This window comes from Camelus ferus, chromosome 2, assembly GCF_009834535.1.
Source record: "Camelus ferus isolate YT-003-E chromosome 2, BCGSAC_Cfer_1.0, whole genome shotgun sequence".
NCBI classification, from domain to species: domain Eukaryota; kingdom Metazoa; phylum Chordata; class Mammalia; order Artiodactyla; family Camelidae; genus Camelus; species Camelus ferus.
This window is the reverse complement of record NC_045697.1, coordinates 48,347,309-48,635,666: the sequence shown is the minus strand read 5'-3', so window position 1 is coordinate 48,635,666 and position 288,358 is coordinate 48,347,309. Positions and strand designations below refer to the sequence as shown.

Here is a 288,358-nt window from a genome sequence, read left to right as displayed (position 1 = left end):
GGCAAGGGCAGGGGCACAGACAGAGAAGTTCCATTCCTTTCCTCCCTTGTGGCAGCTGCTCCATCCAAACTCTATGAAACATGATCACCGACTGACACTGAGCTTGTACCTGACCAATCAGACCCAGTTGGAAGAGCCACGTGACGTTGTTAATGTCTTTGTAAACCGCAGCACAGATTCCATCTTGGAGAAGATAGCAGATTACACCCTGAGGTTCCCAGGCCCTGGAATCTAATTAGTAGCAGCACACAGGCCACCCCAGCTGGAAATCAGGATGCCAGTTCTCAGAGAGTTCTTATCTTTACTATCAGACGATCACATCACTTATTTTCCAAGAAGGTCCAATTACACTTTGCTTATTCTCCTTCCTAGAAAGAACTTAATCACTTGTGCCAGCTTGACTTGTATAATAGACATTTGTTTATCCTACTAGAAAAGCATTCTCTGCTCATCTCTCAGGATTCACAATGAACATCTTCCTCCTGGTTTCTCTCAATTTCAGTCCCTGCCTCTTGGGTCTGGACCCACGGCTCCACAAGACAAGCTTTATTTTTCTGGGTAGCAATCTATCTGCATCTATCAAACTATGTATCAGCCTATTTATTTTGTTTTCTGCCTCCATCTACTAGAATGTAGTTTCTACATGAGGGCATAGTTTTGGTCTGTTTTGTTCTCTGAGCCTAAAACACTGCCTGGTTCTTAGTAGACCCTTGGGAAATATTTGCTGAAGGGATGAATAAATGAGTTTTATTTCTGTCCATTTGGGGGAGGAAAGAGGGGAATCACTGAAGCTTTGCTGAGTCAATGGATAGGAGAGAGGGGTGGGAACTAGGGTCCAGGGTTAGACAAGGAATATTATTTAAAGAAATAAGAGATACCATAGCAAAGAGACAGTTGGAACCGAAAGTTAATGTAGAGGAGCTTCAAGGCCCCAATCCTGGGTGAACACAAAGTACTAAGCCCAAAGGGCCAGTGGACAAGAACTAAGGTTGGGACCACAAAGCCCAGAGATGGACATAGGTCAGCAGGGAGTAGAAGGAAAGGAAGGGGCAGGTACACCAGCACGGTTACACCTGAACAACCAAATTCTGCTTCCTACTGGTTTCCCCTTGCAAAAGTAGGGCTTTAAAAACTGGTTTTTGTTTTTTAATTTACATTGAGAAGTAGCAAGTTATTATTGGTTATTATTTCTTCTAAGTGATAGAGAAATACAATACAAGAAAGGGTAAACTGGTAACAACATATCATGTTTCCCCCGATTATTGTACTGTAAAACCTGACAAATTCATAACTGTTGTGAGATCTAGTTTGAATCTCAGAGGGTTTTTTTTTTTTTAATGTTTCACTTTTTAGTTTGAAACAACTCCAGACCTCCCAAAAAGTTGCAAAAAGAAAAAAGAATTTCTGTATACCAGATTCCCCAAATGTTAACATTTACCATGTTTACCATTCTTTCCCCTGTACCATGTTTACCATTCCTTCCTGCTGTATACTTCTTTCTGAACCACTTGCGAGTAAGATGTAGATACAATGTTCCTCTGGCTCTAAACATTTCTGTATATACTTCCTAAAAACAAGGACTTTTTTTGACAGAACAATGATCAAACTCAAGAAATTAATGTTGATTCACTACTATTTTCTAACCTATGGACCTTATTCAGATGTTGCCAGTTATCCCACTAATGTCCTGTTCAGCATCTTGCAGGAACGGGCCTGCACTATAACCCACCGCTGTGTCAGTCACTGGCTGTGAGCTGCTCAGAGCAAACACTGCGGGAGATCTGGAGAGCTGGGGCTGTCAGTGAACTCTCTTCCCTCCTGCACCAAGAGATCTGGGTGGTGAACTTTTGTGGCTGCCAAAGGCAGTCTTCTTGTGACCAAATGAAAAAGGCTACGAGCATCCCAGAGGTCCACCCTGAACAGGGTTGGACTGTTGACCCCGTGCCAGCAACCGCCTACCTCCAGATCTCTTGCCAGGCCAGAAACATAAATCCCTATGTGTTTAAGCCACTGTCAGCCAAGTCAAGATTTTTGTTATTTATGGCCAAAACATTCCTAACTGATATAATCCTCTAAATAGTGGAAAAAAACCCAGCTTTTTATATCTATGCACAAGCGCACACACATACATTCAAACTGCTCTTAAAAAAATTGAACGAATGAACTATGTAGTATGTGGGTGCACCTGCTTCCCCTCGGCATTTCTAACATATTTCATTACTGAAATTTATTTGGATGACTTTAATAGGCATAACACCTTTCTTTAGCAACAAATCTCACAGGATCACAGAACTTCAGAAGAAAACTGAGTGACTATCTCATCTAAAAACCCTTCACAGTATGTTCAATTTTAAGAAATGTGTTGAGAAGTAACAGAAGTAGTCACAAAAGGGGACAGGATGATGTAACAGCAGGCAGCAGAAGCAGATGAACTCAGTAAAGGTACTTCAATGATGTCAAAGGTAAGTTAGTCCTTACCATACGATCCAGCAATCCCATTCCTGGCTGTATATCTGGAGGGAACTCTAATTTGAAAAGATACACACACCCCAATGTTCACAGAAGCACTCTTAATAACGAAGACACAGAAACAACCCAAATGTCCATCGACAGATGACTGAATAAAAAAGTACTACTCACCCATAAAAAAAGAATAAAATAATACCATTTGCAACAACATGGATGGAACTGGAGATCATCATTCTAAGTGAAACAAGTCAGAAAGAGAAAGAAAAATACCATATGATATCACTTACATGTGGAATCTAAAAAAAAAAAAAAAAAAAAAAGACAAAAATGAACTTATTTACAAAACAGAAACAGACTTACAGCATAGAAAATAAACTTATGGTTACCAGTGGGGAAAGGGGGTTGGAAGAGATAAATTGGGAATTCCAGATTTGCAGATATTAACTAGTATACACAAAATAGATAAACAACAACTTTCTTCTGTATAGCAAAGGGAACTATATCTATATTCAATATCTTGTAGTAACCTATAATGAAAAAGAATAAGAAAAGGAATATATGTATGTATATATATGACTGAAACATTATGCTGTACACCAGAAATTGACACAACATTGCAAACTGACTATACTTCAATTAAAATAAAAAGGTAAGTCTGTTTGTAGTCATGAATGTGTTCATTAAACATTTCCCCACAATATTCTTTATAATTAGAAACAGTAAACTCTCTTTTTTACAGATAATGCAATAGTAACTTGAAATTGCAGTTTGAAATTTGCACCCCTTGGGTAGTAATGGAAATGTTAGCTATCTTGATTGTGGTGGTGATTTCATTGTGTGTACATCTATCAAAATTCATCAAATTGTACATCTGAAATATGTGTAGTTTACTGTACAGGAAGTAGACCACAATGAAGGTGTTTTTAAAAAAGACATTTACACTGGTAAGGTTTTACTATGTCATTATATCAATATAATGTGGTGGAGAGAAGCAAATTCTTTGACATCAGCCTCAACAAGTTTTATCGCAGGCTTTACTACTTGCTAAGGGTGTAACCTTGGGCAAATGATTTGCCCTTTCTTTGTCTTAGTCTTTTCATCTATAAAATGGGAATGGTCTAAGAGCTGTGGCCTCTGAAGGTTGTTGTGAGAATTAAACATTAAATATGTTAACTATTATTACAATTACAGCATGGTATGCTAAGCCATATGCAACAGTTATGTCATGGAAATGAATTGGATTATTAAATTATCCTGGCATTTATTGGCCTTGGAGTGTCCACTGCAAGGATTAATGAACTTTGAGTTCTGTCTTCCACTGGATCTGACTATGCCCCAGCCTCCATGCCTTTCCATTATTGGCAGTAGACTTGACCTCAGATCTTTGTACTTTGAACCTGAAATTGCAATGAAGGGAGGGAGGGCAGTTTATCTGGGGAGGTTTTACTCATGTTGCCATGGAAATTGACCGCTTTTCCAACCTTCAGCCCACACTCTCCAGTCCAGAGCCACGACTCCTTAGTAGACTTTTAAAGACACCAGTGGATACCCTTGGAAGCATATAAAACACTTAAACTTCCTGTTTAAGGCTTTCTGTGCTGTCCCTCTTGTAATCTATATAGATTCTTTCACTAGAACTTGTGAAATGTTGCAGCTCTACATTAATAAGTGGAGTGTCTGTATGTGTATCCACACCTTGAAAGGGGAAAGGCCTGTGATCCAAGCACCTATGCCCAGCTGAGGTGTTGCTCATATGGGAAGCCAACAGAAATATGTTCTCAGTTATTCAAGGGCTCAGAAAACCCACCACTTTTATACCATTTCTGAAAAATTATACTCAGCAAACTGAGGAATAAGGTAAACTTAATAATGAAAAAATTGTGGCATAAAAACTGCTTGGGATGAACATTGAGACCAGTGAATTAAAGGCAAATCAGTGGCATACTAGGTCAAAAGGTAACTCGGCACTAATTATTTGGGTTGCTTGTGCAATGATTTGCAATTTATAGATTGAAAGGAAGAAGTAATAGTGCTCCTTGGAAGCTTAGCGTAGCAGCCACAGACTTCTGGGAAAATTTCTTGGTCCACTTTGTAAATCTTGTCTGCAATTGACAATAAACTAGTTAATCAAGAATTGTAAGAAGTCAAATAAGTGTCTCACTTACATTTACTAAGCTGGGGCTAATAATGCATCAATTCTAAATAAAATATTATTTTTATCCTATGGCCTTGGATCAGATTATCCATCTTTCCCCACTGTCCCCCAAAATAATACATTTGATGGAGAACAAATTGTACCAAAATAACTCTGTGATTCCCACTCCCTAGTGTTTTGGGAGAGCAAATGACATAATAGAAACAGCAAGTCAGTCAGGCCAGCTAATAGTCTACGAACTATTAGCTGTGTAACCTTAGATAAATCACTTTACTATTCTTTGCTTCAAAAATTCTTGATTTATTCCTCATTCTACAACAAAAGAGACAAAGGAGCTTTCCCAAGTACCTCTAGTCTGGACTCTAGGGTGAGAGGAACAATTCTCAATAATCAGTACTATCTAAAGTGGTCAATTATTTGAACAATCAAAAATAATGAAATGGATTCACACACCAAGAAAGGTTATAGGACTAGGATCGACATGAAATAGAAGAACTTATGTCCTCCCTAACAATGAGCACAGCAATTACACTCATGTGTGTATAATTTTTTGTAGTTTCTTCTGTGTGTGCGTGTGTCAATGAACTGTGCTATGTGAATTACATCTCAATAATTTTTTGAAATTAAAACAATGAAAGAGGTGGAGCCAAGAAGCAGGTATTCCAACAGTAAGGCTGAAAGCTCTCAATGACACTACAGCAAATGAAGTACGTTAGCCATCATGAACTATTGTTTAATGAAGACACAAAAAAGAAAGGGGATTGTTCTTTTTCTTGGATGACGGGCATGAGTAGTTGCCAGTTAAGAGCCCTCACAGGGCCCTCTTGCACCCTCACAGCCCTCGCTGGGACTTGCATGTGGTCAGCTCTTAATAAATACCTGCTAATTGCATATCTGAACTAGGTCTTTCATTCTGTACCAGAAAAAAACTTGTTGGCAGGATATGTTTAACAAATTCTTTTTTGGTAATTGTCATCCCTCCCAGCCTAGGAATGGTTAGGTAAAAACGAGAAAAGCACCAGGGAATCAGGGTATATTTCCAGTTCTTATACTGGAAAGAAATTGGATTGGAAATCTGCCCATGTGTGTGGTTTGTCTGGTTTATTGTAAACTAATTTCTGAGAAAAGTTCTTCCCTTACTTCCAGGCATGACGCATCAACTGATTTCAGTGTCAGAGGAGAAACTCAGCCTAAGCTACGGTTGTGTGAAGAGCTACTCTGCCGATTATTAAAATATGCTTCTTTTTTTAATTTTAATTGTGGGCAAATAATACATATATCCAATGTACCATATTTGTTTAAATGAAATTCCTAACAAAAAATAAAAATAGGAAAACAATAACTAACAATGTTTACTTCATAATTAAGGAGTTTCTTTATGGAAATTATATGACTCTTTGCATTCTGTTGAAAGAAAAGGGGTTTCTTAGCTTGTTTTTTTAAATAAATAAATAAATTTATTTATTTATTTAATAGAGGTACTGGCTGGGGCTTGAACCCAGGACCTTGTGTACAGTAAGCATGTACTACTGAGCTATACCTTCCCCTACTCTTAGCTTGTTTTTATTTCAAGAATCAATTTATGAAAATATTGAATTCAATATATATGTTGAATGTCTTCTATGTTTAAAGCACTGTGCTAAGTATTGTAAGATATATATAAATATGATAAGGACATAGTAGACCTTGGCATCAAGAACATTATAGTCTTGGGTGAGATCTTTCCTGGTCATCCCATGGAAAAGTTTGAATCTCCACACTGCCCTGACACTCTTTATCCTCATCCATACCATTTCTTTTTTCTTGGAAAAATCTGACATACTGGGTATTTTATCTGTCTTTTTGTTTGTTGCCTTTTCCCCAAAATAGAATAAAAACTTCATGATGACAGGCATTTTTCTGTGTTGGGTTCACCACTGTGTCTCCAATGTCTGGAATGGTGATTGATATATATTGAGATATATATATAAGCATCTAACAGGTGAACTGACAAGAGTGAGCCAGGTAGTTCAGCCATGGCTAGGGGACTTGTTGATGGAGAGATGGCTTGGAAGTCAGAAGATGGGTCAATTTCTGGGGTGGGTGACCTCGAATTAGGCATTTTTCTTCATTTATAAAGTAAAGGAGTTGGATTATCAGGATACTCAGATTTTCCCATCTAACAAATCACCAGCCACTCCTAAAGAATCTGAGCTCCTCTAAGATAGAAACAAAAGCCCACTGTGTTCCAAAAACAACACTACATGTGTGTTTGCATTTTGTTACATTTTTAATGTATGACGAGTTTTAAGAACACAAAAATTATAATACCATAGAGAGGAGTAAATTTTATCGCTAGGATTTATCAGATAACTAATAACAATAATGCCATGAAGAATTTAAATTACAGTGATGCTGTTGAGAATATTTTATTGAACGTCAACTGTAAAATGCACTAGTGATACATTTAAAATTGCAGTAATTGGGTGGGGAGGGTATATCTCAGTGGTAGAGAGCATGCTTAGCATGCATGTGTACTGGGTTCAACTCCGAGTACCTCCATTAAGAAAAAAATAAATATATCTAATTACCTCCCCCCAAAAAGCAAACAAAACAAAAAATTGCAGTAATGGCATTAGCAGGAGAGACATCATGTACGTCTCCTGAAAACTACTGATGTATTCTTGTAATTTAAAACATTTCATACTGTAGTTATGTAAGGTGTTAACCACTGGAGGAGACTGTGTGTGTGGGAACCTTTCATGCAGAGTGGGGTTGAAGCACCTAGAAAAACTAGAGACCTGGGAACCTCACTGAGCTTACAGAACAGGTGTTACAAACTGTACTCAGCTTTCTAATGGATTCTTCTTTTGAAAAACATGCAGCAGAATTTGGGCTGAGACTTACCTTTATTATAATGAGTTATTTATGTATCACAATTGAGTTGGGTGGGCGGATAGGTAACTGGTACCTTAAACTTCTTGAGCAGTTACTGTCATCTTCTGAGAAGAAGCTAAGTGTTGTGCATGACCAAGTGACCTCAGGTCAGTTTGCAATAGTCCTGACTGACAACTCGCGGGTAAAATAACCTCTCTGTCCCTTTCTTTTGTCATCAGAAGACACCGGAAAACACACATTATCAGGTCAGGGCACCAACCTACTGAATCTCCTCCAGTAGCATCTCTTTGCCTCAGGGTAAAGCCAAACTCCCTAATATAGTTTTAGGGCCTTCAAACTCTGGCCCAGTTATTTTTTCAGCTCATAGCTGACCATTCCCCATTCACTCTCTCTGCTTCAGGCTTTCCTGTAATTCAGAGTTTCTTTCAGTTTCTCAAAAGTGCTGAGCTCTTGCTCCAGTTTTGTTGTCATTGTTTTTCAATTTTAAAACATGAGATAAAATTCATATAACATAAAATTCACCATTTTAAGCATTTTAAAGTGAATGATTCATAATGTCACGCAACCATCTTCACTATCTAACATTTCCATCACCCATAAGAGAAACCCCATACCCATTAGCAGTCATTCAAAATACCCCCCACACCCACCCCCCAACCACTGCTAATCTACACGGTCTCTATGGATTTACCTGCTCTAGACATTTCATTAAATGAAACATGTGGTCTTTTGTGCCTGGATTCTTTTGCTTAGCATAATGTTTTCAACGTTCATCCATGTTGTAGTGTGGAATAGTACTTGTTTCCTTTTCATGACTAAATAACATTCCATTGTATGAATAGACCACATTTTGTTTATCAATTCAACATTTGGGTTATTTCCATTTCTTCTTTTTTTTAAGTTAGTTAATTTATAATGTTGTGTTAGTTTCTGGTGTATAGCAAAGTGATTTAGTTATACATATATATATATTCTTTTTCATATTGTTTTCCATTATGGTCTGTAACAAGATATTGACTATAGTTCCCTGTGCAACACAGTAGGACTTTGTTGTTTATCTATTTTATATATAGTAGTTAGTATCTGCAAATCTCGAACTCCCAATTTACCCCTTCCCACACCCTTTCCCCTCTGGTAACCATAAGTTTCTTTCCTATGTCAGTGAGTCTGTTTCTGTTTTGTAAATAAGTTCACTTGTAGGGTTATTTCCATTTCTTCAGCTGTAATGGATAATGCTGCTATGAATATTTGTGTACAAGTTTTTGTGTGAACATATATTTTCAATTTTGGGGGGTATATACCTAGGAGTAGAATTGGTTTGGTAATTCATATGGTGACTCTATGTTAAACTTTTTTGAAAAAACTGCCCAACTATTTTCTCTCCAGGATGTTTTCATTGGCCCCTGGGATATTTTGAATGTGCCAGGCCTTAGCATGGTACATTCATCTTTTCAGGTCCCAGCTTAGACATTGTTCCTTGAAGAAGCCTTCCCTGACTGCTTGATATGAAATTAGAAGCCCCTGAAATATGAGATAAAGAATATTATCTCATCATTCACCATATTATTTTGTACTTGTTTATTTCTCTTTCCACCAGCACACCCTAGTCTGTGAATTCCACGGGTGTTAAGAGGGAATATGTGTACCTTATTCTCTTGCACAGTGCCTGGCATCTGGGAGGCATGCAGTGAGCACCTGTTAGAATCAATAGTTACAGCATATATTCTATTCAAAGCAACAAAAGACTTGCTGCATAATTCTTCCACTATTAGAAGCCTACATAAATCGATTTATGAAGTTGTCACTGAAGGATGATTCTTAGTGAATTGTTTATATATATATATATATATATATATACACACACATATATATATATCACTAATATTCTCTCTATATACATACATATACATATATCATTAACATTCATGATTATTTTAGTGACTGATTTTTTTAAGTATAAAATTTAGGGACCACCTATTATGCCCAGATTGAAATTGCATTAATCTGTACAAATGTTTCAAAAAGCAACTGCTACATTTTGACCAAGTAATTCCACTTCTGCAAATCCTAAGGAAATAATTCTAAATGCAGAAATGTTTTATGCATAAATGTTTACCTGAAGAATTAATCATAAAAAATTAAAAATTGGAAACAAGCTCCCTCAATAGGTAATAGAGGAATGGCTACATAAATTCTACAGATATTAAAAATAATGTTCAAGAAGAATCTAGAATAATGTAGTAAAAACTGTAATATGCTATGACTGCAACTATCTAAAGAGGAGGAAAAAGTCCCAAACCTACGATAAGACATATATCAAACGGCTAACACTGTATGGTTTGTGCAGTGGGGCAGTGCACGGGTTTTCTCTTCTATTTTATTTTCCAAATTCTAAATATGATTTTATTATCATAATCATTTTTAAGTACAATAATCATTGAAGCAAATAACATGAAAAAAATGTTAAAAGCCCACATGACTAAAAGGGATAGCTCTGATGATGTTTTTGTTTAGGACTTTCACTTTGAGAGCATAGGGATAGAGATTTATAATGCTTTATGAAATGCTGTTCAGAAATTCAGAAAATAGCCCAAATTAACTAAGAAAATTAACTCTAACACTCATGGAAATACTGAGACTCTTATCTATAATTTTCCACATTTATAATTATTACATAATGCCTGAGGAATGTAGAGCAAAGCCCATCCTCAAACTTCAGTGAGCAGAATAATTACCAGAGCCTCTGGGTTAAGAGAGATTCCCCAATTCTGGCCCCAGAGATTCACATTTGCTAAATCTGGGATGGAGTTCAGGCATCAGCCACTTTTATCTAACAAGCAAAATAATGATGCAAATGAGCCATAGACCACACGTGAGAAAACATGTTTTCTAATATTTTCTAAGGTCTTGACCTATTTCTAATTCAGAAGTGGCCAAATGTAATGAGCTCTGCTCTGGAAGATGAATGCCGCAAAGTTCGCCAACCTACAGCACAGCGGACTCCAGTGATGCCAAGCTGGGAGTTTTACAGAGCACTTCACCTTGGTTTGCTTGCTCTGAGGGAAAAATAGAAAATAGAAAAATAGAGAAAACGCCTATGCTTTTAATTTTAACAAATGTCTTGTCTCTTGCCGCCTTGGGACAGTAACACAGTAGGTGAACCTTTATCATTTCTAAACTGGCCCCTTTGATGGTATGTTAAACATAAAAGTCAAGCTAAAGAACTACTTAAAACCTTTCCTAATTCCAAGAAACTTTGCTATTCAGTCACTGTTTGGACATGGACAAACAATGATAACGTCTCATCTGCATGTCAATGTAATTTTATCATCTTAAAACTTGGAGAGTGCAGTGAGAATCTGGCTGGCTGGCACAGATTCCTCTCTCCCAGAGATGCCCTGGAGGCGAGAAAGTGGGACATCCACATACTCCATGTGCTCACAGTCCCAGCCCTTGCCAAGTACATGTCCAACTGCTTGGAGTCGGCAATGAAAAGTAAAGGAAATCTATGCTGGAAGCTTTCACCTAGTTCTAAAGGGAATTTCATTCTATTTGTAACCAGCCTGAGTTCTTACTTCTCTAGCAGTCACGTAATTAAGATGCAATAATTGGTCAGGAGTCAGAGCCACAAAATCGAGCTTGTAAGAAAAAAAAAGCTGTTAACTGTTCTGTGCTGCTGTTGCTGATAATTTTTTTTAACTGCAGGCTAAGGTGTTGGTCCCTGTGTGCACGCCCACCTCTCCCTAGCCCCCAAGGCCACTTCTAAGAAATTGGTGGGGCTGGGGAGTGGTTAGGAAGAAGGCCCTGGGCAACAGACTATCGGGAATGTGGGGTCCTTTGAAAACCACTGCCAGAGGGACAGAGGCTCAAGATACCCCTTTAAAACTCAAATGGCTGCTGGGACATACCTGTTGGATGACACACCTTTATTTACCTGGCTGGGAAACAGCCTCTGGTTGTCCTTGGTCAGCCCTAACCCCTTCCCAGTTGTGGAGAGCTTGGATTCTGCCTAGTAACAGGCCATTTGAAATTCCCATTGGCGGGAACCAATCTTTTATATAATGATAACATCCCCTTATGAAATTGCAGGATTAATTATTGGTGGGCATTTAGGATAGATGTGGTTTAAGAAAGGGATAATCAGTTATGTATTTTTTAAAAATTTCTAGTTTGAAATAAATCAAACTTAAAGAAATTTGAAAAACTGTACAAACTCTATTTACCCTCTACTCCTGTCCCTTGTAAATGTTTTCCCATCTTTGCTCTGTACTCCCCTTCTTTTTTTTTAATTAATAGACTTTTTAAGAACAGCTTTTGATTTACAGAAACACTGAGCAAATAGTTCACAGAGTTAAAATGACCCCTTATACTCACACACACACACACACCCACACACAGTTTCCCCTATTAGTAATATCTTACGTAAGTATAATACATTTGTTACAATTATGAACCACCATTGATTTATTATTATCTAAAGTCTATCACTTATTCAGATTTCCTTCTCTTTTACCCCCTTGCTCGTGTCACTTTAATTTGACTCAATCCTTCTGAAGTACAAGGCGGTAAATATAAGTGTCAGCTATAAAACTGCACCTGGGAAAATCGGCAAAAAATAAAGGACCTTACAATTATTTTAAAAAGATATATCACTACTATTTGTTATAGTGAGAATGACCCAAATGTCAAAGAGGAGAGAAATGGCTAAGCAAACTATTATATGTTAACATAGTGATATGCCTGCTGGCTATTAAAAATGTAAACTGGGAAAATTGTTTTAATATATGGAGTATGCTGTTAATGAACATAATGGAAGGCAAAATAAAATATGTAGGCTGGCTATAACTAGTCAATCCAAAGTTAAAAGGGATTTATGGCATTGGAAATTATTAGAACTGATTACTCCCTAGGTTATATCTTTTGTAACTATGTTTGAATTGATTTTTAAAAAGTATTATTTAAAAAAACTAGCAGCAATTTTCATCTTCAGGAAATACTTTAAAAGAGTTAATATGATCAGAAAAAAAACTTTGAGATTCCTATCTCTCCTTCCTCATTCTTATGTTGAATGATAAAGAAGTTCTAGCTATCAAAATAAATAAATAAAGAGAAAAACCAGACCAACGATACTGGTAGATCAGCTCATTTTAAGTCGTAATCATATCTGGCCCACACCTGTCTCACATCTTCACTGCCCCACAAGCAAACAGAACAGCTACAGGTGTGAGATGGGCAGTCACAGCTGGGAATTCTCTCTTGTTTTCCTACAAGCAGGAGCAGGCAACCAGTTTTCTGGAGGAGGGGCCTCCTGCCTGAAAGGTTATGCACCCAGAACACTGGGCAAAAAAAAAAAAAAAAAAGCTGATTAAAAACAAAAGAACATCATTGCTTCAAGTCAAATGAATGCAAAAAATGATTTTTAAAATAATTTAAAACTTAATACATTTAGGATCTAGCCCTGTATGGAAAGGACGTGACAATGAAGCAAAGTCTGGTCTGCAAATGAATTCTGAACTGCCACACATTCAACCACCTGAAGAGCTAAACTTTTTTTAATCTTGAACTCAATAACAATACCCAATTCAAATGCAAAAATTACAATATACTTAACAATAAAATAGGTTGGAAATTACGATGCACAGTATGATTTCATTTTGATATAAATTCTGGAATGATACACACTAAAATATTACCAGTGATTACCCTAAGGTACTGAAATTAGGGCAATTTTATTTTCTTCTTCTGTATTTCTTTATCAGCATTATCTATTTTTTTTTTTACAATAAACATGTATCATTTGTATAATTTAAAAATTCTTTCTTTCCTCCCTTCTTTCCTTCCTTCCCCTTTCTTCCTTCCTTCATGGTGGTACTGAGGATTAAACCCAGGACCTGGTGCATGCTAAGCAAGCACTCTACCACTGAGCTCCCCCACCAAATTCTTTAAAATGTGAAAATAAATATAAAATTTATAGAACCTAACTTTTCATCAACTGACTTTAGTTCTTTATCTAAATGCAAAGATAATTGATATTTATAATAAGCACAAAGCACTTAAGGATCTTGTATGGTTTTTCAAAATCATAAATTACTTTGTGTTTAGTTTTAGTGCTGAGTATTTTTAATTGTAGTTCAGTTTTCTTAAACTATTAATCATGTGAAGTACATGTGAGAAATTCCTATTAATTAGAATAATTTATTATCCAGAGAAATCCATTTCACAAACCTACCAGGTAATGGAACTATTTATTGTGGTACCATCCTACATAACAAAACACTGCTTAACTTCTATATAAACTTCCTTCTTTTTTTTTTAGGAACACCAAATAGTTCGTTACTTCAAAGTCAATTTCCATCATAAGCCAGTGTCAGGATGCTGTGGCTTTAAATTTATAAAGGATAAGGATTTTCTTTTTTCAACTCACAGGAAATGAATAAAGACATAAAGAGTTTTGAACCTCAGGAAATACCACACAAAGACCTCCAAAATGGAATCTGAGTCAGATGTGTACCACAATAAAGAGAAAACGTTAACTCTGATAGAATAAGAGCTGTCCTGTGCCCACAGTGCTGGGATTGACAGGTGATACTTGTCCACCTGTCTGTCATTCTCCTTTTCCAGGTGGTCTTGAAAGAGCTTTTAGAAGGAAAACACCTGAAGCCAAGAGACCACAGAACGTGTAAGGTGACACACATATAAGGGACATAGGGTTATGGTCAGGCGGCACTTAATATAGCTCCTGCCTGTAGGTGTTTGTCTGTGCCCTATGTTTAGAGAAATAATCTCTTTCTCAAAGAATCACAGGCTGCTCTCAAGATTAGGAGTTTTCATGCTCACTCGGTCAAGTTGCCTTATGCAGATACCTTCCTTTATTAGGACTCTGGGAGACATCTTAACTAAACACAATAAATCTTGTGGAGTAAGAATATAAATATAACCAATTCAATTCCCCATTATCTATGCTTGAACATATGTGGTGGAGAGGGGTGTTTTGGAGTGACATAGACTATCAATAATACTGATCTTTGAAAATTTCAAATAATTCAAAAACCTTAACAAGTAGCAAGTAGTCTTGAGTTTCAACCCCTCTGTCAAGTCCTGACGGAAAGTGGCAGTTGGTCAAGAATAAAGATCAGAAGGGAAAATAGGTGTGAAAGATCATCCCCATTGGATACTGCTCCTGTAAATGATGCGTATACCTCACAGCTGAAAAGTGATTCCAGTGGGGGAGGGTACAGTGCAGTGGCAGAATGTGTGCTTAGCACACACCAAGTCCTGGCACCTCCATTAATAAATAAATAAATAAACCTAATTACCCCTCCCAAAACAAAATAAAACAAAAATCCTAGAAGGGGATGCAAAATAGTTCCAGACTCAGTTTTCACAAGATTTCATGACAGGAGCTAGAAACCAAGAAGTACTGTGCCAAAGAGGAATAACATTTCAATTTATCAATAATGTTTAATCCAGTCTAGTGAGACTTCATCTTGATCGAGTTAGTGGAATTTTGGTAATGTTACTGCATGGCTGAACTTAGATACTGCAGATTTCATGAGTGATGGTAGCTTTACATACACACACACTGAACTCCCTGTAAGCCTCCACCCCTTCAGAGTTCTGCCTGGGTTTCAATTCCAGGCTACACCAGAGCTGCTAACTTGACTGATAATAGTTTACATGACTTCAATTAAACCTAATTCTGTTTAATGACATACCACGATGGCTCATGATTGTTACACACAAGAGATAGTTGGATGGTCTTTTTCAATTGAAATGAGAAATACGAGCATCTTTTTATGTAGAAGCATAAGGAGAAATGTTAGGCTTTATCAGCAAATCTCAGTCTTGTAGCACCTTTTAAGTCAACTAGAGAATTTCTTTGTCTTCAGCATAGATGGAAATTTAAAGTGAACTGTATATTTTGAATGGTATTTAAAATAATAATAGCTATACATTCAATATCTTGTAATAACCCATAATGAAAAAGAATATGAAAAAGTATATACGTATAACCGTGCTGTGAGCCAGAAACTAACACAACATGGTAAATCAACTATACTTCAATTAAAAAAAAAAATAATAGCTAACATTTGTTGAGGATTCACTACGTACCATGCATTTTCTAAGGACTTTGTGTGAGTTCATTTGATCTTTAAAAAAAAAATCTTAAAAATGAGAAAATCAAGAAACTGAAAGTTGTCCCAGCCATGACAGGAACCCAAGGAGATTAGCTCATTGTCATGAGCCTTTATATGCTACTATCTTACCCTTTCATTACATATTTTTAATCATTTGTTTGATGTCAGCAAACAGAAGCACACACACTTACAGTGCTGTGCTAAACAGCCTGCACAGAGACTGAATTTATTCTCTTAGATCAGTGTCACCTGAACCTAGACTGTCATCACAGTCATGAAGTGGTCTAATTGCTGAACCAGGGCATTAGAGATGAGAGGAAATACAGAGATCCTTTGGGATCTTACCTAATCCCTTCTGATCCTTATCAACTCTCCAACTAAAATTTTCTTTCCTCATTGTAAATATCTGATCTTATTCACCTTACCCAGCTGATTGAGTCAACATCCCAATTTCCAATATGACACTAAGACACTACAATAACTTAACTGATCTCTGCTTCTAGTTTGCCTCCTTTACTGTAGCAAGAGGAATCTTTGCTCTACCCCAGCCTATATGTGTCACTCCCCTGCATTAAACCGTCAATGGCTCCCCATTGCCTATGTCAGTAGTTCTCAGATGCGTATAGGAATTTATTGTGGTGATGGTCGTGCAACTCTGTGAATATACTCAAAACCATTGAACTGTACACTTTAAGTAGGTGAATTGCATGGGATGTGAGCTCTATCTCCATAAAGTTGTTACTTTAAAAAATTTATGGAGGATTCAACGCATCTGGAAGTCATGGCATGCTATGGGCAACATCCTGAAATGTTGAACCAGAAGCAATTTTATTAGCAGAAAAAAAGGCTATGGTAGATACTACATATAATTATAAGATGAAAACCCACTACTTTACAACTATATCTACAGTAAAGCAAGGGGTTGAGCTAAGATTATCACCAGTTTCTAATGTTTGCCTTTAATATTAAATTGTCATTTATTAAATCATTTTATTGCCTACAAGCTAGCAAACAAGCATTGACATCAAAGACAAGGAAAATCTGAAAGGGAAACTTTAAAATGGAGTACATCCTGTGTAGTTCTTTGATTTATTTATGTATTTTCTTGCCTTCAGATTAAGACCAGGAGTTTCTATATTTGGAATAACACTAAGGTTTTCTGGAGGAGATATGACAATCCCTGGCTTCCTAGAAAATGCCTATTTCTCTTGATATCACAAAAGACCCTTTTTCCAACCTGACCTTAAAAAGTCTCTTTCCTTCTTCACCTTGCTCCACACCACCTCAAGGCTGCCACACAGCAGTAGCCACATATCCCCCACCACCATGAGCGGCTAAGCATCCTGCAAACACACCCTGCAGCTTTGCTCCTGCTCCTCCTCCTCTTGGAATATTCTTTCCTCCTTTCTCCACTTGACTATCTAAGTTCCATGTTACCTTCCCGACTTCCGCAGTCCAAGAAAGTACCACAAGAGCAGGAAACATGTGTGTCCTCCTGAATGTTGTGTCTCCAACATAAACATAGGGGCTGGTCTAGAGAAAGTGCCCCAGAAATATCCCCTTCTCTGCACCCTCAGGGTCTTCATGCCCGAGTCTCCCCACTCACCTCCTGTGCTGAAGTTATTTTTCTGTGACCTCATCCTCACGTTCTCCTTCATAGCAGACGATGAGTTCTCGAAGGCAGGAGTTACGTCTGTCACAGAGTAGATGCTCTGTAAGTATCTGCTACATTTAGGTGAATTGAAAAATACATTCTCTGATACTCAGACATTCAAAGTCTCAAGGAAAAAGAAAACAGTCTAAAATACTACGTGGCAACAACTCTAAGTGAGGCGTGGACCTAGCATTACGAGATTCTGACGAAGGGGCTATCAGTCTTCTGGACTGGAGGTGCTTACTCTGGAATCTTCATAGAGGCTGAGACACTTGAGCTGTCCCTTGAAAAATAAGAGCCAGTTCACCAAGAAAATAGCGAAAGGGATTCGAAGGTAAAGGAATTCAGCACCAAGACAGAAACTGGGAGGGTAAGGGCATTCGTCCCCAGTGGGTCAGGTGAGGCCTCAGTGTGGGGTTGGTGGCAGGGAGTGGCCGGCAGGAGGCTGGGCCTGGCAGTGCTCCCAGCCTGTGCTTTGTGACGTGAGCCAAAGGGTCATGTCATCAGGTTTGTGTTTTAACCTGCTCTCAACAGCCTCTTCTTTGCTACCCCCTTCCAACATACACGTGGACCATATAAGAAACGTGACTGCCATCATAGATAGGATGTGTGGACAAAGGTCAGAGGGACCTGATAGATTCTTGTGAGAATGAACCTGGGACTCAGGATGGTGTTCTAACCATTGAGTAATCAGCCAACCTTGTGCTCTGGAAATCACGCACTGAAGCAGAAGGAAAGAATGTGGTAGAACCAACACAGCTGGTTTCTAACAAAGCTGGTTTCTTCGGAAAGCCAGCATCATTCACTTAAAAAGATGCCTGGCCTCCCAAAAGCCCACCCTGATTTTCTTAGCCCAAAGGACTCTCTCTGAAATACACTGGAGCACTTGATTTTGTACTTAAGACACTTGGAAAAACATTTTTTTTCTTGCATTGCAGTTGTTTTCTCTTCATTCCTGGTACCACCTTTTTATCCTTTGCCTCATTTTAAAAGCTTATACCTGATACAGGGCGGTTTCAAAAGACAGCTTGGGGGCAAGGTAGAGTATAAATCAATTAAAAACATGTCTTGTTAGATTTTAAGTTTCAGGAGGGGGAAGTCATGTCCCACTCATCTTTATAAAATTTTACCAAGTAAAACATTTGTTGAATAAATTCATGTCATGATAACAATATGTAAAGTAAAAACATTCTTTGGCTTCTAAAAGAAGTTGACATTTTGGTGATTTTTTTTCCCTTGGAAAATCACTCCCTTTCCTACGAGTATTTGCCTAGATATTTAACTTTTATTTTTAAAAATTTCAACTCTCTTAACCATTACCCTCGTCTATGCTTGTCACTTTTTTCCTTGATTTGATTTGCAAAAGTTTCCTCTCTTTTTTTTGAGAAAAACAACCCGCAGTTTGATTTATTATGCCTATTTTTTGTTGTTTTCTAATAGAGCAGAGATATATTTACAACAGCAAAATCATTACGTAAAACTCCAAAGAAACAAAAATATTTGCCACTCACTGAGACACAATTTTGTAAAGAAGAAAGTTAACAGTAATCAGCATAAGTACAGTAAGTTACAAAGATATGCTGATATTTTAATGGGGGAAAATAGCCAAAAGAAACACAAAAATACTTTAAAAATACAGCATCTTCGCCACAGCACATGAAAACATTTCCATAAAAAATTAACTATTTCCACTTGGACACTTAATTTTTCAGCCCTCTTTGAATTTACATTCTGAAATCTTGATGTTCTACTGTAGTTTATAAATTAGCCATTCATTCTCTCATTCCATGGACTCACAAAGATCAGTCCCATCACAAGCAATTAGAAGGACCAACTTCCTGCTAGAGATACAGCACTTCAAGGCTAGTATTTAATCTTAATTGGCAACAAGTTTAGTGCAAATAAAATTATATTTAGCAGCTTAGAAGATTCCTAGTGGGGAGGCATTCACTTCTTAACCCTTACTGCTTCCCTCGGAACAAACCATCTCTCTCTTTTCAAGAGTATGAACGTGGGCCATTCAAACTTAGTGAAAACTGCTAATGCTAATTCTGCTCTTTGTTACACAGGCAGTTTCCATGAAAGATGTTTCAGTCATTCTGCAAATGAGACATGCAGTTTTTACATTTGGAAAGTTCCCCTCAGGTTGATCTTTTTTTTTTTTTAAGTAGGGCCTGAATGTCAGTCATAACTGGATCTTACCCAAATGCTTCTCTGAAACAATGCACTAACCATTCCTGGCATTGGCCACCATAGGTTGCATTCAAAGAAAGACCTGAGGACAGGGCTGAGGAATCTCTTAAATCAAGTTCTACTCTCCAGCAACAATTTTATTTCAGATATGAACGCCAAAATAAAAGGAAAAGAAGAGGAGCCATCTGATTTCCAACCTGGTGCTTTTCACTCTGAGCCAAGATTTATTCTCCAAATGAATGGGAGCCAGAGAGCTCCTAGCCAGAGAGAGGATTTTGTTTGAGCTTCATCAATTCCTTGAATTGTCTCTCTTCTTGTTAGACACCTGTTCCCTCTCTAGCCAAGGCCTGGGATCGCTGCTTGGGAGAACAGCGTGGCCTGCTGTGCCCGGTTCTCTGGTGGCCAGGGAAGAGGAAGGACACCTGGGTTGTAAGCACCTGCCTCTGCTCCTTGTTAAGGTTTCACTGGCCCAAGGACTTGAGCCGTCAGAAAGCTTGGAAGACCGCTGAGGTCCTGAATGTGTGACACAATCTAGGGAGGTAAACACTAGGTAGGCCATCTCACTTGACCTCTCTCTTGACCAACTCCTTGCCAAGTTTTCCACTCCCCACTGAATGCTCACTGACTAGCTCAAGGATGGGCGGTGGTGGTAGCATGTTGGAGAGAGGGGCCCACTCAGTCACTGTACTCTTCTCTCTCCCTTGGAGAGAATTTCTCATACTGGTTGGCCAACTTCCATTTGTTGTGCTGACTTTTGAGTAGTGCAGCAAGGGAAGTCTTTCGGGTGACATGTCTAGATACATCCCTGTTCCTGGCCTTCCTGATGGGGGAAGAGTTTCGAACCAAAGGATAGGCAGGGAAAATGGGCTTGCCCCGTGGGGCTTCCAGGAGCTGCCATATTTCCCCAGAGGTATTACTGGTCAGATACTGCCACGGCTTCTTCCCACTGCTGTCCCGGATATTCACACGAGACGCCAGCCTTTGCACTAGCAATTTGATGATGCCCTGGTGGCCATGAATGGCTGCAAGGTGGAGTGGGGTATACCCACAACTGGACTTCACATTTACATCAAGAGCAATCCCTGCCTTCTGTGCACCCGACACCAAGTCCTGAAGGGCCCTCAGGTCACCATGTTTGGCTATCCAGTGCAAGGCAGTGTACCCAGTCAAAAAGTCTTTGTGCAAAGCCAGCTGGGGATCCTCCCAGAACAAAGTCAACACCTGAATCCAAGAGCCACTGGCGAGCTTCACAATCCATTCATGCTCCCTGGCATCGAGGGGAACCAGGGATGACTTGTGATCAGAAGATCTGTGGGGGACCAAGGCTGCAGGCCTCTCCCCTCCAGGGGCCCATGGGCTATGTGGACACCCACGATCGGCAAAAGCAGCCTTAATGTCTGCAGGTTTTGGTGTCAAAGCGGCATCCACCCATGGGTTGGACACTGTTCCTGCCTTGGAGGGTTTCCTGGACCGGGGTGGGCGACGGTTCCTTTTCAGCAAATCTTCCTCAAGGCACTCCTCATCTGAGGAGGACACTTTGGCTCTCCCTGCCCTAGAGCTCCTCCTTAGGGATCTCCTTAATTTGGGAGCTGGCCAGGGCAAAGGCTGGGGGTGGCCTGCAAGGCCATCAGCTCCTGTTGGGATGGGCTGAGAGGTGTGACCCTCCCCTCTATTTCTGAGGCCCTGAGGGTCCCTGTTGGAACTGCCCTCCTTTGGAAAAGGGTCTCCAGCTGGATTCCTGAGCCTTCTCCAATCTGAGGCTCCAAGAGCAACGTGCAGCCCTTCTTCAGAACCCCCAGGGGACTCTTTGGGTCCACTGCTGCTCTCCTCACTGCCGTGGCTCTCCTGGTCCACAAAGTCATCCAGATCCTGTAGGGACAGCTGACAACGAATGCTACGAAAGACTGCCAGTGGCGAATTCCCAGGACAGGATTCCGGAACAGCGGGAAAGCGAGAATGAGAGGAAAGAGGAGGGTCAGATGGCGCTGAGTTAGGTTCCAGCACCCACCAGCCTGGCTCTGAGGGTAGCTGGGGGAAGTTGTCTGGCAGCACCGACCAGGCTCGGATGGGGCCATGGTCCCGGGCCTCCGGTGTCTGGGGGTGTCTGGCCACCCACTCCCGAGTGCGCTGCTGCTGCTGCTGCAGGGTCGAATAACGCAGAGAGCCCGGGGTCACCAGCTCCGGCGGGTCTCTGGGGGAAGCGGGAGCAGACTGCAAAGCAAGAGAGGAAACCCGGCTCCCAGCAGCCTCGACGGTTGGAGGAGACGAGAGGGGCGCGGCGGGCTCGGGCCGGGGCTCCTCGGGCACACTTTCTCGATGCGGCCTGGGAGCCCCGCGGTCTTCCCGAGCAGGCGGAGCCGGTGCCGGCTTCTCCTCGGCGCTGACGGTGGCGGTGGCTGTGATGGCGGGGTCGGGGAGGCCGCTGAGCAGCGGCTCGCCCTGGAGTCCCCCCTGGCCGTTCTGGAGACATTCCCAGCAGCAGTGGCCCTGCGTCTCGGCCGCCGCGCACCTCGTTCCCTCCCGAGGAGCCGCCGCTGCAGCCGCGGGCACCGGCGCCCGGTGGCGGGAGCTGCCCCTCTGCCCGCCGCCTCCGCGGGCCGCCTCTCGGGCGCCGCTGGCCGGGAGTCCATTGCAACCTGCGTCGGCGGCTGGCGCTGCGGCACCTGCTGGCTCCTCCTCCGGCTCCTTCTCGCGCCGCCGCCGCCGGGGCTGCTGCTGCGGCGGCGGCCGCGGTTCCCCCCCGCGCACGCTTCGCGGGGCGCTGGACGCAGCTCCCCCTGCAGGGGCGGCGGCCGCGGGCGGGTCGCTGGGTCGCTGCAGCCCCTCCTCCCCCAAAAGGTCCCTGTACCTCCTCTTGAGCACCACGTACTTGGTGCCGTCGGGGTCCTGGCGCACTGCGGCGACCGAGTTGACGAAGCCCTTGAAAAGCTCGCGGCGGCGCTGGTGCTGGCTGGGGGGCGCGTCGGGGTCTCGGAGGAAGCTCTTGAAGTGGCTCAGCAAGGCGGCGTTGGTCACTCGGCCTCCGGCCTGGCACAGAAAGTCCAGTAGTGCCTCCTGGCTCAACTCTCGGGCCATCGCTGCCCTGCCGTCCCCCGGCCCCGGGGTGTCTGCGTGCCGCCCTCCCTACGCTCTCCCCCGCCAGCAGAAACCCTGACCTGGCTTGTGTCACCTGCGCTCGGGGCGGCGCCACCCGCCTCCATCAGCCGCGGCCTGCTCGCAGCCCCCGAACATGCCAAGAGGGCCGCGGGTGACCCGGGGCTGAGTCCCCGCGCGCGGCCCGGGTGGGAGAAGGCGGCTCCGGGGCCGCCCCTGTGCGACGCTCGCCTCTCGCAGCCAGTCCCCGCAGCGAAAGTTCCCGGGATAGGTCGGAGTCGGTTTCACCTGCGCCCTGGCGACGCCTCCTCTCCGACTCTGGGGGAAGGGCCCGGCCCGCCTCCTCCTGTCCCTCCGCCCTCCGAGGTCTCCCCCACCCCTGCCACCCATCCCAGATGAGTCAGACTGGTCCGAACCCGGGAGAATGCCGTAGGTGAGGTCGTCAGCGAGCCGGAGCCGGCAACGAACCTCTCTGCAGGACGCGCAGCTGCTCCCGGCCGGGGGAATGGAAAGCAGGTAGGCGACCCGCCGCTCCTTTGGGTCTCAGCCACGTAGGAAACGAAAACAATAGAAGATCTGTTCCCGCTCTCTCCTTTCTCTGCGTTAAGTCACGGCTGAAGTCGAAGGCTGGAGGAAAAGGTGCAAATTAACCAGCACCCTGCGGTCTCGCCAACAGATAGATACTTTTATTAACGCTGTAGGGTAGTAATTTCAGATTCCCTGAGGCCGTGTCCAGATGGGGGGGGGGGCTCATTTTGCATCTAAAACAAGCCTGTCTTGATCTGGTGATCCTGCCCTCCGAACGCTGGCTCCAAGGAGTCCAAATACACCAAAGTCTGTACTGAAAAGAGAAATCACTCTGAAGGTTACAGGTTGATTTCGGCCTTTTTTCTTCCTAATTGTCTAACGTTAAAATGCCAGGAAAATCAAATTTGGTGGTTGAACTGAACAGGAATTATGAAATGATCCCCTGGTAGCGGAAATGAACAGAAATTACTTCTCAGCAGTTAAGGTATTTGATGTCTAGTGTTACTTTGTTTTTATTTACTCCAAAATTTGTGAACAGATTTGTACAGTCTCTTTTGTGTTGGCTTAAGTGGTGAAGTCTTTTCCCTCTAAAGGTAAGATTTCCTTCACACGTTCAGAATGTTCAGCATTGCAGTCTAGCTTGATTTGACGTGGCTGCTCTCAATGTTAGAATGTCTGTTTGACTCTAATTCTCCACTGAGGGGCTGTGAATTTCCTAATTCCAAATATCGAATTCCAAAACTCTAGTTTCAAAACGCTGGTCTCTTGAAGACAGTAGAATCACAGTCCTTCTCCTAACAGCTGCTTTCCCCCTTCATTTTATTTAACCACAGGCTGACCTTGTCCCTTCTGTAATAATCCATCTGGTCTCTGAGTTGAGACTTAAAAAAAAAATCAATCCTGTTTACATGCCAGAGATACTTTCCTGGCTTTATCTATTTGCCTATCTGGCTCCGCACCCTCTCCCATTCTTTCTTTAGCTGTCTTCCCATTTCTTTCAGTTGTGACTAGTTGCCCTCAGCCCCTACTGTGACAGCAAATTTGCTTATTTTTGGAATCCCCTGTTGGCTATATTTCCCATTATAAAGTGCCTATTTTCTCCTGCCCTGTCTTTTGCCAGTCTTCCTTCCTGTATGACCTTCATCTTTCCTTTTTTTCTCCTTTGGCTCTACTATTTCTGATTGTTTCATGAGTCCCTGTCCTTTGTGCCAAGGGAAGGCATTGAAAGTATGTTGGTCCCACAGTTGTCAGCGTGTTTCAGCATGGGCCAGTTTTACTGAATGCCACACAGGCCACATTAGGTGAGCTTCGTTCTAAGTCCTCAGCATACCCTGGTACTTTTCCATGAATGAATTGGAATCCTTGGCTTTAAATTATCTAGGTCAGAAAGAAAAACTGGGAAACCTTTTTGTCTATTTTTGGCATTTTTTTGAATCTAAACCCAATATTGAGTTAAGAGGGGGCAAATGTTTCCCACTGAGGTCTTTACAGTAACTTCCAGCCTTTAGTTTTTTTTGTATTTGTTTTTTGTCTGGGGAGGTAATTAGGTTTGTTTGTTTGTTTATTTAATGGAGGTACTGGGAATTGAACCCTGGGAGCTCATGTATGCTGAGCATGCGCTCTATCACTTGAGCTATACCCTACCCCACCAAGCCTTTAGGCTAGTTATTAGAATACAAGTTTTGTATTAAACTTTAGCTTCCTTCTGTGTTTATTTCCTGGTGGAGTCTTGCTGGGACTGTGAGGTGTGTCTATACCTGGGGTGGAAGGGAGGCCAAACAAAATGCAGCTGGGCGCTGTAGAGCGGCAAGTGGAAAGAATCCCCCTTTGGTACTTGTCAGAACTGGTTACCAAAAAGGGAGCTTGTGGCAAGAGGTGACAACATAGAGGTTTGAACTTGAAGCACTTAGGACTAGAAAGAAAGGAAGGGGTCACCAAGGTCATAGTTGTTAAAATCAGATTCTCTTTAGTTGAGAGTGGGAAGAGTAGGTCCGGAGGAATATAAAGCAGGGGAGGGGAAGGAAAAAAAACCCCATTGCTTTAGCTTTCCGGGAGCCCAGGTGGCTTAGTATTAAGACCTTCTTTCCTCCTTTTTCTCTGTCTTGTCCCAGGCTAAGGCGATGGTTAATTAGAATATTCTTCACCTTATCTCAGGGAACATTTTTATACGTCCCTCACAGAGACTTCTTTATTTCCAGGAATATTAATGTGGCACCTACGTGGCTGTAGCACTGCTGGAAACAAGTATAAAGAACGCATGCTCAAGAACTCACTCTTTATTGGGAGCAACAAACAAGAGAAATGGCTTAAACCTGTGTGTGAAGTGATTTAACAAAGGTCAGATCCTGGAGAAATTGAGAGGCAGTACATAAAGAAAGAACCCAGGCTCAGCTTGGAGGATCAGGACAATTCTCCAATAAAAGGCAACTTGGAGTAGAATTGGTGAGGAAGAGGCAGAGGAAACGTTGGTGCAAAAGCCCAAGATCTGGCTCAGCAGAGCATATTTGGGGAACTAACTGCAAATAGGTCTACTTGGCTTTAAGGAAGAGGATCTATGTGGATGTGCTAGAAACAAGACTCGCAAAATTAGGAGGGAGTCAGAAGATGAAGGGGTTGGGGTGGGGAGGGGAGCCTTTGAAGAATTTTTAGGAGGGTTAGTGACCTGACCAGATTTGTACTTTAGAAACATTATCCTGGAGGTAAGTGCCAGTTTGGAATTGTGACCCATATTAACGAGTAAAAATAGGACATTGCAGAACAATAATGTATCTAACCAAATCTAAGACACTATTGATTGTATGATAGTTTGATTTCAGAGATGTTAAAATGTGGGGGGGGGGGAAGGTGCCTCTTAAAGTGGAAGAAGTAAAGCATGATTAATAAATTCCTATTTTTAGAAAAAAAAAGTTTTTGGGAGTAAGATTTGAGGACTGGATCAGGGGTAACTTTACCTTTTTCTTTACAGCCTTATAAACTATTGGCTATTTTATGATAAGAGTATATTCCTTTTTAGTCTGAAAAAGACACTAAAGAAAAAAAGATGTAAATCAACAACAATGATGAAGAAAAAACAATATCAAATCTCTAGGTGGGAGAAAGGAGATAAAGGCCAATAGGAAAACCAGTCCAGAAATTATTGAGATGATCCAGATAAGGGAGCCAAAAGGTCCAAGTTCAGCAGTGTCAGAAAAAGGCAGATGAATGGATGGATGGGAGAGGGGTGGCAAGTCAATAGGATTTGCAGCCACAGGAGTCTGGACGTGAGGAACAACCTGCCTTCTGTCATGCATCTGGCCTGAGTCCCTAGATGGATGGATGTTACCATATATATGGATAGAAATGCAGAATGAACAGTCAGTTCTAGAAACAAAGAAGATAAATTCAGTTTGAGACATATTAAGTTTGAGGTGCCTTTGGGCCATTAAAAACAGGAATGCCTAGAAGGCAGTTGACCATATAGATTGGAGGCTGTAACAATGTATGACATTAGCATATATAAATGGTCATTTAAACCACAGATGATGATAAAATTGCTTACAAAGAGTATGCCTGCCAAGGGAAGGGAAGGAGGGAGCGGGTGAATCCACAGTTACCAAAGAGAAAGAGGAAAAGAAACCTGTTAGGAGACTTAGAAGGAGCGGCTGGAGAGGGAGGAAGAACATGACTGAGTGTGGTGTCACAGAGGCCCAGGAGCAGAAGGGGAACAGCTTTCTGGAGTTGATGCCAACTTAGATAAGAAGTGAAATGTGACCATTGCCTGGTAGGTCCCTGAGGCTGAGCTAGGAGCAGTCTCAAAAGAGTGATGGGGACAGAAGTCAGGTTACAGAGGGGTGAGGAGAGAGTAGGGTTCGAGTCAGGTGAGAAAGACTTGACTGTGAAAGGAAGGACAAAGAGAATTCTAGATAAGGAGAATATCGGATTGTGTAACTTAAATTTTTTATTTGTTTGGTTTTTGGTAGTTGTTAGAAGAGATACATGGTGCTTAAGTAACACTCAATAAATTCTTGCTGAATGATTAAACTGAAAAAAAAAAACAAGGAGAGAGATATGATCATGTCTATGTGCTGGAGGAAAAAAGCCAGGAAAGGATAAGTTGAAAGATCTAGAGGAGAGTGTAAATAATTGATGAAACGGGGTGTGAGGGTGGGGCTGGAGTCCAGAGTTCAGGTGAAGAGATTCCCCGGGACAGGACAGGGAAAGTCACTTTTCCCATTGAGAACAGAAAAAAAAAAAAAAAAAAAAAGGCTACTGCATTAATTAGGGGGCTAAGACACAGGGAGAAAAGATTCAAGGAAGTCTTGGTGAGGTTAAAAAGTAGGCTCAAAGGCAATAAATGAATATAGGAGTGAGAAGCCTAGGTTACTGTAAGCAGAACATCAAATATTTTTTTTAACTTTTTTTATTGAGTTATAGTAGAACATCAAATATTCTTAAGTTTGGGGGTTTTAGGTTTCCAAAGTGGAATTCTTTGCAGTAGATTCAGAGTGTGACCATATGAATGAAGCATAGAGGATGTGAGAGGCATTGGAGGAGATAACATCACGGAACTGTGAGACTGGGTGTTGAATGAGTCTTCCTTGAGGATACTGAAGTCATCGAGGATGGAGAGGACATCATGAATCATTCACATAAGACTTTAGTCTTGCAGTGTGAGTAACACAAATGGCATTTTGCCAGGAGCAATCACTCTGTTCCTCATCAACTGATACACTCAGCAAACAGTGTAATATAGTGACTTACGCGTGCGTGACACATTCCAGATTACTCTCCTTTATCTGATCCTCAGAACAAGTATGGGAAGTGTGTAGAACAGAGGTTGTTGTCTTGCAGGAAGTAGTGCTCCTTGCTATTTATATGTATGTATGTTTTGTAGGGTGTATTCTGATGCGCTTATTCTTTCCCTTCAGTTCAAACCTCGATTGTGGATGTAGAGTGGAATCTCCACCCAGGAAGGTGGAATTGCCCATGACCACCTCCAGGTAGGCGGACAGCTCCCCAGGTGAAGCTGGGGCTAAGGTGCGCTGTAGAAAGGCAGGAGAGGAAACCAGGGTGCTCGCCCCGCCTGCCCTCTTTCTCCCCCCACCCCTTTGCCGCTCTTTCTCCTTCCCTCACCCCCTCCTCTTTCTCTCTATCCCACTTTTTCCCCCTGCCCTTCCTCTTTCTCCTCCTCCTCTCTTTCTCTCACATTTAGATTTCCACAAGTCTGGGTACTCCCCAGGGACCCTGAAGCACCAAGGAGAAAGCATTTTTATGCGGACAACAAGCTGAGGTTGAGGGCTCTAACTTACAAGCCAGATAATCTAATGATATGAGGCTCTCTGCCTTTATTTCCCTTCATGTGTCCTGAGCCTTTAATCACTTATTTATTTGTCAGTATTTATTGAGGGTCTACCATGTGTATGTGCTTTTCCCTAACACTGGGAACACAGTGGTAAACCAGACAAAATCTCTTTCAGGAAACTTCCATTCCCATAGGGAAGAGACAGACAATAAACGTAACAATAAATAAGAAAATATCACTAGATAAGTGATCAGATACAAAAGCCAATTGATGTGATAGAGGTTGACTGAAGAGCTGCTCTGGCAAGGATGCACACTGAAGGCCTCTCTTAGAAGCTGTCAATAACGGGGGAGGGTATAGCTCAGTGGTAGAGCACGTGCCTAGCTGGGTTCAGTCCCAGTACCTCCATTAAAAAAAATCACATAAATAAATACACCTAATTACCTCCCCTCCAACAACAACAAAAGATATCAATAAACAGAGGAGGAGACAGCCACGTGAAGATGGAGGAGAGAGGAGAGGGATGGAGAGAGCCTTCCACACAGAGGGAATAGCTAGCGTTACTTCATGAAATGAGTGTGGTGCGTTTGAGGAATAGAAAGCAGACCAGGGACCAAGCTGGAGCGCCGTGAGAGAGGGAAGCGTGGAGTGAGAAGTGAAAACAGGGAGCTGGGTCTGGATCCTGGAAAGCCTAATGGGGGTTGGGTCTTAGTTTAAGCGTGATGGGAATCTACTGAAGGTCTACAATCGAGAGAGTAGCATGTGATTTATGTATAACAACATCTGGCTGCGCGTGGAGGATAGATTATAGGGGAGGCCAAAGTAGAAACAGAAAATCCAACTGGGAGACCAGAGGGCCAAGTAAGAGATGGTGGGTCCCACCTGAGTGATGCTGTTTTCCCACATTGAATTACCGCCTGCGTTCTTATGATTCCCAAGTCTGTATGTGATGCTTACCTAGAAAAAGCTCAGACTTTCAAGCAGTTAGTCTAGTCTTGACTCTGCCCATAACTAGCTCTTTAAATCCGGCCAATTTGCAAGCACTCTGGCCCTCAGTGTCTTCATTTGTGCAATGAGGGAATTAGACTAGATGATTCTGAAGTTCCTTCCAGTGATCACATTCTGATTCTAAACTTGATGCTCCTTCTCAGATCCCTATAATAACAATGACATGGATTACATATATGGATGTGGAGCCAAGTACTTCACACATATTAATATATTTAATTCTCCTAGCAAATTCCTATGAGATAGGAGCTATTAGTAGCCTTACTTTATAGTGGAGGATACCAAGATCCAAGTAATGTCATTTCCTCCTATTTTGTAACCAGTAAGCAGCAGAGCCAGGATTCAAATCCTAACACTTTGAGTCTGGAGTCAGCATCATTTAGCCCTGCTCTGTTCTTACTGTTTCCCTTCAAAGACCCCGATCCCCATTCTGCTTTCTCACCTTAGCCCCCATCACTTCTGCCTCCTCGGATGCTTTCTCCTGCTGTTACCCCTCTCCCTTGTGTCTTCATCCCCAAGAGCTGTTTTCCTTCCTAAAACAAAACAAAACAAAACAAAAACAAAAAAGAGCACCTTGCTCTGAACCACCCTCCTTTAGTCGCTGCCTTAGTTCATTCTCGTTAGTACTGCGCGTGTCACCTCCTCCCAGAGGCCTTTTCTGACCATTTGGGTAAATCACCTTCCACTTCTAGGTACCTCCAGGCACTTCTTTTTGAGGAAAATTGACTTTGAGATGCCCATTAGTCCTTTAAGTAGAGATGGCAAGTGGGCAATTGGATATACAATTCTAGAGCTTAGCTTTCACAGCACCTGACCCTCCACTGTGTCCTGAGTTAGTTGTGGAGACATCTCAGTAGAACAAGGCCTGTGCGTTTCCTGGGACTGCTGTAATGAATTGTCACCAACTGGGGGCGGGGGGGGGGGGCTTAAAATAATGGAAATGTGTCCTCTCACACTTCAGTAGGTAACGTTGGAAATTAGGTGTTGGTGGGACCACACTCCCTCCGGAGACTCTAGGAGAGGATCCTCCTTTTCCTCTTGGAGCTCCTGGAAACCCTGCATTCTTTGGCTTCCTTAGCTTGTGGCCACATCACTCCCATCCCTGGCTTCATCTCCACATGGCCATCTTTTCTTCCATCTCCTCTTACATCTCTTATAAGGAAATTTGTCATTGGATTTAGGGCCCACTCAGATAATCCAGGATGATTGGAATCATAAGAACCTTAATTGAATTACATTTGCAGATCTTTACCTTTTTACAAATAAATGAATGTTCCAGAGGTTTGGATGTGAACATATATTGGGGGGGGCACTATTCAACCCACTACACAAGGGAATAGGAAGAAGTTCAGGAAGGTCTTTCCAATCCCACCCCTTCGTTTATTCTGGCTAACTTAAATTTCCTTCGAGATTCAGCTCAGTGGTCCCCCATTCAAGGGAAACACACCCAGTACATGCCTCTCCTATAATAATGATAGCTATTGCATATTTAGCACCGTTTTAAGGGCTTTGTATGTATGAACTCCCTCAAATCTTCCTACGAGATTGTCCCTGTTACTCTCCTGACTGAAAGCTAATAGTCTGTTTTGTTGTCTGTCTTCCCCATTAGACCTCCCTGTAGGGCAACAACCAAGACTTATCGTCTCTCTGTCCCCATCACACACCACGGCACATCCAGGCTCTCTACGAAGGCTGATGGGTTGAATAAATGAACAAGAGATAGGCTGGTACTAGACTGGGCAGGGTTTTGAGGATCAGATTAAGACGTTGGGATTTTTATCTTTTTAGATCACAGATGGCCAACAGTTTTAAAGCTGAGAAGTGATAGGATGGACTTCTCTTTCAAATATATCCTCCCCTTGGGAGAAACCTTATCACATATTGTTTTAATTATCACCTCTAAATATGTACCACCCCCACCCCCACCCCCACCCCCACCCCCACCCTGGGGCCTTCCTCCTGAGCTCCAGTCTCACACTGCCAGCTTCTTGCTGGGGCTGGGGCTCTCTAGGCTCAGAATCAGCTTGTCCAGACTCTTCACCATCCTTCCCACAAAGTCACTCTTCCTGAGTCATTGAGTTCACAGGCGTCCAAACTGGACAACTTGAATTAACCCCAAACACCTTCCTCATTCCCATTGCCAATTAGTCATCAAGTGCTATTAACTGTGTCTCCTAAACTTGATCTCATGTCCATTCCCTTGGCCGCTGTCCCATTTCAGGCTCTTGCATCTTTCACCTGGACTGTGGTACTAGCCTCCTTACCAATCTCCTGTCTCCTAGTCTTCCCTCTCTGACTCCAGTCCATCCTCCACTCTGCTGCTCATTTTATAAGCCTAAAACCCAGATCTGATCATTCCCTTTCTTGTGAAAACAACATGCAAACAAAACTCCGAGACAGCTTTGTAATGGTTTTTCATTGCATGTACAATCAAGATCTTCAAGATTACCTACAAAGATCTACCTTTCCTCCCTCTTCATTTATGCAACACATGTATTGAATGCCTGCTGTGTATCCAGTACTGCGTTCATTGTGTTTATGTTCTCGTCAGGGAGATGCCCACACTTACACAGATGGATGTAGCTGTTCTCACTTGGGCTACCTCAGGTCACAGGCAGGAAGGGAAGTACCCTAAGGAAGGAACCACAACTGGAAGAGGCTGACAGTGGCAGCCTCACTGTTTGCATTCAGAATGTACTGTAACTTTAATGCTGTTTGTGTGCCTATTGGGTGGATTTACAGATTGTTTATCTGGTTTCAAATTAATCTTCACCAAGAAGGCAAATATTTTTAAATCAAAGAAACTATGAATTAAAGTTAATACTAAACTTTAAATCAAGGAAGTAAAACAGTAAAACTGTAAGCCCAAGGGACTGGGGCTATACCCAGTAGGTGTCTTCAGCAACCTTAGACTTAAAACAATAACCATCTAACCACATGTGACAAGAATTGGTCCCCAATTTTAAAATTATGGTAAAGAAAATTTGAAATGGAGATTTACCTTCTCCATCTTTAATGATGGTCTCTTCCTTAGGTGTAATTTGGGGTTTGAAGTATTAGCTAATAATAGTGTAAAAAGCTATCACAACTAGCAATATCTTTTTGTGTGTCAGTGTGCAAAGTGTAAGTATAGTATGATGTGACTGTGATTTTTGTATTTATAGAAAGGATGATTCATAAAAATTCCCCAGTAGAGTATCATGCTTTTACTGGGTCTCATAACTTTCCCTAATATCTCTCTCCTGGAAAAAAATAAAGCACCCAGACAAGTATAAAGTGCTCAGTTTCATACTATTAAACATCACAAAGTTAGAAAACGAATTAATGAGCTTTTAGTTCTGCTTTAAAACTGCTTAATTTTACCATGTTCATGATTAGCAATATTTTTATAATTGCTTGTTTTTTCCTTATAAGTTCTATTTATATTTGTTTTTACAATGTACATTAGAGTAGTAGTACATAATATAACTTTAAATAAATAAATTGCCCTGGGCTTCTTGTGACTCCCTAATCCTGTTTCATTTTTTCTACAGTTTTGTGCCATTTTTTCTCAGTCTGGTTTCTCTCTTCTCCATTTGACAGAATCCTAAGGATTGTTCGAGCCTTCCTCAATATCCAGAGGCACAAATGATCACTTTCCTCCCTCTTCTTATAGAACACCTCCGTTTTGTCCATCTCACTTGCATTATACTTGTCTTGTTAGTGTCTCCCTAGTGGATTGTGAGTTTCCAGAGGGTAAGGCTCATTGTTAGTCATCATTTTGTCCCCAGTGCCTGCATTTGCAAGTAGTGGGTATTGCAAGTGTTAATTGAATTTAATCATCTCAGAACATTCAGTGTCCTAAATTTCAAACCAATTTGAGAGACACACAAATGTGTGAGAAAATATGAGATATAAAGAAACAAGAAACAGAGGGCTACGAATTTCGAGCAAGAGCCTTAATTTCACACACAGCATTTTATAAGAATGATTCTCAAGGTATGGAATGTAGGTCCTCTTGACAGATTGTAAATTTAACAAATGCACAGTCTTCATTCATTACATATGAAGGATATGTAATTTCACAGATTTTCATTTTTGTCTTGTAGCTAAGGGCCACTTAGTAGTCTACTAAATGAATTATTAAAATTTGATATTTATAAGCTACAATTGGCACATGTCTAAAGAGTACTAAGGATTCTAATTTAGCACCCTACTCAAAAGTCTGGCAGCCACAAAAATGCTTGGCAAAGGCACATATGCAAATAGCTGGATTTCCCCCAAAAGGCTGATTACTTACTGTGCATCATCACTTTTATATTGAGGGAGATGAGGTTCTGTTTATAGTTCATCCTGCCTATTAATTATACATTACTGTTGGTTTTGTCATGATCAGTTTATTCTGGGCTTTGTTAATTTGTTGGTGTCTCAGTAAGATAGTTTCAGACATGGGCTCTGGAAGTAGCATCTTCTATGAAAAATCTGTGATGAATTTGGGCAAGCTATTTAATTTTCCTGAGCCTCAGTTTTTCCATCTCAAAATGTGGGATGTAGATAGAAGTACTTATCAAGTTGATTTGATATATGGTGTAATTGAGTTAATACATGGAAAGTATTTTCACAGGATGGTATTTGGCACATAGAGAAGGTGCCTGGCATGTAGAACATGGTTATATCTGGTTCAGCTAAGAGTGACAGAAAACTAAAACAACAAGGATTTATTGAGATAGAAGTTGATTTCTTCACATGTAACCATGGGCAGTGCAGAGTGGGTATGGCAGTCTGTGATCATCCTATTCCTCCCATCTTGTTTTACCATATCTCAAAATGGGATTTCCATTTCATGGTCTGGATGGCTGTTCCAGCACCAGCCATCATCTCTGCATCCCAGCTAGCAGGAATTAAGAGTGGAAAAGTGAGGGCACAACCCCTCTCTCTAGGGACACTTCTCAGAAGTCACACACAGCACTGACCAGAACTTGACGGCACGGCCACTTCTAGCTACAAAGGCAGGCTGGCAAATAAAAATCTTTATTTTGAATAGATATGTTCCAAATTAGTAAAAGGAAGAGTTTATTATCACAGAATTGGGTTTATAAACTGGAACATTATTGGCCTTTGGGCAGAACAAATCTTTATTGAATAAGACCATTCTGTACATTTCAGGACATTTATACCTCCAGGTCCCAGATGCTACAGAGGCATCCTCCCAGTCATTGTGTCAACCCACTGCTCCTATGTATTTACAATTACTTAGGGGTAGCACTGTCCTTACATTTCCGGTTCCGTGGCAGACGTTTTGTCTGCCCAGTATAGCAGGATATCCCTTTCCAGGGAAACAGTCCTTCCCGTAGCCGTGTGTTGAATAACCATCTTTTTACATGACTATTTTCTAACAACAGAGATGAGAAAACAGGTCAGCATCTGACCCAGGCCAGGCCAAATAAAATCTTTCCCCAGGTTTTAAAAAATTAGACCTACAACAAGAGTTTTACTTTTCTCGTGGGTGGAGATAGAAGATCCTGTGCTCTTCAGACACGACTGGTGAGAATGTCAAATGGTGCCACCCTTGCTTTGGAGAACGGTCTGTCGACTCTTTGAAAGGTTGAATATAGAGATATAACACAGCAGTTCTACTCCCAGGTATATATGCAAAAGAAATGAAAACACAATTCACATAAAAGCTTATATGCAAATGTTCGTAGGAACATTATTCATAATAGTCAAAAAGTGGAAACTTCCCAAGTGTCTATCAACTAATAATGGAGAAACAAAATGTGTTCTATCCTTACAATAGAATATTACTTGGCAATAAAAAATGAATGGATTACTGATACATGCTGCAACATGGATGAACTATGAGAATATTGTGCAAGGGAAAAGATGCCAATCACAAATAACCACATGTTGTATGATTCCATTTATATGAAATGGGCAGTATGGGCAAGCCCAAAGAGACAGAAAGTATTGGTGATAGATGAGAATGGGGAATGACTGCTCATGCTCATGTTTTGGGGAGATTGAGTCCCATCACATGGCCAATGATTTAATCAACCATGCCTGTATAATGAAACCTTGATAAAAACTCTAAGGAGGTTCATTGACTTTCCTGGTTGGTGAATATATTGATGTACCTGGAAGGGCACAAATTTTCAGGCCTTCCCACCCCAGACCTTGACTTATATATCTCTTCCATATGGCCGTTCCTGAGTTGTAACCTTTATAATAAAACAGTAATTCTAGCTATAGTGCTTTCCTGAGTTCTCTGAGTCATTTTATTGAATTATCAAACCTGAAGAGGGGTCATAGATAGGAACCCCTAAATTTGTAGTCATATTGGTCCTTAGAAGTGCAGATGGCCCTTGGACTTGTAACTGGCATCTGAAGTGAGGGCAGTCTTTTGGGACTGACCCTTAATCGATGGGGTCTGTGTAGTGTCAGATTTGAATGGACACCCATCTGGTGTTGGAGATTTGTTGGCGAGCACTGGGGAAGGTAACATTTGCTACAAGCACCATTATCTAAGAAGTCTGAGAACACTACAGAAGGGTACTTAGTACAAATCTTGAATACAGATAGAAAGTAGTAACTGTTCTACTTTGAAACACTTCTTAAAGTGGGAGATAAAAAAAAAATGACATTCTTAAGAGTTGAATTGTACTTTACAATACAAGTGTTTACTAAGGGTACTTTTCAAAAGACACTTTCTCTTCTTATCAATCTTTTCAAAGATAATGAGGCCTGTCTACCCCAAATTATTTAGGGATAGATCTGTCTTAAGGCAAAAGGATGAAACTTGAGGCTCTATTTTAGCCCTATGATTCTATCTGTTTCCATTAAGGGAAAATCTCCCTGGCTCTTGAAATAAAACAGCTGCTACTATTCAAATATGCATGAATGCAACACATTATATTTCTTTCAATAGATATTTTTATTACATTGATTCTTTTGGAAACATTGATTATTTCCATACTTTTGTTCCCTCTTCTCCCAGGTAGGAAGAAGGGCAGTCTTGGAAATTCACATATGCAATGGCAGAAATACTCAAGACTGTACAGGGAAAAGAAACAGTCCATTATGAGAAAAATTACATCAATAAGTTGGAAATAATGGCTGTTACTTCCTGGTCTTTATGGCAGTGAGGAGGGGAAAAGAAGGAACCATACTTTCAGATTTGGTCAAGGACAAAGCTTCAAAGCAATTCATGTGGCATAATATAAACTAAATATTTATAAAATGAATATAAATAACACGAAGATTTTTTTTAAACAACTGCAAAAATAATAAAGAAAATAACTAGTCAATATGTATGGCTATAGGGTCTTCCTTGTGAAGAACTATATCATCAGATGTGTGACTTTGATCTTACTAAGTCAGAATCCCCATATGTGGCATTAATTTGCAAGTTAAAATTTTAATAAAAGATTTGTTTCCCCCTAGACACAAGCAATGTGTCCAGTTTTAGTATAACATTAGAGAATATTTAGTGTGCTTCCTTGAATTAGTTCATCAAATCATGATTAAAAAAATGGTGTAATGACTTTTTTTCCCTCATTTTAAACGATTGTCATTGCAGTCTTATGACAGGTCTTAATAGATTACCTTTTGATCTAGATAAAACATCTTATATTACCTTCTTCATCTTTTAAAACTGCAAAAGTCCCTGTTCATATCACTGTAAGGAAACGGTGAACATGAGTACAATTGTGCAGGCAATATTTAATTTGCTAAATGAGTAACACTTTAGTTCATCCAAAGTGTTTCCTAGAGACTGTAACAAGTAGTTCATTTGTTTTTAATTGCTAACTTAATTTCAGCTGTAACATTTTATTTAGGAAATTACTTCCTAGGAGAAAGTATTAGGCAGCAAGAAGAGAAATAATCAAACATAAAATAATCTTTAAGATTCCATTAGACACAGGGCTCATAATACTATTTAGAAGAAATGAAGCCATTCTATAATTTTATAACTTCCAAATATAATATACATTAGATTTGTAGTAAAAATAAATATGTATCTTTTAATTTTCTTATTGGGTTAATTATATTTACAAAACGAGCTGTGTACTGGAGTGGAAGGAGCACTGTGTGGCAATCTGTGGTGTTGGTCCTACTCTGTAACCATCCAGCTCTACGATCTCAGACTTACAAGTTAATATAGCCCTCCTGACTCCTGATTCCTTATCCTGGGGAACAGACTCAAAAATCTCTAATGTACCTCCAAATTTCTGTGATTCATTCCTTAATCTTCAAGGTGTGCCTACAACATTAACATGTTTTAGGAGGAGTAGTGAGCATGGGATTGCAATCACACTAAATTCATCCCCAGTTCTGCCATTCACTTGCAATGTAACTTGGGGCAGGTAACCTTTCTGAATTCCAGTTTATTCGACTTTAAAACCAGATTGGTAATTCTATAGCAGACACTGTCAATGCTGTGCCCCAGAGTCCCTCAGCCCATGCCCAAGCAGCTGTCCACCTCTGTGCCTGCCTCCACCTCCTTCTCTGTCCCTGCACTTTTTATGATGCATGGGGACTTGTACAGCTAAGTACCAGGAATTTAATGTCCCCACATGCAAACTTCCACCAGTGAGAGACAGCCTTCCAGACTCTCTGTGGGACAACTCCGAGGCACATTAACACAGTTCCTCACTGGGTCCCCAGTCGGATGGAGTCCCTCTTCCCAACAGTGGTAACCAGCTCATTGACAAGCCCTTTATTAGCTTTTCTCTCCTACCCGTTTCATTTTTCCCATTATCTCCTTCATGCTTCCTGGGATCACCTCCCGAATAATCTACTGGCACACAATTTTTTGTCTCAGGTTTTGCTTTAGGTAAAACTGCATTTTACAACTGCTGTGCTGATTAATTGAGAACATGTGGAAAGCATCTTGCTAGATCCTATAGTAAGACCCCAGCAAATAGTAATAATTATTATATCTGACAATTGAGACAATTTCATGGTTCTAGGCAATGTTTAGATTGTGTTTCTATACTTAAGTGATGTTTACACCCTGTTAAAGTGTATTTACATAATTTTATGAGGTATCTAAAATGCACAGAAAATTTAGTAAGTGAGGAAAGTTTAGGTATGATTAAAAAGTTGGTGTAGGAAAATAATATTTGCTAAGGGTTTTCAGCTTTTTCTCTCCTCTTTTTCATTTCTCTTTTTTATTGTTTCTGGACTGAGGTCATTATTCCACTTCTATATGAAATATCATAAATTGAGCACTATTTCCTTGACAAGATCAGTAGAAGAGCATTAATAATATAAGAAACAGCTTGTATATAAATGTACATCTTTTGATTAGTATTCAATGTTTCCATAAGTGTTTAATGGTGAAAAAGCCATTTATTTGACTTTATCTAATACGACAATTCTGCAGAAGAATGCTAGATACTTGTATTTCCTTCAGTGCCAAGATTGAATCCTTTAATTATTTCTTAGTCTATGTCTTTCCTAGGCAAGTGTATTTAATACATATGCCATGGTTTCCTATTAATTTATCTCTGTTCAATTTAAAATGCATTCTTAGCTTGTAAGAAATTCCATGAACAAACACACAGCTTATGTGGAAGTTCTAAAAAATGATGAACTGGAGTAGAATGAATCTTGTAGCAAGCAGCTGTAGGCATGTCAACACTACCAGTTCTTATTTGTATGTGCTCACTGAAAAGACCTCTCAAAGACTTCTGTATCTGCCTGCACAATCTTGAACCCTCTGGGCTCACTCCAGGACCAGAAAGGCATCCTTTGAGCAGTGCCAGGTACATCGAAAAGGAATAATTTTTCTTTTATTTTTTAAAAAATTATTGGGATTTAATTGATCTATAACATCGCATAAGTTTAAGGTACACAATGTGTTGATTTGACACATGTATATATTGCAGCTTCTGATAACCACCAATCTACTCCCTGTTTATATGACTTCAGTTTTTTTAGATTCCACAAAAAGTGATATTATACAGTATTTGTCTTTTTCTTTTTCTTTTTTTTAACATTTTTTATTGATTTATAATCATTTTACAATGTTGTGTCAAATTCCAGTGTAGAGCACAATTTTTCAGTTATACATGAACATATATATTCATTGTTACAGTTTTTTCTCTGTGAGCTACCATAAGATCTTGTGTATGTTTCCCTGTGCTATACAGTATAATCTTGTTTATCTATTCTACAATTTTGAAACCCCAGTCTATCCCTTCCCACCCTCTGCCCCCTTGGCAACCACAAGTTTATATTCTATGTCTATGAGTGTATTTCTGTTTTGTATTTATGCGTTTTGTTTTGTTTTGTTTTGTTTTGTTTTGTTTTAGATTCCACATATGAGCGATCTCATATGGTATTTTTCTTTCTCTTTTTGGCTTATTTCACTTAGAATGACATTCTCCAGGAGCATCCATGTTGCTGCAAATGGCGTTATGTTGTCGGTTTTTATGGCTGAGTAGTATTCCATTGTATAAATGTACCACATCTTCTTTATCCAGTCATCCATTGATGGACATTTAGGCTGTTGTCTTTTTCTGACTTTTCTTATTTAGAATAACACTATCCGTGTTGTTGCAAATGGCAGGATTTCCTTCTTTCTCATTGCTGAGTAATCTTTCATTGTGTGTGTATATTTTATATATATATATATATATATATCCGTCTACCTACATATCTATCTATATATTCTTTATTCGTTCGTCTGTTGATAGATACTTAGGTTTTTTCCATACCTTGGCTATTGTGAATAATGCTGCAGTAGAAATGGGAGTGCAGCTATCTCCTTGAGATCCTGTTTTTATTTCTTTTGGGTACATATCCAGGACTGGAATTGCTGGATCATATGGTAGTTCTATTTTTAAGTAATTATTTTTCTTTATGAAGGTATGGTGACCTGGGGACCCCAATATATTGGTAGTGGGAATATAAATTGGTTGATTCTTTCTGAAAAATAACCCAACTCTATGTATCAAGTGTTTTAAAATATTCATACTGATAGATTCAGTAATTTCACTTTCAGGAGCATTTCTTAAGGAAATAATTAGAAATTTAGACATGTGTGCAAAGATGTTTATTGTGCTTTCTATAATAGCAGGATGGAAGAATGAAAGGAAAGGAGGAAAGAAGGAAGGAGAAAGGAAGGGAGGGAAGAAAAAGAGAGAAAAAACCCAGAAATTGAAAACAACCTAATATTCAATAACCAGGTAGTGATTACATAAATTTCAATGTGCTCATATGATGGACTATTTTGCAGCCAGAAAGAGAATTCTATTTATAACAAGGGTTGATATTTTTATGCATTAAAGCTAGAAAAAAATGTTACACTAGCTCAAGAAAAAAAGTTAAACACTCCTTATGGAAATGATAGGCAAAGATATAAATAGGAAATTTACAAAGAAAGAAAAAAATGGCTAGTAAAATATTTTAAAAAATTTAATCACTAATTGTTACATAAATTTAAATTTAAAAAGCTACAAGCTATCATTCTTTACTATAAAAGTGGCAAAAAAAAAAAAATGGTACCCAGTGCTGCCAAGAGGGCACAGGACCTTTCTGTAAATATGTATCAAAGCTTCAAAACATGCAAAAAATATATATATATGTGTATGTGTGTCTGTGTGTGTGTATATATATATTCATAGCCTAATGAGAATTTCTTAAATTTTCTTTGTAGTAACTTTTTTCAACACCAAGTTAGTTAGATGTTGAATGAAAAGAAAAAGAGAAGTATGATGCATATTACCATCTGAAAGAAGCCAGTCTGAAAAGGCTACATAATGCACGATTCTATTTCTATGATGTTCTGGAAAGGCAAATCTATAAAATCTGTAAACAGATGAGTGGTTGCAAGGGGTTCAGGTAAGATTGTGGTAATGGATTGAGTTGGAAACATCAATATGAACTCTTGATAATCTTAGTATAGATACAAATAAAAATATTTATAGATTTATACATATACACTGGTTGGTATACACACATATTCCCTTAATCTGGCAGCCAGGAAGGCCAAGAAGCAATTACACTCCATTTGGCAATGAGCACACCCAGTCCCCAGATCTTGGTTTCTAATATAATTCTCAAATGAAAGGACCCAGAGCCTTTAGAGAAATGGCAGATTCCAGATCTGGGTCAGGAAATACACAATATATGCCTGGAGCACTTTGCATTGCCAGAAAGTAAGGAAGTACTCAAAAGCAACCAACAGAAGCAATGATGGGGGTATGTGTAAGGGACACAGTAGATGAAGGAGCTCCCTGTGCCATTCTCATTACATCGTATCAGGGACTCTATGCCAACATGACCCCTCATTTTACTTATTATTTTTTATATGGGGGGGAGGTAATTGGGATTTTATTTATTTACTTATTTTTAGTGGAGGTACTGGGGATTGAACCCAGGACCTCATGCTTGGTGGGCACGTGCTCTTCCACTGAGCTATCCCTTCCCCCCCATTGTTGATATTGTTAATCGTCTGGCTGAGTAGTGTTCGTCAGTTTTCTCCACTGCGTGATGTAAGGACAATGGCACTTTACCTCTTTGATCTTCTTACCACAGACTCTTAACCTCAGTATAGTCATGAGGAAAATGTCAGACAAATCTACATTGAAAGACATCCTACAAAATTCCTGACTAGTTCTCCTCAAAACCTTCCAGGTCATCAAAAGCAAGGAAAGTCTGAGAAACTGTCACAGCCAAGAGGAGCCCAAAGAGACATGACAGCTAAAAGTAATGGGGTATCCTGTACAGGATCCTGGAACAGGAAAAGGACATTAGGTAGAAACTAAGGAAATCTGAATAAATCATAGATTTAAATGAATAATAATTTATCAATATTGGCTCCTTGATTGTAATAAATGCACTGTACTCCTATAAGATGTTAATAATAGCAGAAACTGAGTATGGGTTATGTGAGAACTCTATATACCATTTTTTTTAAATTCTTTTTTTTTTATTGACGTGTGATTGATATACATTAGTTTCAGGTATACAGCAAAGCGATTCAGTTATACATATATATATATTTTTTTCAGATTCTTTTCCATTACAGCTCATTATAAGACATTGAATATGGTTCCCTGTGCTATACAGTAGGTCCTTGTTGTTTACCTATTTTGCATATAGTAATGTGTATCTGTTAATCCAAACTCCTAATCTATCCCTCCACTCCCCCTTTCCCCTCTGGCAACCACAGTTTGTTTTCTATGTCTGTGGGTCTGTTTCTGGTTTGTAAGTAAAATCTGTATCTTTTTTTAGAGTCCACATAAGCGACATCACATGATCTTTGTCTTTCTCTGTCTGACTTCACTTAATGTGATAATCTCTAGGTCCACCCATGTTCTGTATACTATCTTCACAACTTTTCTGCAATGTAAAAACATTTTTAAACAGAAGGGTTATTAAAAAATGATAGCCTGTAAAAAATAGCTTTGAAACTGGAAAAAATTAAAGGGACCTGTGGCTTGTCGTAAACAAATACACAACATCAATCCCTTTCAAGGAAGGATTTGCTTCCCAGCCACTGGGAGTGCAGTTAGCAAACAGTCTCAACTATTAGGTGCTTTAGGGTCTGCCTCAGCTGTAGAGAAAGACCCTTCCTAAGGGCACAGTGTCCAGAAGCAGCCCATATAGGGTCTGAGCAAGGCGGATATAAGGCCCACCATCTTGGCCCAAAGAGGGACAACTCTTATTTGGTCTACATTATGTTTCAAATTCTCCCTGTGCCCAGTCTGGCTTCATCCTGTTTCTTTCCACATCCCTAATAAGCATCTTGCACCCCAAACTCTACTTTAGCCTTTGCTGGCAGGTCACGATCTGCCCATCATGGGCCTCCTCTCTTAACAGATGAATTTTATGTCGTATTAAAGATCATTTCCCTCTGAGACTTACCTGGATCCCCAACTTATGCTTAAATATTGAAACATGTTTACTTAATGCCTTCTCTATCATCATTTAAAGAAGTCTACAGACATGAACTTGTACCCTGGAATTTCATAGGCATATCTGAATACAAATGGCATCCTGATACACTCACGGTTGCTTTTGCCTGTCCAGCAGCCCTTTCCCCTTCTTTTGAAAAGAGTATTTCCATTTTTATTTTGGGGGCTACATATGTCTCTGCCTTGGGATTTTGGTGGGATCCATTAAGGTGCAGGTGCACACACACATAGGGGCTAAGGGGTGGGCACCCAATCCAAGCCAGACCAGCCAGATTTTCACCTGGGCATTTGAGTCTTGGGCAGAGTGACAGAAGGTTGGAAAATAAAGCTGAGTCCTGCCATTAGTAATACCTGGAGGGTGGTTCCTCTCCTATGTAAGGCCTGACTGTTCACTCATATATGAGCTACCCAGATCCTTACAATGAATGTCTATTTTGGTAACTTTCGCCAGTGTCTATTTCTGTTGCTTGAACCAAAACCGAAAACAGTAACACCACCAGAAGGAAAAAAAAAAAAGACGCTATTGGATATATTTCTACTTTATAATCTTTATACACAGCATTAAATAAAGAATATTTCTGCAACACTCCTGAAATGTAGAGGGAGCTATTACAAAGTACTGAGGGCAGTAAGAGAGAGGTGGCTAAAGATGAGGGGTTTTCTCAAGTTCCTTTAATACCTACCAATCCCACTTACAGGAGTTTAAGGAAATAACTAAATAAGCAGTGAAAGGTGTATATGCTAGGCTGTTGACCACAGAGTTATTTAAAAAAAGAAAATATATAAATTATCTAGATATCAGTGGGTAGTTGTGGTCATTACAAATGTAATGAAGGGGGTTGGGGTGCATAGAGTGTGCTTGGTGTGCATGAGGTTCATTCCCCAGTACCACCATTAAGGGGGGAAAAAAAGGAAAAACATTAAAAAAAAATGTAATGAAGGCTTGTATGCATTAATATGGAGAAATGTTCTGATATACTTTTAAGTGGAAAAAGTGACTATAAAAGAAATACCCCTTCTGTTTTTACAAATATATATTTATCTCTCTATATAAATATGTATAGAAAAAAGCTAGAAATGAATATACATAAACATTGACATTTGCTATCTCAATGGTAGGGTATTAGAGATCTTTGTTCTTATATTTTTCAGAAATTTCCAATTTTTTTGCAAAGAGGTCATAGTACACCTATAATCAGAAATAATCAATGAACTATTAACAAGTAATGTTTTTGAAGAATCTTCAACAATATAAAAATGTTAAGTAGAAAAAAGATATAAAGACTATTTTTAGCATCATTTAATTATTTTAAAAATTCACTGTTTTAGAAGAAAATATACCAGCATGTTAATAAACTTTGAGAGGTTAGATTATTCGATTGTAAGATTCTTATAAATAAATAAACAAACAAGCAAATAAATACATGTATGTATGGTACACACACACATATAATTTATCTAAACAAAAATTAAAAGTAAAAAAATGTTTTTAATCCAGACACAAATATAAACCTTGTTATTGCATAGGACCAGAGAAAGAGTTGATTACACATTTAAATTCAATCCCTTTCTGGTTATTCTGTTTCATCTAACTGGGAAGACTGATGATAAGAAGGATCAGGGAGAGAAAGAGACAGGTGATCAAGCTCTGTTTGGAATTAACCCCCCCAAAAACTGATGGACTTGGCCTCTTTTTTCAACTCAGTCCTCTCAGGGTCACTTTGATTCATGTCCACTCTTCCAGATATAATAATAACAATAACAACAACAACAACAACAACAACAATAATGATAATAATATTTATTATTATACTATTTTTATATATTATTAACATAATTTGCTACTGAAACTGGAATATCAAACAGACATGCACAGTAGTCATGTCAAAACTGTAATAAGAGTATTAGCCCTTACATTTTTTAAAGTTGCTTTATTGGCTGGATGCATAAATAACTATTCACTGAATGTCCACCATAGGTACAGCCTTATACGAGAAATGAAAAATAAAATATTGTTAGTCTAAAAAATTAAATAATCTAACAGTGACCAAACAATTCAAAGTCATTCCAGAACAGTGTGTCTCCATGTTGGAGCCAGGATGACGCAGTAGCGAGTGCATGGGCTTAAGAGTCAGACTGCATTGGCTTCCCATCAGCCTCGACCACCTTCTTATTCAGCATAACCTGTAGACCCTATGAGCATCAATTTTCTCACCTGTAAAATGGAGAAGGTAATAGCTAAATGTGGTAGTCAGCTACCAAGATACTCCCTAGTGATTCTTGCTTCTTGGTAACCCTTGATTCTTGCCTCTTGGTAACTGCTGTGTAGTCATATCCTGTATTGAATAGAGATAATTTGATAACCAATAGGATGTTTCAGGGATGATACAGAGTAATTTTTCTAACGTTAGCTTGTAAAAGATGTTGTGACTTCCACCTTGCTCTTTTCTCTGTTGTGGATCACTTATTTTGGGAAAGTCAGTTTCCATGTCATAAGGACATTCAGTCAGCCCTGTGGAGAAGTCTACATGGGGAGAACTGCAACCTTTCACCAACAATCAATGCCAACTTGCCAGGCATCTGAGTGAGCCACCTTGGGAGCAGATCTTTCAACCTTTGCCAAACCTTCAGACAACTGCAGCCACAGCCCACATCATGACTGCAGTGTCATAGGAGACTCTGAGCCAGAACTACACAGACAAGCCACCTCTGATTTCCTGACCCACAGAAACTGTGAAATAATATGTGTTTATCATTTTAAGTCACTATATTTTGGGGTAACTTGTTATGCAGCAATAGCTAACCAATACTCTATGCCATGATATATTAGTGTCTTTTTGTTTTCTTTACCTTCTGCTCCAACATCAGACATTTGGGAGGGCAGAGTCTGGGGGCAGCATCTTTGGAAAGGAAAAGGGATGCTGAGGGCTGTAGATACAGATGTCAGTTTGTACAGGAGGGGGAATAGGACATTCCTGCTGGGATGATTTGGTTTTCTCTGTACATAGAAAGCATGGCATAGCTGCTAGAGAGAATGACAGGCATTAGAAAATATAAAAAACAAAACAAAAACAGAAAAACAGGTGTAGACAGTATGAATGTGTATTGATCTGATCTATGGGGTTCTGGTCTTTCTCCATCAATTCTTTGTGACCTAGGGGTAGAAATGATGAAAATAGCCAGCAACCAAGGAAAGCCCAAGGGAAAGTTCATCAATGGCCAAGGGTATTCAGGGCATTGGAACAGAAGACTGATGCCCCTAGTAATACCGTGCGTAATTTCTTCTACATAAACACTATGGTTAGTGATTCATACTGTAAAATTGCCAAAATTTGACCATTTTGACCTACAAAATGTCAGTTTCATGTAGCTCAACTTATATGAACTCTGTAAAGGTCAAACCCATGTCTTCCTTGTAAAGGAGTTGGAAAAGATGAACTCATTGAGGGGGAAAAAAGCTAGTCTCCTAAAAAAAAAACAACCCTTAAGACTGAAGGGGATTTTTCTTGAATACTCTATTTCTCAATGCTTGGAACACAGTTTCTTAAAATCTTTTAAAATAGTTATATATATGTGTGTGTATACACACACACACACACACACATACACACGATTTAAAAAGGAAAAGATAGAAAGTATATAAAAGAAGAAAGTTAGTCTCCATCTGCATTATTTTCAGCTGAAAGTAACAGAAACCTGACAATTGACTAAAACTGACTTAAGTGATAGGTAAATGTATTAGTTCACTTATCAAAGTGAGATAGGGTTCAAGAGTTAGTTGATTTAGCAGCTTAACGGTATAATCAAGGACCAGATTTTTTCTGTGTTTCTTCTCTGTTCAGTCTGTGGGCTTCAGCCTGAGGCTGATTTCTTTGTTGTGAAATGGAAACAGCTGGGCTTCATGCTTCCTTGTTTGTGTCCAACAGTAGAGAGAAACGCTGACCTCCTCTGAATTTCTCCTAAGAGTGAGAAAGCACAATCCCAGAAGCTTTCAGCAAACCTCTCCTCTCATTTCACCAGACAGAACTGGGTCACACAGAACAGGTCACTGTCAAGGGAATGGAACCATACTTATATCAATCAGAGGCTTCCCTGGAGAAAAAATCAGTTTTCCAAAAGCATTTGGGTAAAATGGCTATGGTTGAGGCACCCATAATGTTTATTATTTTGTCCCACACCGGCCCTATATGCCCTTTCACAGAGGGAAACACTATTAGCAGTTTCCTGTGCGTTCTTCTGAAGATATTCTATACATGTTCACTTAGAAGCCTCTCTCTTTCTTCTTTTTATGGAAATGGGGCATAATATACACATTGTCTTACACTTTGCTTTTTTCCATAGTGTATGATTGATAAACATTTAATGAATAGACGGTAAATATCTTGTAAGTCACGTGGTTTTCATTCTGATTGTGCACTTTGCTTATTTCCCTTTTATATGCCACTAGAATGAAAGTCTTTTTTTTTTTTCTTCTTCAATATTCCAGTCAATTTTACTTTGGGCTGAGGGAGAAATAGGGAGGTGTTTTACCTGGGTTGGGACCAGAGCATTCAACGGGATCAGCAGACCCTGGGTGTCAGTATGGTAGTGGCAGCAGGAAGGAAGCGTCAGGTGAAATACTATAGCAAAACAACAACAGTGAATATATGTTGAGTGCATACATACAGGAGATGTTCCAGGTTGTGCTAAACATATACTCAGTAAGAACCGAGTAGGGCTGCTTGATCAGCTGTTTCCTCACATCTAAAGATTCTCCTTCAAATGCCAAACCTTATGTTTCTTAGTGACTTAGTGACAGAGGTGATTCTCCTTAGACTTGGTAAGAGCTGCATGAAGAAAGGTGCGAGTGTAAGAAGGGGATGAAGTCTAACAAACCTGGGTTTGAATCCTGGCTCTGCTGTTTACTAGTATCACAATGATAATTGGACATTAGACAATTTCCTTAATGTCTCTGTGCTTCACCATCTTCATCTGTAAAACAGGGAGAAATCACAGGGCTGCTGTGATGACTAAATGAAATATGCATGATGTCTGACAGAGTAGCCATTCAATAAATCTCAACAGAAGTTTGATGGTATGTGATGACTTCTAGAGAAAGAGACCTACTCTTACAGGTTTTAACATAACAACAGCTACACTAGTACAGTAATTTTAAAAATAAATGTTATTGATGTATAACTGATATACAGTAATATACACCCAATTTAAGTATACAGATCAATAAGGTTTAACAAATTAATTCACCCATGTAGTCATCACCACAATCACAATTTAGAATAGTTTCATCACTCCAAAAACTGGTGTGCCCACTTTCAACTCTTGTGCCCTTTCAAGTCAATCCTCCCTTCCTGAGAACCCAGGCCACCATTATTTTGCTTTCTGTTACTACAGGTTTTTAAAAAAATGTTATCTTTTAAATTATTTATCTATTTTTTGTTGGGGGGAGGTAATTAGATTTATTTTTAATGGAGGTACTGGGGTTTGAACCCAGGACCTCATGCATGCTAGGCATGCACTCTACCACCGTACTGTACTGTCCTCTGTAACTACAGTTTTGTGTTTTTAGACTTTCATATAAATGGATCATTTCTGTGTACTTTTTTTGTGTCTGGTTTGTTTCACTTGACGTAATGCTTTTGAGACCTATCCACATTTTGCATGTATCTGTAGTTTATTTTATTGTTGAGTAGTGTCAATTGTATAGATTTTCCATAATTCCATAATAACCTGTTGAGGACTCTTGGATTGTTTCCATTTTTTTGGCTATTATGAATAAAGCTGCTATAAATATTCTTTTTGTGGATACATTTTCTTATCTCTCTTGTGTAAAAACCTCTGATTGGAATTATTGAATTATATGATAATTATATGTTTAACTTTACAAGAAACTGCCAAGCTGTTTTCCAAAGTGATTGAATATTTTACATTCTCACTAACAGTGCGTCAGAATTCCAGTTACTCCACATCCTTCCTAACAATTGGTATTGCCAGTTTTTATAACTTTCACCATTTTAGTAGGTGGTATATAATTGTTTAATTTGCATTTCCCTAAAGACTGGTGATGTTGAGTATCATTTCATGTGCATTTGCCCAAATATACATCTCTTTCACAATGTTATCTGGCTGAACCATACTGAATCCATTTTGTTAGCTCCATCTTGGGCCCACAGTCTTACCCCTCCCCTCTCTGCATGATTGACCTTTAGTCTACTCTCAAGGAATGTGCTCAAGCTAGATAAGTTCCCTATCAACTTTTATCCTTGCCTTCATCTGATGTGAAAATGGGAAGAATGCCTTTTGCTGATGCAGATGGTTAATTGTCATGAGACCCCCAGGGGGGAGGAAAAGCCCCAGTTCCCACCAGTGCAGATGTGCTTCTCCCTTGGAGTCAGATTCTATTTTTAGCTCTGGCCCCTATAAATTCTCTTGCACCCCATTCAGCGTGGCAGAGTGCAGCTGTGAATGCCTCTGGATTGGATCGTTGTCTGCCTGATCTCGCCTGTGTGTAAGTTACCCACAATAAACTTCATTAATTTCACTTTATGGAGTTGCCTACTTCATTTTTCAGTCTCAAACTTCCTTCTCAGTTCAGAGGATGTTATTTGATATCTTTGCCTCCTAACAGATATGTGTGTTCACGTATTTTACTCATTAAAAAAAACCTTTTTGCAAGTATTACAGATATTTTTTCCCCAGTCTGTGGTTTGCCTTTTCCTTTTCTTAAGAGTGCCTTTTGAGGAGCAAAGGTTTGAATTTTGATGATGTCCTGTCAGTTAATGCTTTCTCTGTCCCCTCTAAGAAATTATTGTCTAGCTCAGTCATTAAGATTTTTCTTATTTTTTTTCTGGAAGTGTCACTCTTTCAGTGTTTGCATTTAGGTTTATTATCCATTTGGATTCAGTATTTGTGTATAAATGAAATAAGGGTTGAGGTTCTCTATCTTTTTTTCTATATAGATATCCAATGGTTCTGGCATGATTTGTTGAAAAGGCCATCATTTCCCATGAAACTGCCTTGGCACCTTTGTTAAAAATTAACTGACCATACACGTATGGGTCTACATCTGGACTCTTTCAAAGGACTGTGCGACTGTACTTTGGCCAATTAAACAATGTCTTGATTATTATATCTTTTTAGTAAGTCTTGAAATCAGGTCAAGTTCCCCAACTTTGTTCTTCTTCAAAGTTGTTTTAGCTATCCTAGGTCTTTCATGTTTCTGCATAAATTTTGGGTTGTCAATTTCTATAAAAAATTTCCCTGGGATTTCAGTTGGGATTACATTTGTGTATATAGATTGATTTGGGGAAAATTGCATTTGAAAAATATTGTCTTCTAATCCATGAACATGGTATATCCCTTCATTTAGGTTTCTCTTGTTTTCTTTCAACAGTGTTTTGTATTTTTTACAGTATCAATCTTGTACATATTTTGATAAATGTAACTCTTTTATGTTTTTGTTACTGTGTAACAGTAATTTTATATTTTTTTCATTATCACAATAACCATATCCATGAGGTGAATATGAGCTTCATTTTATAAGAAAATGGGACTCAAAGAGATCAACAGCTGGCTCAGTATCATGTTTGGCTAATCTCACTTCTGGATATGTATCTTACAGATATGCTTTCATATGTTCAAAATGACAAGAACAAGGTTATTATTGTAGCAGTATTTGTAATGGCAAAAGATTAGAAACAACTCTGAATTTATCAATGGGACTGTTAAATAGATAACAGTACAACATTAAAAATAACAGGCAGTAGTATAAAAGATTGAGGATGATAACTAGACACTTACATAAAAGAATATGCAAAACACATTGTTAAATAAAACAGGGTGCAGAATGATACACACAGTATAGGGTTTTTTAAAAAATGTAAAACAGGGAACAGGGTAAGAAATAAGAACATATATATTTTTTAATTAATAGATTTTATTTTTTAGAGCAGTTTCAAGTTCACAGCAGAATTGAGCAGAAAATACAAAGACAAGAACATATATTTATATTTGCTTGAAGTTGCTTAAGAAAACTCTGGAAAGATACATGGGACACTAATGAAGTATTTCCTTCTTGAGGAGAGGGGTAAGGCCTAGACAGATGGTGAATAAGGTAGGAGACATCATTCTATACTAATTCATTCTGTGGAATATTCAATCTATAATACTTCATTCTATTATTTTATTTTTTAACTATGTAAATATATTACCTCTGAAATTGCAATTTTCTCCCAGTATCCATTTCTCATTTCTTCCTTTTATAAATAGGATCCTTCTCCCATGTTTTAGAGGGCATATTGGTGCTATATAAGAGATTACATATCCTAGCCACCCTACAAAGAATGTTCATGTGACTGAGTTTTTGCAGTGGACTGTGAGCAGAGGTGACATGGCTACAACCATGTCATTTCCTTAAAAGGATATTGCTTTCCTTCCACTTCCTCTTCTTCACCCTTCCCATGGGCTAGACTATGAATATGGTTTTGGTGAACCAGCTTAGATCACAGCAGGTGAGATAACAATCAGAAGTTGATGGAGCAAGAAGCAGCAATGAAGGACCATGGATCCCTGGATGATCTCAAGAAGCATATCTGCCAGTCTCTCTGGACTGCTCACCACCACCTCCTGGACTATTTCATAAGAGAGAAATGAGTATCTTTTTTGGGCCACTGAGTTTTGGAGTATCTCTATTACAGCAACTTAGCCTATATTCAAACAAATACATCAATTAAAAAAACTGCATAGCTTATGATATTTGGCAGTGAAGGACATGAATCCAATTGTCCTGAATCCCAAGGCTATGTTTTTCACTGTGGATGAATAAAGAGGCAGCTTTGCAATGGCTAATTCTGTTATAACAGAATATAATAGGGTGTAACAATGTTACATATATTATAACAGATTATAATAATGAAGCATGGAGCATAACCTGCCAAAATTTGTTATACCAACCAACCAATATCCACTTCTGTTTATCCAAGTGGAACTAAATGAAACAGATAGAAGTATAGTGCCAGTGAATTTTGAAATCTTACGTTGGAAAGAGAGAATTAATGGCAAAGCAATCTGAACTTGAAAAAAAGTAGCAAAAGGAGATGAATGCAATCCAATAGATATTGATAGATGAGGTAGCAAGGAACTTATGACTGAAATAAGAAAGTTTTATCTCATTCAAAAGGAACAAGTTTACAAGAAGAATGATGAGGGTGCAATGTAACCCCATGCACTAGAGAATTATTCAGCTGGTGGACATTGTTGATGGTAGAATGATGGGGAGCAAATGGGCTGAGATAAAATGTGAGAATATAGAAGTGATATTGCTGTCAGAATATACAGGTATGTATGTATAATTCTATTCCAACTTAGAGGCAATGTATCTAGTAGTTGAAGGGACTTCAACTACATACATTTTCTACATACAACTACATACATAGAAAAAGGTATTGTGGTATAGCCAGATACCACAATAACTGGCTATGGCAAGAAAGGAATTATCTGAGAATTAGAGATGCCAGTATTATGGGAACTGACTCAGCTCCAGGGCTGGCTGCCAAGGAGAGTGACCATCAGGCCAAGTCATCTTACTCCAGGGAGAATGTCACTTCACAGGATGCTCCTTAATGAGATCAGATTTTAAAAAGAGCATGTATTAAAGAGTAGCACAAGCCTACAAGGATTGATACTTTCTTGTAGGTTTAGATAATTTTTGCTTTTACAAATAATACCACGAAATTTTCAAAATGTATTGCTTGTCAAGTAAGACTTGCCACAAGAGGATGAAAAGAAAGGATGAAAGTCACCATGTGGTACTGATGATATGCTATCAGATGGCAAAGAAAAGTCAAACCTCCTTAACTTTTATTTGTCTCCTCTCTCAAAGAGAGTAATCTTTCAAAAATTAAAAATGTAGTGTAAACATGATTAAAAGGCTACTGAAATCCAATGTGGTAAATGAACAACCGATTGTTTTAAGTGAGTTAAACTTTCTAGGACTAAAATGAATTATCCATGAAAGACTTTGTGTAAGTGATTGTAGAATCAATATTAGCCAGCTTTGGGAAACCAGAGAAAAATAAGAAATGCCAAAGATTGAAGAAGGGCAAATATTATCCTGATTTTCAAATAGAATAAAAAGTATCATGAGCAGGGTAGAGTTTGAGAATTATTGGTAAATTTAACATTGGCTAGAATGAGTTTTTAAACAACTGTTTTAACAACAGGGAAAGAAGGAGATTGAGTTTATGAGTGACAATTCTGATTTTTTTTTCATTTCCATATATATCAAAGTCTTAGTGGAAAAAAATTACTGCAGATGTTTCAAATGAAAAAAGAATCTTACATAAAGGGATTACTTTAGAACTGTAAACACTTGTTAGTCTGGAATTTTCAGCTGATCAGCAATATGAGCATCACCTGGGAGCTTGATGGAACTAAAGACTATCAGGTGCCACCCAAGACCTACTGATTTTAGAATTTGCATTTTAACAGGGTTCTCAGGTGATTTGTATGTACTAAAATTTGAGAAGCAATAAAGTAGAATAAATAAGGAATGGCAAGTCCCTGAAAGACAAATAATGTTAAGTTGTTACCACTCCTAGGACTGAAGGAACAAAGGGAGGAAATTGTGAGACTGGAATTGGTGAATATATTTAAAAAACTACTGAATTGTGTACTTTAAATTGGTAAATTGTATGGTATGTGAATTATGTTTCCTGCATTTGTGATGAGAATAAACTAACCTACCAACAAAGGTAAGGAGTTCACATTCTAATCAGATATTTTCAACATAAGCATTTGCCAGCAAAATAAGTAAACAAAATTAAAAACAATCAACAAAATCCTGCAGTGTGGTATGGTCAACAAAACACAAGGTGGAGAGTTGGTTTGAAATTGCCCTTACATCCGGTTGGCAGCCTGCGGAGCTGTCTTTTCATAGCGCTTACCTAAGACCTCTTGTCCATGGGCAGTGCCGCTGTCTAATCTTCCCTCTGGGACAAGGAGCAAAGTATCTATACACAGAAAGCGGCAGAGAGAAGCATTTCTTCCCCCTCCCTTTGCCTAGCATCCATGCAAGTCGTAATCCTAACACAACACTTACAGCGTGCCCAAAATATGCTCGATATAAAATGGTGGTCCTTGTCTTCAGAAGATTTGAAGTCTAGGGGTAGAAACTGATCAGAACTGAAGAGGTTAGTGTTCTGCCGGTCTGGGCCCGCCCACAGACTGAAGAGTCCCCCATTCAGAGATCCTCATCTTTCATGGAGACTTTCATTCCTGGCTGTCCCACCGGCGTCCAGCCGGTCGAATTTAGCCTCTCGACCCGTCCGGGGACAAGCCAGTGTCTGCCTCTCAGCACTGGGACGCGCGCTCGGAGCCCACTCATCCATAGCCAAAGGCTGAGAGGCGCGTTTGAATCCTGGGGCCCATCGTGGGCAGATATCGCGGGAAAGGCAGAGGCAATGTCCGGAGAAACCTGGGTGCTTCAGGTCTCAGGTCAGACTCTGAGGCGCCCCAGTCTAAAGAGGTGGTTTGTCTTTCACCTAATTGAATAGGCCGGGTTTTCCCTGAGGGCGCAATCCCGTGGGCTGATCACAGCCCTTCATCGCCACCCCACATTTTCCTTGCGCTTGGATCCAGTTGGTTCCCTGCCCTCAACAGACGCTACGCTCAATCACCTGTCGCCGTGGCCCCCTTCCCCTGCCCCGTGAGAGGCTGGGGGAACCTACAGCACCTCCGGCACGCCTCACCGCCCAGACCTTGCACCGGTACCGCGCTACCGGGACGCACCAGGACCCTGCCATTAGCCCGACATCCAGACACGCAGGAACGCCCCAACATCTGCTGGAAAAATCCTTCCCCATCATAAAGCAATTTCTCAGTCCCACGCGCTCGGAGTCGCACCGACTCCAGGGTCACCCGCCTGGCGCCGTCGCCGCGCCCTCCAGCCGCAGCCCCGCGCGCCTGCCTCCGGGTCGTCGGGTCTCCAGCGATCAAAAAAGTCGGCTGAGCTCTCACGTGTGCCCAGCTCTCTCGTTACACCCGGGGTAGGCCTCGGCCCCCACGCTCTAGGGCAGTCAACAGCTGCTTTAATTCTCCAGCGGAGGCGTCCTTTTCTTTCTCTCCAGCAGGCGGTTAGCCGTCTGCGGCAGCAACTACTACGGCCTCTTCCTATCTGCTCTGGTCGCCTACCCGGCCGCACGCTACAGTGACAGCTTCCAGCTGCCGGCCTTTTAGTCTCTCCCTTAGGAAGAGACCTGTGGAGGGGCAACTCTTCCCTTGGCGGGGACCTGCCCAGCCCCACCTCGGTCGCCTACCGCTCTCCCTAGCGGCCCGCACCCCTTCCAAGCCAGTTCCTCCGGGTTGGGCGTGCTTGCCTGGGGCTAACTTTCCGCGAGATGCTGTCCCCGTGGACCTGTCTCGCCCAAGTGTCCCATCTCTCCTCAGCCGCTCCAGCCACGCGCTTGGCGAAACGCGTGGCGGGACTCGAGACGGGGACCTCCGCGCCCAGGCTTTTACTCGGACTCCAGCATGTGATGGAAGGGGGGGTGGCGGCCGGAGCACAGGCTGGGGGCATCTCGGTGGCACCCAAGAAGGTCATTTTGGGGCTGGCTGCTATATTCGGGGAGGGCGAGCCCTACGACCCTAGCCGGCTGACCCGGGCAGAAGGCTGGCCCACCATCCTCCCTCCCACCGCCTCAGCCCGGGTGCGCAGGCTCACACCCCTTCCTGGGGAAGCAAATGGTCCCTTCCAGGCGGGTGGCCATGTTGCTCTAATAAAGCGGGAGGGGCGGCGGCGTGGGGGGAGCAGATGCCGCTGGTGGCGCGCGGGAGCCGGGCGCTAGCAGAGCGCAGCCGCAAGGGAGGCGCGGGGGAGGCGAGCCGGAGCCGGAGCCCAAGCAGCAGCCAGTGTTGGCAGACAGCACCCAGGCGCAGCTGGAGCCGCAGCCGCGATGGCCGTGGCCGTTGGGAGACCGTCTGTGAGTGCTGGGGCCTCGCAATCCCCGTCCGCTGCGCCTTTGGCGCCGGGGTGAGGTGGGGTGGGGGTCCCTGCTTTCGGGAGGGTGCTAGCGGGGAATACTGGGAGCCGGGGCGGGGGCTGTGTACGGCGGCGGCGGCGGCGGCGGCGGCGGCTGTGGGTGTGTGCATGAATTTGGGCGCGCGTCTGGGGCTGAGGGGAGGGCGAGGAGCCCAGAGGTTCGGTTACTACGTGATGCAACAGTGTATCCTCTCGATTCCGGGGATGTGGGAGAAAAAGGACCCTTTTCCTGTTTTTTCTTTTAAAGGATCCTTTTAGCCACGGTTGTTTCTTGGCTGCCTCCCTCTCCCAGCGCACACCTTTTCCCTCGTGACAGTGGAGAAAGGCGCCGGGTGCGGAGGTTTCCTCCCGGCTCCCCCGCGCCGAGTGGCGACCAGGGCGTGGGAATCGTTAGCCCAAGCACTTGTGTCACACGGTTGTAGAAGCAGGTCAGAAATAAAGGGATGGGATGACCGTGGTGGCTTCCTCAGCTTATTGTGAGATCCCGGACACCCTCAGGCACCCACGTCGGTGACCGGGCCCTGCCCAGGATGTGGACAAAAGCCCTAGACACACACACACAAAGTTTTCAAAGGGCCCCCTTGTCAGGGTGGGTAGAAGTCTTAAAATGCTCTGCGGTTGGAAGGCCCGGGGCGGAGGGCCGGGGATGCAAGGAAGAGGAAGGGAGGGCGGTGCGTGGAGAATCGGGTGCCACCGGCCTGGGGCGAAGGAGCGAGGGATGGAGGCGGGGTGATGCTCCGGCCCCGAGTTTGCGGGCCTGGCCAGGGCAGCGCCTCTGAGGGTGCAAGGCTCAGTCCGCGACCCGACCGCGTCCGAGGGCAGCGGGACTTCCAGGGTGCGGTTTCAGTCCTGGCTCCGCATCCCCGGGTGATAGGCGGAGGGAAGGGGCGGCGGCAGCCTTTCCTTTTTACTGAAAGGAGCAGAGCCGGGTGGGAAAGGCGGAGTTCTCTTCTTTCTCTTTCCGCTTTTCTTTGTCGCTGCTCAGAGTCCACTTTCGCCCACGGGCTTTGTGGGCGCCTCGAACGAGGTTCTTCCCGCTCTAACACCTCCTTTTCCTTTTATCTTCTCCTTCCCACAACTGTGTGGCTGCAGGTGGTGGCTTGAGACATTTTGCAGGTACAGACGAAAGTCTTAACGGAGATTCTGGAAGCCCAGAAATGCAAAATGCAAGACTGTGCTCTCAGAACCCCCAACTTTTCTCCCAGCTCCTCCCCCAGATACACTCGCTTTTTACACCCGCTCCCACAGTATTTCTCAGGGCCTCTCTGCATGTTCTAACCAGGTTTGGTGGTTCAGCTGCCGAAGTGCTTTCAAAGACGTTCTCCACCGCCAGAAAATGTGCCGCGGTCATGTTGAAGTGTAACTGTGGGTCTTCTAGTCATTTTAAACTTGAATATTTAATGACGTACTCTTAAGAATTCACGTCTCCTCTTGGTGATTAGTGGTCATAGATTGTTGTTACTGAGGGAATTTGCATAGTCTCTGGAGTTATCCCTTTATTTTTCTGGTGAGGAAACTGAGGTTCAGAGAGGTCAAGTTTACAAGTTTATATGGTTACATTACTCCCCCTCCCCCTTCCCCAACACACACACAAGCACACTTATATCCAGATACTGATTCAAATAACTAAAATAACAATATCTGCTTTAAATAATTGGAGAGTGGCTAGGAATGCAAATGTTCTGGGGGAGAGTTGTCTTTTTCAATAACACTTGTCGTTGGTGCATTCTTGATGCATGGGGGAGGTGGAAGAAATAATTTGCTGCACATTTTCTATAAATTAGTTAGTTCATATATGTCAGTTAAATAGGAACAGTATGTGAATTTAAGATTTAGTTGTGTGGCCATAATCATATCCAACACCAGGTCTGCCAACCAGATGTGAGCTTAGTCCCACAGAATTCTTGTGTCTAAGACCTCTCTCATTCAAAAAATAGAGGAGACTTTTACAAAGTGAATGTGTAAGGAGGAGATAACTGCTTTCTCTGCACATTCCCCCTTGTCACTAAAATTAAGATTAAATTACTTACAGTTTGAAAACAGGAGACTTTTTTTTTGAAGAAGAAGCTGTGGTAGGGCGATCAGGAGTTGATTACAAAGTTAAAAAGTCTTTTCATACAGTTTCCAAGGAATTGTTCAACTGTTTCACTTTGTTCATTCAGTTAATATTTGAAGTGTAGTGTTTGCAGTTATGTCTTTAAAACAACCGCAGTGAATGCAGAAGATTCTCCAAACCTAGCCCCAAAGTCTCCACACTGACTCCTTCATGGTAGAATTTGCTGCTCTTCCTTTTCCCTGTATGATTTCAACAAAAGAAGAGTGTGTTGAGAGAAAAGAATCACTCCAGAGTTGATTTATGTGTGAAAAGTTTCCCTAGTTACTCCTTTGGAATTAGATTTTTTCCCTATAAACTGCCTCTCCTGTTCAGATTGAAGAAAAGTTCAGTCAGAATAACTTGCCCTCCACATTAGGCAGACATTCTTGAACTTGAACATCTTAGTGTGACATCCTAGGTAAATACGACGTTAGTTATTTGATATTATCCTTATATATCAAATGCAGTATTTTCTAGCTTATGGCATGGTTATATTCAGTTATAACCATTTTAGCTTCAAGGCTAAATTCAGACGTTTCTTAAATGGATTTGTTGTTGGCTGGGAAACAGAAGCTTCAGTTTAGTGTCGTACTGTTTATTTCCATTTTAATCTTGACCCCTAGCTTCTCCATTTTCCCAGGAATGGTTTTAAATCTTGGCTCTGAGAAGACCCTGAAGCACATCTGCTCTTTCCAGAGTGTCTGATGACTAGCAAGAGCCTTTCTCCCCTAGGGATGTGTCCACATTTTGGATGAGTTAGTATTTAGGCATCCAAGTCCCAGGGCAGCTATTATCTTTATTTTAATCAGAGCGTGGTAATTTACTCTACCTGGGAACAGGCTTTAGGCGGCTGAAACACTCTCTTAAGGAGTGGTGTTCATGAGGTTATAGGGTCTAGGAGTTCAAAGGGACTTTAGAGGTCATTTGGGTCAGCCTCCTCCCCAGCGCAGAAAGAAATATTTCCCACTTTATCCCTAACAGAAGGTCTGTGTTCAACCTTTTCCAGTGGTGGAGATTCCCCTATGATACTGTTCAAGAAACAAGTTTAATTGTCCTTTTATCTGTTGTGCCAAAAGGAATGGCAAATCAAGTTCAGTCGAGCTCATTTAACACTCTTTATTGACACCTCCTGTGTGCCTAGGTACTGTTCTTGGTGTCAGGGACACAGTAGTGGACAACACAGAACTCCTTCTTACCTGGAGCTTTTATTGTCTGAGAGATTTAGTGTCCGTATGTATCACAGTGACAAATTTCGGCGGAGTATGTAAGCCATTTAGGGAGAAAGGAAATTATGTGCCTATTGCTGACTCAATGGTTATGATGCAGGTAAAGGATCCTATCTGTTTGAGGATCATTACAGGCAGTTCCTAAAGAACTGTCTAAAGTCTATCTTCAGCAGGAAGGAGAGTGGGGACTGACAATGAAGTGTTATTTTCCCTTGTTATAAAATTGCCATTTCTGTGACTTGAGGATATGGCCCCCACATGGAGGCCTCTGGCTGCTGGACCCAGAGAAAGATTAATGGAGCTGAAAAATGTCCAGAGAATGGCTCTCTCAGTGATAAAGGGCTGCCATCCAGGGGGCGGTTTTTAAAAATTAAAACTCTTTAGTCAGTGATATAAATTATACACATTGAGGCTCTATAAGCAGTTATTAAGGAATGCAAGAAGTGTTTGAGGTGCAGTAATTCCTCCTTTTTAAATCTTTTGAGAGCTGTAGATTTTTTTTATCTTTTAGAATACCTTCTTTAAAAATGATGTGTCTACATCACAATGAAAAGTTGACCCAAGGAATTGATTAAAAGACTAAAACTAGCTATATCCCACCACCCTGATATGACAGTTCTTAGACTGGTAGTTATTTTCATCCAGCAAGCATAATCCATCTCATATAAACTGCTACTAAGAAACCAAACTGTGTGCCTGGGTGGACCCTGTCTGACTACTTGGACATTCATACAATGGAGGGAACAGAAGCTTAGTGCTTTCACAGGGGCTACCCTATGTCTGTGTGCAGACAAAGGAATGCGTGATTTGGGTGGCCTGCTTTGACTGATTACCGAAAGACTCAGTGCTTATCCTTACTGGTGATGCCACAGCTGAGAAGGATCTTCAGGTTTAGACTCCCTGTGGGGCAGGCTATAATCAGAGTTCTCTGTGCCTGTGTTTCTCTTTCTAGAACCTTAAACTTGGCTGGGGGGGAGTGTGGGGGTTGGAGCTACTCTTGGATTTTATCATTTATTGGGAACTGTCTTTCGCAGACTGTCTTAACCAGGGTCAGCGAAGCTGAACCATTATCTAAACAAAGACCCGGTAGATCTAAAGCTTCTATCCTTTTTCCCAAGGAGAACTACTTTGCAATATAATTGATATCCTCTTTGTTTTGTTTTTTTTAGCTTGTGTGTTTTAATCCAGAGTGACAGAAAACTCCTTCCAGCTGGACAATACCTCTCCTACCCACTCAGGCCCGCTGGCAGCCTGTCAGCGTGGCTGCTGTTGAACAAAAAAACAAGACTTGGGCTGAGGTGAAAAAGACAGGGTTCTAAAAAGAATTTGCTGGTGATCTAAAAATCAAATTTGTGTTGTCTCAGGCCTGGCCCGAGGTAGACATCAGGAGTCTGTTTCCTGAGGGGACCAGAGCTAAGGCACGAGAGCCACCTGTTCAGGATCCGTGCTGGTGACTGTGAGCGCATCACTCAAGTCGAAGGATGCAGGAAGAGAGCTGGGTGGGTGCATTCTGTCCACCTGCTGAGCTAGGACCAAGTGGCACAGAGTGTGATGTGTTGATGGAGGGGCAGACTAGGGTGGAGAGGTGGGCAATGCTCCAAAAGAACTTCTTTGGTATCCGACAAGTTTTCTGCCCCTTTTTTTTTAAACACTTTAAAAATTGTTGTGAAAATATACATAACGTAAGCTGTGCCTGTTTTTAATAATTAAACACTCCTTTGAGAAGAATTTGTGATTTTCTTACTTTCTAATTTGTTTCTTGTAGAAGCAGAATCGCAGTATGGGTAGGCTAGACATTGACAAACAAAACAACCCTCGCACCCTAACATGTCAGTAGTCATTCTTAGCTTCCTAATCCATCTGCTTTATCAGCTATTTCTTGCATACTTTCCTTGTGCAGGTGCTGAGGTTATGATGTGAGTACTTGAGATGCTGTCCCCACTGTTCTCATCAATTTTTTCTGAAGGATGAGTAAGCACTAGGACTTAGCAAGGAAAGAGAAGTGGGGCAGCAGCTGGGGGAAAAGTCTTCCAGGCCAAGGGAACAGCATGTGCAGAGCTCTGAGGTGAGGCAAGCCCCTTAAGGAAACCCAGTTTGGGACTGGGACATCAGCACTCAGGGTGGGGTTGAGTGGACAGACATGAAGCTGGGAAGGTGGGAAGAGACTAGATCACTCAGTGCATTCTTCAAGACGTGTGAGTACTTACTACACAGCTCTTAGAATATTTTACATGCTATCCACCCCGACCCACAACTTAGGATATCCCAGATTCTTGGACTTGGTTGATGGAAGACACTGAAAATCTTCAGAGCTTACCTAATCTGATAGTGGGAGAGCTAGGCTTTAGAACCAATGGCTCTTAGATCAACATATGTACAGACCTACCATTTGTATGGGTCAGTTAGACTAAATTATGTTGAAGTATCAAATTGGTCCCCAGATTTGGTGGCTTACGCAGCAAAGGTTTACTTCTCACTCAGGGTCCTTGTCTGCTCCATCCTCTGAGATCTGCTCCATGCTGAGTTGACCCTAGGACCCAAGCTGAGGGAACATCCTGTCTTCTCTCTGGACTTTGCTAGTCTGGTGGCAGCAGGAAAAAGAGGCATGCTGAACCCTGAAGTGACTTTTCAAGCTCTTGGAAGGGTCACTCCCACATGGGCTTCACTGGCCAAAATACATGGTCACTTCTGAATTCAACAGATGGATAATCCTCCTGCAGACAGTGGCTCTGTGGGTCACTTGGCCAAGCTTGATAGATGGGGAAGTAAACCATCCCCTAGGAAGGGGCAGTGACTGTGTTGAATAGTTAAGAGTTCACCATACCTTCCTAGTCAGGGAATCTGCTATAGAGCCAAGGGCCTTTATTATTTTATAAAATTGTCCCCGTGTGTAATGGTTTTTCTCTGTCTGTCCTACTCTGATTCCAACTGGACATGGTAGGATGAAGAGAGAGGGAGACAGTGCGTGTGTGTTAAGCAGCCAGAATGAATCGAAGGCAAGGGTGTGATGATTCCTGTTCTTTCACAATGAGCATCCGATAGCATCGTCACCAGATAGGGATGGGGGGTGACCTTCTGAAAGACCTTCCGTGCTGCTCTCTGGAGGCTTCAGCTCTGGCACTGTACTCTTTGGGAAATGGTTTTGAGGCCATTAGGACTTCGAGCTGCTTGATAGAATGATTTCCCTTAGGATGCTTCCAAATCAGTCCTTGCACAGCCCGTCTGTTCCTAAATGCAGAAGCGTCTATGACACCCTTCTTTTCTATGCTTTGTTTTCTCTCTGCTGAGGGGTAGTGGTGCAGTCGTCAGTCAGTATCCACAGGGATTGGTTCCAGGATCCCTGTGGATACCAAAATCTGCAGATGCTCAAGTCCCTTGTATAAAATGGCCTAGTATAGTTGGCCCTCCACAGTCCAGTTCAATCAGCTGCTGATGTGGTCCCCACAGACAGGGGTGGAGGACTGTATGTAGTAGCATTGTGATTGAGGGTGTGGGCACTGGAGCCAGACTGCTGAGGTTCTAAGGTATCAGCTCTGCCATTGAACATTTGTGATCTTGAGTGAGTGACTTGCCTTGTGTACCTCACATGCCTCATTTGTCAAATAATTACAGTATCTTCCTCGAAGGTTTACAGGGTTAAATGCGTTAGTACGCCAGGTGCTTACAATGATGCAGAAAATAATTGTCCTCGATAAAAGGGACACGAATACTAAAGTGGTGACGGCTTTATACTGAAGACTGGGCTCTCACCAGAACTGCCACCCCCACCCAGCGGGAGGGGAGCGTTTGCCCCCTCCTCTCCCTCTCACACACACCCGAAATACACACTCCTCCCTTTTCTCTAGTCAGGGCACACCTTTGGGGCACCGATCAAATCCTCCTTGAACGCTCCACTTGCCAGCCCAGGTTTTGGTAACTTTTCTCTTTGAATTTCTATAGCAGTGATGCCTATGACACTTACGTGCCACCCACATATGTTCTGGTCCCCACCCCCTGCCACCTCCACCTTTTCTTTAAGTTACTTTTTTTTAAGAAAGAAGAATGATCAAATATAGTTGTGAACACTTTAAAAAAAAAACCCTTATTATCATAAGCAGTATGTTCTTTTTTTTAACTGAAGTACAGTCAATTACAATGTGTCAATTTCTGACATACAGCACAATGTCCCAGTGATACATATACGTACATATATCCATTTTCATATTCTTTTTCATTAAAGGTTGTTACAAGATATTGAACAGAGTTTCCTGTAAGCAGTAAGTTCTGATAGCTTTGACCACATTCCTGCATTCTTAGCCATGTTTCCAGAATTAAAGGAAGGGACTGCACCCCTCCCCCACTGACATTTGACTGGAGGAGGGAAAACTGGTCCTTTGGATCAGTTGGATGAGATTCATGCCCGCCCACCTCCTCTCAGTCCACCTGTTTATTCCAGCTGTGCTGTGCTAACCTCTGGCAGGCACAGACCTCATCTCTCCTGCTTTCTTTCCGAGGCTTCTCTGCTGTAGCTGCTTGGGTTCTGCTTAGCTATTCTAACAAATGTATATATCTGCATCTCCAAGGGACTTATTCCAAGGGCCCACTATTGACTGTTGGGAGATGGTAGCTGGTGGATAATATTTCTCTTTTTTATCACTAAATTGGACAATTCTGAGGCACAATCAGTATGGCTCCTCGGAGGGTCCACATGAACCCCAGCCCACAGGGATGATTAGCGCTCTCGCTCTCTCTCTCTCCCTCTCTCTCTCTCTCCTCTCTTCCTCTCTCCTCTCCCTCTCTCCCTCTCCCTCTCTCTCCCTCTCTCCCTCTCTCTCCCTCTCTCCCTCTCTCTCCCTCTCTCTCCCTCTCTCTCCCTCTCTCTCCCTCTCTCTCCCTCTCTCTCCCTCTCTCTTCTCTCTCTCTCTCTCTCTCTCTCTCTCTCTCCACACACACACACATATGTATACCCTTTAGGATAGCTTTCCTCTTTCTTGGCGAAACTATTTCCAGTCCCACGCCTGTTCCTCTGGATCACTTTTCAGAGCAGCTGCATGCATGCAAGGCCTTGTCTCAGGCCCCTGCATTTTGGGAAAACCTAGGTGAAGACACCTTGTTTCCTGGTTTGTGGCCCTTCTTTTGCCTTATGCAGATGAGGGAGCATGAATGTTGCTTTTGAAACATACCAAATTACTCTGGACATTAAAAAAAAGTATGTTGAGAACAAACTGATCTTTTACCAGGTTTTTACTATTTACTGGAGGACAGACTTCAAACCACTGTAAAAACTGGACTCAAAAAAAAAAAAAAAAAGGCTGGATGCATCCCCTAAACTTTTCTATAATTTTCAATTCTAGTTCCTCAGAATGGCACTGTCACACTCTCAGTTTGGAAGGGCATGTTTCTGAGTGTGTAGTGTCTAGTTTGTTCAGTAACTGGTTTAATGTATCAGTTTCAAGTCAATTACGTATTTTGTAATCTAGGAACTAGATACGGAGTATATGGTGGAAGATGTGTTCTTGGTACATGGGCTGTGAACTTGGGCCAAACAAAGCTTAAAACTTTTTGAAAAAGAGAAATTTGGAGGCTTACTCTGCCCACAAAGATTGGACAAATGAGGCAACAGTTCTGGAAACAACTTTTAGTCAACTAATGTTGAGCAATTTTATGGGCCCAGATTAATTTATGTATCTGCCTGGGAGTTCTTAGGATAATTGCTTAAATCACTCCTTCACTTTGTAGGAGCCTAGCCCAGAGACAGTTTCTGATCCTGTAGTATAGGTCCTTGGAAACAGCGTAAGCCAGACTGATTCATTCTCCAGTTTTCCCCAAAGTTGTCATCTTTGCTCCCACTCTGAGATTTGGTCTGACTTTTTGTGTGGGTGGGCAATCTAAGACTATACCTCCACTGGTTGGAATGATTTGTCTATTACATACCTCTTTGTTTTCAAAGCGTTTTGCAATTCTTAGTCAACCTCTTAATCACGTCTCCCCTGGGGAAAAGTTGGATGATCCTGACGCACAATTGAGCCCTCTAAAGAAGTCTCTTAGTTGCTGGTAATCAAATTTGTCTCATTCAGAAACCAAAATTCTAAGGCTGAAAATCAATTTAATTAAGACAAGGTTTCAGCCATTGAAATGACCGATAATTAATTCAGTTTCACTATCTGCCCTTCCAAAGGTGGCTTTTACAGCTGAAGAGAACCTGAGTCTAAATTATAACCCAATCAGAGCTGAGGGTGTTGAGGACTCTCTCAGAGACTTTCTGTAACAAACATTTATATAGGTATATTGGGGAGTTAGGGGTACTGCTAAAGATTGCCAAATCTTCTTTCTTGAAGAATCTGTATTCTTACTCTTCGAAGGCTTTTCCTATTTCCCGTTCATTCAGTCAACAAACATTGAGCCCTGGCTAGCATCAAGCATGAGTGAAGAGGTCAAAATCTTATTCCTTCTCATTATCCCACCAAACCAAGCCAGAACCAAAAATCTTTTCTAGTAAATGAAGCTCCCTGTTACTAAGGTTCAAAATCTTGGGATAAGGCTTGAATTCAGGGGTGAATCACCAGGTTGTGTTTCTCCTTTTTACCTTGTGTCTCAGCCACTAGCAGCCTCATTCATAATGGTTTATCATCAACCAGCTGTATATTTGAGGACCTTCTATATTTCTAGCCTTGTGCTCCATGGTTTTGGAAATATGTGAATATAAGATTTGGCTCATGCTCTCAAGAAGCCTGCAAATTAGTTGAGGAAAAAAGACTCTGATAATGCTCAACTTCCATGACTTGGGGCAGTGGAGGGGGTCTTGCCAGGCTCCCCTGACTACTATTTAGCTCTCTTCTTTCTCTTTGATGGTGAACATGAGGAACTTGGTTCAGAATTCGGAAAGAGTAGGGTCCATTTCCCCTCTCTTTTCATTTATAATGTAATTTGAGGAGTGCTAGAAAGATAACCCCATCTTTCTTTCCTCCTGGGCTACCATTAGACATTTTTTCTTTTGGTTTGAAGCAGGGATTAAAAAAAAAAGACACAACAAAGGGAATTGAAAAATTGTATCCGAATCTAAGGGCTTGTTTTCAGAATCTCTACCAGATTAATTTGTATGCTTCATTCCTCCTTCAAAGCATACCAGCTGCCCACAGCATGCCAAACACTTTGACTAGTGGACTAGTATTCTATTCAAGGACACATAGGCATTTCTGTACCCACCATGCCTGCTGGATCAGTAAGCCAGTACCCATGCTTACTAGGTCAGTTATTTGTTTTCAGACCTGGTTATGCCAGTTGTTGTAATTGTCATAATTGTATAACTTTAATTTAATGTTATATAAATTTAGAGACTATAACTGCAAAAACAGAGTTGCTTCTAAATTAGATGCTTTTTGAAAGATTTAGATAAAGCGAGAATTTTGCTAAAATAAAACTGTGAAGTTAATATGATTAAGATAATGGTAAAAAGTAGGAGGAAAAAAATTGTAAGAATCTCACAGTCTGCATTCAGGTTGCATTGAAAAGATTTTATAATTCTGGCTCCACTGGAGAGAAACTGGAAATCGTAGGTGATGCCTATAGCTTTGTGCTAGAGAGACACCTCTAATTGGAATTTCTCTAACTCATGATGTTGGAAAAACCTTGACCCTTTGTCAAAAAATTTGTGCATAACTGTATGTTTATATGTTTTAAGGTAAAAATAAAATATCTAGGCTTAGCTATTGTTTTTAAAATCCTAATATTTAAATGTGTTTTAAGATAGACTTTGCAGTCCTGCTCCTAATAGCTTTGGACTGAGGGGATTTGTAAAGAACAGCCACTCCTCCCAGCTTCCCCATTCCCGTGTTCTAACACATATGAATGGATAGGGAAAAGTTGAGAATTACTGGTTTTTCCTGGGTTGAGATGCAAATGTCTCTGGGTGAGTTAACTCACTTGACATTATTTAACTTCTTTTACACCTGATGTAAATGTTATCAGTGTTTTGTGGCTTTTTTTTTTTTTTCCTGATTTGAAAGGCCACTAGAAAATTTACCTATTTCATCGGTTTCTCTTAAATTAGTCCAGAATAAAGGGAAATGTGATTTGGGGAGCAAAATAATCTCAGTTTGGAAAGTGAGGTTATTTTAGAGATCTTCTGAATTCTCTCTTGGAGATACATGCACACAGGAAAGGGATGGGTTACTCAAAGATTCACTCAGTCTGCCTGGGAAGAAGACATTTTGTCACTAGAGGTAGATAAAAGCTTGGACCACAGTCTTAGTAGTTAGCCTGGATTTTTGCATTCATTCCTTCCACCTATCCCTGGATAATCTTCCATCAGCAATTTGATTTAATTTTTAATCCCAACCATGAGAAAATTAAGTGGTTAAAAAAAAAAAGTAGAAAGTTGTTTTTCTATTCCAAAATATAAGTAGTGGGAGGAGAAGTTTAACAAATTGGAAGCTGAAATGTGTGATTTCTCCATTTCTTAAACTAAAACTGGAATCATTTTTCAGAATTTTTTTTAAATATACATTTGAAATGTTGTTGCTAATTTACACAATGACTTTGCCACAAAACTCACTGCACATACAGCAGTGATGTCCTAATTGAAGTTGTGCAATTCCACACATTTTTCCTGTGATTAGATTTCAGTGGGTAGAAGTTGACTTTGCAATAACTTTGTGAGGTCATTTGATTAGATACTGTTCTTGACCCAACCCCTTCGGTCCCTATTTGATGGATCAGGATTCATTTGATGATCTTCAGACCAGGTCTTCTGTCTAATGGTTTGTACCCTCTTTTTACCAAATGGAGCTGCCACCCTAGGCTGCAGAACAGCATTGTCAGATAGAACGCTGTGTGATGAGGAAAATGTCCTGCCACTGCATTGTTCAGTATGGAAGCCACTAGCTGTACGTGGCTTTTGAACACTTGAAATGTGGCTGTACAGCTATAGAATTAAATATTTTATCTTGTTTAATTATATTTAATTTGCATTTAAGATTAAATAGCTACATGTGGCTGGTGGCTATCATTGAATACTGAAGCTTTAGGAGTATAGTCTTGAAGTATTTATAATCTGTTATTGCTCTCATTTTTTAGAAAACTTTTTTTAAAAATTTTTTTTTGGAGGGGGAGAGGTAATTCGGTTTATTTATTTATTTTTAATGGAGGTGCTAGGGATTGAGCCCAGGACCTCTTGCATGCTAGGTATGCACTCTACCACTGACCTATACCCTCCCCTCTGGAAAACTTTTTTATTAAGGAACATCTCAGACATACACAAAAGTAGGGGAAGGTTGTAATGAACCCTTCCATCCCGTCACCCAGGTTAGTCTACGTCATCTATTTCCCCTTGTATCTAACCTTTTCTCTCCCATCCCACAACCCCCCAAATTATTTTGAAGTAAATTCCAGGCCCAATCTGATCTCATTTTTAGAGCTAAGTTGGTGATCTGGGGGAAGGAGGGAAATGTTTTCAGGGAGAGGTACTTGGGGATCTTCAGGTATATTTGTGATTTAAAAAAAAAAAACAAAGATGAATAGGAAAAGTTATGGCTTGACAAAGATAGGTAATGAGTATATAGATGTGTCCTATTCTGTATGCTTGAAATATTTCATTACCACCATCATCAGAAGAAGCCAAGCGTGAGCCCAGAGATGGAAGAGTCACTGGACCAGGCCTCACTTACCTGAACTTATAGTGAACTTTGACTTCATGGGTAATTTTAACATTTAAACATCATTCATATGCAGTGTTTATCACTGAGCTTAGTTGAATGCCAGCAGTGCTATGTAGAATCATAGGATCTGTAAAAAGGTGGAAAGCAAGCTAAAGATCTTATTTTTTAAAGCCCAGTCTCCTCACGACACTTGGTATCAGGGGGTGGTAGCTTGGTTTGAGCTCACACTGAATCCAGTGCTTTCAGTCACACCGACTGATTGGCGGAGTTAAAACTGGCAGCACTAAGTTGCTCCTACCTACTTTTTAAAATGGCAGATTCTTATGTTCTCTTTTTAGAGCAGATATGTTACTTCTAAATCTCCTTGCAGTTTTGTAGATACTCTTGTTGGAGGGAAATGTTTTTCTAATTCACAGTATAAAGAAGTCATTTATGAAATTTTTATCTTTGGAGCTGAGAATTTATGCCTGTTTTGGGTGGAGAGTATTATAGGAAATGCCTGTTTGGTTTTTTGTATTTCTGTTTATAAGAGAAACCCTTGTGGCAAGCCTGTTTTGGTCATGTGGACACATCAAAGGAAATAGTGTTTGCATCAGTGATATTTAGAAGCGCATTTTTCCTTCCCAACAGAAAGCAAGCATTGTTGCTGTGCTTTTGTAGTTTAATTTAGCGGGTAATAATGATTTTCTTCCTTATGATAGAGTGCAGAATATGTGCATTCTAAATTTGGAGCCCTATACTTAGGATCTTAGGATTTAAGAGGAATGAATTTGTGATGGTAAAAGGATCTTGTATCATCAGAAATTCTCCCAGGCTTTGGCTCAGCTGTCCTATTGATGGATAAAGATAATATGCATTAGAAAAGGGGCTATTAAACATTTCAGCAGCATTCTGAACAACTGCAAGCCTGGAGCTGCAGCACAATGCTGTTCCTCTTCTATGGTCAAGTGTCCAGTAGAGTCTGCCCTTTGTGTTCCTTTGGTCTTTTGCTAACCATATTCCTGGGGGAGAGGGAAGAGCTATGTGTAATCTCACCATCTGCATTGTGGCTTAGTCCAGTTTGCTTTTATTCCATGGTTTGTGGATATCGTGAATACTTGGTTAACACCCTACATATAAGTGTTACCACGACTCAAGATTTATGCCATTTTTGCAAATAATCCTCTCATGGAAGAAGCCTTCTTATCTCCACTTAACAAGAGATATTTGAATCCATGGTAGTGCAAGAAGATTCAGGGAAATGTTTTGTTAAGTCAGTTGCTCTGTCCTTTCCATGCAGGATAGAGACAAGAAACTATTAAGGCCTTTAAAATGACCGTGACCTGATTAGGAAAATATAGCAACTATTTTCAGTAAGGAGGGCACAAGATTAGTATGGGTAGCAGGTTTTTTTTTTTTTTAATATCGACAGATTTTTGGAAAGCTTTTATTTTAGACTAAATTTAAATCTAGCAGTGACACATTTTGAAAAAGAAAATAAATTCACATAATCTAGCTCTCCATTAAGCATCTTACACTTGATTAGTTAGAAAAATTCTAAACTTGATGGAACCATAACATTAATAAGAAATAGAAGTCTGCCTTACGTGTTCTCTTTAAAATAGTTAATGAGCGATGGTTTATTAGCAATCTTTGATAGGCCTCAGCTTAGATCTGGAATAAATTATCTAGGCCACGGTAAGACAATAAGGCAGAGAAGTACATCAGACCATCTTTGACTGAGGTGAACTTCATTATTTGGCTCATTTATTTCAGGGGAAAAAAGTACAAAAAGGGACAAGGCTCAGATTCTTCAGTTAAACTGCTGTAAATGGGAAAGCACGTGACATCTCGACTCTGGCTGTTGAAATGAGGGCGCTAGTGGTGCCAATTTTTAGTTTTTCAAGAGAAGACGGACATATAGAGTTTGAAGTGAAATTTCCCCTTCTGAAAATGTTGGCAGCTAAATCAAATATTTTAAAAATACCATGTGGGCCACAGACACATGTTCGTGGGCCAAGTCTGCCAATTTGCAATCCGACTTCCACTGGAAATAGTTCATTTATTTTTCTTATATTTGAATAAAGAAATCATTAAAGTTTTGTGTTTGGTTTGGCTTCGGTATACCTTTTAGAATGCTTTAACATTTGAGCAATTAAAGCACTTTTTGCGGAAAATATGCTTGCTGGTTCTTAAAACAGAAGCAATAACTTGAACTCTGATATGAAAGCATCTAGATTGTTTGCGGGCAGCATTAAAACTTTTAAATTGTTTCCTTAGCAGGATATTTCTAAACAGGTTTGATCAAACTGGGAGAAGTAGAACTGAAGTCAAAATGCAGTGTGACAAGGACCCACAGCAGACAGAGCAGGAGGGATTCTTGAGTGTGTGGTACCCAATGCAAATATCCCTCTGCAAAAAGATGTGCTATATTTAGTGAATGGGAGTTGGATGGTTTTTCTTTTTGGTTAAGGTCCAATGACAGTTAATGGCTGTTCCTTACAGGCTGTGAAATTATTTATGAGTTTGGCAGTAGGACAATGTAAAATGCAAGTGAATGTAGGTAGAAGAAGTTCTGCTATCAAATTCCAACAAACTGTTATTGCTCGAGCCAGGAGGGACTTTAGAGGTCACCTCATCCAGGGCCTACCTTTGAGATGAGGAAACCGAGGCTGTGGAGTTCAGTGGAGACTTACATTCCTCACTGACCCTTCCCTGTCCAGCAGGAAGCCCGCACTCCCCATCTTTGCCTCTCTTCTTCCTGCCTGTAGGAAAACGTGTTTTCCAGGAACTGTTTGTGACAATTAGAGAGTCTTGGGAAAAAAAAAAAATTAGATGTTGAGTGAACAAAATACCTTCTGAGGAGGTTGAGTTAGCTTCTTTCTGATTGTTGGAAGATTTTTATTGGGAAAATTTCTGTGGTTGTTTTTGTATGAGTTTTGATACCTTTCTTCCCCAAAGTCTATTTTTTCATAATATAATGTTCACAAGAAGCAGAAAACCAGTTAGATCATCAGCAGAAAAATGTGGCCATAACCGTTAATTCTGCAGAATTTCCTAGTGGTGGATTCAGCCATATGAAATAGTTGGTTTCAGCTGTTTCTGAACTATGAAAATGGCAGTTTCATGAGATTCAAGATACCTCGAGCATAAGAGTAATAATAAGTACAGTTGACCCTTGAACAACACGGGTTTCGACTGTACAGGTCCACTTAGAGGTGGGTATTTTTCAATAGTAAATACTACCACGCTGCACATCTGTGGTTATCCGAGGATGCAGAGAAACCACTGATGCGGAGGGCCGACTATAAATTATACGAGGATTAACCCCTGCGTTGTTCAAGGGTCAGCTGTACTGGGGTATCGTATCTTCCTTGTCCTCTCAAAACATCCCTAGCATTTTACATGGTCACGGACCATCCAGCCCTTCTCAGATTATTCCACTGAGACGCCATTCTGCTGGGGCATTTTTACTGAGGAATGTGGCATTGGAAGCTGCATGTGCACATGTGGAACAGTCTTTCTTCCACATGTTATGTTTGGCTTAAAAAGCCTCCCTTGCCTTGGAGAAAAGACTACCCAGCAAAGGGAGATGCTGGATTTGTTTCTAGGTTTTCAGGCCAACAGGAGCCAGTTGGAATGGAAGTCTTGGTCAACAGTACAATAGTTTGATATGCAGTTATATTAATGTTACAATTTATCTTGAGGATCTGAGACTTTTGGAAACATCGCCCTGTTATTGTAATTGAATCCTAATTCTGATTTGGTCGTGGTGGTGGGTGGGGGAACGAGTGGGCCCACAGAAGGCAATGTTAAACCCTTTAGACCATTTCTTCCGCTAGTTTTCTAAACTGAATGCACTGAGGATTGGCTTTGTCGAACCAACTTTTGTAAAAGAAGTGGCATTTTAGCATCTCAGAGATTACAAAAGTAAGTATCAGGGATGTTCAAGCCTAACTGGCTCAAAAGCCTAATTTCGTTAAGGAAATTTTTCTTTGAGAGATAACTGTGATCTCTGAATCGTATTTCAGATCCCCGAACAAGTAGAATAAATCTTTTGATTTTAGGCGTCAAGGGAATTAATAACGTATACACGCTCATTTTTCTTGAGAAATTAAAGAAATCCACCCGAGATCCAATCAATATGAGAAAGCCAAACTCTACCAACTTCATGGTTCGTAAAGCTCAGAGTGCACCACAGCTGAATAAATACAACAGAAGAGCCACCACAAACAGCAACTTGGAAATGAGACTTCTCCCTACCACTCTGAGCCAGAGGATTAGTTAGAAATTCACTTCTGACGCTTCAGCCGTTTTTGACTGTGAGTTAAAAATCCGAGGGCTTTAACCCAGCTCTTCAAAAGCATTCCGTTACGACTGGAGACATAAAGGGCCCTTGGATTAGTGTAAAAGGTTTTCCAAAGGAAAAAGGTATTGGAGAGGCTGAGTCCTAATTTATTTCTGCAAAGATCCCTTTCCATGCTCTGCTGTCTGGGATGCAGGCTTGCCTCCCTAGGGTGGCACGCTCTTCATGACTGGATGCCTTTCCTTCCTGTGAGCCTCTGCAGGGTCCTGTGCACGTCCCTCCTCTGTCTTTGCACATCACAAAAATGCCTTTCTCTGGCCTCTGCCTACCCTCTACACCTACTTGTCCTGCAAGACTCCCCAGGCGTCTTAGCTTCCCCCTCGCCCAGGCAGAGTGGCGGGGGACTCGTTTTCTGAAGTCCCCCCATCTTAGGCTCCGGTAATAAGCAGATGTCTTATTGTACCATGATAGTTTTCATGCCTCCTTTCTTATCTTAAATACAGCATAGAATAGTGCCCGGCACAAAGGAGTTCCTCAATAAATGCTTCAAAAATAACTCGGCAGTACCAGGCCCAGGTTTCTGCCTGATGTAGGACTCAGGCAGTAAAAATTACTGTGCAGAACATCCTCGAAGGACGTTACGGAACACAGAATTTAATGCACTGCTCAGTTTCCCCCAGGAAGTCTGACTTACCGTTATCTGATGGTCGAGCACCTGATGGCAGGGAGCTTTGGAGGCTGAGAAGGGAACACACGTGCAGTGGGCTGAAGATTTGAATTTTCATTTCACCTATTTCTTGTCTCAGCCCAATTTTCTCACCCCCGGGTGGCTCAGGCCATACCAACTGGAGTTGACCAAGTGTAATACACTTCACTCCTGCCCATCAGAAAAGACTGCAGACTGACTGGGCAAGGCAGTGGCAGTGGATGGTACAGGTCTCTTTGAGGCTGTATTCAGGGCTTCCCCTGGGTGTATTTTTTCCTAATTATTTGAAATTATATGTATAGCAATGGTCCCTGAAGCTATTCTGGGTGGAAATTAGTGGGCTGCTCTCAGCATTGTCACTTTCATTACTTACTGCCTTCCAGAGAGCTGCCAACAAGTTTCATGGTGAAAGTTCTAGAAATAATAGCATGAGAAGTGGTTATTCATAGTTGTCTTGTGGAAGTGAGAATACGGGGTTCATCAGAGGAATAAGTAGTTAAAAGTTTATATATGAAATCTACATGTGTTTCTTAGGTGCCCTTAAGTGGCTAGCAGCATTGACATGGAACTGATAGAGAAAAACATTTGAAATATTGTTTGCTGTGAAATTACCTGAAGTGGCAAGACAACATACCAGGTGTTTCCTATCATCTCTGTTGAAACTATCACAAACCGATGATCTAGATATCATCTGGACATTTCAGTGAAAGAAAGAGACTTAGAAGTCACCTGCCCCAAAGTCATTCAGCTCACAAGTGGCAGAGCCGGAAATATTACTCTTTAACCAACTTGCAGTCAATGCTTATGACACGATTCCATGCCGCTTTATTTTTTGTATTAATTACAGGGAGTTTTTTCCCCAAGCCTATCATTTACAACATTTATATTTAAATATTAAATTAAAAATGGCACCACCAACTTCATGAAGACCTTCCTCAAAAGTGTGTTGGTGAAAGGTCACACTTAATTACTTTTAAACTTTAAATGATTTTAAGCATTGTTCTCGAACAGAATATTGAAGTATTTGTTTCAGCTAAAAACTTCTTGTCAGGATTCTTTAATGTTGGCTGGGAGCAGCACAACACATGAATACGCCAAGACTTTTATGAGCTTCTTAGAAGGGTGGTATTCACTTGGGAAAAAGAAAGCCATGTTGAAACGGACACAACTTTGGGGCTATGTGGTAATACACTGCTCATCTTAAAAGAAGATCGGAATGAGCTAGTGAGAGTCTGGGAATGAAGTGCCAGGTGGTTGCCACAGTGCCTCTTTTGTGTTCTGCTTCATGTGGTCCTGTAAAAAAGTATATAAACTTTTAAAATATGGGACATAAATTACTCCTCTAAAGTAATTCCTTAGTAAGGACGGCCAATGGCTCCACAAGATAACAGCAACCTCTAAGTGGTTGTGATCTCCGGCTGCCATGCGTGTGCTGCGGTGGGACATCTCTTCCTGTGGCTATTGGCCACTTGTATTTATTTCTCTGTGAGTAATCTATTCACATCCTTGCCTTTCTTCTCCTTTGCCCTCTAATTGGGCTATTTTTCTCTATCTTGTTGACATTCATCCTTTTTATATGTGCCACTTATTCTTCTCCCAGTCTGCCATGTGTCTTCTGTTTTTGGTGTCTTGTGATATAGAAGCCTTAAATGTACTATCTTCTTTTGGGTTTGTATTTTGGTGTCTTGTTTCAGAAGTCTAGTTCACTTTTCACTGAAGTTCATTTAATTACGTTTAACAACTGTTTTGTCTTTTGCTCAGTAGTTTAGAGGGGACAAGAATGTAGCAGCTGTTAAGAAACAGTCCATTCATCCAGTGAGAGATGTCCTGAATTAATAAATTTGAAACTACTCAAAGAGGAGACAGAAAAGGAAGAGTGTGGAACCCAAGACATGAAAAGGGGCTCAAGAATCCAGCCCTCTCAGAGGGGCACGGGCATTTAATGCTCTGTGATTTGAAGAAACTTAGGAGATAATTAATACCTGACTTGTAATTAGCAGTTGCATACACGCTGAGCTAGACACAGGAGAAGCAAGGGAGCCCTTGCGTCAGCGATTGGGTCTTTAACTGAATTCGAAGTGTGTTGTTTCTATGGGGAGAGATCCCATTTTAACAGTCCTTTCAACTGGGGGATTTCCAAGTTTATAGATCAAAGGAAAGTTCCTTGTGGAAAGTGATGAGTAACAGTACTGAACACTCACTGTGCAGCAGGCACTGTGCCTAAGCAGTTTATATGCAGTATCTCATTGAGCCAGTAAACAAACTGAAGAGTGGCATTGTTATTATGCCATTTTCCAGATGATGAAACAGTCTCAAAGAGGTTAAAGAACTTGCCCAGAGTCACATAGCCAGTAAGTAAATGGTGCGAGGATTTGAATTCAATTTCTTCTGACCTCACAGCCATCCACAGATAATGGTTACCCATCTTTTAAAATACTGTTTCTTTTAAAAGTATTTGTGAAGATTCTGAATGCCGTGTCCTCGACATCGATGTCTGTTCTGCTGTGAAATCAGGCTCTATCAAGCATCTGCTGACGTGGCCTGAGTGACTTGCTCTTAAGGGAAGTGAGAAGTTGCTGAAGGTCTTTACCACTTGAAAGCCTTAAAAAAAAAATCAAATCCCCCTCCCTGCTTGCCTGTGCAGGCTTTGCTGCCTTCTGCCAAGGTGACCCGTGGGTCATTCTCTCCTTCCAAGCTCTGGAATCTCTCCAGCAGCCCTTCACCCATTGGGGTCTCAGGTAAACCCACATGGCGCTGCGGTGCGTGGGGACTGGATGGACCTGGCCGGCGTGTGTACGTGAGACACACACGTGTGAGGGGGACACTCAGAGCCTGGCCAGCTCCCCGGGGCTCCTGACCCGCAGGCCCAGTCCCCTGCCCAGCACCGGTTTCCTCGGGCTGTCCCAGACATGACCTCCCACCTCCGTGAACATGTGACACCTATCAAGCCAACAGGACAGAAACTAAAATCTGTTTATATGGAACAAAGGCTGAGGGGGAATCGCTGATAAAATTTCATGGTGTTAAAACAGGTTAAAAATCCAGGTGCTGTTACTTCCTTCCTCTGAGACCTTGGGCAAGCTGCTCTGTATCTCTGTGACTTAATTTCTACCTCTGGAGAATGAGGAGGAAAATATCTTACCGGGTTGTGAGGATGTAAACTTTCTTGCGTATCAAGCACTTAGAATAGTTACTGATAAGTGATAAGTGATAATGATAAGTGGTACCTTGTGAATGTTGGCTGCCTTATGGGTTTAAAGCAGTAAGTCACGATTCCCCGAGTGGTGGTCCTGGGACTATGTCAGTGCATTTCATCTTATATTCTTATCTCTGACAGATTCGGTGAATTGGTATTACTTTTACCTCCCCTTGTCGATGAAGGCATTTCTGTGGATTCTAGAAGAGTGGGGTTTATTTGAGCCGCAGGAATACTGCTGGTGACGCTGGGTCATCCTTCCTCACTATGGCTATGTTCCTTTGTTCACTAAAGAATGGGTTCTTTAGGATTGGTGGTGTGTTCGTGAGTTCTGCCTCTAGCAGCTGAAATCAGCCAAAACATCCTGGACGTCCTTGTGGACTTTCTTTACTTCCTCTTCCTGTTGCCCTCTTCCTCCTTGAAGTTGCCCTGCAACTGTGGTACATGTTGACTGTTTACAGGACTGATGACACCGCCAAGCAGATGCTGTGGAGGCAAAGGGAACAGCGTGTCAGGTTTTCGTGGCTTGGGTTTTCATCGAGTGTTCGAGCAAGAATGACTTTTAAAGAAATCGTCTCATCCAGCTTTTTCATTTTACAGAGAAGGAAGCCAAGACCCAGGGGAGTTAGTGACCTGTTTAAGGCCCACAGATTCAGAACTGGAGCCCAATCCTCCGCCTTGTGCTCATGCTACCTACCAACCCAAGGACAGAGACGAGGTGCTCTAGATAAGCAGTTCGTCTGCAAATTCTCTGGTGGTTTCCCACTGCCCTGTGGAGAAAACCCCAAATCCCTTTCCAATCACTGATCTCATGGTTGGGACTCTGGTCGGTGACTAATTGGTGATGGGAAAAAAGAAAAAAAAAGCAAAACAGTTTTGAAGCTGCAGATGGAATGAATCAAGTTTAACTTGGGTTCTCAATGCAGTCGGATATTTATGGTGAGTCATCCTTTGTAAAAAATGTGAGTCCTTGTAAAAGGCTTACATAACTCAGCTCGGGTTACTGTTGGTGCCGCTCAAGTGTGTGCTCCTCCCGCCTGGGGACTAGAGAGTAACTGATGCCTTACAGACAACACGGAGCACCATTTGAAAGCTCTCTACTGTCCCAGAGTGCTCTCTGTGACAGTGTCAGGTGGGGACCTTTTTTATTAGCTGTGTACTTTATGCCAACACAGAGCACACCTTGTAGCGGTTCCCATGGGGTTTTGTGATTCTATTATTTTTTTATGTTTTAAAAATATTTCTTAATTCATTTTAAATAGCAATAATTTTATTACTTGTGACCATAAGCATCATAAGTTTTATGAAACGTGACTTTTTCAAGCCAACAGATGAGTGAGATGAGATACATCATTTCACATTTTTGTCATTCTTTTTAATGTCTGGCTGAATTGAAGACCGCCGGGTCTTCAGAGCCGCTTTTCATTTACTCTGATGCAATACGTTGTGTGGGTTGAAGTGCATAAAGAAGATCTAGCCTCACAGATATGTGGCTGGAAAAGAGGAACTTGCTCCCCCCGAAAGTTTCCTGGAAAGGCCCCAGGGAACCTCTGACCACACTTGGAGATCCGTTCCTTTAAAGTAACTCTCCCAGCTCCGCATCCGCACTCATCCCCTCTAGGAAGGGGCACTGAGTTTGCTGATGAGTGGCATGGAGAAGGAGGCGGGCACTTCTGTTATTCTGAAGTTAGGACTCTTAGTGACTATGTGCTGATAGAGGTATATAAGGTAACGCTGTTTTATAAAACCAAGAAAATGATTTAATGCCAGTTCAGAATAGCGTTTGTCTCTGGTGGTGGGCGGGACGGAGAGGGATGCTGTCACATGGCGGACTCCGGCTTCAGAGCTTGTGATAGTGCTCCGTCTCTTGGGCTGGCCACTGGGTCTGTGGGTGTTTGTTCTCTCTGTGTGATAAGGGTATGTGATGGGCGCTCGGGTTTAAAGAGAGCTCTGGTTTCTAGCATTTGGGGAAACAATGAATCTGTTCTTTTCCTCATTTATCCTGCTTTTTTTTGGAGCTCTTGAATCTTTCCAGTCTTAAAAAAACACCTGTTTGGACACAGGAGTTACAACTATATCCATCACAGTTATTTTTCACCCCCTGTACTTGTGTTAACATAATATCTAGGGCTTGTGAGTCTCTCCTTGTTGTAAGGTTAAAGAAAACCAGAGACTCCCAAGCCCAAATATGGGGCTAGAATCCCGAGAGCTCCTGGTGTGGGAATGGTCTGCTGACTGTGGCCCCCCACCACTCTGAGCCTGCTGGGTCACGTTGACCTTGGCCCACGAGGGCTGGTTGGTTGTTTTGCTTTCGGCTAGATAATAGGCTGGCTTTGTGGTGTCAGGAACTAGACTCAAGTTGTGCTTCTTGGACGGGATAATGTACTGTTTGACTTGCATTTGGATCTGTTCCTCTGTTGTGTCTTCTCATTTGGCCTCATATTTTATAATTCTGCTTGGATGACTGGATACCTCTGGTAAGGTTTTATTTGAGGCCTGATACCTGCTTTAATGTAGACACTGGCATCTTTTCTTCTCTTAACCCCACGTGAGCAACAGAAGCCTGTAATTGAAGAATTAGAGAGTATTCACGTACCCTTCCTCAACAACCCCTCTCCCCTCATCTGTGTTACAGAGGAGAGAGTGAAGCCCAGAGAAACGGTATTTGCTGTCATTTAAAGCCGACCCGAGCTGGCACATGGTGGGAAGCCCTAGAGGATTTTTAGCTGGGCAGAGTAGCTCTGTATGCGTGTGTGTTAGTTGTTTTCAGGTACGTAAGTCCAGCTTCATAATGCACTGTGGAATGAAGTGGAGAGAAAAGAGTATGGTATCCTAAAGAAAGCATATTTGGTGGGAGAGCAATTTAGACCATAGGAAAAGCTCAAGAGGAAGCAACTACCAATTTTTATTGGCAAGGGAGAAAATGGCATTAAATAATATGTGACTTTATTAAAGTTTGACTTTAGAATGCTTTGCCATTTGTTGCATTTAGAAATATTATTGCCTAAACAGATGGCATCTGAATATGGTTTCCATGGATCTGAGTAAGCTATTGATAATTACCTTGTGGATTGTTAGGAAATTGAAAAGCAGGTATTTTGTGTTGGTGCCACAGTGGCTGATGGTTTGGACGTTTTTTTTCCCAACTTGTGAGCTGCAGATGAGTGCGTGGAAAGGAATGTGGGTGCAATGAAAATGCCTTACGTTAAGTGAAACAAAAGTGAAATTGCCAACTAAGTGAATGAGCCGACCAGCTCAGGGTAGGCTTTAGAATTATGAATGTTAATTTCCCTAAGGGCAAACATATTACTAATTTTAAATGTTTATTATTTGGGGGGGGTAGTAATTAAGTTGTTCATTTATTTATTTAATGGAGGTACTGGAGATTGAACCCAGGACCTTGTGCATGCTAAGCATGTGCTCTACCACTGTAAAAGTTTTATTTCTTCGTATAAGCTCAGAAATGGATAATGGTGTTCCATCAGTAAATCAATAGATGTTCATCTCTTCATTGTAATCGTAAATACCTAGGCAATGAGCCCTCACCTTTAGACAGGGTGAGGGAATGAATCTGGAGACATCCTCTCATCCCAAAAGGTGCGTCTCTCTTTTTTTGGGGGGGGGGTAATTAATTTGATATGATGTCTTGCCAGTTCCTTGCACATGGTAGGTAGGGGGACAGAAAATAGGCGTTCTTCTCTGTCTCCTACTGCTGAAAGTTTTTTGGCCATGCAGTCGTGTGTGTGCGCCTCAGTGGTCACTGAGAAGCTAAGGAGAAGAAGTGATGGAAATTTCTGGTGTGTCAGCCATGTGGCTTTCATCAGTCAGGACTGCTAACTGCACCCTGTCTTTCTTCTCTAGCTCTGATGCATTTTCTTTGCATTTTCTGTGTGAGCTTTGGTTGATTTTTCTCTGCAACTGGTCTTTATAGGCTGACCAGAGAAAATTAAGAGTGGCCCAAATACGGTAAATGTTTGTTAAGTAGAGAGCAGTGGTATATAATTCAAGGAACTAGGGAAGGCTTAATGAACAAAGGTGGCATTTTTGCCTGGAATTTTAAGGATGGGTAGGATATGCCAGGGGAGATTGAGGATGGAAGCATTCTCTGTGTAGAGGTAGGTGTGCTTTGAAAAGAGTCAACTGTCCAGCTTAAAGTCTACATGGTGGTGGACTTGGAATCTGGCAAAACTGGTTTGAATGATACCTCTGCCATTTAATTGGGCTTTGGTTTCCTCATCTATAAAACAGAGCCAAAAAAAATCTGCTTCACGGAGTTTATGAGGATTAAATAGGCAGATGTTCTAAAGGTCCAGGTGTGGTGGGTGGCACAAAAGCACTCAGTAAACTAGTACTGATTGAAAAGCTGGAAGGGGAGACCAAGTGTGGTGGCCTCGGGGTGTGTTCGTGTTACTAAACTGCACTTAACACTGTAGTCTTTACATAAATGTTCAATTACTGCTTTTTGGTTGATTGATCAAGGGAACCGTTAGACCCCTGGCTAAAAAAGTGGTAGAGCCTGTTTCCTCTTTTCCCGACTCTAAATATTTTAACCTTCATTATTCAGGTATTCTAGGCAACTTTGAATTGATACTTTAAAAAGATACCAATCTACTTTTCCATCTCAATTCCATGAAGCTTCATGAATTCCTCTGTCCAGATATAGCTGGTTTTATAGTGATTGTCCCTTGAGTATTTGGGCATGCGAGCAGCCAGATGCCTTATGGCTGTCACAATGTCTTCCGAATTATTAATATCTGGTCTAAAGAATGGGCAGGAAGTTGGACTGAGGAGGAATCCTGGGGGATAGCTGCCAAGCCTGATTTCCTTACACTGGTGGTTTCAGCTGCCACAGTGCACAAAACCCACTCCTGGTAATAACCAACCTAAGAATGTACAGTTGGTGCAATTGTGGCAAAAGGGGTTTAACTCTGTGTAGCCATGATTACAGTAAGATATATGGTCTGACCCTCGCTATGTGGGAGGGATTTGAGGCTTGGATCCTTCTCAAATCCAAATGGCCAAAGTTACTCTTCTTGTTTTTGCCAGTGTAGTTATCACTTATTTTTCCCTGCCTGCCTTTCATTTTCACTACGTGAATAATAATTATTCTAATGAACCATTGAGGCTTTGGAAGGGTTTAATGGCAGCTCCTTGGATCAGTGCCTAAGACTTCTAATTCTGTTCTTTCTTTCACCCTGGGTCTCATTTAACTTTCTGTTTCTCCTTCCTAGAGAATGTGTGAATTATAGCAAGGATCTCTTGCCAAGCTATAATCTTTCAAGTTTCGATTTCAGTTTAATGCTACCCTGTAATCATCCTATCAAAGACTGTCAGAAACATACTCCCATTCACATATCCCATAACTCTTAATCTATTAATCTAGGAGCATTGAGCTGGGACAGGACCCCATCTCAGTGAGAGGTCTGGGCTGCTGACCCTTTGTGGTTTGTGGGAACAACACACATGGAAATGGAACCTCTACGGTTGCATATATTTTATCATCTCTTTTTGAAAACTGATAGGATTTGGTAATAGACTGTTGTATGTAGTAGGGGTTTCCCAGAATCCTACTTGGGTTCTACCTGATTCTTCAGAAATAACATGATGATAATGATAATGAAAATGCCTCTTTAAGAGACAGTGGAGGTGGTGGAGGGGACTGTGGGAACATTCTTCTGTAACAGCATGTGAAAAGAAGATATGTTTTGCATTAGCTGATCAAGACAAGAAAGCCAGCATCTAAAATCATCCAACAATGGGAAACTTTTGGGAGGAGAGGAAAATTATAATAGAGCCTCTTGGGTCTGCTTTCCTAAGCACGTCAGTATGTGTGAGAAAATCCCTAGTCCAGCTTTCTCTGAGAGCAGGGCAGATGCTTCTGTGATGTGCAGTTAACCTTCTATAATGCAGAAAGCTGTATGTTCTGCTAGTGGGAATATTTATTTATTGTTTTAGGGGTTAATTGGTCCTATGTTTTTGAGAAGGAGAACAGAGTCAGGAAGGAATAAGAAAGCCTTAATTTGATTAGAATAGCAGAAATTGTAGCCATAAATATTGGAGTCAATCTATTAGGTTCTTTGCAAGATAGAATCCCCCCCCCCTTTTTTTTTAATGCTCTGAAGGACATTTGCATCCAATAGCTTACCATTTGGATGGTTGCCCAGGCTGGTAATCTGGGTTAAAACCTTGGCTAGAAGGAAATTCTATTCCCAAGATCCCCTGGGCTGCTGCTCCAGTGGGAAGATCTGTTCCTAAGTGCCCTGGGCTGTAGGAAGCAGAAAAATCTTTCATGATGTGACCATCAGTGATTGTCCCTAGATCGTTTCCCTCACGCAACACTGGGACAGCTAGTGACAGATCCTGGGCACGTGTTTAGTTATGCGTTGCTTATATGTGCCTTTGCAGTGCGTCACTTTAAGGGGTATGTCCAGTAAATTGAAATGTTAATGAGTTTTATTTCGGCTCTTATATCCTCTACTCTGAGTTATTCTTCAGTTTCTCTAGTTCATTGATTTCCATGCCCTTTGGACCTCTTTCTTTTCCTGCTGTCTCCCTCGATAGACTCTGCTTCTTTCTTTCTCTCCTCTCATCTCCATCCCTTCTCTGCAGCTATGCAGATCTGTTTCACCTTATCATGAGCTGGATCAGATCTGGCCCCCTCTAAGAAAACCTTCCCTTTTTTGCTGTGGTCCATGTTATTCTCCATTGTCTCACCCTGATAACATTTGTACTATATTTCATCATCAGACACTTTGCAGTTGTTTTCTATTTTCTCCCACTGACTTTTCTCCCTATTAATGCATAAGTTCCTTAAGAAGCTTTTGCATTTCCTAGAATTCTTGCGTGTGACAGTCACCTAAGTGTTTGCAAAGTTGACTTTCGTTGTTGGAAGATTTCCTCTGAAGGCAAAGTGACCCTCCAGCTAGTTTGTTGTTAGCTGCTTACCATGTTTGGTGTAAAAGAGTGTGGAAATGCCTTGGTAAACTGATAGAGATCTAGTTTACTATATTTTTACTAATTTCTGCCCCTTCCTCCTCCCCAGAGACTTAGTTGTGTTTTGTTTTGAGTTAGGGAAATGCTAATGTTCATTATTTTAGTCTATCCTAAAGCCACCCAGGAGAACAGAGGAATATTATAACACACGTGTGGTTGGCAGAATCCTAGGTGGCCCCGCCGACCCAGCCCCCTGGTACACATGCCCCGTGCTGCCCCAGGACTAGTGATTATGATGCGATAGTCACACACACTAGGTTGTCTTATGGCACAGTTGACTGTAAGATGTGAAGATTATCCTGAGGGGATGTGACTCAGTCAGTCCCTTAAAAGGGACTGGACTCTTTCTGAAGGAGATTTGAGATATGAGAGGGACATGAGGGATCTTCTGTTGCTGCCTTTGAAGATGAGGTGGCCATGTGGTGAGTAACTGTGGGGAACATTTTGGAGCTGAGCACAGCCCCCAGTTGACAGCAAGGAGAGAAGGACCTCACTCCTATGGTGCAAGGAACTAAATTCTGCCAACATCCTGAGCGAACTTGGAAGTGGAATTTCCCTCAGAGCTTCTGAGCCTGGCTAGCACCTTGACTTCTTCAGCCTTGTGATACCCTGAGCAGAGAACCCAGCCATGCCCCGCCCAGACTTCTGACTTGCAGAAACAAGAACTAATGAATAAGTGTTGTTTCCAACCACCAAGTTTGTGGTCATTTGTTGTAGGGCAGTAGGGACCCAAGACATGCCCTAGCTGTATGCGGACAACCTCTATTCCATCCTGATCATGTTTGATCTAGGGCTGAGGTGAAGATGCAGTGCAACTGTTATCGCAGGAAGATCGTTGAGGATTTTGGTCAGGATGTTTAGTAATATTTACAGAGTGATATCAGATATTCATTTGCATGTTTATTTCATAAGAATGTATTTACCGTGTCTTTGGTCATTTTGGGTATCATTCCTCAACTTCCAGGCACTAGAAATGTATCCCTGCACTCAGAGATGTTCTAGATCAGCCTGGCTGAGGAGCTGGAGATGCTTTAGGAGGAGAAGTCCCTGGTGCCCTTGCTTGTGACTGCCATAGAGCTGGGCTGGATTTTTTTTCTTCTTTCTCAGAGACTGCCATTACATGGTCATGACAGTAACTGAAAACCCCTTCCATTTTCAGAAAGGGACAGAAATAAATGATATCTTTCAAAAAGGAAGTGGCTAATTTATATCCGGTGACAGACATGGTGGCATAGGGCAGGAAGTGTCCCCTCCATATTTCATTCTTTGCTGATGAATGCCTTCAGGGAACAGAGATAAATGAGCTCTGCCATAGGATTTCTCAGCTAGGAAGCACTGAGGAACTGATGTGTGAACATGAGGAGTGGAAATGTGTGGAACCGTAAAACAGTTGAGGACAAGGCTTCTAACTGCTGCGGGCCCTTGATTGTCTTTGACCTCCTGTTCATCACTGTTTTGAGAAAGCTTGTCTGGAAGGTCTACCATCCTGTAAAGGCAGGGCAGAAAGGACAAAAATGACCCAGACCAGCAATGGTGAGAATTTGGGTGGGTTCCTCCTCTGCAAGAAAGGTGATATGTTGGGGATAACATTGGGTTATTTGGGATCCCCTTGGAAAGTGGAGGGTTTTGAAATGATTAGTGACTCTCCGCCATGGTTTTCTCATTAGCTCTCCTTGGTGCTTGCTGAGCGAAGGGCTTTTCTCTCTCCGTGATGTCTATAGAGTGGTATGAGGGAACAGCTGTAGCATCTGTTTCCAATTGGATCGTGCCTTTCTAAATACCTCTTGCCTATTTGTCACATTGCTTCCCTCCCACCCCCGTCTTCCTCTGAGCCCTGCAAAATTTGTAAGAGTCCCTGGAATGCACACGTGGGCCTTGTCATTCCCAAACATGAGACTTTCTGCTGATCAGCACTTTGCAACGTTAGGCCCTTATAGGCGTTCATCACTTTGACTCAAACAGAAAGACTGGTCTTTGGAAACTTAAGAAAATGTCTTCTTTGTTGTTGCTGTTGGTTCTTGGCATCCAGTTAGATGTAACCTTTCAGAATTTACACAGGCTTTCAGAAAAAAGAAAACATTCTGACTGTAAGAAAAAACGTGCTACCACTTTTTACAGATTTTGGATTGTCACACTTCGTAGCTCTTTGCTGCAAGTCTGTTTTACTAATAAGCCAGTACCTCCTCCTTCCCGGCCCTCCCCTCTCCTCCCGAGGATCCAGGGTTGTGAGCAACATGGGCTCTGTTCACTTCCTATATCCATTTTTGGAGACTTTTTTTTTTAATTGAAGTGTAATCGATTTACAGTGTTGTGTTGGTCTGTGATGAACAGCATAGTGATTCAGTCATACACACATATATATACTTTCTTCGTATTCTTTTTCATTATAGATTCTTACAAGATATTGACTGTAGTGCCCTGTGCTATACAGTAGGACCTTGTTGTCTATCTGTTCTGTACATAGTAGTTTGTATTTGCTAATTCCAAACTCCTAAATTTATCCCTCCGCCCCGCTCCGTAGCCATAAGTTTGTTTTCTGTGTCTGTGAGTCCGTTTCTGTTTCGTAAATAAGTTGGTTTGTGTCATTTTTTTACATTCCACCTAACTGCTGTGTGAGAAATCTGATGTCGAATGGGACAAAGGTGACACTCACCACAGACAAAGGAGCAGGATCCTGGCTGTTCTCTGTGAGGGGGACGTGGAGAAGCCAGAGGAACAGGAGCCCAGGTGGAAGAAGAGCGGAAGCACGCTGTCCCCAGGCCTCTCGCCCAGGCTTCACCCGCTACCCTGCCCGTTCTTGTCCCAGGCCGGCCCAGGAGGACGGAGGGCAGGGCGCCCGGCGCCAGGCTCGCCCTGGGAGCTCGCCGAGGTTCCGCCTCTCTCCGCCTGGCCGTGTGTGTAGGGAGGACCAACCAGCCGCTGTACCTGCCCCCTTATCTGAGAATGAGGAGGTTGGAAAATACAATTTCTGTGAAACATCGCACTAGATACAAAGTGGGGTGAGGTCTGGTGGGGGTGGTGTTAGGAAAAGAGGGTCGTCCAAGTCATGGGTCTGCAGGCTCAGAAATAGAAATCAGCTGGTGATGCACTTATGTCAGCTAAGAGGGGTGGGTGGGAAAGGTTTGGCCCAAAAAGGGGTGATGGGTGGTTATTACGTCCGGGTGCAGAGGAGAAAATCTAACCTGAGACTGACAGCTTCAGGAATCTTCGCTGTCCAATTTGGAGGAGAGCGAGGGTTTAAGATGATGAAACAGTAGACTTTTTTCTTCTGCAAGAGGGTAGAGGCCTATAAATTTATGCAGATTTTTGGCATGCTTACGAATTGATATTATTCTCGGGGCCTCTAATTCTTTGAAGTAAATGTTGCCTCCATTTGACATAAGAAAATGGGAGGAAGGGCAGATTTGAATTGAGAATGAGGGATAGAGTGCTTTCCACTTAAAAGAGGTTGGCTTAGAGGTGCCTGGGCATTGGATGCACAGGAGGGAGACAGGGCTGCCGGTCATGACTTGGAATTTGTTAGCCTGTGGTTGGTCACTAACCACATGGGCAGGGATGAAGTTGTCCAAGAAAAGTGTGTCAAAAGAGCTGAGAGGATGGGGAGGATTATATTAATTCTTGCCACAGCTTGGTGAGCTAGTTTATTTTAAAGCTGACAAAACTGAGGCTGAGAAGTTAAACGACTTACCCCAGATCACACTAAAGAGCTAAACAGTGGCAGAGTTGTCCCGAGTCCCCTGACCTCAGGTGTCAAATGCCTTCCACTGCACCATTCTGCTTTTTTGCTTATTCTCATCACTTTCTACATGACTTGGTTCTGTTTTTAGAAGAAATAACTACTCATTTATTTTATCTTATAACCTACCCATTAGTTGCAATGAAAATTTTTTAGTATTTATTTATTATTATTGTTACTTGCATTTCCTGATTTTTAAAATTTCTTCTTTTCTATTATAAAAGTGTGAAGGTTTTTTTTTTGGTAATAATTCAAATATTATAGAAACATAACAATTAGAAAGTAAAAATTCCCTATAATTCTACTGTCCCCAAAGAAAACCCCTATACCATATTATTTCTGCAAGGATCTGGAAAAGCAAAATTTGTTCCTCCACTGGGAGTCTCTCGGATAGAGTTGCTTAAAGATGGCATTGATATTAGGGCAGTTACTGGGTATTTAGTAACCAAGATCTTTTCTGGTTACTTGGTGCTGTGTCAGGGATGGCTCTCGGTTTGATAGTCAGAGCTGACATCTTCAGCTCTGTGGCTTGGGGACTGGCCCCTGGCTGCTTTTTTTTTTTTTTCCCCCTCAATCCTAGCTTCCAGCTGGGCTGCACCCAAGTTCTTTCCTCATATGGTTTTCCTCCTCACAATCCCCTCTCCTTCCTGGCTCGCTCTCTTCTGCTGCTGTGAGAGACAGTTTCCTTGAGGGCTTTCTTGGCTCCATTCTGGGGATTTCATGGTATAGATGACAAGCCAGGTAGCAAATGTTGTCCAAGTCATCCTTAAAGAACGCGCTCCTCATTGGTAATGAGATGCCGCCGACATTTTATGTTATGGAAGTGACCCCAGCATTGCTGAGCCCTGAAAACATCCCAGTGCAGGCTTCATAGTTGTGGTTTGGGTTGAGACTTTGCATTCCAGTGTTTTCCCTTCTGCATGAGAACTAAGGGCGTTTCCTATCTTCCCACCAACTTTCCTTTCTTTAAAAGAGAATATGAAACCAGTTCAGTACTCTCTAGAAGTGTATGTATTTACAAAACTGATCAATCGGATACTTGGGTAGAACTTACTTCTTGGACAGTTTGTGAGGCCAGGATTTCTCCAAATACTGGGAAGTGGCTGGTGATCGGTCAGTGATTTCATATGAGAAAAAGGATGTTCTAGTCTTTGCCTCTCTCCACCTGGATGTCATCTGTAGTACCGAAACAGAGCCTCAAAAAAGACTCTATCTAAGGCGATGAAGGAGTACGTATCTCTTCTCTTCTCTAAGTGGGCATCTTTATGGGAAAAGAGAGTAAAGGGAGGGAGTATGCCCCATGGTTCCCTCTCAGCTCTATTTAAGATTGGAGATTCATTTTCTTAAGACTTGAGTCTTAATTATTTCTGCCTCCTCCCATCAGGCAATTCTGGTCAAAAGACTTTTTGTTTTCATCTGAATACAGAAAACCTGCACATCAGCTGTATATAGGAGCTGTCTACTAAATTAATATCGAAAAATGCTGCAGAATAACACGTGTTTCTACACACTGTAAGCTGGTGAATTCATTGGAAGAAAGACTAGTTCATCACATGAGTTGTAAAGGTTGCATCACATCCTGTACTTTGGATAGATTATGATTATACATCTGTGACTATTGGATTAACATCTGTGTCCCACTAGACTGTATGTTCCATGAGTTAATGCTTTGTTTTCTCAATGTCATCATCTCCTTAGCATTCAGTACTGTATCTCACACGTTTGTACTCAATAAATATTTCTTCTGTGAGTGAAAGCATGAATAAAGATTTGCTTTTCTTCTTGAAGACAGATGATTAACTTACACAGAAGAGTTATTTTCTATATTTTGTTTTGAGGCTATAAACCCACTTTTCAAAAAGTGCTGGAAGACTGCAGATATTGCTGAAGGAAAAAAAGTTTTTAAGCAGGACAGTTGTAGGGAGTGGGTGAGTAACTTTTGCTTTAAAACTAAGTCAAATTATTAGAGTTAAGCAAGCAAAAATGCGAAGTTCATGTGGAAAACACAGAGGTACACACAAAGATTTCTATTACATTTGGAGTTAACCAGGATAACTGACAGTAATTCCCTTGCAAGCATCATGCAAAAATTGAGTCATCTTGATCTGACGAGAAAAAATACTACCAAGTTTTTGCCCTGTGTTGACTTTCCTTAGGCAAAATGACCGATTTAGATTTATGCATCTCTGATTTCCAGACTTAGGAAATCTTAGAATTAGCGTTAGAACCAAAGACTTTGCTTAGAGGTCATTTTGTTAAATCTCATTTTGCAGATGAGGAAACATAAGCCCAGAGATTAAATGCCTTGGATCAATATAATTCATTATCTACAAAATGAGGCTTTGAGAAGAATGTAATTTCTAGCTTTCTAGTAATAAAAGAAGTTATCTGTTAATTTTAAAGATAATAATTTAAATATTAAAGGAGAAAAGTCTTTTTAAATTTTAATTGTAATAGCTAATTTTAAAGGTAATAATTCTAACTGTTTTCAGCGTACAGGAAAACATGTCACCTTGGTAACACACGCTCCTGCTTCCGTTGACTGATAAGGATCAGCAGCTGTAGACCACCTACTAACCGTGGCTTCTGAGGCCTTTGGTTTTAAAAGGAAAGAAATGGGTCATCACCTTGAGTATGAGTGAATAGAATCCATCGGGGCACATCCAGTTTGTTAATTTCAAGAGGCTCTAGACCGGGTTAAGAGAGAAGGAAGAGTGAAGATGGGGGCCCCTTCATGGTCTCCAGCTGTGGAGGATGTTGCTGCCTGCAAACGGGAAGGGACGCTGTGGCCTCCCTGACCGCCCCCCCCCCCAAGCTGTGTAAGTGAGCTTCCTGTTGAGGGTGGATTTTCTTCACACTAGAGTCCCCATTCTCTTGCCTAGTTCTTTTTCCCACTTTGTTCCTCTGTTAGTGATGCTTCTTCCCTGGTTAGTTGGCGGGCTTTGCCCATCTGCAGCTTCTCCCAGTGCACCCATAGGAGAGCTCCTGATTTTAAAGTTAAAACTGTCTCATAGAAAAAAAAAAAATTATGGTTACCAGCAGAGAGAGGGGGTGGGAGGGATAAATTGGGAGTTCGGGATTTGCAGATATTAACTACTATGTATAAGATAGATAAACAACAAGGTCCTACTGTATAGCACAGGGAAATACATTCACTATCTTGTAATAAACTAGAATGAAAAAGAATATGAAAAGGAATATATATGTATACCTGAATCAGTATGCTGTACACCAGAAACTAATACAACATTGTAAATTGACTATACTTCAATTAAAAAATAAATGAAATAACATTACATCTGTTTCTTCCTCCCACCTAATTTAGGGGAAGGAAACCCCAGTTTGCTGAGGACCTCTTCAATGCTGGCACTCTCACACATACCATTTCCTTAGTTCCTCCCAGCCACCCTGCCAAGTCCTCCATCTTTACTGGTGGAGCAACAGAGACTAAAACAAGTAGGGATTCAAAACCATGGCTGTCTATATCCAAGCCTTTTGCCGTCCTGCTTCTGGCTAATCAAGATTGGAAATTGTGGAACATACTTTAAAGCAGCACTCAGAATGTAGGTGTTGGCACACATTCTTCTATCATTTGTTTTATAATTATTTCAGTAGTGAAGTCAGCTAGGCATCTTCTGAAAAATGTGTTAATTATAATCTTCAGAGTTCACATTCCTGATAAAGTGACCCTTTGAGCATAGATAGCATTTATTTGGAAGGCTCCTGCAAGCTAGACTTTTGTTTTCCTGGTAGATTAGGAGAGCGCCAACCTTCCTAAAAGAAGCCCCTCTGAATTTCCGTAGCCAAAAGCTACCTGTTTCCCCTTTGTCATCCCAGAGTTAAAGTGATGGTATTAATCACTTTTATCCTTAATAATATTACATTTATTTATGTCCTGCTTCTACTGCTCCATTGTAAATCTCTGAAGGGCAGGAAGAGTGTTTATCAGTGAATAACAAAATAACGTATTTTGCCCTCTTAGAGCTTTGAGCAATGAGGTTTTTTTTGAATGAACAAATAAGTAATTGTGTTCATGTCAAGACGATCTGAAAAGAGAAAAAATGAGATTGTCAAGTTAAAGACTGGTTGCTTTATTTTATACCGTAGAATTTAGTCATAACCCATTTCAGGATGGAGTGGGCATAGAAACCATGTGAGTACAACCCCTCCCTAGGTAGATTAGCAAGTGGAGGACTAAATCAATTACGGTCTTACAGTTATTACTCAGTGCCTCCAAGTTGGCACTTTCATCTCAAAAATGGTCCAAACCAAGTTTTTTATTATTGACTTCATGTGCCATGGATGCAAAAATCAAAGTCTGCTCTCAGCATCGCCAGGACCAGTGAAAATATGTATTTATGGCTACTGTGCCAATTCTAATTCTCAACTTCCACTCTTATGGTTGCCATAGAATTATGATTTTAGAGAACTTTTTTTTCCTTTCTATTTTAGTATATTGGATTTCAAAAGCAGCTAAAGTCCTTGTGTTGTTTGGGGCTATGTGGGAACTTAGATCACCATGCGACAACAGTGACTAAGTGGGAGGACTCTGGACTCTGGAACCTGACCTCCTGGGTTCACATTTCAGGCTCTCATTACAGGTCTTTTTGGCTGTGTTACCTTGAGCAAGTTACTGAACTTCTGTGCCTCTGTTTTCTCAACTGTCAGTTAAGGTCAAATAACAATAGTAATTACCTCACGGAAGTGTTAAGATGAACTAACTAGTTCATTGATGTTTAGGGCTTTTCTGGAACATGGGTCAACAAATGTTAGCTGTTCTGATGATGATCATGGATACCAAATAGCTTGAGCCACTTTTATCCAATCATTATTTTCCTTTTCTTGATAAGGGGAGTATTTCCTGAAATTTTCCTGAGTAAACATTCCTGAGATTTCATAATAAAGACAATGCTGGAGATAAAATTTCTGTGGGATCTTGAATGTTTGGCTGTGTACACATTGGGTCTAAGGCCCTTCCAGATAGAGGAAATAGTATGAGTCAAGTCTGATGGGGAGAGCCCTGGGGTTGTCCCAGGAACTGTTAGTAATTCTGTTTAACTGCAGTGGAAGGTGCTCCCTGGGGAGGCGTAGGGTATTCGATAGGAAAAGAGATTTGAATTTAGCACACGAAGGCCCTGAGATGGCAGGCCGGGGAGTTTGGGTTGAGGGCCTTTGAGTACTAGGATCCCTTTGGCAGCAAGGCAGAGAGGGGAAGGGTTAGAGGGAGTGGGATCAAGGCAAGGAGACCTGTTGGAAAGCTGTTAAATTAGTACAGACATACAACATTAAGAGTGAACCCTAACGTGAACTGTGGAACTTGGTTGATAATAATGTGTCCATGTTGGTTCATTGATTGTACCAAATACGCCACACTGATAAGGGATATTGAGAGTAGGGGAGTATATTTTGTGAGTGGGGAGTGCTTTGTGGGAACTCTGTATTTTTTGCTCAACTCTACTGTAAACCTGAAACTGCTCTAAAAAAATAATCTATTTAAAAAAATATTACAAACAAAGAGGAGGAGGATGTGGCATTGATAACATTTTGGGATTGATGCAGGCAGGTGGGTCTTGAGCACAGATACACACTGTTAACAGAAATAGGGAACTTGGGAGTTGGGGTGAGTTTGCGATGGAGGGATATGATTTCAGTTTTGTGAAGACCAGTTTGAGGTACAGAGAGGACGACCCAGGAGAACCGCCCTTTTGGTAGAAATTCAGAACTGGACTGCAGGCAGAGTTCAGTACTAGAGATGAAATTCTGAGGGTCATTTCTAGGTGTGTGATAGTGGTAAAGACATGAGGATCTCAGATTCCCTGAGATCATGGCTGTAGACCCCAAAGACAGCCCACATTCTTTGGATAGAGACAGCTAAGGCATTAGGCCGTAAGTGTGGTACCATGAAATGCTGGTGTGTAGGAATTCATTTCAGCTGCTGTGGGTGAGTTAGAGCCTCCCCTCACATGTCTGTCCTACAGCGCTTTTCAGTTTTGAAGCCTGTTCATGAACCAAAGGAGGAACTTCGTATTTTCCATTTCCCCATCACATACTGGTGGGCAGTAGCCCTCAGGAGTCGTTTTTAATACCAGGCAGAGAAACAGGCTCACATGATGGAATTTTAAAATGGCATTATACAATGTACATATTTTGTATGACAAAGTTAGAAGACAGAGACTCTGAAGACATAAACTTAAATTAAAAAACAAAACTTTCAGACCAAACTGTTTTATAACCCTTCATTTTGTGTGTGGTTTCTAGGGGGTGTAAAAATACTCAGTGGGTGTGTGGGTGGTTTCTCGTGTTTTGGAAATGGTGAGAATATGAGATGCTGAGCAGTGGATTCTGGGCTGAGAGCTGTAATCACTAACTCTGATTCTTTCCCAGGATTGGCTCCTGGGTGCATATCTGAATCTGAAAACCCAACAACGGTCCAGAATCCACAGCAATAAACCACTCTTTCCTGCACACCGCCCCCGACACACCAAAAAAAAATTAGAATTATTATGGCAAAGAGGAAAGGGAATGGAGGAGGATGGTTCTTCCTCGCCTTGTCTCCTTTCATGTTTTTGCTGACTGTTCCAGTCAGCGCTGCATCAGAGAAGGCTGGGATGGTGGTTTCTCCTCGCCTGCAACACAGCAGCCCCTGCACAGCTGCGATGGAAAGAGTTCTAAATATAACCCAGACCCATTTCAAATCTTCCTCCCCGTCTTGGCGGATGTGGTAAACACCCTAAAAATACCTGCTGTCTGAACCTTTGAGGTATCTGAAGAGGAAGGGGCAGGTGGTAGAATTAGGGCCGCGGGGTGGTGTTGGGAGGCCCGGCCAGCTCCCAGGGCTGCTGCCCACGGGCCCTGCTCCCAAAGCTGCTTGGCGAGCGGTCAGCCATGCCATCCTGCTCAAGGATAAGAGCCCACTCTCGAGTCTCATATTCACTGTTGGCAGGTTTCAAGGGAACTATTCATAGACAGGGCATCTGTTCCCTGTCCCATTGACCTCAAACCTGCAGCTGCCACCGTGGTACCCAGGCAGTGCGGGGGTGGGGGTTATCTTATTTCACAGAATCGGAATTGTAGAGCTAGCAAGGCCCTTAGACATATTATTCATAAAACTTCCATTAAAATCACTGCATTTGGGGAGTCATTTCTCTGCCTGTGTAGTGATCATGGTAATTTAGAAATGGAGTCTGAGTCTTGCATTATTAAAAGAAATCACTCTCCAGTATTCAGTTTCTTGTAATAACATATAATGGAAAAGAATCTGAAAAGAAAAAAATATATATGTGTATATATGTATACCTGCAACTAACATTGTAAATCAGCTACTCTTAAATCTTTTTTAATTTTTTATAAGAAATTAAAAAAGAGAAATCACTCATTTCATAACACACAGGAGGATCATGAAATCAGTCTTGTTAAAAATATTGACTAAGCGATCCTGCATAAGGCTTTTTATTTTTAAATTTTAAATTAAAAAAAATTGAAGTATGGTTGGTTTACAATGTTGTGCTAATTTCTGGTGTACAGCGTAATGATTCATTTATACATACATGTATTCCTTTCCATATTATTTTCTATTATAGTCTATTACAAGGTGTTGAGTGTATTTCCCTGTGTTGTACATTAGGACCTTGCTGTTTATCTAAAGCCCTTTTATTTTTTAATTAAAAATGGGAATTTGAGGCTGATTCTCACCCCAAATTTAGCGTCTTGAATTTAAAGTTCACTGACAGCACAGCCAGACACCGAGAGTCTTGTTTTTAGGGAGGTTTTCAATATCTAGTTTCTAGAATTCCAGACCATCACTGTGGTATTTAATTGAAGAACCACAGCTGACCTCTGTTTTCTTGGGAAAGAAAGATTTCGCAGATCTCCAATACCCACAGGTGTGTTGCGCAGGCAGTCAGCACCATCTTACAAAACCGCATAAATCACCCCACTTTTTAAATATATGATAACTACCTTAGCCCAGTCTCCTTCAGTAGAGTCAGAAGGTGCAGGGAATGCAGAACCTGTGCTTGGAGCTGTCGGGGAGAGCAGAGGGGCCCCCAGGAAGCCCGTACAGCTCACGGAGGAGAAGGGATCAAGTCCTACATTGCATTCTTTTCAATATGTTCATTACGGTGGTTACAGAATTTCCATAATGGTTTGCGTCCTCCGCTGTGAGCTTCTTAAATCTCCTTCCTGTATCTGGGAGAGTGTCATTTATTTTTCCCTCATGGATTGGGAAGTAAATGGAAGTGGTTGGAGTTTTTGTCACTTAACATGTATCTGAAACAGCAGCCACCTCTAGAAGCTCATTTCCATGGGACCAGGGCACCTGTAGCAGGACCTGAGCTGCGTGGGAGATGGTCTGCTCTGGGAGTCGGTGTGATTTTGTGGGGAGAGCGTGGTCTGGAGTTGTTGGCAGTTTCGGTTGTGTAGAAGCCAGGGAGGGTGTGGACACAGGGGGGTCACTGTTTTCATGCATGTCAAGGAGAAAGGATGGGAGAGGGAGGGGTCCCCAGGTGGCATCATCACAGGTTCTCAAACCTTTCCCTCTGAAATTCCAGAATGAAGACCTTCGAAACTTGTCCCTTTCTGGCCATGTTGGATTTGACAGTCTTCCCGACCAGCTGGTCAACAAGTCCACTTCTCAAGGATTCTGTTTCAACATCCTGTGTGTTGGTGAGTGACTCATCCCTTGCTCCAAGCAAGGAGTCTGACTCTTAAGTGTTGGCACGTGACTGTCAGAGGGGTGTGTTTCGGGAAATGGTATTTTTACTCTTTTATTATTAGTAAAGCAGGGCAATAATACCCATTCCGTGTAGGTCACATAGTTACAAAGATTGAGATTATATTTAGGTAGATGCTTTGTGAGCTTTGTGGTGTTACTTAAATTATTATTTTTATTTGCATCATACAGTCAAGCAAGTAGTTTAATATTGTTATTTAGCCACTTATTTGAATTTTTGGTGGATGGAAGGACTTAGGCCCTAACTAGACTAAAGGAAGTTGGAAGAAGGAACAGAAATGTACGTACATAGGAGGATCATTGAAAAGCATTTTAAGAATTTGTTTCTGTTTCTCTGACTATGTGCAGTAGTCACCTCCATTAAAGTCTTTTTAAAGATATGCTACCTATAGTGAGTGAAATCTGAAACTGCTCTAACTACTTTAGTAAGCTTACAATGTTAAAAAATTTTGCGTTTAGTGCAAAAGACAACTTAAAATTCTATTTTATATTTGAAATAAATTTCTGCCTGAATTATTAAATTAACCTTTTGTCCTTAAATCAGAATCTGAAATTGACCTCACTTTATTCCCAGGAGATGTATGGAAAAGGCCAAGAGATCTGACTTACGCAGTTCATCCTCAGTGTGTTTTATTCATACCCTTTAAATGTCATGCGTCAGCCTAGGCCTCTGGCCTTGGTATTGTCATCATCTTCTCTAGCCGTATCTTTTTTAAATTAAGAGAAAGAAGGTAAAAAAGAAGGTGAGGAAAGAAGGGAAAACAGAAACAGGAATCTCCTGCTGCTCTGAAGCAGATATGACCCTGGAACAGATAATGGCCTTTCCTTTGCCCTCCCCGTCCCTTCTGATGAGTGACCAGGCTAAACAGCAGTGAGGTGGCTCAGGCTGCACTGTTTGGATGCCCTGGTCCTCTGGGCATTGACTTCAGGTCAAACAAAAAAAGGAATTCTGCATGTCGCCAGTATGCTTTCTGGATGTATCCTTCCCCCAAGCTTGGCAGAGTGGACCTGGCTTGGCTTCTCTTGTCTAAAATGAAGTGAATTCAGAAAAGGTGTGTGTTCAGTGTAAGAACCACCATTTTTTACTTGGTTAGTTGTTGGGGGAGGGGCAAATAGTTTCCTTTTTGAAAATCTCCACAAGGAACACACTGAATATAGCCCCTGCACTGAAAGCCATGGCTGACTCGCGCTACAGACAGCTCGCTGTCTGGCCTTGTGTCTCCAGCACTGGGTAGAGACTGACTGGAGAGAAACCTGACCACAGCCGCCAGCTCTCCCGCTTTCCCCTTTTCCCTCCATGAAGCCGATTAAAATTCAGCAGGGGACCTCCTGAATGGCAGCTAGTTCTCCAGAGTGGCATAAATGAGTTGTCTTTTCTCTTCTGATAAATGCTCACTGCAGAGCTGGCTGTTCTGGATTAGCATAGCAATTTGTTGGCAATTTGTTGATTTTCTATTGAAAAGTGTGCTAAATGGTAGGCCAATTATGATTCCGGCTTCTCTGCTGTCTTCCCCCAGCCCTGTCGTCAAAATCAGCCTCAGGAATCCATGTGAGAGCTCTGTCCCAGCCCCTGCAAGTAGGATAAAGCCTTCCAGTGGGGTTGGGCTGGAAGGGCCTGGTTTGACTGGGTGTGTGGTGTGCAGTGGGCTGTGCTGGCTCATTGACTGACCCTTATGTTACTAGCTCAATCACCATACTAGTTGGAATTCCATCCATGCTGTGCTGTTGGGTTTGTCAAGCAGCAGCTATTCTGACCCTCCTGGATGGGTGATAATACCTAAGATTTTTAGATTTTTATTCTGGTTTCTTTCTTTCTTTCTTCCTTCCTTCCTTCCTTCCTTCCTTCTTTCCTTCCTTTCTTTCTTTTTTAACAAAATTGAACCCAGGACCTCATGCATGCTAAGCCTGCACTCTACCACCGAGCTATACTGGTTCCATTCTTAACCATTTTTAAATTAGTTTTTCAAACTCTTGAAAACAATACATATATATTGTTAAAATATTATAAAATATTTCCCCTTTTCCTGTCCCACCCTTATTTCCATTCTACAGAGGTAACACTGGAATCTTAGGAACTTTGTACATTTTTTTTCTGTACTTGGAAATTATTTTTGGAGGCTGAAAACACCACCACTTTATTATCTTACAGTTCTGTAGAAGTCCCACATGTGTCTCCCTGGGCTAAAATTGAGGCATCCGCCAAGGCTGTGTTCCTTTCTGGAACCTCAAGGGGAGAAGACATTTCCTTGCCTTTTCCGTCTGCCACAGATAGCCCACCCTCCTAACTGTGGGACCCTTTCCTCCATCTTTGAAGCCAGCAATGATACATCTCTCTCCAACTGTTCTTGTAGTTGGAGGTTTTCCACTGAGAATTGAAAAAAAGCTAGTTTAAACTCAGTTAAGGCTCTGCTGCAACCCCAAAACACACTAAAGAGGTAACAGACTGAATTGTGTAATTAAAAACAGCTGGCTCCAGGGAGTCAGAGTGCTTTCAGGGCTCCGTCTCTGGTTCTGGATCCTGCTGGCTTCTGCCTGGCTTCGCGTTTGGGCTTTTTCTTCGCGGAGGTGGTATGGCCTCTAGTGGTGTTCCCAGCTCGGCAGCTCCCGAGGACAGACTCAGCCACGCCTGACCAGGCTTCCTGCTCAGCCAGGCCTGAGTCATGCCCACCCAGTGCGGGAGACGGGGTTCGTCCACCCCGGGACACATGAGGTTCCCATAGGAAAGAAGACATGGAGAAAGGAGAATGGGCATGGGAGAGGCGCATGCTAGACAGACATAAACAGGTCTCTCACGGTTACATAAGCACTTTTTTTGTTTTGGTTTTACACAAATGAGGTCATGCTGTTCCTATTCTTCTGTATTTTTTTTTCCCACTCCATAAGTTCTGCCTATCCTTCCATTTCAGTATATCCAGCTGTCCAGGTTCTTTTCTGTGGCACTTTGGTTTGGCTGGAGACCTCTGGTTTGAGCCAACTTTAGCTCCTGGGGAGAGAGGGTGTCAGCATTAAGTATTAAGCTTATCCTCATAAGGTAGGACACATCAAATCCCTTCCCAAATATTTTACAGCAAAATATCTGTATAAGAAAACAACTCTCACTGTCTGTCTGTTTTTAAAGTAAGCACCTATGAGAAAGCATTCTAGTTCACCAAAATATTTTGACAGCCACTTAGAGGACTAGGTGTCATATTTAACTTAAGAGTCTCCCCAGTACTTTCTTTTCTCCTTGTCGCCCTTCTGTTTGTATTTTTTACACAGTATGCACATGTGTGGTGTTTACAGCATCATGACTTTCTTTTCATGCGATCAGTATGGAAGGGAATTGAGGATTTAACAAAAAGAATTATGAGCCTAGTAAGGAAACTGATGACGTTTTTCAAAGAGGTCTTAGAATCATATATTTTGTGGTGAGAGCATCTAAGTTGTAAACAGAGGAAATAAACCAGGGCAGAAACGAATCCTCCTGACAGCTTAGTCTAATTGTAGAGGCACTGAATTTAATGTCTGGTGTTAGACCCTACCTCTGCTGAATCCTGGAAAGAAACGTCATAAAGAGCAGGAGAGTAATGTTCACCTGGCCAGGAAGAGAATTCTTGATGCTAAACTGGGGACAAGACACCCAAGAGTTCATAGTTCCCCTACTTTCCATCCTACCTACAACACACTAATTCACACCCAAACCTGCACTTTGGTTTAAATAAAGCCTTTTTCACCCTTTATTTCACGCTGTATTTCTCCAAAGAATCTGAATTCTCAGTCAGCCTTTCTCCACAATTTTAAATGTATAGATCTTTCTTGTTCAGTCTCCAAAATGACCCCAGTTCTAGGAGAAGCTCCAGCATTGGTCCAGCTGGTTCTTTGTGCACCTCCCTCAACAGCTGGACAAAATATTGTGATAGCCCTGCTTTTGAAAAGGAACCAGTTCACTAGAAGGGTTAAAGTAAATAGTAACACATTTTGAAAATAAAATTAAAAACAAAATTATTTCACTATAATTGTTTTGAGGGGATGGGCAGAAGAAGAATAGAAAACAGACAAGTTTAAAATCACTTTAGCCAAAGCTATAGTGTCAGCATCAACTGTGGAATTTTACAGTCAGATCTTGAACATTTTTATTCCATCTTGCTTTTCCAGGAAAGGCTATGAAGTGGTACAGATAAAATTAATCCCAGAAACTAAAGCAAAGCAAAGGTTAGAGTCAGAACTCAAAGCCATCAGGCCTGCCTGTAGCAGCTCATTCTCTCAGGAACACATTTGCCTCTCAGCCAGTGGTCAGAGCATGCAGGGACCCATTCATTCAATAGATATTTACTGAACACATATTATGTGCCAGAAAAAAGTTAAACGTTTAATGATGACAGCTTTGTAGTAGCTATCAAGTGAAAACAAATCTGTTGCTTTAGATGAAAATACAGTTCACCTGGAAAAATCTCTCCCATGAGTTTTCATAAGAGTCATGCAATGGATGTCCCTCCATGTATGTCTAGGGTCCTGAATGTCCCCTAATCAGTGCCATCGAGTCACGTGATGCTGTGTGTCACGTGCTGGTCTTTCAAGTCCCTCACACCAGCTGGTGGTATTTGCCAAAGCACATTTCATCAAAGGCGATTCCGTGAGGAGTTAAAACAACATGACATAGCTCTCTGATTATCTGGCTCCATCCAAGAATAAAATCTAAAATATTTAGAGGAGGTAGACAGACCTTCATGCTCAACTATGTAAATCAACAGCCAAGTAGCTAGTCTTGGCAATCAGAGGAAAAAATGCTGAGTCATAGATCAATGATTTGATCAGTTTACAGTTACCTTCTAATTAATAATGCAATCCTCTAATTTTTTTGTCCTGTTTTGCTTTTGTTTTTAATAATATCCAACGAAGAGCTTGTGATTGAACTAAGCTGGAGAACAGAGTGGAAGAGGCAGGCCTGCCTTCTTTCCCCTGGGCTGTGGGTGTCACGTTCACTGGCCTTGGCAGGAGAAGGAGAAGCAGAAGCCCCAGACAGCACTTCAGGAGTAAATCTCCAATGATTCGAACAGCTGTTTAGGAAGATGAATTTTAACAGGAGAAACAACACTGTAAAATCTACCACCGTGGCACATCTCAGTATAAATGATCACCGTGATCATTTTCTTTCTCAGTTAACTTTTGCTAAATGCCTGCTCTGGGCCCGGTGCTCTGCTAGGGAGTTCTGAAATGTTTCAAAGTTGCTGTTAGTCATTATTTTTCTCAAAATATCTCTATGGTTGTTTGGTTTCAGTTGGAACCTATGCCCAGCAGACTTTCAGTTACTCAATTCGAAAGAAGTCTCTTTGCTCTTGTGTGTCCTCAAAAGTATAGAAAGTGCTTTCTTTTCTGAGGGTAGAGATTGAGCTCAACAACTAATGCATTGGAAACTTGTCCTAGTCCTAGAATTCCTTTTATTCCAAAAGCTGTCATTTCTTACTGAACTGCTTTTGGTGACTCGCACTGCCGCTGGAGGAGCTGTGTCTAATTAAGGCTCTTAAAAGCGCAGAGCATAGAAATGGAAAGCAAAGCAGTCTGAAATTTAGAGGAGCAGTGGTTTTTCCAACCCACTGATTAACCCTGTGCTATAAGTAGGGCCTGGAATGCTAATTGTTCATAATTTCCACCTTAATGCAAATAATAATTAAAATTACCTTGCCTTAAAAAAAAAAAGAAAAAGAAGAAAGCATAGTGTTCTTCATTCACAGATGCTGAACTAATTCGCAGCTTAGTAAAATGAGATGGTAACTTCAGGTGTGTCCAGGTAGTCTGGAATCCTTGCCATGTAAATTGAAGTCTTTATTGTGGTTCTTAGGGAAAGAGAGGGACGTTAAATGAGTCACTTTCTACTGATAGAACCTTTATCTTATGGAGAAACCTTTATAAGGTAGTTCTGCTATTGTTCCTTGTTCAGAAAATAGGTAAATCCTAGGAAGAAATTTGCTGTATTTGAGAAAGATACCCATAGAGCAAGTACTTGAAGTGACTGGCGTCCTGTCGGGATTGACTTGCGCACCAGGGTCTACAGATCGTGTGTGTGAGAACACTGTTTTGTTTCTGCAGCCAGTGCGTAATAACTTCGTTTTGCTCAGAGTTACTTTGTTAAGCCGCGAGTCGTGGATATGTGCTTGCTGAGCTGTGACATGTTAGGGAGCCAAGACTAGTTTAGGTTTCTCTTATTGACGGGCCTTTTTGTAAGCAGATTAAAGAAAGTAAGGAAGACTGGAAAAGTCTCAACTGCTACACCACCAGACTTCCTGGAGATCTGGAATGACACGCAGGGTTTTACAGGAGTTCAAGAAGCATCACTTGCTGTTTTTTACCCATTTTCTCCCCAGCACCTATGCTTGTCACATAGTAAATACTCAAGTATTATTAGTGAATGAATTTCAGATACTAATGTCTACTCTATCTATCTGCTCTCTTTCTCTTATATTCCCAGCTAATGATCTGCCAACATGTCCTCTATTTACAGTCTTTGCTGCCTCCTGGCATTTGCTTATTCACTTTTTTCAGTATATCTTTTCTTTTTCATGCCATTGTGCTGTTTGCAGGTTTGAACTCCCAAAGAGAGAAATTCTGATTGGATAGGCAGGTCATTGTTCAGGTTGGAGCACTGTCACAGCATAATGATGGGGCTCTCATGGGTGCCTCTGGGAAGGGGGATAGCCCTGGTCCAATTACCTGTAGTCACTAGCAAAGTCCAGGAAGAGAAATGTGGTTATGACAGACATTTACAATATCATTCCCATAATAATAAATTAGAGTCTGGCTGGTATTCAGTCATATTCCAGGTCAGAGTCTAAGCTATGGGAGCACACTGTATCAGGCCAGTTCATTGTTGTATTCCCAGAACTTGGCACAGAGCTGGAAGAAAATACTGGCTGAACAAAGACTGATAAAGGGGGAAATTCTTTGATCTTAGATGTATTGGGACCAATGGGAAAAGCTAAAGAGTCAGGCAAAGGTACTTGTACATCAGCTGGGTCTTCCTGTAGACTGCTTGGAGTTGGGTGGCCCGCTGGGTGCAGAATGGCTGTGTTGAGTCTGAATAATGATAGTGGTTTCAGTGGAGTCTAGTGGGGAATTCAGGTCACCCTCTCTCCAGCCAGTGAGTGGCGAACCACATAAGGCTTCTAATTAGGGAAAGATCAAATCCAGAAAGATTCCAACCTACTTCACTTTCATTGGAAAGCAATGAGTAATATAGGACTCCGGATTAGTAAGTGGATTTTGTCATTACAGTGGGAGAGTTGCCCTATGGCTACAAATCCCAGAGCTGCCCCTCCCCCACAACAATGGAATCATCACATCCTAAAAGTCATTATGGAAATCCTTCAGAAGAGAGGTACTGTTCCTAGGAACATCGTAGGATTGGGATTTGTTAAAAGGGCTGCAATATATTGGTATGTTTAAACTGAGCTGAAAATCTAATTGGGAAATTTTCCAGATTTAAAAAAAATGTATTCCTATGGATAATGTTTCTTGATTTCTACCCCCGCTTTCTACCATCACATACTCAACCACTACCACCATCACCATCACCAACAAGGGTGGGTTCTTTCTCACTGCCAACTATTTCTGACTCAACATAAGAATTGGTATTAAGAAAAGATTTTTCTTGGTCTTATTTTGATGGTCAGGCTAAAGTTCTCCATGCCTCCACGTTTGGGTCTTACAGTTTGATTGGAAAGAGTGGTACCAGGTACCTGCCACTCTGCTTTGCATATATTAGGGGCTCAGTGAACACTTACCGACTTGACTGAGCAGTGTGAATTAACAAGGCCATCAGTGCAGGTCATTTAACATCATTCAGTTTCATCGTCACAAACATCAGCCTGAAACTGGGAAATATAACAGATGCTTGCCATCTGCTGAATCGGGAAATAAAAATGGAGATAATCGGGAGGATTCTCACAGATTCATAACCATAACTGAAAATATCAGGCAGTCAGCCTTCTCTGTAATAGTGAAGTCAGACTGCTGTGTTGGTTGAATGTGGGTATTAGAGCCACACATACTTGGGTTAGAACCCTGGCTCTGCCACTCAACAGTCATGACTTTAGGCAAGTTACTTGCACCTTATGTAAGCCTTAGTGCCATATCTGTAAAAGAGAGGAGACAGTAGGACCTACTTCACAGGGAGAACTACCAGGGTTTAGATGAGGTCGTGCCCACCCTAGACCTGACATAAAGTCAGGGCTCCGCAGCTGTAGCTGGGTTAGTTGTCACTGCTGCTGCTTGTCAAGATTGTTGTTTTGAAAAATGTAATTCTTTTCTACAACGTTAGAGGGTATCAGATAATTCAGCGTAAATGGAATCAGTCTTTTTAATTTTCCTGGTAACAGAAACTCAGCAATATAGTTGTTTTTTATTTTAAAGTAAGAGTTTTACACACCAGCGTTTATATCTTTGTAATGACCACAAACTGACTGCAAGCAAGCTTACATGGGTTCCATTTCTCTATTCAGAGGTGAGGAAGAGCATCTTCATCTGTAAGTTCAAGATTTTTTCGGCTAAAGGGTTTTTCAGATTCATTAAGGCATTTCTAGGGAGGTATCCCATAAATCACCCATGGAAAGAACTGTCTTTTGATATCTGGGGATACTGACTTTTCAAAAACTTTTTACTAACATGATTATGAAAAACTTGGTGAGCTGGTGTCTCAGAGACACTGACACGTTCTCTGATTTCCTCCTCGTGGTCATCTAGGTGAGACAGGCATCGGCAAATCCACGTTAATGGACACTTTGTTCAACACCAAATTTGAAAATGATCCAGCCACTCACAATGAACCAGGTGTCCGGTTAAAAGCCAGAAGTTATGAGCTTCAGGAAAGCAATGTACGGCTGAAGTTAACCATCGTTGACACCGTGGGATTTGGAGACCAGATAAATAAAGATGACAGGTACCTCTTGGGATTTTGTGGGGATATAAATGGGTGGGGAGCTAGCAGGATCCATCCCGGGTAAATGCAAAGACAAAATGTTCGCTAGTTATGGGGCTTGGTCTCCTATCACCTAAAAGATAAGACATTCTTGTCCTTTGAGAAATTTTCTTCTAATGTTCTTCCTAGAGTCAGAATCAGCTAGTATAATTGATTCCAGGTACTATAAGCAGAAAAGGGATTTGTTACAAGGAATAAGCTTAGGGCATTTTTCCAGAAGAGTCATGGAACCAGGTTGGGGGCTTTCCCACCTGGAAAAGCAATCCAGAGAATCACCCACTTGACAGGACAGTTAGCAGAACCCCTGCCACCAACGACCTTATATATACCTGTGACACTGGGGAGAGGTCTCTACAACCTCTACCTGGGGTCCCAGGTAACCAAATGCCTCACCATCATTTCCAAGAAGAACCTCTCTCCCTGCATGTGGCCTCTGCCTTGTGTTGCTCTCTCTCTGCTTCCAGGCCTTGTATGGTTGCATCCGCTTGGCAGAAAGTAGACCATATCCAGAACACTAGCTGCAAGAGAGTCTGGAAAATGTACTTTCTGGTTTTGTTTTTGTTGTTGTTGTTGTTTTTAACTCTGCCCTCCTCCTCCCCAAAAAAAGGCATTACAAAGTAAGAGGAGTTTGGAATGAGCATCTGTCATGCTTTCCTAGTCTCTTAGGCAGATTGGGATATTTGACTTAATCCCCAAATTCTTATAGATCTGAGTGAAAACTCAGAGTCAACATGATTCTGTCCAAGAAGCCACAGATTTAAGAGACCCGGGTTTTAGTCTAGATTCTGCCGATGACCAGCTTTGGGCCATCGGCAGTTTATCTCACTCTTAGGGAATTACTCTAGATACTCTCAGATCTCTTCCGAGGGGATACTGCATTCAGTCTCTTCTGAGGTGGGGGATCTAAGGAAGGGCGTTGTGAAAGGCTAAGCCTGGAGGAGGGATGTGGTAATAATAGGAGGTTATCCTGTGTTTTGGTGGCTTTGGCAACAGTAGTATCAGTTCCTAAAACCCCAAAGTGAAGAAAGCATTTTTAATGAAAGATCAGTTGGAGAAATTGTAATTTCCAGCTGGCACAGGATCTTAATATCGATGCTAGTGCCGCGATGTGAGGCCCTGTGAGTCTTTGTACGTTGGCTAGGTCTTCCTGTAGGCTGCTTGGAGTTGGGTGGCCCGCTGGGTGCAGAATGGCTGTATTGAGTCTGAATAATGATGGTGATTTCAGTGGAGTCTAGTGGGGAATTCAGGTCACCCTCTCTCTAGCCAGGGTTTGCTAAATAAGCTAATTAGATAATATATACAACAAATTTTTATGTCCACATAGAAGAAAGACATATTTAACCTGCTTAAGAAATAAAATATTTTTTTCAGGATTTTGGTCTAATAGTTTGTATGTAGACAGAAGCTGTTAGCTGTAAGTCAGTCTTGTGTACTCATTCACTAAAACTGGTTTATATAAACTTGACGATCTAATTATAAAATAACACAGTGAGGTTTTACTTTTATAAAACACACACGCTCAGTTTATAAAGCCGAGCACGCTTGGCTCTTTTCTCTGAGTTGCTGGAAGCCCTTATTTGAAGGAAGCTGTTAATCCCTAAAACTTCCTGGTGTATACCTACGTGTTCATCTCAGTCCCTGTAGATTGTTCACGCTCTACAAGGTCACTCGTCCTGTTCACTGATCCTAACTTTAAATGCCTTATGATCATTTTAAATATTTACATTCGCCTTCAAAAGAAGTTTAAGAAAGTTAAAATTAAACTGTCCCAGGCCCACATTTGTAGCAACATGGATGGACCTGGAGACTGTCATTCTAAGTGAAGTAAGCCAGAAAAAGAAGGAAAAATACCATACAATATCATTTATGTGTGGAATCTAAAAAAAAAGGCACAAATGAATTTATTTACAAGACAGAAACAGACTCACAGACATAGAAAAACTTAGGGTTACAGGGGTGGGGAGTGGGAAGGAATAAATTGGGAGTTTGGGATTTGCAGATAGTAACTATTCCACATAAAAGCGATAAACAAGTTTCTACTGTATAGCACAGGGTATATTCAATATTTTGTGGTAACCTATAATGAAAAAGAATATGAAAAGGAACATATGTATGTATAGGTATGACGGAAACATTATGCTGTACACCAGAAATTGACACAACATTGTAAACTGACTATACTTCAAATGGAAAAAAAAAAAAAGGAAAACTGTCCCAGGCCCAAAGATAATTCCAGAAGGAGGCTTCCAGAGACATCTTTCTGTAGTGACAGCTTAATAGGAATAAGACACCAAATCATGAAGTTACATTATGTTTGCTTCTGGCTCAGAAACTTCATTAGTACCAGGTTTTTGTTTGTTTGTTTGTTTTCATTTTACTCAAAACAGTGTATGTTATTTGTGTGTGTTTTTAAAAGAGGAATTTGAACTATTTTCATCTAGAGCTGTGTATTGTCTAGCTATACTCTGTCTGTGATATGAATGTGAGCACATAGTAATGACAGAGAAATATTTAACTCATGCTCTAGCGGAGCACTGAGCTCTGTTTTATCTGTAGAGCAATTTAAATGCTCTTCAGTAAACATTGGCCTCAATAACAGGAGCAATTGTTAGACACAATAAGAAAGATTGTATTTTGCGTCTGTCAAAATGGACTATCCATACATTGTGTTGGAGTGGGGGATAGCTAAGCTCAGCCCCTGCAGCTGAGCAGTTGCTCTTAATTTATGACCTCAGTGCTGTGGAACGATGGAGAGGTTCCTGCCTGAAGGCTGTTGGTAATGCCCAGTGAAACAGATGAAGAGAAAAACCTGGTGACAAGCCAAAGAGCACAAGGACATTCTTGGAGCCAAGGAGAGAGCCCGGGGCTCTGGGTCCTTGTGCAGTCACCATGCACCATTAGAGCAAGGCAGGTCTGCACCTCTGGCCTGTGCAGATTTCTCCCTGGAGTTGGGGAATGCCATGCTTGTGCACTCTCCAGTGGGAAGACAGCGGCTGGACCTTTTCAAGATCCCTTCCTGCAGGAATAAGAACTGGTCTCTGGCATTTTGCTGCTAAGATTCCATGAACGATTCCAGCTCAGAGTCGCTGCCTCAGTACTGCCTCTACGTTGGACTTCTCCCCGACACGGGGACTTGCCCTCAGTCTGCTTGGTTTTCACTCGCCAGCCCTGAGCAGCAGGTGGCCAGTGCATCGCCCATCCACACATTTGCAGCTGGAGGCCTCTTTAAGAAATTATCTAACTCATTTGGGCCAAATGATAGTTTCCAAGGAGACTCAGAAGAGAGGAAGTATGATATTAACCTAACCTAGATACCAAATATTTTTTTTCTTGTGAAATTTCTTGACAGCTGTTGCATAACCTCTTTAAGTGGCATTTAGAACTCTGTGCCCCAAGAGAACACTCCTGACTACAACGCAAATGACTGTTGTTTAAAAAATAGTCAGACAGGGTCTCTTCCACCAGAAAATTAGAAGTGGGATATGCATTTTTGTATCAATATGTAAACATATGGGAAGGGATATGCTGTTTCTCTAAACCTGTGATTATTTTTACTACTTTGAGGATTAGGCAAGCTTTTTTGCCATCGATGCAAGACTTCAAGAATGCCCCAGTTTGTTTATGTAGGCTTCGGACATGTCAGCATTCCTGCATCATTATCTGCCTGGGACCAGGCTAGCTAGAAGGAGGCAGGAAAAGAGATCTGGTAAGGTTTCCTGTTTTGTTTAACAGCACGATTAACTCTTCGTGGTCCAAGGGCCTCCTTGTTTTGCTGCCTGTGCTCTTTAGTGAAGAAGGAAAGAGGTCTAGAGAAGAAGGGAAACCAAGTTTTCTGTAGCACTGGAAAGAGAAGAATTCACTTCTCCCACATTTGGGAGATGATAGACCGTCAACCACACATTACAAACTGTAATGATAATCAGCTCTAAAAAGCACGGATAATCAGAATCCACTGTGAGAGAATCCTCAAACTCATGAAATCTTTATCGGAGTTGTGAAAGCGACTGTGTGGTCTTCAAATTCTGTTCTGTCACATGTTCTGGTAAAGGCGGTTGAAAGATAAGGAAAATTAACTTTGGCTAATGGATAGCAAGAGAGAGAAAAAAATATATATGGTAGGTATCTGGTCATATATAACATGGAGAGTCTGTCCCTGAACAGTGGCATTGGCTGTTTTGCAAGAATGATCAGTGGGTAGCTTGGGTGGGTAGAAAACGTTATATAAAATTTTTTTCCCATCAATTTTTAGGGTCAACTTCTGTCAATTGTGTGTGTGTGTGTGTGTGTGTGTGTGTGTGTGTGTTTTATGGCTGGAGATTTATGGGGGCGGGGAGAAAAAGTGGCAGGTAAAAAGGAATATCCCCATGCCTTAAGAAAATTATGTGAAAACATAAGGACTTGGTTTGATTTGCCCTAACCACCCCACACTCACCCCTGCTTGATACGGCTACACTCCAAAGAAGTTTGCATTGGCCACACAGAATATGAATAGGTATCCTTGCTGTAAGGATGGAAACTAGCAAAATAAGGATTAAGTTTCCTTATCTTTATAACTTTGGATGTAGATAATGAGTGGACAGGAGCAGGAGAGAGGGCAGAGGGTTTGTTGAAAGGATGTGACGGGGAGTACAGAGCCACTTGGCCGATTCATTACTCATCGAGAAGAAACCATTTCATCAGGGTAATTAAATCTTGAACCCAGGGATAGTGGTTTGGGCACATAGTTCTCCTGAAGCACGTGTATTTGTTTATGATAATATACAGGGTAAGTGCATAGGATTTCGTGCTCGATTGTGTGTGGGAGGTGGGAGTGGAGGTCTCCGAGTCGGATCCCAGCATCTGACGTGGCCAGTGGTGTGGATGGAGGTGCTGTCCGCTGAGCTGAGGAGTACAGGGGAGTGGGGGTTGCGGACAAGATGAAGAGTTTGCTTCTGGACACATTTAGTTAGACAAGCAAATGGAAATATATGGTAAGCAGTTGGATGGACTGGTCTGAAACTTGGGTGAAAGAGTTGGTTAAGTGAAACATGAGAATTAATGTGATTTTCTAAGGAAACCACATACAGGGAAAAGGAGATTGGAAATGTTGGCCAGAACTCCTTAACAGGGGAAGGCGGAAGGATTTCTTTGGATATACTGAATCCAGGGCAGAAAGCATTCCTCGCTGGAAAAGGAGAGGTGTTAGGCCTCCCATCATCTTGGAGTATTAGGATCAAAACCAAAGGCAAAAGAAAACTGATAGAAAAAAGAAACATACTTGGACCACTGATGGGGGGGAGGTGTTATGAAGCTGCAAATCAAGAACTGGGGAGGCAGGAAGGAGCAACCACTTTGAGCTGCTTGTCCTCTCCTTGGGGATGAGAGGGCCCAGGGGAGGACACTGATTCCCCCCAAACACATGCCTCAGGATCAGGAGGCCGAAAGATCAGGCGCTGGATTGACAGGGCACAAATGGGCCTCGTTGGAGCGGCCTGGTCCACTGCCCCACAGGGCAGGAGCTCAGTAGTAGAACGGTTACTATGGAACCAGGTCAGTGTAAAGTTCCTTTCTTTCCCCGCTGTCTTTTTGAAAAGTCAGGCTTGCTTTTCTCTTATTTATTGTTTATCATATTACTGTGAGATAGTTATAGCTCACTTCTGTGCTAGTTCTTTACATATATTAGCCCACTTATTTGTCACATTAGCTCTCTGATATAGGTCCTATTTTTGTCCTTGACGTTGCCTATGAGGAGATTGAGCCCCAGAGAGGTTTAGTAACTTGCCCAAAGTCACACAGCTAGTAAATTGTAGAGTTGGAGTTTGGTCTTAGGCGATCTGGCTTGAATCCGTGTATGTAACCACCACTGCATGTAACTACCCTATCGTAATGATTAGTGCTATTGTCATGTAATACCTGCCTATATTTTAAAATTGGAAAATGTAGGTGAATCTTACTGCTTGTTCATCCTTTCCGCTGGAATTAACTGGGATTTCTGTTGTCATGTTTAGAGTTATATTGAGACACATTCTACTTTTTCTTTAAACCTCTCGGGAGTCTGCTCAAATTGAATCAATGAATCTTGATAAATCACCGAGGGAAAACATAAGAAAGCTTTCTTCTGTTTTCACTTTTGGTCATAAATTTTTATTTTTATTTTTTATTTGCTTTGTTTTTTGTTTGTTTGTTTTTTCTTTCAGGGCAACTGCTGTCATCCTCATTATAAAAAGATTTGTAGTTTCCTTTGAGGGATTTCGGTTGAATTTACGGATCTGAGAGTTGAGTGTTGAAAGGTTTTTTTATTTTTCTTAAAGCTTAAGTCATTCCTCAGCAAGGTGGTAAGCTTGGGGAAGAATTAACCCATTTTGTTCCTGGTCATCCTGTCTCACTGCTGCTGACGCTAACTTCTGGGCAGTCCTCCTGGAGACCTGGAAGGGTTCATGGCTTTTCCTCACTGACCTAATGCACTGCTTAATCCCTGGAGAACGTGTGGTTTATTGAACATGTATTCCCAACATGCTGTTAATGCCTGTGTTGTGGTCAGTGAATAGAGTCATTTGCAATTATCCAAAACAGACTTGAATTATGATTTGGTGAGAAATGAGGGTTACAAAGTTCACCTTCAAATCAGAAAGCTTGAGAGTTGGAAGGAATCTCGATCATAACAGACCAGGCACTTCAGCTGATAGATGACGTCATGGCAGGTGCACAGGGCTCTGTGAGAGCACAGAGGTGCCCTCCTCCCCGGGGGACAGGGCAGAGGAGCAGGGAGGGGCTGCCAGCAGGAGGCGGTGCCGCACCCTGAAACCTCAGACCAGCTTCATTTTGTGCGCCGAGGCCAGTCAGTTGGGAGAGCCTGTCAAAATCACTTTCTTGACAGATTATGAGGTTCAGTTTTGGCTCAGCAGGAAAGCATGCCACAGTCTCTTAGCACTATCTTCATGGGTGCCATGGGGGAAGTAAAGGTGTGTCCCCCATGTGTATAATCTTTGATTTAAAGGATGAATGTTAGCCAGGGGAACAACAGGAAAAAGACTGTTCCATGTAGGAACAGCATGAGCAGAGGTGCAGGGAGGCAGGTGAAATCTTGATGTATAGGACAGAAAGGGTAAGCCAGGGAGTGGGGTGGAAGAGAGGAGCTTGGGGCAATGTCCTGAGGCCAGATGATGGAAGGCCTGAGGTGCCAAGGTCAGGAACTTGGGCGTTAGCTCTTAGGGAAGAGGGGACCATGGAAGACTTTCCTGGAGGATTGTACCACGCTGAACTGCACAAGAGGTTTGAGACTAGCAACATGCTGGTTTGACAATGTGTCTTAAAAAACCTTCTTCTGCATTCTAGCTATAAGCCGATAGTGGAATATATTGATGCCCAGTTCGAGGCCTACCTGCAAGAGGAACTAAAGATCAAACGTTCTCTCTTCAACTACCACGACACCAGGATCCACGCGTGCCTCTACTTCATCGCCCCTACGGGACATTCGCTGAAGTCCCTGGACCTGGTCACCATGAAGAAGCTGGACAGTAAGGTACTCACTGCTGCCCTGGGGACTGCCCACCCTCCTGTAAGATCACCTTTATCCGAAGGCCCCAACTTCTTCTCTGCTTTCAGTGTAATTTGGTGTTTTGTTTTAAAGAACAGTTTTAGGTTCACAGCAAAATTGAAAGGAAGGTGCAGAGGTTTTTCCATATACTCCCTACCACCCCACGTGCAGAGCCTCCCTCATTACAGTTGAAGAACCTACACTGACACATCACTGTCACCTAAAGTCTGTGGCTTACATGAGGGTTCAGTCTCGGTCTGGTACATTCTATGGAGTTAGATAAATTTATAATGACATTTTTTTCATCACTACAGTGTCATACAAAGTAGTTCCACTGCCCTAGAAATCCTCTGTGTTCCACTGTTCATCCCTCTCCTGATTCCTAGCCCTGGTTTCATTTTTTTGTGGTTTACAAAACCATAGGGTTTAACAATGTGAAAAAAAATGGCTCAAAACCTCTCTGGATATTAGGATTAAACAAAACAAACAAACAAAACCCTGTAGCCTATTACAAAGTATTTTTAGGTCTTGAATTACCACCAGTATATGCTCTGTTGAGGGTTGGGGAATTAATACTGTGGAGATACCTGATGGATCATAGGAAGAGGTAGATTTAGGGAGAATGAACTGTAATTCATGACTTGTTTATTTTCTTAAAAACTTTATCGCTCCTCAAAAGGTTTTTACAGGTTTGGCTTTAATTTGAAGTTAAGAATGAAAAAAAAAAGTGTTAAGTGTTAATTTTTTTATCTATGTGACAAGGATGGTCCAACTTCTTAAATTTTAAAACTGAACTGCACCAACTATCAAAAGGATAGTTTTAGATTGAGTTTGACTGCTAATCTTTGCACATTTATAACCTCTCTCTTTCACAGCATTTGAAGGAAGGGACTGATAAGCCTGACAACGTTTGATGATTTACTTGATGATTAATTTGAGTTTCCATTTTGAAATAAATGGAAGACGACACATTCTGAAATAAAGAAGAAGCAAATGACAGTAGAACAACCACGAAATTAAGCTATGGTGTTTCCTCCTAGACTCTTACCTTCTTTCGAGTTCAGTAAAAAGGCTTATCACTTTAGAAGGCTCTTTTTGGTGTTATTTTCTGTCCAAACAACACTGTTTAAAAGATGCTTTCTTGGCGGGGAAGGTAATAGCTCAGCGGTAGAGCACATACTTATCATGCACAAGGTCCTGGGTTCTAATCCCCAGCACCTCCATTAAAAAAATAGAGATGGTTTCTGCCTTTGCTGTCAAACACCATGTTCTCTCCTGGTCTTTGGAACCAACGCTCTGAAAGTGAGACTTGTCTTTGGCATCAGGTCGCATCCTGGCATAATGTGATAGAAGCTGATTTTCAAGAGAATTGGTGTGATTTTTAAAAATGTAAAAGTAGGTGAAACCATTTTTGTTTTGGTGAATACTTGGGTTCTCTGCTCCTAGCAGTTTCCAGCTCATCAGAAGAAAGAAAGGATGCTATCCTGCATAGAGCTGACTGTTCCAGTCTTCTAACGAATGAAAACTTTGGTATCACTCTTAGGAGCATACAAAAATCAAGCTCCTAGAGTGGCTGGGAGGGGTCTGAAAGGAGTGGTTGGTTATTCAAAGAATAAGCTTCTTTGTTATTGCTATGTGTCACAGAGTAACACTTCCTTTTATGCTGTAAAGAGAACGAGGTTGCACAGAAGAGGAAATGACGAGGGTGCTTTCTTCCAGTGCCAGATGGGAGGAAGTAAAGGGGTTCAGAGACGGAACTAAAAATTATCCCGTATCTTCTTAATTTTGCATCTAGGTAGAAAGTCTGATGTTTAATATCATCTCTGTTTTCTAAATGAAGTTTTACAATTTTCATTTATTTGTTTTTTCTCTTTTATTTATTTGTCTAATTACTTCTCTTATGTTGGAGTTGTATAAAAACGGATGTGTTTGGTTTATAGGTGAACATCATCCCAATAATTGCAAAAGCTGACACCATTGCCAAGAACGAATTGCACAAATTCAAGAGTAAGATCATGAGTGAACTAGTCAGCAATGGAGTCCAGATATATCAGTTCCCCACAGACGAAGAAACAGTGGCAGAGATCAATGCGACGATGAGTGTAAGTCCCCAAGTAAGGAAAGACAGCTAGTGATGTTTCTGAATGCTTGTCTTAGTGGCAACTTTGTGCAGTGGCTGCAGCACTGGACCAGGAATTGGATGTCCTCAGTCTGGTCCAACTCTGCCTGTCCTTCATGTCATTTAATCACCTGCTTCTCAGTTTCTCCGTCTGTCAGATGGGAGAGGTAGACAAGATCTCAAGTTTCCTGCCTGTTCTAAGTTATGATTTCTACAGCAAATCTCGTGGGAAGGGACTGCCAGCCCAGCGCTGTTTCTCACAAAGCTGCTTAGAGGAAATAGCTTGCTCTGCTTGCTTCCACTGATGTTGGCAGAAACACATCCACCTGCTCGCTTTCGCTTCTGTGATTTGTTTTTGTCTTTTCTTCCTTTCTGTGTTTCCCACCCTTTCCTGAATCATTCAGTAAACTGGCAGGGGAGGGTACCATTTCCATATCACAGGGAGGAATGAGTGGTCAGGAGACAGATGATGAGAGCTTCAGCGGTCTAAGTGTGCCTGTGGGAGCATCTCCCTCGGCGAGCCTCTCTCCTGCAGCTGAGACCCGTCCCTCCCACTGTCCTGGCTCATTTCTGAGCCACGTGATGGTCCAGATCTCCTACCATTTGAGGATGCATAACTTCTGTAGAAGTAGCCTTCTTCACACATAGTTGATGGTTCTCAGAATTCTTGTAGGCTAGCCTCAGTGAAACGTAATTCGAAGCTGTTAAATGGCTTGGCCTTCCCTGAATATGTGCTCAACACTGATTTGGAAGTATGCTGGTGGCAGCAGAAGTCAGTCCAGGTTTTTTAATTTGTGGTTCGTTGAGATATGTTCTGTTTTCCTTAGATCTGATCATGAAAAATATCTAATCGAGTCCTTATTAAAGGCACTAAAGTCACTTTATTGAGGTCTAATTGATATACTGTACAACTCACCCATTTAAATGATACAATTCAGTAGCTTTTAGTATGATCACAGAGTTGTGCGACCATCGCCACAGTCAATTTGAGAACATTTTCATCACCCCAGAAAGAAACTATGTGCCTTTTAGCAGTCAGCCCTCTAACCACCCCAGACATCGGCAACCACTAATCTGTCTCCTTATCGCTGTAGATTTGCCTGTTCTGGACAAAGAAAGTCATACTGAAGCTCTTCTGGAGAATTAAATGACTTGATCAAAGCCATCCAGTTAATAGCAGCACCGAGATTTCAGCCCAGCCAGCCTGGTCTCCAGTCCTGTGTTGTCTACCATGATTATTAGGAGATGATGACAGAACTGCTTCCTTTTTCAGTTCACACGTGGACTGTTCTATATGGGGCTCTTAATCATTTAAGGAGGAATTTCTCCCTTAAATCATTCCCAACATGACTAGGACTTTGGGAAGGAATATAACATTTCCCTTCTCTGAGAAATCACCAAATTTACAATTTAGGGATCTCATTAATAATGCAGAGATGGCTCGGCTCTGCTCTGCCCCAGTCTGGTCACACTCTGAGTCATGTGAGCCCCTCTGGCTGTCATGCTCCTGTGGCCAGGAGAGTGAAGGATGTGGAATCCCTGGAAGAAACTGGAGAGCAGCTTCTTCCTGGGACATGGCCATGAGGACATGTGAGAGGAAGGCTGTCGCAGGGAGAGTGACTAGACTTAGTCAAAAGGAGGAACCAAAGCCGACAGGGGTTTTGGCCTATGTGAAGTGTATGTGTAGCTTTCACAAGTGGTTAGTGGACCACAGATTCTGTTTCAACTCACTTGGAAGAGATACTGTGGAGGGAATTCCTACATGGGGTCCCAGCCCTAAAATTCTCTACATAAATGGGTATTGAGAGCTTCACAATAACAGTGCCTGACTTACTGACATTTATGGAGCATTTCTGATACATCAGGCACTGTTTGAGGCTCCACATTTAATGCTTACAATAGTCCCATGGGGAGGTGGTTATTACTCCCACCTCACATGTCAGGAGATGGCAGCCCACAGCTAAGAGTGAACAGCTGTCAGTGATGGAGCAGGATGTGAACCCAGGTGCTTTGGCTGAAGCCGACACTCTCACCCTTTATCCTAATGGCCACCCAAGCAGAGGACCATACTTGGTTAGAGCATCGTCCAGGGCTTAGGCTGTGATGTCTCTTGTTTATTCTGCTGTCAAACTGCAATCTGAGCTCATTGTGGGAATCAGGAAGTAACATGAATGAATACCATCCAGTTTTCCTCTGTATATCCCTTCCCTTCCTTTTAAATCCTTTTGCATGGTCATAAAACTAAGTCTGTGTTAAATTTCTTGGAAAGAAAATATCCATGAACCTTTGCTACTTTCTCTCGATCAGATTCATGGAACTGATATTCCCCAATTAACCTTGCTCTATCAAGAAGTTTTTTTGTAGGCAAACCGTTCCTGGTGACAAAATCCTGTATGGTATGTGGGAAACAGATTTCATTGGTGGTTACTCTTGTCACTCCATTCAAGTGGAGAAAGCAGGTTCCTTGGTCACTACATCAGAATGTTGGCTGGGAGGGTCCTGCTGCTCCTCAGCTTTTCAGTTCCCAACTTGGAGAGAGAGAATGTGCTTTCTTTCCTGCCTGCAGAGTGTGAGATGAACTAGAAAATATAAATATCTTGAGCATCAGACAAAATACCACTTGGGCAGCCTGGGCTGAGGGTTATGCCAAGCTCTTTGTGGGAGGGGATTTGGCTTTAATACATTCTTGTCTTTCTCAATTTGTCTGAAGTGGAGGAACACATCTCCGGGAACCCTAAATAATAATTCTCAGAGCAGCCATCTCAAATGTTATTCTTACATGCTAATAGAAAAAAAACCAAAATGACTTGAGAGAAAACAGAATGTAGCCATAGCTACAGAATAAACCAGTGTGGCACAGTTAGGGTTCTTGAACACTGTCTCTGCTCAAGATCAGTCTGGGCAAGGCTGGAGCAATAATTTGGGCTAAAGTGTATTTCTTACTTGAATTTTGTGCCATGATCAACTGTCTAAAGCAATGCTGTTCAGTAGAAATATAATATGAACGACACAAGTGATTTAAAATTTTTTAGCAGCCACATTTAAAAAAGTAGAAAGAAACATGAGATTAATTTTAAGAACTTGTTTAACACAATATATCAAAAATATTATCATTCTAACATGGAATCAATATTAAAATTCTTGAGATGTTTTCATAGTAGGGCTTTGACATTCAATGTATGTTTTACAGTTACAGCACATCCCGACTTGGACGCATACCCCACTTACTCCTAACAAACTTTAAAGTTTTTCAAGATGAAATAAGTACCCAAAAGATCATTTTCCAGTATGTTTGCATACATATTGACAAAACTGGTTCTTTTTTTTTTTTTCCGAAGATTTGAGTGTGATGCAAAATGAAATACAGTCCTATCAAAACAATAGTTATATTCAATGGAAAAATATTTCACACTGCTTCCCTTTAAAATTTAAATGTAAATTAATTCAAAGGAAATATAATTAGAAATTTCTGGATCTTACAGGCCTCATTTCAGGTGCTCAATAGCACATGAAGTAGTGGCTACTCTCAGACCATGGGCAGCACACACTTGGTGTATAATCAGAGACTCTAGTTTCTCCTTGAGTCTGGCTCCTGTCAAATATTCAGTATCTGGTTGCAGGGGGGTCGGATCCACGAATCCCACCCATGCTGAGCTGTAGGGCCTCCTCACTCTCCTGCCCTCTCTCCACCTGCCCCCGTGTGGAGGCTGCAGGTGGAGGGGTGGGGGGGGGAAGCCCATCTTCGTCAGCACAGGGAGGGTGACCGGTGACCACTCTCTCCTCGTGTTGCCCGGCAGGTCCACCTCCCCTTCGCCGTGGTTGGCAGCACTGAAGAGGTGAAGATCGGCAACAAGATGGCAAAGGCCAGGCAGTACCCCTGGGGCGTGGTGCAGGGTATGTATGCATTGCGGGGAGGGGTTCCCCATGTGGGACCCTCCCCACTGGGTCTGGGGAGAGTGGGAGGGAGCAGCAGGGTTTCACACCTGGTGGTCGTGGAGACAAGAAAAAGATGGTGGGAGAGGGTATAGCTCAAGTGGTAGACCTAATTACCTCCCCCTCCCCCCACCAAAAGAAAGAAGGAAAGAAATGGTGACCAGGCTGGTCAATGGTAGGAAGAATGGCTGCCAAGCCGTAGTGCCAATGAGGTGGTCCCTCAAGGCCCCGGGTTGTGTGGGAAATTTAATAGAAATTCCTGGTAGAAAAGAGTTCCTCCCTGGGAATTCCATCTGGTTTCATCAGCAAAGTCTAAGAAAGCTGCAGAAAATTTCTCCATTATTTCTGGAAAAATTGTCTTCCAGTTCAGTGTTATCTCATTAAAAATCCGAGAATTATGAGAAGTGATCTACATTTGGCATTGTGGGACAGGACCACGGTCTCTAACCTGAAGACACTTCCCATGTGTCACTTTGATGGGCAAGGACTTCGTTACTTGTCCCTGTGTGTTTGAAGGAGGATGTCCAATGCTCTGGATTAAGTAGGGTGGCTGCAGAAAGTTCCTTCATTGGTTTAAGATATGTCAGTCCTTTTTTTGTTCTGAATAAAGACAGTACATCTGTGAGAAATGAGAAAACACAGTACCTTGGAGACGTGTAGGAAAATTGTAATTTTTATGAATCTTCCCAATTTCTCTCCAATAAGAAATCTTTTTTCAGTGTGTTGTTGATAAAATGAAAGGAGGTGGTACATAAAAACTGCCTCGTAGAGGGCCAGACGGCATGGCGTGGTAGAAATTGGCCTGGCCTTGGAGCCAGGCGTGATGGTGTGTGAGTACAGACCATGCTGCCGCCCTCTGGCAGGTCAGCTTGCTCCTCCAAGCCGGGCTTCGCATGCGCGAAGCAGGAGTCACAGTGCCTGCTTGGCAAATTGTGACAAAGGGTCAAGGCAGTGCTTGTAAAGCCCCTCCCGTAGTGCCCGCACGGAGTAGGCACTCAGCAGTCGCCATCGTCATCGCACTCATGGTCACTGTGGTCAGAAATCTTGTGTCCTTTTGGATGTGAGGAGGATCCAGTAAAGGACCTTCAAGGAGCCTTGAGACCTCGGAGATGTCAGGAGTGATGGTAATGCCATAGAAACATCCCTTCTGATTTTAGTGACAGCCCCGCTGCTTTCTCCTCCATCTCTTGCAGTCGAGAATGAAAACCATTGTGATTTTGTGAAGCTTCGGGAGATGCTGATCCGCGTGAACATGGAAGATTTGCGAGAACAGACTCACACCCGCCATTATGAATTGTATCGGCGCTGTAAACTCGAAGAGATGGGGTTCAAGGACACTGACCCTGACAGCAAGCCCTTCAGGTACAAAGGCACCTAGCAGTCGGGGCCCCCAGACAGCAGTGGAGCGGGGGTGTGTGCTGGTGCGTCACAGAAATGCCAGTTGGATTCAGATATCAGGGGTGGGGGGCTTTGGGGGTAGATTGATAGCACGTATTGCCAGGCATTGCGATAACCACTTCATTTGCATCATCTCAGGTAGCTGACATAGCTGGTGTCACTGTCACATCCTCATTTTAAACAGTCTAGGTATTGATGGCACTGAAAAGTGTAAACAGGCTGCCCAAGTAGGAAGTGACGGGCGTGTTCTTAACCGTTATACTCACAGAGGCCCCAGGACCCGGTCCAGGCATTTACAAAGATGTGGACGCTCATTACAGTTTGCCCAGTTCATCTTTGCCAAACAGGTTTAACTTGCCAAAGCTCCTACTTTTTGAAGCACTCGTATCAGCTTTAGGTGAATCGGTACGATTCTAACAATACGAGTGAGTAGGAGAAGGAATAACTTCCAGAACATTTGTTACGTGTTTCCCCACACCATGGATGGATGCAGATGAAGAGGCAAAATGTGAAGGGGAGAATATCGAAATTAATGTAGAATTAGTGGCCCAGCAAAGGCCAGGCCGTGGCAGAGCCCAGTGACGGGGAGGGGTCAGCAGGGGCGGAGTGCCGGGCCGCACAGGCTGGGTGAGTCGTCAGAGGAGGGCGAGGCTGCTGGGCCGGGTTTGCCGCCTCCTGGTACAGAAGTGGATTGCTTTGTCTCCGCTGAGCTGTGTAATTTCTTAATGGGGATTTGCATTGAGGTGATGTGAGGTGTGTCTGTGCTTGGTGCCTAAACTGATCGGGGACCACACTTCCTTGGAAAAGATGGTTTTCCTCCTCTTTTGTGGCTGGCCCTGTAACTCATGCTCAGATGTGTAGGAGGCTGTGTGCAGTGCCGGTGGACTCCATCCCCTGGATCTCAGCTGTCATCAGGGTTGGAGGGGGTTACTTTCTTAGAATCACTTTAGAGATAGTTTGGTGAACTCCAGGCTGGTCTCCTGGGACAGTGCCTGTGGAGCGCTGTGAGCATGCATGTATTTGGTGAGAACAATTGGAGACCCCAGACAAAAGGCTTCTAACCAAGAAGTTAACTTGTAGCCAAGTTTGCATCATTTAGTCCTGCCCCAAGGGCTGGTAAAACTGACCCTCCTCAACCACATGAAGTGTGCTTTCCGAGGCAGGGTGGAGGATGCCTTTTGTGCACACAAGTCCAGCTCACTGAACCTTGAAATGCAATGACTGAAAAATAGTCCCTGCAACATCAGGCCTACTCTGGTTATTAAACCTGATGAAAATGGGTTTTGTGTGGCAGACGCCGTCTTTATTCGCCACATAGCTTACATGGGCTAGATCAGGGCACAGTCAGACCTAGTGCCACGTGGGAGATGTTTTAGGCTCTGTGGACCATGTGATCTCTGTCCCAACTATTCAGTCCACTCTCACGTGAGAGCTGCTGGAGATCTTAACCTAAGTGAATGGACCGGGCTGTGTTCCAATAAAACTGTATTTTCAAAAACAGGCAAAGAGGGGCCAGATTTCACCCTTAGGCTGTAATTTGCCAACCCAGGACTAGGTCATAACTTGGAGCCCATACGCTGCCTGCAGAAGTTCGAATGCATGGGACTGTTTCTTAAGTCCGTTAGAGGTAATTTACCTCCAGAATGTCAAGAGCCAGTCAGCACAGCTCTGTCCCCTGCATTCCCTTCCACCCTCTCGACCGATAGGCTGCTTGGGTCCCTGGAAACCAGGATGTGAGGATTTCCTGCTGCTGCAGTGGGGCAGCCTCCTCTGCTGCCTCTGTCTCTGCCTTTGAATTGCAACATCTCCTCTGAGGCCACGGTCACTGCCCACACGGAGGAGCGTTGCTAGGTACATCCAGCAGGTTCTGCAAGGCCTAGCAGAGCGGGGTCCAGCCCACTGCTCTGGTCTCCCTGTCTCCAGGTCCTTCAGGACGGGCGGGAGGTGCCGCTGAGGTCTGACTTGTGGAGAACGGTACTTCATTCCCTGAAAAGGGAGGAGCCTCCCCCCCCTCATTTGCATTTGGTTCTGCTGGCCTGGGGGTTTCTTTTTGATGATGAAAAGGAGGGAATTTATGTATCTATATGTGTGTATATATATAAAACATATACATAAATGCAGAACCAAGGCCTTTACACTTTTCCCTGCATAAAAAAATAAGTAGAGAAAAGTGGACTTTCTAAAAATAAATACCTTCCATCATCTCAATTGCTGGAACCCTGCAGGTAGTTTCTCTGCTTAGAAATCCACTCGCTCCGCCACAGGCAGCCCTCTTGGTGCAGGCAGGGTGATTTGGAACATAAACATTGGCTTTGAGTCCCAGGTCTTGGCAGAGAGCAAAGTGAAATGAACTTGGTGTTCCTTTCCTTGGAAACCACTGCTTCACAAAGGGTCCGGCCTTTCCCTTGGAGGAGTTTCCGGCCTCCCCAGCCCTTCCTGTGAGCCTGGCTGAGGGTGCAGGAGGGGACCTGCATGAAGGATCACTCAATTAAGGAAAAGCGAAAGCCACAGTTGGTTTGAGGGATTTCCCAGAATTTTCACCTCTCCTGGATGCTCATACACGACTTGCTTTTCCTGTAAACTTAGGGTGAGCTTGGAGGAGTCTCAATGCAGGACTTAAGGGTTTTTATATTCTCAGAGTAGAGGTGTCCTTCATGAGGGTACAGGGAAGTCCATCCTCCCCTCTGGGCACCCAGCATTCACCGTTTTCCACTGGGGCCTCACTTGTGTTTATAAAGCAGAGGGTGGCCTCTAAAGCCAAGGCTTAGTAAGTGGCAGCTCCCCTGAATAAGTGACACTGAGTGACACAAAACCAGGAGCTGGGTGAGCACAGTGACTGGCCGCATTCAAGCCTTGGGAGTGCGTCCTTGGCACCAGAGCCCAGCCGCCCCCGGTGGTGTCCTTCCCCTTGTCTGGGTGCAGGGTTGTGTGTCTCTTGTCTTGAGGCAGGACCCCTGCAGCCTTGGAGCTCACGGTTCAGCCCAGCCAGAGCACCCAGGCCTTCCCTGGACCCCGGTCCCCCAGACCTGGCATTTGGGGTAGAAGGAGGGATGTAGCCCATGGACGAGGACTGGTCTTGTCCCTGCTGCTTGTCTCCTGGGACGCCACTGCCTTCTTCCCAGCCTTGCCTATCCTCACACCCCTTCCTCGTCTCAAATGCCACCTTCAGCTTGACTCTACCTGTCAGATCACAAAATGTGCTCCTTCCGCACCACTCTCTCAGGAGATCACAGCATTCTCAGGCCCATGAGACCTGTTCATTTCTAGGAGGCTGTAGGCCTCGCTTCCCCAGCGGTGCGGGAGACGGAGCCCCTGTCTGAGCTAGGTGGTCCGGGCGCAGATCCTGGCTCTGTTGCTTCATTGTGTGACCTGGACAGGTTACTAAATGCCTCTGTGTCCATGTTTCTCCATCTGTAAAATGGGAGGTGATCATAAGGTCTACCTGATTGGGTTGTTGTAAGGACAGTGCTTTCGCGTGTGTAAGTTCCTCCATGGACACCAGTGACGTGTGATGCTCCGGCCTGTCCTCCATGGTCTGGTTCCGGGAGACGTGACAGGGAGAGAGTTGTGCTGTGTGAATTCGCTCCCTCTTCCATGGACCTCCAGGAGTAAAACCTGCCTGTACTGAAGGCTAAGCGGAAATGAGAAGATAAAAGCCTATTTTAAACCATCCTAAAACCTCATGAGAAAATTGTTCACTTCTCACTTGGAAAAGGTTGTTAATAACTACAATTAAAAATTAAGTTAGAAGGGCTCAAAATTGCAAAAGGTATCATCACTTCAGGTCTCTGAGAGGATGATACAGGACCAGTTCCTTCTGGGCTGGTTTTTACTGGCTGGAAGCGTTGGGGAGGGTGTCTGGTGTCTCTCGTTGATGCAAGGATTTCTGCGGCACCTGGGGAGTAGGACCTGGGAAGGCCGTGGCTGCTGCAAGTCACTTCTCAGAAACGCACTGCAGTGGACTCCTTGGAGGGAGGTGTTATGATTTCTTTCTCATAGGGGGCTTATTTCTAATGCAGAGTTCCCGAGCTGATTCACATGCCTGGGTGCCGTCTAATAAGCTGCGTTTGCTGAGACCATCTTGTTCCTTAATCTTTCTCGAGGACACGTGCTTTCCAACTTTGGGCTGCAACCTTCACTACGAAACATGTTGTGTGTCCTGATCCAATGTATGCATTCCATGAAGTAATACCTGCTCTTATTGTTTGCATTGCATTCGGGTTTCTTCTATCCTGTTCTCTAAACTTTTTCTTTTTACATTTAGGCTAAGACTCTCAACTGGGTTGTGACCCATAGTTTGAAAAACGTGTCTCCAGAAACTGGAGCCCGAACTAGGTAGTGGCTGGGACTGGAGTAGGCAGAGTTATCCCACGAGTTCTTAGAATCCCCCGGTAGCTTTCCCCAAAGGACATTCTCTCTGTAGGTGACTTAGCAGAAGTTTCCATGATTAAACAAATTTGGGGAGGTCCAAGTGAGTCAACTAAAACAGGTTTGTTTGTTTTTTGTTTTTATAAAATTGAAGGACTTCTCTGAGCATTTAAGACAAACAATGGTTGGCAGGCTAGTTACATCAAGTCACCTGGAAGCACTTGAAAAATACAGATTACTTTGCCTTCGCCTGACATCCTGAATTAGCATCTCCAGGAGTGGAGTTAGGAAACTGCATTTAGAGAAGTCCAGTTAAACGTGCCCAGGTGGTCCTGACCTGCTGCTGGACGTGGGAGCCACCACGCACTATGACTCTCTGAAAGGGGGTCACGCGTGGCTTTTCCCTTTTATTTTTTTGACTTAGGAATCCCTCCTTTGAAGATTTCTTGAAACAAGCAATCTCTGGAACACATTTTGGGTCATGTTTCTTGGTAGTGTTTCTAGAATCGGTATTCCATTGCTTGGTGGAAAGAAGAGGGGGGTGTATTTATTATCTTAAAATCGACAAAAACGGGCTTTTCCCCCAAATTTCATAGCAGGGACAAGTCATCCTCTGCCTTTGGCAGTTCTGACCCAAATAATAGTGATGAAGAGCTTATTAGAAGCTGAAGAGCAAAATCAAACTCATGAACTGGTTCTGTGTCATCCTCTCAGATACCTAAAGTGATGACACCTTCCAATTTTTAGCCCTTACAACTCAATTTTTATTGTAGTTATTAACACCCTTTTCCGAGTGAGGAGCGAACAATTTTCTATATTTTTATTATCAATACATTTCTATATCTCTGTGGCTACGTAGCTTAAATTTCAAGTCCAATTATTACTATTTATATTGGCCAACAGTAACGCTGGCCAAATGTGCTTTTGTCTCATAAGATAATGAAAGAGCTAAAGACACCTCCAGAAACTCTAAACTCGTGTTTGTCCATGAACAGGTAATGTTGACATTCCTGAGGGCAGGAGAACTTATTTTTTCATCCACCAGTAAAAGTGTTGATGAAAGAAGTCTAAACAATCCTAATTAATACAGTTTGTAAGTGTTTAGCTCTTTGTGAATGTATGTCTACATGCACATGCTTCCCCACAGCTGAATGTCCTTTTTCTCCTTCTGAATGGACAAGTGTGAATGCTGGGCTGGCTCTGCATGGAGCCTGGGGTCATCCACAGGTGCTGTCCGCTTTGGAGTGAGCACTTGGGATGAACTTGGTGCCCAGGGAAAGGTGGCTAATCCTGCAGGCTTGTATTACTGTTAACAACTCTTGTTCTAGGGAAGTGCAAGGGAGAGAGAGAAGTGGCACTTACCCGCAGATGTTTCTCTGTTTGTGCGAGTGCAGGTTTGGGTGTCTGTTTCTCTAAGTTGTGTTACCGAAGGGGATTTTTTTTTGTAAATATATTTGTTCTGACTTGGAGATAAAACTGAGTCATGGCATTTGCTTTAAAATATTGGGCCCTGGGTTCTGTAGACAGTCAGGAGGAGGATGAGGTTTAAAATAAAAATAAAATTCCTCCCTGCTCTGTTTACCATTGGTACTCTGGCTGGGAGAGTAGCAATTTTCTGTAGTATCTTTAGATACACTATTGTCTCTTTAGATGGATCCCTGAGGCTGTGTTCTAAATTGAGTTCTGGAAGGAGATGAATGGGGGAGGTGACATTTATTCAGCCCTTAGGCTGTGTCGCATGCTTTACTCACTCTGCCCACATTTCACTCCTATAATCATCTCCCCAGAAGGCATTGTATCCACATCTCCTACAAAGAACCCTGAGGCTGAGAGGCCACGCCCTTCCCCAGATCAGTAAGTTGCTGTGGCCAGAATCCAAGGTGGGATCTGCCTGGTTCCCTGGCTGATGCATTCCTCTCCCTGTGCCCCCTCCATCTTCTGAAATTCTGAATCCCATCTTCAGTGTCTACCTGGTACTGATCCGGGAGTCGCTGGCCAGCCTGGGCTTCCCCTTTGTGACAATATGTGGGCTACAGCTTGGCCGGGAGGAGACACCCCATTAGTGCTGCGCTGTGCTCATTGCCTCCTCTCTGGTTCCTGATGCGCTTGTCTTTCTGTTTGTCACGTAACTGAAAAGAAGATGGTGCCATTTTGTGTGTCCTTAAACCCGGTGAGTGGCAGTTTTATCTGTTCCAGGGAAGTGATTGGGTAGAAATGGTATAAACCAAAATGTCTTGTTCTGCAACTTCATGACACTGTCCTTGGTTTGTGGCTTTTAAATAGTCTTCAGGAGACATATGAAGCCAAAAGGAATGAATTTCTGGGAGAACTTCAGAAGAAAGAAGAAGAAATGAGACAGATGTTTGTTATGAGAGTGAAGGAGAAAGAAGCTGAACTGAAAGAGGCGGAGAAAGAGGTGAGCCATCCGTCCTCCGTCCAGGGAGAGAGACAGCCAGGACTCCATGCCATTCTAAATGCTTTCTGCGTGTATTTCGTCCCGGGCGTGGCCTACTAACCTGTAAGAGGAGTAGGTCAGCTAGTCTTGTCCCCATTTTACAGCTGCTAAAACTGAGAGTCATAAAGGTTACGCGATGTATGCAGTCACATACCGAGTTAGCAGCGCAGCCAAGACTGACACTAGACCCTGCATCTCCAGACCTGACCCCGCCTCCTTGTAGCTCTGTGTTCCCTCCATTTACAGGTGCTGAAATGCAAGCTCTGGGATTCTAGGACTATTATTATTGTCTCAGCCTATCAGCCAACTTGGTGAACTAAGCGGCGAGGGCCCTGGGCCACTGTCTGACGGGGCTGGGCTCCGGCTGCCACGTTTGTGCCCACGCGTCCCTTTGGGGCGCACACTCCCTGCTCTGGTGTCCCGCTGACTCCCAGGCCAGGGTAACTGCTTCCTAGAGGCTCACGCGGAAGTCTGCTGTAGCGCTCACGCCACTGAGAGGGCGAGAAGTGTGTTTGCCTTTGATGGTGGATGCTGAGCATCTCAAGTGCTTGACCTGCTGCTTGGTGCACTTCCAAGTGGAATTGTCTCAGTCATTTCATCATCATCCCCTTTCGATTTATCTTTGTAAAGACTCCTGAAACTCAGACGTTATTTAAATAGCTAAGCACTCAACATAGTTTTGCTGCGGAGAGAGGAAAGTTGAGCCTTACTTGCTGTTGGCTTTAAGTACCAAGCAGATGCTGGGTAAAAATCTAGAATTATCTAGTGAGAATGACCTCCCTCCTTCCCTCCCTCCCTCCCTCCCGTCCTTCTTTCCTTCCAGTTTTTGTTTCTGCATTGTGATAATTTTCTAAATTCAATTTGTCTAGGGCCAGAAACTTCACATATTCTTCTTAATTTGAATAGTATGTATGTATGTTGCACATACATGTAAATCTGTAGTCACTGTGTTAAGTCTCTCAGTAAATGTAGATTATATATTTCAAAAAAGGACCAGAAGGAAAGAACTTTTACCACTAGGGTGAGTTTCTTACTAGAAGCAAGGAGAATTTTTATTTTCTTCTTTATGTTTTTTATGATGAATATGTTTCTTCTTCTTCTCCTTTCTTCCTCCTCTTCTTTTTTTTTTTTTTTTAATGGGAGGGGGTAATTAGGTTTATTTACTTTTAGAGGAGGGAGTGGGGATTGAACCCAGGACCTTCTGTATGCTAAGCATGTGCTCTACCACTTGAGCTATACTCTCCCCTGAACATGTATTATCAGAAAAAGTGCACCAGAATTCCCCTAAGTCCTAAGGCATCCAAGTCCCAAAGGAGCACAGGGCTCCGAGGGCTGCTGGTCACCATCTCAGCCTGGCTCAGCGCGGACGGCACCTCACTCGTGTAATTAAACGTGGCGCCGCCCGTGTTCTGGCTCAGAAGAGACCCAGACAGCCTTATACCAGTGAGCGTCCCGTTCCCGCCACCAAGCGTGTCCTCCTCTTCTCCCCAGCTCCACGAGAAGTTCGACCTCCTAAAACGGACACACCAAGAAGAGAAGAAGAAAGTGGAAGACAAGAAGAAGGAGCTGGAGGAGGAGGTGAACAATTTCCAGAAGAAGAAGGCGGCAGCTCAGCTGCTTCAGTCCCAGGCCCAGCAGGCTGGGGCCCAGCAAACCAAGAAAGACAAGGATAAGAAAAAGTAAGCAGGTGTCGCCCCCAGGCAGCGGGGCCTTCTAACAGTTGATTCCTCTTGCATGTCTCTACTTTTCCCATTTACAGACTGGAAACTGGTCTGTTACTAGAAAAATCAAAGCAAGTATTTTCTCTACAGTGCAGGGAAGACGATAAAGGTTTTTAAAATATTTCTAAAGGGTACACAGATGTTAATTGGTAAAACTTGACCACACGACCAAGCAATCAGGACTGCAGGAACCTGTCGTCTCCAGTAGCATCTTCTGCACCAACACTAGGACTCTTGAGAAGACAGCGCATTTCTCTCCACTACTCTCTGGAGACAATCCTCATGGCTCTTGATAAAGAGCACCCTAAAATTATGATTGATAGGATTATTTTTCTAGTCTCTGTCATAAGGCTTGATAAGCCAGTCGTTGGAAGTCTTGTTCTCAGAATGAACAATTCAGATGAAATGCTAGTGGCCACTAGTTTTCCTCTAGATTCAAGATTATGAATTATTTTATTGTGAAAATGAGCTCAAAATGCCCATCTAATTAAGTCACCTCCATGAACTCCCAAGATACACTTACACCCACCCAAAAAACCATTTTAAAATATGGCCTTGATTGAATGTGAAAGGGTCAGATTCTGCTCTTGAGTTGCCACTCCCTATGATACTTCATCAGCAGCAGTCTGAATCCAGTGGGAGACTTGCACCTTCCTGGAAATCTTGTGATTTGAAACTTTACATCAAATCACGTTAAAGGCCAGAAAGGGCCAATAATTTGACGGCAATTATTCTATTGATTTGACAGTAGGCTCAATGGTCAATAAGACACCTTTGAGGAAAACCTTGGTGGTAGCCAGGTGGGGAACCCACAGAGGCCGCCCTCTTGTGTTTAACGTGCAGTCCTCTGAGGGCAGCGAGAAGGCAGCTCAGAGCGTGTTTTAGGATTCTCGCTCTTCATCCTTAGATGCTAAGGTTCTAGGGGAAAGACTGACAACTGAGTAAAACTGTTGGTACTTGAGTAGGCAAAGAATTACATTCTTAAACATATATAGCAGACAGGATTGAGCCTGCACAGTAGTTGAGTCCACTCACGGGGGAGCGAGCATGATGGTGGTGTTCACGTGGTCTCGGTGAACACGCAGGCTCTCGCCCCTGAACCAAAATGCACTGCCACAGTGACACACGGAGCTTGAAATTCTGCTTTACAAACTTTGACTTTCCAAGCCCTGAGACAGCAGAAGCTGGGTGAAGGGTGCAGGGGAGCCAGCAGCTTTCCTAAGCAATAGAAAGTAGGTGGTGGAGGTGAGCTGTGATTTGAATAGGGTTGATCTAGACCCAAGTGATCAAAGGACTCCAGAGGCTGAAAATTTAGTTATACTGGATTAATTCTGAGAGTAGCAGTTGCCTAGATAATCCGGTTCAAGAAAGCACTTTGTAGCTACACATGTTGAGAGAGCGTCGGTCACTCATGGTGATGTTCCCCATGCAGGTTCAGAGATTAGTGACTCTTCCAGTGAAGACAGAATGAAAGCCATTTGGCATCCTACCCTTGTTGATCCAGACTAACCCAAGATAAAAATAGGTGTGTGTGTGTGTGTGTGTGTGTTTGTGTGTGTGTGTGTGTGTGTGTATCTATAGGCATGAATGAAACAGAAAAAGCTGCTGACTCGGTTTAGGAAACCCAAGGTCAAGTTTTTCTTACCCTGAAGCACTAAAGTGCGTAAAGGTACATGTTTTAGAACTAAAAATGTTTATCAAAGACCAGCAATGTTCCAAGGATATTTCATGTATACTGGATGTGCCTTTAAGCAATAAAAATTCCAAGAGCTGAGCAGTATTGTGCCTCCACTACAAAAAAAGTCTATCTAGTAGCAGACTTCCCCGTGTAGGGAGGTTTTTCTTGTCCTTTTGAATGTTTTTGGTTATTTTCTTGCCAACCTCTGGCCTTAGCAATGTACAGTGCTTTTCAAGTTTAAGTGAAGTATGTGTGAATTGTATTTTAGCCTTATTTATACATTCTCAATTTCAATGAATGGAATTAGACTTAATTTGGCGCACAGTAATCACCAGATTTTGGGCCTGATGACAGCAAGTATTTTTTGGCAACTTCTCCGAGGTTCTTAACCTTCAGACTTTCCCATTTGAACAGTGAAAGCAACTGCAACTCTCCTCTTCCTACCAGGGGGGAGTTTTGGTCAGAGAGTACCACAGAAAGACAGTTACCAGGGTACCCAGAGCAGTATTTTGAAAATAAATGGGAGGCCCTTTCCTCCGCCCGCAGCTGGAGGAGATGCTGGGGTGGCCACACCTGCCACTTAGGAGCTGGCTCTGTTTGAGGGAGAAAATTTTTTAAAAGATGTTTATTCCTTCACCTGCTTGTATCCACCTCAGAGCTGAACTGAGTTTTTCTAATAGTTTTAAATTCTGTTTTTTCTATTCTACTGACATGCTCCCTCTGTAACGTAGGTAAGGCTTTGTACTTCTCCTTGACCTCTAGTGGCATGAGAGCATATAACATTTCCTAAGATTACAGACAAGCTAGGGCTAACCCTGGCACTGCCATTAGCTGGACCCCACCTCCTGCCATCTCTGGCCACCAAGTCACTTTCCTTGTTTGCGGCTACACCTCAGTGGTGGGACTGCCCGAGGGTAAGTTGTTCAGTAGACAGTGTTCATCTTTGCTGAAAACGCTGCACAGTGGCCAGCAGGCAAGTTGCATCCATTCCAAAAGAGAGTTTTAAAATCTGTCATTTTAAAACTGTACTTGGCATCTGATAACTATACTTTACACAACCATCCACTCATCTTTTCTTTTTTAAAAAAATATTTTGATTCTTGCTAAGGAATGAAGTTGCATGTTTTGGACTTGCCTAATCTTAGACATGTGGATGTTGGATTTTGCGTTGCTTTATACCTAAGAGGGGGCGTCTCCTGGCATTGCTCTTGCTGTAACCACATAACGATCGTCCTTTTTCCTGCCACCCCAAGTAGATGAGTAGCATGCCCTCCATCCACTCTATTCCAATCCCCAAGTTAATTGTTCAAAGACATTTATTGTGTATTTATTCTCTGACTCCAGCAGCTCAGACATAGAAGATGCAGCTCCTATTCAGTACCAATGTGGTGCCCAAATCTAACCGATAATGGTTTTGTGTTACTTGAGAAGATGAAAATCAAACCACAAATCCTTCCACTGGAATACATAGTGGTTTCAAGAAGTCACCCATGAATTTGCAGTTACATGCAGATGGAAACTAACCATGTGTTCTTTAATTTGGTATTAAAATTTTGCTTTTGCTTGTCATGTAGAATAGCTTACTCGAGTGTTTGGTTTTAATTTCTGTCAATCCCATAATCATTGCATGAGCAGTCACCATCACCGAATGCTGGTGCTGGCGCTCCTAATTTTCCTTCTTTTTAATTTATTATTATTTCTAACTTTTTTGTTTTGTTTTTTAACTTGCAGTGCAAGCTTCACATAAAGCCTGGCAAGCCAAGGATGGTCCGCATTCACCTGCTTTTGCAGTAATATTGTATCTCTGCCATCTGTGTCCTTTTGTTTTGTTTTTATTTTTTATTTTTTTTTACCCTTCCCCAGACACCATATAACTATTAACTCATTGTGCTGAATGTTGTTGGGTTGTGGGAAATGATAGAACAAGGGAACGGCAGCAAAAGCTATGTGCCGCTGACTGGGTTTCTGGAAAGCCGATGGTTTGCCTTGTCTGCCTGTTCAGAGTGGCGGCAGGAAGCACGCCTGTCCTGTTACTCGTGTGTGGCTTTGGACTGAGGGGAGGAGGCTAAATTGCTCCATGTACGTCTGGCAGGAAAAACCTCTCACCACCTCAGCAGCTGAACTATAAACCTGGATAGCCATGACAACCTCTTGCTTTTCTTGATCACTCATCTCCATGATGGCCAAGGCCCTGAACGCCCTCTGTCTCTCCAACATACCTGCCACAAACAAGGTAGCTCTGTCTGCAGGCAGAACGGTGGGTAAGCCTTACCTGACCTTGACCCTTGCGTGGATTTTTTATTACCATGGTAACATTATTTGGCCTGGGTTGTGGGTCTGTTCAGACTGACTGTCTCCTCTTAATGGCTTTAGAAATGTGTCTGAACCCCCGTCTCTCAAATCCTGGCCAAGCTGGTTGTAATAAGGAAACCAGGATGACGTACAGCTTTATTGGGGTGCCCTTGACCCTCTCACAGAGAGCCATCTCCAGGGTCAGATCAGACAACGTGGCTTAGCCAGAGAATATTCCACCAAGGATGATGGCCTTTCCACGACCTACTTATTACTTTACAAAATCCGGTCTTTCATAAACACACCTCAATTTGCTCTCAGTAGGCTGAGGGGGAGGGTCTCATGACTGATTCCAGGGTGACAGTGCTTCTAAGAACATTTTTCAATAATTATGAGGAGAAATTTTCCAGAAATACTTAAAATAGCAAATCTGTGATGAACGGCATCACCTGCAGCACAATTTGAGGGGACCGTGAGGTACAAGTGGAAAGAAACACGTACCCAAAGCCATGAGTCGAGACGGCAGACATCCGACTTCACGTCCAGCCTCCTTGCCTAGTCTCCTTCTGATGTTTGGCAACAAAGAGAGGGAGGAACAGAACCACTGGTCTTTCCAACCCAGTTGTCTCAAAGGAATGGCCTCCCCTTTTCCCTCTCCAGGACCCCCTGCTGTTCATGTCTAAGTCCTGTCGCCCCATCACCGAGGATGGGGACTTAGCCATGTGCCAGGGCACAGACTGCACGCCAAGTTTGTACGGAAAAGGGCATATCTGATCTCTTTTCTGTACTTTTCATTTGTGAGGTTTAACCTGTCATCATCTTGATTTTTTTCCCCTGTAATAATGGGATACTCTCCGTTTTCTCTCTGACTCCGTCGTCTCCTGTTGCGTTCTTGAAAGCAGAACGCTTCTCATGAACCTGGTATTTCACCTCTGCGTTTTCCTTTTGGCCTTCATGAGTCATACGTTAAGCAAGTAGGACAGAATACGCTGTACCTGTGCACACATATGTACACCTTTTTTTTTTTTTTAATTACTAAGTCTCTAGTTGATTCCAGTAAAGATCCCCCTCCTCCACTTCTCTTTATCCTCAACCACACTCTTAGGGAAAGAAGGACTGGTCTTCCATGAACTGATTTAGGCTTAATTAGGCAAAGTCAGAAATCAATTTCATTGAAGCGAAACTAAGCTGTTGCAGAAACCGCAAACCAGAAGCAGCAATAGTGGTGTAAAGACAGACTTAGGAGCTACTGGGGCAATGTTTTTGTTTTTGCTTTTGTTTCTTACTGGTTCCAGTCTGAAGCTAGCTGTGGCGCGGCCAAAGCTGAGATGGCATGCTGGGTCTAACCAGGGGCTGAATTTGCTCAGATGCTGTGCACCAGACCGAAGCTTGAATCCGTGTGCTGTACGCTTGTTCCAACCACTGCTTGCGTGAGCATTTTTGTGTCTTGTCACAGAAAATACACTTCTAAATTCTAAACATGCATCACTTGAAAAATGATCATTTTACACGCATCACTACAGCCTTTTCACAGTGAGCCTCGCCATGAAAGGCATCCAGCTGACTTTTTGATTCCAAGATTGTTGATTGGATTGATTCCTTTTTTCCCCATTAAATTTTTCACAGCAAAATATATCATATGGAGAGTCAGGGAATAAAAGGTCAAAGGAGACAGATAGCAGCTTTTTTTAAAAATTCATTGCTTCTGAACTTTTTCTCCCCCCGCTCCCTGGCCCTGTTTGGTTTGTTATTGCTGCCCTCTCTTTTTCTGTATCTGTGCCTTTTTTCACAGTAGTCCTTGGCTCTGCACGGAATAAATGATACCCTCAAATCTAACTGGATGTGCTTTCGCCTTTGCATGTAAGTACGGTAGTAAGAAACCTTTGAGATCTTTCTGACCTTTTTAAATTAGAGAAACAAATGGGATAGGTGGATTTTTCCCCCAGAGTGGGGAAAGGGAGGTATTGGTTTGAGTAGCCTTTGTTTAAAAAAAAAAAAAACTAAATATATTCAAAACAGCCTACATTTATATCTTTTTCACAAGAAACACGTAGATTCAACTTTTCCTTGATATCAGTATGGAAGTCAGAAATTATTAGTCCCAGTCTGTGTTCTACACAGCATTGTGGGTTCATTGGATACTACAGAGGGTCCTTGGTCTCACTGTGTAAATAAAGCTAGAATAGAATGAGAAAGCTTCCGCTGGGGAAAATCAAGAGGAAAAATTATTTTATGCTAGGTTGCCTTGATGACTGCTTCATTTTTTGGTGATCTTGTTTAATGGTCTTTCCCTGGAGCTAACTACCAGCAATGATCACCTCTTTTTTTTTTTTTTTTGGCCAGACAACACTAGCTGGCCTCTCCCATCTTTTGTTCAACCATAATGACCATCTGTTTGCTTCTTCTGGACTTCAGATGCCCTTAACTGTTGTAAGTGCAGTAGGAGGTGATGGAAGAGCATTTATGAGAATTTACTGGCAGTTGAGAGACTATGTTTTCCTAGCTTAGGCTCTTTTTTAATTAACCAAGGTTTTGTCCTGAAAGGGCACCTCAACCAGGGGAACATTTAACGTAAGGCTGGGCACAGGTTACTTCTTTTCCTTCTCTGCTTTGTGATCTCACCAGCACTAACTCTACTCTTCCTATCTTGTGCACCTCAAATAGACTTGGTTTCCTCACTTTCTTGACATATCCATGAGTGTCTCATATACTAACTGTTGAATCAAGTTTTTCAGCTGTTTCCAGCCCATGTCATACTGTCTCTGTGTGGTCCTACCAAAACTGTCCATTCAGATCCCTTTGCTTTGCCATTTTCAAGTGTCTCAAGCTGTCAGGTCTCAGCTTCCAGAAGTCTTGGTTCCATCGATAGGATACATGTGTGATGACTCTTTAGGGGAAATGATGACCTACAAAGTCTAGATTGTATGTAGGTATGAAGGGAATTTTTTAAATAAATTGAAAATTAAGCTGTGAACAGCATTAGAACGTTTGTCTATTTCTTAATTTTAAAATATCCTGATTTGCCTTAAATTGTAGCTGTAGATCATTGTCATTTTGCTGTTTGAAAATAACCAATGTGTTTTTAAAACTGTTGTGTAATCTACTTTCAGTGTTAATGCAGAATTGTCATATATGTAAACCGCATGTTAGACACTTGTCTTTTTTAAAAAACTAAAATAATTGTACTGTTGTGAAGTATATCATTTTTTTTTCAAGTATGAAAGTAATCACTTAGCAAACGTGCTCAGTAACTTGGTGTCTGTTAAGGTAGGAGAGTGGACAGGTAATCTATGCATATATCACTAGTGCCAAGACATAAAGTAGGGGAAAATATATTTTTACCCAAACATTGTGTGCCCTTTTGTGAGTTCTTTTTAGTCACTGTTTGATATGCAAATGTACACGTGCTTATTATAATGGATAAAATAGGGATGAGAGTCTCGTGCTTTCCTGCCTTGTCTGGACTTCAAACGCTACCATCTGGGCAGCAGCAACTCCAAGATGCTTGCCATGTGGTGTCCTGTACTTCGCACAGAGTCTCTGCCACCTTCTCTACCCCCTTCCCCCCCTCATTCCCATCCCCTTCTGCTCTGATCAGTGTCCCCTGGCGCCCCACTGCCCCCAGGCCCAGCTGAGGCATCCTCTTCTTCCCCAGCCTCTGCTGCCAGCGTTGCTGCTGCTGCTCTCCCCTCAGCCGCACTCGAGGAAGTCATCCCTTTAATTGACACACTGCTGTTCTTCCACAGTTCGTTGTAGAGAAGCTCCTTTTTTTTTTTTTAAGTCTTTTAAGAAACAAATTTGAATCTGAACCTCTCTTTTTTCTCTTCTGTAGCTTCTTCTTTATGTAACCATGCTGTTGACAAGCCCTACTCTCTCCTAATGGACATAGAGCATTAGAAGAGCAGGAGCTGTCTGTTCACACGTGTTGGGGAAGAGTTACCTCATTTCCACCATCGCCTCCTATTCTTTTAAAGTCTGGGTCAAATATTGCACTGCTGTTTGTATTTGTCAATGTCTGTTTACAAACCACTGCCCATAGTGGTTACTAAAGTGACTTTTCACCACCAAAACCAGTAATACCTAATAATACTACTTAAAAGGAAATTGAGTGAAACAGAGAACTTGGGCTAAAACCCGAGGTAGCCATGTGCTGGGATCCTCTTGCTTAGCTGTCATGTTCTTGAAGCTGCTGACCCAAGAACTCACGGACTGAAGACAGCACGTACCCCAATCTGAGGGTCCACAAACTTGATCTCATGTTAACTCCAGACCTCTCTGTCCCATGAGCGACATTCTCAACAGCCCCATCAGGACCCTCAACCATCAATCAGGTCATGAGATCTGGGCAACAGTTCTTCCTTTTGTTAGTTTTATGGGTTGTTTTGAGGTTTGGGATTTTTTCTTTTAAACATTTGATATTGCATGAACAAAGATGGCTGCAATTTTTAAATTTGGAGTGTTCTATTGATACAATGTTTTTATTTTTCAGCTGACCGTCTGCCTCTTGAGAGAGAGAAGTGGGCATCCTTCCTTTAAATTCAGGAACCACTGTTGTTTTATTTGACTCTTTTTCTGTTATCTGCACCCCTTATATAAGTTTTTTTTGGTTTGGGATTCTGTTTTGGAAAAAAAATTTTTTTTCTACGTAGCCAGTTCTGGTTTATGTATTGGTTATTCAAACTTAGTTTTGGTATCAAAATTATGCCAGTTTTAAGCTCAAGGGGAAATTTAAGTGACGTTTAAGTCAGAATTCTGTTCAAGATGCTGTCTCCTCCTCTCTGACACAAAAAAATCCCTGTGTTGTCACTGGGGTTTGACCTACAAGTCTTAATCATGTTTTTAAAATGTGCCAGTGTTGGGTAGATGACTTTTCTGCCTCTGGGACTCAATTTATATTTAAAGGTACCTTAAAACAACTTTCTGGCCCATCCCTGCCTTTTTATTTATTGTGAAGCTCTTCTTTACCTTGTGTCCAGAGTTTTTGTGTCCTGGACCATGGGACACAAATCCCGAGCAAGTACATATCCTGTCCCAAACAGCAGCATTGACAGTGGTTCTGACCCACATTTACCAGTTACTCAGGTGGCTTTCTCCAGTGTCTGCAAAAAAAATCTGCTGGAAATCACTTACAACACCCACATGCAAACACACACTTCTTTCTGCCAGATGAGTCTGATTTCTAATGCTGACCTGTTTGTGATAGGCGAGGTTCAGGTCTAGATGACTTTATTAGCAGTCACCTCTTTGGGGCAGTTTTCATAGTCAAGGGACAATTTTCAGATCTATTTCTATTTTATTAGAGCATGGACGTGCAATTAAGTTACCTTTTAATTTCCTTACTTGTCAATAGTCTTTGCTACTTTCTACCCTTTTTCAGCCCCACAGTAGGTGGATATTGATGGCATGCGTTGCATTTGGAATGTTCCCCTCTATTTAAGAATGGGAACAAGCTTCTGTTGAAAGGTGGAATAATGAAGCAGCAGTCCCTGCCTCTTGAATTATTTGATTCTTGGGAAGAGGTTATATACAGCAATTGGATGAGCATGCTGGCAGGAAGCTTTCTTTACTTAGACACTATAATTAAATACAATAAAGTTAGATTCATCTGAGCCATTAAATAATTAAAATATAGGAATCAAGAGCCATCCCCTCCATACTACACCACAATCTGTAAGGACAGAAATCTGCTAGTGACGTGACCAGTGATTTGGTGGGGTGGATGGCTGGGTACCAACTCCTTAGCTGATGCTACAGCATGACACACTATCAGTTTTGTAAGTTAAACACAAACGTTCTATTGTGTGAAACCACTGCAATTACTAAGTACAGTCATTGGATTTATTTTTAAACTTTTTTTTTTCTTTTAGTATTTTAATATCAACTTTACCCTATCATTTTAAAAACATTCTGCAGATTATAGGCATTTTTTGAGCAGTATTTAAAAATCAAATTAGGCAGTTGTCTTTTTAAAGATACGTGTAGTCTATTGCTGCTATTCCCTTTTTAGTCCTCAGGTTGGAGGAAGTGTAACAGTAATCATCTGAATGGGAGGGGGTGGGGGAACTGGCTATTATGTGTAGGTTGGCTTCTGTTCAGTTATCTAGGGAAAGCGGATCACGGACATCACTGGTCAAGTGCACAGCTATCCTCTGGTGATTTGGCATTTGGCTTCAGGTGGTTCCTTTTCTCAAGTGTTGATAAAACTGGTAGATTCTCAAGTTCTCCTGGCTAACCAACTAAGTGATATGAAACCATCCCAGGGCTAATTGTCAATAGTAAAAATTATTCGTTTATCCCAAGCTAGATTGTTGAAAAGCAAGAATTGAGTCATCTGAACCTATTTCCATGGTAACAGGCTTTTTTTTTCCTTCTTACAGTCTGAAAAAAAAAATCTTACTTGACTTCAGATACAGACTCTGCCTTATTGCTGAAAGTGTAGTCTAGATAGTCTATTTGAAATTGGCACAGCACATGTATAAAGGAGAGATCTGATCTTCTGCATTAGTATGCGCTGAGCTGGGGCAGATAAAATTAGGTCACCTTCCCAATATGCTTGGCCACACTCTTCCCATTAACTGTGCCTAAACTTTCTTCTTAGTTACTGGGGTTAACTTTCTGCCTACCATAGGCCCAACATTCAGGTAAATAGTTCTAGATATCTGAAAAATTAAGTACATAATTTGCTCTGAATTTATTTTAAATGACATTTCTATGCAAAACCTTTTGCTTTGCAGATGACTGTCATCCTTCCACCCTGGGGCCTGACAGTGTTGGCAGTGTGGCTCACTTTGAAGATCCTTGTACTTGAGTCCCTAGTCCTTGTGTCTGATACCATCTGGCTTTCAGATCAGTCCCTAGCAAGCAGCTGGCATCCTCAGAGCTGGTGTAGAGATGGCATGTGTTAATCTGAAAAGACTAATTGTGAGCCTCAGTATGCACTCACCTCCCCTTCCAACCTTTTCTGACAAGTAGCTGTATATAAATGAGATCTTTTGGTTGTTAGCGGAACATCGTGGGAGGTACAAGTGGATTTCACATCTGCCTCAAAGGTTACTTGCAGTGCTATGAGTTGATTGGCATTTCAGTCTACCATGGAAACTTTCTTTCAAAATCATGGCACACAGAACAGAGGCTAAGGTTGGTTCCTGTCAAAAAAACAAAAATGTGTCTAGGGGGGAGGGTGCACAATAACATTCTACAAAGTCTGCTACTATGTCTTTCCTGCACAATGCTTTTAGAACTCTGAAGGGCTGAGTTCTAGCTCTCCTTGCCCCTTATCCCCATCCATCCTTCCATCTTCCCCACCACCCCCCTCCATACTTTTTTATTCTACATACTGCACCAGACCTAATTTAGGTGCTGGGGATGCAGCTGTGCAGAGTTGCACTCATCTCTCTGTATGCCTCATACAGCAAATTTGGGGAGTGAAAGAAAAGGTAAGCCCTTTCCATGCTAAATTGTTGCAGATAGTCTGGAAAGCAAAACCCACCCCCACTAAGTTGCTTTTTAGTGGTTTCTTTAGGTTGTCCTTCCTTCTGGAGTGTCCTCTTGCCTAATAAATTAAGCTGCTTTTGAGAAATGAGAAACCACTGGGCCCATGCTGTTCTAGCGCCCTCCTGTTGTGTAACACAAAATAGGTCAACAATTTTGGAACTTGATTTGCTATGAAGGTTGTACTTTAAGAGTCAAGAGAAAGGGAGAGCTTCAGCCTTAACTTGAAAGCTCCTGGAAACTAAAATACTAAGAGTTGTGTGCTCGTCTCAAATTTCTCCAATAAGATACTCTTGGTTACCTCTTATGACACCTTTTCAATAACCAAGAGATGGCACAGGGAGAGTTACGTCTGTATAACACACAGGTCTTACATCATAAAAACCACTGCAGATAGTCCCTGACTTAAGATGGTTTGACTTAACGATTTTTAAACTTTATGATGGTGTTAAAACGATACATATTCAATAGAAACGGCCGTTCTGAATTTGGATCTTTTCCTGGGCTAATGTGCTATGAATATTCCCATTTCGGTGGGCAGTGGTAGCTCCCAGTCAGCCATGCAACCATGAAAGTAAACAACGGATACTTAGAACCATTGTTTTCACCTCAGTATTCAATAAATTCCGTAAGATAGTTAACACTTTGTTATAGGCTTTAAGATGACTTTGCCCAACACTGGGTTAACTCAAGTGTTCTGAGCATGTTTAAGGTCTATTAGGCTAAGCTATGTTTGGAAGATTTAGGTCCATTAAAAGCATTTTCGACTTAAGGTATTTTCAACTTAATGAGTTTATCAGGATGCAAACTGGTCATAAGTAGAGGAAGGTCTGTAAACTCATCAATATGGTGAGAGAAAGCTTTCATTTTAACTCCTTGATGCAAGCCGTGCTTCCTAAGCCTGTGCTTCATCTTTTCTGCCCTAATGACTGGTCACATCTAACTCAAAATGAAAGCAGCAAGCTTTTGGGACTTGGCCATTTTCAAGTACTCTAATTGTACTTCTAGGTTATTTTACAGGACCAAACAACTTGCAAATATTAGGATTTTTAATTTGTACAAACATTTTTTTGATGTAAGACATATCTAGCCTCTCTGTCCCAAACTACGGCAGATTTTGCTAATTTTCCCAGTCCTGCATGCACAGGCCTCCGCTGCCTTGAGTGATGTGAACTTGTAACTCTAAATGTTGCTGATGTATATTTCTTAGCAACAAGAAGTAACTGCTCAACTGCTCATTCCCAGATAGTAAGCCCAATTTCTCCCAGAAACTTAAAAAGATGCTGTTTTTCTAAAAGCGCCACCTACTGGCCAAAGCACAGAACAACAATGGGCATAGGAGACATTCTGTTACTGCTGTATAAGGGCTAATTTCAACCATTTTGAAGGCTTTAGAAGTAATACTTACATGTTACACAGAACTTCATGATATCTCAAAGCTTTATCCTTGTATTTGATAAGTTAAAAGTTGAGCCTTGTTAAAAATTTTAGCTATGTGGCATCGGACAATTCTCTAATCTGCAACCTGTGAATGTACACCAGGGAAGCCATCTCCCAGGATGATTGTGGGGATGTTTGTCACAGACTCTTCCCTTTCTAGTTGAAAATGTACAAATTACCTAAGGATAAAGATAGCATGCCTCACCATTACGTTACCTGAGCATCAGTGGCTTAATCACATTTTAAGTGAAAGGATATTGTGCTACTTTCGGCAGTAATGCTCAAAAACAACTTACTTTGTTTCAGGAACTCCAGAATGAGTGAATTAAAAATCTTCAAAATCCAGGTATGTAAAGAGAGTAGAGAGGACACACATATGCATTGTTAGAACCAACACAGGAGAAAAGAAATAATGCTTTTTGGCGTACAGACACCCATGTCTTAACACTCTCTCAACAGCAGGAATGTAGGCTCAGGTTCTCATCAGCTTGGCTGAGGGAGGAGCTACGCTACAGCTTTCTTCAGAGCCAAAGGCGTAGTGTCAGAAACATTTCTGACAAATCAGTTACATGTCTTTTTAACTGGCATTTGAGAGCATTCTCCTTTCCCAGCCCTCCTCTCCACCTTAATATAAGACATCGTCTGTAGAAGAAAACATTCAGTTCTTAACAAATAACCAATTTCATACCAATCCTGCAAAGAGAATGGAAGTAAATATTTGGCTGCTACTACTGTGATCTTCAAAAACTGTACCATGCCCTTGAACCTATTCCTATTGAATGGAGGATTAGAGAATAGCTAATTTATGCCCATCGAGTTTATTCTTTGCCTTTGCACAGCTTTCAGGGGATGACAGGTTTTCTAAACACCAAGGGGCATTAGGCAATTGTGATCTATGAACCTCAAGTTTCCAAATCTTGAAAGAGAATAGTTTGTGATCTGATGCCAAGATTTAAGACAAATTATCTTGGGACAGGCTAAATTTTAACAGTAAGAACATTCTTAATGAAAAGTTCCACACTGTTTAAGAATAATTTGCTTTTTTCTGCCTCAAACCATGGGTTCAGGCCTCACGGAGTCCAAGGTAGCTCAGATCTCTGGGCCGGTGGCAGGGAGATATAACTGAGAGGGTGCTCAGGAGGGTCTGGCCTCCAAAGTACTATTATTTAACTGAACTATAGGTTAAACATGCTTTGAAGCATTAGACCTAGCTGCCCAACCATCCCAATTCAGTTTCCCATGAAAACAATGCTATTTTCCAAACTGATCTACCATCAATTTTTCATAAGATTAGAAAACCTCAAGAAATTAAAATTATTTCTAACCTCTGTACAATCTGTAGCAACTGGACTACAAATGAAATAGTCTGACTCTAGACTCAATTTTATCCCTAGCTTTCTACGTAACAATTAAGTGCCATTCATTTTAATGATGAACATTTGTAGTTGTAGACTTGGAGCTTCCACAATTCAGGAGAATTAAGAAACAGAACCACATGAAGATTAGGATAACTGGAATTTTTTTTTATGTTTTAAAAAAAGCTAGCCTCATGCTATCCTCACCGGAAACCAGTTCATTCTTTTATATTCCTTCACATTTCCTGTACTCGGACGTAAGTAAAAGTTTCATCTTTGACTGGATTGTAAGGTCACAAGTAGTAGGTAACCAATCCCACAATAAGAATTTTTCAAATGCTGACCTGAGAATACTCTTGCTTTGCTAAATCAGAACAAAATCAGTGAGCTAAAAATGATAGGTTACCTAGATATGGGACTATGCCTACCACCACAGTTCCTTAAGATGAGAATTTCCTGTTTGGAAGGTCACAGACCACCAGTTAGAAAATAATAAAGGAAAAATTCTTATGTCAAAACCTAAATACAGTCACATTTAAACCCCCGTTTCTTCATGTTTTATTTCTGCAAATATATTAGGATTTTTATCATCTTCCATAGTTGAAATACCAATGTAACCAATCAGGAACTTGTACCTCTTCACAAGCAGAAAAAAGAGATAAAAAGGTTAAGGACAACCTTTATTGCTACCAGAGGCTTTTATCATCAGTACATGGTTCTCACTGCAATACCTTCTTCAGACTGCACAGGGAGCTCAGGATCCGTAAGTCATTAAGAAATACAGGTAGGCTGGGGAGGCAGGGGGATTAACTTTTATCAAGAAAATCCTAATAGCTTAACATAAAACTAGGGCACTGAATTCAGTTATTACATGTTACAGACCCAAATCATAGAGCTGCCCCAACATCTAGACAGTCTCTCCTACTGATTATAAATGAGTGAACTGATCAGTTAGCAAAAAAAAAAAAAAAAAAAAAAAAAAAAATTTTAGTTGTTACAGAACATGTTTCTTTGGTGAGCACCTGGATATATTAACTTTACCAAATTCTTTTATACAAATGTCAAAGATGCTTTCAACAAATCTAAGTGTCCTAATCACATGCCAATTTTAAGCTTCAATTTAAAATAAACAAAAATGAAAATTTTGTTTCCAAACTCTAGAAATTGAAAGGAGACAAACAAATCAACACGGTAATGGGAGTCCTTTTTCTATAACCACCTCTGATTCATGAGGCAATTCTGAAGTACCTTTTCCAGATTAATTTAAATTTGAATCATGGATTAAACATGGCTGTTACACAAATAATTTGTTCACTAAATTGCTAAAAAAAATTTGAGGGTTTCCTTATCAGTGGAAGTCAGGCAAAGACTCAACATGCATAAAATTCATTAAGTATTCAAAGAAGCAAGCAAAAGCAAGACGAAAATTAAATCAGGATTCTGGGACAAGGTTTGCTAGCTAGGAATTTTGGAACTTTTTAAAAAAACACTGAATTTCTGACACAGGGTAATCTACGTTACATTTTAGCAGAGTAAAGGGTGGAACTGACACACTACAAAGAAATTTTTTAGTTAAAAAAATTTTTTTGATCTTGAATTTTACACTGTTTTTGGTCTTTAAGTGCTTAAATAATGTTGAATTATAATTAGCCATACAAATAAACGGGGCTTTTTTCTGGCTCATTTCAAATCAGCCTAATAAGGTATACACCTTTCTATAGCCTCTCCTGGTTTTCCACATTCCCATTCCCAGAGTAGTCTACCTTAGTTTGCACTCGAAGGTAACCCCTGAAGCTACATGACAGAAACAGGCTGCAAAGGTGGACAAGGGGAAGCATGTCCCTCTTGCCTTGATAAATCAGTGCCACACACAGAACCCACATTTTCTGAAGCATTATCTTCATTATAGAGCCGTTTGATCCCATCGTAGAAGTCGTCCACTTCCATTTCCTCTACTTTGCGTTTAGCAGAGGTATGCTTGCACCCATTGGCAGCTGGGAGATGATGGCAGAAGGCTGCTGTACCTCTGACTGGCACTTCTGGTTTGCTGTTGTCCTTGGAGAAATCTGGGCCTGGGGCAGAGGAGGGATGTAATCTGAACACTCCTTTGTCACAGGTCACCAGGGTGTGCTTGAGGGGACGGTAGACATAAACGGAATTTAGAGGCAGGGAAGACTGCAGAGTAGAAAGGTGATGTGCCACAAGCTCCCGACAGTGGATCAACTGGGAGCTATCCATCTGGGCCGGGGGGAAGAAACCACAAAGTTGATCATTAATGTAGGCCTCTATGTCATCCCTGCTGGCCACTTTTTCTCCCTGTGCCCTCTGTCCCCCAAACTTTTTCTCTCCGCACATCTTTCATTGCATACTCATATTCCTCCAGCCTACCCATCATCTTAGAAACTGTGTCCAAATCTGTATTTCAAATATAAATCTCTTTGGAACTTGAATTCTGTATTTCTAATTGTATGCTGCACATCTTCATGAGAGCGGAAATTATTCTTTTGTTCACAGCTATATATCCAACATCTGTTTTTGTTCAGTCTAGAAGGCCTTCCACCCCACCCTCTTTGCCTCTTCCAGTCTCTTTAGTGAAGACCAAGGTACAGATAAACATAAAATCTGTTAAGAATTTAAAGAAGCCACCAGAGACAAGAAAAAGTTTAAATAAGGGATGGGGAAGGCTGTCTGGTTAAGAATTCAGAACAATTTAAGTATTTTGTTTTTAAAATAGTAAATGAGAACATTTGACAAGTTATATATTTGTAGAAAACAGCAGGCTTGACAGCACAAGGAAAAATGTTTTTGTTTAATTTGGGAGTTTCACTAATTCCTTCTTAACCTTCAGGGTAATTCAGGTATCAGTCCTTTCTGAAGCTACCCATGACTCCCCCCACCCCCAAACTCCCTAGAAACCTAAATTCTAGGGTCATCTATTTTTGTATCAACCTGTCATCATACTGACCACACTGTATTAGAATAATCTATTTAACCATTTATGCCTTTCCACTACAGACTCCAAGACCCCAAGAGGTAGGCATTGTATCATAATCCTTTTTATTCTCTAAGTTCTAGCACCGACGACTGTACATGGAAGGCCTTCAAAATCTTACCTGTGGTAAAGAGCCTAATTAGTTTCTCTCTGCCTTACCTTCCCTGCAATTATAGCTCTCAAACTTCCTCTACCAACATGTATTTCTCCCTATTTAAATTTCTCTAGTGGCACCCGAAGTGCCTACCAGAAATAAGTAACCTATTTAGCTTGGTATTAAGAAGGCTCTCCACAATTTGACCCAACTTTCTTTTCCAGCCTGATTTCCTAGCATATCCCAATTTGTGCTCTACATTCCTGCCAAACAGGCCTGCTCTCTACTCTGCACAAATCTTGCCTTTCTTACTTTACCCTTGCACATCCTGTTTCTACCTGTTGAAATTGTATTACCTGTTCCTTCCAGGTCTGGGTAACTGCCACCACCTCCAGGAAGCCTCTCTTGACTATTTAACTATCAGGGATCACTTTCCAGTCTTATGTATTCTATAGGTATTTTGGGACATTTCTTAACCAATTCTAATTTATACCTATAAAACCTAGCACACAGCATGACTGTCTGCAATACCACAGAGAAAACGAAGGAAAATAACATGCTCTGCAAGAACATACATGGTGAAAAAACTACTTTATCTCTAAATATACTCAGTACTTGTAACCCAGGAAAGTATCAGTGGAAAAAGATGAAAGGCTAGTGTTAGTTATCATATAGTCCAAATATGAAAATGTCTGGAACTGGCAGAAACTATACATGAAAATGACCATTTCTAGTATCTTCTATCTTGTTCACTGATTTTTTCCCCTAGTTTGAAAGGCACTAGGTAACACTCTATGGGTAAGATACTATTAATCAGTGTGTATACATACACACACACACACATACACACACACACACACACACACACACACACATACATATATAATTCTTTTCTTCTCATAAAGGAAAGAAGAATTACATAATACTTAAGATGGCCCCCAACTATTAAGCTTCCGACTGTAGGCTAGTGCTTCTCATGTCCCAGAGATGTGGAACAAGCTAAGTCATGCTAAACACAGTGGAACAGAGCACCCTGGAGAGAGATGGGTCCTCAAAGTTCTTTAAGGCAACTGGTACCCTAGTCAAGTATTGGGGCTTCTTCAAAAAGCCAACAAAAGAAGGGTAACAGAAATGAAAGACAGAAATTGAGAAGTGAAAAGAAGGCTACAATGTAAAAACTATTTCTAAAAAGTAAGTAAGTACCTAATTTAATGAACTGTTCTTTAACAAATGAATGATACTCAGTGGCCTAGCAAAGTAAAAGTACCACAAATACTCTAACGTCTTGGTCACTGGGCACAGTACTGTAGCAGAGTCCTGAAAAAAGACATGTATTGCAAGTGAAAGGAAGACTATTTATGTCAATATAATCTTTCTCTGTGAAGGTAATAAGTAAACAGGGAGTTATATTTTAGAGGTGAAAACCGGCAGAAAATGGGGCTAGAAAGACATCGCAGATTATTCAAACCAATCATCTAATGAACTCTACTTCCACCCAAGTTAAGCTCTTTGTCCAAAACAATGCATCAAATAAATTCTTTCTAATCTACTACAACCTAAATTTGTTCTTAAAAAAACAAAAAATGGCCCTCGTTGAGATACAGTGGAGGAAACAAAATAAGCCAAGTATACTGGGATTACTACAACTTTAGACACCAGACAAATCCTCTAATGAAACAATTATAAAAAGATTTAAAATGAACTTGATCTAATTGCAGAGTGTTGAGAACATTTATTGTTATTTTTCATGACTACCTCCCCAAATTCAAATATAGTAACCATTTTAAAGTATCCCTTGCTAGAAAAACAAAAACAAGTATAATTTAGCTTACCAAGGAGTTGAGGTAAATAGTACGGAAAGTTTACAAAGCAAACATCCAAATAGGTTACTGATGGGAAAGGGGATCAGAATAGCACGATGTAATTGGTTCAGATGGACCCATCAGGTTCAGGACAGCATAAAGCATTGAAAATACCTAGTGCAGTAAGTAGACTGACTTTAGGCACCTTCAAGAACTAGAAGACCCCAAAGGGGAGGGCCTGCTTCTTTAACTCTGTACTCTGATGTTAAACTACATCACAGCAGGAAATACCTACTTTGACTAGTGCCTGGCTAGGACTAGGAAGACCATCACACTAATCCAGGTAGAGTTAACATCCAGAGATAATCGAGTGGGCCACATCACTCAGAAAAGAACATGAGTATAGCCATAGAAGAAAAAGAGGGTTAGCCATCCTAACATGGTGACCAATGGGCAGCACAAGAGATGCGGGTGTTGGGGAGGGAAGCAACGGGGGAGTGGGACTAGGAGGGACAGAGGAAGCTTGCCTTTCAAACCAGGGAACACTCACTGTACTCTGAAGTTCAGAGGGAACATAAAGCTGGTGGTAGCTGTCTATGATGGATCATTAGCAGTACCCTCAAACCAGGACCCTAGGAAACAGGTCAGGAGTGATTCTGGCATGATCTCACCAATCTGATGCAAGAATTTCCTATGCTAGAAACAGAAATCCAGGAGAATTAGCTGGTATTACTATCGCTTTGTCACAGGTCTAATTACAAAGATATTAGACCTGGTGTTCCTACCTAAACTCAGGTGAACTTAGCAAAGACAACTGAGTTTTGAAGAATCAGGAGCCACACAGATTTGGGCTATAGGGTTTCAGAGAATTGCTACTACCAAGTCACAAACTGTCTAAAGTTTTGACCTTACTTGTTTTTAACTATCTTCCTCATTATAACCTGACTACTAACTTCATGGAGAGACTCTTTTTTTTTTTAAAGAATCACTGTACGTCCAGTGCCTAGATAAAAGATTTCTCAATAAATGTTTGTGGAATAGAACTATATACCTATACAAGAGAACAGAACAGTGGTTTTCAAACTATGTCCAAACAGCTTATGAAAGGGAAGGAGCCACGTTGAGTAGGACTGCATCTGATAGGCCTCTGTCCCAAACAAACTGATTGCAAAGTAATACTTTACTACTTAGTATTCTGGGATTGTGTACGTACAAGATTTTTGAGGGGACAAGGGAAGGGTTCCAGTTCTAAAGGAACCTCTGAAAACCACTGGGCTAGAATCTTTAAGGTTTGTGTCATATGGAAAAAGCACTGGGTTGTTTTTTGTTTTTTTTTTAAGTCTTCTTTACTATTAAGTTCTGTGTGTCTCTGAGAAAAGTCCCAAGTTTCCTGGACTGAAGCTATAATAAAGGAGATGAATAATGTGATTTTTAAGATTCCTTCAAATTCCAAGTTTATAATACTCCTTCAGTAAAGGGAGAAACAAGTTTCAGTGAACATTTTCCTCTAGCACGAGAAGACTTATGAAGAATAAGCAGATTCTCCAGTGTCAAAGCTGCAGAATATAATGCTATTTATAAAATTCTTATTATTTATGCATCAAAGTCTGTCCTTTCTCTGTGATAGCAACCTTTCATATAGCAAATTTTCTCTGTAGTAGCTTGGAAATAGGCACAGACGCCAAGTCAGGGAGGCATTTAGAGATATGTCATTTGTTCCAATAAAAAATGAAAAATATAAGAGGCAGAGGTTGTATTAATGCCCCTTCCCTCATTTCCATAGTCTAATGTAAATGATTAATATTCACTTCATCCTCCAACGTTCTAGGTAGGCAAAGAAAATTTTCTGTGCCAAGCTTATGTGGTGCTTTATGTTAGCTTCTAAAAATTCTCACTAAGTAGAAACTCTCTCTCTCCTAGGACTTACTTTCATTATAGTATTTATTTCAATGGAAAGAAACACTTCTTAATTATTTTAATCTAAGATATGCTATTAAAAGAACGTATCTCCCTTGTAGAGGAGAATCAGCCTGTATTAACCAACATCATGTGTCCCAGGGATGCAGACAAGCTAAGCCATGTTAAGAACAGTGGAGCAAAACACATATGAGGGATGGGGCTCTAGTTGATATACTGTTCTGACCATCATCATTCTTTTATGAAAAGCCTCTCAGTCCCCCTCTGCTCACAAACCAGGGCCTGAAATTTTCAGAGCTGAGGTTGCACTGAAGTATACCTTTAATATCTACTAACTTTTATAGCTCACATCTATAAGATCATCAATTATAACTATCTTACAAAACACTAAATTCAAGTATTATTCTCCTGTTTTTCTTTTAAGTTTTACTAGCTCAACAACACTAGCTCTTAGCCAAAATTAGTTCTTTTTATGTTACAAAATGTTTTTCAGCTCAGAATTTAAGTCTCTTAATAACATTCAATAAAAGAAACCGAGTAACTGCCAAATGAGAATAAGTAGGGACCTATAAAGGGAAAAGTATGTTCATAAGTCTTTTATGGACTCAGTTGGCAGGGAAGGTATGGTTTGCAGCAGACCTAAACTTCTAAGTTCTATTTGGTGACATGAATAGAACCAATGAGGATTCTCTCAAAGTAGTGCTAACATACAGCACCATTACTAACTTCTCACTTGAATGAGAATTTTCTCCACTAAATGCTTAAATTTTATACAGATGGTTGATAAAAATTTAACTGACCTATAAGACTTTATATCAATTTGCAGATATGTTATGAACCAATCTTATGCAAGAATGGAAACCACCAGGACTTCAGAAAGTCCTGAAACTTCAGAAAAACAGTTTCTATATGCTAAATACTTCCCTCTCTAGCCAACAATAAAATACTTGTTTGTCTAAAAAGCAACTTCTTGCAATTTATGTTTTTGATGTATCTTTTACAAAATGAGTAAAGTATAGAAGTACTATAGTGAAATCTAAAAATACAGCTAGGAAGGTTCTTCATACAAAATGAATGGAGAATATATTATCCAGAGTCTTATTAATTTTTCAAGACTAAGATTTTTAAGTAATCTAGAAGAGGTGAAAAGAATGAAGAGTATTTTCTTAGTATTTTATCTAAGCTTTTAAAAGAAAAAAAGGCATTTATCCCATAAATTTAAAGTGTGTATTATACTCTTATCTACTCTTACAAATGGGCTGCCATTAAAAGATTAAAATGTCTCTTACTTTTATAACCATCTGTTTATCCTATGTATCCCAGTAAGATAAAAAACTAGAAATGAACACTATTTAATTAGACTGACACCTACCTGTGCTTTCTGAAGCAGTTCAATTGTAAGAGGAAGCCAATCAGGAATGAGTTTCTCCATTTCCAAACTAATCATGGCCAGAGCAAGCATGGATCCTTTGAATTGCAGAAGTTGGTTGCAGGCCATACAGTGAAGTAGTTGCTTGGTAAGGACAGCCAAATGTTGAGATGGGCTCAGTTTGGGCAGACTAAAAAGTAACTGAGGCCTAGTTGACACTGCAATGGCATGGAACTAAAAAAATTAAAAATTAAAAAATTTTAAAAATCACAAGAGCATCATTCTAGTTTTACTTAAATGTCTAGGTAAGCTATGTACAGAAACTGATGTAACCTCCTAAAGTACTACTCAATTACTATTTGCAATTTTTGCTTCAGTGATTTGACATATATCATAGTTTCTAGTTTTTCCTTGGCTAAGTACAATAATTTTCTTTTCCTTAAAAATCAGAATACATGAGTGGGCAATCTACTTTTCAAGTTACTGAAATAGGACTACATAGTCAAATAGGAAATTAAAAGACTTCAGGTATATTTACAATGTGAAGAAAATCCAATGGTGTGGCTGTATGAAGATCCCAATTCAACTTATCCAGAATAATTCTCTCCATCCTCAGAATTTCGGATGAAGAACATCCACAGAAACTATCTCTTGCCAACACCTTCAGTCCTGGAATTCTCTATCCAAAGAAAAGGGGAATAAGGCAGGGAGAATAGGACAGAAAAAAATAAACTCATTTTTTCAGTTTTTGTTTTGGTAAACAGAAAGCAAGTTAATAAATGGACAAAAATTTCAAAAGAGACACGACTAATCTTTAATGCAAAATATTTACCTCGTCCTCCTCAACAGTCTTGGCAGCTAGGAAAAAACAGCTGATTGCAATACAACTCAAGTATTTTGGGTGGGCCTAAAATGGGGAACAGGGAAAAAGCAACTTCAGTGATTCTGCAAAAAGATAAGACAGTTTATTTTTTTTAAACTAGATATGCAGATGAGAGAAGTATGCACACAATTGTATGGAATTCAATTAATCTGATTCCTACTCAATGCTTTCTAAGATCAAAGCCAACGTTTAACTTCACAACCCTAGCCATATTATACTCTATGCAAACTAAGACTATTTCATTGCTGGAAGTTCAACAGCAGAGGAGCTTGATTTTAGAAGAACTCTTTAATTTAATAAAATTCCCCAAATTAAAAATGTATTTATATGTGTATTTTTTAAGCTAGTTTTATTCTCTTTATCTGCCGTATCAGTACAATTAATAAATGGCATTAGAGGAATTAAAAAGACAGGACTATAACAAGAGGGCTATTAATATATTCCAAATGCTTTAAAAAATTACAGGATGCTAGCAGATGAAATATTCTAATTAATTGTTTACCCCAAAAATTATATATTCAAGTTCCATGACAAGAATGAAAGGCTCCTAAATACACCTAGAATCAATTTATGGGTGAAAAAACCTCCTTCCTTGGGTTTGACACCCATGTGCGACTTTAATTTGCCTATTTTCCTTATCTATAATAAAGTAGGTCCACTTTCTACCTTATTGGTAGAATAAAGGTTTGGAACCTAGAATCAGAATACAGTTTTAAATAATTAAAACAATTTAGTCCAATTATATTGAATGATACAGAGGTAAAGCTGTTTCAACATTTATTTTATACTTAAATATTGTATTTCTGTGAAATTGGGGAAGGCTTCTGATGACCAGAGTACAGCCTTGATTAATTATTTAATAAACATGCCAACCAATAACGACTGCCTTAGTATAGCTGGCATACTATCTAGGTATCTTTCAATTGCCTGCCTGTATGAGAAATAAAAGCTAGTTCAATACTATCAATATTTTAAAATAATCATTAATATTAATCAGAATATTGTGGTTTAGAAAGCACTCCCATAAGTACCACGTGTTATATCTTCTTTTATAGGTGAGAAAACAGAAGTGAAGTCAGATCCTGTTGTTAAGACAGTTTTCCAGGCTCCCTTATTTCCCTGTGTATACAACATATCAAAACCATATCCCTGAGGTAATCAGAGTCCATTACAAAGAAAGAAGTCCAACAGTTAACAACTTTGGGTAGGCAATACAGCCCCTAAATCAAGGACACCAATACTAAATTTAGTGCTAAAAAGACTCCCAACAGCAAATATGTCTGTTTTAAACAAACAGTAGTTCTCAATCCCATATGTACATCAGAATCATCTATGTAGTTTTTGTTTCTTTAAATACAGATATCCAGATCTCACCTGGATTCAGATCCAGGAGGTCTGGGATAGGGCTCAGGGTCTACACTTTTAAAGAATTTCATAGCACCTTCTTCCGCACAGCTGGGATTGAGGCTCCACTCACTGTGCAGCACTTCTATGGTCTGCTTTAAGCACCTTTAAACTATGAATACATTTTAGATGAATTGTTTCAATGTAGATTAACCATCTCTAAGTAAGAGTATCTGATGCTAGTAACTAACAGAAGGCCCATTAAGTAAGAAATACGAAAAAAAATGAGATTTCACTTGGCAAAATTCTCTAATTGTTCCAGAAACTTCCACAAATCTGTTTAAAATGCTTAATAATGCCAGTAAAAATCTTTTCTATGATAAAAGCTACAAGTCCATCAAAATTTTTAAAGAATATAAAACTCAAGAAAGGACACTAACTTTAAATGCATCTTCTGTGAAAGGGAGTCTAGATATAGTAGGGGAATGGGGAGAAGGGAGGGAGGACTTGATGCAGAGATAAATATAGGCATCTCAGATAACCCAGACTTCAGGCAATTAATATCATTATAAAATTAGTATCATTATAATTAAAGTTTCAAGTCCCTCAAGAGTAGAAGTTTGAAACAAAAAGGTAACTGAGTGGCCAGCCAAAGTCCTCCACTCCATAATTCTATGGCTTCTATTTTTTTAGACCTAATAACAAAGAATACAGTACACTCAGCACTGAACTCATAGTTCCTGCAGCTTACATATTCCTAGGCATACAAATGACAACTGAATTGCTTTTCTACCTTTTCATGCCTTGCCATTAAATAAATTCTGACTTCCTGCTTTAAATCTGTTGAAGGCCTACTATGACAGATTTCGCATAATATAACCAATGATATATACCAACAGGGACAACATAAAATTTATTCGTAATGCTGCCATTTAACAAAAATATACCAGTTATTTATAACAGTTCAATTCATCCTGTGCTCCAAATGTATGCCTCTACAAAGAATTTATATATTAAGAAAGCTACACAAAAGGGATTCAAAAAATAAGTAGTGACAGAGAAAAATATGCAATAGGCTTATACTTTTCTAATCTGATTCACTATTCACAACTAGTATCCAATGTGTTAAAAAGATGACAACTCTTTCATTTAAAAAAAAAAAGACTGAACATTCTGCCAATGCTACAGGGTTTGTATTAAAATCAAGAGATCAAAAATTTCATAGGTTAAGTTATAAATACTTGTAGCCAAAAGAAAATTACAGAATATAATTAGATACATTTCAAAAACTTAAAGCAGAAGCAGAAGACATGTCTTCTTATAAGTATATACATATATATTTAAGTATAGATATATTATAAGTATATATACACTTGTAAGTATATCATCTCCAGGAAGGTTTTCCACTCCCTTCCACTTTGTAGAATGTTTTACTAATAGCCTCTGGTGTAACATATAAGTCCTCAAACAAGAAGTTGTATGTAATTGTATTCTACAATATTTACCTTTACAGTAGCTAAGAACCTGTCCAAAAGACTACTAGCCAGTGCAAATGTTTCTGGGTAAAGATTGAATTGGTACTTGAGTTTGGCCAGCCACTGAATCACTTCATCTCTCTGGGATGGAGAAACATTCTATAAGGAAACAAAAAACAAAAATAAAAGAGAACAAGTAAACAAGGATATGAGAGAACAAATATCATCAAGGATATGTTTCCAATTCTTGCTTATAAAAGGTTAGCAAATGCTATGGAATATGTATTTATATGTTAAAAAAATGTTTTTAAGTTTACTCAAAATCTATCAAACTTGAGATAAATGAAGATAAAATTTTATGAACTAGTTACAGCATTTAATATCAACATCCAATATGTCATCTCACCATGTATCTATACTTTATTTAAACTGGGGTTTTCAGGGAATAATATTTATTTATTTATTTATTTATTTATTTATTTATTTATTTATTTATTTATTTATTTATTTAGGTAGGTAGGTAGGTAGGTAGGTAGGTAGGTAGGTAGGTAGGTGGAGGTAGGGGGAGTAAATCAGATTTATTTATTTATTAATTCTTAGAGGAGGTACTGGGGACTGGACCCAGGACCTCATGCATCCTAAGCATGTGCTCTACCACTTGAGCTATACCCTCCCCCTTTAAAGTTTAGCTAACACTATTATCAACTATAGTAATTTTGGAATTAAGTTTCCCCAATTCTTGAGAATAAGAAAATATAGTGAACTTTTTTCTAAGGCAGCAAACAGCCATTAAACTATCTTTAGAAATACAAACAGGCTATGGTAACAAAATGCTAGCCTATTAAAAACAAAACTAAAGTCAACAGGAATGAATGAAAGATACCAGGGAAAATGGACAAATTACATATTTAAAAATGATGAAAGAATACTGAAGGGGAAATTAACCTGAACTAACTTACCACTGGAGAGATTACTACACAAACACTGAACATTATTGGTGTTTTAATCTTCCTATATATTATTTTTAACTACTGAGTATAGGCTTAATTTTCAAAAGATACACACTTCAAAGCAATAATGAATGATTTAGATACCTTTACTCCTGAGTTTTGCAGGTACCATAAAAAAACAAAACAAAACCAACCTAGTAATATTTAATCTACCACTAATATACAAAACAGATCCATGTAAGTACTCTTCTGCCAGGTAAAGACAACAAGTACAGAAATGACTCTATGATTAGTGGAAAAGACTATTTTCAATATGAGGGTTCCAGACAAGTAAAGGCTTAATCTATGTACTGCAGACTTTATCATCATAACCATTTTTGATGGAAATCTCTTAAAAATATATTACTTATCTCATTTCTCAGAAAGTATAGAGATCACAGCTTAAACCTCTTCCCTGATCACTCAGGGTCAACTTTATGAAATTAATTTCTATATCACAGAGAGATGCAGTAAGAACTATTAAACCATGAAGGGTTGTACATCTTTGGCAATACATTGCCTTAAACAGGTATTTCAGTTGGAATTTCTTCTCTCCTTCGTCTTGGCTTCCTTTAGTGTTGTGAGAAATACATGACTTGGTGCTCATTATTACCTCTGCCATTGCATTGACTAGTTTCCCTTATTTTATTCCAGCTTCTCTTTCTTTCAATTTTCAGCTTTGGCACAGGAAAGTAAAGTGTTTCTCTGTGTTGGTCAAATCAACTAATCACACATCTAATTTTTACATTTAACTCTAAACTCAGTTATAACTGGTATTTTAGAAGGTTAAGTGCCATATATTCACCTGCTGGTGAATTCCTTTCTTAAAAAAAAAAAAAAGATTGACCCTAGAATACCGCATAAGAAATACTGACAAGAAAATTAGATAAAGATGGTTTATAACCTCTTATATTTACATATTACCACCAAGCTGGTGTTAAGACTATGAACAGTAATGTGAAAAATCTGACAATCAAGACATTTAATTCAATTCATATTAATAAATATTAAGTGTTGAACATATGATAGGTCATGGGAATGCAATGATGAATGAAACACTCCCTGTTTAAACTTCAAAACTTAAAAGTCTCATGGTGAGGCAAATAATAAGAAAATGTCAATAAAATATGGTAAGCATTAAAATAGAGTTATGCACAGGGCACTAGGGGAGCACACAGGAAGGGTACCTGGCCCAGTGCGGGAGGAGAGTAAAACGTTCTTAGAGGAGACAGCAAGTAACTTGTATCTTAAGAGTTAAAAAGTGAGGGAAGGGGGTGATCATTTGTAAGACAAGGAAAAGAAACAAGTATTTAAAGCCTGTGAACTTTACTCTGAAGGATAAGAATGATGTCAACCTGGAGGCAGGAACTTGTTAAGCTCCTCAGACTTGCAAATAAAAATCCAAGTGGATGGAAAAGACTGCTAGAAACAGATGCTCTGGAGAATCAGTGATACAATTCAATGAATCAAAAAGAAACAAAATAGTTCATGGGACTGAAGCTAAGGGCTCGACAGGTTTTGAGTGTATAGATTAGGAGCAGAATGTATGTCTTGCAGAGACTATTAACCAACTTGACAGAGGAAACTAGTGTTAAGCTATTAAAGCCAGGAGTTAAGATTCTCTCTTTCACAAAAGCAGTCTGCAAAAGCGGGCAAAATACTACCTGAAGTTATGGCTTCTCCAGAGGTGAGAGGAAGCAGAAACAGCCCTATAGCTAGACCCTGGGTCAAAAAGCTCTTAACATGGTCACTGGTTCTACAGTATTCTATTTTCCACAGAGCCCTGAGGTGCTCTTTAAGAGCTGGACTAGGGGCCACTAAAGGTCCCTGGGGACCAAAAGTGAAGGCAGTCACAAAACTTTTAGATGGAAGTTAAGCATTCAAGAGAAACTAAATTTCTACCAAGATGAGCTTCTATCTAAAAATGCCAAAACAAATTTAAAAAGTAATGTTAAGGCAGCCATCCAAACAATTCAATGACAAGGAAATAAAATTCACAGAGAGAGAGGCAGACAGTGATACCACCTGAGGAAACTGGGGAGGCTTTTAGGGAGGTGGAAGAACAATGATCTAGAACAGCAATGAGGAATAAGAACACTGTTTATTCTCCGTTCAGGTCAGAGATATAGGAGAAAAAAATACCCTTAGATGATAGATTACATAAAGTGACTATTTGGTGTTTGACATTAAACAAATAGCCAACATGTAACTGTAAGAAGTCCCACAAAAGATGGACATAATGTGCTATAAGTATAGGTATAACACAAGGGAACAGTTATACAGAGATTTCCATATCATAGTTATAACTAAATGACACAACTTATGTAAAGCACACAGAATGTGAAAGCACTTAAATATTAGTTTTGTCCTTTCTCACCTTTAAATATACTTGATGCTTTAAGATGCCAGAAAAAACAAATTTACAAAATATTACATATATAAATAATTCTTTTAAACCGATTATAATACAATTAGATATGAAAGAGATCATGACAGTATCTTTGACTTTAACATACCTTATATTAAAAAATTTCAGAACAGGGCCAAGAAAACATTCTTGCATGGCTAGTACTATCATCACTAGCCAAAACTAACAATAACCAAAAAACCCCACAAAAAAATTACAGTTTGACTCACTCTTAAGTGATACTGATTCTAAGATCTCTTTTTTCAAGTCAGTTAAAACATGTACTCAACAGTGATATCATCAGAATAGCTTTAAAAAATAAAGCTCCATGCCTAAGTAATCCCATTTGAGGGAGGAAAGGAGGGAGGAAAGCAGGCAGGCAGTACCCCAGATAGTATTTCCTGATCAAGGGATCTGTTTTCTCTTATGTGGATTGCTCAAACAGCATTAAAAGAGTTCAGTAAATTGGTTGAATGACTAATCCCAAAGAGAATTTATAATGGTTTGATTCAACATGGCAAAACACAGGGCTTTATATTCCACATGCTGCTATTCTAATCATTAAACACAAATCCTCCCCAGCTTTAAACTCTGTAAGGTTTACCATTACCTAAATATTAAGCATAATCCCTCAGGCATGGCATACAAATCCCTCTATGACCTGCCTCTCCAGCCTCACTCACCTTCCATCACTTCCTGCTTAAAATTCATACTATAAGAGGGAGTACTTGTATTTATGGCTTTTCCTTGTTCCTGCCATGCTATTTCACATCACTGCTCCTTTGCTAATACTGTTCCCTCTGGTTGGAACATACTCCTCTCTCTTTTACCTCTTATTTACCCTTTAAGAGCTATTTCAATGGTCACTCCCCACTAGACACTTTTCCTGGTAATTCAAGTTGGGCTAAGTACCTTCCTGTGCTCCCACAGCATCTCTTGTCACTCTTCAAAAAATTACCTTTCTGCTTTTGGCTATGACTGAGTAGGTAGCAGCAAACCTACACTCTAGCTGAGAACAACTAGAAAAGCTATTAACAACAGAAAGGTATCAGAACTTCTAAGACAACTGGGCCTTGAGGAGCCAAGATTCCAGAGAGCAGGTAGTAATAGTAAGAGATGAGTCAACATTCTGCATTAACTATCCTTTTCGGGCATTTGCCCATCCTGTGAGTATGGCAAGAGGCAGAAAGTATGAGCAAAGAAACCAACAGAGCTTTTGGGAGTCTTACAAGGCAAGAGACAAAATTTGGAAACTTGAGGAACCAAGAACCTAGTAGAAGAGGGTCCGAGATGTGAATGTGACAGCTGATTTTCCCCTTATTTTCTAAATCAGATTCTGAAGTTAGGAAGGACAAAGCTCTAAGAGGCTAAGCAGAAAGCCTCTGAAAAGCAAGAGTAAGTTCAGGGGAGAGTTTAGCACTCTTCAGGAAAAAGGGGGACTGCTAAACAGTCACCCATAAACATAGACACAAAAATCCTAACCAAAATGTTAACAAAATCCAATTACGTATAAAAATTCAACACCTGTTCATGAAAAATCTCTTAGCAAACTAAGGCAGAAGAAATGAGTTTCTTAGTCTGGTTATGACTAAGACATACATAGCAAACATCACAGTCAATGGTGAAAGACTGAAAGATTTCTCCTCACAGAGATTCCAGCAGGGTTCTGGAGACCCTAGCTAATTCTGCAAAACAAGAAAAATGAAAGTGTAAGAACTAGAAAGAACGAAATGAAACCATTATTATTCACATTTGACATGACTGTATATAATATACAGAAAATCTTCCAAAAGACTAAACTATTAGTAAGTTAATTTAGTATGGTCTATATAAAAATCTACTTTACTTCTATAGACCAACATACAGAAGGCAAGTATATAAAAAAATTAAATTAAAATGTTACCATTTGTAATAGCCTCAATAAGACTCAAATACCACCCAGAAATAAACCTAAATTACCAAATACTATTAAAAGAAACTGAAGACCACCTTTAAAGAAAAATGGAGAAATAGTCATGTTCATGGATTGGAAGACTCATAAATACGTCGATTCTCTCCCCAAATCAATCTATACATTCAATAAGCCAAAACCCCCATAATTTTTTTTGAGCATTGACAAGTATATCTAAAAATACATATGCAAGAGCAAAGAGCTAAGAATAGCCAAGACAATCTTAAAAAAAAAAAAAAAAAGAACAAAGTTTATGACACCAAAGAGTTACTACAACGCTATAATAACTGAGGCAGTGAGGTATACAGAGAGGCAAACAGACCAATGATGAGAAAAGAGGCAAGAAACTGACCCACAAATGTATCTACTCATATACAGCACTCACTTAATTTAAAACAAAAGTACATCACAGGGCAGTAGCAGAAAATGTCTTTTTTTTTTTAATAAATGGTACTGGTTTCCTATATAGAGAAAAATTATTCTTGACTCCTACAATTCATACCATACCAAAATGGAAAAAAAATCCTATCTTCATTACCCTGGTTTAGGCAAACATTTCTTTAAAGGATTAAGCAAAAAGGAAAAGAATTTTGATAATTAGATCATTAAAAATTAAGAACTTCTATTCATCAAAAGTCAACAAGCAAACAGAGCTGAAAATATGTAACACAGAGCCTGAAAAAGAAAGAACTCCTAAGGAAACAACTTAGCAACTCAATAGAAACCCAGGTGAAAGATTTTAACAGATATGTCACCAAAAGAGAATATCTAATAGCCAATAAGCACATGACAAACTGTTGAATTTCATTAGTTATCAAGGAAATGCAAATTAAAACCCAATGTGTTGTGATACTGTAACACACTCACCAGAATAACTAAAATGAAAAAGACAGACAATACCAAGCGCTGACGAGGATGTACAGCAACTTGAGACTTTCATACTCTGATGTAAGGGGTTAAAAAAAAATGCGCTATAAAAGAGGAATAACTTTGGTAAGTAATACAATTGGTGTTATTTGCTAAACCTGAGTATAAACATAGTCTAGTTCTAGCAATTCCACCCCTAGGAACATACCCAACAGAAATGTACACATATGTCACCAAAGACATACACAAGAAAATGACTCTAATGACCATCAATAGCAGAATGGATAAATAAAATCCTTTGATGGAATAATACGTGGCAGTGAGAATAAATTAATTATGACTACATGACATAATATGGATGAATCTTACACTAAAAAAAAAAAAAAAGAAAAAAAAAAGGCTGAGCAAAAGAGGCCAGTACATACTTTAAACACACACACACACACACACACACACAAAATTCAAAACCAGGAAAAACTTATCTGTGATATTAGGATAATGGTTTCTTTGTGGGGAGGAGATAGATGGTAGTAACTCTAAGAGGACACAAGAAAGGCTTCTGAAGGTGTTGGTAATGTGGTGGTTACACAAGTGTTATTTTGTGAAAATTTACGGTTGTACACTTATGAACAGTATACACTTTAAGAAACTGTTTACTTATGGAAAAGAAAAAAACAAACAGGGGGGAGGAATAGATTTATTTATTTATTTATCAAATCCACAGATGGTATAAAAATGACAGGAAGTCAATATATTAGATAACAATCATGATATTAAAGATAGAAAAATGGGCCAGTGTCAACAATTCTAAACTTAGTAAGGATAAATAAGAAACAGTGCACCTAAGTTAAAAATTTTGTAAGTACATCTAGGATAAGGGAAACTCCTGCTTAAAAGTAGAGAGACAAAACAACAAGGTTTTAAAAGCAAGTTTAGATTAAGCCAACAACATGACATTGCTGCCAAAACAAAAATTTTTTTAAATGTAGGGCTATATTAATGAAATTATCAAGCCAAGATAAAGTGAGGTGATAGTCCTATTTTATTAGCTCATTAATTACCACAACTCAAATATCACAATTTAAGAAACAGTTTTAAAAAAAGAGTGTATATAGAGAAAGAAAAACTGGGATGGTAAAAGGGGAAATCCTGTCAAATGAAAAATGGTTGAAGAATACGAGATACTCAATCAGGAGAAGAGATGACTTTGTGGGCTTAACACCTGTCTTTAGGTAAAGGACTGTCATTTAAAATATGAAATGAATTTATTCTGTATTGCTCCAGTGGACAGAACTAGAAACACTAAGTGGCCACTAGAAAGAAGCAGTTTTCAGGTTCAATTTAGGAGAAATTTCTCAATAATTCACCAAGCCTTTCCACAGTGGAACGGACAAAGTATCCAAAGCAGAGGGTCACTTATCAGAGATGTTAGGAGAACTTTTTTTTTTTTAACTGTGTGGTTAGACTAAATCATTGCTTCCCAAACCAAACACTTATTAATAAAACTACAAAGCTTTTTAAAATACGAATTTCCAAATTTGCCACAAGCCCAGTAGGTCTGGGTGGGGCCTGGAATCTATAAGACACCTCCTGAGTGATTCTGATACACTTAGTAGCCCAGAGGTTCAAGATCCTGTATTTGCATATCACATAATCAAATGGCCTTTAACGTTCCTTAGTTTCAAAATTCTAATGAAAATCATCTCTATATAAACAGTTTTATCTTGGTATATCAAAATAAATTGAGAATACCTGAAAGTACATGTCACTTTAACCATTCTTCAATTTTTCCCCCAAATTCATAACAAAATCACCATGTACTCGGAAGTACTACTATTACATAAAAGAACTTCTCTAACCTGGACGAATTACAAAGAAATAATTATCATCGCTCATTTAACAAGTGTTTACTGTGAGCCTATTATTACATGCCAGGAAACAAAAGTGACAGAACTCTACCCCAACAGAACTCAGTCAAACCATCAAGAAATTATAATATTGTGTGCTATCATATGGGAAGTACAGAGTGCTGTGAGAGCATAAAGAAAGGGAGTGATAAGTGTATAATATTCTTGACCTAAACTGCAAGATAGGAGATGCAATTTACAAGAGAACTGAGAAAGACATTGAGGTAGGATTTAGGTGAAGAGAGAAACAGGAAAGAAGAAAAAAACTGGAGGGAAAAAAGGTTAAAAATACTTTATTTTTCCATTTTACCAGCACAGAAAAAAAAAAAATTAGAGAAGTTGGAAAAGATAGATATATACTTTAGAGATAAGACTATTTTTCTCTTCTGCAAAAAGGAGTCAAGGAGGGAAATCATAGTTAGAAGCAACAGCAGAAAGGGAAGTAGAAAAGCCAGTCCATAAGAGCTGCAGAAGAAAACAGAAGAATTAGAACTCGGACAACTGTTTCCTTGAAGGTTATTCTGTGTCAAGTGGCTCAAGCCCCTATAGCTCTTTACTGCCATCTCTATCTTACCTTCTATCACCAGACCAAGCCCACACACATTTTATAAGAAATAAGTATGCTTTTATTTGGCATTACCAAAGGCAAAACCTTAAATAGATCGCTCTTAGAAGTTCTGATACTCATGTGTAATACCAGAGAACAGAACAGTAATATCTATTAAAACACCCATTAAAATGAGCCAGATTCAGTGATAATAGAGCAATATGATATAATCTGGGTAGAGTATCACCTGCGAAGACCATGTTGTAAAAATCTATCATTGTTGGTTTCATGCTGACAGGAGGAGATAGCAGAAGAAAAAAGAAATAGTTCTAAAGGCAACTCTAAGAAAGCTTTGGGGCTTACTAGAATGTCAGAACATGGGGCAAAAACTTCTGTTTTTCTCACTGTTATATCCCCAATGCCTAGAATAGTTCTCCGAATACAACAGATATTTAATGTTAACATTTACTGAATGACTGAATCCCCAAGTTATCTAAAAATCACACAAGTATACAAAAATAAAAAATGAAAAAACAAAGTAAAATGGGAAGAGAATGGCCCCAGGTTCAAAATTATAACACTACTACTTATTAGCTGAAGTCTGGAGCAAACTGGGACTACTGCCTACGTCAAAAGATTAAATGATATATTAAATATGATGGCATGCAAATGCTCCTAGTAAAAAAAGGCAATCATTTAGGTTACCTAATCTTCTACTCACTAAAAGACAAATAATAGTAAATACAAAACATAATGCTTCAGCTTGTGGGAAGAATGACAGAAGTAGGCTGGAATTAGAAAAAGCATATAGATTTCAATAACCTATGAACAAAGGTTAACCAAAACTAACACAGGAGGAACTTAGATACTTTCATTTGCAGTGTCAGGCACTAAGGATAAAGAGATAAGTAAGATATCTTATACAGTAAGCTATTGAAGTGAATAAGTTATTTGTGAAAAACAGCTCTGATGTAATTATATGAAATTTCTAAAAAACGGCATATAGTCAACAGTAATTGAGAGGTCAGCTGGTTATCTCCCTGGCAGCTTTCAACACTGGAAATACCTTAGTAGTTAATTTGAATTCCTTATAAACATTCATGAAAGACAGAGCAATTTTTCGCTCACTAAAGACAAGGATTTGACTAAGTCCAGGCTCTATGGTTAACTATATATAGAAATAAAGAAGGCTTACTACTGTCAGTATCGGACTATGAGGAAAAAGAAGAGTCATACTTATCTTCCTAAAGCTGTAACTTAGATAACACATACACAAACAAGAACAGTTCATTTTTGTTTTGTTTCAGAATGAAACAAAGAGATGTTTCTCAAATAAAAAATAGAGCATATCCTTTAATGGTACACATTTCTCCAATGCAGTCTCAAGGTACTATTACATATCAAGTAGTACACTTATTTCTAATAAAAGTCATCTATTTAGAGTAAAGAGAGAAATCATTACCTGATTTGTAGGCATTTTCGGCACATTCACCTTCCACATCTGGGCTTCCCTAGAGATTGCCTTTCCCAACAGGAAAGACAATTTCTGGTTTTCCAAAGGCCCTGGAAACTTCATGATATCCTTTGGATCTGCCTGCCACCCAGCTTGATGTAGCTACCTATAAAATCAAATATAAAACAATGCTCTACATTTAATTATAGATTAAGAATAGTATTGTACAAATATGTTGGTACATATGAAGCATTCATAAAACAAAATAAAAACGTTAGGAGGCAATACTGGATTTTATCGCTCTTTAAAATAGCATATATTAAAATGTTACAATAATCATCAGTTATCTAAAACATTCTCACTTTACATTTGAAATTCAGTTATAAAGAGAATAAAAATATGATCAAATAATTAATAGGACCTTTGGACTTGATCAAAACATATTATTACTGTGTCAAAAAATTGTTAAGTCCCAGGCTTTTTAAGACTACAAATTCTTAGAAGTAGTTGTCCCAAATATTCCTCTTAAAAATCTAACCAAATAAGGGCTAACCTCTCTCTTCATTTAAAGTTACATCAATTACATCAAATCCCACCCATTCCCATTTAACAAGTATGAAACCATCTCCTTAAGTATGAAACTATCTTGAATTGTGCTTACAATACAGTGTCCACTAGCTATACATACAGCTATTAAGTTAGAATTTAATAAAGTTGAAATATAATTCCTCAGTCACACTAGTCCCATTTCAAGTGCTTAACTGCCACATGTGGCTAGTGGATACTGCACTGGACAGTGCAGAAAAGGAACACTTCTATTAATGCAGTAAGTTCCACTGGACAATGCTGATCTATAAAACTCAAAAAGAAGGTAACCCATACTCTAAAATGAGCAGCAAGTCCAAAGAGCAACAGTCTAGATCAATGCAGGGCAACTGAGAGTCCAAGAGATGTTTCTAGGTTTAAAAAAAAAAAAAGGAAATTATAGAGGTTTGACTGTGTATAGAAAATTGGATTGAGAAGCTGCTTTAGAATGTGAAAAGACTTAAATAGATTTGATGAAAGCTAAGGAACTATGGTTAAATTCATAAAAAGAGATTTTGCAAGAAGGTAAATATAATAACATACCATAATATTTACATAGCAATATAATGGAAATACTGAATAGAAATTTCAACACAAACATTGTGACAAAACTACACTTGGGAGGATAGGGGGTATTGGGAGAAAGCAGAACAAGAGCCTCATATTTGCATTTCATAGAGAAAAACCATAAATAATATCTAAAATGGAAATACCAAAAATAGCAGTAGGTCAAATTATTTTAAAATATGATCTTAAATAACAAGAGAAACAGGTAAGAGCTAAGAGTTGTTAACCTCTGGGGAGTGAGAAAATGGTGGGAAAGCCCTGCAGCAGGAGAATACTGTTTTTCATTGCAGACCTCATATAACTATTTCCTTTTTTCAACTATGTGCCTGCATTATCATGTGCTTCAGATTCCTGGGAATCTTTTTTTTTTTAAATTTAATGTCTAGAATTAGCATAAAAAGTTTCTAATTTCGGACAAAAACTTAAAATTTGAAAAAAAAAAAAAAAAAAACAACCACAAACCTTTTTTTTCAATTTCTACATTTCCACATCCCTGCCACTATCCTCTTTCCTATTAATCACCCCACATACTTCACTTGCTACTCAACCTATTGCAGACTGCCTCTGGTTAACTGGATTGTGATTTCTTCTTTTTGTTTCTTTAAATTTCCGAGTTTTTGAAAATTTTCTATAACAAACATGAAGTACTTTTCATACTAAGAAAAAAAGGTAAATAATTTAGATAGAGAAAATAGTAACTATTCTGAAAGGTCCATCTCAAAAGTAATTTCTTCTAAGAACTTTTGATTCTCTCATCTGGCATGATTTCTCTCCCTTCTGAAAGCAGTTTCTCACCATCTTCCCTAATAAATTATAAATTCCTTTGCAGTCATATCTACCAATCATGTTGTTATTACTCACAGTGCCCACAGCACAGTATCCAGATGAAACAAGGACTCAACCAAAGACTCATTTCAGGCCTTGGAGCTAAAAGCAAAAAACCATAACCAAAACAAACAAGCCCAAGTGTAATCTCTTTCACAGGCCAATCCTTCAAATGTCTGAAGGCTGCCATCATGCTCATCAGTTCATTTTTTGCATAGCTGAAAAACTGTTCAAGAGTTCCTCACATGACATGATTTTTGCTCTTCTAAATTAGCACCAGTTTAATTGTTAACACTAAGATCATTAGCTATTTTTTTTTGAAGGCTACACCATATTATCAATTCAGATAGAACTTATGCTCAATTAAAACTTGTAAGACTTTCTAAGACACACTCACAGGCAAACTTCCCTAACCTACCCCCACCCCATTGTGTGTGGGGTTTTGGTGCCCTTTTGGGGGGGAGGTTGTTGGGGGGTGGGTACATCGTTGTTCAGAACCTTAAATATATATCCTTTCCAAAAAGTCATTAAATCCCATCTACTGTTATATTCTGCTGAGATGTTCTGAGATGCCAATTTTGTTGACTTGGTACTTTTCTCAGATTCTCCACAATTAGAAAAACAGACACACTATAATTTCATCTAAAGCAGACATAAATATCAACCTCAGAAATAGAGCATAAAGTAGATGATCACCTGTCAAGAGGTATTTAGAAGAAACACCTGTACTGGTTGAAAATTGTACTTAATATGTTCAAAGATCTCTTCTAAATCTAATTTTAGTTATGATTAATTCTTTTCAAAACTTTAAACTTACTTTATTATTTTATTCCCTTAGCTACACTCAACAGGGTGGCTCACCAGGATCTGCTAGCCTTCTCAACATACCCCAATGGTTGGCTGCCCCTAATAATTATTTTTCTTTTACAATGCTCCCTTTGAAGATTATTTTTAGGGGAGGATGGATGTGGGGGACAGAGAGGGACATGTAGGATAGAATCATGCAAACAAGTATAAGATCAAGTTCAAGGGATTCCTGTTCTTCAATCTCCTGTAATTCAGGCCCTTAATAAGACTTTCAAATATTTAAATGCAATAACAACTTTTTGAAAACAAAGGAATGCAGGTCAAAGAGGAAATCATAAAGGAAGTTAAAAAATACTCTGAGATAAATTTTAAAAGATCTAACATATACCAAAACTTACAGGAAACAATGAAATACCTTTAAATATCTACATTAAAAAAGATATCAAGTCAATACCCTAACCTTCCACCTTAAGACACTGGAAAAAGTAAATGAAGCTATACCTAAAGCAAGTCAGAAGAAAGAAAATTAATATCAGAGTAGAAATTAGTGAAATAGAGAACAGAAAAATAGAGAAAAATCAATGAAACCAAAAGTTGGTTCTTTGAAAAGACCAAAACTGGCAAACCTTTAGCTGCACTGACCAAGAGAAAAACAAGGATAAAGTACTAAAATCAGGAATAAAGAGGGGACATTACTAACTATGTTACAGAAATAAAAAAAGGATTATAAAGAAATTTTATTAACCATTCTACACAAATAAATTGGACAATTTGGATGAAACAGACAAGCACTTAGAAACAAACTATCAAGACTGACTTAAGAAATTTTAAAAAGCTTAAATAGCCATAAAGAGATTGAATCAGTAAACAAAGGTCGTCAAAGAAAAGCCCATGCCCAAATGGCTTCACTGGAGAATTCTACCAAACATTTACAGAAAAATAAGTACAAATTCTACACACTCTTCCAAAAAATATGAAGGAGGAGCACTTTTCATTATATAAAGCCAGTTATTATCCTGCTACCAAAACCAAAGACAAAAGCACTAGAAAACTATAGACCAATATCTCTTTTAAATAAGGATGCAGAATTCCTCAACAAAATACTAGCAAGCTGAATCTGGCAACATAAAAAAGGGATTATACACCATAGCCAAGTGGGATTTAGCCCAGGAATGCAAAGTTGGCTTAACACTGATAAATCAATTTCATACACAGTATCAACCAAAGAAACATAGGAATCATTCTTTGCATACAATAGAGAAATGTAACAAAGGGGGGGAAAGTTCAAACTTCCTTAAACTTTAAAAAATGGAGTATAAATAATACAAGTGAGAGACAAAAAGGATGGAGGACACGTGGGGATGTTCTAGATTTTCCAGGCTACAGAAAAATGAAAATGCAATATCTGACCCTAGACTGGATCCTGTACTGGAGAGAGAAAAATGTTATAAAGGTCATTTTCAGGTCAATTGACATAATGAGAATTTAGATGAACTTCATCAAAGTAAATGTATCAATGTTAAACCTACTAAAATTAGTAAGTTTACTATGACTCTGTAAAACAATATCCCTAATTCTCAGAAAATACACACTGAAAAGTTCAGGTGTACAGGGTCATAATGAATGCTGCAGAGAGGGGGTGGAGGATGGGGGAGGAAAGACATGATAAAACAAATGGAGTAAAAGGTTAACAACAGGTGAATTCTGGTAGTTTCTTTTTAAAATTATTTACAAGTAAATTTAAGAACACAGAAGAAGAAAAACAAAACCCATAATTTATGAGAAAGTGCTTATATTACCAGGTTTTTTTCTTTTTTACATTCCTTTTTGTAAGACAGATAATATGATACAGTGGAGAAAGCACTGGCTAGAGTTTGACTTCTTTTACTGATAGTCCACAAACATGTTTTCTAATGTGTAGAACAGATTTGAGTTAGATGAATAATGAATCCTGGTAAGGAATACAACACAAACACTAAAAACATTACTGTTCTAAATAGCAAAACTTTATAGTTGTATCTTGTTACTTTATGCCCATTATTGGTCACATCTAGAATTTTGAGTGCTGGGGAAAGTCTCTAGGAACTAAAAAACCAAGACGACTGTATTTTGCTTGGCATGTTCCACACATTTCTAACTTGATGCATTTCACACTTCACCCATTCTTTCAGTTGCTACTTGCTTCTTTCTCTGCTTATCAAATAGCTTCATGTCTGAATGAACAGTTTATAAAGTGCTTATTGTACAGTATAAAATTTATTACAAATCTACATATAGGGCCTCCTGCTCTTCCAAGGAAAAGTGCTGCACAGTGCTGGGTATATAACAAACAACTTTATTAATGTGAAAGTATTATTTTTATTATAATTGTAATGCCAACTCCATTAATAATTCTGTACTGGTGTTGATTTCAGGATATTAGTTCCTCTTCTAAAAAAAAAAGGGGGATTTATTAATGTGACCATACAAAAACCTCATGTTCTACTATTACCTCCTTAATAAGAGACTACAGTCACTTGTATTCCAAAACAGCCTGCTTTCCCAATCTCCATGCCTTTCCACACACTGTTCTTTCAACTTGAATCATCTTTCTCTAGCTTACTCCCTCCTTACAGAGTTGCCATTTGCATATGTACTTGGTCATTATTACACTTTTGCATTTAATTGCTCCGTGATAACTGATTATTTGTAAGCCAGTCTCTCCTACTAATCATAAGTTTCTTGATGGTGAGCACTCTCCAGAGTTAGCACTGTGGCAAATAAATAATAATAGTTTACACTTCTTAAGCGTTTAACAATAAAAAATCTGAGTGTTCACTACTTGGCCAGGTATTGTTCAAAGTACTATGCCATATTAACTCATTTAATCCTCAAAAAACAAAAACCAGTATTATCATGAAGGTATTATTAAGCCCCTTTTAAAGATGAAGAAATATGCACAGAAAAGCAAATACTTTTCATTTTAAAAGTATTATACAATCAGAATAAAACATGTACACACACTCTCAGCTTCCAATCTTGATCAAAAACATTTCGAGTTCATTCTAAACTACTAGGATGTCACATTGCCACATAAGCTTACTTATTTCGGTTTAACTGCATATCATCCCTATTGCATCTTTCCAACACACACTGACTCTTCTAGTCTGCTCTACATCAGTATTAAGAAACTTCTTCTAGTCCAGAAGCTCAAAATTGCTGATGCGCCTGAGTCCTGACTAGCAAGTCTAAATCCTGTCCGTTCTCTCTTAACCTATTTGTTCATTCCCTATTTCGTCTGCCACAAACGATCTGGAGGGGCTAGAAACAGATAACGCTACTTTAATCTCTTCGGGGACAGAAACTATATAGCATAGTCAGATGGCTCGGGTTTGAATTCTGGCACCAGGTTCTGTCATCTAATGGGAAAATTAACTTATGGAGCCTCAGTTTCCGTCATGTGTAACATGCTCCTGAACTACCTGCCCTTGTGAAGATTCAATGAGTTGGAAACCACTTAGAATGATGCCTGCTCGACAATAAGCCTCAACAAGTGTTATTAGCATCATAACGTCACATAGCTGCTGCTCAAACGTTGAGTGGCTTCCACTGACAGACTAAAAGCTGAAGATTAGCTTGGCATTCAAAAGATCTTCAGTCTGATACCATTCTACCTCCCGAGAGATAACTTCCACTATTTTGCTACCCAATTCTCAAATCCTGCCAAAATAATCTGCAGTGGAACCCCCAGCTCAGCAGAGGGCCTTCTGCTTTCTTCTCAAATTTTCGGCATTTAACAGAATAATCCGTTTGTGTCTTTTTTTTTTTTTTTAAAGATATCATATGGTATTTTCCTTTTTCTTTCTGGCAGATTTTCAGTATTCTCATCTGTCCCTTCAGATTGCAACTCAAGGCTCGTCTCCCCTCCAGATTTCCCCACCTACTCACCCACACCCAAGATAACGTTCCCCTCCCCAGAGTTCCCGCTGCGCTGGCGATTCACCCATTCATCCATCTGGCCTTCCCTCGGCTTTGCAATGTAAGTGATCTTCCCCCAGCTCCCACTGGAGCGCCGAGGTCTAGGGGCGGGGGTGTGTCCCCTTCTTTGTGTATCACACAGGCTCGCGGAGCCTAGAACACGCACTAGTAGGCAATTTGCTACTGCTACAAAAAAAGTTACTCGCTGACAAAAAAAAAAAAAAAAAAAAAAAGGCCCGAACAGGGAACCCAGTGGAGCCATTTCCAAACTGGGCAGGTGCCGAGAAGTCGGTGCCTGGAGAGGCTAGCGGGTCGGCGGGGGGCGGGGCTCGGCCGAGGAGCGTGCGGCGGCCGCGCGGAGTGGAGGGGGGTGCGCGCGCGGATCGCGGGGACGCGTCGAGCCCCCCCGCCCCCTCACCTTCTCCTCCTCTTCCTCCTCTTCCTCCTCCTCCTCCTCCCCGGCAGAGCTGTAGGCCTCACAGGGGTGACGCGGGGTCATCCAGGGGCCCGTTACCACCTCATTATCCTCAGCGCGCAGCGGCGGGGCGTGCGGGACAAGGATGGGGCCGACTGAGGAGGGAGAAGAGGGGGAACCGGGCCGGAGGGCGCGGGCGCTCGCGCTGGAGCGGGATGCACGGCTGCGGCCGGTGGGTCGGTCAGCGTATTAGTTCCATGACGCCCCCGGACCTGAGGCCGCCGCCGGTCCCGCTCCTCCAACCGCCGCCGCTTGAGCCCAGGTGGGGAGGGGGTTCCCTCTCGCCATAGGGCGGCGGGGGCCGGGGAGAGGCGGGGGGTGAGACCGGCTCTGCCCCTGCCCGGGGGAAGCGCCTCCGAGGGGAAATGGTGAAAGGGAGGGGAAAGGAGAAAAAGGAAAAAAAAAAAAAAAAAGGAAGGGGAAAGGGGGGGAAAAAATAAGAAAAAGCGAGACAGAGGCGCTGCCGCGTCCGCTCGCGGGGAAGGCTGGGGAGGGAGGGGAGGAGAGAAAGAAGTGCTGGCTTCCTCGGCTCCGCCCTCGCGGACCGATTTCTAGACGGTCTCACTTCTTGTAAACAACACCGAAATGGTCTCACCCTCCCCCTTTTCCCTCTCCGCCGCCTTCTGCGTCCAACGAACGCACAGAGAAGTCTGGCAAAAAGCTGGGCTATTGGAAACGGGTTAGGGAAGTCACTGGTATTGGGGCGAGAGGAGGGAATATTTTTTGAGGGGGTGGGGAAGCTAAGAAAAGCTAAAGGTACGTGGACTCGTTTTCCGCGGAGGAGCGGAAGGGTTCCTTTTCGGTTCCACCGTGACGTCAGCACCTCCTGGGCTGGCTGGAAGAGGCGTGCGGTGGCCGGAGAGTGCGCTGCGCATGCGCCCCGGGGAAGAAAGGAGCGGCTGAGCTCGCCTCTTGGGGGTGGGGTTCTGTAGGGGTGCGCCGAACCTAGTGCTACCTGATTTTATGCAGGCTGTGTTTGTCTCTGGGGCATGCAAAAGCGTCTTTTGGGAAAGGGCCGGCCATCTGTTGTGTAAAGATCTTGCATTCTTTGTTGATCTCGCAGAAAGTTCTGTGTTCTCTTCTTACCATTGACGTGTAAATAGAATTGCGGATTTTTCGCTGCCAGGTCGTGGGTGGAGGGAGATTCTAAAGCGCGTTAGAAGTCGGAAGATTTTGGGGATCACATTCTTGAGCACCTTCTCTTTTTAAACCGTGAATTGTACTTCTGGTGGCCGGGAATCAGCTTGGTAATGCGCCAAGGGAATTCTGTCCACTTAAGCAACACATCTGAGTATTTCAGAGATACCAGGTCTTTAAGGAGTGTGTGGTGACATATAAATGTGTTGTATTTGGGTTTCCTTTACTGAACCATGGTAAATTTTTGCTCATATAATTGTTTTAGTTGTAAAAAGAATATGTAGAATTACGGAAAACTTTTGAAAGAGAAAAAAAAATCCCCAAACTCAACCGTTTACAGAAATAGTCACATTTGTGTTTTCCATTTGTCTTTTTATGCCTATTTTAACAATCACTTAAATTTGTGTTGAGCTTATTCAACGAGCTAGACTAGCTGCTGAGCTCTAGCAAACTGTAAGTAACTGAGACAAATAGCTTCCACCTTCATGGAGTTTACAATCCAAACACAGAAGCTAACCGTTGCGCTAATTAGCACTACCTTAAAATCACCCAGGACTGTTGATTTGTTACTTGTACACTGCATTCTCTCTCTAGAATATACGGTCTAGAGTGATAGGGATCTTGCATGTTTTTTATTTCACCCTGTATCCCTGCAAGTAAAGGGCTGTCAATATTTGATTACTGACTGAATAAACAGTTACCAGTATCATAAGTATTAAGGTGGAAAATTGCAGGCTGCCATGGAAACACTTAATCCTAGCCTAGTTAGGGATATCAGAGAAGATTTCTGTGAGGAAGAAACATTTAAGATGAGACTTGAAACCACTGGGCAAAGAAGTGGAGACAAAGTGATACAGGCAGAGGAAACAATGTTCAAAGGCTCTGGAGCTGAGACATTCATTCTAAAACTCTCTGAAATGTAGTAAGGCTGGTCCTCAGAGAATTGAGAGGGAGAGAGCTGAGGCCAGGGGCAGGGGACAGAATAGGGAACGGAAGCCCAGGAAGGATTTTAAGTGGGTTGTATTTTGCTTTTTTCACTTCATGTAGCCTTTTTCCTGAGTAGTCTACACTGCTACGTGGTCTTCCTTCTACATAGGCAACTTTTTTTTTTTTTGCATAATTCCATTGTTGGACCATGAAATTGCTTCTGATCTTCAGTACTGTAAGACTAATACCAATTCCATTCCCAGATATGTAGTCAAGAGAAATGTAAACATATCCACACAAAAACTTGGACATGAATGTTCACAACAGCATTATTCTTAATGGCCACAGGTGAAACAACACGGATGTCCACCAACCGATGAATGCGTAAGTCACATGTGGTTTATGTATGCAGTGGAATGTTACTTGGCCATAATAAGGAGGTACTGATATATGGTATAATATGGTTGACCCTTGAAAACAATGTGCAGTCTTTTGTGGCTGGCTTCTGTCACATAACATAATGATTCCATTTATATGAAATGTCCAGAATAGGGAAATCTATAGGCAGAAAGTAGATTCATGGTTGCTTAAGACTGAAAATGGAGGTGGGATTGAGGGACCATAGAGAAAAGTTTGGGGGTTTCTTTTTGATGAGAATATTTTACCGTTGATTATGGTGATAGTTGCAACTGAATATACTAAAACTATTGAATTGTACACATTAAATACGTGAATTGTCTAGATGTAAATTATATATCAATAAAGCTGTTACCAAAAAAAAAAAAAAAGAGAGAGAGAGAGAGAGAGAGAAGGAACAAACCAAAAAGAATATAATTAGCATATTCATGTATAACCTTTTCTGGGTTATTCTGACAGTGTTTACATTTTCATGGCTTTTAATGGAAACCAATTTGGCAAATTGCTTGGAAGAAGAATTGAACCAATTAAAATGTAACAAGGAGTATTTAAGAGCTCTCACGTCATTATATACTTACCCTTTTTGAAGCTTAGTTTTATTAAAACTGTCTTACTGTCTGTGACAATTTAATCTAGAATTCTATAAATATAATAACAACTAATTAGTAGGTGACAAGTAATTTGTTAGGATAACTGAAAATTTTGTCCTAACAAAAAATATGGATATTCTTTTTCTTCACTATTCATTCACAAGACCTTACTTTTATCATCTCTCTTTTCTTGATAATTGTAAAATTGTTTTTTAAAATGAATTGTAGTTGTAACAAATGGAAAGTCTTTGAACTTCCCTGAGAAAATAAATAAGGCATATAAAGAAGACATTAATATCCTTGAATTGCAATATCTTATAGTAACCTATAATGAAAAAGCATATGAAAACGAATATATATGTATATGTATGACTGAAACATTGTTGTACACCAGAAATTGATACATTGTAATTGACTATACTTCAATAAAAATAAAATAAAACCCTAAAAGAAATCCTTGTATTAGTAAGGAATTCTGCTTTTTCATTTTTTAAAATATTTTTTAGGAAGAATTTGTTCAAAACAGTAAAAATAAACTACCTTTCTACATGGTATTTGACAGCAATAGTAACTAAAATACGTTGATTAATCACTGTGTACCAGGCATTGCACTAAACACTTGTATTACATTCCCTTGTGTGTATTCCTACAGCACTCCTCTACCGTAGGTATTTTGTCATCCCCATTTTTCAGAAGATAAAGAAGTAAAATAAATCTCTTCAAGACTGTTCACACAACTTGTCTGACTCCAGCGCCTACCCTTTACTACCTTACCCTGTGGGTATTTCTGGCTTGCATTGACGTCTTCAAACAAAAAATACTCACCCTATGGTTATTTTTGGCCTGCCTTTAATCTTAGAACAAATATTCAAAAAGAATTTTTAGAGAGCAGTTTATATTTATGTTTCTAGAGAGTTAATTTTTGCTTGAAAAGGGGTGATTCAAATTTTCTTACACTTGTTTTATTTCATGACTGGAATACTGAATCTTAAAATAGAAACATGCCTTGCTTCAAATGCAGAGTGGTAGAGTAAGGAAGAAGAAACAGTGTGCTCTCATAATAAAAGCTCTGTTCTGAAATGCAATATAGTGTCAGGTGAAACCTCTTCAGAAGTCTAGGACAGCTGAGCAGAATCAAGTTGACAAACAAGAGGCTTTGCTGTAATCTTTTAAGAAAAATAATTAGACCCTGACTGCTTACATTTTTATGAGTATAGAAGACAAGGCTACTTAATCTTTAGTGACAGAAATTTCTAGTCTCCTTTGTCTTAAATGAAATTTTTAGGGTAATGTTCCCAGCAGACAATTTATGAAGGTACTATCTTGAAGAAATACTAAGACCTACAGGGACAAAGGAAGTGATTTACTGTCATTATAATCACTTATCTTTAGCATTTATCTGCATTTAAGAATCTTTTTTACAGCTTCCAAAATACTGATTTTCTTTAATCTCTACAGAGACAGGATGTAAGGGGAGTAAACCCATCAAATAGACAGGAAGAGAAAAGGAGTCCACATTCACCAAATAACATAAAGATCTCCTGCTTACTATTTTTTTAGAGTATAATTGATTTACAATGTTGTGTTAGTTTCAGGTGTACAACAGTGTTTCAGTTTATATATATATATTCTTTTCCATTATAGGTCATTACAAGATATTGAATATAGTTCTCTGTGCTATACAGTGGGTCCTTGTTGTTTATCTGTTTTATACCCCCTACTTACTATTAAGTAGGAAGAAAGTGCTCAGATAAAACAAGTCAAAAATTCTAAAATAGAAGGCCACAAGTTTTCCAGGCTTTGACTAACTCCAAATGTAAACTGGCTTTAGGTTTCTCATACTTTGGTACTTATTTAGAAGGACTTCACTGGGTGGGATCATTGGCTGCATGCTTTTTTTTTTTTTTTTTCTTGCAGTGGGGAAGTAATTTATTCATTTGGTGGAGGTACTGGGGATTGAACCCAGGACTTCACACATGCTACGCATTCACTCTACCACTTGAGCTACCCTCTCCCCACTACCCACCCGTTGCATGCTTTATTAAGAGAAGCCCCAGAAATCAAGTAACAGCCACTATTTGAAATTTGTAAATCAAAAAGACTTCAGTAGAAGCATCCTTTCATTCCCAACCTCTCCCTCCAGCCAGTTGGGAGAAAAATACACCATTAAAATAACACCATTTTACTCTCACAAACTGTTTTGAGTTCTGAACTATCAAATTTAGAAAATTTAGGGAAAAATTTTTTTATGCATTTTACATAATCAAACTACCAATACAGTTTATTTCTTGTCAAGCATTTATGCAGAAGGTGTGGGGAAAACATCTTCCAAAATGTATTCTTAGTCTCATCACAACATATGTTTACTGTAATCCTTATTTCTTCTCACTGAAGGAAAAGAATTATGTTTGGGGAATCAATTCGAATTATCCATGATCAGGGTTTCCAAGACTTCTTTCTCACAAACATAAGCTGCTTTTATTACCAGATGATGATTTAGTAAATATTTGAGTCCAATTGCATACTGCGCGAGACACTAGACGAGATTCTAAGATGAGTCATACATGGTCCTCTCTATAAGAAACTTTTTCATTCATTCATTTCTTAATTCAGCAGCAATGTACTGGCTGTGAGACCATGAGCAAGTTAACCAGCTTCTCTATAATGTGACCTCAGTTTCATCAGCTGTGAAATGGGGGATAATAATATATCTCCTAGGTTTGTATGAGGATTAAATGGGATAATATTTACAAAAGGCTTAGAACAACATATGACACATAGGAAACACTAACTGTTAGCTTAACTATTCTAAGAGTCCTTTACGTGCCAGGCTAGTTTGACTTTTTTTTTTTTTTTTTCCACTTAATGCAGTTAAAAATGGCCTATCCTCAAGCAGTTCTCAGCCTTGCGTGAGGGAAGAAATAGACAGGAGAAATTCTGTGTGTTGGTCAGGGAAGGCTTTTATAGACTTGAATGTGGCATCAATTATTTGCTATTGATGAAATTACTTCAAAACGCATCTGCATAAAACATGTATTTATTGTATCTCACAGTTTCTGAGGCTCGAGAACTGTGGGTACCTTAGCTGGGTGGTTCTGGTTCAGGGTCTGTCATAAAGTTACAGTGAAGTTGTTGACTGGAGCTGAAGTCATGAAGGGCCTGGAGAATGGAGAATCTGTTTCAAGTTCAGTCAGGTGGCTAGAGGCAGGAGGCTTCAATTCTTTGCCACTGGGCCTCTCCATAGAGCTGCTCATGACCAGGCAACTGGCTCCTCCATTGCAAGGGATGAGAGCTAGAGGGAGAGGGAGAGGAAGAGGGAGACCTAGATGGAAGCCGCAGTCATTCTACCACTTAATCTGGGAAATGTTCTGCTGTCACTTCTGCCATTTTCTATTTATTAGAAGTGTGAAGGAAAAACTGGGCTGGTCTAACAAGATAACTCATAGGTCTAGGAATGTGAAGGAGAGGCTGGGCTGGGCTAACAAGATAACTCACAAGTCTAAGTATTGGAATACTGATCTGAGTTCTGCTGGACTAACTTGTAAATCTAAGTTTATCAGTGTTGGTTTGCTGTTTATGTTTTTTGCTAGCCAGCTGGATTTTCAAAGATACATATCTGGCTTTGGAATGTTGGTTTGCTGCCTCCCTGCCTCCACTTTTGTGATGATAATGCTGCTAAAGCTGTTCCATGCCTATTGGCCAAATACCCCAAGCTTGTACTTTACCCTATAAAACCTCATGCGCACGTCTTGGAGGTGCTCAGAGCTTCGGAGCAGAAGCCCCTCTGAGCCCGCCGGCGTAATACATCTGAGTACTCCAACCCTCCGAGTGGTGCTTGTTTCTTGACTGGCCTGTTGTTTCGGTAACAGAAGCTGCTCTCTAAATCCAGCCTATACCAAAGGGAAGGGGACTTAAACTTGTAGGATAGAGTATTAAAGAATTTATGAACATATTTTTGAAACTACTACAGGTATGGAAGGACAAGTGAGGCTCAGCTAGGTAGACAGGAACAAATTTATGACAGGCAAGAGGGCAGCAGAAACAGAGGAATACAGATACCAGATTATATGAGATATATGGCTAGAGAATTGAGGGGGTTATTGTTATTCCTATTTTTAACATAAGGAAACTGAGTTTAGAGAGGTGAAGTAACTTTCCCAGTATACATTATACAATTAGTAGATGGCAGAACCAGGTCCTAAATCCATAATAATTCTGATGATAGAATCCATGATCTTATCACCACCTGTATTAGGCAAGGTTCTCCAGAGATACAGAGCGAAGAGGATACATCTAGGTCTCTATTTACATCTCTATCTCTGTATCTATATGCAGAGAGGTTGAGAGAGATTTAAGATTGTAGAGGCTTGGTAAGTCCAAATTCTGCAGAGGCTGGCATACTGTAGACCTATGGAAGTATTGCAGTTCAAGTCCAAATGCAGTCTGCTGGCAGAATATCTTCTTGCTTAGTCTTTGTTCTATTAAGACCTTCAACTGAATGGATAAGGCCCACCCACAGTACAGAGGGTAATCTGCTTTACTTAGAGTCCACCAATTTAAATGTTAAATCTCATCCCCCCTCCCCCCCAAAAACCCTCCTTCCCAGAAATATCCAAAATAATTGTTGACCAACTATCTGGGTGCTGTGGCTCAGCCAAGATGACACATGAAATTAACACATGAAATTATACTACCCTCTACAATAGTGACATTTTGGGGTCCAGATTGCAAAGGGGCCTGAATGTCATACTAAGCAGCTTATTGGACTTATGAAAATTAACTGGTGGCTCTCTCTGAGAGATTTGACCTTGAGCAAGTGATAAATGCTGTGGTGTTCCCGCAGAATGTTGTGATTCCTTTAGAAAGTGTGTCTTGGACTATTTGTCTATCATGCTTAACCTTCAGTCTTGTTTTGATAAATGAGAAGTATGGTTTTTATTAACATTATTTTTTTCCTTTCAATATTTTTCCTTTTAGTACACATATTTTTATTAATTAGCCTTTCACATATTTCAAAATGATGACATTCATTTTAAAAATATTTTTCTCTATTATTTATTCTCACGTACTTGGACCTTTTTCTCTGAACTTTTCTTTCACTTTGATGCCTTTTTTCAAGGCTTCCTTTTAATTATTTCTCCTACCAGAGTGAAATGTGAAATTAGGAAGGAAGACAAATATGTAGGTGGGAACTAAAGAACCCAGTTTGTAGACTAGCTGGACTTAGTGATTCCAAAGGTATAAATACTGTTCAAGCATCATTTCTTTGCAGATGGTGCATAAGAAAAGTTGTTTCAACCTAGCTGCCAGGACTATTTCTCTTTGTAGCTGACATAGAACAGGAAACTCTTAACTTCAGGATTTAAAATTGCAATGGTCCCAGCCTATTCTTTTGACCCATTCCACTCTGGGTCCCCTTTGAGGACATGACACAGATAAGAGGTGGGCTGGAGAGTGTTGTGAGGCCACCTGAAAGTGATCTGGAATGTAAATCTATGGATACACCCTACCAGGAGAGAACAGGGAGCAAACTCTAGAAAACAGGTAGAGCAAAAGATGCAACAAGCTGGAAAGGGAGGCAGAACTGGACTTGCAGAATAAATGGGGACTGAGACGTGCTGGGAAAGCGTAAAACAAGGTTAGAGAGTCTTGGACTGTGGATATCACCATTTTCAGCTTTCCTTCTTAAGAACAGCGTGGTAAAATTTGTGAGTTTCAAAACACCCAGGGGGTGGATAACACCACAAAGTGGTTTGGTGAGTTCTAGCAGATAAGCAGATTTTGTATGACAAAGAAGACATCAACACCATTCAAAGGAGAAGCTAGTTTCCTAAAAAAAGGAACATTTAATGCATCAGTGCTCTTCTGTGTTCCTTTCTCTCCCCATCTCCTGTTGCTATACTGATCATCCTACAAGCTCAATCAAGTGTGGTTTCCATCTTTAGCACTATAAAAAAGGGGGCTTCCTAAACGGTATGAAAGAATAAATAAGGGTTTTTCCAAAATCACTTTCTTTTATTTTTTAACATAACAACACAAATATTATGTCAATGATATAGCAGAGATTTCAATAGTTTATCTTTCTGCCTTTAATAAAATTAAAATTAAACCATCTTGGAAAAATCTTTTTCCTATTTTACCTTGAAAGATTGCCAGTGACAGTATATTTATAAATTCTCTAAGAAATCCATTCCCAAAGGAATAATCTCCTTTTAGTTGTGTTCCTTTGCATGTTTCAGAAAGCTGATCTTCGTATGTTACTCATTTGAACTGTGTGATAGCAGAAACCAAGACCCAAAGATCTAACCTTACAAAATACTCTTTGGATCAACCTATGTAGAAAATAATCAGCTAATTTTGACTGAAATCTTATTTATAATTGCAACTACTTGCTTTTTAAAGTGAAAAAATTCATACGCGAAATCCACTATAGTAAAGTTTAAGGTTATTTCCATTCCTGAATCCAAAATGTCTTCTGAATGCTTAAGCATAATGTTGCATAGGGAGGAAAAATAATGCTGGAGAAATATGGTGAGGGAAATCAAGCTTTACACTAAAGAAACTGCAGTATTCTATAAGATCTTCCTTTCTTCCCACAATATCAGATCTCCATCAAGCCTCTCAGACAGGCTCACTGACCAATTTTTATCGGTTCATTGAAACTCGGCCTCCTGACCACCATCGGGAATTTACAGTATACATATAAATAGGTAAGAAATATTAAAAGGTTGATTTAAATGCCAAGTCAGTTGGTTTTTTTTTTCACCCAGAGAATTGTTGAATAGAGCAGACTTCCTTTGACAGCTACCCCCACAAATATTACAATATATTCCTTACTATAGAAAGTTACAGTTAAGGTCATGGAAGCTAAATCTTGTCCATATGAAAAAAAACAAGGCTATTTGTGTTACCAATAATACCGCTTTTATATTTATACATATATCTTGTATGTATAAGTATCTTGCTATTCGCCTTTGCCTTTAAAATATATTACTGCTTAGTTTTTAAACTCTTCAAAAGCCAAGGAGTTATGCACTAAGCTCTCATTAGTCACTGAATTCAAACTGAACTTATTAAAGTGATAATGTCAAAAAGTATACGCTGGCTTTTATAAGGTTGACATATATTAAACAGAGGAAACAAGACAAAATGTAATTTCCTATGCTAACAATGCCAAGAACTTTTATCATAATACTAAAGTATTATCACTAATGTTAGGAGTTAAATTAAGGTAAAAGCCAACAATAGGAAAGATTTTCAAAAAAATTTTTTTTGAGTAGAGGGTCTTTTTTGTATTGAGTCAACCATTTTACCTTAAAAAAATTCAGTCAAATATGCTGCAATCAGTACATATCCTCATCTTCCACAGCAGCCTGAGAGGGGTATAACCCAAGGGGTAAGTGTTATGATAACAGGAATTTCTGTCTCTGAGTGCTCTCTGTGTAAATGCTGGCATCCCCATTCTCCCAGCACTCCAAGATCCTCTTTTCCCTTGGCAGGTCCTAGAAGAGTTGGCTTGATATCTTTGACAGTCAAAAAAATCCCATCTCTCTGATCTCTGCTTTGGCACAGATGCCCTGCTGGCTCTCTTCAGATGTTTTCTGACCTTGGCAAGATACTTGAGGGTCACTGCCTCACAGTTTGTGCTTCCAGATCATCACTGCCCCGTTGCTGATTGATTTTGGATTAGGTCCCCTGTGGTCAACGTCTGTGTTGTTCTAGGTAAAGAGGGGCGTGAAGTAGTGAAGTAGGGATCCTGTCTCTGCTGGTGCTACAGTCCTTTCAATGAATTTTGAAATAGGATGATGTTGCTTTCCATTTTTTAGCGAGCTCACAGTGTTACATTTTATTTCATTATGCTTCTTAGCTCTTAGACTCTCATTAACTTCTGTGGTACTGAATCAGGTAACATTTAATGTGACATTATGTAATCAATGCCTAAAGTATCTAGTCACTTTAACTTGTAGCTATTCCAAGTGAATTCCCTACCTACTCTAGGTCACTCCAAAGAAAATAGGGGGCGTCCTCTGTCCCTCTGCTCCCTTCCTAGAGGACTACTCTAAGTTCCAAAGTTCTCTCTCTCTCTGAAGGCCTGGGAGAGCCTCTGGTGGTCCTACTTTCTAATGTGAGTAGGTAAAGAAAGCCCCATGTTGCAAATCAAAACCAGAATGAGACATAATTTCATGCCTGTTAGAATGACTATCATAAAAAAAAAAGAGCTAATAAATGCTAGCTTATAATTAAAAAAAAAAGAAAGAAAGCCCCATGTTAAATATAAATCTTACTTTTTAAAAGAAAAATTCACTTTCTGTCAACAAAGAAGTAGAAACCTAAAATTATATTTACAATAGATATAATAATTCATTCATAGAATTAGTAATATAAATAATACTATGACTCTTCACTTAAAATCATGGTTAGTTGAGAAAGAGATGAGGAAAAAGCATCATATCTGAAGATTACATTTGAAATCAGTCTTTATTATTCAGTTTTCCAAGGTTTATTTCTCTCATCAGAAACATTTTTGTATTTAGCTAGATTGACCAACTCAATTCTTCAGAGTTAACTGGGTTTTTATAAACTGTTATTTACTATCATTCACTGGCTTTTCTGGTCAAGCTTCTTTTCTAAGTAGGACCCTCCAAGAAGTTCCTGGGGAGAATGACTTCCTGGGATGAAGTATCCTGGCCAGAGCAACATCATTATATGTTGAATTGGCCAGTAAGTCGATGAAATTATACCTTTTTCAGTAGAGTCTTTGTTTCTTCTTTTTCCAAGAGTAGGCATTTTAATGAGTGAATTTTAAGTATCTTTCAAATTCTTTAAGACTCAGAGTACAATCAGTTCTCAAAGGCACTTTAAACACAACGTGGTGCATTGTGTAGTACAGACTGATGCTGGTGTCAGTGGATTTTGCCACTTTTTGTGGGTAGGGAGTCTTCCTGTTTGGGGTCCTTATCATCCTAGCTGCATGCCCTGTTGACTCTCAGCCTCCTGCTTCTTTGTCGCCTCCCAGGCTGAGCTTCAGCACTCTACTTGCATCCCACAGGAAGCCCTGCAGTCTTTAGCTCATTCCACCGGATGTGTGCTTCCTTCCTTAACTACTGTGGCTGGTAAGTACACCATTGTCTCTGTTAGGGATCTCTGCTGATGGGAACAGAAAGTCCCTCAACTCAGCACTGTGTTGAGGATAGAAACAGGGTGGAAAAGTAGATGGAAAGGATATTTATTGAAGGGAGTCAGAGGATATCAGGGAATCTAATTTCAGAATACAGAGTCCTATTTCACAGGAGGTAAAGGTCATCCAACAGTTACTCTTTCTGGGATCAGATGATCACTCATCTCTGCTTCTCTGGGTGTATGCATTTGTTCCTTCTTCTCTCTCCCATCCATTTCTGATTTTTCCAAGGTTTTTTGAGGTTCAGTCCCCACAATTCTCACCTGAGGCATTGATTTTGCTATGGTGTCATGTTTGCTCCAATGCTCCCAAAGCTGAGAGCTCCTCTGCACAATATGAACAGCCTTAATCTGTATTTTGATTCAACTTCTGAAATTAGAACATCTAATGGACTCAGCCTGAATCAGATGTTTACTCCCGGTTCAATCAGTTCTAGCCAGGGAAGTGGAATGACCTGAAACAAGCATGACCCAAGCACAGAAGGCAGATTCTCTGAGAATGGATTGTGAGTGGGAAGATGACAGATATATCTAGAAAAGACATAATCTTTAAAATATTTTAAACTAAGTCCAAATTTTGGCTGAACAGTTATTCCTAGAATGATGTGAGAGTTAAAAATCTGGTTAGCTGCAGAATATTATCTGACCAAATACCATATCTGGTACCAGAGGTGATCCCTCAAAGGGACCCCCAGCTCCCCTGGCCAGATAACTTGCTGCCTGTTGCCTTCATGCTCACGTATTTAAGAATTGGCAACTGCAGTCTCGTCTAAAGTAGTATCTGCTTCTGGAAATGTGGTGCAGCTAAACCCCTGGATTATTTCTTATTTTGGACATTCACATCTCCTTTTGAAATTTTTGATGCTTTGCATCATGTTCCTTTAAATTGCATGATCTATGGGTATCATGAGGAAATACAAAAATACAAAATACAAAAAAAAAAGTATTTATGTTTGTATTTTGTATCTCAATGGAATACTATTCAGTCTTAAAAAAAGAAGGAAATCTTGTTTTGTGATAACATGGATGAATCTGGAGAAAATTATGCTAAGTGATATAAACTAGACAGAGGAGGGTGATATAGCTCAGTGGTAGAGTGCCTGCCTAGCGTGCATGATGTCCTGGGTTCAATCCCCAGTACTTCCATTAACAAGAAAAGCAAACAAACAAACAAAAACTTAAAAAAATAAAACGAAAAGCCAAATACTACATGGTGTCACTTATTTGTGGAATCCAAGGGGAAAAAAGAAAGTCAAACCCATAGAAACAGAGTAGTGTGGTGGTTGCCAGGGGCTGCAGTGTAGGGGAAATGTGGTGTGGTTTGTAGAAAGCTACAAACTTTCAGTTATAAGATGAATGAAGCCTGAAGATCTAATGTGTAACATGGTCACTATAGTTGATAGTACTGTGTTATGTAATTAAAATTTGCTAAGAGAGTAGAACCTACCTAAGTGTTCTCACCCCTCCTCTCCAGAAAAAGTAACTATGTGAGGCGATGGATGTGTTGATTAACTTGAGTGTAGCAATTCTTTCACAATGTATACATATATCAAATCACATTATACACTTAATATATTACAATTTTATTCATCAATTATACCACAGTTAAGCTGGGAAAAAACCCACACACATAAAGAAGATGTTGTAAGAGCTCACTTGTTACATTGAGAAAAAACCCCAGAAAATAGATTCTTGGGTCCATTTCCAATCTACTAAATCAGAATTTCTGAGGTGAGGTCCTGAATCTGCATGTTAGCACCTGCACCCTCATGAAGACCACATTTTAGATGAACTAAGTGACCACTATAGTGAATTAATAAGATTTTAATGATATATTTTCTTTTTTTGTGATTGACTTGGAATTTCAATTATTATCACTGTATGAAAGAAAGAATACAAATTTTGTATACAAAGTTTAAGGGGAATTTGTCAGAAACTTATATTTTTATTTAGCTGTTTTATAACCAGAAAGAATAAGCCAATGAAGAGGACGAAAATCAGAAGCTGAAAAAGATAATAATGAATATCATAATATTTCACAGGATATTTACAGTATTTGAAGAAGAAAATGCCTCAAGGATGTCATTTTTCCACATCATAAAATAAGATATAAAGTTGTGAATACTAAATGTAACTTAATAAAAAAAGAGATTAATTTTTTAATTACTCCAAACACTACAATGATTGTATTTTATAACATATTCTATATTTGTTTCAGAGTGTTTATGACACATGTATAATGCATACACACACACACACAATGATTAATCATAGTATAAATAAACTGGTTAGTTTTATGAGTTAAGAACACTTTGTGAGTGAATTAATGGTCTTATCACATTAACTGATTGCTAATATGCATAAAGTTCAAAACATACATATCTGAAGAGATCACCTACATATTTGCGAAAGAAAAATAGCAGTTAATGGAGTTACTGAATTAAATTACAGAACTAATCTGACAGTCTAAATTGTAGTACTCAAGCACAATCTCTGTAGAATTCATACTTCCAATGAAAACATTCCTGAGTTAAGGGGAAAAAAATAGCCTGACTTTATAGCTTCAGGGAAATACTGTTAAGTAAATTTAGGGGACTTCCAGAGGTAGCAAAATGAGGTGGGGAAAACCATAGAACTATTATATTTTACTGATAACTGGAGCTCACATTCTTGGGACAGAGCAGCAAAATTTCTACCCTGAAAACTGGTTCCTGCTGAGAGTTCAAGTCTTTCTGGACCTTGAAAATAAGGGGCAGAGCTATCACATCGGAGTTGGGAATCAGACATCAGATTCTAAGGGGTTGGGGAGGTGTTATGTCAGCCAAGGATACAGAGTTCTCTAGAACAGAGCTTTCTTGGGACATGAATCATGTTAATTTTAGACAGAAAACTTTCTAGCTCCAAATGGAAAAAAGAAAAAAAAAATTGTTCTTATTTTATAAAAAAATGTTTCTCTCTGCCAGAATGTTAGGAAACCTCTGAGCCATCCAAGTCCTGGGGCTCTGTGGCCCATCTGCAAAGTCCACCTTCTTCTGCTTTCAGTGCCTTCCTGGCTCGGAACAAGACCCAGCTTCTCAGTCCTGCCATTGTGCTAAGGACAAAAGCTTGTCTGCAGCCTAGGCTGCCTTCTCTAGTGAGTCTTTCTGCTCCAGGTAAGTCAGTGTGTCCTGGGAGAATCCTTGGAGCACAAAAACTTATTATGTGCCACATGAATGCAGCTCTGTTGCAGGCCTGCTTCAAAACCTGTCATTAGACAATATGCCATAGTGCTTTGCTGCCTGGAAAGCTTTCTGCGTGAGTCTTGAAGCTGTAACATGATTTACAACCTTATTAATTTCAGTTGCAAACTTGAGCACATACAGAATGCTGTATTTAGACCATGAATAAGCCTGTGCTACACCGAATGGGGTCGTGTTCATTTGCACAGTTGCACTTTACCATAGTGAGATGGGAGGGAAGAGGGCAGGGCACAGCCATTGAAGGAATGACACAGCAATTGAAGATTTGATTCCCTGGAGCCCTTGAGGCCAAGATGGTGGAAGATTTGACTTCCAGTGGACCTTGAGCTTCATTATACACTCACTGTAATATACTAGCATGGTGAATGACACACCCACAGGTGCCATGACAGTTCCAAGGCTGACTTTAGGTCAAAAAGTTGGTGGTGGCTCAGTTCCTGGGAATCCCAGCCCCTAACCCAAAAGCAGTTGGAATAATCCTCCCACTTGTTAGCATATGACATTACCGAACCCCGAAAAACTAACAGCACCACACCCCAGGCCTCTCGCACTCTCTCACTTTCAGAGATGGCCCGAGCTCTGGCTATGGATTGTGTATCTACTTTTACTTTAAACTAAACACACCCCCTCCACCCCCACCACCATGCCTCGTTGTCTCTCTGGCCTTCTGAGATGGCCTACGCTCAGCCAATGGTGTGTGCATCTCTCTGAATAATTCTAGTTTTACTCAACTAAGGCTCCTTCTTGAATTCTTTCCTGCACAAAGCCAAGGACCCTCACTCGGCAGGTGCCCCCAGGGACTCTCCTGGGACACAACCATCCTCTCGCGCCCCATTTTCCTGTATCGACAGCGTTATCCAGTTAAACTCTAGGCTCTCAAAAATTTCCAATTGTGCCTACGTCTGCAGATCTTGTGTGGCAGTACCCACATATTTGCCACTATCACTTTTAAAGTTGGTTTCCAAGAGAGTTTGAGGCTCTAGATCTAGAGTAATCTGATTTGTCTTCTAAGACATAAACTGGATGAAGCACGAGGCAGCCTTCACACCGAGCAGAGTTTCTCAACCTCAGCACCACTGTTGTTTTGGGCTGACTAATTCTGTATGAGAGAGGTGCCTCGTGCACTGAAGGATGTTTAGCAGTACCTGGTTTCCTTGGGGTCTCCAGTGTGCTAAATGCTGTAGCCCAGCAGTCAACAATACTTTGTTTTTTTCCACCTTCAAGCAGTAAGTAAGAGCTGATCTCTGGCCCCTCCCCTCAGTGGAGGGCTTTGAGCCCATTTTCCCTTCTGAGCTCTAACTCATCACTGCCAACTTCCATCCTGAGCTCTCAGCAGGCCAGGAGCTTCAACCCACTCCTTTACATTTCTGCTTTTTATCCTATTCTGTGAGACACTCCATATCCTTCTAATGAATTTGTTTTATACTTTTGATGTTTTTCCCCCCCAATTCAGTAAATAGCAACTCCATTCTTCCAGTTGCTCAGAACAGAAACTATGTATTCATCTTTGACTCTTTCTTTCCTCACATCCTGTGTCACTCAGTGTCCCGGCAGATACAGATAGCACCCTAAATGGATGCTTTACAAATGTGTGGTCAGGCTCAGGGAAACGAACAAGAAACAATGAAGCTCCCAAGGGGTAGTCACAGTGTGAAGCCATTACTACCCCCAGGCTGGAAGGAGTCAGGGGTGGGAAGCGTTCACCAAACCTAGCAAGAATGACTGCCTGACAGGAGAGAGGGACAGCCATTGCTGACCTAGAGCCAAGGAGGACAGGAGCCAGAAAAAGGAAGATCCCAGTCCTGTTCTTCTGCCCTCCAGTCTCCTTTCAGGTCATTTCATTGTCTGAACCTATCCAAAGGAGGACTGGTGAATCCAGGTGTGTGGTCCGTGGAGGTTATTCAGGCTCTGGGAAAGGGTGGAGGGTGGATCTGAAGAAGCAATTGGAGAATCCCTGTGCACCCTCAGCAGCAAAGCTCTGCCTTGAAATCAATCCAGAATCGAACTCTCACTCACTACCTCCCTTGTTACCTTCTTAGTTCCAGCCACTGTTTCTCACCTGGACAACAGCATTAGCCTCCCACCTCTATCCCTTAACACAACTTTATTTTTTTTACAGTACTTATGACCCTCTAAAAATATTACATATGGTTTGTTTATTTGCTTATTGTCTCTCTCTCTCCACTAGAATGTAAATTCCATTAAATCACAAACTTAATCTATTTTTTAAAATTTCTTACACATTTTAGATGGTCAAAAATATTTAATTAATTAATACTTAAGTTAATCTGATTTGGTTTCTGTTGCTTATTTCCAAAGAACTTAGATGATTTCAAGTGGGTACAATGTAATCTCATTTTTTAAAGTTTTTTTGTGTGTGTGTCTGTGTGCGTACAAAAAAGAATGGAAGTATACTCAAAAATGTTAGAAGCAATTACCATTGGAGAGTGAGATTTGGGGTAAGTTGAATTTTCTTTTTTTGATTTTAATACTTCTGAGATTTTCTAAATGACTGCATATGTCCCTTGTAATAAGATAAAAATAAGTACCTTTAATTTAAAGTACTGACTGGCATCCACCAGATCTTCTGGAGAAGCCTGAAAGTTCTCTTCCATCCCTTGGCTTCCTGTCACTCTCTGACTGTGGCATTGCCAAACCTTTCCCAGTCTTTTTAAGGACTCGTGCTGCATCAGTTTCCCTGGTGTCTACCTGGGTCTGTGCTGCAGGAAGCTGCTTCAGGATGTTGCAACAATCTGGCTCCCTTGCTCTCTGGCCTCCAGTTGGGTTCAGCTAATGGCATTAGCTGAAATCTAGGGGGCAAGAGGGGAGCCAGGGGATTACTTAGTCCCCCAGCTCATTCCTTGCCAATCCCTGCAGGTTGGCTTTGTCCTTTGACCTAAAGGCCACAGCTCCTGCCAGTGGTCCTCTCCAGCTTTTTCTGGGTCCCGTAAGAGTTCCCTCCTAGGCTTCTTTAGGCCTAAGAATGGTGATGGTCCCCCCCACCCCCAATCACTAGCCCTGGGGTAACACATCATCCCTTGTTCTTCCTAATCCCGGCTCACAACTCTATAAACTCTCCTCCAGTTCCCAGTTCAAATGTTCCATACCTTTTCTCCAAAGGTCCCAAGAAAGCACTCAACCTCATCCTCCTCTCTCACTCTCAGCAAACGACCTGCCTTGTTCTTTATTTTTCACTGAGGTCTTGTGTCAGCTGTCCTCGCATCCCTCAGATGGCCACGCGTCATCACTTTACTAAAAGCAGTCTATATACTGGCCGGCTCTCACGTCTCATCGCGCTGCTCAGAGGACAGAACACATCTTGCTCATAGCAGGGCTCTACCCCGTTTTCCTCTTACCTCTGAGAGCATCATTTTTCTTTCATTGTCTCTTCTACCTTCTCCCATAATTTAACTCTCGATGTTCCCAATGTGTCAAACCTTAATTTTGCCCCATGACAATTTTTTTTAAAGAAGAAAGTTTATCTTCTCTCTCTCTTTTTTTTTTTTACTACTTTATTTATTACTTATATTCAGATAATTTTTCAAATATATACTTGCTGTCATTTAACTCAACTTCACTCCTTTATCTCTCCAATCAGACTCTAAATATTTAACGTGGATTTCTAATCATCTCCTCAAATCTAATATCATTTCATTCCCCTCAGTTGGATTTTTTCCTGTTGTCTGTGTTTTTTCCAATGGAATCTAAATTTATTGAGTTCAAGAGTTTAAGACATTGGAGTTATTTTTTAATGCTTTCATTTTCTGTGCCCCTCAACTGCAATTACTTTCTAAATTCTATAATTTTTTTCTTAAACTCATATCTCAGAGTTCTCCCTTTCCATTCTCACTGTTGTAATCAATGTGTGTGTGTGTGTGTGTGTTTAACTATAAGCCAAGATTGTTGCAATAGTCACCTAACTTGTTTTCAAATTCCAGGTTCCCCCATTCCTAACAAGGATCAATATTTCTAGAATGTTACTAATATCATGTGGTTTTAGAATGTGACTCTAATTAATAATAATTACAACATCGACTAAGATTCTTTGAGTACCTTCTCTGTGCTGGCTGCTACACTAAGTTCTTTTTTATGTGGATTAATTATTTTAGTCCTCAGAAGACTCCTGTAAGTATCCAATTCTACAAGTGGGAGAATTTTTTTATTTCTACAAGTCAGACTTATTAGATTTGTTCACAGTCAGCAATGACGATCTTCTTGCTGGTCTTTGTGGACCATTTGTGGACCCCAAGCCCTCTGTGGCTCCCACAATATTCTTGTCCTCTCCCACCTTGCCAAAGACCACATACTTGCCATCCAACCCCTCAGTCTTGGCAGCGCAGATCCAAACCTGGGGACCGTTTGTGTTGGGTCCAGTGTTTGCCAAGAAGCCAGGACTAGTATGACTCAGGATGAAACTCTCATCAAATTTCTCCCCAGAGATGGACTTGCTGCCAGTGCTGTTATGGTGTGTCAAGTCACCACCCAGGCACATAAATCTTGGAATAATTCTGTGAAAACAGAAACCTTTATAACCAAATCCTTTCTCCCCAGTGCTCGGAGCGCAAAAGTTTTCTTCTGTCTTTAGAACTGTGGCTGCATACAGCTCATAGGCGATGTGATCCAAGGGCCCACCATCCAGGGCCATCAGCTCTGGGGTGGTGGCATCTGCAGGGCCAGAAGAATTTGAGAACAGCTACTGGTGATTCTGGGATGCAAACTCAACGTGAAACCAGAAGTCGTGCTCTTCATCTTTTTTCTCTACTCTCCAAATCCGTCAACATGACTTCCAAAGCACTCCACGAATTGCCCCTACCCTTCTGATCCAATACCAGCTTTTGTTTCTCTCTACATTATACTGAGGGTGTGTTCATTAATGCACCATAAACACCCAATATTTATTCCAGATTTTTTTTTCTTTTATTCCAGGGTTTTCTGCCTTTACCTTTGTACCTTTATCTTTTCTTCTGCTGTCAGATCAAATTCTCTTTCTGAGTTAAGGTCTGGCCCCAGACCACAGTGAAGTCTTCACACATGCTATACTATGCATGGATCTTTCTTTTCTCAGAGCCTCTGAGACTACTTACTGTCTGTACCATTGCTTTCACATTCAATCATGTGGTACTTTGAATTTTTATTGAACCATACATGTACAATTGCTATTTATTCAACCCCCTCTGCCTCCCCCCCAAATAAACAAAAATAAAAAATAATTTCAATAGGGTCTTGAAGGATGAGAAGAAATGTCCGAGGTTATTCTAATTTGGTTAGGCTATAGGAAAAATGCGGAGAAACTCTGGTGAAAAGAGTCTAGGAAATTCTTGTGAAAGGAATCTGGAAAGATAACACAGGCAAATGGTAAAGGGCTTTGTGTCTGTGCAAAGGTGCCTGTATACCAGCTTCTCTATTAGTAGTTCCCAAAGGCTTTGTTGTGTTGTGCCAGAGATTTCCACAATCATAGGCCCACCAAATAATATCTGCTTATTACAAAAAGCACAGACACACGTTATGATTCTTGTAGATACTGTTCTCATTAATAAAATAGCAACGCATTTGAAGGTGTTTCTGAAGTTATAGTGACTTTTTGGCACTTTACAGTCTGTTAGTTAATGAATTCTAAAAGAATTACCATGCGTCCTGTGCTAGTTATGAATTTATTGCCTCTCAGCTCCAAACTCACCCTTCATAGCCTGCTCCCCAAAAATGGATCTGAATCTCTTAAATATTTTCCCTTTGCAGCTCGCATAACGTTACCCTTTGTGGAGAGCCCTAGAGAGACATTTCAAGAGAAAGGGGCAGGAATCACTCTGGCTATTCCATTGAGAATGGATATGGAGGAAGAATTGACTGCATTCGCAGGAAGACCAATTCATTTGCTTATTTATCTTTTGATTTAACCAAGATTTATGAGAACCTACTCAATGTCAGGCAATATGGATAGCTGGATAAAGAAGACAGTCCCTGTCTTAAGAAGCACAGAGAGGAAGAGAGTTGAGTACGTTAATGATGATAAGGAGTGCGTTCTGTACAGATCTAGAGAAGCCACGGATGCTGTGAGAGCTGGAGGGACAGCTAATCACACTGGGAGGAAACAACTATATTCTAGGGGAAATCTTCTGAATCAAATCGTGAAGGAAAATAAAACTTATTCAGGTGAGCAAAGGGCCGAACTATGGTCTAGCTGATTGCACTCCATGTAAGGTGTGAGGACACTGACGGAGCAGTTGAGTGTCGGGATGGGTGCCTGGTGAGGTTGGTGACAGATGAAGTTAGAAAAGTTGGACCCAGCTTATGGAAGGTCTTCCAAGCTCTTTGATATTTGGAATATTTCCATATTTAAAAACTTTTTATTTGGAAACAATCTCAAATTTAGAGAAAAGTTGAAAGAACAGAACAAATAACTTTTTTTCCCCCGGAATCATTTAAGATACTTAATCATCTCCTTGCCCCAAATGCCTTAGTGTGTGTTATACAAATAGGGACATTTTCCTATATAACCATAACACAACTGCCGAAACTAGGAAAGGAACGTTGGCCTATTACTACCATCTCATGTTTCACTAGTTGTTCCAATAATTTTTTTTATAGTAAAAGGATCCAGTCCAGAATAAAGCACTGTGCTTAGCTGTCATTTCTCTTTAGTTTCCATCAGCCTGGAACAGTTCCTCACCCTTCCCTCGATTTTCATTTCCTTGATCCTTTTGAAGATTACCCCACACTGTGGGGTTGTTAGATGTTTCCTCATGACTGGGTTCAAGTCATGCATCTTTGGTAGGTGTATTCCAGAGGCAATGTGGTATTTTTCTCATGGTACCCCATGACATGACAAATGACTTTAATTAGCCCCATCACTGATGATTTTAACTTTGATCACTTTATTAAATTTGTGTCTGCCAGGCTTTTCCACTGCATGATTGCTTTTTTTTCCCCCTTATAATAAATAAATATTTTATGGGGAGATACTTAGAGACTATTTAAATTATTGTTCCTTTTCAAATGGTCAGTTAATTCATTTGTTTATATCATGTGGATGAGTATGGACTCATGTTATTCTATTTTAGTCAAGACTTATGTGTTCTTTGGAAATTTTCCCATTACTCTCCGAACCCAACCTTACTTTCTGGACCAAGATGCTCCAGCCTTATTGTACATTTCCTGCCCCAGCAATTGGACTCATCTATTTCTCTGGTTCCTTTTAATAAAGAAGAAGAATATTGAGAAACCAACATCCAGGCACTAGTAGGCTTATTGCTATAGGGGTGACACTGCTCCCAAACCCTCAGAACAGACATGTATACATGCACATATATGTGGTTATATCTATGTTTATTTTCCATATCATTTTTGATATTGAAAGCCTTGAGTTCACACCAATAGTCCCATTTCTAAGCCAACATCTCATTCTTATTTTCTCCTTTTATATAATTGTAACTTATTTCTCTAGAAATGAGAAGCCTGGGGGGTGGGGGGTGGGTAGCTTAAGTGATAGAGCGCATGCTTAGCATGCCCCAGGTCCTGGGTTCAATCCCCAGTACCTCCTCTAAGAATAAATAAATCTAATTACCTCCCCTGACCCCCACCAAAATAAAAGAATTACATAATACAATAACAAATAAATAAAAGATATTTTTAAAAAAGGAAAGGAAAAAGAAATGAGAAGCGTGGCTCCCTTATCTTCAATGTATTTACTTATCTGATTAATCTTCTATTCATAACTGTTTCCCCTAACTGCCACCACCATCTCACCACTGCAAATACCCTTGTCACCTGGACTGGGCTGTGACACCCCACACTGGGCTGCCCCTCTGCCCTCCCAGATGCTCTCCTCTTACTGCTGGGGCTCCTGCATCCTGAGCTGGGTCAGTTCCCTGCAGACTCTGCTGTCCCACGTGCCGAGGCTCTTCTCGCACTCACCCACGGGGACACCCACCTTGCAGAGGCCCACCCAGTCTCATGTGCTTTGGATTGAATTGTTCAAGAAGTAAACAATTGAATGGAAGAGAGACACAGAATGAAATGGAAAGAGAAAGAGAAGAAGGACATTTCTAGTTAAAAAAATATTTTTGTACTTGAGTCTTTATCACTAATTCAAATTATTCTCTGAGATATGTTCCCCCAAATTCAATTACTGGGTCAAATGTTATAAACTAAATAACTTGTCTTAATTTTTACACCTGCCAGCAGTACATGACAGTGTCTATTTTATCCTAGACAGCTTTGAGTATCATATCTAATTTTTAAAGAGTTTTTTGTTAATTTTGTAGATGAAAATAATATATTATTTTATTTTCTATTTCTTTGGTTGCTAGTTAGGTTGAACATTTTTCTATTTGTTCATTTAGCCATTTTTAGCTTCTCTTTCATAAATGTTCATTTTCTTGTCCATTTACATAGAATTTTAGTATTTTTCTTAGGTCGGTATGTTAATGATAATAACACTTAGTCATATTCATTGCAAGAAAGATTAGCTAGCTTCCCCTGGCCACTTTCTACATTTGTATGTGCTTTTCTCTATGCCAATCAATTTCTTCTCAGGTAAATACAAACTAAGGATTATATTACTCTAAGAAAACATAACATTAGGGAAATAAATGGCCTGTTACAAAGCCATTCAAATATATGGCGTACTTTTAAAAAACAAACTATTTGTAGATCAGTTTTATCTTTTTTACTCTCTGTTAATTTGATAGATTTATCTAATTCTTCTCTCAATTTTTCCACTTTATATAATTTGAGGCTACACCTCAATTTAATGTTTTATTGCTGGTGAAACAAATTTTTCATCATGTATCTCTTTTATCCCTAATATTGTTTTTAAATCTTACAGTCTACTTTAATGCTGTGACATCAGTTTTTTGAAGGTTAGTATTTGCATGCTATAACACTTTGAACGTTTCATTTTCAATCTTTTCATACCCCTATGTTTTAGGTGTGTCTCCTGTTGTGAGTCAGGATCCTGGCAGGAAATAAGCAGGCAGTGCACTCCAAATGGTAATTGAAGAGAATTTAATGAAGAAATTCTTTAGAGAGGTGTGGACAGCATTAGAGTAACCAATAAAAGATGGTGAAATACTTAAGCACCAGAAACAGAGAAAAATGTTTATCCCCCAGCCCTGAAGTGTCAAAGAGAAGGAGTGGTGTTACTGATACCCAACGTAAGCTGCTGTCGGGAGAGGGGGCACCTGCAGGATCTGTGGTCTTAAGTAGAGATAACACAACCACTGAAAAATTCTGGTCCAGCAGGGAGGGAAACTAGGGGGATTAATATCCCTACTTCTTCCCCTCCAGCCCTGTAATCTACTGTCACTTTCTGCTATTGGGTAAACCCAACCAGAAGTTAGAGAGCAAAGGATCTCAGGGGATGCAGAGCATGAGCTGGGCCCAGAGCCAGGCAGAGAAGGGTGGAGAAGAGCCAGCACACATGTAAACAGCTCAGAGCTGGATTTTGTTGCTATTATCCAGTCTGATACTTTTTTTTTTTTTTTAATGGCACATTTAGCCCATTTACTTACATTTGTTGAGATTACTAGCATAATTTAGTTCTAAGACATTATTTTATGTCTCACATTAGCTATGATTTTTCTCTTGTCATGACTGCATTTTGATTACTTGAGCAATTTTTCTCATTCTAATCATTCCATTTCTATTATTTTAGCATTACTTTAGAAATTTATCATCAGTACCTTTAACTTCCTCCTAAACAAGAGTTGGATTTTGTAATACTTTTGCTCTGATTACCTGTCTTCTGACTTTTGTGCAATTGTTGGGTATTTTTAACCCATTAAGATATTATTGTTTTATATGTAAATATATTATATTTATATACACTATAAATATATATTTGTAATATTTAGTCAGTATTTATTTAGATCTACCTACTTTCTTTGCTTATCACTCATTCCTGCATCTAGGACTTTTCATCTCAAGTCACTTTCCTTCTTTCAATCTCTTGGAACATCCTCTGTTGAGATCTATTGGTAATAAACTTGGCATTCTTGTTTTTGCAAATGTCTTTATTTCATCTTCATTATTGAATTATATTTTTACCAGGTATATAATTTTAGGATGACATCTTTGAAGAGATGATTCTACTGCCATAGGACTTTCATATATTTGTTGAGAAGTCTGACGTCTGCAATTGTTACTCCTTGAAAGGATAGACTTTTAAAGGATAGACTTTCTCTTTGTTTCTGGGTTGCTGCACTGTGATTATGTGTAGGTGTGGATTTCTTCTTAAATATCCTGCTTGGGATTCATGGATAATTATAAAACAGCTTTTTTTTTTTTTTCTTTTTCATTGGTTTGTTAAAATTGTCAGATCTTATCTTTTCAAATATTGCTTCTACCTCATTCTCTCCTCTCCTTTTTGAACTCTGAATAGGTATATATTAGACCTTTTCTTCTATCCTCGTGTTGTTTGACCACTCCTTTGTATTTTCTATCAACTTGACTCTCTGTGCTGGGTTCTACATAATTTCCTCAGATCTATAGTCCAGTTTATGATTTTTTTTTTAATGTAATGTGGCTAATCTGCTGTTTGGCTTGTCCACTGAGTTTTAAATTTTAATTCTTATATATTTTATTATTAGAAATTCTTGCTGGTTCTTTTTCAAATCTGCTTAGTCAATTTTAAAGTCTTTTATTCCATATTCATATTTTCAAACCTTTCTTTTATTCCTTTGGACATCTTAAGCATAGGCATTTTATTTTCTGTATCTAACAATTCAAATATCTGAAGGTTTGTGGGTCTTACGCTTCTGTTGGTTGTTTTTGCTGGCTCTTGCAATAATAAAATACCTTATTTCTTTATGAATTTTATGCATCTTGTGATTCTTGTGCTGCTATTCTTTGAAACTTTATCTGGGGTGAAACTTTGAGACCTGAGTTGAAAAACAAGCTCTTCCAGAAAGAGTTTGCCTGTGCTTCTGGTTGGTGAATTGTAGGATCCAAAGATGGTGACAGCATCTCCCATCCCATGTGCTCTTCTTACAGTGTGGCTTTGACACTCTTCCCATTGGGAAGTGGGGTCTGTCCTCCTGCTCCTTGAATCTGGGAGGGATTGTAGAGTGGAAGTGATTCTATGTGACTTCCAAGGCTGGGAGATAAAAGGCAACAGAGTTTAACCCCTATTTCTCTTCAGATGTTTTGCACTTGGAACCAGCCACCAGGCTGTGAGAAAGCCAATGCAGCCACATAGAAAGGTCATATGTAAGTCTTCTTACCAATAGCCTCGGCTGAAGTCCTAGCCAACAGCCTATGTCAGCCACCAGCCATGCAGGGAAGCAAGCTTACAGATAATTACAGCTTCCAGCCCAAGTCACCTCCTGGTCTTCGAGTCTTCTCAGATAGGCGCCAGATACCATGGACCAGAGATAAGTTGTCCCTGTCATGAACTTTCCAAATTCTTGACCCACAGAATCCATGAGTATGATAACATTCCTGTTGTTTTATGATACTGAGTTTGGGGAAGCACAGATTTTTGTTCAGCAGTCAATAACCAGAACACTTCGCCAGATACCTGAGGGCAAGACCAACTTAAGGCTACTTGAGATGAAACTAGGCTTTAGGGGTTTTGAGGGCAACAAAAGTATTATAAATTCAGGCTACCCCCCCCCCCCCCCGCTCGAGGCTGTTTGTAACTGTGAATTATTAGGAGGGATATTTTGTCCCTCTACACAATGCCATGGTTCAAGAGTGACCATTTTCCTTGTGGCCCCATGGTTAGGTGGTAGGAGTTGGGAACAGGCATTTTCTAGCTCACTCTTACGTAAACTGAGTGTTTATCCCTTTCATTCAGGGGAGCTATAATTATATTCCTCACTCTGGGTAGGTTTTGGGTTTCATCTGTTTTCTGCTCCCTGCAAATTCAAGAAAAAGAAAAAGAAAAACAAAACTTAAGGTGCTTAAGATTACCAGGTTTGACAAGTGCCCTCAAAGTGAAACTGGTTTCACTGCTTTTTTTTTACCTAGGTTCCCATTTTAACTTGGGTTTTGGTCTATGTGTCTATTTCCACCCCTTCCCCTAGCTCTTTAATGCTTTGCATATGAAAAATGGAATTTCTGGTGGTTTTCAGCAGATGGTTTGGTCGGGACCTTGTTGTGGGTTGAATTGTGTCCCCCATCCCAAAATTTATATACTGAAGTCCTAAACTCCACTACATCAAATGGGACTGTTTTCAAACATAGGGTCTCTAACTAGGTGACTAAGACAAAATGCAGCCATTAGAGTGGGCTCTAACTCAATATGGCTAGTGTCCTTTTAAGAAGAGGAAATTAGGACATAGACGTGTACAGAGGGAAAACGATGTGAAGACAGAGGCAGAAGACAGACATCTACAAGCCAAGGGAGGGACCTCAAGAGAAACCAATCCTGCCAACACTTTGATCTCAAACTTCTAGCCTCCAGGACTGTGAGAAAGTAATTTTCTGTTGTTTAAGCCACCCGGTCTGTGGTACTTTGCATGGCAGCCCTGGCAAACTAATATGGAACCCTCTCCCCACTCCTTTGTTTGGTTGATCAGTAGTTGAAAGTACCATTAATACCAATTTATTAAAGGACCGGCTATTCAATTTGTATTTTTTTTGCAACTTCTATGCTTTTTCTAACTTTTCTCCTGCTGTTTCCGTGTATTATTCTGTATGACTCCAAATATTTTAATAATACAGCCTCTTGTTGTATAGGTTCTAAATAATGCTACATTGATCAGTGGTTCAACCAACAATGCATTGCATTTTGCCCAAGACTCATGAAGGTTTCAAGCTACTCGAATAACAGAGCAGCTTAAAGTTGCAATTGGGATAACATCAGGGTGGTTATATTTAGTAATTATATTATTAAGATATTTTAAATTTAAGAAACCCCTCATTAGTCCATCTAATTTTTGGACATTTAGTTCTAAAAATAAATCCTTGAAAAACTTGAAGGAATCATTATTTGTTGCTTCAATGAATTCAAAATGTACAACATGGGCAATGAATCAATTTTTTTCAGTGGAAATCTTATGAAGGCTTTTCTAAAAATTTCGAATTATTTTTGGAGATAATAAGATGTAACACAGAAATAGATGGAGAATCGAAAACAAATACTTGTTTTATCAAAGTAAGTGGCATTAGTTCTAAGTACCAAGTGAGTCACAGTTTCTGTTCTTTCAGACCAATTTAACTTCAGTATAATAACTCAGATTTAATGAAAGTGTCCTCACAATGTGTGGAGAAAGTGTCGTGATCTGTGTATGCATCTGTCTGGAGAGTTTTGGAATTCTGGGGGCCTCTAATAATGAATTATGCTAAAATGAGGCTTTAAAAAGGAAAAGAACTTATTTTCTTATATTGAGTAACTTAGGGCATTTCCTTATTAAACCAGAGCATTGCAAAATTTCAGAAAAGGGATGGAATAAAAATATAGTTCCATAATGAAAATAAAATCAAGTTTCCTGGAAAAGTAAAGTATCCATCTTGATCCTTAAGAACATAGGAAGAGGAATGTTCCACTTGGAAGTAGGGAGAGGAGCCCAGACTTCTGCTCAGGCAGCGAGAGAGGGGAGGGCCAGGAGCTAGAAGAAGAGTGTTCTGGAGAAATCCATGCAAGGGCAAGGCAGAGTCTGGGGCGGGGAGAACTCGGCTGCCACTGAAGGCTCGTGGGACAGGCCTCCCGGACGCCTTCTAGATCTTCATTTAGGAGAGCAGAGTGCCTTTTGGCAGAGTTGTGATTTTTTCACTTCACCCCAGTGGCGTGAAATGCTCTTGATCAGGTTCTATTTCTGGAACAATCTACTAATAATCCTTAGTAGGCCTTTCGTAGGCCCCTTATCCCCCAGACATTCTGTCTGAGTGTTGATCTGTGAAATCCCTTCAATGGGTCAAAGAGCCATGGCTCCACAATGAGAGATAAAAGGCTTATGGGGAAAATTCACTGAGTAAAAACTCATTCCTACCCTTTTGGGAACAGACAATCAACCGAGGAGAATCACTGACCGATATGAGAGGTTTTCATAGTTTTGGGAACTGCAGGCAGCTGGCGTAGAGGAGTGGGGAGAGAGGAGAGCTCAAGTTTCTCTTGTCTACCTGCGCTTCTTTCTCTTCAGTGTTTGGTGACAAATAGATTCTGTGAAGGTATTTTCATGTGGGAGGCTCGATGGTGCATCTAAGCCCACGGTGCCGCCTGGGTTGTGAAGCAGAATTTATGAAGCTGATTTTGCTGTTGTCTTATTCAATTCCTAGTGCCCCCAACAGTATTCATACAGAAGCTCATTTTCTCAGAGTACAGTGAACCGATGTCTCATGAATGCATGCAAACCAACTTCCCTAATTTATTGTGATTGATTCAAATGAGCGGTCATCTCTCATTTTTTTTTACAAGTCAGCAGCAGTTACTTATTAGGTATTATATTATTTCACTTCATATTCTCCCTCTACAAAGCCTTTCAGGCTACTTGCAAGAACACTTCAACATTAACCATTCCATTTTGCTCATCACTGGGAGGGAACAGGAAGTCTGGTGTGACCAGCTGGAGGAAGCTGGTGATCCACACCATCAACCCGCCAAACGACGCTGACCCAGCGAGGTGTCTTCAGGCAGCAACAATCAGATTTTGTGATTGAAATCATACCAACGCAGGAATTCACTTTGCACTGCCTCACTGAGTCATTTTTTAAAAGGGTACTTGGTAACCCAAATAAGTCTTTCTATAAATGGAAGAAACATCTTTGAGGGATGTGGAGGTCTTCCAAGTTCCTCATTCTATAGCCTTCCTCTCAAAGTTGCCCAAAGCCTGTTTTCTAACTTTCTGAATTTTTTAAAATGACATGAGAACTACATTCTCATTGTAAAAGACAACATGAAGCATACAGATATTAAAATCCATCTTCTCTGAAGAGATTTTAATACCTCCTTTTCTGGAATAGAAGCTCTTTCTTTGTGGCTCTGGGAAGTGGTGAGAAGAGCAGGGCACCTCCTCACATCTCTTTCTGCATCCTTCCCTGTATTAGTCAGAAGAGGCTCTGTTGTGCGGTAGTGATAAGCAGACCCTGAAACCACACACAGCTCACTCAGGCAGGGTCTACTATAGGTTCGGCAGTTTACAGGGAAGCTCTGTTCCAAGTGATGACTTGGGAATCCAGGTTGCTTTCACCTTACAGTGACTCTACCTGGAACACAAGACTTCTAGCAACACTGAAATAGGACATGAGAGAGAATTGCTGTAGACTGGAAATGGCACACATCACTTGTTTCCAGTTCATTGGCCAGAGCCTGTGTATGGCCCCAAATTAACTTCAAGGGAGCCTGGAAAGTGTTCCTGTGTGCCCAGGAATGAGAGGAAAAATAATTATGATGAGCACTGCTAAATTTCTACCATACTCCCTCCCACCCTAATGTTCTGTCTACCTCAGCCCCCAGGCACTCAGCAGTGATGATCCCAAATGTCCTCAACTTGTTTGTAGGTATCGCTATACCCATTCCTGAGCTCTGAGCTCTCTGAGGAACCTCAGAGGCTAAGAAAGGAGGAGGTTCGCAGAGTAGGTGTGGCATGCGGAAGGGAACTAAATCCCTTGACGGGTGAGTTCCCAGGCTTGAGAAGGGACAAACCACCAGAAGAGACTAACTTCCCTTTCCCTAAACATACTTACCCTCTGGCCCTACCCAGTATGATAGGTGGTATGGTAGTTTTCCGTCTGATCCCGCTACTCTGTAATGATGGGGGTTGTGCAGTTTTCTCCCATGAACTTCAGTTTCTAGAGGGGAGAATCTGATTTTCACTTAGCCCTTGAGCATAGACAATAATGGAAGAAAATTTTTGAAATACTCGAGATTTACCCTTAGAGGCCTATGAACTTCCTGTTTATGCTTCTAAAGTATCCCATGCCTCTTTATTCTGCCTCCCAACTCCAGCTTTCCTTCCCACTTCACACATTTAGTTACCTACACTCAGTGAAAACACACACACACAAGTCAGCTTCAGAAATTCTCTCCCTAAATCAGTTTCCAAAGTCCCTTTTTTTTCCCTCCCCAAGTCGTCCAACCTTTCTCAGCTCTAGTGGAGCCAGATAATTATTCATGATGTAAATACCAGGTACAATTTTTGGTTATAAAAGCCTTTATTAATTCACAATTTAATCTAGATGTCATTTATGGGCAAACATTTTAATTAGGCTATTAATTCTATTAGCGTGTTTGAGTTTATATATCCTCTGCAATAAAAATTTTCTACTTTCTTCATTGGTCCTCATTCTCTAATTTTCTGTGATTTAATGCCCTCTGTTACATAGTTTTAATACCATGATTTTTGGCAATCTATCTCCATCCCTTAGAAAAGTTAGGGCTTTCTTAAACATGATCCAGCCCCTTACTCTGTGAGCATGCATTGTTAGATTTGTAGATAGGGAGAAAGTGGTTATAGACAATTTCTCCACATCTGTGAGGAGGTTGGTTGAAATCTAAAGGAGAGTTAAAGAGGCATTTGAAGAAGTGCGGTGACCTCTCTATTGAGGGAGCAATGTCCCTTTGGTAGTAAGCACATCAGAATCCACCACTCAGGTCCCTCTCTGCCCAAGCCTATGCAGATGTGTCTATAGGATGAGGTCCAATAGCCCTTGTGCATTAAGCTGGATGGGCAAAGACAATTTCACCTTAGCTCTTTTAAACTTCCCAAAGTGGAGAATGCAAGTCCAGCATCTCAGAATTCTGAGATTCCAGGGATGTGTTCTCTAAACATCAGAACTCCCAGATTCCTGTCTCCATCAGGAAAGTGCTTTAGAGAGTTTTTATTCACAATGTGTAACATAAAAAGTTTTCACATAAAAAGAGAAGTATGAAAGATGTAGCTAAACAGAGGTAAAACCGACCATTTTAAGATCTCCTTTCCCCAAACTGGATGCTTTGAGAGGTTCAGTGACTTCTCTTGGGCATGCAGTAAGAGGTGCGGCTAGATCTCTGGGTTCTCAAGCTACTCTTCTGACCACAAGACCACACTTCCTTCCTCTCCTGCTGATATGCAGAGAAGAATGTAAAATGTAAGCAGCCAGAGTGGTGACAAGTGCATGAAAGAAAACAACACAGTGTTACTGAGCAAGAGTACAAAATAAAAGCTGAATTTAGATGGCTCTTTTAAGAAATTGCTTTATAAATTCAATAGGAAGCTCTCAATATGCAATTTAAATGAATGAAACAACTTATTAAAAACCTGCCATATGCTAGGCACCCTGGTAAGTACCAGGGATACAAAGACTGCACAAAATGAAGTTCCTACTGTCATGCGTTTGAAATCATCACTAAACAACGAAGAGCAGCGTGGTAGACATTGTAGCCCGGCCCAGATTCCCTTTATAGGCTGGGGCAGCCACCCTCCAGTTGCTGCGAGGGCTGTGGCTAACAGCTCATACCTGTGACTTTCTCCAGAGTCTTGACCTTGGCTAAGTGGAGCCACTTCACTGGAGAGTCCTGAGAGGTTCTACTTCTCCCCTGTCCAAGGGTAACCAAGGAATGACTCATTTCCACTCTTCCACATTCCTTCCCAGACTCTACCTAGCTCAGCTCCTCACTCAGCCCTTTCCTATTCTGCTTCTTCCCCTCCTCCAGCTTGTCCTAAAGAGCATTCACTCAATAAAGTACACACACCAGAACCCCTTTCTCAGGCTCTGCATCTACAGAATCCAACCTTAAACAATAGGTGTTTCTTTAAGTTACAGAGTAGTTTCCTAGATGCATTTTCTAGGGTAAGACTGGTAACATTATGCAGTTCCATACAAGTTTTAAAAGACCCCAACATTTTCAACCATCTATAGGACATTTAATATGATACCCCATGTCCCCTCCATTTTCCTTCTAAAGACTAAACAATACTATTTTTCAATGTGACCTTTCAGTTAATATTTTTGGTACTTAACAGATATTCTTGCCACCTCTTTCACTCCCTCGCCTTCGGATATGGCCTGCACTCTGCCTATGGAGTGTGTACCTACTTTTACTTTAACCTGAGCACCCAACCCCCACACCTCATGGCCTTTCTCTTGCCTTCTGAAATAGCCTGCACTCTGTGGAGTATATATCTCTCCAAATAAATTCTACCTTTACTCAAAAAAAAAAAAAAAAAAAGATATTCTTTGGGGAATAGACTAATATAGAACAGTAAATATGTATGTATCTACATGAAGGCTATGTGTTTTAGCACTTTCCCACAATTGGGTGGTCATTACAAGCCATTTCAGTAAAAAAAAAAAAGTTTTTTCATACTCATTATAGAACAATAGAATAAAAACTATCTAGGGAGAGATGCTCAATATTGCTAATTATCAGAGAAATGCAAACGGGAACTACAATGAGGTTTCACCTCACATTGGTCAGAATGGCCATCATTAAAAAATTCACAAATGATAAATGCTGGAGAGGGTGTGGAGAAAAGGGAACCCTCCTACACTGATGGTGGGAATATAACTTGCTGCAACTGCTATGGAAAGTAGTTGGGAGATTCCTTAAAGCACTAAAAATAGTTACTATATGATCCAGCACTCCAACCCTGGGCATACATCCAGATGGAAGCTTAATTCAAAAAGATACATGCACCCCAATGTTCATAGAAGCACTATTTACAATAGCTAAGACATGGAAGCAACCTGAATGTCCATCAACAGATGACTGGATAAAGAAGCTTTGGTATATTTATACAATGGAATACTACTCAGCCATAAAAAAGAATAAAAGAATGCCATTTGCAGCAACCTGGATAGCCTTAGAGATTATCAGACTAAGTGAAGTAAGTCAGACAAAGACGAATATTATATATCACTTATTATAAAAATAATACAAATGAATACAAATTTTATATATAAAACAAACAGACTCACAGATACAGAAAACAAACTTATGGTTACCAAAGGGGAAAAGAGTGTGGGGGAGGGATAAATTAGGAGTTTGGGATTAGCAGATACAAACTACTATATATAAAATAGACAAACAACAAGGTCCTACTGTACAGCACAGGGATCTGTTTTCAATATCTTATAACAACCTATAATGAAAAAGAATATGAAAAAAGAATATATATACGTATAACTGAATCTCCGTGCTATACACCAGAAACTAATACAACACTGTAAATCAACTATACTTTAAAAAAAAAAAAAGAGAAACCTATCTGGGGGAAACTGGTGGTCTTACTGTTGAGGCAATCACCCTTAACAAACCTGTAACCAGGTGTTGGATGGGAGATTTTGGCTATTGTGTGCCTTATTCATGCGTTTTAACAATAAACTGTGACTGCATGATAAAGAACACTGTCAATGCAAACCCTATTAAAATTAAACATATTTTTACTATAATACTAGTATTTATGGTAGAGGTAACTCCTGCTGATATACCCCTAGCCCTCACAGTCTGGTCCCTCTAAACAATCAAATTCTCCTTTTTGACTCTCCTGTGTAGTTAATGCATAAACATTCCACCCACCAACACCTTAAATATTAATCAATGAGGTTAAATTATTAGAAATGAGATTAAAATATCAGAGCCATCTCCAAAATATGCCTCTCCTCCGACTCCGCACAAGAGATGATTGATTATTTAAAGACAAGGACAGGGCAGTGTTAAAGAAAAAAATTATTCATGACACTTGTTAGAGACATTCAGGCAGACTTTATTCAAGGGAGGCAACCTCAGTGAGGTTTCGTGTAGCAGGTAGAGATCTGGTCCAATTTCAACTCCAACAAGGATAAGTGCGGATTTACAGCCAAGGAGGAGGGTAGGGGTCAGTGGATAGAAAATTAATTAAAGAAATCATCAGGGGTAAGGAGGATTCATGCTAGAAGACTCAACAGAATTCTTGCTAATGGCAGGCCAGAGTGATAAGATATTGGGGGGGGGATTTTCAATAAGCCGATTTAGCAGCATTCTTGCTCAGACAGAGTCTAGGAGAACAGAGGGGAAAGCCCAAGGGCTGGCCGAGTCCAGAGGAGGATTCAGAAGCCTGGTGAAAATCAGGTCAAGAAGGGAGGCTGTCAGCCATAACCAAGAGTTGACGGAGGTTATAAAGTTAGTGCAACAATCACTAACCCTTAGCGTGTCTTGTTACTGTTCTAAGAGCTTTGCAATATTAATTTGTTTAATCTTCACAATAATCATATGCATAGATACTTATTACCCCCATTTTATAGGTGAGAAAAATGAGACCCAGCAAACTTAAGCAACTTTCCCAAAGCCTCCCAACTGTTAGCTGAAGGATTTAAACCTAGGAAGTCTGGTTACTGAATCCATTGTCTAACCAGTAAGACATACTGCCTTTTTGTGTGAGAGAGAAGAATTAAAACCTAAGAGCTGGAGACAGGCTTTACAGCTGATGGAGTGAGCTGGAAGGTCTAATAGAATAATTTATAATCTCATCTCACTGGTTACTGTACCATAGTTACAGACAGAATTTTAGATTAAGTAGGTCAGTTTCTAAGATGAGCTGCAGCCCCTTAAATGAAGAGAGAGCTGAAAGTATGGGTAATACTTATTAAAATGCATGAAAATGCCAATGTTTCCTTTTAAAAAAAAACAGTTCTTATTGGACATTGGTATATTTGCATTTTAAGAGGAAAGAAACTGCAAATCTTGGAAAATTCTCATCTTTGAAAACTCTCTGAGGGCTCATTAAAAGTGGAATTTGTTCATTGTCTAGGGCATTAGAAGGTGCTGCATGTATGTAGCCTCATTAGGATTTTGTATTTAGTGCCTCTGGTTTATAATGTCATTTATTATGCAAAGAACACAGCATTATGGCCATAATCTGAAAACACAGAGACAGCAGTTACAAAGTAGGTCTCAGAAACAAGATTACCAGTTCGGAATGGAAACAGAAGGAAACGCCAAGTCCCACATTTTAGAAGTGAGTTGCATTGTAAGTAGCATCTCCTTTCTTAATGTATCTCCCCCCACCCCACATTGGCCCAAGGTTGTTGCTATCATCAGAACCACTCCTCTAAAGTAAGAAATGATCTCTCAAAAATATTTCTGTTTTTTGGAATGCTTAACAGTATCACACCTTTAAAGCTCTAACGTAGGTTACTTTCCAGGTGTTAGCATGGAGCAAAAGATTATAATATAGAACAGATTTTGCTTGAGTGAAAGGAAAGAAAATGAGCAGGTCTGGCATGTTGGGTATTGCATGGAGGATGGCCTATTCAGGTTGAAGGACACAGTGGCTCTGAGTTATAAGGCACATCGTAGGAGGCAATCTGCAAAGGACGAGGTTTCTCAGAACGCATTTTGACGTTGCTGATGATCAGGAAGCTTTTTTTTGAGGGATCTGGAATGTCCTTTTGCAAGGTCATGAGATGGAGTCTTATGTATTTGGGATCATTGAAGAGTTGTTTTGCTTAATGTGGTAGAGATAATTGGTTCACCCTTTGCAGTGGACATCTTTTGAAGTGAGTCAACTGAAAATAAACACTCACCTTCCACCTAACTGCCCCAGTCTGGTGATCCCGGGTGAAAAGACCAGGCCAACCACCCCCCCAACCTCCACGTGTCTCCACCATCACTCCCACTTCATATAAGGTGGTTCCTTCATTCTGTCTCTCAGCTGCAGTGCACTGTACCCACCATGAATATTTGACCCAAGCTGGACCAGTCAGAGCAACTTCCCTGCGAATATGGAATTGAGGTGGGTGCAGAGTAGCAGGAAGGAAAAAAGAGAGGCAAGGAGGAGATTGATTCAGTTTCCCTGTTAGGCAGAGTGGTTACTCAGTTGTGGGGAGACTTTCTGCCAGGCAGACGGGGAAATAGAGAAAGCTAGGGGACGTGGACAGAAGAAGGAGACAGACACAGAGATACAGAGGAAACCCAGGTGTGGCTCTTTTCTGAGACTGAACATCCCTTTATGCTTTTGTGAGTTACCTCTGTATCATTATAATAAATTCTCCTTGTTCGTTTAATTTAATTTGCTGGGATTTTTTTTTTGTTAATGACTAAAAGAATCTCAACTGGATACACCCTTTTCTCTCATTACCATAATGCTATTTAGTTAGATTGTTTTTCTCTTTGTGAACCAGGTGGGAAAAGCAGCAAATTCTTCCACTACACAGTTCCTTCTGGCTGTGACTTCCGTATTTTATAGCTCATGGAACATGAAAATCACTTCAACTTTATTAGTTCCCCTTGCACCTGATGTATGGGAGCATTGTTGGTATTTAAACTGAGAAATATGGTTTAAAATTGAGATAATAATGTGAAAGCACTTAGCATGAAGCCTTCCCAGTAGTTAGGAGGTAATTAGGTTCCACTGGATACAAGGAAGAGACTCACTATGTTATTATTATTATTTATTATTATTATTATTATTATTTTATTTTATTTTATTTTATTTTTTTTAAACAGTGAGGTTTTGGAAGGATATCAATAGAAAAGGAATCTCTGCTAACAGCTGAGGTCTGGCTTGGCAACTCTACGAACTGGACTTTCTAGTTAGCCTCTCAGGAGCAGGAATTTGTTGACCTTACACCATTAAGGTGGCTAAATTTCTCTTTGTCTCCACATTTACTGCTCCTGCCTCTGCTGACACAATTATTCCCCTTTCTTTCAGCCCCCTTTCTCTACCTCATTGGTTCTCCTCACTCATCACGTCTCCTTTCTTGTAGTTTCAGTTTCTTATATAAGTTTTGGATGCTGGTGACCCATTATAGCCCTGACTACCATTTCTTATCAGGGTGTTTTTATTCCTCCCAGCTTTTATGTCACCTACACCTGGCTGATTCTCTCTCTTTTTTCCTCCCTTTAACATTTTGGAAAGAGGGAGTCTGATTTCGCTAGTTAATCTGTTTCAGAGGAGCACTTGTATTACTCTTCTCAGAATGTCTTGGTTTCCTTGAGCCTCTGTGTGGGAGGTCCTCAGTCCAAAGTCAGAGCTGGATGGAATTAGTGATGACAGGTGTTACGAAAGAGCTGCGAGGTCTCACGGTAGATCTGGCAGCCCAGAGCTGCCTCCTCAGGAGAGACTGTGGACAGGAGTCACTTGTTTAAGACAGCTCTCAATTAGTCTTTCTTTTCATTCTTTCTTCCCTTCTCTTTTCTTTCTTTTCTTCTTCCCTTCTCTTTCTTTCTTCCTCCCTCCCTCTTTCTTTCCTTTCTTTCTTTCCTTTCTTTCTTTTCTTTCTTTCTTTCTTTCTTTCTTTCTTTCTTTCTTTCTTTCTTTCTTTCTTTCTTTCTTCCTTCCTTCCTTCCTTCCTTCCTTCCTTCCTTCCTTCCTTCCTCCCTCTCTTCCTTCCTCCCTTTCTTTCTCTTTCTTTCTTTCTCTCTCCCTTTCTTTCTTTCTTTCTTTCTTTCTTTCTTTCTTTCTTTCTTTCTTTCTTTCTTTCTCTTTCTTTCTTTTTCTTTCTTTCTTTTTTTCCCTCCCTCCCTCCTTTCTTTTCTTCCTTTCCTTTCTTTCCTGTCTTCGTTTCCTTCCAGCATAGTGACCTGAGAAAACACCTTTCTCGAACTGTTCCATCTTTCACGTTTGTATGGTCCTTATGTATTTGCAAACTCCCCAGAAAATGACTTGTGCCTAGAGATTTTTCAACTTTCTCGTGGTACAGTACTTCTCAAAATGTGGTCAATGGACTCCTGGGGAAATCCTCTCTGGGGTCTGCAAGGTCAAAATTACTTTCATTATAGTGCTAGGATGGTACAGTCTTATAATCTTGTTTCTCCGTGTGGATATATGCACTAATGGTGTAAAGCAATGGCGGTTAAAATTGCTGGTATCTCTGTATGACCCAAAGCAGTGTCACCAAATTGTACTAGGGGTCATTGTTTTATCATTGTCACGCGCTCCCAGTAAAAACCAAATCACACCCACACCCACCCACACCCACACACACAAAGCCAGTTTCCCTTAAGAATGTCCTTGATGGAGCAGGAAATTATTTTATTAAATCCTGACGCTTGGTTATACATTTTTAAATATTTGTCCTTGATGAAGCAGTAAAATGATTTATTTCACTAAATCTTGAAGCTTGGTTATACATTTTTAATATTCTGTGTTTAAAAAATGAGAAATATGCATAAAGCACTTCTGCACACAGAAAAGTGTAATAGTTGTCTTAAGTAAAAGAACTTGTGCGATTGCTTGAGATATGAGCTGGACTAGCTGCTTTTCTTGTGGGACATCATTTTCACTTCGAAAAAAATGACTGACAGAAAAACTATGGTTATTTAGACTTGGGCATTGGGCAGATATTTCATTAAAAATGCATGAAGTGAATCTGTCACTTCAAGGAAAACAGCTGACAGTGTTTATTGCCAATGAGAAAAAATTGGAATGAAAATTAGAATTTTGGGAAGTGTATACACTACTGTGAGCTTGATAGTTTCCCAATACTCAAAGACCACTATGAGATTGGTGGTGATATTAGTGAATATAATTTTTGATATTGTATGTTGAAATATGTTAATATTTTGAAGATTTGCCTAATTCAGTGATGCAGTCCTTTCCAAAATGACCAAAGCTTTATGTTACAAAATCATGCTGGGTAAAAGACCCACTCTAAATGCAAGATAGACTACAGGAGTTTATCATAATAGAGTTTAAAATTTCATTATATGGTTTCAGATTCCACGTTATAACTAACCTTTAGGAAATTACCACTTTTTGAGTTTTAGTGTAGCATCAAAGAAAAATACCCACAACTACCTAAAAGGATTATTAAAATGTGTGTACTCCTCCACTTTCTTTCTTTTTTTAAAAATTTATTTATTTATTTATTTATTAATTTTGACGTATAGTTGATTTACAATGTTGTGTTAGTTTCAAGTGTACAGCAAAGTGATTCAGTTATACATATACATATGTATTCTCTTTCAGAATTGTTTCCATTATAGGTTATTACAAGATATTGAATATAGTTCCCTGTGTTCTACAGTAGGTCCTTGTTGCCTATTTTATATGTAGTAGTGTATATGTGTTAATATGCAACTCCTAGTTTATCCCTTCCCCCTACCTCTTACCCCTTTTTTTGCCTTGGTTTGTTTTCTATGTCTGTGAGTCTATTTCCGGTTTGTAAATAAGTTCATTTTTATCATTTTTTTTAGATCCCACATATAAGTGATGTCATACAATATTTGTCTTTGTCTGACTGACTTAGTACAATAATCTCTAGGTCCATCCATGTTGCTGCAAATGGCGTTATTTCATTATGTTTTTTGTCTGCATACTCCTCCATTTTCTAATAATATAATCTGTGTGGGTCAGATTTTCTTCATATTCTTAAAACAACGTATTGCAACAGAATGAATGTAAAGGAGATGTTAGAAGCCAGTTGTCTTCTAACAACCCAAACATTGAGATTTGCTAAAATGTAAAACATTGCCTCCTTTTCACACTACTTTTTTTTGTTTTGTAAAATATAGTTATGTTTTATAAAAATGGTATTTATGCCAACAAGTAGTGGGATTATTATTTATTTTTGATAGAATCTATACAGAGAAATTTAAAGAATTTTTCAGTTCTAATTTCTAATGCTTTAAGTATTTATTGCTCTAATCCACCTAAAATAAATTCTTTGAGGTCCTCAATAATGTTTAGGAGTGTAAAGCAATGGTGTGCAGGAGCTGTGTGGCACAGGCTTGTGACAGCCAAGGTGAGCATCTCTTTCCAACTGTGCGCAATGACATCATATTGATGGCTTAAAATTAGACATGGAGAAAGTATTTACAAAACAGAAACCGGCAAAAGTACAGAGAATTAAAAACTGTTTATTAAACACTTACCAGTATATTACTCTGTAAAGGAACCTTGAGATCAAAATACGGGTGAGCCACTGGTCTAGGGGCTACTTCTAACTCTCTCCTCTGTTGCCTTCCCTTGGGGACTCTTCCTGAGTTGTTCTTCCATTCATTCAATAAATATTCACTGAGTATCTCTATTTTCCTAGCATTATGCTGGAAAAGGCCCAGTTAAACAGTTTAGAAATGGAAAGGTCTCCATTTAGCAGGGATATTAGAAAGCAGACAATCACAGAATTCTGTAATGCTTGTTGTGTTAGGAAGTTGTTAATGACAGTAAAATGGGAGAAAAATTTCCAACCTAGACTGAGGGATGGGAACAGGTGCGGGAATCCTAGGAAGGTGTGTGTACCAGCCAGAAAACTGTCAGGAGATAGAAACTGCACCAGCACTTAACACAAGGAATTGTTAATCAGGTACAAGGTTGTTAACTAGGTAACAGAAAAAAAACAAAAGGAAAATGCTGAATTATTAGGGAAGCAGCAATTGTAGGAAGCAGCTACCACTCTGAGGCTGGTGAAATAAGAAGAGGCTGGAATTAGTTTAAAACTTGGAAACCTGGGTAGGGACCCATGGACCTGAAACTGAGCCATCAGAGCTTGAGGTACTGCTCAGTTGGTGCTGGTGTCTCTGAGTTTGGAAGAGGAGACTTTTGGGCCTGGAGCCTGATCTCTGAGAAGCGGGTGCCTACCAGCTGGTGCCATTGTTTCTAAACTGGAACAAAATGAGGATGGTTTTACAGGTATAGGAAAAACTGCAAACTGAGTTTGCAGTGATGGAGGGGGAAAAATGGTGCTACCAAGGTAAAGAAATGGTGCTAGGGTAAAGTTTACGGGCTCAGAAAGCAGGCAGAAACACGCAGCAAGTCCGTTTATCATCCTCCAGCTTTGCAGTACCCTTGTAGAGCACCCTATTAGCAGTGCCCAAAGGAAGCCAGCTGGCAAAGCATAACTATGATTTGGGGAGATTCTGTACCAGCATCATTAAGCAGAGTACAGAAAGGTGCATTTGCAGCTGCGAGATAATAGCTTAGAAACTGATACAGTGTATCCCTGGCTACCCAGCAGCCATACTCACCCTACTACACATATCCGATGTTCTAGTCACCAACAATAAGAACTCCACCCAAGATTCAACTCACCTTTACATAAATGAAGACATTTTTACCTTCACGCTAATGATCATTGAATCAATTACTGGGAGTCAGTCATGCCACCTGTCTCTGGCCCATGTCAGTTACTCAGCAAATTCAGTCATAGTCTTGCCTGAATATTCTTCTACTAAAGACTAAACTGTAACGCTAAACTCCAGTAAAATAATAAGGGGAAATGAAAGAATAAAATTATTTCTCTCTCTCTCTGCCTACTTGTACGTACACAAGCGCACATATATAATAAAGCTGCTACAGTATTTATTTCTGTACCTGGTCATAAGACCATAGGTGGTATTTATAACTTCTCTCTTCCTTTCTATTTTTCATTTGTCGTCAGATAGAACCTTAGCCGAAGGGGTTCTTTGGTAGCATAATCTAAACTTTTCATACTAAAGCATCTGAATGTTCAGTTGTCCAGACTTTACTTTATGGCTGTAGTTTTCCATTATGCTTCATTATTGTACATTGACATACTGAGAGCCTCCTCAGAGAACCCTCTGGTTCCTGGATGTAGCCTTCCCTGCCCCCACTGTGTAGAAGCGACTCAATTTTCTCTCAGGAACCTGGATCCATCATTCCAGTCGTGTAAAGTATACAGCCAGAGGTACAAAAAGCCCCAAAGGGTCAGGTGTCAGTTTCAACTTCTAATTCAATGGAGCCATTGCTGTAACTCCTGGCAAAAATATTCTGCCCTTCAGAACCAAAATCTCCACATCAACAGAACTGAAAATTGCAAGTATGGAAGCAAAATTTCTGTGAGTTGTAACATTGTAAGTGTAACACTGAAAGGATCCATTCACTTCCCCTTTGATTCCTGAACCATTATTTTGGTTACAGAGGAGATAGCACCATATACTGGTTGCTGATTCAGAGTATTTCTTGTATGCTAGAACCCCATCCCTCAACGGTCATTGTAAGCGAGTTCTGGAGGCTAGTCCATCATTCTATTTAGCCAACTGCTTCTGGGTGATGGTCTGTGTGAAAAGAGCAGTGATTTCTACACTGCACTTCTTCAGCTGTGAAATGAGTTCTCTGACCCAGAGCAACATTGTGTGGGGAATGCCAACGATGGTCAATAAAGCATTCTGAAAGTCTAAAAATGGTGCTACTTGCAAAAACATTTACAAACAGGGACGACAAATCCATATCCAAAATACACATCAGTTTCAGTGGGGACAAATCTCTGCCTTCTCCATGATGTAAGGACTCACTGTGATCAGTCTGCACCTGGTAGCTGACTGGTCCCCTGGGGAAGAGAGCTTTATTGAAGACTAAGTGTTGGTCTCTGCTGTTGGCCAGGTAGGCACTCATCAGTAACAAGGTTGCTGGAGAATCGGTTCTTGTCTAACCCAGGAAAGAAATCAAGAGCCAGCCATAGTGAAGTGAAAGTAGATTTATTCAGGGAGATACACACTCCACAGACAGAGTGTGGGCCATCTCAGAGACAAGAGAGGCAGCCCCAGAGCATGGGGTCATCTAGGAAAGTGAGATTGGCCATGAGGTGTAGGAGTGGTGAGTTTTTATGGGCTGGGTAATGTCATATGCTACAAGTAGGAGGATTATTCCAACTTTTTTGGGGAAGGGGTGGGGATTTCCAGGAATTGGGCCACAGCCCACTTTTTGGCCTTTTATGGCCAGCCTCAGAACTGTCATGACACCTGGGGGTGTGTCATTTAGCAGACTAATGTAGTACAATGAGGAAATGAGCAGATAATGAGGCTCAAGGTCTACTGGAAGTTGAATATTCTACCATCTTGGCTCTAGCCAGTTTATGTACTACCCTCAATTGCTGTGTCTTTCTTTTAGTGGTTGTGCCCTGCCCTTTTCCCGCTTGTCTCAACAGTAGCTAGGTCAGTCCATGCTGTTAAGAATGGAATAACCTTGGGAGGGGGAGGGATAGATTGGGAGTTTGAGATTAACAGACACACATTACTATATGTAAAATAGGTAAACAATAAGCACAGGGAATTATATTCAATTTCTTGTAATGAGCTGTAATGGAAAAGAATATGAGAAAAAAAATATATGTGTATGTATATGTATAGGTGAATTGCTATGTTGTACACCTGAAACTAACATTGTAAATTGACTACACTTCAATAAAAAATAAGAATTATAAAAAAAAGAATGGAGTAACCTCCTTTCTTGCCACTGTGACCGCTTTATACATAGGCCCATTGAGCAAGTAGCTGGTGAGAGAAGCTGACATATACAAAATATGTCATTTTTTTCTACCTACCTGGTCATTGAAAGCCTCCACTGCAATGGATACTCTTTGAAGAATATTCACGAATATCTTCACACTCTGTGCCCACTATGAGTGATCCAGCCACTCACATTTTCCCCAGACTCCTTCTCACCAATATTTCAATCCTGTCTTTACCAAGTCCCTGAACCTCCAGCAAAACTGTTAGCCACCACCCATGAATCAGGGTAAAAATCCATACTTCTGGCCATCTCCCAGCTCAGAAAAAGTGGACAGCAAAATGTATTACTGGAAGTTCCCACCTGGGGTGTATTTTCCTTTACTGCTGTCCAGAGACACTCCCGAGTAGGACTACAATGCTGCAAGTAGTGTCCACTCCAGTTTGGCAGCACATTGTTTTACTATCTGTAAATCAAGACTGAGCTTCTCCCTCCTCATTCTACTGGTAATAAGGAACTCCCCTGTGAGGCTACAGATACAGAAGAAGGGGAGGAGCATAAGTCACCTGCTTAGGCCACTTAATTGCACCTTCTGGACCTGCTTGAGCTTGAGCTCAATCTTATATGGACCATTTTCCTTGATGATAGATTGTTTCTGTGCACACCCAACCTCAGGAGGTGAGGAAGGTCCCCCAGTGCATGGGTGGGAAACACAGTTTACATGTAAGGTATTCAGTATCAGTATCAAGCTAGGAGCTGTTTCTGAAAAGGGAGAATTGTTATCTGCAGAGGAGGCACAGATTTGCTTCAAAACCCTGAGTTCCACACTTGATTCTCTGATTGCTGCTTGCCGGAGACTTCCTGCAGATGCTCCAAGTGTCTTATCATTGGGTCACAAAGAGCAAGCTGCACTCAGCCTACACTTGCTCTGGTCTCTTTCAAAACAGACGGCTTTACCGATTACTCGTAAGTGGGATCTAAGCAGCACACTCACGTGTGGTATATATTACCTTAAAAATCCCAGAAGGCCCACCTAGTGCCTCTTCTTTAGTGGTAGACCGTGTGAGGCGCAGTGATGTACCTTCCACTTTGGAGGAGAGATCTTGAGATGTTCCATACCATTTGACTTCCAGGATTCTCACATAGGTAATAAGTCCCTGAATTTTTGTAAGGTTTTATCTACTATTCTCTGGTTCACATATGTCTTACTAAGTCATAGGAAATACTTGCTACTTCCTGTTCAGGTCCTGATCAGTTCCAATCCATATAATGTCATCAATGTGGTGGGCGGGTGTGTGACTTGATGTGGACTGACAAGATGATCATCAACTCTGCAGACTATACGATGGCAGAGAGCAGGAGAGTGATGTAGTAATGAGGCCACATCAGGCAAAAGCAAATGGCTCTGCTAGCCCTTGCGAATTGGCACAGAAAGAGGCATCTTTGGATCAACACCTGCACACCAAGTGCTGGAGACTCTTGATTTATTCCAGAAAAGAGGCTCCATCTAAACAGCAGCTGCAGTTGGAAGCACCTATACTGCCCAGTCTTTCCCAGGGTCCGTCCAACTCGCCTGCAGGCCAAACAGGCAAATGAAATGCAGCTGCAGCAGGTGTCACTACCCCTGCTTTTTGTCAAGTCTTTGATGGTGGTGCTAATCTCTAGGTCCCATCAAGGAGGAGATATTGCTTTTGGTTTATGATCCAAGTAAGGACAGGAACTTCTGGGGCCTTTCACTTGACCTATTTTTACCATCACGGTCCTCAGTGGGTGGAGACTCAATGGGACTGCAGAGAATGTAACAGAATCATCCCAACCGAGTTAGGCGAGAGCTGGGTTATGTATCCACCCACGCAGTCATTGGTTGAGAGCAGTTCTCACATACAGGCAGAGTTGAACTGGAGGCCAGAGAAAATGAACAGGGCATTTGCTACAAAGTTATTTGAACAGGAGTTTCTGAGTTCTGCTTTGAACACATTGAGAAGCTACTGATATCTGGTGGACTGTTGAATTAGTGAGTCTGAACTTCAGGAAAGAAGATCTAGCTCCTCCTCTATACCCCCATGGCCCTGCTCTCACCTCTATCACAGCATTTCCTGTTTGATTTTAATGACCTATATTTATGTGCTTCCTTTTGACCAAACTGTAAAGGGCTGCATCTTTTTTTTTTTCATTGTTCATTGTGGTGCCTGGCACACGGTAACTGTTCATTAAATGTTCATTGAGCCAAAGTGAGTGTTCTACTCATCAATGTTTTTGTGCTGTTTTAGACAACTCTTCCAGAACTGGTGCAGGGAGAGCTGACAGATAACCAAGAGAGTGTCAGCTGCATCTTGGAGGCTGGCACCATGCCTCGCGTATCCCAGTCAAGCTCTGTGTGGGCAGTGGGGAAAACCTTCTCCCAAGGGAAAATTGGAGAGGTCAGAGTCTACAATTAATTTAGAGTGTGCGTGCTAATATTATATTTCCTCTATTAGGATATTATGTGATATAAATGCATTTAATTGACCTTCTTGCACCCCAAAGGAATGCTGTCATTTATTGAAACCATATACATTTCCTAAAATTTAAAAACTGGCTGATAATATTCATATAGAACTTTGTCTCCTGAGAACAGTAACAAAAAAAGAATTATCAGTAGTATATGAATCACATTGATTTTTGCAAATAGGAAATTATCACCCGCTCAAAACCCACGTATGAAAGGAAGTGCATTTGGTCTGAAATAGAACGTCCTTGTATATTTTAGAGTCATTGGAACCCAACGGTCGAGTTCCCTCAGTTGCATTAACAAATCAACAGGTGTTTGATTCCTAGTACTTGTGCGACTGGTTGGGATAAGCTCAAAAGTTACCATGATCCAGTGGCTTCTGGGAACACACAGTGCTATTGTATACCTATGGAGAAATAAGACAATAGTATTACTCTTGTTCTATATGTCACATGCTACAATACACCAACAATTTTATACTTTTCAGTTGTGCGTCACTTTAGGGTTTTTGTTTTTTGTTTTCCTAATGGCATCATGTAAAGGATTAGCATAATTCGGAGCCAGAATTGTCCCATACAGCTGTCTGGTTTCCCTGGCATGTTGCTGATCTGCATTTGGGTCATAAATATCTCGGAAATGTCTGACCTCTAGACCTGTAGGGGAAAGTGAATTAAGCCTGCGAGAAGCAGCACATAGCTCTTTTCCTGGGTGACCCACTTTGTTCCCTTCTCAGAAAAACATGGAAAAAAGACAGCTGGGTGGAGACAGCCAAAGCCATTTGGTTGTAGAAATGGGCGATAAGGAAAGACAGAGTACAGATTTGCAAGAACAGCGATATAAAAAGAAAAGCAAAGAGAAAGAAATAGGACGTTAATGGAAGTGCTCTTGTATGAAATAAATAAGCAATGGTAATTCTCATTTAAACATTTTATGAGTATAATATTCATCAAATTATACTGATGTTGATTCTCAGGTGTTGCAACGATAGTCTTGGCATGTGAAATTTGTTTGCATAGTTTGTGTCCAGGTTGGTTCACCCAGTTACCTAATAAGGACAAGGGTTAGCTGGCCAGTTAACTCTATAGAGAGAAAAGATCTGTTTCTTGCTATAGCTTGTGTGCTATCACATGCAAGTCTCTCCAAAGTACAGGTCATTGAGCATGTGGCTAGTTCAGTATAATCTGTTACAACTTTTGAAAGAACAACTCAAAGCAGTTTTCCCCCTGGTATGTATAATAAGATAAATAACAATAAGAAATAATAGGGAGTGGGGGTGTAGCTGAGTGGTAGGGTGTGTACTTAGCACCCACAAGGTCCTGGGTTCAATCCCCAGTGCCTCCATTAAAAAAATAAATAAAAAAGAAATAATAGTTAACCTTACTGAGCCCTTACCAAATGCAGTATACTTAAACTCTTTATATGTATCATTTAACCCTCATCAAACTGCTATTCTCATGTAAGAAAATAGACTAAAAAGTTAAGTAGCTTGCAATGTAAATCATTCAGATATTAAACAATTAAGCCGGAATTTGAACCCTTCCCCCAAAATAATAATTTATGTTTGTCAAGCATTTTATGACTTACTAATGGAAATTTACAAATATGCATTCACTTAATCTTCCCAGACAGTCTTGTGAAATAGCCAGGTGTTATTATCCTATTTTTACAAATACGGGACTGGAGGCTTTGAGAAGTCACTAAGCTAGTCAGTGTCAGGGTCACTATTCAAAGCTGAGTCTGCGGCTTTCAGGTTTCAGAATCTTTCAACTCTTAGACAGCTGAGATCAGGCATATGTGCATTTATTGTGAAGTTAAGGTCTGTATAGTATAAAATGCAATGTAGATTTCATAATTATCCAGATTATTCAGAGCCTACAGGGCCCAGCCACTTCATCTTTGCTTAATGAAATTAATGAATGAAGTGTTATAAGCAGATGTAATATTATATTCAATCCAACAGAGTATCGGTGCAATACTAGAAAGCTTACATTCTCCACTACGTATTTCATTACGCGTCCTGACTGGTGGAACACAACTTCTCTGTAGTTGGATTATCTGAAAAGAATTGTTTTCCTAATAATTCTCAAAATTTTTAGATAATAAATGTATTTGTCTTAATTTAATGCATTATTTAGCAATCATTTACAGTTTAGATAAAAATCATATTTGACTAGTAAGAAATAACTTCTTTCATTCCTTCTTTAGAACTATAACTTAAGTGTTTATATTTTGTTGATTTTGAAATATGTTGAAGTGGTACAAACACCATTTTTAGCTTTAAAATCTGAAGTGCTTTTTTGTAATTGATTCCCTTGGCAAATGAATAAAAGGTTTCTACTTTAAGGCAAAACTGGTTTAAATGGCTGGGAATGGTAGAGGGAGGAAAATCTGTTAAAGCCAGGGAAGAAGTAAATTGAGAGCTTAAAGTAATTCACCAAAGCCCTGTTTCTGCTTGGATAGGTGCAGAGTTAAGCTCACTTCAAACCATGTATTTTTAATTGGAGTTCTACACAAATTGACAATTGAGAACTTCTAATCACTGGTTCCAAATGATGAGCTTATGAAGTGGATTACTATGTTCAAGTGACAGTGTTTTAAAACCCATTTTATTCACAGATGCACATGTCTAAGGCAGTACACACACTCACAGATACATGCACACACGTGCCCACACACAATGCACATACATGTGCGTATGTAAGGTAGAAAATTTTCAGAATATCTCTTTTTAGCTGAAGAGTTACTATTTCTTTTGCTACCATGTTTTGTGTTAATAAACAAGCATTATGTATTTTTGTGTTTCTGTGTGTGCATGTGTCTGAATATATGTTTATGTATGTGTATATTAATTTAACAATAAAAGCAAGCTTTCTTCTATATATGAAAATAATAATTGTATGTTTAAATACAGTTGTCTTTAACTTTATAGAATATATTTTCCAAAATTAAACAACCAGAGAATTTTTAATGAGCATCTACTCTGTACTTAGCTTTTTATATACAGAGGTATAAGTCACTCTGGCCCTTGTTTTTAAGTATTATGAAAACAGGTAACACATTTTGGTGAGAATGTGCCACAGCAGAAACTCACAGAGAACCACTAGAAACAATTGATGCTTCTCAGCTCAGCCCAGCTGAAGATGCACCTGTCCTGGGACTCAGAAATTTCATTTCTAGGTATCTTTTATGGAAAAACTCTTGGATGTGTGCCCAAGGAGATGCAAGGGAAACATGAATTACAGCAGTTTTTGTAATAGTGATAAACTGGAAAGATTTCCAAAGTCCATACACAGTAGGAATGGATAGAGTGTGGTATCCTCGTACAATGGAACATTTTATAACAATAAACATTTCTATGGCTATAGGCAAACATAGATGAAGGTCAAAAACATAATGTTGAGCGGAGGAGGGTGGCAAAAGGTGAGTGCCTGGAAGTCTCAGGTGGACTCCCACTCAGGTCCTCTCCCAAGCAAACAAACAACAAAAACATTAATGTTGAAGGAAAAAAAAACTCACAGGAAAATATATTCAATGTGATTCCACTTATACCAAGTTGACACACTAACCAATATATTATTGGGTGATACATATAAACAAATCTATTTTTAGAAGGAAGGGAATTATTAACTGAAAATGTTACTAGGGCTACTTTTAGGGAGAGAGAGTCAGGGATGTGATCTGAGTAAGGAATCCAGAGGTTTCAAGGTACAGATTACCTTCTGTTTATTAGCTTGGATGGTGGAGATACCATCACTTGTTTCATCAATGGTCCTTAAATCGTGCATATACCACATATGCTCTCTTATATGTACATAGATAGGTATCAGAAAAGAGACCAGAAGATTTTCCATCACCACAATAATATTAGTGGTATAACCTTGGCTACAGGTAATTCCCCCCCACCCCATTTTCTGTAGTATGTTTTAATTATTTTCATAAACAAAATACATTAAATAATCCACTTATAGGGAAATGGCAATATGCTGACTTAGCCAAAATAAGTCACAAAATGTAACTTGATGTAGTTTTAGTTAGGGTAATGAATTTCACAAATATCTGAGAAACACCAGCCTTAAAAGAACATTCTGAAGGTGGAAGCTCTGAGAACAGATTAGCAGCATCTGAGCTACTCAAGACAGTACTGCTTAATTTTAAAAGTGAATATCACATCCTGAGTTGAAGGGGGAAGACATAGTCACATAGGAGAGGCAATTTTTTTGAGAAGCAGCCAAGAACCTCCAAAGATTAGGACTTACCTAATCCTTCCCCCTTCCTGAGATAACTATTCTCTCCCTATCTTGCTGCTATACTTCGTACACACCCCTATGGTTGCACAGACCACAAAGTAATATTATTATTTGCCAACCAGGTTCTCCCACACTAGGCTCTCAGCTCCCTGTGGGCAGGGTCTAAGCACAGTCACTTTGTATCTCCAATTTCCACCACTCTGCCTCCATAGAGTAGCTGCCCGGAACATGTTTGTTAAACCAAACAAAAGCAGCAGCAAAAATTCTAAAACTCAGTATAGGCTGCACTTATAAAACACATGACCACGGAAACCTGAATATTCTAGGAAGCTAATCTTCATGCAGAAGGAGCCAGTAAGTTTCTATAAGGTTTAAATACAAGCTCTAGAGATAATATTATTATGTCCATCATTAAAAACTTACAAACACTGCACAACACTGTAAACATAATAAATAAATAATAAATGGGTGACTTCTGGGTCCACACATTGTGTCTGTGCCACCCCTCCCCATCTCCACCCTCCTTCTGTCCAGCACAGGCTGTAAAGCTCAAATCTGCTATTTTTAGCAATGAGTGATCAGAGGGCCTTGACTTCCACTGAGGATGAGGTGTGCAGGTGAGAAAATAAGAGCAGAACCAGCCATGGTAAGGCAAAGTATTTGCTGATTACAATCTTGGGTTATAAAGATAAAAAACAAAACAAAACAACACCAAACAAACCCACAATGCTTCCATGCCCTAAGACAGAAAATGGCTCAAACATCTGCAACAGAGCGCCTATTGGAACCAATAGGAACACAGCAGCAATTCCCCTCTGGCTTCTAAACATTTGCAAACTACTGATATGACACACGCACATGATGTTCAGAAGGCTTTAGACATCTCCCTGCGATGTCTAACGGACGGCAGAAAAGAGCCTCTTTTTTCTCTGGAGTTTTCCAAAAGTAAGACATTTTAATTGTGGAGAGTTAAGACTGCTGTCTCTCTCCATGGCAAATTCCAGCGTATGATTTTCCTTTGTGTTTGGAGGTGCTTAGGGTCCACCAGTATTTTGGGGATCTAGCTAAGGGGAAGTTGAGTTGGAGACATATCATTTTAACTGAAATTTGGAAACACATTTTGGAATGAGTCAATAAAACAATTGAGAAATTACAAACCTCTAATTTGGACATAAAAGAAAGATGCCTTCTTTGATTATCTGTAAGTGTTCTTATTAAAGAACTAAGATAAAATTCTGATAAAAATTAATGAGGTAGGACATAAAAGTGATAAAAATGCATGATAAAAATCAATGGAATGTACTTGAACACTAAGACAATAATTTGAACAGATTTTTTTTTCCCCAGATCGTTCCAAAAGCAGTACTTCCCTAAAAGGAAGAGAGAATTTTCTAGTAGAAGTAATAGATAAGCTCTTGGATTGTTTGATTCATTAATGAAGAGGAAGGAATCATAATGTCATTTTGAAAAATACTGAAACTTCTTGCTGATTTGCTACAACATACTGATGCTGACAAAGATAACATAAAACTCAAAATACGCTTTCTGCAATAAGGAAACAGACAACAAGATAATTAATGAGTATGGCCAGTCTTCACTGATGCCCTGACCTTTTACAGCTCATACATGAAAAAACTGTGATAAAGTTTTTCTCAAATCAGATGTCAATTCTAAAATATAAGCTATTAATAATGAGTTATAAAACTGAAAAATATTTTAAAATTTCAATATAAAAAATTGGTCCACCACGCTAAGGACTAAAAAAATTTTTTTTTGCCATAGAAAATGATATTACAATATTGTTATCTTATAAAGATGTGATCAGAGATTGGCAGCCAAAAATGTTGACAAAAAGCTTTTTAGTTGTGTGTCAGGTAATTTATTAATAAAAATTATTACAGCATTTCTTCGATTTTTGATGTTTATGAATGAGAAAGATTTTGCTTTCTAGAGATGGTCCCCACAATATCTCCCATCCCATATGCTCTTCTTACAATGTAATCAACACACCTCTCAAGAGGTGGAGTTTGTTCCCTCCTCTTGAACTTTGAACAAGAGCAGACTTGTGACTGTGGCTGAAGAAATGCTGGTTAAGGCAGAATAATGGCCCCCACCAAAGATGTCCATGTCCTAATCCCCAGAACCTGAGAACATGTCACTTTACATGACAAATGTGGGGAATTAAGGGTGCAGATGGAAGAAGGGTTGCTAATCAACTGACCTTGAGTTGGAGACATTATCCTAGGTTTTCCAGGTGAATCCAGTGTAATTACAAGGACCTTTACAAGTGTAAAAGGAAGGCAGAAGAGTCAGAATTGAGAAAGATTTGAAGATGCTACAATGTTGGCTTTGAGCCAAGGCATGCAGTGGTCTCTAGAAGCTGGAAAAGGCAAGGGAATATATTTTCCATAAAGCCTCCAGAAAGAATGCAGCCCTGCCAACACTTTGGTTTTAGCTCAGTTAGACCCATTTCAAATTTCTGACCTCCAGAGCTATGACAGTAAATGTGTTGTTTTAAGCCACTAAGTCTACAGTAGCTTGTCATAGTAGCAATATGGAACTCGTATGGAAGCTATGTGACTGCCAAGGCTGGTTCATAAAAGGAAATAGTGTTCACGTGGTTTTTCCTGAGCTTTGTCCCCATGCTATGAGGAGGTGGACAGATCATGTGGAGAGGCCACATATGTGGGTGTTCCAGCCACCAGCCTCAGCTGAGATCCCAGCCCACAGTCAACATCCCCTGCAGATACATGAGAAGTTAGCCACAAGGTGACTCCAGCTCCAGCCATCATCTGAATGCAACTTCAAGGAAAACCCCGAGCAAGGACTGCAAGCTGCGCTCAGCCAACCTCAGAACTGTGAGAGATGATAATAAATGTATTGTTGTTGGTTAAGCCAGTAAGTTTTGGGTAATTCATTATACAATAGATAACTGGAACAGTGAGTAGATGTCAACTTCTAAAAATTTACAATTTTTCTAGATTTATCTCATTTAAAATATTTAAAATTTAAATATCTCATTTAAAATAAAATATCTCATTTAAAATAAATATTAACTTCCATATCTAATTTGTATTTCTAATTCTCCTTTTCCTAGAGAGAACCCCTCCAGGTGATAAAAATTCAACCCCCTCCCCATTCTCCACCAATTAAAAACAAACAAAAACAACAAAAAAACTTAGTTCTGCTCCTGCATGTAGCTATAATTTCTTTTTCAGAGCGTGGTTGAAAAATATAATAATACATATAATTAAACAGATCTGAGAATCTTGAAATAAAGCAATCTTTCCTTCTAGAAGTTTAAAGAAAAAAGCTCTCATTTTGAAGACACTTAGAAATGTTCACAAAAGCAAAATTTAAGGTTATGTATTTGTTCATATCACATTAAATGTCAATTGCCTATTCATCTGAGATCAACATAAGGGATAATTACTTTCACAGAAAATAAAAACTTCCTTTAGGAATAAAATGACACATTCAACAGATGTCTCCAAAATGACTCTGCCGACAATGTCAACTTCCCATAGCACTATGATGTCAAGGCAAGGCAGGAAGTATCTGATTTAGGTTATGTTTCTTGGGACATGTTGTAAAAGAGGAATGTGTTATGTAAATGATATACAATGTTCCAGAGTGCAGCCTGGGCCAATTAAAATATGCTTGCTTTGAGACCACCCCACCATTTCGAGATAATCAGCTCTGATTTCAGGAATCGCCATATTCTCAGTTGCACCTACCTTTGTCAGTCTTTCAACACCATGTCAGGGCTACTCCATTTATTCCAGCTGACTTTTAGCACAACAGAAAGAGCTCTGGATACTAAAGTGTCTGCCCCAGAGGCAAATGAGCATTGAGTTCTCTGGTTTCAGAGAGTCTGCGGGAGGCTCACTCACCCACAGGCTAGTGGGACTGTGAAGGGCTAACTGGGCCGGCTGGGAAAAGCCCTGCTGGGGTCATTCAGAGGGCCTCTACAGCGTAGGTAATTCTCCCAGTTCCAAAGCTGAGCACATCAACACGTGGGAGTGACTATCCCTAACCCTTGTATAGATAAATAAACATTCCCTCGGAAAGATGCCGCATGCTTCTATCACTACCAACAACAGCAACAAAATATCTGCGCAGTAAACAGATTTAAATGTTGGATTTGCTACTTTCAGATTTGAAGTCTTGTCCATGAGATAGTCAGAAAGCAGAATATATGAGATGTTCACTGATTTATTCTCTGGTGGCTTGAAAAAAGAGATTAATGGTCTGCCTATAAATTGTCTCATTCTTTTAAGTTCAGATTCAAATATGAGTTCTTGGTTGAAAAATCTGAATTGCTTCAAGAAGGCACTCCGGGTTAGGTTATGACTTTCCTGTTCCTTTCCCTGTGACAAGCATTCCTGCCTCCTTTACAGGGTTAATCCAAGCACTGGAAGTCTGGGGCTGCAAACCACCCTTAATAACAGAAAACAGCCTGGGTAGGGAGCTAGAAATAGTGAGCAGAGCGGAAGAGGGAGTGTGACCTCTGGTCAGCTTTCTCCATCCTGATTCTGGGGTTCTCTCCTTTCAGGACTGCTTTCCACCAGGCTCCTTTGATGAGTTTAGGGATGATCTTTCTCTTCCCTTCTTGAAGGCACAGCACTGTGAAAGTCCTAACAGCCTAGGTGTATATAGCAAAAGTGCTTTTATAAATGTTTGTGTTTACACAGGAAGTAGAACAACTACTCCCTGGGGTCTTCACCGCCCACCCCCACCCCCCCACCCCTGCCCCATTTGTTTGCTCACATGTTTGCTTTTTCAGATTAGAAAGCTGAGGCTCTGGACAAATCTAATTATTCAAGATAATCAAGGTACTATCTCTGGTGAGTAGGAAAGCTGGGATTCAAAGTCAGGCGTTTTGAGCCCTTGCTAGAGCTTCTGCCCTACCCCTCAGAGGTACCAGGGCATATTCTGGGACTGTGTTTTATTTATCTGTTTTTGTATCCCTGCCTAGTACCATGTCTGGCATCTAGTGTGTATTCATTAAATGTCTGTTGAATACAAAACTGGGATTTATTGTCTAAAACTATCATTTGTGAGGAGGAAGATGCTATCTGGAAAGCTGTTTGGGAATTTTTATGCCTTGCAGAGTTCAGGGAAATGGAGTTTAAAGCCCTTGGGGAAAGTGCCACAGCAGCCATGTGGGAATATTCTGTTTTCTTTTCAAGGTAGACACTTCAGTGTGGGTAGGACACGCCTCACGAGTCAAGGACCCGCTGAATGGAGTCACGTTTCTGTGTGCATGGGCCACAGCTTATCTCCTGCTCTGTGCCCACCTTCTATTTTCAGTCTCAGATGTCACTGAGGACAGCTGGTTTCCTGTCAGGCCTTCATGGGGTGATGGGTGGTAGGGTATCACCCAACCCCACTGCACCCCATCACTGTACTATAGATCAAATATCTTTTTTTTTCCACTGTGGAAGGGACTTTATTTTTTAATTTTCTATTGAAGTATAGTCAGTTATGCTGTCAATTTCTGGTGTACAGCATAATGTTTCAGTCATACATATACATCATGTATTTGTTTTCATATTCTTTTTTCATTTTAGATTACTACAAGATATTGAATATAGTTCCCTGTGCTATACAGAAGAAACTGGTTGTTTATTTATCTTATACATAGCAGTTAATATTTGCAAATCTCAAACTCCCAATTTATCCCTTCTCACCCTCTTTCCTCCCCGTAACCATAAGTTTGTTTACTATGTTTATGAGTCTGTTTCTGTTTTAAGTTTCTGTAGATAAGTTCATTCGTGGAAGACCAAACATCTTATAATGAGATAGATCCCCTCAAAGCCCTTCTTAGGGACTGCCAGATTTCTGATTCCCTGTTCTGTCTGTGCACATGATGCAGGAAATTCGCCCTTAAGGAAGCTTAAGGAAGACTGAAAGGCAGCTAACAGGTGAGGGCTGATTAGCCCAGGGAGGATGTCTTTTTAATACCTAACACCTACAGCTGCAGCAAAGTAAGCCACAGTGATAAGGACAAAAAACAGGAGAAAGGCTGTCTTTAAGGAAAAAAAAAAAATTAAAAAAAAAAATTAACAAGCAACCAAAAAACTCAGGAGAGTACAAAGAAAAACCTTGCATCATTTTCTGCCCCAGAAGATAATCATTGTTAAGAGGAGGTGTTGTTTTTTTTTTTTTAAAGTATTATGTAATTACTGGAGCAATTACTTTTTTAATGATTGCTTTCCTTTGTCTTAGAAAGATAGGTGGACTAAAATGGACAGAGGGCTTCATATTGGACAACTTGATCAGTTTTTTCTATACTGAACAGGGCCTGTAAAGAGCAGGAAATCCAACACCATTTACAAAGCTGTCTCATGAGAACTGCTCATCATTCAAGAAGCTGCCTCTTAGAAGAGACATACAATGACAATTATGCAGTGTAGAGTTTACACTTTGTAGAACTTTATAACAGTTAGTGATCTAGGCAAAGACCAATTTCTCCATCTCTTCCTTTTTGTCTTCTGTCTTCTCTATTATTTACAAAATCTTCTACCACATAATTCCACATTTCCTGTCACACCACTTATTCTGTATCTTATGTTCCTTTTCTATCTCTGCTCTCCTCCTTGAAAAAAAGGCCCCAACCTCTTTGACATTTTGGTCACAGCTCTCCTTTCTCTCATTGTACATATTTTCCATCTAGCTGTTTTCTGTCTCTCTCTCTGGACTTTGTCCACTGGGCCTCTTATACACTGTACAATGAGCTGTCATGTATGTAGGAGATTCTAATCTCAGCTAGATTTTCCATGTTAGTTAATGCCTTCTTTTATGTTTTTCAGCATAGATTTCCAGCATGATGTTTATGTCAAATAAAAGTAATACTTTTAACAATGTCTCAAAGATCAAACACTGAATAAAATTATGGAAACTGTAAATCACTTAAAAGTAGTCTGTTAATGTAGTTTTATTAATTTTCCAAAATCCCAAACAGGGCCACACCTCTCTGAAATAGGAGGATTAGCTCTTTGAGCTCCCCTCCCCATAGCTGCTCTGTGCTCCAGACGCTTATGTCCAGTCCCAGCTAATATGCTAAGGGATCTATTTCTAAAATTCCTTAGGTGCTCTGGAAAAAAGAGAAAGCTGTTTGGAAAGCTATGTTATGTGCTTTCCCATATACAAGTAACAGAACAATTCATAGAAAACATACAGAAGGGTAGAAAAGAGAAATGATTTCCCAGGGGCTAATTGATTATTAAGAGTAGAACTCAAGAATGTGCTATTTACCGATTTGTGTGTTTAGCAGACGGCCAGCGAGGAACTGCAAGGAAAGTAAAGACAGTAACTAAAAATACTGGAGGGGAGCCTCTTACACCCCCCAAAATACTCCTTGTGAAACTTTCTCCCGCCAAATGCACCCTTTGCTTTGAATTTTTTGCCCCGCCCCAGGAGAGGTGTCACCTCTTAATGACAACGCTAATATATAATAGACAATAAATGATAATTTGTGGGTGACCAAGGATCAAGAACCCTCTCAGAACCTTCATTAAAACAACAGCACAATTACAACCTCAGGAGGTATGCTATTATTAGATGTTTATGTACCATCGTCAATGTGCACAGGTAAGTTTTTTTTTAAGCCCCATCATTGAATATTCATTTTTATTACAGAAAAATTTCAAGGTACACAAAAGTAGAAAGAATAGTATAACGAACCCTCTGTATCCATCACCCAGTTTCAACAACTCGACTTTTTGCCAATCCTGTTTCAGCTGTCCTTTCCATTTTCCCCTCTTGGTCGGAAAACTTTAAAGCAAATATTAAAGATGACAGCATTTTATTCGTAAATATGTCAGTAAGCATCCCCAAAATTTTACAGTAACTTGATTGATTATTGCAAAATGGACCTGCACAAAAAAATACAAAAGGAACATTGAAAACCCTCCCGTGGTGGAAAGACTTGTCACAAACGTTATCTAGCTGTTCTGGTTCTTTGGAGGTGAGAGCCGAGCGTGGTATTCCTCTGGGAGGGGCGGAGGTGGCAGAGGGAAGGGACTGACCCTAGGGACAACTGAATGCGTTCCTCAGGAGCTGGCCACCCAGGCATGCGCAATCCAGACCCCAGAGTTGCTAAGGCCCCATGGAAGACAGAGGCTCCGGATACAGTGACAACCAATCACAGGACTCCAAGGCTAATCAATTAGCCAATCCGGATTCGAGAGTGAATCAGCCTCAGCAGTCTGCTCGCCCCACCAACATCCAATCGGGGAGCCAGCTACTTTGGGCGGACTTTTCAAAACAGCGAAAACAAAACAAATCAGGGACCTTTAAAAGGTGCAATGAGACCAGAAACTATCTCCTTCCGCCTCTCACTCCTATCACTCCCCTTTTCTTCCCCTTATGGATCAACCCCAGAATAAAGCCGACGCCCAGATTCCACCCTTCGCCCAGGAACCGAGAGGGAGGAGTGGCTCACTAAAGCAAAGGCGAGCTGAGGAGGCCACAAAGCTGGCTGGGGACGCCACAAAGCTGGCTGGAGACAGAGACTTAGGGGCGGGACTCTTTTTCAAAGACTGTTGAGGAAGCGGCGGATCCCTCCGCGGGGAGTCACGTGGCCCGCCCCCTTGGGGGCGTCGGAGACTCAAAACAAAAACAAGGGGTTTGCCTGGGTCTCCGCGGTGGTGGCGGCGGCGGCGGTGGAGCCCGTTGAGGGGCAGGGCTAGAGGGGCTAGCGCTGCGCCCCAGCCGGAGAGTGGGCGCGCGGGGAGCGGGATGAAGCCGGGGCTGTGAGGCCGAGGGGGCGGTGGCAGGGAAGAAGGGTCGGATGCTGGTCCAGGGGCACTGCTGAAGCGGCGGGTCCTTGACCTCGGAGACAGGTCCGGACGCCCCCGCTGCGCCCAGTCGGCTCCGACCGCGGCGCCGCGGCCCGGTGGAGGCGCATCTCCAGCACGGTGAGTGGGCCCACCCGGGATCGCGGAGTTTCTTTGTTCGCGAACTGGACCACAGGGGTCGAGTCAGAGTGCCCATCCCTCAGCCTGGGAAGCGATTCCCGTCCTGCCCTCAGCCCTGGGCAGTGGGCGCCTGGAGGCGGAGATATGCTGGTGGGATGGATGGAGGGGTCGAGGAGGCTGAAGACAGTTCTTTGGTGTACCCCCTCCTCCCCTTCATTTAACCACGGGGCCTCGCTGGGGTGGTTCTTCTTGGATTGACACAGCCTTGGGTCTCCGCATAGTTGCGGAATCCCGGGCATCAGTGGATGGACGGGCGACCTCTGGGAACGGGGAGGGCTGGAATTGTTCCCAGACGCCGACCCGGTGGGCCGCGCCACCTTAGCTCTTTCTGGGATCGGGGTCTGCCTCTCGGGTTGTGTACCGAGTAGGCGCTGCCGAAGCGGCTGGGGAAGGCTTGCGGGCTGGACTCCAGCGAGTGGGGTTTCTGGAGCTGGGCTCCGCGGGAGGGGCGGGGCTCGGGAGTCTCCTCCCTCCGGTTCTTTGTTCAGTCGCGAGACTTTCTCTCCCTTCCCCCCCACCCCATTGTGCAAAGCCCCAGCCCACCGGATCCACTGCGATCGGTGTCCCCAGTGCATTCCACTGGGCAGAAGCCTTCCCCCCCCCCCCCCCACGACTTCAGCTGGGGCAGACCGTCCGGACACCGCCACTCGGGGACAGTTTCCTGTTTGTGAAACGGCGGGGAGGCCGGAGCTGGCCGGTCTGACCCAGCGCTGGCCGGCGGACGTGACCACAGGCCCTCCCCCTGCCACACCTCCCTGGCGGTGGGGGAGGATTGCATTGGGGTTTGGCTGGACGTGACTGGTCCCCTCACCCGCTCCGCGCCTGGGTGTGCTGGGGTGCCCCTCGCTGGAGGTACTGGCACCATCTCTTTGTCCCCTCCCCCTTCCCCCAGCCACCCCCGGGATACACTCTAACTGTGTGATGTATTTGCTGCAGATGAAGGATTTGGGGGCAGAGTACTTGGCCGGTCGTGAAGGGGTCCAGCTCTTTGGATTGTTGAACCTCTACTTAGAACAGGAACAGAGATTCCAACCTCGAGAAAAAGGACTGAGCTTGATCGAGGCCACCCCAGAGGTGAGTTCCCAGGAAGGATAACTTGCTCCAGCAGCTGATAGGGCTTGGGGAGATAACTTTAAAAACAGTTTGTTTTTTTTTTAATCAAGACTAAAGGTTGCAAAGTTTCTTAAAACCAAAATTGGTCTTCCTAGAGTACTAAGATAAATCTTAAGTCAGGGTCATTCTTTTGTTTCTTAGCAAGAATGAGAATGGTACTAACTCTAGGGAAGTGTTTTTCATGTGTGGCACCCCCAGCCTGCAGCTTCTCTGTGGGACATTCCCTGGGAATTGAGCAGTTCATTTGTGGAAATACCCTCTGCCTATGCAATACTTCTGTATAGTCAGCTCTTAAATGCTATTTTTAAAAAAAGAAAACAAGCAAGGAACCTTCTGTATATCCATTACAGGGGAATTGAATTATATTTGCTATAACCCTATGGAAGTGTGGCAACAGTTAACTTTATATTGAATTGCTGAATGTCTTTTACAATGTATGTTTTTCAAAAAGCAATGATATATACACATTTTGTATCTGATAAAGTGTAGTGCTTTGGTTGAAATGGTAACACATTTTTTCCATTTTCTTTTTTAAAATTTACTTTAAAATTTTTTGGTTTTTTGGAGGGGGAGATAATTAGGTTTATTTATCATTATTGTTTTTTAATGGAGGTACCAGGGATTGAACCCAGGACCTCATGCATGCTCAGGACACACTCTACCACTGAGCTCAGCACATACTCTATCCTCTCCCCCTTTTCTCCCGTTTTCTTGAAGATTAAAGGAAAAATACTACCTTACTTGAATCTGTGTGTATTATTCATCTAGTTCTAAGACAGTCATAATCATTGGCTCTTGGTTTTTATTGCAGAATGATAACACTTTGTGTCCAAGATTGAGAAATGCCAAAGTAGAAGATTTAAGGAGTTTAACCAACTTTTTTGGATCTTGCACTGAAACTTTTGTCCTGGCTGTCAATATTTTGGACAGATTCTTGGCTCTTATGAAGGTATTTGATCATTTTTATATAAAATGATTTTTTTTTATATCCAGTGCCTAGCACAATGCCTAGCATACAAAGCTTCAAAAAATATTTGGCAAATGAATGTAACAATGTCACCATACATGAACATTTTTAATAATTGGAATTGTGAGCTTTAGTCCAGATTAAGAGACCACAAAAGTTAAGTGTATTGTTGTATCTTAAATTAGGTTTTGCTGAACCTCTTTATATCCCTTCTTGTTGAAGCTGCAGCAAAAAAGATTCCTGTTTTTTAGGTATTCTCTATATATGCAGTTCTCAAAATAAGGTTTTCCATTTTCATCTCCCATTATGTTTCTGTTGAACCTAGGTGTTTTTAAACCTAGGTGTTTTTGTTTTATATGACAAATGGAAGTATAGCACTGTATTCAAGGTGACCTATTGCCTTCCCTATGAGGAGCCTTTTCAAAGCAGGGGACCACAGTTATCAGCAACTGTTAGAAAAATGTGGTGATTCTTCTGCCAGTAGGATTGCTGTCAGCTGCTGGGTCAGTTTTCAGGGCACTGAAAAGAAAAGGGCAGCCATCTGTCCATGGTAGCTTTTACATATGCTCCACTCTGCACATCTGATGCAATATCTCTTTGGGGAAATTTGCATTGAAGTAGGGGATGATTCTTAAATAGATAAGATAAAAAGATAAGTAGAATGTATTATTTTTATATCCAAAGAAGTATATTTTCTTGGTGTTCAAAGGCTTGATTTATTCTGGGGGGGGGGTTGTACTATTTTGTATTTCATAAGTTTGAAATACAGAGTATATAATGCAGTATTAGAAACCTAGCTTTTGAACTTGCATTTAAATTTTTTACCTGCATTTAAAATTAAATAATGTAAATGCTCAAAATGTCTTTTGTTTTTCTAAAGGTAGGTTAAGACAGTTTAAAATGTAAAAGCAATTAAGTATTGTGTGTAAAGGTAAAAGCAGGGAAGCAGCTTGATTGTATTCTGTTTTAGGAGTAGGGGCTCATTACAATATTCTTTCAAGTATCTGCTTTGCCAAATCAAAGGGACAATTGTTGGAAGAAGCCTTTTGTTCTTTGTTTTCCAGGTGAAACCTAAACATTTGTCTTGCATTGGAGTCTGTTGTTTTCTGCTGGCTGCTAGAATAGTTGAAGAAGAATGCAATGTCCCATCCACTCATGATGTAATCCGGATTAGTCAGTGTAAATGTACTGCTTCTGACATAAAACGGATGGAAAAAATAATTTCGGAAAAATTGCACTATGAAATGGAAGCTACTACTGCCTTACACTTTTTGCACTTATACCATACTATAGTACTTTGTCATACTTCAGAAAGGTCAGTGGGGTTATAAATTAAAATTATGTATTTTTGCATTGCCATAAGTAACAAAGACTTAGAATGCTGATGAAATTTACATTTTTATACCCTCCCGACCTTAAACTTGGACTTTTGGTGACAAATTTTTTTTTCTTTGACAAGTATTTAAAATTGTTTAAATCTTTAGAAGTTTAATAAATAAATATTCATCCTTTCTTTTCATCATATAGGAAAGAAATACTGAGTCTTGACAAACTGGAAGCTCAGCTGAAAGCTTGCAGCTGCCGACTTACCTTTTCAAAAGCAAAAGTAAGTCAGTTCCTTGCTTATCTCACTCAGTTTCTGTTTTGAATTAAAAAAAATACTTACTTTTCTTAACTTTTTTTTGTAGCCATCTATATTAGCTTTGTGCCTTCTCAATTTGGAAGTAGAATCTTTGAAATCCATTGAATTATTGGAAATTCTCTTGCTTGTTAAAAAACATTCCAAGGTAAGTATCTTCAGTTCTTAATCTTTAAAGCAAATTTCTTCCTAGTGTTGTTTTATTTTTTTCTGTGGTCCCTTAAACATTAAGTAACACTTTGTGAGGTTCTTAAGTGTTGATGTTCTCAAAATGCAGCTTTGATCCAGACAGTATTAAGCTGGAAGGGAATTAGTCACAGCCTGGCTTCTTTTTACATTCAGGTGTCCCTTGTGTAGTATTCTTGCTAGTTGATAATGACAGCGGTCTACATTGCCCCGTGCACATTGTTCTAAAATGCGTACTAAGAGGTAGACTTAGTAAATAACACTAATGGCACCCTATTGCATCTGTAGGACTGAGTCATCGTCCCATTAGTAGTGTTACCAAAATAACATCAGTTATGTTTTTCTTTTTAAACTCCTTCATCAGGCCAGCCCAATAAATTTTTTTTTCAGTTGTAACGAGGTGTAAAACAAACGAAAGCATAGTTCTTTTTCTTAAGCTAATAGTCCAGTTGGAGAAGTATGGAACTTAATATGAGGCAGGGAGTTCTGTCATTTATTAATTCTGTGTGGCAGTGCTGTATGGTCTTTGTCTCTGAACATAGGGAGTACTTCAGGGTTTTGCTAGCAGAAAAGTAGGATAGAACGCGAGAGGCACGATGACTGGGAGCCTGGTTGTACCAAAAGTGAAAGTTTGGGCAGCAAAGGCTTACGAGCAGGAAGTTGGGAGAGTCATTGAGAGTAGGTTTGAAGATAGAATGTCTAGGTGAAATCGCAGGCAGGGTTAAGGATATCCAGCTCAGTGGGTTTGGAAGCCAAGCGTGAAAATGAGGCAAGGAGTTACGAATGACCAGATTTGGACCTAATGATGGAGGGAGATTTGAGAGAAATTAATTTGTGATCAAAAAAGTATGATGTTAGGTCCTTGTGTACCTTTCAGATAGGGAGATGTCTAGCAGATATTTGGCAATCTGGAATAAAAACTCAGAAGGCAAATCATAGTTGGAGATTGAGATTAGAAATTTCTGATGAGGAAATAATAGTTGAAGCCATAAGAGATTTGTGAGAGTCCTTTGCTTAGGGGTCAGTTAAATCTCTGTGTTTTCAGCATTGGCAGTTTCCCCATAAGGACCCAACTAAAGGAAGGTACACTAGACAGATATACAAGCACTGTCAGGTTGGAAAGAAGTTTTCTAGTAGGAGGTGGTCAGGAGTATTGAATTTTGATGAAAGGCCCGGTATAATGAGAACTGGTAGGTGATGTCCGGAGAATAAGGAGTGGTAGAAGCCAGATCGCACGGGAATTAATACGTAGCTGGATTAGGTGGAAATGGAGGCCAAATGATATAAAATCATCTGTTTGTGGTGCAGGTACATGCATTGTGAAGCATTTGGTTTTAACAGGTAACTTCCAACTTTTGTTTAACCATGAGTTTATTAATTTGAATATAAACCTTTATAATAACGTTACTTGGAAACATCTTCAGTGACGATTCCTTGAAATAAATTTGGGTACTCCCCAGTGGTGGAGGAACTGTGCCCTTCTGGGGAAATTCCTCTTCTCTCATGTTGCTAACTTCTCCATTTGCAGATATCTGGTGTCTTAATGTAAATACGTAGCCATCTGAATAATACTGTTACAGAAACCTAAATTGTGTTGAATTCCTTTGCATTGAGACTATCAGAGAATATACTTGATAACTGATTCATTAACAGACCTAGTGTTTTTAGGTCCGTGTGTTTTCTTAAAATAGGCAGAGCATTCTATGTATTGAATCCTACGTACATTTTTTATTACCTATGTTGCTCCTCCCCTAAAGTAGTGGTTACCAAATTTTGACTGCACATCAGACTTACCTGGGGAGCTTTAAAAATTCTTGATGCCCAGATCACACCCCATATCAATTAAGTAAGACTATCTCGGGGTGGGAGCCAAGCATCACTATTTTTAATGCTCACAGGGTGATTGAAAGGTACAGCAAGTTTTAGGAACCACTGTCATAATCTGTTCATTTAAATGTTTTTTTCAGGTTAATGACTCTGAGTTCATTTACTGGAGGGAGTTAGTTTCTAAATGCCTAGCCGAATATTCTTCTCCTGAATGTTGCAAACCAGATCTTAAGAAGTTGGTTTGGATAGTCTCAAGGCGCACAGCCCAGAACCTCCACAATAGCTACTACAGTGTTCCTGAGCTGCCGACCATCCCGGAGGGGGGTTGTTTTGATGAAAGTGAAAGGTAAGAAGGCTCCTTGACTACTTAGACTCAGCCAGACTAAATGTTACTGATTTTTGTATATCAGAGCCCCTACCTCTAACAGCATTATTTCTTCAGGTGACAGAATTAACCAGAAGTAGTTTTATTAAAATACTTAATAATTTGGAAGTGTACTTCCCCACTGTTTTTCTTTATTAAAAACAAACAAACAAAGCCCAGCATCCTGTACATCATTTCCTCCCCAGGGCTTATAACTGGAAGTTTGTCCTTTTGGCCACCTCCCCCTGCACCCTTGCCCCCTGCAACCACCCGTCTGTTCTGTGCATCTATGGGTTCTGTTTTTTTGGTTTTTGATTCCACATACAGTATGAGATACAGTGTTTGTCTTTCTCTGACTCACTTCACTCCTCCCCCCTTTAAAAACTGGTTATTTGCCATCTCCTTTGGTCTTTGAAATACAGTTTAGTTAAAAACAACATCAACTGAAACAGCATTCTGGGCTTTTAAACAGTATGAATTCCTATTATGTTACTGTGGCAAGAGGCTGCGGGTTAAATGACTGGAAAATAAAGGGAACTACTACCACCATCTTGGTAGACTTTTATAGATATGTTTAGGTTTGCCAAATGCCATTGTCTTATTCAGAGTTTATTTTGTTGAGTAAAATTAATTATTTATTTTTATTAAATTTGTTCTATGCTATAGGGATAAGGGAGTAGAAGTTCCATTTTCATAGCTTGTTGGTTTCTTGGTCTGTTATTTGAGAATATCAGTGATATAGTTATTGAACTGATGCAAGAAAGACATCAAAACCATATGGTAGGAGATCTTTGTCATTAGTCTGCATTTATTGAATTTAAAATACTTAGACTTCTACAGTTAGCTGCTGATAGTCATTAATTGGTACAAGAATAATAGTTTGGTAAATGGTAATTTGTTTAAACCTCTTAAGTCTATTTTCTAAGGAGATGACAATAGACTTCACTTTAGGAAGTCTTTGTAAGTTAAATATTATCTCTGTAAAGCTTAAATTTTGAATGTAAAAATCCTGAGACTGGAGATACTTGTTGAGCAGTTTTATTCTGCCTGTACAACATGTAAGTGTATTTTAGATAACGGGGTCCTCTTCTTTTTCTTTTTCCCTTTAGTGAGGACTCCTGTGAAGATATGAGTTGTGGGGAGGAGAGCCTCGGCAGCTCCCCTCAACGGGAGCAGGAGTGCGCTTTCTTCTTCAGCCTCAAAGTGGCTCAGACTCTGGGCTTTCCGTCTTAGAGATCTAACCATTCTGGGTCCGAATTTAAAGTGTGTGTACCAGTTTCAAAGCAATAAATGGGGTAGTCGGTGGTTTCCTGGTCCAGCTCCCATCTAGGCAGGAATTGCATAGCCTGGAATACCTACCTTCTATTTATTACTCAGATTGGATCTGGCCTATTTTCATATTTAATCCTAAGCCATCAAATGGGTTAGTGCCTCTTAAACAGTTAACAGTACTTTAGACATTGGCACTTTATTTTTCTCATTGATCTTTAGCTACTTGGGGGAGGAGGGAAGGTGCTGATACCTTCAACTTACTACTTTTTGAGAAGATTTTTAAAGATGAATAATGTAGTTAAACTTTTTATAAAGCCTTCAGGTGTCTTTAAACAGACGGGGAGTGTGCAGGTGCTTCCTTAGCAGGGACAATGGGTAATCCTTTACTGGTTTATCTTAGATCTCCCCCTCCCCCCACTCTCAGAACAGAGAATATACTCTTAAAATGTCAAACACCTTTTTGGTGATTTTTTTGTTTTTTAAGTGATCAATGTACTCTCTGACGCAGACTTTATAAACTTAGGAATTACAATATTGACATTTCTGTGACTTTTAGTATGTAATGTCTTAACTTTGAGGTTTCTGCCAAAGCGGAAATAAGCAACAGGCTAATAAGGTTGTTAGACAGTTGCATTCCTAATGCCTAAGTGTTGTCAGACTATAGTATTATTTTAATGTTTTAAAAACAGTCCATGATCTGCTGGTTTTGCATGTACCTGTATGAGAGCAGTGCAGGAGGCTGAACAGAATTAGGTAACTATGAAATTGATAAATGTTGGTCTGGTAGCACATTTTATCTCATTTTCTTATATTAAAAAGGTCTGCATGATTACAGTTTATTTCCTTTGTAATTCACATTTCAGAAATAATGGTATTAGTATATGGGTGCCAAGACTGAATATGAAGTGTAAAAAAAAAAACTTAAGTGTTTGTAGTGTTATAGTTTTAAGCATATCTGTGTGGTGGTACAGCCATAGGAATAGGGATTTATAAACTCTGTGCACATGAGATTTTGTACAGAGAATTTTTTTTAACTTTATAAACTGTATATGAAAATGTAAATCTTTAAAAATGTACATAAAAATACTGTTATTTTTTTACTATGTGTGATAGTCTAGTCATTGCATGTAAATATAACTTATTGTGTATTCTGTATTATAAATCGTAGTGATGACTTACTTTTTCTCTGGTAAGTCAACAGCCATTGGATGTTTTCTGAAGTGGATCTTTTTGAGATAATAATAGATACAGCTCAAAATAAAAATACTAATGAATTGTACTCCTTGTTTGCAATTACTTCTTAATTTTTAATTTTTTTGGTGAAAAAGAAAAAGTGCTTGTTATATATATTTCAGTGAGAAGGCTTGAAGTGAGGCTGGAGTGTCTCCAGGATAAGCCCTCTCTTTGGTTGCAGAAGTCCCCTAGGTAATATTTCCTCACCAGTTTGGCCCTTAGCCTTGAAGATACTGAAAGTGAATCTGTCACTTGAGAGTTGACCTCTCTCTGGACTCAAATGAAACAGAAGAGTGTCATATTAACCCAAATGCCTGTTAGTTTATGGTGAAAGCCAGCAGGTGTCAAGTAGACCAGAATAGTCAGGCTGGTAGGTTAGCACAGTCTCTGCAGACAAGCCAAATTCTCAGAAGGTTGCTTACTGACCAGGCACTCGGGCAGTGAGCTCTGGACCTTGCCAGCCTCAGGCTTGTTTTGCAAGTAGTGACTTTTTTTTTTTTTTTTGGCATGGTTTCTCCATCTAGTTTGGTTTTTGGAGACCTTTATTTTCTCTAGTTAGGTAGAAAATAAGATACACTGAATATGGTTTTCATGTAACTCCTCTTCTCCCCGGAGATAAGGGTGTTTTCCTACCCTCCTAGTGGAGAATCCAAACGGTCCTCCCTCTCTTACTGAGTAATATTGGCAAACGGTAGACAATATATTCTGCTTTCAGATTTTGATTTGTTGAGATGCACAAGCTATTTGTGGCTTTCCAAGTCTTGAACCCTCTTCAGTTCTAGGATTTTATTGCTTTTCTTACTAGATGATTTTTTGTGTGAATCTGTCCACACGTGACTTGATCTGTTCCCCTTTCTGGTTTTCCATATATTTAGAGCTCTTTACTGAGCTCCCAACCTGTGTATTCACAGCTAGCCATCTCACTGATTATTCTCAAAGTTCTGAATATTCCCAAACCTGCTCTTCGTTTGTTATTTTGGTGAATAGGCATTCCGTCTACTCAAGGTGGAAGCTTAGGTGATACCCTCATTGCCTCTTGCCTGCTGTCTCCTGTCTGGAGGTCACCAATTATCATTCACACTGTATGTCTACTCTGTGCCACTGGCTTCGGTCGGACCTGTACTCTTATCAGCAGGGTCACTGCAATGTCCTAATAATCTCTCAGTCTCCAGGCTTACCCCGATCCTCTTGGGTATCCTTCTAAAATATGCAAATCCGTTAAAATATGCAAATTTGATTATATCCCTCCTGAAAAATTGTTCATTAAGTACCTCTCAAGAGAGTATATCAGGACCTAGAAATCTCTTCCTAATCAGAACACTGCACCTTTCTCTGGTCTTCTTTTTTTTTTTTTTTCCTTACCTTTTCCCAGAGCTGGAAAACGTGTGTTAAGAAAGTAACTGGCAGCTCTGTGGAAGGTGGAATGGAGCAGGTGGAGATGAATAACGGAATGGGGAGACCAGTCAGGAGTCCTGCAAAAATCCAAGAGATAATGAAGGACTGAACCAAGGCAATGGCAGTGGGGATGAGGAAGACAGGTGGGAATTGAGAGGCACTGTCCTTTCTCTTTAGGCATTATTAGTAAACTCACAGACAAGTCCAAGAGCCTGATTTTGCCCTTGGGCCATTCAACCACATGGCTTTCCCATAACTGTGATAAATAAAATTGAGAATCAAGCCTCCTGCCCCATTCACAGCAGCGGTGAGGAGAAGGCTACATTTTGGTCTCATACTTGCTCCTTGATTTGGCTCTTCAGGCTTTGATTCTGTCATTTCCTAGGATGTGGTGTGCATGCTTTGCTGCTTCTGCCATGTGCCATGTGCATGCTGAAGTGTGGCTCTCCCTGATCCCGTGGTCCCTGCCCATCCGACCCTCAGGAAGTGAGACTGGACAAACAACGTGTCTTGATCACCAGTTAATACTTAGGTTAAGTATAGAGGCATTGGTTGTAGAACACTTCTCATGACAATTTTAACCATTTTCTTTGTCTAGGGTCTGCGTTTTTCCTTCAATTCCTTTCATTTCACACTAGGTTTTACTGATGTTCCCTGCCTGCTTCCCACTTTCCCCTGCAAGTGTGCCATGGGTCGGCTTACTTAAGCCATCCACTTAGCAGATTCTTATATGGCCAAAACCTCTGTACTTTGCATTTGTCCCTTTTCAGCTGAGTTTGTCTGATTATTTGTACCAGAAATGGTCAACAACTACTGACTTTGTGATTAGCAAATCAGATTGTGTGGTAGTTTCCCAATAGCCACACGTCCTCCCATCCCTGTACACACGTGCTTCTCTTCCCATCTAGAAGTGGAGTCTCTCCCCCTTGAACTTCAGCTGACCTTGTGCCTGGTTTTGCCTGCTAATGTGCAGTGGAAAAGTTCAGTGCGTGTCCAAGCCTAAGCTTCAAGAGGACTGGCAGTTTCCCTTTCATCCCTCTTGGAAGCCAGCCACCATGCTGCAAGGCAGCAGGTTGGATTACCGAAAGAGAAGAGCCTGTGCAGAGAGACGTTCTTGAGGAGGAGGAGCCATCTTGGATGTTCCAGCCTCAGCTAAGCACCCCGCTGAATGCAGCTTGCATGAGCATCTTCAGCTAAACCACACTGGGCAGAGGAACCACCCAGCTGATCCCAATTAACCCATAGACTCTTGAAAAATAATAAATCATTGTTTTAGGCCACTAGGTTTTGGGTGGTTTATTATACAGCAGTAGATAACCAAGACAGGTTGCTTGTTATTTCTTATCAAATGGTGGTTATCTCTGAATGGTGAGATTACAGACAACTTTTTTTTCTAATTATGCTTATCTGTACTTTTCTTTTTTTTTTTTTTTTTAAATGTATTTGAGTTATTCGTGTATTGACAGGATAAGGAGTGGACTCTAAAAACACACACACTAATTATATCCTTTCTTTGATTAAACTCCTTAATGGTTTCCCATGGCTCCTTAGCATCAAGTTCAAACTCAGCACAGCTTACAAGACCCTACTTGATTTGGTCTTCTTTGCTTTGTCTCTCAGGGCATCCACATCCACATGCTTTCCAGCTTGACTGCATCTCAGCTCCTCCCACTCATCATGCTTTCTTTCCCTCTAGTGACTTCATATACACTTTCATCTGCTTGGAACACCTTTCCTGTCATCCTCATCTGGAAAACTCCTACCTATCACCTTAAGAGTTGCTTCATTCACTCATTCGCCCACCAGTTTTGAGTGCCTCTGTGTGTCAGGGACTACACTAAGTGCTTGATAAATAAAACCAAACATAGCATGCAGTGTCCCTACTACCCTCATGCAACTTACAGTCTAATCCAGAACCAAACAATTTACAGCAAATGATACAACTTTTAAAGGTCGGAATGTATTTTCTTCCAGGAAATCTTTGTGGAACTCCCTCACTTTGTTCTTGTCGTCAGTGCTGCATATTTCCATAATTCTCTATATGTTTCTTATCCTAGCAGTTAATACCTTCCTTGCTTGTCTGCTCACCTAACCTTCTGATCTGGGAAGGCAGAGGCTGTCTTTCTGGCTCATTGTTGAATCTCCAGCAACCAGCATAGTATCTGGGCCAAACTCTTCCTACTCTGGCTGTTACTGGTAAAAAATAACCTCACTCTTCTCGTAGTATGTCCCAGGCACCTTACATGAATTATTTTGTCCTTCCCACAATGCTATTAGACAAGCACTGCTATTAGTCCCATTTTTCATATGAAGAAACTGAGGATTAGAGACGGACTTCAACACAAATCTGGTAAGTGGCAGGGGTATAACTCAAACCAAGTTTGTCTGTCAAACCCTGGGCCTTTAACCACAATGCTAAACCACTGCCCTAATGTGGATGGTACTCATTAAACAGTGGTTGAATGAATGAAATAATAAAAAAAGAAAAGGTCTTATAAAGACAATCCCCCTCATAATACCGGTAAAATAAACCACAGCATCCTCCTGTTGTTCAGGTTTTAAGTGCTCTCACCCATGTAAAGGAACGTGGCTAAGATTCAGAGTTAAAATGTCTTTAATTACCCAGGAACCACAGAGGGTAATGTGAAACCCAAGGCAGGATCGTGGCAGAGAAGATGAGGCCTCACCAAAAGCTGGAAACGTCTTTGTGCTCAGGCTGGTGGGCCCTTCCCAAAGCCCAAAGTCTAGTTCCTTTTACACGTAGGTTATAGCTGATATTTTACTCACTAGGGTTCCAAGGCCCATAGTCACTCCATGTTCATGGGGGTGGGACTTTGTAACAAAAGAGGACTGTTTTGTTAAAGGCTTGCTTGCCCTTTGCCTGTTTTACTATTAACCAACATAGCAATCATCTCCCACTTACTCATTTACTCTTCTGGGATTTTTTCCAATAATTGTTTCACGTGTCTGTGGTCTATCCTCTTGCCTAAACTCTAAGCTTCTTGTGAGAAGAGACTGTGTATTTTGCTTCCTTTATAGCCTTCAAGGTGCTGGATAAAAACATGTGTCAACATTTTTCTAAGTGTATCACTCCTGATGGTGCCATTCCCATTCCTGACTGCAGCAGTTCATAGTTCCTAAAGGTGAACTTCCATGCAGGCAAGGATTTAGGATTTCAAATCATTACTGGGACATGCCGAGGGCCATAGCCCACTGCTACAATTACATGCACCTTATTCGAGAGTAAGATGTAGTTATCAGGAACACAGTCTCCCGCTGAACTATCAGGGTTTGATCCTAGTTTGACCACTCACTATCTGAACTGATTAGCTGTTAACTAAAGTGTGCCTCAGTTTCTTCATCTAGATAGAGGGGTCAATAATGAATCAACCTGTGATGGACACAGAAATGTGCTGCCTAGATGCCCCAGCTGTTGGGAAGTCTTTTGGCACACAGCATTCAGCTGATGGCCCCTTTGGGATAACTCACCCAGAGAGCAGCCTCATCCAAGGTCATGCCCTGCCCAGGAGGGCCTGCATCTGTTAGAGCAGGCAGAGAGCTAGATATGAGCAGAGAAAGGAGAACGCAGGCCAAATGGCAAAAACTGGGCAGAAAAAGAGGCATGGGCTAAATGGCAGGAAACCATACATCTTGTGAACAACGGGGTTCCTTGGGCAGAGAAAGAGAAGCAGGCTGATAAGAAATCACACATTTAGGTGACAAGTGTCCTGGAGGCTGACAAAAAAAGAGGGGAAAAAGCAGGAATCTCCAGTTTCTGAATGTAAGCTTTTGCTCATTATACCCTCATTACAATAAAACTAACCTTGCAGATTAGAAGTTCCCGTAGTGCACAAACGCCATGACACTTCCAATCAAGACTAAATAAAGACAGAAATCCCTCCTCCCCTCTGGAAGGTGGAGCTGGGATCAAAATCAGGAAATACGACCCCAATGAATATTCCACCTATTCATTTTACACTCTATGTAACCACCTTGCCAAAGAAACTCAGGGCAGCTGCTCACCTAAGCCTGCCCACTCTCCCCTTGAGTGCGTACTATTCCTTAATAAATCCTCACTTTACTTTCTTCACCTCCATGTCTCTGAATTCTTTCTGTGACGAGATAAGAATCTAATCTCTGGCAACACATCTAATGACTGATGGGGTGAGAGAATGGATGAAGGATTGGTCACTTTGGTCCAACACAGGACAACCCAGATGGATCGTTTTGGTCCCAGGGCTCCCCACAGGGTTAACTGAGGCTGCTTCTGGTGGGGCATTGTGGCTCAGTTCCCTCCACCCAAACATGGTTGCTTCTGCTCCTGCCATGGGCAGTGATCTCAGTGGTTCTTCCTAATGAACATCCTGCACCCTAAACTTCATCTCAGAGTCTGCTCCCTGGACACCACCACTTGCAACACTGCCTCGTGGGGTTACTGTGTGGATTGAATGACATGATGATACATAATAAAAAATGTAAAACAGGGCCTAGTATGCGCTTAAGTAAATATTGGTTTTAATAATTATTACTCCTACTTTTGTCCCTACCCTCTTATTTCCCTGCTGAGATAAGACTCAATATTTATTTAACCATTATTGAGCTACAATGATATATTGAGTTTTGTTCTAGGCATGGAGGATACAAAATAGAATCAAAGCACAGGTCTTACTATTGAAGGAGGGAAAGGGGGTGGGAAGGGATAAATTGGGAGTTCAAGGTTTGCAGATACTAACTATGATATATAAAATAAGTCTGTACTGTAAAGCACAGGGAACTATATTCAATATCATGTAGTAACCTATAATGAAAAAGAATATGAAAAGGAATATATATGACTGAAACATTAAGCTGTACACTAGAAATTGACACAACATTGTAAACTGACTATATTTCAATAATTAAAAAAAAAAAGTGCAGGTCTTACCATTGAGAAGCTCACCCTCTAAAGGGAGAGGTAGAGAGGTAGACATACGAAGTATCATGCAATGTGAGAAATACGGTATTTGAAATATGTACCAGGCACAGCGTTAGCATCCTGGCACTGCCTCTGCATGGGTTCTCTAGTCTTCTGGATGGAAAGAAAAGACCATTTGGTGTGATTTCTGTCATTCCAGGGAGGCTCTGATGGTCCATCCTCTTCCAGTGCCCTTCACATTCCTGTTTACCTCTAGCTCATCCTCTTATTTCCAATTTTAGAAAGTCTTTCCTTTAGCTAAAGATTTTGAGTCTGGTTAAAATGCAGCTATCTCCAACAGAGTTTTCACCTTAATGGGATTCACAAATTACGGGCTGAGTTGGGGGTTGAGCACCTATTTGTGTGGTTTTAGACAAGCCATGTGTGTTATTTTGGGATCCTAGGAAGTAGATACTGAGATGAAGTCAGAAGTGCAGTAGGTTTGTTGGGGGATGTGAATGAGAAGAGGGAGAAAGAAGGGTTAGGCGGGGAGAAACAGACTGTGATGCAGATCAGACAAGATTCAGACAACCTGGTACCTGGGACACAAGACGAAGGGCCCATTAGAAGGGCCCCATGTTGGCTGGAAATGGCCAGGCCTGGCACCCCCAGTGCTCAGTCGCTGGCTGAGGACTCTTCCAGAAGAGTGTCGCTTCAGCTGGAACGCTGAGGTGGCTCCTGAAGGGGCAGCAGCTGGAGGCTGTTCTTGCAGCAGAACGGCAAGTTCTTCTGGAAGGCAAATCTCCAAGGGGCAACCACATAACTTCTTTGAGAACTGGGTTTTTAATCTGGGGAGAAGAGACACCTAAAACTGCAAAAACTCTTGTCAAGAACACTCCATTCAAATCCCTGCGCTGAGAGGCTTGACCAGACTTTAACTGGCTTCTAGCAGCCTAAGACCGTGTCCCTGGGGCAACCCCTCCAAGTTTTTTTTTTTTTTTTTTTTTTTTAAAGAAAGGCAGACTGCCACGTGCAGAGCCTCATTTGGATGTGTCTGGAGTCTTGGAAGCTTGACTATCCTATGTTCTCCTACAAATGGATCTTGAGAGCTGGTTAGGTGATTCTAGCAGGGAGCACAGCTACTCTATACCATTGACCCAAGAACGCTTCTCCTCTGGGGATGACCTGGGGAAGGTCATCCTCTTCCACCGAGCGGGAGTGTGCTGTTTCGGGAGGGATGCAGGTGGAGCGGTGATGGGGGAAGAGGCCACCAGCCTCGCCAGTCACATCAGCCAAATCAAGCCCAGTGATCAATGGGTGACAGGTGTCATGGCCAGATTGCCCTCACATCCTAACCCCACCCCCTTTTGAGTTCCTCTCTGGAAAAGCTCAGGGGTGTCAAAAGAATCTACTGTTTGTTCTAGCCAACACTTGACCTCCCTTCCCTAGAGCAGTTACTAAAAAGGGCTTACAACTGTGGATCCTTTTCCTTTCCCTTTGAGAGGTGTATGTATCTCCTGCAACTCAGGGGAGTTTTTCTAAAGGATCTGAAAGCCATTCCTTTGACGTGTAATCTTTAGGAAGGATTGGGCCGCTGCCTCCCAGTCTCTGTGAGAGGGCAGGATCCTAACTTCCACAGTTGCCAGGTAGCCCACATAGCTGCCCTAACCACACTGACACTCACCAACTCTATGTAACTCGCTTCCCCTCCCTTCATCCTCTTTTCCCTTTAAAATGTCCCATGACCTCTGCCCAAAATGGATGGTATTGAGCTCTTTCTCCTCCTGGAGTCTGTTTTCACTGCTTTCACTAATGTCCAGCTTTGCTTATCATTGGCAGTGCTAAGACCTGCCTTTCCTAACTCCCAGTGCTCCGAGGACCAGACAAATTAATGGAGAAAGTAAAAGTATTTTGTGAACCACAAAGCTCTTTACAGATACAAGTTGTTGTCAGTGTCAGGGCATGGCATATATTTTCCTGAGAGGTTTTGAAAATTACATCCACACATTTTTTTCTGTTAGCACATCTCCTTTCTAAGAATGTACATAGTATAGAGGGGAGGGTGGAGCTCAGTGGTAGAGTGCATGCTTAGCATGCACGAGATCCTGGGTCAACTCCCAGTACCCCTATTAAAAATATATATATAGAGAGAGGAAGTGGATATTGCCTATAATGCTGGCCCTCAGAGATGCCACTATCAACAGAATGATATTTATCATTCCATTCTTTTTATGCAAGCATAAACATGCAAACTTTTTTTTTAACATAAGTGGGGTACTACTCTATATACTCTTCTAGAACTCACTTTTCTGCTTTAACGGTATGTTAGGGCATATGCCAGCGTCAGTTACCATCGATCTACTTTCTTATTTTTAATGACTGCAGAGTGTTTCATTTTATGCATATGTGATAATTTGTTTAAGATCCTCTTCTACTGGATATTTACATTGTTTCCAACTGTTCTGTGTTTTTCATCAAAACAGCAATAAACGTCCTTGTACATACATTTCTGCTTACCCACACAGTGATTTCTTTAGGATACCTTTCTAGAAGTGAAATTCCTGGGTCTGTTCTAAGGGAATACATATTTAAAATTTATATCCTGTTGACCTGCTCTCCTGAAAAGGTATATGGGTTTACACTCCCAGCAATAATGCACATCAGTGACAGTTTCTTTACTTCTGCCCCAGGGGATTTTGCTGGGGGATGGGGGCGGGGAGAGCTTAGAAAAAGTGAATAGGATCATTTGATTTCTAAAGGGCTCAGAGGAAGGTATCATTAAAAGGGATGGGGAGGAGGCAAAGACACCAAAATCTGGGCTCAGAAAGTAACCTGCTGCCTGCCTTTCACTGGGTCCTGGGTCCCAGCTAGCCCGCTGTTGGGCATCACACATGCTAAGCCACCAGAGCGCTAGACTTCTTTTTATAGGATGCGGCAGGCAAGCACCTGCATAGATTCCCCCTGGGCCTGGGCAGGCAAAAGCCTCCCTGCGCAGTGTTTGAGAAAGCCCTGCCTGCAGCTATGGCTGCCTGGCCCGAGCTCTTGTCCGATCTTGTATATTAAAGAGGAGCAAGGTTGACGTGTCCCACAAATGAAAGGGGATCAAAGGCTAGATAAGCTGCCAGCTCTCAGAAGTGGTGCTGTGCCTGAACTGGGCCCGGCTCCGGGAGCAGGCGTTTATCTTGGTTGCTCGGGGGAAGCCTTTCATGCTAGTTATTTTCGGGCGGGGCATCTGGGCGGGGAAGGAGATGAGGGATGACAGGAGTTCCAGTTTACCTGCTTCTGTGCCCATGTTGTAACCATTGCCAGGGTTCTTCCTTTTTCCTTTCTTCCCTTCTTATTCATTTTTCTTAAACTGAAAGGATTTGAGTGCATAATTTTATGGGGAAAAAAACTTAAAATACAAAGTTAAAGGTCATCCATCATGTGTCCTTTTTAATGCCACAAATATCTTCATGATCTACGTTACCTGCCAGCTGTTGTCATGGGGGGTTGTGTTTTTCACGGAGCTTCAGAGGGCGAGTCCCTTTTCCCTTCCCATCTTACACTAAGCAGCTTTAGGGCACAATGGTGCAGCTGCTGAACAGCTGTCGCCGGGACTTGGGGCTGGGGCCCTGTGTGAGGCTCAGTGACATAGCTCTTTCATGCAGCTCCCAGGACTCTGAGTTCCAGGAACAGACAGGGCTGCTCAAGCGAGAAGTAAATGTTCCTACGGGAAGTGCTCCTCCTTCGTTTGCTCACCCAGGGCCAACCGCAGCAGGTTCTCAGACTGCTTCCCCTTCCTTTCTCCATGCTATTAGAAGAACATGAAAAAAGACAGCACAGAGGGAAGCAGACCTAATTTCCCGTTTCCTCAAATCATTAGATCCCACTCCTCCTGGTTTGTTTAAATCAACAAAGATTGTCCACTCTTGAAGGGCAACTAACCAACCATAGTCAAAGCCATGCAATTACGCTCAATAGATACTTGCTATTTTATCAACTTCCAGAAGCCAGAGAGGATCCCAGATTGCTAGAAAGGGAAGCTGGCTAGACATTAAAGCAGAGCTCATGGTGACAACGCTTTCATGGGGTTTCATGAGGTCCAAGGTCAGGACCTCAGCTCTGCAGACCCAGAGCTAGAATCTAACACATGGAGTAGAAGAGCCTTTAGTGAAAGGAAGTGGGGATACCCATGAATTAATTTACATGAGAGGGTTTCCCTTTGCTGGATCTAGAATGTTAATGCGTGCCATCAAAAACATGCCCTTCCTGCTAGCAGAGAATGTGGGAAACGAATTGTAATCAGAAAGTCCATACTTGGAGAGTGTGATTGGAGAGCAAAGAGTGGGTTTGGTTTTGAGCATCATCCCAACCAGAGCTGGTGAAATATGATGCATCGGCTTGGCCCCACGCAGCCTTCTCCAGTTAACCTAATGGGACAGCGCTGTTGTTTGTTTTTTTGCTCTACTGAGTCATTCATTTCCATGGCTACTGCAGAGAGTTGATATTGTGCATGACATTTTGATCTGATTATATTATAGAAGACTGTAACTCCCCTGTAGAAACTTGATATCTTTTCTTGAAGTCTTGAGGGTCCCTATGCAATCATTTCAAAACCTACTCTGCACCCCAGAAGTGCTTAGTACTGTCTTGGGAATTTGGTAGTATTATTTTTTTCCAGTAGACTTTCTAGTATATTCATAGAATTGTAATTTTAAAGATAGTTCAGAATTTCCATATACATCCAGCTTTTTTTTTTTAAGTACTAAATGTAGAAGATACAAAGATAGATATGCATGTTGGCTTTCTTTACTGATAGCAGAGGCAGAAAAGACAAAGGAGTCAGGAAGAGGGAACAACACAGGACTAAGAAGAATTTAAAAAATCCTTGCAGGGAGAAGCAAGAGGGAAGAAAAGAAAGCTGCAAATGATGAAAGATGAAAGAAAGGGCATGCTTGGGGATTAAAATGTGGAAGGAGAGGGATTTGCTATGGAAGACAGTGAGACCAGGCAGATTCAGTGAGGGACAGCTGTTGAAAAGAGCCTGGACTGGGAGTAAGGAATCCTGGGTTGTAGTCCCAGAGTGTCAATAGCTGTCTGATCTAAGCTAGTTACTCTGTTGCTCTGGACCTGACGTTCTTTATAAAATGAGGGAATGGGGCTTGGTGACTTCCTGTGGTTGCCTGTAGCTTTGTCATTCTCATTCAAAATGGAGAAGGAACTGCTAAAGCAACTCAAGGCTTTTGTCTTCTGGGAAAGGGCTTCTTAAATTCTAGACCGGAGGATGATCATGATTTCTGGTTATAATTTTTTTTAAGTGTACACCCCAGTCTGTGATTCAGTCAAGTCTGTTTCAAGCTCTGGATGACATCCAGTCAAAGTCTATCTTGATCTCTGTTAATTTTCACTTAGAAGGATAGAACTGATAAATGATGATATAAACAACCATGGTGGGAAATGGAAGGATAAGCAGTAATAATTGGGGCTAATACATTCAGCACAGATACCATCTGAAACCAAAACCAGGATAGAGACCTTCACACAGACATCCTGGGGATGTGCTGCAGATGTGCCCAGCACAAAAGTAGTCACCCTTTGGGCAGCACCATTATTTCCCAGGCCCTGGTAAGAGAGAAGCCATCTCAGGTGGGCAGCTCTGAACAGAGGGGACCTGAGGCTGGTGCCAGACGGTGACAAGCAGCATAGGTCGCCAGAAAATAAGCCACCTCCATATTTAATATTCAGTGCGTTGTACAGAGGCTGTGCTGGTCTGAAAGTCTCTGAGGTTGTGTCTCATGGAGGCTGGAAAACTAAAAATATTTAGGTTGTAGAAAGTTCTGATAAGCAATTCACTCTTCCCTTGGCTTAAACCTCACATCTTCTGATTTGTTTTCTAGCTTTGTTTCACTTAGAAACAGCTTCCAGGAGCTTCTTGGAGGAATTCCTGTGTATTCTTCATTGTGGTCTGGCCTCATTGTGGTCTGGCCAGCACCTACCAGAGTGCCTGTTACTTGGAAGCTGTTTAAGAAATGAAGGTTAAATGAACAAATCAACAAATGAAGCTACTTGATGGTTTCTCAGAGGAAGTTGTACTCTAGAATTCATGCTGTTTTAAAGGCCTACAGCAGGGCTACCTATGAAGTAAAAGGGAGTTTCAGTGATGCTTCTTCAAAACTCTGAGAATTGAAACTGTGATGTCAATGTATAACGGAAGAGAGTAGATACTTGGAGAATTCTCCTTAAAGCAAAAAAAAATCAGCAAACAAATAATCAAAAAAGAAAACAGGATGTCTTCTGGGCCCTACAGTGGAGGAAACAGGGCAGGGCTACAGCATTCCATGCTGGAATCAACATGGCTAAGAAAGCAAAAGCCAACAGAATGGGGATGGTTTGAATGGAAACAGAAAAACGGGAGTCGGAGAATCAGAGACCAAGTTTGCCAGTGTTCATCAGTGTAGGCCGGGGACAGGAGTGTCCTTTCTGAAATAAGAGAGAAAACTACTCACATTCGGAATGTCTTCACAGTGAAAATGGATTAGTCAGAGTAGCCTCCTTGCTCTGATCTTGTATTCTCTTAGCACAAATATTTGATTTCCATGGAGATTTCCTTGTAGGGAACAAATACGCTGGTGTTGCCCTTTGCTGTCAGTTCATCTCCTCTAGGAAGCAGGTGCTGAGATGGAGTTAGGAGTATAGGAGGTTTACCGAGTGGGAATGGCCGTGAAAAATGGAGCTGGGTGGGCGGGGGATGCAAGACTGGGCAGAGAGAGTTTCATATTGTGATGTTGATCTAAACAAGCCTCTACCAACTCAACAGGGGGCTCTGGAACAAAGATTAGAGGAGCCCTGTACTGGCCATACCCAGCTAGACCCTGGTACTCCCAACTTGGACAGTACTGGCTGGGGGCTACCCAGGAAGAACGTGGCCTTGGCTCAAACTTGTGACAGGTCCAGAAGGCACTGCAGCTAGAGGCTGTCAGCCACCTGCCTTCCTTAAGCTGAAGAGTGAGATTTTTTTTTTAATTGAAGTATAGTTGATTTACAATGTTGTGTTAGTTTCTGGTATACAGCATAGTGATTCAGTTATACATTTATACTTCTTTTTCATATTCTTTTTCATTATAGGTTATTATAAGATATTGAATATAGTTCCCTGTGCTGTACAGTAGGACCTTGCTGTCTATCTATTTTATATATAATAGTTTGTATCTGCTAATCTGAAACTCCTAATTTATCCCCCCTCTCCCTTTCCCCTTTGGTAACCATAAGTTTGTTTTCTATGTCTGTGAGTCTGTTTCTGCTTTGTAAATAAGTTCATTTGTGTCATTTTTTAAGATACCACATATAAGTGATATCATATGATATTTGTCTTTCTCTTGCTGACTTAATTCACTTAGTATGATAATCTCTAGATCCTTCCATGCAAATGGCATTATTTCATTCTTTTTATGGCTGAGTAGTATTCCATTGTGTGTGTATGTGTGTACATATACACATATATATATCTGTATATATGTATATTATATATGCATGTATGTGTATATATATATACACACACACACACACACACTACAACTTCTTTATTCAATCATCTATTGATGGACTTTAAGGTTGCTTCCATGTCTTGGCTATCGTAAATAATAATAGTGAGCTTTCTTGAAGGGAGATCGGTGTGATACAACCACAGCTGCCACACTCTTCAAAGCCATTTCCAAGTCTCTTATTTCATGCTGACTCTTACTACAGAACAGTGACTGGAGGGTTAGATGCTGACTTTGCCAGCTTCCTTGACAATTGGGATGACCATGCAACTCTGTTCTGGCTGGTGGGGCTTCTGGGAAGCTAACTGAGCAAAAAGACAAAGCCTTATGAAAAGAAAGCATTTCTCCCTCTCCCTCAACCAGCTATTTGTTTTCAGATTTAGAGTGCAGTATTGATGTCTGAGGTGGCAGCAATCTTGTAACCATGAGGCCATAAACCAACATGCTAAAATATATAGTTCTTTGATGACACTGATAAGATTGCTGTCTTCATTATTTGGAGGGGGAGGTAATTAGGTTTATTTATTTATTTGTTTGGTTTTTTTAATGGAGGCACTGGGCATTGAACCCAGGACCTCATGCATGCTAAGTACACACTCTACTACTGAGATATACCCTCCTCTCCTTCTTGTTGAATAAACAATAATGTTCTTATGGTTTAATCTACTTTTTCCCCTGTTACTTGCAGCTGACTGACACAATCATCACCTGGTTCCCACTTAAATTAGTAAGTTGGCAGGATGCTTTACTTACCAATTTCTTATTCCCTTGGTTAGAATGAGACAGTGCTTATGAAGTTAGTATTCACTGAGTGCACTGAAAAAATGGTTTTGAGGTCTGAAAAGCTAAAGACTACGCCTGGGAAAGAGTTACAGTGTGTATTCACTCAGTGTCCTTCCTGAGCTTGTGTTTTCCAGTCTTAGCAAGTGGTTTTGCACTCATTCAAGCCCCAGGATAAACAAACATTGTGTCCCAGTCAGCAACACTTTCTTTCTTCCTTCCTTCCTTCCTTCCTTTCGTTCTTTCGTTCTTTCTTTTATTGAAGTATAGTCAGTTTACAACGTTGTGTCAATTTCTGATGTGCAGCATAGTGTTTCAGTCATACATATACATACATATATTTGTTTTCATATGCTTTTTCATTATAGGCTACTGCAAGATATTGAATATTGTTCCCTGTGCTATACAGTATGAACTTGTTTATCCATTTTATATAGTAGTTAGTATCTGCAAATCTCGAACTCCCAATTTATCCCTTCTCACCTTTCTCTCCACCGGTAACCAACCATAAGTTTGTTTTCTATGTCTGTGAGTCTGTTTCTTTTTTGTAAATCAGATCATTTATGCCCCCTCCTTTTTTTTTTTTTTTTTTAAGATTCCACATATGAGTGATATCATATGGTATTTTTCTTTCCCTTTCTGGCTTACTTCACTTAGAATGATGATCTCCAGGTCCATCCATGTTTCAGCAACACTTTCTAAAACATTTTCTGTAACCTATTTGGCTCTTGTACAGTGAAGAAATGAGGCAGAGCCTGCCCTTTTCTGGTGACTCTCCAGGTTTGATTAATTACAGAGTGTGGGACGACAATGGCATATGAACACTATGAAGGCCAGTGGGCATTGTCTAGGAAGATGAGTAGTGGATGTAATTTTTTTAATGAAAGACAAACATTGTGTCAGCCTTCTTTCATTAATGTATCACCATTCATGAGCAAATTCATTAACTGTCATACTGGAAGATGGAGTCATGGGAAAATGATACAGAGTAGTTAAGCTTTAAACATGGTTGAACAAAGTATGGGGTGAGAATGGAGTGTGGAGACTGCTGTGTTGCTGGGCTGTGGTAGAGGCATTCTGGGTGTCTGTGCCTCCGCACGGGGACCCTGGACATCTGAGACATCTGAGGAGCACTATTTAGAAGCAAAAGTAGACTGTTTTGATTTTCTCATCCGTATCAGTCAGTGTTCTCGGGGAGACAGGTGACACATTCCAATGAGGCTAATTCAAAGAGGGTTTACTCGAATGACTATGTCCAAGGTAAAAGGTGGGATGCAGGGAAAGCACAAGGGACAGGGTGGTGAGCCAGAGCTGGAAAGAGCAACGCTGTAACCACATGGCGCCTGAAGAGATAAAATGAGGAGATGGTTTCTGGAACCCAAAGGAGAGAGTTGTGTAGAAAAGATGGCTTGAGAGAGGACCTGTGGCTTTGGATGAGGGGAACACAGCACACCTGGGGGATATCCCCCTGGAAGCCAGGGGGATAAATATTCCCGCCTCACACTCCTCCCTCCTTCCGGTCTCTGTAAGGGCTCCCCATTGCCCCAACCAGAAGCCAGAGGGTAAGTACGAGAGCCCTGTGGGTATAGTCTGTCAATCCTGTTTCCTGGGTAGAAAGCACAAGGGTGAAGAGCTGAGCGTGGGTCTGAAGGCCAAAGAGAAGGCAGCTGTCCCTTCCTCTGTTTACCCCCTTGCAGAGGTGGCACCGAACATCTCTAGGACTAAGACAAGGAAGAGAGAGACAAAGAAACCGGGTCTGGATCATCTGCCGATGGTGTAATGTTCCTCAAAAATCAAGAGATTCTGAAACACATCAGTAAAAACTTCAGATTTGGATTCAGCAAAGACTTGGATTCAACAGGCTCTGCGGGGAGGTGCTGAGGAGGGGTTTGGAAATGTATATTTGGCTGGTATTAAAGGAAGAAGAATTCTCATTTTGACTAGTTAACTTTAACAAGAAATAACATAATGGAAAAAGATATGGAAATGAATATTCAAGTGTTGAAGAAAAAGGAAAATGGGACAGAGTAGGAAGAAGAGGTGGGGGTGGGCATTTATTGAGGGAAGTAAAGCTTTCCAGAAACCCTCAGCTGATGACTCATTGCCCAGAAATTTGTCACATGGAGACGGGCACCCCCACCTGTGAGGGAGTCTGGGCAAGCAAGTGTTTCTACCTGGGCACACTGATTCTCTGATCCAAGTCAGGTTTCTGCTACAAGACAGAAAGGGGAGTAGATACTGGGCAGGCAACTGGCAGTGTCTACCATCTGACAGAAAACTAAGACTCACAGATGTGAAGGAACTTACGCCCAAGTTCACAGCTAAGTGATGGAGCTGGGATTCAAATTCTGCTCTTTTTGACTCCAAAGCAAATGCTTTTATCCACTGCGCTACAGAGCTGTAATGGAGGGTTAGTGCTGGCTTCTTACCTTAACATACAGCATTAAAGAACTGGCACTTACTTATTAGATACTGGTACTTATTAAAAGACTTGTGTTTATTCTGTAGGTAATCATGGCTTTGGACATATGGAGAAGGAAAAACAGGATATTTTTAGAAGACAGATTAATCTCATCTAGAGTCAGAAAGACTGGATATTGGTCCTAGTTTTGCCACCAACTTATGACTCAGAAAAATCACCTACTTTTCCACGGGACACTTTTTTATTATCTCTAAAATGGAAATAATAATACCTTCTCCAAACTCACAGATGATGTCAAATATGATGACAATGTTAACAAATGCTTCAATATCTGTGAATAAAGTGCCTTAAGAAAAAGCCTGAGACATGTCAAACCAGCATTTTTGACCACAGTTCTTATCAAGAACATTCAGATAAAGGCAGGATTCCACTCCTACTGGAGGAAGTAACAGTGGGATTAAATACCATCAAAATCTACATACTCAGAGAAACTACTGTTAGGAATATGAATCTCTGAATAATAATGCTTCCCCTATTCTATTTTCAAAGAACCTGCCTGCCTTTTCCGAGTCCCGGATGTGAAGGGTGCCTGCAGCGTGGCTCAGGTCCCGACATGAGCTGTTGCTGAGATACTTGCAGGAGACCTCTTCTAACATATGGGCCCTGAGGAAGCTCTGTGGGGTTCCAAAGCTGCCACCATTAGTCTCATTTCAGAGAGAAAACGTGAAAAAGGCAACTGCCACAGCTACTGTGGTACACAAGACAAGAGAAGCTGGGGCTAAAATCAAGGGAGACTTGTGATAACAGATCCTCAATATTTTGGAGCTGGTAGCAACCCAGAGTCCAAAACCACCTCGATTTGCAAGTTGTCATTTGAAAAGGTATAAATGCTTCCTTTTTAAATGCTTAAAATGAGTAAGCGTACTCAGGGTAGCTGTTGAGAGGCTCTAGAAATACGGATGGTCTGAGTTTACATTCAGAATTCGAACTATGCACTTCCTCTTTCTGATCTATTTCCTCATCTGTAAAGTCGGACAGTATTACAAGCTTCCTTGGGTTACTTTGATTAGACAAGATAACCCACAGAAAGCCCTTGGCACACAGTATGTTCTTCATAGATTCTAGCCCTTGTATTAGGATGTGTCTTTAAACTATAATAATTATGTGGCCATAGTTTCTATATTCAGGAAGCTCTGTCTTCTCCAATGCCAGCCTCTCCTCTCCCACATCAGACACACAATGGAAGGAGATGGATGGAAGAGGCAAACACCCAAAAACTGGAGTCAGACAGACCAGGTTTTGAGTCCTGTTCTGTCTCCTCTAACACTGGGTCTTTCTTTCATTCACCCACTTTACTTCTGTGAACCCCAGTTTCTTGTCTGTTAAAGTAAGAAATGTGTCTTCTCGGATCCTTGTCTTCAGCAGCTCAATACCAATGTCGATATTGAGTAAATAAACTCAGTTCCTTCATTAATTTTCAAAAGGAATCCACTCACACTGTATAATTTTTTTTTTCCATTCTTACTGCAGATTCATAGTGGTTACAGGAAGATATCTCATCAGAGAGTGTCCACAGTTTCATTTGGAAAACTCCATTCAACTTATCTCTTCTCCCAAATCTTTCTTCCTGGCCCTCAGCCATTGTCTTCCTCTTCCTCTTAGGTGTGCCTCAGAATGCATTCAACCCCATTCTCCTTCCCTTTTCCTCCTTTGTTTTCCAGAGAAAGATGCATCTTCTGCAAGAAAACTGGATGCTACAACATTGTAAAATGATTATAAACCAATAAAAAATGTTAAAAAAAAAAAAAGAAGAAAAGAAAACTGGATGCCAGCCTATTGCGCTCTTCTTCTTTTTTGAATTGAAGTATAGTTGATTTACAACGATGTGTTAATTTCTGGTATACAGTATAGTGATTCAGTTTTATATATATATATATATATATATATATATATATATATATATATATATATATTCTTTTTCATATTATTTTTCATTACAGGTCATTACAAGGTATTGAATACAGTTCCCTGTGCTATATACTAGGACCTTGTTGTTTATCTATTTTATATATAGTAATTAGTATCTGCTAATCCAACTTACCGCACCCCCCCAACCCATTTCCCATCTGGTAACCATACATTTGTTTTCTATGTCTGTAAGTCTGTCTCTGTTTTGTAACTAAGTTCATTTGTGCCCTCCCCTGCTTTTTTCTAGATTCCACATATAAGTGATATCATACGATATTTTTCTTTCTCCTTCTGACTTAGTTCACTTAGTATGACAATCTCCAGGTCCATCCATGTTGCTGCAAATGGCATTACTTTATTCTTTTTATGGCTGAATAGTATTCCATTGTATAAATATACCAAAGCTTCTTTATCCAGTCATCTGTCAGTGGACATTGAGGTTGCTTCCATGTCTTGGCTATTGAAAATAGTGCTGCTATGAACATTGGGGTGCAGGTGTCTTTTCAAATTGGAGTTTTTTTTCCCCAGATGTGTGCCCAGGAGTGGATTGCTGGATCATATAGTAACTCTATTTTTAGGTTTTTAAGGAATCAACATACTGTTTTCCATAGTGGCTGCACCAAATTACATTTCCACCAGCAGTGTAGGAGGGTTCCCTTTTCTCCATGACCTCTCCAGCATTTATCATTTGTGGACTTTATAATGGTGGCCATTCTGACCTGCGTGAGGTGATACCTCCTTGCAGTTTTGATTTGCCTTTCTCTGATAATTAGCAATACTATATTGCGCTCTTCTTTATCACAACTGGCTTATCAAAGTATTTCTCCTTAGAACCAACTCTTATCAGCTGTAAAGAAGATACGTTCTTCTCTGATCATTATTCTTGAAGCCCTTAACCCCTTAACCTTTAGAATGCAGTCAACAATTCTTTCCTTGGAGAGAAGTTGTGTTGGATATTTCCCATTTGCACTTTCGGGTCTCTTCCCCCACCCCTACCCATTGCTCTGTGCCCTGAAAAGTTGACCCATTTGATTGCTTCACTGGATGCCTTGCCCTCTAGCTTCTGGTTGGTTTGGCCGGTGAGAGGCAGCAGCAGGAGCTGGGTGGATGGAAGGAGAGTGAGTTCAGGTAATATTCCCTCAGCTTCCATCATGTCAGGTCATTCCATACTGTATGTTGGATACATCCTCTACTGAAGGCCACACCTCCCATCAGCTGGTCCTCCCCTGCAGTGATTCTCTCTGGGTTCTGGGAACTACTCTCTCTTTCCTTGGACCTTTGGGCCTAGAGATAGTCCCAGTTCCTGTTGAAGCTGAACCCAGGGATGCTTTTTACCTATGGGTTTCCTTTCCCTTGTCTACACTTTTATAAATGGCCCCTGTGTTAAATTCTACTCAATGACAGCATTTGAGTGCACCATTTGTTTCTAGATACAGCAAGCCTGCCATTTATTCACCCTTTCATTGCCTCACAAATCATGAGTGAGTAACCATTTCTGGCCAGGAACTATTCCAGGGAATGGGACACAAAGGAGAATCAGACATTCTGTTTTCCACAAGCTCAGTTCTGGTGAAGGGAACAGTGAAGCGAACAGTGGTGGAGGTGGAGTTGTGATGAGAGATATTATTAGCATTTTTGTTCTGAGAGGACACGAGGAGGTTCCTAAGTCACTCTGGGGAGTCTAGCAGAGAAATGCTTTCTGGAGAAGATAAAATGTATTGATCCTCGAAGAAAGCAAGGAAATTAGCCAGGTGGATGGAAAGGGTGAAAAAGAGAGGAGATGTACTAGAGGAAACAGCCCTGGAAAAATGCTAGGAGGAGGACCGACTGAGGGGGACCAGCGTACAGACGGCACTTGAATGAATAATGGAAGACTGGGTCAGTCAATAAAGTCACCTCTCTCTCTCTCTCTCTTTTTTGCTGAGGCAGAAGTTTTGTCTTTATCTCAAACATTGTGGGGAGCCAGAGAAGGACTTCTGTGTTTTAGAAAAATCTCTGTGGATGCAACATGGAGAGTGGGACCCTGAAGACAGTGAAGACAGTTGGGAGGGCAGAGCAAAGTAGTGAGAAGTAAGGGCTTACTGAGGGTGGTGGCAGAGGTGGGAGGAGTCAAGAGAAAGTCTCTGTGAGTGGGCTTTTGACTACATCACTTGCAGCTGCTTTCTCACTTTAAACAGGGGATAGAGAAATACAGGCATGGAAAGGCATTGGGAAGTTCTAGATCTGTTTATATTCTAAATTAGGCTTCTTTGGACATTTTGAAGTTCAATATCATATTAGTGTTGTAAAAGGTCAAATAAATACTACGATATATCTGTATATGTAACATCACCAGCTGCATCCAAGTATAGGCACATCTTGGAGATAATGTGGGTTTGGTTCCAGACCACTGTAATAGAGTAGCTCAATAAAGTGAATCACACAGAATCTGTTGGTTTCCCAGTGCATATAAAAGTTATGTTTACACTACACTGTAGTCTATTAAGTGTGCAATTTCATTATGTCTAAAAAATAATATGCATACCTTAATTTAAAAATACTTTATTGCTAAAAATTGCTAAGCATCATCTGAGCCTACAGGGAGTTGTAATCTTTTTGTAACAGTAACATCAAAGATCACTGATCACAGATCTCCATAACAAATATAATAATAATGAAAAAAGTTGAAATATTGTGAGAATTAACAAAATGTGACACAGAGACATGAAATGAGCAAATGCTGTTGGAAAAATGGGGCTGATAGACTTGCTTAACGCAGGGTTGGCACAAACCTTCAATTTGTGAAAATGCAGTATCTGCCAAGTGCTATAAAACGAGGTGTGCCTGTAACAAGTTAGAGAGCAACAAATCCAAGCTTCCAAAGGGCAGCCCAGCAACACAGAGTTCTTCCCGCTGTGCTGTGTGGCATGAGGGCTGCCTTCCACCACCTGCTCCCCCAGCTGCCTTGTTCTTCCAAGAGCAGGCCCAGGATCCAGGCAGGCATCAGAAGGCAGGGAGATGGCAATTAGTTCTGATGAATAACCTATTGGAATTAGTCCAGTTCAGAATATGAGTTAAGAAAACTGACACCAGAATCGCTCTTGGCACAAGCCCTAGTTCACCTTTTGGTCAGGGGAGGGGAGCGTGAGCTAGGAAAGCAGAAGGATTGGTAGCACTAGGATTCTGAAGCAGTTTGCCTTGGTTCAAAAGTAACAGATCTGAAATAAAGCTGTTGAAATAAAAATTGGGGTCCTTTCCCTGCACCTTTGCCCTCTGCACCTGCATCCCTAAGGGGAGCTCCTGGGGCAGGAAGAATATTTTGTCTGTCTTCTCTTGTGGGTCAGGGGTATCTCACTGGAAAAAATACACATAGGGTCACAAGTCAGTGGCTCTGCCAACTGCATACAGCCCTTCAAACTCACTTTCTTGACAACCACAATTGGCACACTTAACGCTTAAGAGCAGGGCCTTGGAATTTGAACAACCTGAGTTTAAATCCTGCCTCTGCCTCTTACTAGCTGTGTAACTTGGGGAAAGTTGCTTGATCCCTCTGAACCTGAGTTTTCTCATTCATAAACTGGAGTATCTCATGGAGGTTCAGGGGGCTGAGTGAACCAAAGTATGCAGATTGCCTGGCTCAGAGGAGTGACTCAAAGGGTAGGAACTTTTACTATTTGAATAGTAAATTAGAGACGGGTGGTCAAATTAGGAGCTGAAGCTGTACCTCCATTTTTGTGGTTGCCATCCACTCAGGCTGGGGAGCTGTGGGAGCCTTCCAGAAGGTTGCCTCAGGCTTGGGTTGGCTTTTGCCTAGAAGACTGATGATTAACTGTGGAATGTTGGCTGGCTCTTCTGCAGTGAGGACTGTCATGTGTCTAGTTTTGAACTGGACTGTTTGGTGTTTGAGCTTTCTGTGCAAGAAATCAACTGAGAAAACACTGGGAGAGGCATGTGGGGAGGTAGCTTCTCCAGCTGGATTAGCTTCACTTTTGCAATGTTATTACATGACTTTTAGGTGAATGTTCTCACTGACTTTGGAGCCTGCAGAAGCAAGTCGATTCTTTCATCCACTTGCCTCTTGGATGTGAACTTGGTATCATTCCCAGTTGATCCCTGCGTTATTTATACATTTGTGATATAGGGCTGACCATTTCCCTTTTATAAAGGAACCTCTTTTCTTTGGACCTCTCAGCATGTTATGTCCCCTTTCTTCTTCCTTTGTTTTTTAAAAAATTTTTTTATTAGGAATGTGTTTTATTGAACTATAGTCAGCTTACAATATTATATTAGTTTCAGGTGTGCTTATCTCCCTTCCTTTCTGATTACAGAAGAGGGAATGCAGGGTGCTGGCTAAAAGCAAATATTCTAGAGCCAGACTGCTTGGTTTTGAATTGAGGTTGTTACTTTGGGCCAATTAGTCATCCTCTTGTGGCTCAGATTTCTCATGTGCAACATAAATACTAATACTAGGATTGTTGTGGGGATTAAATGAGCCACTATGTATTGCATGTAGATCAGACCTGGGCGATAGAAGGTGCTGTATGTGTTTGTGCCATGATCTATTCTAGTTGCTTGTCATTCCTATCACTAATCAGCCCTCACAACAATCTTACAGTAAGTGCTATTTTATCGCCATTTCACATATGAGGAACTGAAACTTGGGGAGGTTAGCATGAGGTCACAAAGCTAATAAACCCAGGTTTGTCTGGTACATCCAAAGTCCATGTTCTTAACAACTGCTTACCCTTCTCTCACAGGAGGTTTTCTTTCTTTCTTTCTTTCTTTCGTGTTGTTGTTATTTTGTCTTTAAAACACATTCTTCTTAAGCGTGTTTGGCAATTTGACTGATGCTATCTGGCTACCTTGAAAGAGGATCTCCTTTCTGCTGACTACAGACATGTGAAAACTCAAGATAAAAGTGAATGGTTGGAATTAGTAAATTTCCAGAAAGCACTGGTAGCCATCACAGGAACAAATAAATCAATTGTAACTAGTTGTCTACTGACCTATTGCCTTAGACTTGGTTGTACCCCAGCTTGATTCCAACTGACCTCTCACCTCCAGGCTTAACCTCCCTGCATCTATCCTCTGTGCAGCTATGTGATTTAATCTAGGTATACATGCTACTTCTCAAATTTTTGCTCTAAATTAACCCTAAAGATGGAAAAGTGCCCTCAGGGAAATTTGGGGGAGGCATAAAGTAGTTCTGCTCTTACTGTAAGATTTCTTTGAAGACTTATGTTTTAACTTTAAAAATTCACACAAGTTTTGCAATGTATTCCCTTTTCTTATTGTTATTTTTCTTTTAAATAAATGTTTTATTTAGGAATAATCATAGGTTTTACAGAAATGCTTCAGGAACAGTAAAGAGAGTTCCAAATACCCCTCACCCAGTTTCCCCTAATGTTAACATCTTATACAACCATGGCACATGTAAAAAATTGTGAGATTAACATTTATATACTGCAACGAACTAAACTCCAACTTTACTTGGATTTCACCAATTTTTCCACTAGTATCTTTTTTTTTTTTTCTTTTCTGTTCCAGGATCCTATCCAGGGTACTACATTGCATTAAGTTAGGGTATCTCCTTACTCTCTTCCAGCCTGTGACCATTTCTCAGTCTTTCCTTATTTTTCATTAACTTGATTAAAAAGTACTGGTCAGGGTTTTGTAGATTGCCTCTCAGTTTTGTTCCCCTTGTTGTTTCCCCATGATTAGATAGGGTTATGGGTTTTGGGGAAGACTCCCACAGGGGTGAAGCATTCTCGTCACACCACACCACGGGGTCTGTAGTAGCAACATACTTGATCGCTGGTGATGCTAACCTGGGTCACTTGGGTGAGGTAGTGCTTGCCAGGTTTCGTCACTGTAAAATTATCATTTCCCCTTTCCCTACTCTGTTCTTTGGAATTGAGTCACTAAGTTCAGCCCACACTCAAAGGGAGGGGAATTAAACTCCAACTTCTATGTGAGGGAGTATGAACATATGTTACTTGAAATTCTTTTGTTAGGAAGATTTGCCTCTCCTCCCTTGTTTGTTAATTAAATTGTTTACTTATGTTGGTTTGGGTTGCTATTATCTTAACATAAAACAATGCTTTTTACCCCCAAAGCTACAAATAAAATTGACTTTCCAGAAACATGCATATCCTGAGGATTCTCATACTTCCTAGCATGCAGTTTGAGAAGCACATGCAAACCCAAGCCCCACTAGGTCACTTCCTCACTTCCTTTGAATCATAAGCCTTAATAATACTTGCGAATGGAAGAATAGACGGATGATACAGGTGAGCTATGAAAATCAAGCGTTGTCTGCAGGTAAGGATATTTGACTCTTAACACGTGTGTCTGACCAATGAGCTATTTATATTCCTCCTTCTTTTGAAATTCCTTACAGCATACCCAAAATCTTCCATATTAAGATTTAGTGCTAGAGGGTAAGTTGATTCAGCCACCTTTCGAATAAGACTCTAAGTTATTTCCTCAAAATATGTCTTTAACAACTCTGTAGCCTTTACAACGCAATAAAAAAGCAAGGAAGGGGAGAAGTACCTCTAAAATAGGAAGCCTAAAGAGCATCCGGGCATCCGGAGGCTTGTTTTCACCTGCTGGAGGTCAGGGACCAATTGTAGAACTGAAAGTAGCTCCTACGTGTTCTTATTGGTCTGCACCCAAGAAGTAGGCGGGGCTTTGAGTATAAAAATGAGGAAGGCTGACAGAGGCTCTTGATTGTTCTCCTGCTGCTGCTGGGTGTGGGTGGAGGTCAATGGGGGAATGTAGTCTCAAGTTTTACGGGCGTGCTGTGTCCTAAGGAGTTCGCTGATAGCAAGGGTTGGGGAGGGTAGAAAGAGCCAAACTTCGGAGAGCTCAGGGGAAGTTTGGGTTTACCTTACTTTAGAAGTGAAGGGTAAAGGAAAACAAAGAAAAAAGTGAGAGAATCTAAGCAAACAGATAGAGAAACTGCAAAGAAGGGAAGTCTGTTGTGTGCAAAGAAAAATACCTTTTAGGAGCTGAGGGCAACCTCCTGAGCTCACTTTTTCAGGCATATCTTCTTTCTGCTCTATCTGCAACTTGAGAAACTTAGTTACTGGGATCTCCAAAGTTCTCAGAGTAGCTGAAGATAGGACCTTGAGTTCTGAAGTTTCTTCTGCTCAAATCTTTTTGAGAAGTCATCTGCTTTTTCTGTCTATTTCTGCTTAACCTCTAGCATAAAAAATACTTCAGCAAAACTACTTTTTCAGCTAACGCATTGCACGTGTATAAGCCCCCTTAGAAAGAAATACACAGGTTTAGAGCTTCTATCTCTAAAGCAAATTCAGTAACCTTGCTTTCTTCATGAAACTTCTAAATTCCTTTCAACCAGCCTTTAGTTAAAATCCTAAAATCTCTATTGGAGAGAAACTTCTGTTTAGAATAATGGCAGAAAATGAAGAAAAACTTGCTCCTCTCTTACCTACTTTAAAAACTAACAGTGGGATCAGCTTCGGTGAGAGCCCTGGGAGGGAGATGTAGACTATTGAATTAGACCTCTTTGAGAGAAGGAAATATCCTTCATGATGTATTAGTGCAGAGTAGAACTCAAGTGAACTTCAAGCAAGCATCATGAGGCTCTTGAGCATTTTTACCAGGGAGTTAATCTTAACCATGTTGCCTTTGAAAGCCATTGTCTGATCTGAATATAAAACCCGTGGGCTGACCCTTACCTTCTACCTGGATGTTGGAGTGAGGGGGCTGGGCAATGTATTACTTCACATTGGGCTGTTCAGTGTCAGATCTGCTCACCTGAGAACATTTTTCTGCTAGGTAACTGGTCTGGGGAAGCTTTTGTGGTTGGGAAAAGTGAGGGAATTTCACCTGGTTAAGATAGCGGTTACCTGGAGCACTAAGGATTGAGAGGCTTCCTTGAGCTTAGGGTGAATCCCTGGCAAAGGGAAAGGGGATAATGGAGGGCGTCTTTGTGACGGACTTGAGAGCATTCTATGTTCACTATCCTGAGTGATTTCACAGGTGCTACATAGCAAATTGTATTGAAATTCCTGTATGTCAACTACGTAAGTCTTTCTCTTCAAACCCATGCTATAGCCAAAACACCTGGGTCTACTTTAAGAAAACCTGGAAAAGTGCAGAAAAAGTACAAGAGTAAAGGACATACACCTTTGTCTTAGCCTTGTCCGTGGTGGGTGTGTGTTATTTTGCTTCCATTATACTCATGAAGGACGCCAAGTTCAAGGAGCACAAAGATACTGACTTTGGTACTGACTGCTCAAGAGTTGTGTAGTCCACCGGCAGTCTGCTTGGTATCAAACTTCTTGACAGATGAGATCAGGGATGTTGAGAGTCACAGCCTTTCCAAGCAATGCTACTACAGTTACAACTAGGACTGAGGGGTTTGAGGCATGTGGGGCCTCCTGTAAGCAGAAGCCCAGGGATAAGGGTGGGTGGCTGTTTCTCTATGGCTGCCTAACACTGAAATCAATTTTGTGACTGCTCAGCCTGTGGTGTCCTCACCTGTAACTGTCAATTTATGTTTAGGAAATGTCTCTGCTTCCAAGAATTGAAAAAGCATCTATACCAGAGACTTAATTCTGTCAACCAAGAATTGGGTGAAATTTCAGTGTGAATTCTAAGTTATGAAGTGCACGGTGTGGATACCTTGTCTGTTAGCCTCCTCCATTTCTGTAATCCTTAACCACTATAAAAACCGAGGAAAACTAAAAACGAAAAGCCAATATGAATATGCAAATATACTTCAGATCTATAAAATACCTCAGTGGATTACAGGCAAAGGAAAAATCTGACCTCTCAATACAAGACTCAGAGAAGTTTGCCTTTCCCACCTTAGAAATGCAGGGCAAAACAATTGCCAATTTACTTGTTTACTCAGTTAACCAATTTAAGGGACTCAATGGCAGATGAGTCCTGTGCAGCTAGGTGGTGTTACTGCATACGCCTCTGGCTCTAGATCCCAAGCTAGCGTATGTTGGGTTAGGAGGAGACAACTTCATAATTTTAACCATAACTAGAGTAGGGAGAAAGGGGGTTGAATAACATCAAGTTTCTCAATTCTAAACTTTCAGAACAAGACATGGAATAGTGCAGGATTTCCCTCTGCCCATGGAAACTAGGCCATGACTCAGGTTGCTCCTGTGTGGTCACCTCCGTGAGCTTTGGCCTGAAGCACATTCTGCCTGCTTTCTGGTCACTGTGCTCACTTCAGCCTGAACTTCTGCTTATGTCTTCTCTTAACCTATCTGGGATTCAGCTTTTATAAAGTTCAAATCCTGACTAGCCCTTAGCTTTAATCGAAATTTCTCAGTTCTGCCAAGACCATCTTGGGTTCAGCTCATTCTCTGGGTTTCTGCTTAGCATCCGATGTTGACCTGGAGCTGGTCAGCACGGGTGCAACGGCTACTGTCGCAGGAGGTTGGCTGTAGCCATGTATCATTTCTTATCACCAAATCTGTCTCTAGTTGAAGAAAATTACCTTTATCTTGTAATAAGCCACTCAAACAAGTACTAAGCAATGAAAAGAGGGTAGTAAAATGGTCAAAAGTGAGAGAATTTAATGATAGAAATTGGAAGCAGGTGAACTTAAACCTGTGCTTCTAGAAGCAGTTAGTTTCTTTGGAGGGATTTGTTAAAGATCTGTTATGATCAAGATCCCGTTCCCCATAAACCTACATGTAGGCGAGTCAATATTAGATGTTGTAACTAAAGCCAATGGCTTTGACCTTTTGTGGAATCCTGATACATAGCAAAGTACAAGCCTGCTGTAGAAGCAGCAGGGGAGAAATGTATGCAAAATCTTTTGACGAGACTACTGCCACAGCTGGCCCAGAGAATCCCCCAAGATGCCGGGCAACAGCTTCTGAAAGTGCCTAGCTATACTTCTGCTTGTTGGAAGATGCTCACCCATTAGCATTCTCAGAAAACGTCAGTCCTGTGGGGGAGGTGTATAGCTCAAGTGGTAGAGCGCGTGCTTAGCATGCATGAGGTGTTGAGTTCAATCCCCCTACTTCCTCTAAAGATAAACCTAATTACCCAACCCCCCACCAAAAAAAAAAAAAAAAGTCCTATTAAGGGAGACACCTCAAGCTTGCAGCTGTGGTCAGTGTTAACTTCTCACTGGCTGCCCCTAGGGAAACTCCTTATCTAGGCCTAATCTTGTTTCTTATGATCAACTTAAGCTTAAGAACTGGTCACACTCTGGGCCTTATGGCTTCCATGCTGTCTGTTTCAGGACATCAGAAATCTGAGGTCTTAAATGGGATGGGAGTGGAGTTGGAGAAAATACTCTCATGAAGGAACTTAAGTCTTGATAGAGTTCTGAACCCTTTGATCCATAAAGCAACTTGCTACCAACAGCCCTTTCAGGGATCTAATTGTTTATTTGGAATGGCTGGGGTCTTTTCCTGCCCGGAATCCTTTAGAAGCCTGTGGGTGAGAGATGTGGTGGCCAAAGGCTTCCCAAGGCAAGTGGGTTGCCCTTCCCCCACCTTGCACACTAGCCCCCGGGTCTCATGACCATGGCTCTAGAGTGAGTGTCTGGCTGGCAGCAAGCAATTCTCTGCTAAAGCCTGTGTGGAGAGATTGGTCTGAGGACGACTGTAGTCAACACCCCTGTGCTGAGTGCACTCGGGAAGGAGGTGGCTTTGCCCTCTAGAAGCCTTACAGCATAGCTTGAAGGAGGAACAAAGACCCAGCTGTGACTCCTGGTCACAGTGCTGCACATCTCCCCACAGAAAAGGGTAGGGGCATGCGGGCTGGGAATTAGAATTGACTTGCAAGTCTGGCTTACTTTCTTTGAAGCAGCTTTGAGAACCATGCTGGAGTAGACCGTCAGCTTTGGCCTTAACTTTTCATTACAATGCCCTTGTGTCTAAACTTTAGTGCCTAATCTGGGTGTGACTTTTTTCATTTAGATGATAGAGGGGCTTGCAGAACCTACTAGAAAGTGGAATGGAGGGGAATGAGGCTTTTCAGTAGCAGGAAAGCCCCATAGATGACCAAAAATGTGGTCTCACTTCCCTCATGTGATGCCCTCATGGAAACGAGTAAGTTTTGACATTCTGACATAAGTCGTAGCAATGTTTTCCTAGGCCAGTCTATCAAGACAGTAGAAATAAAAGCAAAAATAAATGAAAAAGACCTAACTAAACTTACAAACTTTTGCAAAGGAAACCGTAAACAAAATGAAAAGACAACTTACAGACTGAGAAAAAATATTTTCAAATGAGACAACTGACAAGGGATTAACTTGCAGAATATACAAACAGCTCATACAACTCAATATAACAAACTCAATAGCAAAAAAACAAAACAAAACAAAAAACAAACAAAAAAAACCCCAATCAGAAAATGGGCAGAAGACCCAAATAGATATTTCTCCAATGAAACAGACGTTTCTCCTATACAGACATTAGATGGCCAGTAGGCACATGAAAAGATGCTCAATATTGCTGATTATCAGAGAAATGCAAATCACAACTGCAATGAGGTATCACCTCACACCAGTCAGAATGGCCATCATTTGAAAGTTCAATGATAAATGCTAAAAGAGGTTGTGGAGGAAAGGGATCCATCCTACACTGCTGGTGGGAATGCAGTTTGGTGCAGCCATTGTGGAAAAAACAGTATGGAGATTCCTCGAGACTAAAAGTAGACTTACCATTTGATCCAGCAATCCCATCCTGGGCATGCATACACAGGGGACCCTAATTCAAAAAGACACCTGCACCCCAATGTTCATAGCTGCACTATTTACAATATCCAAGACATGGAAACAACCTAAATATCCATTGACAGATGACTGGATAAAGATGTGGTATATTTATACAATGGAATACTACTCAGTCATAAAAATGAGAACATAATGCCATTCTCAGCAACATGGATGTCCCTGGGGAATGTCATTCTAAGTGATGTAAGCCAGAGAGAAAGAAAAATACCATATGATATCACTCATATGTGGAATCTAGGTTCCTTAAACTAAAAATAGTTACCATATGATCCAGCAATCCCATTCCTGGGCATATATCTGGAGAAAACTCCAAATTTGAAAAGACACCTTCACCCCAGTGTTCATAGCAGCACTATTTATAATATGCAAGACATGGAAACAACCCAAATATCCATTGACAGATGACTGGATAAAGATGTAGTATATACAATGGAATACTACTCAGCCATAAAATGTCATTTGCAGCAATGTGGTTGTACCTAGAGATTATCATACTAAGTGAAGTAAGTCAGACAAGTATCATGATATCATTTATATGTGTATATATAGCGCAGGGAACTATATTCAATAACTTAACCTATAATGAAAAAATGTAACTGACTCACCATGCTATGTACCAGAAACTTAACACATCATAAATTGTAAATATACTTCAGCAAAATAAGTTTTGTGATAGAGAGGAAAGCGTAGAAAAGCCTAGGATGGCTTTTGGTAGGTACTACTGCTTGTGAGGTGTCTTGAAGCAGTTTGGTGAATTTGGAGGGATGTTTAGCCATGGTTAAAGGACAAGCAATAATCACCTGAAGATTCTTTGATCTTTGGGGGTTAGGAGCTTCCAGGTAGGAGATGGGATGTGGAAACAGAACAATACTGTGATCTCTACTTCTCTGAAACAGTGCTCTCATCTCAAAGAACCCTCAACTTCTACTGAACTAGTGTATGTGGAAAAGTTCTAGATCAAAGTTCTCTGCACATTCTTCATAGAGAATTAATAGGGAACTTTAGAATGGTGCTATTCAAGAGACATGAAAAACACAAGTACAAGCCACATACATAAATAAGTGTTGTAGCCCCATTTAAAAAAAAAAGTGAAATTTAACGTTAACCCAGTAGATAAAATACATTTCAACGTGTAAAATAATGAGCTTATATACTTTTTTGAGGTTTGGTATGCATTTTAAACTGAGAGCACATAAGTGTAGCACCCTCTCAAATGTTCAGTGGCTAGTGGTGAGTTATGTTGAATTAGATGAAAGAAAAGGTAACTTTGGGGCATACCGTTCAACTTCATTTGCCATCTGTTTTAGAGACACTAGTCTAAAATGACTTATGTAGAATGTAGTTTCAGTATTGCTGTCAACTGAGTGCCAGCCTTTCAAGAGGGAAGTTCCCAGGAACCAGAACATTGGAACCACTTAGATTGTTTACTTGAACTTTGTTAGAATGACTGCCTTTGTGTTTAACACCATCCTACATCAGCAATGTCTTCCACACCCCTAGCTGTCACTTTGATTATGGCTGGCAAACTTTGTCCTGGAATCTTCTATGCCATGTGTACCCAAAGTGCACATTCTACAGCTTACCTTGCTAACTCCCGGCTATTCTATGAACAGGACACTGGAAGAATACCACAAGTAGTGCTTTGATAACTGACTGTTTTCCAGCTTGAATTGGTAACTTAGAGATCAAGTACTTAAGCACTTAATATCTACCTTGCCAGGGCCTCCCTCTCCACTCCTCCCCTCTTCAAAACATGCTAGAGGCTCCTTTTGGTGGAGGAACTACACCTCTTACTATTGAGTGACACATTACGCTCAGTGTGCTTTTCAGTGATGGGTTATGTTGAGGCTCCTTATAAGCCAACAGGAATGTAGAACTTCTCAGGTGACTTAAGACCTGAGATGATGTCTGTATAAGGACCAATGTAAAACCAAACTGAACTAAGTTTCCTTTAGAGAGTAGGGGAAATCCTTCTGTTGGCAACACAATTTACTCAACACTTTCTAGTTAAACTGATCCAACCTGGATTAGAATTGAGTACAGTTGGCCTGGCTTTCCACAAGATGTTTATATTCACTGGTGGTATCTCATTTTGCCAAGGGGAAGCTTTTGTCTTTGGAGCAAGAAGGTGGAGGAGAGAAGGGTATTGGTTCCTCGGACCTAGGTCAAAGAGCTGTGGTGAGGCTGAAGGGCACAAGAGACTAGTGGGATTTTCAGGTAGGGTGGTGGTACAGACTTAAGTCTAGACCTCATGTTGACTGCTGGCATGCAGACAGGGACTGTCACATCTTGTGTGTGGAATGCCCTGCCACCCTCTAGGTGCAATAAATCTTCAGAGATCTAAGGATCATTAGGCCAATGGAGAATTCATCTGGAGGTAATAGCGTCCTTAAATCATAGCTAGGTGAGAGAATGACTCAGTGACAAGTAACTATACTATAAAACTCATCGAATGACTTGGAGTTACAAAAACACTTCGGAATAACTATACTCATCATGTGGTGGCACTATTACTACTACAACATCACTGATTTGGTTGCTAAGTATCTTGAGTATATCCCTAGTTAAGAATTATGCCTTAAGCTTATAGTTTAAAAAGCTAATGCTCTAATCTGTTCTTAGAAATGATCAGTACACATATGGAAACTAAAAAAACTGCAGTGTATTGTATATATGTATTTACATGCAATATAATGTTTATGTGCAGTCAAACTAACAATTCTACCTAATAAAACTGAAAAAGAAAAAAAAGCCCCCCTACATTACATGTTAAGCTTATAAGAGGTGTTTGTAACCCCACTACATATGAGGAAGCTGGGTTGATAACTCCTTTTGATCTGGAAGCTAAGGTGCTTTCTCCTCACTGCCTCTCCATGATGCTAGATTTTCTTGTGTGACTGGAAGTGAAGGTAATGAAGAATCTCAAGTACAGCCTGTGGCTTTGTCTGGCTTAGTTTTAAACTGTGTACAATACTTAAAGCACTTTCCAAGTGAGCTCCTAACCAGTGAGCGTGGCCCACAACCGGGCCGACTTGTGACTAGGAGCCGATCGTGATGCATGCCAACGCTGTTTCCTTCACTTTGTGGGTCACCAGCAGTTACGCTCTTAGAGAGGCAACTAACAGTTCGTGGTAACTGAAGAGTTTCTGTAATCTGTCAAGTTGCCTTAGCCTCTGAGAACTTACTGTTCTTATAGGCAGCACTTCATGTGTCCTTCCAAAAATTATTTGGAAAAGTTCAAATTTCATAGAATAACAGTGGGTCCCCTCAATCCAGTCTTAGGAAAAACATTGGAAGTCTGTCTTAAGCTAAACTTTGGCCACCAGTCCATCAATACTCAATTGTCTAAAATGAGTCTGCAAGTGCCAGTTGTGGTCTTGAGCCCGTATAATGTGATTCTCAAACATGAAATCCAAGAGTGGCCGGAGCCATGTGACTCAGTTGAAGCCAGTTCTTACACGTGTAACCTTACGTAGTTTCCCTTGCCTCTTGAAACCACCGGTTGATGTAAATACCTAAACCCAGCAATAGGCCAAGGCTGTAGGCTTGGGGAAACTGCCTGGTATCTGACTTGATTCAGCACTTAGCAGGCTGCGAGAAACAACCTGCTGCAGTCATGGCTGTCAGGTGGCCAGTTTGTTATCAGTCAGGTAATGCTAACAGATGAAGTCCAATGGCTATTTTGTTTTGTCCAAGAATTTACAAGATCTGTGTAAATCGGTAATGACCCTGTCTGGTAATAAGTTTCCTCAGATGATGAAAGTCATACAGGATTCAGAGCTTTTTCTTAGATGTTTACAAATCTGAAAGTCTTGTTTATAACCAGGTACTAAATGAATCGCCTGAATTTCATAACTTGGTTGATAGCCGGGATGTCCAACCAGCAGTTCTACGGGGACTTACTAATAACTCACAGATCCACCTGTTCAGAAGCGGAGTTTGGAAGCTTCCTGAAGGGATAGCTGTTGTGTGCCTTGTTCTCCATCCCCGCTGTTGGAATTGGGTATATTTTAGAATGTTACTTAAAGGTTCCCGTACTTCTCACAGGGGGTGGGTTAGATTAATCAGATTCATAGATGACACAAATTCCCAGATGAACTTAAGTAGGACTATTGACACAATGCCATGTGCATCACCCAAATCTATGCAATGTTAATGTTCTCAGTAACACGTGGGAGGCTCTTCAGGTTGAGGAGGCCATGTTTATCTTCAGTACTTGATGAATTCCTTGCAGAATGCAGGGTCTGCTCACATTTCTACTAGGTTTCATGTAACACGAAGTTATCCTGCTTTTTAGGGGTCAGTTCAAAGCAGAGATCTTCCTTAGAAACAGCCTGCATCTGTGGTATAGGGCCTCTCTTGCTGGGGTTCTTTCTAGGGTTCTCTTGGTTCCAATCTCATGCTTATTTTTAAAAACTCTTTACTTTTAACTCTTTTTGGGGGCAGGAAGGTAACCAGTTTTATTTTAACAGAAGTACTGGGGATTGAACCCAGGACCTTGTGCATGCTAAGCATGCACTCTACCACTGAGCTATACCCTCCCCCACTCCATTCTTGTCCTTATACTTACGATCTTGCCTAATCTTACCACTTTCCCCACACGTCTCTTGACCTCATGTTCATGTTATAATCCCTATCCTTAACCCATCTTGACCATTTTGCTTTAAATTCTAGTAGGTATTGACGGTTCTGGTTCCCCGTTTTCCAGGCATAAACTTTTTTAGTCTTATATACCTGTTCATTGTTCAAATATATGGGGCCATGGTGGTTACTTGAACAGCAGATCAGGGTCCTGACTAACTATAAACTGAATATGGGTGGGCAAACAATACTAGTGTCAACAACAACAGTAGCTAAGCCTTTATACCATTGTTCTGAACGCTTCACGTGCACGGGTTGATTCCTTAGCAGTAACTCTTATGGGATAGCTATTTTCATAAGGAAAAAAGACAACCTAGAAGTTGTCACTTCCTCAGTATCTCAACCTAGGAAACTGTTCATCTTAGGTTAAGTGTCTTTACATATACAATTAAACTGCCCTTAGAATGACTTGCTATAACCCGCCTATAGAGCAACCCCTTCATCTAATACTGAATATCCTAGTAAGGGGTTAGGCATCACAAATATGATCTGAATCTCAAACCAAAACTACACATAGTCAGGTGGATGTCATTCCTGTCTCACTCAGCAGGAAGCTAGACATCTTAGGGGAACAACAGTCACTTCCTGTACCAAAGTTCAATCTGCTTACCCAGCTCCAGTGTACACTGACTCAAGTGTCAACTGTGGGTAATGTGGCACTCCTACCATTATGTGAGTGGAAGCTCTTGGTGTGGCCAGATGACTGGTTAAATGTCATGAGCTTAGTCATGTCCACGTCTGCATCAGACTAAAAAACCAAATAGACGCAAAAGGTGGAATAAATCTGTCATAACTTGGAACATACCTTGCTGTCTTTCCCTCTATTTTGGGGGGGGGGGGGGGCTTAACTCTGTCTAAGATCTCCGGGCTGTTTCAATAAACCAGTTAAGGGCTGCTGTTTGTCACACATGATTAACCCATACATGTATTTAATTCTCAATAGGAAAATTTAGGTTCACTTAACACCACTGATTCAGTGAAGCAAGTAGTACCTGTCACTTGATAAACTAGAACTGATGTAGAAATCTTACTGGAGATATTACAACAGTCAGTTTCTACTTCCACCAACTTATTTGAGAAAGCATTTAAGTACTGGCTCACTGCCAGATAAAATGAATCTCAACTACTCAGCCCTAGGCAGTTTAAAATTTCTATAGAGGACGCTTAGAGGCTAACTGCCCAAAGCCTCACATATAAGAAGTACTGGGGCTTGAACCCCAAGTCTTGTTCCAAAGCTAGATACTTACCTTTACTGCATGAAGAAGTGATGGGATGGTTGTGGAAATGCCTTCCTCATCCCCTGACTCACCTTATTGTGAATACCTTCTACTCTACTTCTTTATGAGTGGGTGGTTAATACCCTGCACTTTGTTTTACCAAGTAACTAACTCAGTTGTTTCACTTAATGACCTTGTCTTCCTCTCCAGCTTGCTTAACTCCTCTGACTTCAGTCCTAGTAAAATAGTTCTGGGTCTCCACAGGGGCCTCTATCTAGTCTTTTGACCCCTTTATTTCAATATTCTAGCTGTTTCCTTTATTTCCTTTTCAGGATGTCTTTTTTTTCTCCTAGGCAACAATCTTGTAGCTCTATTTCTATGCCTTTCTGATAAATCTCAACCCTTCATAAATCAAGTGTCTACTTTGTTCTAATACTGGAAAGGCAGAGCATGGATAAGTTTATAAAGACTAAGGGACACCCCAGTGTTCATAGCAGCACTATTTACAATAGCCAAGACATGGAAACAACCTAAATGCCCACTGAGAGATGACTGCATAAAGAAGTTGTGGTATACTTATACAATGGAAACTACTCAGCCATAAAAAAATAATAAAATAATGCCATTTGCAGCAACATGGATGAACCTGGAAAATGTCATTCTAAGTGAAGTAAGCCAGAAAGAGAGAAAAATACAACATGATAATCACTTATGTGGAATCTAAAAAAAAATGAACTTACTTACAAAACACTCAGACATAAAAACTTATGGTTACTGGGCTGGAAGTAGGGGAAGGGATACATTGGGAGTTTGAAATTTGAAGATACTAATATAATAGATGAACAAGTTCATACTGTATAGCACAGGGACCCATATTCAGTATCTTGTAGTAACCTATGGTGAAGAATGTGAGAACGAATGTATGTATGTTCCTATGTAACTGAAGTATTGTGCTGTGCACCAGAAATTGACACAACATTGTACACTGACTATACTTCAATAAAAAAAGAAAAAACTAAGGGAGATTCGTGTCTCTCAACTCATCACTGACTTTGGATTCTCCCAACTGCCAAGTATCAGGGGAAGAGAAGCCAGAAAAGCAAGGTTGTTGGGTAATTTTAAGCTTAGATTTCTCTTAAACAAACTTAAAACCCAGAAAACTCTTGCTTTGCTCTTGTAACGTGGTTCCCTTGCATTCAAAGATTATAGACAAGATATTAAGACACACGTTATTAACTACACATCAAGTAGCATGAGTTGAGATTCGTGTTTCGGTGTCACTTGTTCTCACCAATTCTTCCACACTAAACTCACCACCTGAAGTAGCTGCCGTATTCTAAGATGAACTCCTGACTTGCTTCTTCCTGAATCTTTGGTATCTGACTGCTAGAGGTGCAGTCCCAGGACGAGGGACACTAGGAGAGAGCCCTCAGGATGAGGAGACTAACAATGTGAGAAACTCTCCGAAGTGGGTCAAGAGACATCAGGCCTCTGGACATTACAAAGTTCCATAGCTATGAACCTCGTGTCCTAAGAGGGCTTGGGTAACTGTTTCTAACCAGCTCAGCAGAAAGCCATGGCTTACTTATCCTCAGTTTTATACAATCTTCCAGAAGACAAGGATCTTCTGGCTGGCTTCAGTTAAAAATGTCTCCCTGCATCTATGCCACTACTGGAAAGCGTTCCCTCTTTAAAGTGGGAGTATTCACACTTTCAGCCCCAAATTTTCAGGCAAATTAGCAAAAGCAGTCAGGGTTTTACAACTTAGTCAGGCTTTCCTTTTTCTGTGGTTGCCAAGTGCCCCCTGTTGGAGCATGTATTTAAAGCTCTAGTTGGCGGTTGTGCCCTATCTTAACTAGCAAGACCCTGTGTTTAACCCTGGAACAGAGGCCAAGTTTCCACAAACGTGAGGCTGAGGTTAGACTTTGTTAGGTCATCTCCCTGTGGCCTTACTTTGAGACAAATTTGCCACAGTCTTCATGGTTTGGGCCTTTCTGTGTCTGGTCTCTTATCCCAGGTTGATGCTCAGCGTTGGCATTGATATTTATCAACACCATCCATCTCTGCCTCCCACCCAAGGCTAGTTGCTCTGTTCTCATTTGCTTAAGATATCTGAGGACGGTAGAGCTGGAAATTTGGGGCTGGCTTGGGGCCCTGTACACTGGTTTCTGATTGGTCTTGAAAAACCCCTCTCTCTCAATAAACTTTCTTATTTTTAAGTGGAAGTTTTAAAACCTGGACCTAATGGGATGACAGGAGTGTGATGATTAACCTTCTAGGCAGTAACGTTATCATGAGTTACAAGGCTGGGGCGGCCCAGACAAGTGCCTCTCAGGCCAGCTGCACAGGACTAGTTTGCTTCTAATCTATTATGGGCCAAACTTCATAAAATACAGTAAAAGTTATCAGGGAAATAAGCCAGATCTTATTAGGCTTGGACATAAAATTATATTCTGACAGACATAATCAAAAAGGGAAGAAATAACAATTATATTTTTAAAATGTATTTTAAAATCAGTGACTCAAAAATTACAACCAGAATGACAGGTGTTACCGAGAGAGTGAAGTATGACCTACTGCACTAAGCGTTATGCAGAAGGAATGCTGAGCGTCAGTACGTCAAGGGCTCAGTTTCTAATATGACAAATGAGTTTGCTTCAGTTGAGGCTGGATTGACAGCAACACTACTCACAAGGGATAACATAACTAAACTACTAAACCAAGTTTTTATTTTATTTTTAGTTTTTGTGGGGGGAGGTAATTAGGTTTATTATTTTTTGAGGAGGTACTGGGGATTGAACCTGGGGACCTCATGCATGCTAAGCATGCACTCTACCACTTGAGATATACCTTCCCCACTAAACCAAGTTTTAATAACTCCCCTAGTAGGGAGGCTAGTCTCATAGAGGCACGTTGATCAGAATGGAGGACTTTAAACCCATCACAGCAGGCTCAGGAGATAGTTAACTTAGCCAAAATTGTCAACAAATGCTGTATTAAAACTCACCTTCTCCTCCACTTCCATCTGTGAGCCACAGAGGAGCTCTCGCCGCTGCTTCAGGGTGAGGGCGAGCTCTGCCTGCTCCCTCCCGAGAATAATACACTGCAGCGAGGGACAAAATATTTATCTGATTTCTGTGGCAAAATTAAAGACCTGCCATGACGATGAAGAAAGACTGAATTTGTCATCTTTATCTAGAGAAAAATGATAGACAAAAATCAAACGTCTGGTATGGGACAGGACTCTGACCTGTCTGATTCACATACTTGAATGGCTTGATGTGGAGCGATTGGAGGACTATTTGAATTTTGCAAACTACCTCCTGTGGGTTTTTACACCACTAATACTTTTAATACTTCCGTACTTTCCTGTCTTCTACCTTACTATTTTCTTACACATTTATAAGAGGAAGACTGTATTAAAAGCTTATCCTCGTAATTTATGGGATGGTGCGAGGAAGACAGTGGGAACTCTGGGATGGACAATGCAGCAGTTTGGCATGGTTATGAAGTTCATGGGATGGAAAAAATACCAGAAGGACTAGCACTGATTTTTTTTATAATGGAGATGTTCCCATAGATTTTTACTACTTCATGGCTAAAACTTTTATCCATAAAGGTAGAACTTGCTGAGTAGTAGCTGATCACTTTGTCTTTGAAATTCCAGGGTTTAGTTTATTACTTGATGTATCTTGTGCTCTACATGGTCCAAGAGAAATATGTGTTAAAATCCCGAGGAGTGGTCACTTGTTTGCTATCTTACCAGGTGGAGTTTGAGAAGCCCTAATTAGCCATGAAAACCACAGCATCGTTTGGGGTAATTGGAAAAGCTTTGCTAAGGTTGCAATTGATGCGAAAGTGCCCATTATTCCTATGTTTACACAAAATATTCGAGAAAGATTTAGATCACTTGGAGGAGCAAGGTTATTTAGGTGGCTTTATGAAAAGTTCAGCTATCCATTTGCTCCAATGTATGGGGGTCTTCCTATGAAGTTAAGCACCTATTTAGGTGACCCCATTCCATATGATCCAAAGATAACAGAAGAATTAGCCAAAAAGACGAAGGATGCTGTTCAAGATTTGATCAATGAGCACCAAAGAATACTGGGAAACGCGAATGCTTTCCTAGAACGTTTTCATTGAAAACGAAAGATCAACTAGAAGACTTTAATACATCATGTTTACAAGCATCTTTTGCTGAACTTGTTAAAAAAAAAAAGTTCTCAATTTCATTTCTGCAATCAACTCTGTCAGATTGAAACAATAACTCACTAAATATCTAATCACTCAGAAAATAATCATGTTTCTCTTTATAATTTCCTAATAATGTATGAAACAGATTCTTTAAGTTTATTAACAGCAATTTAGGTTAAACAAACATTCCTAAACAATGCATCTAATTTCTGTATCTCTAGCACTGAGCGAGTTTTGCAAGATGGCATAACCTAGAGTTTAGTACAGAAGCTTAAGTTAGGAAAAAATGCTCTCATCTACCCCTCATTCCTTTCATGACCTTGGGCAAATCACAATGGTTTTTGTCTAAGCAATTCACTTTTTAAAAACATGTTAATACGTTGAGGAATATTGTTATTTATATTTGCTGCAATTGATAACTCTAGAACCAAAATTATAACTCAAATGATACCAGGATCTTTTAGAAGTTTGTATTTTGTCCATTGGATGTTTAAATTATTTCTTCAGCTGTGATGTCAAGTTGCCAAGCACAATGAAAAAGATGTACTATTTTTCAAATTGAATAAAGAAATTAGGAAATGTAAAATTTCTAATTTTTAGTATTACATTTTTAATGAGAATCTGGACAGTGTTGGGGTGTGCTGTGCCTTGTCAGCCCTATAATATGTCATTTAATAGTGTATGGTTTCAAGTCACTGTTCTCTGCAATTCATATGTTAGAAGCTGATTCTAGGCTGATGATAGAGAAAGCCCTCCTTTTGCTCAACATCCTAGCTTATTCAGTTTGACTTTGCAACCAGTCAGATGGTTTGTTTCAATAAAAATATACTTGAATGATGAATTTGTGTGAACACAAAGCTTTCTGAAAAACTGCTTTTGATTTGTGTCTCCTTAAAATCTGAATTTTAAAACAATAGTAGCAGAAATTAAATGCAGTATCTCCCCCTTCCCTTTTTAGATATTCAATTACCTGGATTTTTGTGTAGACTTCTGTATAACAAGTATGTATGTATAATATGTGTAATGCTTATAAAATAAAGCAACATAAAATGAAAGTAGTGCTGAATTATTTTTAAAAAAAAACAACTCACTTTCAATCCTTCACCACTAACCATTTAAAAGCTTATCCTGTAAAGCGATGGTTATCTTCAAGATAGAACCCAGCTCTGAATTTTCCTGTGTGGATCTCTTGATAAACAGCTAAATTCAGTATGTCCTCATTCAAAAGGTATCTGGCGATTTTGCAGATGGGCAACATCAAGAACCCCTACTTCACTGATCAAATTATGTAACATGTAATAGACTCTTGAAAGACTAAAGTTAACTTTTGTTTTTGCTCCTCTTACCTGTAACTGCATAACCATTTTGTTACCTGGGAGCTTTCAGAGATTGTTAGTATGGTTTGGAGACCAGGGAGAGTGTAGACAACCCCTTATCTGTTCACAGACTGAGATCATTTTGTCAACTAGGTTTTCTCAAAACACCATTGGAAGAAGGTAGGTTATGAATAAATGATGACTATTGGAGCTATAGCTTTAGGAGTCTCATGTAGCTGAGGAAGGACTTAAATTTGAGGTGGACTTTAAAATCAGAGACCTGAAGTTGCCAAGATTTTGCTATGGAAACGTTTCAGAAGCAGCTAAATCCTAGAAATAGCTACACTTGGGATGCCATGTCTCTGTTCCTCTAAGTGACTATGCCAAGAGGTGGCTTGAGTCTTAGCCTCTTTCTCCCGTGATACCTCACTTGTTTGGTAACTGGTCCTTACTTAAGATGGCTTTCTGTAAACTTGGTTTCAAGTCATAAGTGCATTTCCCTGCAAACCTGGCTATCAGTCCCTAAAACCTTCCTACATAGTAATTCTTGAGGTGTTGTTTTTCCATAGGAATAGTCTGAGCTTTGCAGGGAGGTGATGTAATCGATTGATTAGAACAGACTTGGCACCCTGGCCTGACCTGGAGTTCCAGATCTTCTATCTTCTGTGTAACTCCTTGGCAAATCAGTTACCTTCATCAAGCCCCAGTTGTCTGGTTAGAAATAAATACTAGGGTTGTTGGGATTAAATATAGACGATATTTTGCATAAGAGGACAAAACAGTTGACTTCAGAAGCTGGTACAGTTATTTTTGGCCTGAGACAAGACTTTTATTTTGCAGCTCTAGGTGTCTAAGATGAGGTTCTTCTGATAGCAAAGGGGATGGAGGTCAGAAACAATGGCTAAAGTCCAGAGCCTGCACAGGAGATGTTTAAAGCACGCTGTTCACACAACTGTGGAGCAGAGTATTCTAGCACAACACTTTCAAATAATTTCCCATTATGGCCCAAATGCAAAATACTGGTATTACTGAACCAGGTTTATCCTGCCAGACGTGCATGCAGCAAGCCAAAAATGCTGAGATGCCTGGATTTGCAGCAAAAGAGGCTTTGGTACCAAGGCAGCTGAGTTGGAGATAAGAGAGCAAATCTCAGATCCCCTCCCTGAAGGCAAGGGGATTAGCATATTTATGGGATAAAGAATAAAGAAGCAGGAAGGTCTGAGGCCTGGGGAGAGCATGAGGAATGTGGGGAAAGGTACAGTAACGATAATTCTGAGCAGGAGTAACTAAACTACAGGCTTTCTGCATGTTAAAAAAAAAAAAAAAAAAAGAGGTGCTTATCATGATCTGAGGGTAGTTTTCGGCCCTCTGACATCAAAAAATCACTAAGTGGACGGACACCTGTGCATGCCCAGTTGGAGTGTCAGTGGTCCCATCCAGTCTTAGCTGGCTCAGCTTGAACTGGACACAGCTGACTCTAAGTTGCTGGGGAAAAAATTGGGACAAACATCTTATTTAGGCTACATGCCACTTGGAGGACATGTAAGTCTTTTTAGCAATAGTTAAAACAAACTTGATCAGTGAAGGCAGGTTACAGATGGAATGGATTTAATAACAAGTTTCACTTGTATAACACATACTGGAGGGTACTGGGAAGCTAGATGACGGTGCTTGTGGCTGAAAGCCCCAGCCCTCCTGAGGAATGAGATCCGTATCATACATCTATCAACATAACCCACTATCCTGTGACTCATTAGGTAAGAAGCTCTGCTCAAGGGTACTGGCCTGCTTGGAGAAAATGTCCCTGAAGGAGAGAACTTATGCTAGAAAATACTTTTCAAGTTACATTCTGCCTCCTGAGGAAATTCGGAGGTCAGTCATTCTTAAACATGAATAATTGATAGTGTATAGGTAGGGGTGGGGTCGGCAGGAAAGGTGACCTGCTTGGCTTTGTCCAGAGCGTCCCATCTTCACAGGTAAATCTTAGAATTGGCTCTAGATCCTGAGTTAGGGCTAGTTCTTATGGTGTAATAGGCCAGCAATAGTCACTTGCATTAAGTCAGATCTGTTTTTGGTCCTATGCTGATGCTACCAAATTTCAGTGACTGATCCTTTGTTCTTCCCAATTTCTAAGCTCCCATGTTAAACAGCAGTCCCAAGAACTAAATGCCTGCTTAGATTCCCAAGTCTTCCAGGATTGTGCCAGTGGCCTATGCAATCTACTCAGGAACAGTGGCTGTTCCTGAGGCATGGCTTCATTGTGTCCTGACCAACCCTGGTGTATGTAGTTTGTTCTGCCACTGAACTCTACCATGAATCAGTTATGATCTGGGTAGGTGGCTACTTCTGAGGTTCATTTCAGTTGTCTACAAAAAGAAGAATAAAGGTGGGATTAAATATATTCTCAACTACTCATATTGCACTGATCTTAATTTCTCTTGATGGGATTGAAAATCAGGGAAAGTAGCCATTGAAATCAGATAAGAAAAAGAAATAAAAGGGATCCACATTAGAAGAGAAGTGGTAAAATTGTCACTACATGCAGATGACATGATACTATATGTAGAAAACCCTAAAGACCCCACACAACCTACTAGAGCTGATAAATGAACTCAGTGAGGTGGCAGGATACAAAATTAACATACAGAAATCTGTTGCAATTCTTTACACTAACAATGAAATACCAGAAAATGAAAGTTAAAAAAAAAAAAAAACCAAACAAAAAAAAAAAACCCTTTTAAAATTACATCAAAAAAAAAAAACAAAAAACCACAAAAAACAAAAAAAACCCACTATAGGCATAAACCTGACCAAGGAAGTGAGAGACATATGTGGAGAACCATAAAACATTAAGGAAATCAAAGATGGAGATTTAAAGAAATGGAAAGATGGCCATACTACCCAAAGCAATCTACAGATTTAATACAATCCCTATCACATTACCCAGGACACTTTTTCACAGAACTAGAACAAATAATCCTAAAACGTACATGGAATCATGAGAGACCAAGAATTGCCAAACCAATACTGAGGAAAAAGAACAAAGCTGGAGGAATAACCCTCAGACTTCAGACAATACTACAGAGCTATAGTAATCAAAATGGCATGGTATTGGCATAAAAACAGACATGGATCAATGGAACAGAATAGAGCCCAGAAGTAAACCCACACACCTATGGTCAATATTTGAAAGGCAAGAATATACAATGGAGGAAAAACAAGTCTTTTTGGCAAGTGGTGTTGAAAACTGGACAGCCACATATAAATTAACAAATTTAAAACACTCCCTTACACCATACACAAAAATAAACTCAAAATGGCTTAAATACTTAAACATAAGACAAGACACTATAAATCCCCTAGAAGAAAACATAGGCAAAACATTATCTGACAAATCCAGCAATGTTCTCTTAGGCAGCCTACCTAGGCAACAGAAATAGAAGCAAAAATTAAATGGGACCTGATTAAACTTACAAGCTTTTGAAGAGCAAAGGAAACTATAAACAAAACAAAGACAACCTCCAGCCTGGGAGAAGATACATGCAAATGTTGGGACTGTTAAGGGAATATATAAACAGCTCATGCAACTTAATAATAAAAACAAACAACCCAATCCAAAAACGGGCAGAAGACCTAAACAAGCAATTCTCCAATGAAGACATACAAATGGCCAATAAGCACATGAAAAAATGCTCAATATTGCTAGTTATGGGAGAAATGAAGATCAAAACTACAATGAGGTATTACCTCACACCAGTCAGAATGGCCATTATTAAAAAGTCCACAAGCTATAAATGCTGGAGAGGTTGTGGAGAAAAGGGAACCCTCCTACGTGTTGGTGGGAATGTAGTTTGGTGCAGCCACTATGGAAAACAGTATAGAGATTCCATAAGCTAAAAATAGATTTACCATATGATCCAGCAATCCCACTCCTGGGCATATAGTCAGAGGAAACTTAATTCAAAAAGATACATGCACCCCAATGTTCATAGTAGCACTACATATAATAGCCAAGACATGGAAGCAACCTAAATGTCTATCAACAGATAACTGGATAAAAGTGGTGTGTGTGTGTGTGTATACATATATATATGCAATGGAATATTTCTCAGCCATAAAAAAGAATGAAATGATGCCATTTGCAGCAACATGGATGGACCTGGAGATTGTTACACTAAGCCAGAATGAGAGAAAAATACCATATGGTTCACTTATGTGGAATCTAAAACATGACACAAATGAACTTATTTACAAAAGACTCACAGACATAGAAAATTTATGGTTACCAAAGGGGAAAGGAATAGGGGCAGGGATAAATTAGGAGTTTGGGATTAGCAGATTCAAATTGCTATATCCAAAATAAGCAACTAGATCCTACTACATATAGCACAGGGAACCATATTCAATATCTTGTAATAGCCTATAATGAAAAAGAATATGAAAAGGAATATTTATATATGTATATAACTGAATCACTATGCTGTACTAGAAACTAACACAACTTTGTAAATGACTATGACTCAATTAAAAAAAAAATTAGGGAAAGAAGTTAAATAGAAACAGATAAGTGGTCTGAGAATCGCT

The 288,358-nt window shown here is 40.6% G+C and overlaps 4 protein-coding genes, 1 long non-coding RNA gene, 1 other non-coding gene and 2 pseudogenes across 13 annotated transcripts in view; 3 read left to right on the top strand and 5 right to left on the bottom strand.

The window, feature by feature from the left end:
* Window positions 1-17,985, bottom strand: part of LOC116656797 — a 44,984-nt gene extending 26,999 nt beyond the window's left edge. Inside the window, exons 1-2 of the long non-coding RNA XR_004311770.1 lie at window positions 17,538-17,985; window positions 17,246-17,332 (exon numbers count right to left, since the gene is read on the bottom strand). This is a non-coding gene — a long non-coding RNA (uncharacterized LOC116656797). The remainder of the gene's footprint in view (window positions 1-17,245; window positions 17,333-17,537) is intronic.
* A 683-nt stretch (window positions 17,986-18,668) lies between these two features.
* Window positions 18,669-22,968, bottom strand: SOWAHB (sosondowah ankyrin repeat domain family member B). 2 transcript variants are annotated; one of them, XM_032457508.1, is made up of 2 exons: window positions 22,642-22,968; window positions 18,669-22,513 (listed from the first exon to the last, which is right to left on the bottom strand). In XM_032457508.1, the coding sequence occupies exons 1-2, from the start codon at window positions 22,684-22,686 to the stop codon at window positions 20,162-20,164; spliced, it is 2,397 nt and encodes a 798-aa protein (XP_032313399.1). In that variant the 5' UTR covers window positions 22,687-22,968; the 3' UTR covers window positions 18,669-20,161. The 2 variants fall into 2 exon arrangements, with proteins under 2 accessions (XP_032313399.1, XP_014419592.2); XM_014564106.2 differs by having other exon boundaries at window positions 18,669-22,967.
* Window positions 22,969-41,736: 18,768 nt separating this feature from the next.
* On the bottom strand, window positions 41,737-41,808 carry TRNAG-ACC. The gene has a single exon. It is a non-coding gene; the product is annotated as a tRNA-Gly (tRNA).
* Window positions 41,809-56,094: 14,286 nt separating this feature from the next.
* On the top strand, window positions 56,095-138,283 carry SEPTIN11 (septin 11). Of its 5 annotated transcripts, none has more exons than XR_004311741.1 (11): window positions 56,095-56,274; window positions 96,755-96,869; window positions 105,652-105,847; window positions 113,201-113,387; window positions 115,343-115,504; window positions 119,319-119,415; window positions 120,648-120,816; window positions 127,504-127,636; window positions 129,167-129,354; window positions 132,806-135,226; window positions 137,856-138,283. XR_004311741.1 is itself a non-coding variant. In XM_032457463.1 (10 exons), exons 1-10 carry the CDS (start codon window positions 56,248-56,250, stop codon window positions 137,857-137,859), a joined length of 1,278 nt encoding a protein of 425 aa, XP_032313354.1. In that variant the 5' UTR covers window positions 56,095-56,247; the 3' UTR covers window positions 137,860-138,283. The 5 variants fall into 5 exon arrangements, 3 of the variants coding, with proteins under 3 accessions (XP_032313354.1, XP_032313346.1, XP_032313330.1); XR_004311740.1 differs by lacking the exon at window positions 137,856-138,283 and adding an exon at window positions 137,199-137,816; XM_032457463.1 differs by lacking the exon at window positions 132,806-135,226.
* Window positions 138,284-144,311: 6,028 nt separating this feature from the next.
* CCNI (cyclin I) lies at window positions 144,312-173,380 on the bottom strand. Of its 2 annotated transcripts, XM_032457473.1 has the most exons (7): window positions 172,809-173,379; window positions 165,659-165,815; window positions 155,559-155,687; window positions 152,659-152,733; window positions 152,365-152,505; window positions 151,830-152,060; window positions 144,312-145,890 (listed from the first exon to the last, which is right to left on the bottom strand). In XM_032457473.1, the coding sequence occupies exons 2-7, from the start codon at window positions 165,770-165,772 to the stop codon at window positions 145,447-145,449; spliced, it is 1,134 nt and encodes a 377-aa protein (XP_032313364.1). In that variant the 5' UTR covers window positions 165,773-165,815; window positions 172,809-173,379; the 3' UTR covers window positions 144,312-145,446. The 2 variants fall into 2 exon arrangements, with proteins under 2 accessions (XP_032313364.1, XP_032313366.1); XM_032457475.1 differs by lacking the exon at window positions 165,659-165,815 and having other exon boundaries at window positions 172,809-173,380.
* Window positions 173,381-192,369: 18,989 nt separating this feature from the next.
* On the bottom strand, window positions 192,370-192,997 carry LOC102512314 (annotated as a pseudogene).
* Window positions 192,998-232,904: 39,907 nt separating this feature from the next.
* Window positions 232,905-241,748, top strand: CCNG2 (cyclin G2). 2 transcript variants are annotated; one of them, XM_032457414.1, is made up of 8 exons: window positions 232,905-233,041; window positions 234,038-234,175; window positions 235,026-235,163; window positions 236,246-236,496; window positions 236,709-236,787; window positions 236,870-236,968; window positions 238,974-239,179; window positions 240,307-241,748. In XM_032457414.1, exons 2-8 carry the CDS (start codon window positions 234,038-234,040, stop codon window positions 240,428-240,430), a joined length of 1,035 nt encoding a protein of 344 aa, XP_032313305.1. In that variant the 5' UTR covers window positions 232,905-233,041; the 3' UTR covers window positions 240,431-241,748. The 2 variants fall into 2 exon arrangements, with proteins under 2 accessions (XP_032313305.1, XP_014419596.1); XM_014564110.2 differs by lacking the exon at window positions 232,905-233,041 and adding an exon at window positions 233,617-233,953.
* A 39,721-nt stretch (window positions 241,749-281,469) lies between these two features.
* On the top strand, window positions 281,470-282,407 carry LOC102511841 (annotated as a pseudogene).
* The last annotated feature ends 5,951 nt before the right edge of the window (window positions 282,408-288,358 follow it).

Coding starts and splice junctions, on each gene's coding strand:
- SOWAHB (XM_014564106.2), bottom strand. CDS start 22,561: ATGGCCCGAGAGTTGAGCCAGGAGGCACTACTGGACTTTCTGTGCCAG.
- CCNG2 (XM_032457414.1), top strand. CDS start 234,038: ATGAAGGATTTGGGGGCAGAGTACTTGGCCGGTCGTGAAGGGGTCCAG. Junction 236,788..236,869: donor TTACCTTTTCAAAAGCAAAA/GTAAGTCAGTTC, acceptor TTTTTTTTGTAG/CCATCTATATTAGCTTTGTG. Junction 239,180..240,306: donor TGTTTTGATGAAAGTGAAAG/GTAAGAAGGCTC, acceptor TTTTCCCTTTAG/TGAGGACTCCTGTGAAGATA.
- SEPTIN11 (XM_032457455.1), top strand. CDS start 56,248: ATGGCCGTGGCCGTTGGGAGACCGTCT. Junction 96,870..105,651: donor TTTCAACATCCTGTGTGTTG/GTGAGTGACTCA, acceptor GTGGTCATCTAG/GTGAGACAGGCATCGGCAAA. Junction 105,848..113,200: donor CAGATAAATAAAGATGACAG/GTACCTCTTGGG, acceptor TCTGCATTCTAG/CTATAAGCCGATAGTGGAAT.
- CCNI (XM_032457473.1), bottom strand. CDS start 165,772: ATGAAGTTTCCAGGGCCTTTGGAAAACCAGAAATTGTCTTTCCTGTTG. Junction 152,734..155,558: donor GGTTCTTAGCTACTGTAAAG/GTAAATATTGTA, acceptor TCCCCATTTTAG/GCCCACCCAAAATACTTGAG. Junction 152,506..152,658: donor AGACTGTTGAGGAGGACGAG/GTAAATATTTTG, acceptor TTCTTTGGATAG/AGAATTCCAGGACTGAAGGT.